Raw genomic sequence first — 286,094 nt, forward strand, 5'->3', positions numbered from 1 at the left:
CCAGGGTGAGTGCTGGGCCCCTCAGTGGGTCGCTGGCCGGACTTGCTGCTAGGCTTGAAAAGATGAAGATTTCAGGAGGAGGCCACCAGAAAAAGTGGCAGACAAGGCTCAGGCCCGTGCTGGTCTCAGCCCGCAGCACAAGGGCAGGGGGAAGTGGAGGAGAGGCTGGCCTCGGGGAGGTATGTGCGGCTGCCACGTCAGGCCCGAACGGGATAAGAAACACCCTGTAGCAAAGGCTAGTTATGCTTGCTGTGTTGGACCCGCAGTAAGTTGGGGAAAACGTCCCTGCTCTGGGGAGTGTGTCCTGGCCCGGGAGACCAAAGTTCTGGCCTTCCTCCAGCTGTGACCCTAGGCTGGTCACATCACCAGAAAATAGGGGTAGGGACACTACTCTGCCTTACTAGTGAGTAGAGCAGACTCAGCAGACCGAGTGGGGCTGCAGGGGAGGCTTCCTCCCTCACTGCTCCCTATGAATACACAGGACAATCTCAGGCTGCTCCCCAGCCCCCATCACTAGACCCTCTCCTCAAGCTTTCGTAGTCCATTGACGGGCATGGGTTCGAAGTGCCCCACTGGCATGAGCCTGGGCATAGGGCCAGGGCCCACTCCCTTGACCCCTCTCACCCCAAAGCAATTCTTTTCCAAGTCAAGTCAGATGAGAGCTGCAGGGCTGCTTCAGAGGAGAGAGACACATGAAGGCCACCGTGGCTGGGTGGCAGGGGCTGTGCCCTGAGGCCTGGAGACAGGGGTGGGCTGATGGCTGCTGGAGGACCAGGGGCCTTTTCCTAGGATCCTCAAAGCCCTGCCACAACAGCTGCCCCTCAGGGTCTCCTCCCAGGGGCCAGCAGCCTCCAGGGTCCCCCAGATCATAGGCCCTGGGCCATCCCTTGGTTCAGCAGATCTTTCAGGGGACTTTGCTCAGGGAGAGACAAAGACACAGACAGACAAGCTACAGAGGGCGGGTCCTAGCCCCAAGCATGTCAAGTCCCGGACAATGGAATTGGTCAGTCTTCTCTCAGCAGGCCAGGAGCACTGGAGGCCCAGGAGGTCCATATAGCTGGGCTGGAGTGGGACTGGGGCACAGGCCAAGAGGGAGGCCTGGTGCCAGGGAGGCCCAGGATCCCAGTCTGACAGGACTCTGCCCAACGGCACTGGAGCACCTGACTGCCACGCTACACTCTGTGGGGCTGGGGAGGAAGCAGAAGGGCACTGGGCTCCAAGAGGCTGTGCCCGGAGGCCAACCCTTGGGGTGGTTTCAGGCACCTCCAGGGCTGGCTCCCCACCACCTAATCCCGTCGTGCTGGGGGTAGCTCAGTTCTGTCCCGAGAACACTCCAAGCTGTCCAGAGCCAGGTTTCTAAGTCCACTCTGGGGCAGGCCCTGGGGGCGGTGGTGTGGCGGGGATGGAGGAGCCTGGCTTATGGGAAGGCAGTGCACAGTTTTCTCAATAGAGCTGTTTTCTAAACATCGGGTGGCCCCTGGGCCTTGACAACCCATAGCTGCCCAGCATATCTCCAGCCTCAAATGCTGGGGTTCTCTATCTCGGCTGCAAATGAGAGTCTCCTGGGAGATTTTAAACAATCCCAGTGTCCAGGTCCCATCCCTAAACAAATCTGGGATGGGGCCCAGACACCCCTATTTTACAAAAGCTCACCAGGGGACTCTAGTGTCGAGGAGGGTTGAGTGGGCAAGGCTCTTGTGGGTGGGGAAAATAATCACAGCCTAACACCCCTGGAGGAAGGGAAACTGGTCTAAGCACCTCACACTGTCTCTAGCCTTGGGGAGGAAGTAGGGGGCCCCCAACCTGTACATAAGTACAAAGCCACAGGCTGAGAGGCCACTCCTCCCCTCACACTGCCTCCGGGGAGCTCAAATATCAGGCAACAGGTAGGTAATCAACAGGCCCAACATTTGCCTTCTGTCTTATAAGCCATTAATACCCAGGGCCCACACAACTTCCATTATAATCATCTTACTTTGTAATTGTTGTTTGGGCTGGAGAGACACACATGGGGCCTCAAGGGTCCCTTCTGGCTACCCTGTCCCCTTCACCAAGGGTCTGAAGAATTACCTCTTTTCTCTCCTCTAAACACAGAGCCCAAAGTCTTCCCGTTTTGTTTGCAATAGATTATAAGTGCGATAAACCAATGTATATGGTGGGTGTCAGGTAGGGGCAAGGGCTTTGAAGAAAACACAAAGCTGGAGAAGGAGGGGAGTGACTGTAGATGGGAAGGATCTGGAACGAGCTTTTCTGGGGATGAGGCATGTGGGGGCTGCATGAAGGGGGTGCTGGGCCGATCTGGCCCGGGAACAAATACAGGGCCCTGGGGCAGCAGGGGTGGGGGTGGGGGGTCAGGGCACACAGCAGAGTGAGGCCATATCTGAGAGGGCAGCAGGACCCTGGGCTTTATCCCCGTGATGTGGAGGCTACTGGAAGTTTCCAAGCTGGGGGTGGGGATGGGGAGGGAGATGTGATCACCTAAGGTTCTGAAGCAATCACTGCAGCCTCTGGGTGAGAACAAGGTGGAGGTGAAAACCTGTTGGGGCTCTGTTGGAAGCATCCAGGAGATGTGGCATGGTAGCTCCAACAAGAATGAGGCGGGGAGCAAGGAGAGAGATGGAGAAGTTCGGAACAGGTCTGAGGATTCATGGATGGATTAGATGTGGTGTCTGAGAGAAAGCAAGGAAGTGAGGACGGCTCCCAGTTCTTCTGCCTGAACAGCTGGGTAAACTGGTTTACCAAGGCAGAGGATGCTGGAAGGTGCAGGGAAAATACCAGGCTCTACTTTGGTTGTGTTACGTTTGAAATGCCTAGTAGGGACATTGGGCAAAGGTCTGGATACCGGGGTCTGGAGTGGGGGGCATTAGGCTGGAGATGCAACCCAGAGTCATCAGCATCTAGGTGTTTAAAGCATGGGACTGGCTGAGACCTGGGCAGGAGCTAAGGGGGGGTCCGAGGGAGACGAGAGGGGGGTCCACAGGGAGAATGAAGAATGAGAAAGGAGGAAAACTAGGAAACCCTGGCATCCGGAATCCAAGGAAAGGAAGGGATTCAGAAAGTAAGCAGGGAGCCCCAGCACTAACCACACTTGACAGTGAATACAGGGCAGAGGGGAGTGAGTTCAAAGACGCCCTGAAGAGGCATCAGCCAAGTCAGAATGCTGGAAATGCCACTGGACAAGTGAACTGGTTTCTCCCACACATCAAAGGCGTGGGGAGAAGGGAGAGGGGAGGGAAAGTTTAAGAGACACAACCAGATGCAATGTGTGGCCCTTGACTGAATAAACCACCTGCAGAAAGACATCAGGGAAATCTGAACGCAGGCTGGGCATTAGGCAATGTTGAGGAGACACTGCTCATCTCTATAGGTATGCTGATGGCGAGGATTAAAGCGGAAAGGGAATCAGCTAGATGTCCCTATGGAAGACTTTACAAGGGCATGAAGTCTTAGATTTGCTTTAAAACTTTCCAGCAGAGGGCGCCTGGGTGGTGTAGTCAGTTGAGCCAATGACCCTTGATTTTGGCTTTGGTCACGATCCCCGGGTCATGGGATTGAGCCACCTCGGGTTCCCCCGCTGAGTGTGGAGCCTGCTTAAGATCCTCTCTCCATCTGCTCCTCTCCCCAACTCGTGCGTTCTCTTTCTCTAAAGTTTTTTTTTATTATTATTATTTAAAAAAACTTTCCAGGAGAATAAAAGAGGTGGGGGAGATCTTGAGCTGCTCACACGGATGCTGGCTGAGGTACACAGAGATTCACTAGGCTCAGGTTTTTGTGCATGTTATATTTTTCCATAACAAAAAATTAAAAAAAATTTTTTTTTTTTGGTGTTTATTTTTGAGAGAGAGAGACAGAGTGTGAGCAGGGGAGGGGCAGAGAGAGAGCGAGACACAGAATCTGAAGCAGCTCCAGGCTCCGAGCTGTCAGCACAGAGCCCGACGCGGGGCTCGAACTCACGAACCGCGAGATCATGACCTGAGCTGAAGTCAGAAGCTTAACTGACTGAGCCACCCAGGCGCCCCCATAATAAAAAATTTAAAATGAAGGAGTGATCAACTCTTCAAAGGGCTACTGAGCCGAAGAGCAAGGTGAGGAGTGGGACTCAACCTCTGAACTGGGCAGGACGGAGGTCCTGGGTGACCTTGGTGGTAGCAGATCAGGGGCGGGGATGAGAGCCTGGGTGAAGGAGGCTCCCATTCTCTCATAGGCGTGAGGAAATGAAAACAGCAAGGAAAGACACTTCTGTAGAGTTTTGCTATCAAAGGAAGTAGAGATGCAGGGCAGTAGCTGGAGTGGGAAGGGGCCGAGGGAGGGCTGGCTCCTTGTAGAAGATGGGAGATGGCTGGGAGAATGCGGAAGAATACAGGAGAGAGAGGATTCAGGGCTGAGACTGGCACAGAGGAAGAAGGAACCACCCCCCATCCCACATGCACGCACGCTCAAATGCACGCACACTCACATGTACACACACACACTTGCATGCGTGGGTGCACACACAAGTAGAAAGGCAGCCTTCAAGAGAGGTGAACGCGCCCATGCTTACAATGGCTCAAGACCCAGGTCAAAGGAGGGTGTTCGGCCTTTCCAGAGGCAGGTCACCCCAGACAAACATTCAGGAGCCTGGCTGCCTGAGTCTCAGCTGTTAGGTCTCTGTGAAGGAGGCCTTCTCTCACTGGAGCCTTTGGGGCTCGAGAAAAAATGATTTTGGTGCCATAGGGAGAAAAGCATCCCCAGCATGCTCCAGACCATGTCTGCAATCACACAGCCTGGCAGGCTGGGTCACCAGAGCTCATCCAAAATGAGGCCCCAGCTGGGAGCTAGAGAGGCCCCGCAGGCACCAGCAACATTGGTCTTGGCGGAGAAAACCGAAGCCTCAGGGCAAGGGCAGTGGGCCCAAGCGGAGCCCCTCCAACCGTTCACAGCCCAGCCCCGGGGCCCCACAAGGCTGTTCACATGATGCCCACTCTTCGTTTTTTAAAAATGTTTATTTAGGGGCACCTGGGTGGCTCGGTCGGTTAAGCGGCCGACTTCAGCTCAGGTCATGATCTCGCGGTCCGTGAGTTCGAGCCCCATGTCGGGTTCTGTGCTGACAGCTCAGAGCCTGGAACCTGTTTCGGATTCTGTGTCTCCCTCTCTCTCTGCCCCTCCCCCACTCACGCTCTGTCCCTATCAAAAAATGAATAAACGTTTAAAACAAAAATGTTTATTTATCTTTTTTAAGAGAGAGAGACAGAGAGCAGGGGAGGGGCAGAGAGAGAGAAAGGGAGAGAGAGAATCCCAAGCAGGCTCCGTGCTGTCAGTGCAGAGCCCGACGCTGGGTGAGATACACCATGAGATCACGACTTGAGCCAAAACCAAGAGTCAGTAACCAGGCCAACTGAGCCACCCAAGTGCCCCATCATGCCCACTCTTAATGCTGCTGCATGTTCCTGGCTGGGTCTCTACCCTCATCTGCTCGCTCTTCCTGACCACACACACATTCGCACACACTCACACATTCTCACACCGGCTCTTCAACTCCAAGGTGCACTGCAGGCAAACCCATTCAATCTCCTTAAAAAAGCCCACCCTGGGATTGGCACCTGCCCAACCAGGGAGGCTCTAGAAGTTTTCCTCAGGGACCCTATGAGTCTTTGGTGCCCTTTGCTGCTGTCCTGGTGCCTGGCCCATTCCTATCCCTGGCCTCACTTTGTCCCCTACGAGGTGGGCTCTCAGACCCCTGACCAGTGAACTGCTTCAGCCTCTGGATTAGTGTGGGTGCATGTTGTAACAAAACAACCCCAAATATATAATGGCACAAACACAATAGATGTTTGTGTCTCTTTCCTGTAAAATTCAAAATGGGCCCTTGCTCCACAGGATGGAGAAGTTCCTTGGCCCTACCAGGCACTTCCGATTAGTGGGTGCTCTCCTCCAAGCAGCGATTCGGGGACCCGGGCTCCTTCCATCTTGTGGCTCTGCCACAGTCAACACATGGCCCTCAAGGTCACTGTAAGATCTCCATCGGGCTGGCAGAGGGATGACAGAGCACTGAGGAACTTGCAGGAGTTTGGGAGGACCAGGTCTAGAAGTGGCGCACAGGTCCACACATTCCGTTGGTCAGAACTAGGTCACATGCCCCACCTGTTTGCAAAGGAGGCTGGGAAATGTAGTCTGGCTGTGTACCTAAGAGGAAGAGGAACCGAATTTGGTGCCCTGCTAGCCAGTTTCCATCACAGACCCCTAGGTCCATCTCTGCCATTGGCTTCTTGCCTTCCCCAAGCCTCTCCTTTCTTTTATATCCACTCTCTGGCCTTGGCACTCCTGACCCCATCCTCCCACCCTGCCCTAGATCCCCCACCTTACAGCTTCATCTGGCCACAAGCTGACACCCAAGAAAAGACCAGTCCCAGCAGGTCAGAGAGGCACACAGAACAGGTTTATTCCTCATGAGTTTATACAACCACAGCACAGAGCAAAAGGTAAAAGTGCAGACAGCTTGGGCAAGGGCAGAGGGCCTCCCCTGCTGCTTTCTCTTCTATCGCAGCCTAAGTACAGACACACACCAGCTATTAAACGTGGGGAGCTGTGCCCGGCAGTGGATTTGGGCAGCATCAGAGAGGCAGCGCGGGGCAGGTGAGACCCAGCCCTGCTGGGGCGGGGTGGTGAGGAACAGCCACCAGAACTCAGGCCTCTTTGGAGTGAAATGCCCCTCCTTCCGTGCCCTTCCCCAGCCCCACCCCGCCCTGGCTGGCTAGCTGGCTTCTACAGAGTGGTACCAAAGGAGCTCCCAGCAGCAGCACTGAAGGAGGGAATTGGAAACAGCAAAAGAAAAACTACTCTGTCACGTGACATCTAAGCAGGCCCCTGGGACCCCGCTGAGCCCATCACAGACCCAGGCCAGCTCTCCCTTCCCCAGCAGCTCTCTTGATCACCTGCCCCTACCACCTGTGATTTCACCATGAAGGCTAAAATGGTCCCTCTTGTTTACTTATGAAAGGCAGACACCCCTGGGAGAGAGAAGAATGGAAAGCAGGCAAAATGGGAAGGTGCCCGAAGCTCAGCCACCCACTCCCTGCTTGGCCCAGCTCACCTGAGAAGGATGGATGACCAGAGCCCATGCTCTCAAAGATCTCCACCTTCCCAGCCCCGTGCCACCTCTGTGACCCAAACATTGCTCCTCTCTTAGCAGAGGAGGGGATGCTAGAGGGGGAAAAAGGCAGGCAGGAAAAAGCTACTGGGGACACAAGGAAATCCAGAAGCCCCTTCTTGAAGGAAAAGCCACCCCTGTCTGCAGTCGGAGATGAGGAGGACTGAGACCCAGCCCTGCTCCATCACCTCTCCAGGGTGGTCAAGGGGACAAGGGCCTAGGTGCAAGGAGGCCTAAGGGGAACTGGGCTACGACAGACACAGAGCAACAGACAGACACAGACAGATGGGGGCCTCCAGGTGGGGGCTGCTGGCCAGGGGCTGCCTCTTACTCGCCATCCCAGCCTCGACTCATGGCCTGTACCACGGCCCCGTAGAGCTGGCTCCAGGCGGCCCGCATGGCTGGTGTGAACGCAGGGCCCAGGCACTTCTCCAGCATGTAGAGCAGGGACTCACCCACCGTCTGCAGAGGCAAGCGGCACCTTGTCATTCCTGAAGGCAGGAAGGCATCGTTCCATGCCACAGGTGAGAAAACTGAGGCCTGGACCTTTCTTTTCTCCTGCACAGGGTCCATGCTTCCCGAGCAAGATTCTGCCCCAATCCTTGGGTGCCACATCGGGTCCCCTTTTCCCTTAAATGTGAGGCCTTATAGTGAACCAAGCATTTCATTCCACTCAGCCTTGCAACCATCCCATGGTTGCCTGGGACCCCCAGCTCAGACCAAGCAAAGTCACTGCCCCCAGGACTCAGTTTCCTCCTCTGCACGGCAGCACTCATGGTATTAAGATCCCAGACTCTGCAACCAGACAGACCTGAATTCACTTCCTGATTCCACCATTTATGAGCTGTGTGGCTTCAAGCAAGTTTTACAACCTGAGCCTCAGTTGCTTCATCAGTAAAACAGGGAAAGTAAAAGTTCCTACTTACCAGATTGCTGGCATGATTAAATGAGACCATCTATAAAGAGCCCTTAGCACAGCATCTGTACACAGTGAGCCTTCAAGAATAATAATGGCTCTTGTTTGTTAGTAACCATAACAAAATATCGCTTACTTATTCCACAAATGTTTACAGAATATCCACTAAAGACCAGGCACCGCACCAGTGCTCTAGTTAGAGAGGCCAAGGTGAGCGTGGTCCCTTCCTCGGTGTGCTGGCCATCTGGCAAGATGACGGGACTACGGGGTAGGCTGTCACGTCCATGGCCCCCAGTGAACCACACTTCAAGGATTCACGCCCCTGAGTGGGGTCCCTCCACCTGGAGCCTGAGCTCATCGCATGCCTGGCTTTGGCCAATGGGCGTTACCAAGAGGGCTGCAAGCGGAGGCAGGAAGTGTCCTGGCACATCGGGGTTCTGCCCTCTTGGAACTCAGCTGCCGCTCTGCGAGGAAGCTCAGCTAGGCCACCGATAATGAGACACCACAGGATAACGAGACACCACAGGGAAAGAGGCCCCAAAGGATGACAGGCCAACTTGGATGCACCAGCCCCAGCCGTGCTCTTGGCTGAGTGCAGTACATGAGTGGCTCCAGCCCCACCATGCGGAGCAAAAGCACGGCCCCGCCGAACCCAGAAATCGTTTGCTTGGGATGGTTTTATACACAGTGATAGGAAACCGGACAGACTGGCGAATCCCAAAGGCTCCTTAAGTTTCCACGGTTCTAAGAGAAGCCACACCACGGAAGAAGAATTGGAGGCTCAGAGAGGTCAAGGCAGTGCCGGGGGTCACATGGCGGGGGAGACACAGATGCAGGCCCCCAGCCCTAGTCATCTCAGGGTATGGAATGGGGAGAGAGAACAGGTGGGCAGGAAGGACAGGGAGAGTGGTGTCCTCAGGTCAGGAGCTCCAGAGAGAGGGAGAGCCCCATTACCCACCGAGAAGGAGCTGAACTTCACACCCACGGCACGGTGCTTCTTGCCCAGACCAGCAAGGTACTCCTCCAGCGAGGACAGGTCCTCTACATTGGTCACCGCAGTGTCAATCACGAACATCACCTACCAAGGCAGAGGAGCAGTGAATCAGAGAGGTCAGAGCAGTGCCACCTGTTCACAACCACAATCCAGATGGGGGTTCCAAACAGAAGTAAGAGAGGTCACCAGGACCCTCAGTTTTCCAGGATCAGAAATGTAGGCAATCAGGGCACCTGGCTGGCTCAGATGGTAGAATGTGTGACTCTTGATCTTGGGGTTGTAAGTTTGAGCCCCATGTTGGGTGTATTGATTACTTAAAAATAAATAATAAAATGTTTTAAAAAGAAAGAAAAGGAAGAAATCAAAGGAGGAAGAAAGAAAGAAGGAAGAGAGGGAGGGAGGGAGGAAGGAGGGGAGGGAAGGAGGAAGGAAGGAAGGGAGGAAGGAAGGGAGGGAAGGAGGAAGGAAGGAAGGGAGGAAGGAAGGAAGGGAGGGAGGAAGGGAGGAAGGAAGGGAAGGAGGAAGGAAGGAAGGAAGGAAGGAAGGGAAGGAGGAAGGAAGGAAGGAAGGGAGGAAGGAAGGAAGGAAGGAAGGGAAGAAGGAGGGAAGGGAGGAAAGAAGGAAGGACGGGAGGGAGGGAAGGAGGAAGGAAGGAAGGAAGGAAGGAAGGAAGGGAGGGAAGGAGGAAGGAAGGAAAGGAGGAAGGAAGGAAGGAAGGAAGGGAGGAAGGAAGGAAGGAAGGAAGGAAGGAAGGAAGGAAGGGAAGGAGGAAGGAAGGAAGGAAGGAAAGAAGGGAGGAAGGAAGGAAGGAAGGAAGGAAGGAAGGAAGGAAGGAAGGGAGGGAGGGAGGAAGGAAGGGAGTGCAAGGCAATCTGAGTTTGCATGCAGGAAGTACTCAACAGTGGCCAAACTACTAATGTTATACTGTGAAGGCAGCTCCTCCCCTCTAAGGGTCTCAAAGCCCTAAACTTGGCAGCTGGATGGTGCTGTCCACCCTGGACAAAGAGAAACTGAGGCACTGTGAGAGTCACAAGCCTCTAAGGGGAACCCCAGCTTGGTTGTCATAGGCAGATGGTCCTAGTGGATCAGTGCCGACACCACCCTCAGGAGCCAGGGACAAGGCTGAGGGCAAGGGTGGGGCTGGGACCAGCTGGCTGAGCACAGGGTGCCCCAGACTCTGCCCGGCTCAGCACAGAAGGCAAGGAGCAGATGCCCCTGGCATGGGGGAGCAGCAGGAGGGGAATGAGACCAGGCCAGGGCAGGAGGAACTTTCCCTATCCCAAGTCTCTCATTCTCTCCCAGGAAGGCGTTCTGCTGCATCTCAGAGGCCGCTCTGCCTTGTCTCACCTTCCTGATGTGGTCCAGGAACTCAGGGGAGGACAGGCAGTCCTCTGGGCTGGAGAACTGGCGGCAGTTGTACTGGAAGAGGGGCAGCAGGTCAGGCTCCAGGTCAAACAGCCTGTGGGGGGAGGCCCCGGTGTCAGTCCCTACAGGCCCCCCCCCCAGCTCCGCGAGCCCTAGCTGCCCAGCAGTGGCGGCCGGCGGGGGGGAGGGGGGGGCGGTGCAGGGATTCAGCAGAAACCTAGAACACATCCACCAACCGGGCACTGACCCCTTTGCCATCTTTGCCAGTGCTCCTTTCCCTCCTCCTCCACCGGCTCTGAGGGGCATCCTCAGTGAGTCTCTAGGCCTCTCACAGGACCCAGCATTGAGAAGCCCCTCCATAAACAGTTCAGAGGGCTGGGACAGGGAGGGGTCTTCAAATAGGAAAGCCCTTCTCTCTGTCTCTGTCTGTCTTTTCTCTGTCTCTGTCTCTTCCACTCTTGGGTCAGAACGTCTGAGTCTCATCATGTCTGGGGGGGCTTGGGCCAGTGATGATAGCCATACTACTGAGAATTCCTTACACCTACTGGTCATCGAATACTTTATACGTAGTTAACTTCTGTATCCCTCACAATCCTAAGCAGTAGGTATAACTGTTATCCCAGGCTGACAGCACAGAGACTCTAAGTAACTTGCCTATGGTCACACAGCTTAGAAGCAGCAGAGCCACAGAGGGGTCCCCTTTTCCCTTTTTGTTGGTGTGGTGGGGGGGGGGGGGGGAGGTGGTGGTTTGCAAAAGCCTCCTCAGAAGTTCCGGGCTGGCTTTGGGAGCCAAGGCTCCTGAAAAACCATGGTGACAGAGCATTGGCTCTGGTGATGACAGAGGGGTTACCTAGAGACTCTTGAGGTAAGGTTGAAGACTGGCCTCCGTGCCCTTGGGTCTGGGCAACCCCTTCCCCCTCTCCCCAGGGGTGAGATGTGGGCGTGTATCGTCCCCTCCCTGGCTGTTCTCTCCTCCCGGCCTGGTCCTTTCCTCCAAAAGGTTTATCCTTCTGTTGGCGGCCTGAAGTGTGCACTCCTAGGGCCTGGCCAGTGCCTGCCCTCTGGGAGCCAGGCACACCCTCCCCTCACGGGCCCTCGGGGCACCCCTCAGGCACCACCCAAGGAAGGAACACTCAGGAACAGAGCCAGGGAGAGGGCGCAGCGCGGGGAGCAGAGCCCGCTGGCCAGAGTGTAAGGAGATCCGCAGGGGAGGACAGCCGCCCGCCCCCGGGGAGCCCGCCCCCCCCCCCCCTCACGGCTGCGCCCACCGCCCGGGGAAGCGCAGGAGGGGCTGCGCCACCCGTCGCTGCGCTCGCTCCTTTGGCGCACTTCTGGAAGCGCCCCGGCGCCGCCGAGGCAGAGGGCCAATCTTTCCTCCTCCGGCGCCGGTGCAGCCGCCGGGAGCCCGTTTCTGGCGAGGCACCCCGCCACCCGCACCCCCGGGGCGCTCAGGGAACCCTCACCTGGCGAACAGCACGGTGCCATGCTCCAGCGGGCTGCAGCTCACCGCCCGCCAGCTCTGCCGGATCAGCTCGGGCTCCGGGCGCTCCATGCTGGCCCGGGGACGCGGGGCGCGAGGCTGGGACCCTCGGGGCGCGGGCACCGTCACCGCACGTGCCGCGCCATCTCCGCGGCGACGCGGGCCACTCCGCACCCCCTACGGCCCCCCGCGCCTCAGCCGGGCGGGGTGTAGCCGCCGCTCCTTCCCCGCCCTAGGTGGAGGCGCCCCGCCGTGCCCGCCGGACTGGCGCTTCCGGGGACCCCGCTCCGGCCGCTGCGCCCTGCGCGCCCCGAGGCTCCGAGAGCGCCCCGCCCCGCGCCGCCCGCCTAGGGCGCTTTAAAGCAACCGCGGCCCCCGCCCTCCTCCGTCCGTCAAGGCGCTCATCTCTGGGCAACCGGCTGTGGCCAGGGAAGACCTGGTGGCCTGGGAAATGCCTGGGCTTCAGAGCTTAACAGAAAACGTCGAGCCTCTCTGGGCCTCAGGTTTTCATCTGGAAACTGGTGATGATTTCACCACTTGCTGGTTAGGGCACCCAGTGGAACTTGATCACCTTAGGAGGCTCTGCATGTGACACCTCTCCACAAGCTTCCCTCAAGCGCTACCCGGAGGCATTAGACTTAGTCCCCCTTGGCACAGGTTCTCCTTCCTTCCGCCCGGAAATCAGACCAGGGGAAGCCCAGCACCTGCCTGTGTGACCAGGCCCAGGCTGGAGAGGCTCTCTGCCCTAGCTCTGGGTCTGAGGCATCCGCTCTCCCCATCCCTGCACATTGGGGGCCACCAGGGCTCTCAGCCTTAGGGACAGGGCCGAGACTGCAGCCATTTCCAGGCAGGGCTGGGTGTTCTTGAGACATCATCTTTAGCAATCTGTGAGCTCCAGTTCTAACCCCAGCTCTGCTGGCCAGGGCCAGGTCTGGGGTGCAGCGGGAGTGACCACTGCAATACCTGGACATTGAGGGAGTTAAGTGCCAACATGCTATTCCACGACTTTCAATAGACTTTCAAAAAACTTAAACGGAAGTACTACTTCATCCTCTAACTTGAAGTTCAGGTAGTGCGATCTCTTGCTTGCCATTCAGGGTGTGAAGCTGACCCCTTGCCAGGCCTGAGCCTCTCTCTTTCAAGCACCAAAGTTCCCCTGGTCCCACCCCAGTGTGAGTGGCCCGGGCTTTGCAGGACAAAACCCTCATTTATCTTTCATCATTTCCAGTCTCAGAGCCCAGCTCCTCCCAGCCTGACTGCCTACTTCTCTTTCAGTGTCCTCAGCATACGGTAAGGGGGTTGAGTAGTGAGGTCTCTAGGGGCCTTTTGGCCCACCTCCTTTCGTTCCATGGACACAAGGCGGTGCTCAGGGCCAGTGATCACGAATAGCCTGAGGCTCCATGCCCAGGAGTTTGTGGGGGTGCGTCCCATTCCTCTCTTCCCCACCTCCCCACACATCTCTGGGGTCTCTGGGCTGAGCAGGAGAGCCAGGCTAGAAGGCCTAGCTTGTGTCCTAAAGAGTCTGAGATCAGGGACTAGATTTCTCATTCAGTATCCCATGACCCTACAGCCAGGTCAGCAGGTCAGGGGGGAGAAGGCCATATTATGTCTCTGGTGAGCTTCACCTTTCAGTGCCCAGATGTTCTGTGCTCTGTGCAGGCCACCTGGCTTATCTAAGGTTTCCCACTCTACCCAGTCTGCATTTCCTGGCAACAGTCTCTACTTGAGAACTTCTTGCTTCCTTTCTCCTTTGGGAGAAAGTGTCTGGGTCTAATAAGTTAGTTCATGGCAGTTAATGGTTTTAGCTGGTAAGTGGTAGAGTCAGCACTCACTCTGCCTAGAATTCTAGAGCCAGGAGAAGGGTTGCTAAGTGCACTGTAATTCCTGCTTCCCTGGAAGAAAAGGCTGGAGAAACTAGCTGGGCCTCTGCAGGGCCAGCGGGAGAGAGGGGAGAGGAGGTTCCAGGAGACAGAAGGTCTGAGTCTGTATCAGAAGTTCCCAGGATCTCCCCTCTTTGCCTGGCATCTGCCATGACTCAGGCAGGAGGTGCTAACAGAGGAGAGCTGAGTGCTGTCCTAGAGCCAGTGCTGTCACTGAGTGGACTGTCAACAGTAGACAGTGACAGAGCTGGCATTCATGGAGCACTCCTGTCCCAACTCTGTGCAAGGCTCTTTGCGTCATTTACTCCTTGTCTTCACACTGTCTCTGCCAAGAAGGTACCATTTGTTTCAATCTGGTTATACCGTTGAGGAAACAGAAGCCCAGGGGTTCGGTAACTAGCCCAAGATCACATGGCTGTAAGCGGTGGGGCCAGGAGTTGCCCTCAAGTCTGACTCCAGCCTGTTCTCTGGACCTCTGTGCTCCTCTGCCCCTTCACTTTAATGGACCATGACCAAGAGCTCTATCCGTAGTTCAGACCAAACCAAGGTCACTGGGTTTGGGTCAGTGGTTCCTGACTGGTATACTGGTACTGGTATACTGGAGCTGGCTCTTAGATCGCCTCGGAGAGCCGATGGTGTGCACTGATCTTTCCAGATTCTCATCTAGTGACATCAGGTTGCTAGCCTGAAATGGGCCATGGTGAGAATATGTACACCATGGAAATTGGCAAGTGCTACCCACCAGGCCTTTTTTCCCCTCCCAGAAAACCACTGGTCTGGGTGCACCAGGAAACACTGGGCCCCGGGTGCACTGTGGATGTGTTAAGCAGAATGCACAAAGGAACGTGCTAAACGTGGACACCTCTGAGCTGAGTCCAGGCCTTCTCCCCGGGGACCCAGGGTTGTCTGTTGTTCTGGGAAGGTGCTTCTATCCCAGGACCAAGCCGGAGAAACAGAAAAAGCCCAACTTGGTGTCCAGTCCTGGCCCTGATATTGACTAATCACAAGAGTTGAGGCAAATAATTTAATCTCTCATGGGTAGAATGGAGACAAAAGCAGCACTGACTTCACTGTGCCTTTATGAGGATGAAGTGTCACTGATGTGTTGGTGCTTAGTAAACTAAGCTGTGCCGGTCAAGTGTGTTTGGTGCCTTCCTAACTTGCCTGGACTTGGTGTCTTCCCTCCCCTGAAGCTCTGCACGTCCCCCTCCCTGCCTCCTCCAGCCCCTCTTGTCTCAGGGGGGAGGGGGAGTCAGGCCGCCTGCACCTCACAGGGCAGTGCCACTCCTCTCCTCTTCCACCCACTGCCCCACACACACCAGCGCTCACCTCTTGGGACGCTTGCCATCACTCCCGATGACAGAAGACCCCTGCGAGACGGGGCCTCTGGTGAGCACAATGGCAGCTGCTACAGTGCTGGGCTGTGTGGCTGTCTCAGACATGAACACTCTTACTCTCCACTCTCCTTGCCCTACTGTGTGGCAGGTTACCAGAGAAACAGTCCAGCTTCCGACTTATTTTGGGAGAAGTTTAAATAAAAGAACAGCCCTCATTACTCAAGTAACCTTGTAAGTGGGAGGGCCCCAATGTCCCTCGGGGTGACGGGGCTCACCTGCCCAGCCAGGGCCTTTGCTGCAATTAGAATGGCCTCAGACACCAGGACACGGTGGAACGGTTCTTGCCCCCAAAACATTCTTCTCTTTCTGGGAGCCCGAGGGAAAGTCAGGTTCAATTAAGTACAACAAGAACACCATGGCTTTCAAAACAAGGGCTATTTATTACAAAAGTAAATGGCCTCTGATTATCTGTGGAAACCTTTTTTTAATATAAAATCGTGGCTCAAGAAGCTGGCTGGAGGTTGTGCTCACAAACATCTTCTTCCTCCACCAGCAAGTTTGTGGGGCAGATCACATTTCCGCCGATTCCTGGGCACTGGAGCTCATACTCAGGGCACCACCCCGACAGCCCCTCTCCCCAGCATCTGCCAACAACAGAACCTGAACACTTGCAGCTGCGTCCACCCGCACAGCCTCGTCCCCAGAGAAAGGTCTGTTCATCTGGGCTAAGAGGAAGCGGGGGGAGTGAGCAAGCAATCCTCTCATCCTTGGAACATAGCAGAAAAGATGGAGGAATGCTTCATTCCCAGTGTGGCCAAATGAGGAGGGAGCCACGGGGAGGAAGGTGGCTGAGCTTTCTCATTCCCCACCCTCCCCCAGAGTGGCTGCCCCTCTGGCTCCTTCAGGGTTCCTCCCTTCCAACAAGTTCCTATTAGGAAAGAAGAAGATGCAAGGGAACAACGGCCACCTCCCAGTTGTCATCAGGCCAGTGCTCTTAGCTGAGAGGCAAGCGCAGATTCCTGCACTCGCCCTGGGTGGGCAGGAGAGCCCACCCAAATGGCTGTCCCCACCCAGCTCAGAAGAAACCAACTCTCTGCCTTTGGGGAGGAGAGACAGCGGTGCAGTGGAAAGCGCAAGCAGAGGTTCTCCATCCCTGTTCTTTCCTTCCAGAAATGCAATTAAGCACACAGCCCAGACTCAGCACACAGGCAGCACTTCCTGCCAGGGGAAGTCAAAAGGGCTGCAGCCCTGGGAGAGGGAGGTCATCACACCCCAGATCTAATTAACAAACCTGCCTTGCTTTTGACATTGCTGCATTTCCTCTATTAACATTAATGATGGCTGGTCCGAACGGCTAAGGATGGCCAGAAGCTTCCCTCCCCACCTCCCAGTAGGTAGCACAGTCTGTCCCTGGGACCAATTTCCAGTCTCCGTGGCAACCGCCTCCCAGAGATGCTCTAAAGAGCTCTGACCCTGTCAGAATTGGTGGGGGCTACAGAGGAGGGAAGATGAAGTGTGGCAGAGCCTCATCATTAAACCTGGAAGCATCACAGCCCTCCGAGACAAAATACTCTGTCATGTACTGGCAGGAGGGAGGCAGGCTGAGGAGCTGGCCTTGGGCTGGTTCGGTTCTCACCCAAGGGTTTCCTTAATCTCTTCTATTTGGGGAAGAAGTGAAAGGAACAGCTAGCTCTGAGCTTCTTCCTTGGGCTTTAAAGTGGCAGAGAGTAGAAGCTTTGCTGCATTTCTAGGTGCTCTGGGTCCTTGGGAAAAGAGATTAGTGAAACAGTGACACAGAGAAAGGGGAATGAAATGGAAATGGGGTGTCAGCAGGGGAAGACTAGAGAAGTAAAAGGAACACCTCATGAGTGAGAGGGACATCAATCCGGACGGGCCACACGGCCTACTGGGACCCCAGCCCGGCACCACAGATCCCTGCCCTGCTGCCCATCACCCTCGGCTGCTAAGAAAGGGGCCCCAAAGGCTCTCCCAGCCATCAGGAGAGTGCATCTGCCCCACTGGCGCAGCCAGGCTGGATGCAGAGGGAAAAGGACAGTAGCAAGAAACACCTCTGGCAAGCAGGCCCTGCGAACAGAGCAGCCCAGGATAGGGTGCCATTCCTCCCACAAGACATCACGTAATACTCTGAGAGTGAGGAAGCCAGGGCTGGTGAGCTCTCAGCTGCCTTGCTCTGGAGACTTCCCAGCAGCTGCCACCCGGGAAGCAGCTGGGAGGCCGGCCCTCCAGCCCAGAGGTGCTCCGCTCTGTTTGTTGGGAGGAGAGCGGCGCAGCGTGGACAGTCCCATCTGCTCTGGCCTTGGTGATATCCCAGAGTGGGGTCGGTGAGCTCAGCCTTCTTGGAGGTCAGAGAATTTATGATGGTCTTACTTTCAAACCAAATCCAGTGTGAAGGAAAATACCAGAAAACACTACTGTAGCCCTGGACTATTTCTTGAGTTTATGACACTCAGCTGTCCACAGTCACAGTCTATATTCCACAGGTATATGGGCACATGTACCCTCACACCCCCACACACATCCCTCATGTCGCACACTTGGGGAAACAGACCAGAGAGGTGGCGTCCTCTATTGCTGGGCCATTCCCAGTGGTGGGACCTCTGCAGAGACAGCGCGGCTCTCCCTTGTGTTGGGTTAAGTTCCCGGTGTGCCCCCAGAGCTCGGTCCTGGAAGGCAGCAGAATTCCTCAGGCTCCTCGGGCAGCTTCGCCCGCAGCTGGGAGGGTCCAAGGGCTGGCTGCACAGCTGGCTATGCCCAGAAAGTTCCTGGACTCAGGCTGAAGTCCTTGCAGTAGCCTCAAAAGTCCCATGATTCAAGCCACCTTAGTCCTGCCATGGGACTTCGGGGATCCTGGGCTAGGGGACCAACCATCCCGTAAGCCAGAGGGTGGAAGAGGTAGAAGCTGTGAGAGAGAATCCAGAGGGGGGCGGGTGGCATCCAGTGCCTTGGCATCGGCAAGCGGAACCCACAGACCCTTGAAATTCAGCCACCCCCCTACCCCCTCACCCCCCCCCCCCCACTAGAGTTCATTAGGTCTTCTCCACCTACAAGATCTGCTTGTTCTTGTCACCACAGTCTGTCTGGGTTCGCTGTTTGGGCATACTGTTGTCTGAGAGCTTAGCAGATGCTGACTTAATGACAATGAAGGAAAGGGCTCCTCCCAAGAGGCCCCAGGGAGAGACCAGCCCAGGGGTCTGGTCATGGCTGTTTGGCTCAGAGTATATTTTATAATGTGCATGTGCTCTCAGGTCACAGACCCACCATTTGCAGTTCATGCTTTAATGCTGCCTCCCTGGCAGCACTAAAGGCCAGTGACTCCCAATAGGGGATCTGTGAGACTGGCATGAAGGTGGGGAGAGGAGGGGAGGCTTGCCAAACACCCTCCTTCCAGTTATTCTGAGCCACAGCCCACACCACTCTTCCCACCCTCTCCCTCACCCTGCCTCCTCCAGAGCTGTCTGGTAGGGAGCCATGGTCATATAAAACCTGGAACCTACTGGTAAAAGGAAACAACGCAGAGTTAGCCCCTGTTCCTCCTATCTGGCTGCACATTAGGGTCACTTGGGGAGCTCTGAAAAATGGAATCAGAGTCTCTGGGGGTGGGGCTCAGTTACCGGAGTGCTTTAAAAGCAGAGTTTAAAAGCAGAGTGCTTTAGAATCTCAGGGGATTCTAAAATGCATCCAGGGCAGAGGCATCAGACTTGTGGGTGGAGAGTGGGGGACAGCTATGCAAGGAGTGGGGAATACTCACCTGTAGGCAGTTCCCAGGAGCAGGCTCAGGTTTCCCACCACATACAGGCCCCTGGCCAGGGAAGAGGAGGCCAGGCTCCAGGCCCAGAGCCGCAGGAGAGTGTCCCACAGAATACCTAAGGGAAAGAAGAGACCTAACACCAGTCTGTCAGAGGATGACTTCTGGGATGCAGCACGAAGGAGCCACTCCAGGTCAGGAATCAGGGAGACCCCCCTCAGCATTGTTCCTCTGCCCCTCTCCCCCAGGTCCAGGTAGGCAGTGCTGACCTGTCAACATGCTGGAGAAGAGCATGGCTGGGAAGTAGTGGTGGAAGTAGAGAATCCGGCCCATCAGGAAGAACGGGAAGTAATGGAGAATCCAGCCAAGCAGGAGCTGACCGCCTCCTTGCAGCAGGACCTGGGACAACCCTGGGCCCCAAGCAGCACAGCCCAGGTTACAGCCAGGGAGAGGGCAGAGACCCGGGGTCCTTGTCCAGCTCTGCCCCTTTCCTGCTGTGTGACTGGACCGGGCTGCCTTTCCTCATCTGGAGAATGCTGAGCAAGCCTAGGCAGCTGGAAGAGAGGAGCAGCTGGCCCTCGAGAGCCTTGCACATTACCCACTCAGGGAGGCTGGCACCCATGCAGGTGCACCAAACACCAGCAGGAGGCAGCCTAGCCTCTAAAGAAACCAAGATGCTCACATCCCACAGGTAGCTGCCCCCATCCCACCTCCGTCTCCCACACCTTTGCTGCCACACAGATCTTTGCAGCGGCCGGCAGGAGGGAGGTGAAGTTGGAGATGAGGATGGAGGGGGACAGAGGGGGCCTAGGACTGTGGCTGTTCACAGAGGGAGCAGCACAGGGTAAAAAGAGCCTGCGGGAATGTTTCAGGGGCTGCAGTCCGTGCCCTAGGGGCTCCTCCCTACCCCACTAGAAGATGGGCCATGGAACAGGGAGGAGGCAGAGGAGAAGAGGTGGGTAGCTCTCTACAGAGTGTAAAGGTTAAAAGCGAAGGCTCTGGAGACACCTGGGTGGCTCAGTCAGTTGAGCATTGAACTCTTGATTTCGGCTCAGGTCATGATCCCAGGGTTGTGGGATCAAGCCCCCATGTGTTGGGCTCCATGCTGAGCATGGGAGCCTGCTTAAGATTCTCTCTCTTCTTCTGCTCCTCTCCTCTGCTCTCATGCTCGTGCTCGCGCTCTCTCTCTCTCAAAGAAAAAAAGTGAAGGCTCTGAAGTCAGACTGCTTGGGTTTGAATCTCAGCTCTACACTTACCAGTGTATGTTCTGGGACAAGTCTCTTCTCTTTGTGCCTTTGCTTCCTAATCCATAAAATGGGGGTAAGAATGTTCTACTCTACAGGGCTGTTGGGAGGATAGGCATTCGGTGACTGAGCTTTAAAGAAGGGAGAGAGTGGGGGCTGAAGGCAGAATGGCCCAGCAGAAGGATAGGCCCCAGCCAGCTGCTAGGTCAGGGGAGGGAAAGCCCAAGGGACCCAACCTTCAACCTCCGCAGGCAGGTGTGCCCCTCTCTGCACAGCTACAGCAATGATGCTCCCCAAGAGGAGGTAGAGGGCAATGCTCAACAGATTCAGCCACCAAACTACCTGCATGGAAAGGAGAATGGGCAGGTGAGAGGAAAGCCGCAGTCCCCAGGCTGAAGGTCTACACAGGGAGAGGGCTGGGTACTCACCGGGTTGCCAAGCAGATACACACGGAAATCTGTGTCATTGATCCCTGAGAAGCGCAGGCCCTGTGGGGCAGAGGACACCCTGCTGATCCAGGGCCCAGTGCATCCAGGCCACACGTGCTCCGGTGGGGGGAAGACCAGTTACCTTTCACAGATAGGGAGCCTGGGCAGGAGGCTCAGAAAGTGCCAATTCTACATGAGCTCTCGGGGAAGGTGGGTCAGATTCAGGACAAAAAACAGAGCCCTGTCGGCCAGCCACCTCATGCCAGGTAAGGCCTTGCCTAGTTACCCTAGCTCACCCCACCCAACCAAGTCTCAGTGACCTCTTTTTTGGCTCCATTTCCTGTGATAAACTCTAGCCTTGAGCCCTACCTGATAGTTGACAGGCCAGTGCCAGGGTTTGGACGTGAACTCATTGTCCTTGGGTTTGAGACCATTGTTCCCCTGCAGGAAAATGGCAAAAAGAAGCTAGTCAAGGCAGAGATCTAGAGAGCTGACAGAAGTGTGAGCAATGGGCATCTCTGACATATGGCCAAGTGTCCAAAGGAAACCTCCCCCTACCGTCCCCCTCCCTGCAGGGAAGTCAGGTGCTCATTTTCAGTCACTGTTCACCTGCTTACAACTGCCTTACTTCTCCCAACACACAAGCCTCCATTTCCACCAGAGACAGTCCATTCAGACCCACTATGCTTGAGAGAAAAGAGAATGAAAGACTTGTTTCCTGTGAGCACAAAACATACACCCATCTTTCAGACCAAGGAGAAGGTGTGAAGAGAGCTAGTGGGGATACAAAATCAAGCCGACTTACTTGTTCCCTCAGGAACCCAATTTCAAACACAAAACCAGAAATCTGATGAGTTCCCAGACTTGGAAAAAGTTACTTTAACCTAGTGTTTCTCAACTTTTTTTTTTTTCATTATTGCCCCTCCTGGAACTTTTCAGACATTTTTTTCCTAAATGCCTCCAATGACATTTTAATACCACAGCAATATTGTAAATATGTTTATATACTGGATGACTACCTATGCTTCATACATGAAAAAGTTAATGGTTTTCTGCCCTCCAAGAACACATTTTACCCTCTGGGTGATATTACGCATTGAGAATACATACTTTAGCCTGAAGGAACAAGATTCAGCCCCTTTAATCCAGTGGCTAAGACTGTCCTCTACATGGCAAAATCAGGGCTTTTCAAAGGCAAGAAGGAAAGGATCAGGACCCTGGATACTAAGCACAGGTCTGGTTTCAGCCTCATTATCAGAACAAATTGAGAAGGCACGTCCTGAGAACAGTTGTAAGATGCTGTGAGTTAGGTCAGGGTTTCTCCATTGAAGGGCCTCAGAATGAAGAATGAATCTGGACCCCAAAGGAGCTGTGGAGAGAAATGAATTCCTTCAAACCAGTGCAGTTCAGTCCCAGGCTCAAGGACTCCAGCCAGAGCTATAACAAACCAGGGGCATCCTATTTACTACATTAATGTCAGAAATCCAGTTCCTTTACTAAACCAAGAAATGGAAGGAAGGAAAAGTCTGTAACCATTACAGGCATAACAGGCATATACATTTGTACACTGTTCTCTATGCTTAACACCTTGAGTGGGCTCGTTCCAGCTGACCTCACCAGACGAGGCAACCTTCTCTGCACAGGACTCAGGCCCTCCACTCAGCTGGCAGAAAAGCCCTCTCCCGTGCAGTTTCCATCATCTGGACTATTTTGATCTCTTTCCCCATCTTGATGCTGCATTGGTTGAGTAAGAAAGCTCCCTTATGCCCTTTTATTCTTTGGCTCTACCTCTTAGATAATGAAAGAAGAAACAAGACTATTTAGACTTAGTCTTAAAATTCTACCCAGACAAGGACACCTGGGTGGCTCAGTTGGCTGGGAGACTGACTCTTGATTCCGGCTCAGGTCATGATCTCACGATTCATGATATCAAGTCCCATGTCAGGTTCTGCGCTGACAGTGCAGAGCCTGCTTGAGATTCTCTGTCTCCCTCGCTCTCTGCCCCTCCCCCGCTCGTGCGCACGCACACACACATGTGCTCTCTCTCTCTCAAAATAAGTTAACAAAACTTTAAAAATAAAAAAATTCTACCCAGACCTAGAATGATATTTTGACTGACAGGCACATATTCAAAGGAGCTATGTCATCAGGCCACAGTGACAGCTACAAGCAGAGAGTCAGAGAAGAAGTGACCCAGAGATCACTTGATGTGAAGTCATCACCTCGCAATGTGCAAAAATGACAAAATCTGAATTTTTTAATTTAATCTGGTGGAAGAAGTCAACTATATTTACTGAGTACCGCCTATAAAATCACTTCAGGGAAGTCCGCTTGACAACGGCTCAGCAGGGGAAAAATAACAATCACTAGACCTCTCTGCTGCCCTGTGGGTGGAGTGATAATCACAAACCTGACTTGGGATACAGTGACTCTTAAACACCATTCCTGCAGAACACTGGTTTCCATAAGCCAAAGGAAAGGGGTCTCTTCTACACATCCACACTGCAGCAAGGTTTCTCTAACACACGGGGAGAAGTTAAGATAATGGGTAGAACTTTCTCAACTTAAAGCTCTCTTCTCTCAATTGTTCTTACGCCTTTGAGCTACGACTGTTGTCAGATACCAATGATGGAAAGTACAAACAAAGAATCTTATAAAACCTGCAAAAGACTCAATCAGGCCCCCTAAATAGATCCGAAGTCTAGGAACTTGAGGGGGCTCATGGTAGGGATTTTATGCTGCAGCTAAACAACATGCTCAGGTTAGCTATTCATCCTAATTCATTCTAACCTCAGGTGATGGAATGAACTATCAGCATCTCATGCTCTTCAGGCAAGAGCACTCTGGCTTTCAGGAGCTCTGCCATTTGAACAGATTTGAGAATCACTTAGAAATGGAAGAGTGTAGCAGTAACCAGCACTGACTCTGCCAGCCTCGCTGTGAAGCCCGGATCCACCGCTTACATTTAGCTGTGTGACCCTGGGCAGCTTTAACCTCTCCGTGCCCCAATTCCCTCATCTATAAACTAGGGACAATAATCTCCATAGGACTGTAATAACCACTGAATAAGTCAGTTCACGTGCAGTGCTTAGAGTGGTGGCTGGCACATAAGAGCTACATACGTGTGCACTGGTGTCTGTTGTCATCATCATCATCATCATCATCACCACTATCATCATTCTGCGATAAGGGAAATGCCTTTGAAAACCACGTAAACTGTAAGTGAAGACCCTTTCAAAGTCCTCCATGAGGGGGCAGTGGATCTATACATAGCTCCTGATCTGTGATGCAAATTTGTGGATGGCAAGAGCTCGTAGAGAAGCCATCGAATGAGAGGGGCCACAGTACCCGGATCATCACCATGTGGGACTCCAGCAAGACCTCAGGAAAACTGGGCTGCAGCACGTCCAGGCTGATGTTCGGCACTAGGCAAAGAAATGACAGAGAAGAAAACCTTGGTCACACATTCTCCCAGCTGTCCACGGCATCCACACTGTGGCCAGAGTCTGAGTGCAGACTTCCTGATGCTCTGGCTAACCAGTAGGTAGGAGTGTTGAGGAGACCGAAGAAAGCTTGACCCAATTCTTGATCATCCGCCTTCAGCTTGTGTGAAGCACTCATGAGGCATTTGGAGAAACACAAAGGCAACAGATGAGGCCTGTCCCCAGTCTGTCCCTGGTGTGGCCACCGCTCTCGGCACCATCACCCTTCATTATGGTACAGCCTCAAATGCTGCTCTCCCTGCCAGGCAGGTCTGTGAGGACAGGGGCCAAGTCCACCTCATCCACCAGTGTCTTCCTGGGACCCCCAGTCTTCCCGTCATACTCACTAAAGAGTTGTTTAATTGGTGAATTAATTAGCTGGTTGGTTAAATTAGGTAGTAAGAAGAATGTAAAATGGGAAGCATGGAGAAGGGAAATCAAGCAAAAGCTTGAAAGGGGTGGTTGGGGAGGACAGATGATGAATCCAAAGATTCACTGAGTTGAAGATGACACTGATGTAGAAATGTCAAACAGGAGCCTGGGAGTACAGATATGGGGCTCAGATCAAGGGCTGTGGCCATCGCTTTCTGTACAAGTGTTGGCTGGCTGTGGGGAGGGGAGGAGCTCTACATAGGGGCATAAAGGGAAAGCACCAGCCTGCTCTAAGCCTTGAGAGTGGGAAGCACCCCTGGTACAGGGGACAGAATAGCCCAGAAGGAGATGAGAGAGGTGGGCCTGCACTGCAGGCAGTCAAGGCGAAGCATTAAATCCAGAGAGAGGCAAGGAAAATGAAAAGAGGAAATTAGCTCTGGTCCTGAGTGAAGTCACTGGTCACTTTAGGGAGAGTTTAAGGAAGACGGGAAGTTCACATGGATGGGAAGAGAAAGGAGCTACCTTCATACAAAAACTCGTGTGAAGAGATTCAGTTTAAAAAAGGCAAGAAATGGCAATAATGATACAAAGTGACAGCAGAGTCTATAAAGGTTTATTTTTCTAAGATAAGAGTTACTTATAAATGTTTCCAGGAAGTAAGTTCACTCACGTTTGGGGTTGATATGGTCCTCCACATTCCAGATAGAGTTGAGGGTTTCCTTTAGGTATGGGGTGCAAGTAACCTCCAACTGCTCCCAGCCCCTGTGAAAAGCAGTCACAGATGTCTCTCAGAAGATGTGAAACTCACCAGAGTAGCACTGTTGAATCTCTTAAATACACAGGACTCTGTTCTTTTCAATCCAGGGGCTATGCTTTTATCAACCTCACTCTTGTATTCCACAACTATCACAGAAGTCATCTAGCATAGAGCATTCCCACTTTAGGAAGGTCCAGAGCAGTTAGAAGGTCCAAACCAGATGAACAAACATTGAACTCTCAGTACACATAAAATACCCAAGGGACTCTGGAGTTCTCTGCTCTATAACACACCCGATGCCTTTTCTCCCTCTATTTACCATACAAAAACATGAGGGGCGCCTGGGTGGCTCAGTTGGTTAAGCGTCCAACTTCAGTTCAGGTCATGACCTCATGGCTCGTGAGTGTGAGCCCTGCGTCGGGCTCTGTGCTGACAGCTCAGAGCCAGGAGCCTGCTTCAGATTCTGTCTCCCTCTCTCTCTGCCCTTCCCTGCCCCACCCCCACCCCCATGCTCTGTCTCTCAAAAATAAATAAGCATTTTAAAAAAATTATTTTTTTTTTAAATACAAAAACATGAGGTAAACATTGACAATGGAGAAACAGAAGTTTCTGGTATACTGCTTGTACTGTGAAAGGAGAAGCATGAGCCTCAACTGGGACATCAGTACCCCAAAGACTCACCATTTGGGCAGGACCTTTCCCGAGGAGCCCAGGACACAACCTGTGACCAGATGGATGAGTCGAATTCGACTTCTCAGCACTTTGATCCGGTTTCCAAATTTTCTGTTTACAACCTCAATCCGCCAGAAATCATTGGAGTCTCCTGTCCCATTCTGCCATGTAAATCAAGGAAAAAATACAAAGAAAGCAAGATGACTTTAGAGAACGCATGTCAGGAAGGGGAAATGGCCACCCTTTCAGATGCCACCATGTTACAAAGGTCAAAGACTAAATGGGCCTCAATGGATAAGGTGGGAAAGGGAACACAGCAACACCCCAAGTGATACACATTCCTCAGCACTCACTATCACAACCAAGAAAAGTAGTGTAACTTCTACAGCCTGCAGTCCGATTCTTCACTTCATGGGACTAGAGTTTAAATTCTAAACATATGTTTTTACTCTTAAACCAAACTCAAGACATCACCCTGAACCAACAGAAATAGATTTGGGTCATTTGCACCCATTACTTGGCCATCTGGACACTTACTCATCTAAGCCAGAAATTAAGACACTTATGTCTAATTCTCCTCAGGAGATACCCACAAGAAAAAGATGAGTTGTGGCTCCAGTACTGTAGGCTGAGCAAACAGAAAGAGGGTTGGGAAGTCCATCTAGCAGAATCGTTACTGATTCTGCACCAAAGCCTCTGCAAGGGAACATAAGATGGTCCTAAGTCTAGCTGCCCACAAGTTGTTTTGTTTTCAAATTACTCCCCAAGCCATAAGTATAAAGCTTCTTCTATTAACTACACCACCCCAAGGTAGTAAAAATCTCAAAATAACGTGGTGATTAACATCGCTCTGCAGAACAGGCAAGTAATCCTTAAAAACAAAGCCAATGAAGATTTGGGATCTGGCAAAGGATAAACTTATATATTCACCTAGGATCATATTGTGGATCCATGGCTTCTATGTCCAATGTGATTTTATTTTATTATTACTTATTTTTTAAGTTTTTAATGTTTATCTATTTTTGAAAGAGAGACAGAGCACAAGCAGGGGAGGGGCAGAGAGAGAGGGAAACACAGAATCCGAAGCAGGCTCCAGGCTCCAAGATGTCAGCACAGAGCTCGATGCAGGGCTTGAACTCACAAACCATGAGATCATGACCTGAGCTGAAGGTGGGCGCTCAACTGACTGAGCCACCCAGGCGCCCCCTCCAATGTGATTTTAAAAGAAACCCAAATAGTATTCATATGTAACATTTATTGTCAGAACATAAGAATGGCCTGGTTATCATGGGAGGAGAGAGATGGAGACAAATGGAAGCATATGTTGCTTTTCCCACAGCAAACCTAGCCAAAACGTTCCCAATGTTAACAGAGTCCCTGTGCAGCCCCCAATCCTTACGAACACTGCAGAATTCCAGGGAGGATGTGTTCTGCCACATGGCCCTGAGCCAGGCCTCACAATTTTTTACATCCTACTCACACTCCAGTTGCTCACTTACTATGCCATAGCCAGTGACCTGATAGTGCTTTCGGGTCAGGGGGGCCTCATGATAGTGACTGTGCAGGTTCTGAGAAGTCCTAGAAGTTAAAAGAGAGAGAAATATCATCATCCTGGAAAAAAGAGACATGCAGTGTCTCCTCTTTTACTGAGGATATTCACAATCATCTGTTAGGGCAAGAAAAATTAGAATCTGAACTATGAAATCCAACTTATCAGGAATGTCTTGCCTACTTACTTACAAGAAATACCCAGAGAATCAGAGAATCCCAAACCAGGAAGGACAGACGGTAGGAGTCCTGGACTACATGCCAAGAAAGGGGTTAACTTCAGCAGTCAGAGGGATGACTTATCACATTTGGTGGCTCTGAAACACTTAGCTTGCCTGACTCATGAGGCAGCTTTGGGGAGAAGAAGTTAAAATCTGTATTCTATACCTGCCTGAGCCAGCTAAGCCTCCTCCCTCCCATTTACTCTTTCTACCCTCATTACCAGTTTTACAAAGTGGGGAACTGTGGGGTAAGTAGGGGGATTAATTTAGCTTTTATTTGCTTTGTGCCTTTTATAATAATTCTTACTTTTATCTACAATAAGTGTTCATTATAAAAATTTTGGAAATTTCCAAAAATAAAACTTAACAATAAATAATAACTTTTAATTTGTTTATAAAACAAAATGAAATTTAAAAGTATCTATAATCCTACCGGATAGGAAAAAAAAAAAAAAAACAAACACTGCTTATAGCTTTTCTATATACATAATCCCTGATTTTCAAAAAAAATCTGTACCTGATGATTCTTGTATACATAATTTTTGCAGGGTTGCTTCTGCAATCTATTGTTCCTGTTCACTCTTGCACATGGTGCCCTATTTCCTTGTGTGCTTAGTTATTTTTTACTATGTACTATTCACTGTCACTGAAAAGCTATTTATGGGAATGGATGACAATGTATTTCCCAAAAGCGGATTTATATTTGCTTTTAGGCAGGTACCTAGGAGATATTACCAGTCTAGGATTATGTTTGTTTAAATTCATGGCCTAAAGATATCGAGACCATCCAGATAAAATTAATTTGGGCCACAAATTCATGTGAGGATCAATTGGTAGTTACAACTTTTCAGGAACCAGAGATAGCCCCTCTTCATCCCTGCTCCCCCTGCTCAAGCCCTTTGGGGTTCCAAGTTTAGGGGAAGGATTACTTAATAAATTTACCACATTGGGTGAGCTTAGAGCTTTGAATTTACAACTCTTTCTCTCAAGGCAGACAAAACCAAAGATCAAAACTCAACATTGTGGGGTCAAGGCAGAAGGGGCTGCAGCACCCCACTCATTTCTCTGGATTCCCACTTTCACTTAGATTTTGGCCTGGTAACTCCCTACTGTCTGTCAGCTCTTTGATGCTTTAAAATGTTTTCATATCATTCCAGCATTTTTAGTCATTTCCAGTGAGAACATTGCTTAAATAAACTAGCTTGCCATATTCTCAGAAACAGACTTCTATGTTTTCCTAAAGGCAGCCACTTGAGAAGAAGCTCTGGATAACTCAAATATATATATATATTTTTTTCTCTAGAAGAAGGGAAACTGAACAGTGCCTTCAAAGTTCGAACTCCCCAAAGCCAAAAGAGGTGGACAAAACTGGCCTGCTTGTTTGATCAGCCTTCATAAAATGGCTCTCCCATTCTAGCACAGCAGCCTTGTTCTATTTACTAGAGCCTCATCCAATCTGACTTCTATTTATTTCCAGCTTAAAAGAACTCTCTACCTTTGGTGCCCATACCACTCATTCATCCCAGACAGCAAATTTACTTACTCTTTGTGTTCTAGCCGAATGATGTCTCCATGTCTTACAAACTCCACTGGTAATGAAGGGTCTAGGGGATCTGCCGAGAAGAAACAATCACTGATATCTGAAATCATTCACTCATTAGTGCCAATTGAGGGCCTACAGGTAAAGAATTATGGTACAATATGGTATATTTGAGACGTACAGATAGAGTGCTGGGAGAACAAAGAGAAAGGGCCCCTCACTGTCTCAGAGAAATGCTTGAAAAGACTCTTCAAGGAGGGGAGAATTTTGTCAGGTGAACAAGTGGGGCACAGTTGTATGAAAGAACAAAACACTTTTGATCAAAGGTAAATGGTTTCATATGAGTGGGAGAGTGGGCGGGAAAAGACAGTGGGAATAGGTGAGGGTGTGAACAAGTAGGGCCAGACAGTGAAGGACAGGCCTGTATCTGACAGGTACCGAAGCCCCCACAGGAAGATTTTTAAGCTGAGAAGGCAAATAATAATATTTTCCTTTTAGTAGTAAAAATATAGTATTCCAAAAATTAATTCCATGTAAACAACCATATGCCCAGCTTTCCTCAGAATCCAATGTTAAACCTACAAATTTGCCAGTCATTATCTTGTCTCTGGCAAAAACCTGCTAAGTGTGAGGCAAAGAAAATGATGAGGTAACAAAAGAAAGGGACCACATCTTCCAGAAGCCAAGAGCAATCAGGTCTAGCAAGGCAGTGACAATGGCAAAGTTGCTGGCAGTAATCAGCAACACAAAAGGATCCTTGCAAACTTCTGTCCCAGACAGTGAGACAGTGACACTCAAGGTCAGGAAAGAGAAATGTGCCAGAACAAATCACTGGCTCTCAAGAGAAATAGAGAATTCAAGTGTAGAGATGCCCATTCCTCTGTGGACTTTAAAGTCTCCGAAAAAGATTAATCAGCAAAGTGACAAAATAAGTCAATGGGGAGGGAAGAGGGAAGTTTCAGCTCACATGGATTTGGCGGGGTGGGGGCATTTACAGCCATCAAGAACACAGAGACCTAAATAAATAAAATCACAAATGAGAGAGGAGAAATAACAACTGAACCACAGAAATATCAATAATCATATGAGAGTATTATTTTTAAAAACTATATGCCAACAAATTGGACAACGTAGAAGAAATGGATAAATTCTTAGAAACAAATAAACTATCAAAAGAACACAAAGACCTCAGTATATACGGTCCCCACTTCCCAAAGTGCTTATACCTCTCTGTCTTCACACAAAGCCTCAGTTGCCTAGGTGAAATGCAACCGCCCTAATCTAGAAGCCACATCGAATAACAGATCCTAGATGTTCAAAGATTTGGTCGATGCCCACATAGCTTTAGAAGTAAAGAGGTCTTGGGGCGCCTGGGTGGCTCAGTCGGTTAAGTGTCTGACTTCGGCTCAGGTCATGATCTCACGGTTCGTGGGTTTGAGCCCCATGTCGGGCTCTGTGCTGAATGCTTGCTCAGAGCCCGGAGACTGTTCCGGATTCGGTGTCTCCTTCTCTATCTGCCCCTCCCCCGCTCACGCTCTGTCTCACTCTCTCTCAAAAATTAATAAATCTAATAAAAAAAAATAAAAAGAAAGAGGTCTTGCCTTACAACCCCTCATTGTGATAGACCACTTATGTTTATCCTGTTGGATGAAAACAATCAATACTGGTATTATAAAGGTATACAAACAGACTCTGACCAGTGGTGTCACAACATATATCACTGAGGAGTAGGAGGCAGAAACAGTGGTTGTGTGTGCCACATTTCTAGTCTCAAGACCACAGCAAGAAGAGTTGGGGAAAGGAACAAAGAAGGTGAGTTTAGATGAATAGCTGCCCACTGCCACACAAACGCTCAGGAGCAGCTGACTCAAGACAGGCTGAGCCAGGTGGTGTTTACTGAGGAGTCACAGAGAACGCCTGTGACATAGGACAATCAGCAGGGGCTCAGAAGGTGAGCAGGAGATGCCCTCTGTTCTCTTCCTAGCTGTAGCAGAAGGCACAGCCTGCAGGTAGCTAGATCACTGACCAAAGAAAGATCCAGATATAGCCCATGTCATAAAGTCCTGAGAGCCCATTAAGTGTGCTTCAGAGCAGCGCTGCCCAGGCCAATCAGGGGCAGGCCAGCAGGTACTGAGTGAGGGGCTAAGCACCAGGCTAGATGAACCCAGCCACAGGCCCTCAGATCAAGACAACTTGAGCTGCACCATATGCTGGGGTCTGCAAGGCTTGGTGTGCTCTCAATTAGAAAGGACAGCAGCTACCATGTGCCCTCAGTTGGGGCTACTTGACCAGCCCCTGGCAGCAAGTCCAGGCAACCAGTTCTGGATTAGGCCTGAATCTTGGCCCTGCTCTCTAGCTTCAAAATGACAGCTGTCAAGAGTGAGATCTTATCCGTCTTGCTCACTGCTTATTTCCTATGTTGACTGCAGTGCTTAGAACATAGTAGGTGCTCAAAAAATAACTGTTGAAAGGATAATTGACCTCAGTAAAGGTATTGCCCAAGAATGATCAGGAGAGCCCACCTCTGTACCATTTGAAGGCATGAGAAATGTTAAAAATGGCTCAGAGTGAGCAATAACACAAGAGACATCACTCAGTTCCCTACCGTATTACCTGCATTTGTATTATGTTTCTTGATAATCCACAGATTGTTGTAGTCCTTGTGCAAATAGGTGGTGACCTGAGGGGAAGGGGTGGGAGGAGGTAGGGGGGAGAATACCATCACTATCGGCACAGCCACAGGACAATCAACAACAAATCAACATTGCCTAAGCCTCTTTCAGAATCCCAAGCTGCTGACCCGAGGGGCCATGTTTCCCAATGGGGTTCAGAAGTAACACTGGTAAGATTCTCTCCTTCCATCTGCATTTAGAGGTTTCTCCCACAACAGCCTTTTTGATTTGTCTCTTCATATCTTTCTGCATCTTGTCTTTAAAGTTTCAGCCACCTAGAGGAGGAGCCATGATACCTTGTATAACATAGTCTCCAGCATACAAAGAGGATTTAGTGCATTTTAAGAAGTAATTAAGGGATGCCTGGGTGGCTCAGTCTATTAGGTGTCCAACTTGTGATTTCCGCTCAGATTATGATCTCACTGCTCGTGGGTTCAACCTCCACATCAGGCTCTGCAGCACAGAGCTTGCATGGGATTCTCTTTCCCTCTCTCTCTTCTCCTCCCTCACATGTACACACTCTCTCTCTCAAAAAAAAAAAAAAAAAAAAAAAAAAAAAAAAAAAACCTTAAAAAAAAAAGTAATTAAGACCATGCCTCAAACTTTCTAAATGAAAAATTCATGCTATATTTTCTAGAATGTGGCCAAATGAAACTAAAAAGCTCCATAAATATCTCATCCTAGAAGCCTGAAGTTTTAGCCCACAGCCATCCTGTATACAGATTTTTTAAAAATTAAATGTGTGTGTATGCATGTGAACATGCCTGTAACACTGTGATGAATCTAACAGCAAAAATTTGAAAACAGTATAAATGTCACTAGAGGAATAGTTAACATGATGGTATGTCCCAGGACAGAATATTACACAGCCACAGGAAACGTCTCTGAGCATTTTTTACCAGCATAGAAAAAGGCTTATAAAATGCTGATGCTGAAAATGGCTGCCATTTATCACTAGGTACTATTCTAAGCACCAGACACGTCTTATCTCCATGCTATAGGTACTTTGGTTATCCCCACCTTAATTATAAGGAAACTAAGGTTAAGTAATTTGTTCAAGGTCACCACAGCCTATCAATAGAGAGACATGATTCAAACCAAGGCAGCTAATTCCAATGCTCCCAGGATAGAGACCATCTAACAAACAATTATGCCAATTATGTAAACAAGAACATAAATACCCAGAGACAACAGAAATACTTACAAAGTGAGTTTTTATAACTCCAATTGGACAAAACATGACTGATTTACTTGCAAAGAGATTTGGAATTAGCATTTAAGGAAAAAAAATATGCATGTATTATGGCCAATTTGTTTTGGTAGCTTTTACATTCTCAGAAAAAAAAAAATTAGGACTAATGGTATTAAGAATATACAAGAAACTAAAATATTTTGGCAGCCATAGAGAAAGTAAGTCCATACTCCTGAACACAGATATACAGAGTCCACCTTAGATTTGCTTATGGATCTTAAGATTTTTCTGGTGGTTATGTGTGTGTACTCTGTGTATTTTTTTAAATAAAACCTATTATTAGTAAAATTCCTGTAAGAAAAATTACTTCTTTATTGTGAGTATAGTCCACGGCCTCTTTTTCCCAGCCAAACATTTGTTTTACAATGCATTTTTCAATAACACGGGGTCTCCAAGAAACGCTGGTATCCTCTAACAACAGAATGTTGTGCACCAAGTCATGTGGATAAAAACTGATCTTCCAGAATTATGTGTAGCTTTTATCTTTTGGGGGTTTTTTGGTTTTGTTTTTGTTTCGTTTTTTACTTTTCTATATTTCTCAATTTTATAAATATTATACTTTAAAAATATTTAGGGGTGCCTGAGTGTCTCAGTCGATTAAGTGTCTGACTGCGGCTCGGGTCGTGATCTCGCAGAACATGAGTTCAAGCCCTGTACCCGGGCTCTGTGCTGACAGCTCAAAGCCTGGAGCCTGCTTTGGATTCTGTGTCTCCCTCTCTCTCTGCCCCTCCCCTATTTTCATTCTGTCTTTCTCTCTCTCTCTCTCTTAAAAATAAATAAAACATTAAAAAAAACTTTTTTTTTTTAATATTTAAAAATGGACACTTAGAGTTGTTGACAAGACGTTAAATCCCAGGGCAGTGAGGGTCACTAGAGGTGATTTAGTCCAATCCCCCAGTTGGCAGATGAAGAAACAGGCTCAGAAAGGCTTAGTGTGATTAGGACATGACAGAGCCAGACTCGTCCACTCCTTGGCCCCCACGTGCTCTCTCCACACTACCATCATGACATCACACCTCCATGTATGGGCCACAAGTGTGTAACCCTAGGACTAGCACGACAGGGTCCTTCTCTCCCTCTGTACAGTGTAGATGTTCCTGGCCACCATGTCTGTAACTTTACCTTGTACAAGATAGCAGCAGCTCCCCATAGAAGGGTGAGCTATGGTTTTCTGCCCTGACTGTACATAATGACTCTTCTGGAGAGCCTCAAACCAAAACAAAGGCACAACGAATGGGCTCCATCCCAGATTAATGGAGTCAGAGGTGCTGTGTGGTGCCCAGGCATCAGAATGTTTTAAAAGCTCTCCAGTGGGTTCTAAAGTGCTAGAAACAAATGGAGAATCAGGAATGAGAAACTGATACTGACAACCAACACTCTGGGTCAACTTTCTGGTACACTAGTAAATTAAGGAAATAATAATAAGGAATTTTGAAAAGCAAAACTTTTTTGCAAAGTAAAGATACTGGTCATTTTTCAGGAAGAGAAATGTCACTCCCAGCTTCTCAGAACAACAGCCTGCCCTGGAGCCTGCACACCTCCCCTCCCCTCCACTCCCTGTCACTGTGGCTGAGACTTCTGGCCCCACCACTTTTCAGGAGTGATCTCAGTTAGTTACGAGGCCCTTTACTGCCATCCAAAGACCTCTTTCTTAGCCCTCACCTTCTCTGAGGCCTTTGCAGCACCTGAACTACTGACCACCCCTCTCCTGGGGACACTGTCTGTCCTGTACTCTCCTCCAACCTCCCTGTTCACAACTTCCTTCTCAGCCTCTTCTACTAGTGCCCCTGGGAGCACCTCTTACCACTGCCTAAGTATTGCTGCTCCCTAGGGCTCCTTCGCTGGCTGTCCTCCCTCTGCACACCCTTTTGGGGCAATGCCACACATCCTTCTGTGTTGCTGACACCCATGTGCTACACACTCAGATCTCTTTCCTGAAGACAAGCCCACAACCTAAAATACACAAAGGAAAGTCATCTCCAGAGCTATTCTTCCTCCTCCATTTCTGACTATGGTGAAATAGCATTATCACACATACACCTTGACCAACCTACAGACTTAGACATAGCTCATCCCTGACAGCCACCAGTTTGGGGGCTCTAACACTTGACCTGTAAAGTGTTTCCTGAATCAATTCCCACCTCTATCCATGGTCTTTGCCTCCATTCATCATCCTCTGTCATGATTATTGCACCCTAACTGGTTCCTTGCCTCCAGTCTGCTCTTCCTTTCAATCCATTACCCTCCTGCTGGAGTTACCTTTCTAACCTAAAAATCTAATCACATATTATCATGCCTTAATAAATCTCAACGCCTCACCAGTGTCCACAGAACAAAATCAAATCTACTGTAACATGGAAGGCCTCTACACAACCTGGCCTCCCCAAACTCTCCCGACATCCTGCTCCTCCCTCTCAGGCACTGTCCACCACAGCCACACCCAACACCGTGACATGGACACAGTGTCACTCACTCAGGTAATAGTCATGGCTAATCCCCCAGTGTGCATGTCACACATATTATCTCATACTTTTAATCTACACAGCAATGCCATGATGGAGAAAGGCACTATTTATTTTCCTCAGTTTAAAGATGAGGATACTGAAGCACAGAAAGGTTAAGTAACTTGCTCAAAGTCATATTCTAGTGGAACCAGGATTCAAACCCAGATAATCTAGTCTGGTTCCCAGGTCTGTGTTTGTAACCACAATACTTGACTCATCATCCATGGCATGCCAGGCACTGTGCTAGGTGCTTGCACCATCAGGAAGTGGCCATCAAGTAGCAGAGAGACGGAAGGAAGCACTCACAACTCAATGTGGAGAGAGTTATCACATAGGCTTACAAAGCATGCCAGGCAAGCCTCCCATGCGAGAGGCACCTACCACAGTATCGAGTGGAGGTGGGTCATGGTAATCAGAGGGAACACCTACGCTGAAGTCTCAAGAAGCTGGAGCTAGCTAGAGGAAAGAGCAGGAGGGTGCAGGAGGAAGCCTGTTTCAAGTGGGGAAAACAACAACGAAGGTAAAGGACAGCGGGGCAAGAAAGAACAGCGGGTTCAGTCACATGAAACACTCTGGTATTGCTGCAATACAAAAGGCTCTCTGACCTGCTGCTGGCGGGCGCCGATGCCCTCGGGGTAGAGGTGCCTGTGGGAGTGGAGATAGCCGATAGCCATCCGCAGGTTCTTCACGGTTATCACAGAGCCATAGGCCAGATCTGGGAGGAAGGAAGACAGTGAAGGGTGTGAGCTGGCACAGTGGCTCGACTGCCCCTGACTGGGAGGAGCCCCTGAAGCCAAAGAACTCACCGACCCTCTAACAGACTCCACTGGGCCCGCGACCACCTAAAGCAAGATGCGAAGTTACCCTCCAATTTCATCAACTCAAGTGGGAGTTCGCTACAGGGTCTTACCAGTGCCCTCACCCCCTCTTCCCTCCTCAGGACTTCAGAAGCAGCTGGTATTAACAGTGCACTATAATAATCAAAGCACTATTTCTAACAGCAAAAGATTAGAAACAGACTGTCCTTCAGTCAAAGTCTACACATACAATCAACAGAATAAAGAAGAAGACATTTCATGTCCTACCTAGAATATTCTTCAAGATAGGTATAATGTTATGATAGACTGTTAAGATAATTTTCACTTTGGATCTTGAGAAACTTAACAGAAGACCATGGGGGAAGGGAAGGGGAAAAATTTGTTATAAACAGAGAGGGAGGGAGGCAAACCACAAGAGACTCTTAAATACAGAGAACAAACGGGGATGGGGGCGGGGGAATGGGTGATGGGCACTGAGGAGGGCACTTGTCAGGATGAGCACTGGGTGCTGTATGTAAGCCAATCTGACAATAAATTATATTTTTAAAATAATAAATAAATAATTTTAAAAAATAATTTTTACTTTTGCGATATCCTTTTGTGTCTTTTGAATCTAATACTATATAATAAAGTTCAACGGTGTTCGTTGTTTTTCTTTTTAACTCTGAATTGAAAAAAACAAAAACAAAAAAACAGAGTAAATAGTTTACCCAAGAACATCCCCTCTCCTTGCAGGCCCTGGATTACTGAGAAGCCTCTTTTCCTTCTTACTGTCCCTCTTCTCAGTCCCTTGTAATCTGGCTGCCCTGCCAACCCCGTCCACTGACACAGGTCTCACTCTGCCAGTGATAGGCTACTCCCATCTTCCTTTGTTCATTCTTCCTTTGTGCCAATTACACAGTGGATCCAAAGCTGGAGGAGGCCTGGCTGTGGCCCTGGGAGAGCCCAGTCTTGGGGAAGGTGGCTATACACACTAATGAACACAGGACAATGAGCAAATGCTCCAGTAAAGGAGTAACAATATGTGACATGGAGGGAGCCCAGAGCAGAGTAGGATGAATTCCCATGCAAAGAGTAAGAAGAGTCTGGCTCGATGGAAGAGATCACAGCTGACCTAAGCCTTTTAAATACCGGGTAGGAATCTGCTAAACCCCACAACTCCATTTTTCTATGTTCTCACTCAGGCTAACATATGCAGCCCTATACACTGATGACCATCTTTGCTTCTTGAAATGCTCTGTTCTCCCTTTTCAATTCACACTCCCTCATGGACTGTCCTCTACAGACTTTCCTAACCCCCTTCTTCCTGCATTCCCCGGTGACCTGACTTCAACCCTGTTCTCTTTCTCTTTCTACAGTTTCCGTACAGACATTGGCCACTGTCACAGTATCAATTACTCCTTTAGTTGGCTGATTTCTGCTTTGAAAGCATCAGCTCCAAGCCCACTGGCCCCATTGCATGGATTTCTCCAAGCGTCTCAGTCAAACTCTCTACAGCAGAACTCAATGTTTGTCTTTGTAAACCAATTTTTAACCTGCTTTCCAATCTCTCATTCTATCCATGGTCTTGGTGGGCCCCCTGTGTTCTAGGCACTGTACAAAGCACTGGAGAGACTAAAAGACAGTCATGCCTCCAAGAGACAATTATCTGGGCTCAAGTCCTCAGTGACATCTTTCCTCCTCTTTCCATGTCCGATCTCCCCTCTACATGCCCATCGGCCCTACTCCTACGGCTGCTGCCATGACGCCCAGCTCAAGTCCAGGGGGTATCCTCTGCCTCCAATTCCCCCCCGTCCCTAGCCATCCTATACTTTGTCATCAGTGTCACCTCCCTATAGCACAGCCTTCCTGTCCTCTTCCGTACTCAAAGGCCCCCACTGAATCTCCAATGTCTGTTTATGAAGTCAAACACCCAAATGTTTCAAACCCTCATAATCTGGGCCCAACTTATCCTTTCAGCCTGATCTTCCAATCCTTCTCTGTGGATAATCTGCGCCTTATGTTGTGTCCTGTTCTTGGCCTTGATCATGCTATCCCCTATGCCCTATATGCCCTCTCCTCCCTTTCCACCCATTCAAATCTACCCATTCTTCCAGAGACTGACTCCAAGGCAACTCAGTCTATGAGCCCATGATGCCCTCCAACCCTCTAGCAGAAGTGATCTCTTGCACCCTTCAATTCACATAGCTCTGTGTTCCCTCTTTACATATTTAACACATACAGTCACCAGATCCCATCCTCTGGAGGGCGTCTATCTACAGCCTCCAATGTGGCAAACGTGTGCTCAGTTCTGATCTGTGAATAACTGGATGGATGTGAGTCACAGGATACCATGGTGGAAACTGACCACTAGCACTGGACAGCCTTGCCCTTTCACCAGATTCTCTCTGGCTGGCTTCCCACAGAGCTGACTTGGATGCTTCCACAGTCACAAATAAGTCATTCTTTAGCAGCAAAGAGCTCGCTACTCAGGGTGTCTTTCTCCACCCTGTGTCCCAAGTCACTCTTGAGTGCCTGCCTGTACCAGATCTAACTGGATCTTTCTCCCAGTTCACCATCTATAGGCTAAAATAACTCAAGCTATCATACATGTCTTTTCCAATTCACCTCTCCAGAAAGGCTTCTGCCCTTCTACTTTCATAAAGGCCAAGAGATACTCACGTTCAGGGATGGAAGCATTATGAAGGTTGTTGCCTGAAAGCCGGGCCTGGAAGGCAGAACTGAAGAAGCCATCACCAGGACCACTGTGGGGAAAGGAGAAGAGAGACAAGTTCATGGAGGGAAACTGCAATTTCCCAGGAACCCTAGGAAGAGTTCTGTACAATCGGTTTAAGAGAATTACAATGGAGTGGTGATGTGGTATCATGGGAATGACACAAATAATGGAGGTGGAGACATAGGGGTCCAAATCCCAACTCAGCCACTTGCTAGTGAGGTGATCTTCAGAAGCACCTCACTTTGTTTAGCCTCAATTCCTCATTTATAAATTGGGTTATTTAAAAAAAATCAAAGAACTCAAAAATGATCGTGATTGAGATAATATGTACAAAATGCTGACATTTAGTATCTACTTGTTAAATGGGAGCTGCTGCTGGTATTGCTGTGATAATTATCCTCCAACCACACAACTTATTCTGGCCCATCCCTGTTAAACACAGGGACTCTGTTTAGGGATAAGGGGAAGCTTGGCTATTGGGAAATTCTCCTCTTCCTTCAGGTCAGGGTGCTTGCTTTTCTGAGCCCTCTGGATACCCAGAAGATAGAACATAGGAGGAAACAAACAGGTAAAACCTATCCATCTCTTTAATATCCCAACCACAGACCCAGGAGATCACATGCCCCCCCCCCCCCCATGGGCTTAGAGGCAAGAGGAAGACTATAAGCGAGAGGCTAGAAAGGCTCTGCTGTACCTTTTGTTCAGCACCATGAAGTGAACAGCATAAGTGGCTGTGTAGAGAGTCAGGGGCAGCACTATGAGGCACAGGATGCGAGCAGTCAGGTGTTTTCCCAAGGTCACCTGCAAACAGAGCCAGTGAGGGGTGCTGGGCAAATGGGGCTTTATTCTACCTTATACCTTATATGCACATTATACATGGGTTTTTATGTATCAGTCAAAATCATAAAAGATGGAAAAACTAACAGCCAACGAGAAAGAGTATGTGGAAACCCTAGCCTTTTCATAACACCCCACCACCTAAGCACTGCAGGGGGTTGAACATGGGCCAGCCCTCTGCTACCTGCCCAGGCCCTCACCCAGGACCTCAGCCCAGCACTGTGCCAACAGCAAGACACTGCGTGCATCTTCAGCCTCATCACTCATTAGTCCCCTCTGCATGGTCACTGTGCTTCCAGTACTATGCCAGCCCCACCCATCACACACATAATTGCTCCTTATCTTAACATCAGCTCTCAGCCTCCTCCCAGAAGCCTCCCTGGACCACATGACCTGGGCTCATACTCTCCTCTGTGTTCTCACAGCACTTTTTGGCTGGACTGTAATTGCCTGTTTAATTATTTCTCTCTCCATTGTCTCTGGAGAACAGGAATCCTTATTTTATTCATCTGCATATTCCATGCTTCACACTTAAAGGGTTGTCTGTCTATATTTTCTGAATGAATAAGTGAACTTGGAACTTTGGCTCAGAGGTGATGGAGAAGTGTTATAGCAAAGTAGTTCAGGCCTGGAATCAGCTTCCCCTAAGTCTGAATCCTAGATCTACGTTTTACTCTTGTATGGTCTTGGGAACATAATTACCTCTCTAGGTCTTGATTTCCTCATTTGTAAGGAGAAGGTAATAACTACCTACTTCATAGGACTGTTATGGGAGGTAAATGAGATAATGAACTAAAGCATTCTGCACAGTGCTTGGCACAGAATCAGCTAATAAACTCTAAAGTAATAAACTCTAAAGGCCCTTATTGGCCTCCAAATCTGGAGACCCTGGGTGAGAAAAAGAAAATTGTGAGTTCCGAAAGTCATCCTACCCAATTGACCTAGCATCCCATGCAGCCAGCGTCTGAGCCCAGCTGGACAGAATCCCGCGGCTAGATAGTTTGTAGAGTATTTGAAAAATATCACAGAAACAAATGCCAAAAGAAAATTCCAAGGATGTTAGTTCATCCTCTCCTTTTACACCTCTCCAGCTTCTCAGCCATGGCCTACTTTCTGCTGTCACGCTGCCTACGGACAGTGGCCAGATGGATCCCACCTCCGGCCCAGAATACAGCCACTCCATCACCTGCACCAAAGGCAGAGAAAGGCCCCTGGCTCTGCTGAGCAACACCACGGAGCAATGACATTTCTACAAGCACTTGAGTTCTCACCACTGAAAGACTGAGGTCTCCAAACAGGTGCCAAAGGTCTGAAATGGTGTTCCACCCCACTTGAAGGATGATAAAGAGGCCAACAAACTTGACCCCTAAAGCACCAGCCAGATTAATGCCAGTCAGGCTGAGCCAGAACCACCAGGGGGCAGAGAAGGGCCTGAAAACCAACAAGACACAGAGTTCAGTTTGGCAGCTGGGACCAAACTCAAAAGCAACAGCAACAGTGGGGAAGGACAGAGGTTCTGTGACTCTGAGAGGCTGTGCCTGCCATCCTTCTTGAGGGCCCCTAACCTCAGGGGACCATGACTTGGCTCCAAGGAGGATGTGGTCACATGCAGGAAGCCATGCGACAGTGAGGAGGATATTTTTCTGGGGAGGGGGGTCATAGCTTTCAAAGTAAGCAGGCTTATTCTTTAGTAGTGACCAGTCAAGAAGAAAGAAAAAGAAAATCCAGAGAATCCCACTGATTCAGTCAGCCATCTCCTTGGTGTCACCTGTGGACCTTGAAAAGCCAGCAATTATTGAGTGCTTACTATGTGTCAGGTGCTGTTCCAAGCACTTTACACGTATAAACTCTTTAACCTTCACTATAAGCACATGGAGGTAGATATTATTATCTTCTTTTCACACAGGAGAAAATCGAGGTACAGAGAGGGTAAGCAGTACAGCCAGCAAGTGGTGGATGGAGCATGGTCCTAACCCCGGCAGTCGCTTCCAAGGTTTGTCATACTTACAGCACTCTGTGCCGTGATTTTCTGATTAGCTGGCTGCCTCCCCAGCCAGAGTGAAGGTTCCTTAACTGTGAGACCTGTGTACCTCTGTACCTCCAGCTCCTCAAACAGTAACCTGGCACATAGTATGTATTCAAGAAATGGCAGGTAGAAGTGTATGTGGTAGAAAGAGAAGATAACCCAAAACCACAGGGAGATGGTAGTCACTGGATCCGGCTTTATTAGCATAATATAATTTAATAAGCCTGGCCATGGTGAAACCAAGTTGACTCCTGGAAAAGCCTAGTTACAGTCACTCGTTTGGTTTGAATAGAATGAATAACCTACTCTACTCTCTAGGGGCGGAAGGATGATCTGGAAAAGACTATTCTGGAGGAAGACCAGACCCTCCAGAACAGCTCCAGAACTGACCAGTCCTCTTGATGGGTATGGATCATTTAAGTCAAACTTTATATATGTTATTCCCATTGGTAGGTTGGGACTGGATGCAACTACTGAGGGTAGGGACACAAATAGTTCCCAGGCAGTTTATGTCCTGATGCCCTCCCCTCTGGGACAGAGAATGTGGAAGATAAAGAAGAAAAGATAAAGAAGAAAGATAAAGAAATGCCCTGGGATCTCTTAACCATCTTTGGTGCCAAGGGGTGGCTTAGAAAATGGTGGGGTTAAAAAAAAAAAAAGAGGTTAGAGTGGGAGAGAGCCAAAACATAAGAGACTCTTAAAAACTGAGAACAAACTGAGGGCTGATGGGGGGGTGGGTGATGGGTATTGAGGAGGGCACCTGTTGGGATGAGCACTGGGCGTTGTATGGAAACCAATTTGACAATAAATTTCATATATTTAGAAAGAAAGAAAGAAAGAAAGAAAGAAAGAAAGAAAGAAAGAAAGAAAGAAAGAAAGAAAGAAAGAAAGAAAGAAAAGAAAGAAAAAAGAGAAGAGAAGAGAAGAGAAGAGAAGAGAAGAGAAGAGAAGAGAAGAGAAGAAAAGAAAAGAAAAGAAAAGGAAAGGAAAGGAAAGGAAAGGAAAGGAAAGGAAAGGAAAGGAAAGGAAAGGAAATGGTGGGGTGGGGGAAGGCATTAGGACTCCTCCATGATATCCACAAACCCCTACCCAAATCCACCCCATTGTAAAAATAATAATAATACTCTTAAAAAAGACAACTGACATTTTCTTAATCTCATGTAAGGCAAAAATACATAGAAAACATTTTAAAATATATTTTTATGATCTAAAATGGGCAATCTAAGTTCTAAAAAAAAAAAAAAAAAAAGTATGCTTGCCTTAAGTTCAGGTTTAAGACAAGTCCTGAAGGCATCTACCCTGTCTCTGGCCATTATAGAAATTTTGGAGCTTCCACAGCTTCTGACCCCACCCCCATGCCAACCCCTGAAAAGATGGTGTTTCTGACCTGTTGGCACAGGAGTTGTACTTGACCATGCTCAGCATAGCAGCCATGATGAAGAACATCAAAATGGGGTCAAGGAGGATGTACTGGGACAGAGTGAGGCATCCTGTGTCTGAAAAACATGAGCTCAGTGGTCAAAAATGTAGAAATCAGAGATGGGCCCCTCTGAGAACCAAACACCCCAACAATAAGAAATAGTGCCCCTTACACTTAATTGCATGTAAGCATTTATGCAGTCAAGACCAGATAAGCCACTGAGTCACCAGGGAGGTGGAAGGCCACAGCTTTGGGGTACACCGAAGCCCAGGAGTAGGAAACTGTATCTCACACTGTTTTCAGGCCCATGACCCAAGAAAGGACCATGTCTTTCAATCAGATGGAGCAGTCCTGACACGAGGGCTCTTCCTCATTTCCACCAGCAAACGGGGAATCTGCCGCCCTGCTTATGTAACCGCAAACTACCTATACCTAGGGTAGAGTCTTAGGATTTACATGAAGTCTCTGTTGGGAGCTGATCCTCCACACAGGCACCAAAGTATCATTTTTAAAACAAAATTTCATTACATCAAGCCCCTGCTTAAAGCCTTCAAAGTCTTGCCATCTCACTCAGACTAAGCAACCCCTCATGATAGCTGCCAAAGCCGGCATGGTCTCCCGCCCTGTGCAACCTCCTCTCCCAGCACTCTCTGCCTCACAGACTCCACTATGGCCACACTGGCCTCCTTACTGTTCCCTGAAACCACTAAGTACTGCCTTGTACTGAACATGCCGTTCCCTCTGCCTGAACACTTTTCCCTCAGATCTCTCCATGGGTTAATCTTCTGCTTCACTCAGGTCTCTGCTCAAGGAGGTCACCTCCTCAGGGAGCTGCTCACTGGCCACCCTACCTACAACAGAATGCCTCCCCATTACTCTCTCCCTTATACCACTCTATTTTCTACATCGCACTATTGTTGAAGTTGTTACATTTCAGACTTACTAATTTACTTGCTTATTTATCATCTGCCCCACTTGAAGGTTAGCTTCATGACAGCAAAGTGTCTCATCAGCATACCCGCTGAGGCCAAAAAAAGTGGCATGGCACAGAGGAGATGTTTGAAAAATAGTTATGGAATGAAAAAAGAATAAATGCTGAATGGGTGAATAACTGAAAAAGGAAATCAAAGACACAATCCTCTATAGAAAGGCCCTATAATCTTGCAACATATCTGTCAGAACAAAGCCAGATTCACCCATGAAACACCCACCTAACTTGGCCTGGACTTCTTTAAATGTAAGTTCTATGAAGTCATGAACTCACTTTCACAAAAACAAGAACAGCAGAGGATCAACTTCTATGGATCAGCTCTCATTTATCCATGTGAGAAATAGCCACAGAAAATATTTAAGTTCTCATTTTGCTATCTCCTGCCACCCAGCTACTTCTGAGACATCTGTACTTGCATTCAGTTGAAATCAGTTACCGAATGCGAACTTATAGTCACCTGAGAGAAGCAGAATTAGAATCATAAGCCTCCTTCAAATACATAAATGCACACACGCACACACACAAATTTATCTTCTTATCTACACCAAAGTCAAATGTGGATAACTTGGAGGTAATCTATTCCTTGGGATTATGTATGTGAGCTCTCTCCTCTAACAATATAAAGGCTTGCTACATACAACTATTCATATATGTAAATATTACTGGTGAAGAAAATAAGATTTGTAATACTTCCCCCAATCCTAAAGTTACTGGGCCCATGGATAGGATCCTTAAATATATTGATTTCTAACTATATTCATACTGTGGCAGTCAATTTCCTAAGAAATATGGTATAAGACAACTTACCAAAGGTGAGAAGGGCAGCAGTGAGCAGTGCTGCTGGGAGGGAGTTGGACAGCTCCAATACAATGAGGTAGGCAAAGGGGACCAGCAAGGAACCAAGGAAAGCACAGAACTATGGAAGGAAAAGAGAAGCAGTCAAACAGCCAACTAAGCTAAGTATCAGAGACCTACTTGACTTGGTACAAGCTAATGTTTAAAATGGAGGACTTTGGGGCGCCTGGGTGGCTCAGTCGGTTAAGCATCTGACTTTGGCTCAGGTCATGATCTCACAGTCCGTGAGTTCGAGCCCTGTGTCAGGCTCTGTGCTGACAGCTCGGAGCCTGGAGCCTGCTTCAGATTCTGTGTCTCCCTCTCTCTGACCCTCCCCCATTCATGCTCTGTCTCTCTCTGTCTCAAAAAATAAATAAACATTTAAAAAAACTTAAAATGGAGGACTTTGATGCAGGCGTGACTTGGTGACCTGAAATCACCTGGAATATCTATAAATAAGAAAGGGCTGGTGTGACAGTGAATCGTCATATCAAGCAACATTCATGTGCCTACTGAGCACCAACTTGAACATTGATATGCAATCAGCAAAGTTCAGCCAAGTAGATGTGGGCAGGATGGCACAGTGGTTTCAAGTAGGGAACTCCGAAGTTGGACTGCCCCATCAACTGCCAGCTGTGACCTTGAACTAGTGTATCTCTGAATCTCAGCCTCCCTATCTATGTAATGTGAAAAATAAGGGTTCCTACCTCATAAGGTTTTCTCTGGAGATTAAATGAGCTAGTTTTATTAGCACACACAAGGTACTCAATAAACATCAGCTTCTATTACAAAACTGTGGGTGCAAGTTGAGAAAGACTTCTCTAAGGTGTTTTCATATTCTAAAGAACTCTAATGTTATTTTTGTTATTTCTCCCTTGGCGCTCTTCTTCGATCACACCAGAAATCACTCTTTAATCTACAGGTTTCATTTTGATTCTGGAAAAAAGATCACCTGACACTTAAGTATCTGGAGAGCTGTGTTTTGTTTTGTTTTGTTTGGAACCACCAGCCTTCTCTCCACCTCCCTACCCTGTCCATCAAAGGTAAATAGACAAGCTGGGGGAATGGAAACTCTCACATCTTGGTTGCCACTTTTTATCAATAGAAAGCAATGTATCCTAGTGTGAAAGAATACAAGGCTGTTATATTTGGCCTTCTCAATTTCCACAGTAAGTCCATAGTGAGTCAGACCTATATCCAATTACGTACACTATGTGATGTTCAAAAGTCACTAGGAAGACACAGAATCACTTAAGAATGTGAGCTTGAGGGTAGGGGAAAACTTTGTTTAATATGGTATGACCATGCAAATCATCCAATGGTTAGCCCAAATAAGCATATAGCCTTTATCCAAAGCATTTTGAGCTCCTTAAGGAGCTTGTAAATAAACACAACCTGCTTTGAGAGCTCCATGCCAGAGGTCAGATTTTGCAGGTTTCATTTAGCTACAGATAAGGGTCCCCACAGAGTTGGGTATTTAGGCCTGGCCATGCTTCATCAAGGCTGGTGCTGGGACTGGGGACAAACATATAGCCTCCCCTAAAAGACTGGAAAACCCCTTTTGGGTGCCTGAACCCTTCACAGGGAAAGAAGCAGGGGCCTGATGGCAGGGGTGTAAAGATGCTAAAATCTTAAGAAGGGCCCTCAGAGGTAGGCAGTGCTCTAGCAGTTGTGGCCATGGAGAGGGATGATGTGTAGCCTGTCAATGTGCTGAGGCCAATGTCAGGGCTGCAGGAGACTCCTGGCTGCCTGGGTCCTAGGTTACTCTCTAACTCAACCTCTGAAGCCTCACATGGGCTGGGCAATAGGTGACACTGTGTGCTCGCTCCTACCTATGCAATCTCGGTATTATCTGTGGCCTCCCTTCCCTTCTTACTCACCCAGTTGTGAATCTCTATGCCTGAATATCTACTACAGGATATGGGTCCAATCATCCTCCCTTCCACTGCCACATAAAGTCCCTCTGTCTACACTTGCTACCCTCCAGGGCTTCCAATTATTATGTTCTGAGTGTGGCCCCAGGGTTCAGTCTAGAGCAAGTCAGGAAGCCTTACTCCTCTCATTCCCATGTAGTTGTGATGCTCATATTTATCCCCGGGCTTCTGGAACAAAAAAGTACCATCATACCCACTCAGGTAGCCAGCAAGACCTATCAGCATCTGAGGAGAGAAGGAGAACAAACAAAAAGATGATGAGAGACTTTTAAGATTCCTCTGTCCCCTGAATTTCCCTCCAGCTGCACCCAGACTTGGTTTCCCTTGACAACTGTCCACAGGAGTTGCCAATGTGACATTTTCTCCTGCAGCTGTTGCAGAGCAAAGAATCATTTGTCCACAGAGCTCTTTGCTTGAAACAAATCCTCTCTTGTGTTGAGGCCAAGTTCTTGGGAATAGGGCAGATTGAACATTTAGGAAGAAAAATCCCACTGGCAAGGCCAGTGATGGGCTCTCTCGTTCAGCCTTCTTTCATTTGCTATGAAATAAAACGTGACAGCTCATGGGGGAAGCCATGGGCAGGGGCTGATTCCTGAAAGACTGATCCACTGAAAGGGAAATGAGATTCCAAGTCAGAATGAGGACGGAGAAAAGTGGCCAAGGAGTTACATACTAGGAATGGGCAGAAGGGAAAAAAGAATGCTAAGACAGACAGACTTTCCCAGAGGAGAAAAGTCCCAGTGGAAAAAATACAAAAAGGCCAGAGACCAGTTTCTCTTATTTCTAATATTTCAAAGGAGGGTAACCTTGGCATGTTCCAAACCAGAACAAATCAACTATTATACTGAGATTTGTGAGTCCTTCAAAACGTTCAAGAAGATCAGCTCCTTCATGTCTATCTTTCCATGGCTATCAACAGTGTAAAAGTCTAGTTTCCACACAAGCAATCAGAAGCTGCTAAGACATAAAAAGTGTCAGCAAATACCAAGCATTTTTAACAGCCCCAGAATGCCCTAGCTGGGCCCCTATGCCCCACTTAGGCTGCGTGGAAGGATAGAGGACATTGGCTGTATTGAGAAAGTCCCTCCCTGAGACGCTGCTCGTGGGTCTGGACCACTGGGTCTAGATCACTAACCAGCTCCTGTTTTACTTTAGTTCTAACCAGTTCCACTCTCTATAATTCCATGGCAAGGAACAGAAGCCAAAATGCTTATAAATGATTATAAAGCCTTGTTTAAAAAAAAAAAAAAAGAAAAAAGAAAGAAAGAAAAGAAAAAGGAATCCTAGGGCTCAGAAGTTAACATAACTAATTTAATATAAAATAAGAGAAGGAATTGAAAAGACAGAACTATCCAAATACCTAGATGGACAAAAACCAACAGGTGACAATTAAATGGATGTCCCTTCCCACCTGGGATCTCAGAAGACAAATTTGCCTGGAACTGGTATAAATTCCCAGACTGCTTGGCTGGTCTGCTAGAGTGAAGAAATGCACAGATGGTTTGCATCTCAGCTCTCTGATTGCAGACAACACTTAATATCTCTGAGCTACAAGTAATAAAACCTTCCTTGCAGGGGGTGGGGAGGATTAGAGACAGTGCAATAAGTCAAACGCTGGCACTGTGCCAAACACCAGTTCCCTCACAGTTAAAAGGGTAGCCCTTAAGGTTAAAAGTAGCCCTGAGCTAATATTCTAACTAACTCGTTCAAATCAATGATAATAATAATAAAAATAATAAAAACCCTACTAGAATAATGGGAAAATTCATAGAAAACAAATAATAACGGCTAATTAACATACGAAGAAAATGTTCAACTCAACTCATAAAGACATGCAAATGAAAACAGTGACACACAATTTTTCATTCTCAAATTGGCAATGTTTTGAAAGTATGATCATACCAGTGCTGGCAATGGTGCGGGGAAAACAACGCTCAGACACTGTTGGTAGGAGTATATATCACTATAATATTTTTGCAGAAAAACTTGGCAATATATAACACAAATTTAAGTGTGCATATCCTTTGACTCTTTAGTTTGGCTCCTAAGAAACTTTTAGATACACCTACATAAATAATTATGGAAAGATAAATGTACAAGGATGTTCATTGCAAAATCTTTTGTAACGTCTGAAAACTGGAAGTAACATAAATGCCCACCAACTGAAGACAGGTAAAATAATTCACGGCACATCTGTATAATAGAATAATATACAACATTAAAAAGAACGGACTGCAACAGCCATAAGGAAGGATGAGATCATGCCATTTGAGATAACATGGATGCACCCAGGAAGTATAATGCTAAGTGAAATAAATCAGACTAAGGAAGACAAACACCATATGATTCCACTCATAAATGGAATCTAAAAAAAATGAACAAACAAAACCAGAATCAGACCTATAAATACAGAGAACAAACTGGCAGTTGCTAGAGGGAACGGGGTGACGGATGGGCAAAATGAGTGAAGGGGAGAAGGAGATACAGGCTTCCATCTATGGAATGAGTAAGTCATGGGAATAAAAAACACAGCATAAGGACTACAGTCAATGATATTGTAATAGCAGTGTAACACCACAGCTACACTTGTGAACACAGCATGATGTATAAACTTGTCAAATCACTAAGTTGTATACCTGAAACTAATGTAACATTGTGTGTCAACTATAATCAAATTAAAAATAAATTAAATAAATTTTTTAAAAATGGAGTACATTTTTATGTACTAACATGGAAAGAAGTTAAGATCTATCATGTTTAAAATATAAGTTGCTGAACAATTTTAGTCTGGTCTGATTTATACATGTCAATTGTTCATGTATATGTATAAATATACACACATTTGTATAAAGAATTTCTAAGAAAACATTTAAGAAACTAATAGAAATATGGGGAAAGGTAGCTTGTGACCTTTTACTTTCTTCTGTGCAGATCAAATTTTTCACTACATGCAGGCATTTTTCTTTAACCCAGGGCTGGGGGCCAGTGTGGAGTAGCAGGTATCAGCCTCAGTACTGTAGGAGAAAACTTCCCATTTGCAACTTCAAGGGGCTTTCTGAGTCTTTGACTGGTTTGGCCTCAGAACCTATGAAAGCTGCTGTGTTCATCACTCTCTTTCAACCAGGCAGAGCACAGGACCATCAGGAGATATATCGGTGGGGCAGGGGTGGTTTAGAAAGAAGCCTTACATTTCTCCCTTCACACAGGGATGTGAAGCAACGAGGGCTTAAGTAAAAACAAATCAACCAATATTCCACATGCTTCACTGTGCTTAGCACTGGGGGACTCCAAAAACACACAGGCAGTCCCCAGCTGGAAAATTGTGCTGGCTCTCCTAGGAAAAATCTCCTCCACTGCTAGCCCAGTGCAAACATTCAACACATTCCACTGCTTAATTGTATGGTAGTAACAGATGTCATCCGAGTACTAGGGCAAGGCAAGTTTCATGAGGCAGTGTGGTAGAAGAGTTGAGAGTAGACGCTAAGCCAGCCTAAACCTTGACTCTGCCACTTAGGAGCTTTCCTCCCTATGGCAAACTTCTTTTCCTCCCTGTGCCCCAGTTTCCCCACTGGCAAAATGGAGATACAATGGTATCTACTTCATAGCTTATTCTGAGGATGACATAAGATAATGTATGGAAAATAACTAAAACAGACTAAGTTTTCAATTGCTCTGATTTTTATTGCTGTTATCTTTAAAAGGAGACAGAAAGAGGCATAATATTTTCTTTTTTAAAACTTTTTTGAATGTTTATTTATTTTTGAGAGAAAGAGAGAGTGCAAATAGTGGGGTGGGACAAAGAGACAGGGAGAGAAGAATCCAAAGCAGGTTCCAGGCTCTGGGTTGTCAGCACAGAGCCTGATGCGGGGCTGGAACCCACAGACCACGAGATTATGACCTGAGCCGAAGGTGGACACTTAATCAACTGAGCCACCCAGGTGCCCCAAGGCATATTTTCCACTCTGGGTCTGGGCTCAGAGCTAATTTTGAATTTTTATTTAATATTTATTTTTGAGAGAGAGACAGAACATAAGCAGGGGAGAGGCAGAGAGAGAGGGAGACACAGAACCCAAAGCAGGTTCCAGGCTCTGAGCTGTCAGCACAGGGCCCAGCATGGGGCTCGAATTCACGAACCATGAGATCATGACCTGAGTCGAAGTCAGATGCTTAACTGACGAGCCACCCAGGTGCCCTGTGGGCTCAGAGCTAATTTTGAAATAAGCCACCATCCCACCACCCCCTCCAACCCTCCCTGGCCCCTACCCAGTGCTCTTGCGCCCCTAAGCCTGCCTATCACAGCCTACCACCCCTGTCTCTCCTCACCCATGCCTTCATCCCCAAGTACTCCATGCTCCAAGATGACTCCCCAACTTCCTAACAGACGAGTTCCTGTCCCCTTGGTGCTAATGATCTCAGCCTTTATTTAGGAAGAAAAGGCTGATCCATTAGCTTTCTCAGAGGTGGTTGTTTTTAAAAGACTAAAATGAATTCGGATTGTGGGATTTCTAATTGTAAAACATGTGAGAGGTATAGGTCAAAGAATGTGCATGCTGGGAGTGGGGAGGGAGAAAGGTGTTGTGCTCCCTTGTAGACAGTCAGCTGCCCTAAGCAATCTCTGCTTTATGCAATATGTTCCTTCTCTTCATTTCTTTTAGTTTTTGGAATTGAGATAAAATCCATATACCATAGGATTCACCATTTTCAAGTGTACAATTCAGTGGTTTTCAGCGTACTCACAAGGTTGTGTAACCATCACCTCTACCTAATTCCAGAACATTTCATCACCCCAAAAGAAGTCCCATACCCATTTGCAGTCACCCCCCAGTCCTTCCCCACCAGACCCTGGCAACTACTAATCTGGTTTCTGTTTCTGTGGATTGGCCTATTCTGGACATTTCATATAAATGGAATCATACTATGTGGCCTTTTGGGTCTGACATCTTTCACTTGGCATAATGTTTACAAGACTCATCTATGTTGCAGCATGTATCAATACTTCATTCCTTTTCATGGATGAATAATATTCCCTTGTATAGCTAGCTGTACCATATTTTTTAAATATCCATCCATTGGTTGATGGACTGCCTCCCCATTTCTGAGCCCAGAGGACTCCTAAAAACACCAAAGATTTACCATGTAAGCAGCTGGACTGGAATGTCAGGGATTTCTTTCCACAAACCCAAGAATTAAATACAAGATTGAGACTCTGCTCCAACCATTTGAAGAGAGCTGTCAGTCATCACACTGCTTACCTTCCCCAGAGGTGGGTGTACATCAAAGAAAAAGGTACGGTTGATATAATAACTTCCCATTTTTCCAAAGTGAGTCTCATCCCAACTAAAGGAAAAATAGAGAAATGAGAATTTTTAAATTATCATACAATCCAAATAGCCATAATACAACATTGTTAAAATTACAGTTAAAACCAAAGGCTGTAAGTTTTAATCAGTTAATGAGAAAATATGGATTAAAAATTTTTTGACACGTTGGGACATGTAGCTGGCTCAGTTGGTAGAGTATGCAACTCTTGATCTTGGGGTCATGAGTTTGAGCCCCATATTGGGGGTAGAGCTTACTTAAAAAAAATTTTTTTGACACAAGTAATTGGAGGAAGACATCACACTGATAATTAACCTTTATTGAGATAGATGAGAAAGGTTAGCAAATATTTACCAACCAGTTAAAAATTTAAGTGAAATCTATACTTATTCTGTAGCTTGAGCTTCTATTCATTTTATGTATTTTATTTTATTTTTTTAACATTTATTTATTTTTGAGAGACAGAGCATGAGCAGGGGAGGGGGAGAGAGAGAGAGGGAGACACAGAATCCAAAGCAGGCTCCAGGCTCTGAGCTGTTTGTTAGCACAGAGCCCAATGAGGGGCTTGAACTCACAAACTGAGAGATCATGACCTGAGCCGAAGTCGGACGTTCAACCGACTGAGCCACCCAGGCTCCCCAACTTCTATTCATTTTAATAGAACAGAGTTTTCCTATAAAATAAAAAGGCTTGAGGTAAGGGTTTTCTCTCAAGTCTGTTACCTTCTGACTCCGAGACTACTTTGCTACTAGAAAGCAGATTACTATTGCTATTACAAACTACACCGTGGGGCTATTGAACAGTAAGAGACTACAAACTGGTTGTCACAGGAGTCTAATTTCACTCGTTAACCCTCTGGTACTTAACCTGCTGACTATGAACTCACTGAGCTTATTATAATGAACTAATCAGTATATAAAAATTGAGTTAAGAGCCTACCTAGAAGCTATCCTCGTTGCACAAATTATTAAGCAAGTAAATAAGTGATTCTAATACGTTAGCTTTTAAACACAATGCAGAGATCTTGTTCTTCTATATGACCTTTTCACATCCTGCACAAAGACTTTACGGAAGCAGCCCAGTTAATCCGGTACAGCCTGGCTATTTCTGTCAGTTCCTCCCTGCAGCTCAGAAGAACGGTTGCTTTCTAGGGACTAGCCATCCCCAGATCAGCTTCCATAAGCAGTTATTACCAACCTACAACGTAAGGGGCAAAACATGCTTTTCCCCAAAGTGTAGGGCTCTTTTTTTATTCTTTAACTCAGTGGGTCCAATAGTAAGGCAGAAGAGTAAATCTATTTCTGCGTCTGTTTGCTTAATGCTCTGCTTGACACGAAGTAAGAACAGTGGCATGGAGATGTCAAAGAGAGAAGTAACTTCTGAGCAGTGTGACAAAATGGATTTGCAGAAAGAAGAGAAATCAGTCCCAGTTCCACCACTTACCAACAGTGCAACCTGGCAAAATCACCCACCCTCTCTGGATCTCTGTTCTCATCTACACAATGAAGACAATAATATCTGCTATGTGCCCTTCACAGGGAAGTATTAGGACTCAATTTAGAAAACATGTGAAAGAACTCTGTAGACTATAAAATCCCATACATTTATAAACTGTCCCAACTGGGCACTATTTAAACTGCCCCAACACCTCTGGTTAGTGTTGAGGTCTGTTTGGAAACATATTGACAAAGGGGTATGAGATTTTTACTTCAAAAATTTCCCAAGTAAAACTAGTAGTAACATTCACATCTCTTCTTGGCTTTTATTGTGTGTTTGTGTTGGGAGAGACAATCCTCCCTGACTCTCTCTTGCTCCTACAGACCTTGCTGGGTATGCCAAGAATGCAAGGTCCTGGCTGCTCTTCACTCAGGCCATTTCTCAGGATACGTTTGCAGAAAGGCAACCTTGAGAGAAGAGTTAGCATCTTCCTCCGGGACAGAGGGCACTCTTGTTTACTGCTTGTTATAAAACAGTGGATTCCCCAAGCTCAGTATCCCTCAGCTGTGAGGCAACCCACTGCACGTGCAGGCATTCATTCAGACCCATGGCATCACATGGGAATTGGGGAGCAAGAGGAACACATGCCCACCTGCTGATGCTCTCATCCTGCTTGCTGTGCCATGAAAAATAAAGTCTTTTGTCTCTAACCCAGTACTTTGTCTTCTGCCAGCATCCATAAAATAATGACAGGCTAACAACTTACTAGTTTGTAAGTTGGGTAAAATAAAATCCTAGACCCTGACTGTGGTCACAAGCATAAGATGCCAAGACATACCTTTCCGTAAGAGAAAGGACAAGGGCCCCATAAGCTGGGAATGGAATCTGGTAAATAAATGCCCTTATCCAAGTGGTGGGCAAGGAAGGTAGTAAGAGTCTCCCACCATCTTACCTATTAATGAGGCTGAATGGAGAAAGAAACAGTTTGAAAGCTGCCTTGGTTACTGCTCACTCTTCTGGCAAAATAAGAAAGAGATGTAATCATGACAATGGGTCAGCAAGCCTAGCAGGCGCAGCTAAAAGGCAATATGCATATGGCTGCTGAATCAAGGAGTCTCCAAAGCTTTCATAAGTGGTGCCAGCAGTAAGGAGATCTTGCTATTCAATATAGAAAATTGGGGCAAAATGAACACATTGAAAGCTCCTTGGGTGAGCTGTGTGCTCAAAAGTAAATGTGCCTTGCTTAGTGGCTCAGAACCACTCTCTCCCTGTGTCCCATGATCCCTCCTCCTCTACTACAATCTCAGCTGTGTTAAAAAAATAAAATAAAATAAAATAAAATAAAATAAAATAAAATAAAATAATTAAAAACCAAGGTCTCCCTCTCCCTAAAGGGGACTGAAGGCCATACACATGTATCCTACCCCCTGCATCCAGCACTCCACAGTCTCCACTGGGGAATGGCATAATCTTTGGATGGCTGTCACTATAATTACTGATGCAGGCCTATTAGATTTATAAGTTCAAGGGGGAAAAAGCACCCAAATTCAACTGACAGGGTCTGAGCCAAGCTCCCAGTGGGGAAGGAAAGGTAAAATGAGCTGTGGGTAAGGCCCCTATATTACTATTGTGGTTCCCACAGTGGGATGTACACTGGCATTGATCCTATAAGTGTCAAAGGGGATTATCCCATTCCGGGACTGCTGTGTGTTGAGTGGTGATCCTATCCTATCCTGGGTGGTCCAGAAGAAATAATATAAATCCCAAGAAGGGAAAGTGAAATCACAGCCATAAAGACATAGGGCAGCTAGAGCCAGGAGAGGCCATTCTCCAGGATAACAGCGCCATCTGCTGGACACAGGTACCAAGCACATACTATTTAAAAGGGACAGCTATCGGGGCACCTGGGTGGCGCAGTCGGTTAAGCGTCCGACTTCAGCCAGGTCACGATCTCGTGGTCCGTGAGTTCGAGCCCCGCGTCGGGCTCTGGGCTGATGGCTCAGAGCCTGGAGCCTGTTTCCGATTCTGTGTCTCCCTCTCTCTCTGCCCCTCGCCCGTTCATGCTGTCTCTCTCTGTCCCAAAAATAAATAAACGTCGGAAAAAAAAATTAAAAAAATAAATAAATAAAAATAAAAGGGACAGCTATCAACCCACTAAGCCTTTATTAAAACTGAGTGCCCGACCCATGAAGGCCTTAGGACTCTTTGGCTTGATATTGCCACCTTGGGGTGAGTCAACTTAGAATCGAGGCTATAAGGGAAGGGCTCAATAGGCTTGCTGGTCAAATGGAAGTGATATAGCTGGCCTGGCCCTAGGGGCATCTTGATTTTTTATAAGAAGAGGTAGGAGCTCCCACTTTGGAGAAACTATCTTCCACTCCGCCACCTGAAGCAAAACCACTGGCTCAGTGGAGTCTTGATTCACAGAGGTTCCTCTCAAGGCCTGGTTCATTGATAGCGTCCACTGGGCAGCAACAATCATCCGGTCTCAGTGACAACTCTGGAAGGCCAGCTGTAATAATGGTTGATGGGCACAATTGGCTGAATTGAAAGTCATTGCTCTTGCCTTACACAACAGTTTTGAGAAACAGACAAGTTATACTTTTATTGGCTCTTGGGCTTTTACCACTAACCTAGCTTCTGTGTGCCACCTAGACTATATACTGAGAAATTTCAAACACTCCTCTTCAGAGCCAAGAACTGTGGGGGAAAATGTCATGGCTTCCTGTCAATGGGACAATCTGGATTACTCACACAGATGCCCACAGTAAGGACCAGTATTCTGATAAGACTGACTGAAATCAAGCTGCAGATCAAGCTTGTACCAAATAGACTCCTGCCATTGCCACCTGGATTCATGAATGCCCCAGGCATGGAAACACATCTATCATCATGGAATGGGCACAAAGTAAAGGACTATATGTTTCTGAAGCAGAAGCCATCACTGCGTTGTGGTGACTTGTGACTCCAGCCAAAAGCTGACCAGTTTGTCTTGCAATAAAGGAGGCCACATCGCACTGGGCATTGACTCTGCCCACTCCAAGGAAACTAACTGTTTTAGGACTTTGTTCCCCTCTCCGGGCTATCACTGGTGCCTTACTGTTATGGACACTTTTTCAGGTTACAGTGTTGATGATGCTGTTCCAGTCTAATTATCTGACTCCACATATGTCATTGGGGTCCTTGAAACTAAACAATGTCATTCCAAACCATCCACAGTCTGACAATAGTGCACTTTTTCCCCCTTATTATTTTCCCTTATTTTCCCTTATTATTATTCACATAATAACGAGCCAATAGTCAAGGTACTTGATGACATTCCATACTCCCTACCCTCCACAGGCATTTGGTATTGTCAAGCACAGAAAGATTTCTAACTCTGCTTCCCTCACCTCCTCCTGGTTCACACACCTTAGTTAAGCAGTTTGGTCACCTAATGCAGTCATCATCAGAAAGGGCTCATCTCCTCTTGGCCAACAACTGGGTAATGATCAGGATAAAAGAGGTGGAGAGTTATATAAACCTACATTTTGAACATTTTAGATTCTTCCTGGACTATTCCTGAGCATGATTTGTCCTTCTTTCCCCTAACAACTCCAGATCAGCAGGGGGGAGGGAGTGGGAGATTCAAACTTAAGCCAATATGCTGATGTTCATCCTACTTCCTGCCCCATGAGTAAGTCCTTTATCTCTGACCCAGGAGTCTTGTGTCTTCTGCCAACACTCATGAAACAATAATGGGCTAATTTATTCACCTCCCAGTAGGATAGCCCAGATAGGTTGATAGCTGGCTTTCTGGTCAAAGAGTTCCATTTCTAACATTCCCTACACTAACTTTCTTGTCAGGGATACTGACAAAACATGGTATCGCTTGTTCACTAATAAATTAACCATTTTCAGATTGTATAAAACTTTTTCTCCTTCTAGTTGGAGACTTTTTAAACTTATCTCATGAAATCTGAGTCCTACAAAATAAAGCCTTTAAGAACACAAGTCTCTCCTCACAAAAGGGCCCCAGACCTGCTTCCTGAGACTCCTGTCATCATCCCTGGACACACAAATTGTCGTCCCCTCTCCCCAGGATGATTTTTGCCTCCCATGATGCCTGGAAATCCTGAAGATTAGGAACTCAGGCTTTAGGGAATTCTTTTTTTTTTTTTTTAATTTTTTTTCAACGTTTATTTATTTTTGGGACAGAGAGAGACAGAGCATGAACGGGGGAGGGGCAGAGAGAGAGGGAGACACAGAATCGGAAACAGGCTCCAGGCTCTGAGCCATCAGCCCAGAGCCCGACGCGGGGCTCGAACTCACGGACCCCGAGATCGTGACCTGGCTGAAGTCGGACGCTTAACCGACCGCGCCACCCAGGCGCCCCTAGGGAATTCTATACTAAGAATTTCCAATCCTCCTTGAAAGTTCAAAGCACCTTTAAAAGCCACAATCTGAAAGACCGCTTTATCGGATCTTAAGGAATCCACTGCCAAAGCAAATCCCACTGCCAGAGCAAAAAAAAAAAAAGACTCCTCTCACAGAGACTGCGCCTGGCCAAAAACAACCTCCAGAAACCTGTTTCCCACTCCAGCGCAGCCCCGCCCCTCCTCCTGTGATTCCCGCCCCCTTCGTGCCCCCGGGCCAATCAGAGGGCGCATCCCTCCCACCCGGTTGCCATGGGACCCGCCGAGTCCCTCCTGTCACTCACCAGACGTGCGGCGGCTCGTCCAGACGGTGGAAACGGGTGGCGAAGGACAGCAGCGTGACCAGAGCCAGCAGGGCCCACCGGCCAGCTGCCTCGAAGTGCTGCGACCCCCAACCAGGCCGTTTGCGGCTCCGCGCTGCAGGCTTGGCGGTCTCGTTCGGGCCCACAACCCTAGCAGTCTGGGGCCCACAACGGCCGCGCCGGGGACGCAGCTCGGACCGGGCCGGGCCTCCGCCCACCGCTGGTGGCATCCTGCCCCTCCTCAGGATCGCCCTCCGGCCCACCGGCACGCTCGGTCTTGCGAGCCGCCCGGTCAAGAAGTCATCCAGGTCCAGCTCGGGGTGCCCTGGGAAATGTAGTTCCCTGCGCCGGCAGCGGGCCCCGGGGCCCCGGCCTCTGGGCTGGGCAGGGAGTGCGGTCGCCGTCCGGGCCGCTAAGAGGCGGCTAGTGGCGCAGAGCATGACGGACCGCGCGGGCCCGGCGGGCCGGCCAGGGAGAAAACGGGCTCAAGGAACTGCAACTCCCAGCAGCTCCGGGAGTGGGGGCGTGGCGGCAGGGCGGGGCGAGCCAGAGGAGCCCTTAAAGATCATTCTAGTCCAACCCCTATAACAGAAGTGTAAGTTCTGACGTGTCGGGGTCTCACAGGGCCACAGCCGTCGACGAGTCGGAGAGTCCCAGACGTGAAGTCTCCGGGCCTGGAAGAGGGGTGGCCCGAGGCGCGAGATGCAAGCGGGGAAGGTCTGTGCCACGCATACAGGGAGAGGGAAACTACTTAGAAACACTGAGAAACCCTGGGGGACGGGGGCTAAAGGTGAGCTTGGACAACGCACGCTCCCGGCATGCAGAGCGCCGCACGGGCGCCGCTCTGCGCCTGCGCGCTGCCAGCTTTTTGTTGCCCGCTGGGGCCTGTAGTCTGGAGAGGATTGGGCCCGAGGCGGCGCGGGTTGGTGGACTGTGCGGGGCGCTGTGGAGTCGCTGTACCCTCGCGCTCCACCTGCCTCTTACCGTTCTCTCTGCTAGGTTTTCAAGACGTTGTCCCCTGCTTCCCTCTTCCGTACAGCCCGTGTGGTCTTTCCCAGCCGGTCGGCCCGACGGGTCCTAACACTTAACCTAGGGCCTTCCCGGGTGGTTTGCTTTATGAGAGAGCACCTGGACGCTTTAAGTCATTGCCAGCACCTGGGGAGCGCCTCCCCGCTTGGCCCAGAACCACGGTGTCACCTCTGGGGGAAGGGGCCCGAGAATCTGCATGTTTAATAAGCGCCCCCGATGAACTTTTAAAGTCTTATTCAAGTTTGAGAACCACCAAGGAAGGTAGCGGGCATGTCAGATGGGATACAGCATCCCCGTAATAATATATAGCTCTCCCACTCACAAATGGGATTTTAGGAGTCGTTCTCTCAAAATGTGCGTGAGAAATGGTTTAAAAATAAAATCTGCTAGACTCGTCAGAATCCAGATTTGAATTGGGAACGAAGTTCCTCCAGGGGTAGTGATGAGATGAATTCTTCACTTGGGCTTAAAATCTAGCTCTACAAGTGCACAAGGGAACACAGGGTAGTTGACGCAATTATCACTGGTAAGAGGAAAAGCAGAAACTGCTCTCCGCTACGTTTCCTGATGGCCCATAAGTAGGAAACCTGGGGGCAGTGGCATTCGCAGTGACTCTGTGGTCACCCTCAGCACAGGTGAAGATGTAACATTCAGTAATTAGGTAAGACATTTCGTTAAGGATTCTAAGCTAATGTCTGAGGCTCTCTAGTGGTCCCAGCCCTCACCAGCAGCCCCTGCTTCTTGGCCCCAGGAGCCCCTCCAGCCTGACCTGTTAGGGAAAGGGATGTACCTCTGAATAGGGTTCATCCAGTCGTGGCCACCTAGTTCCTCTGCTTCCAAAGACACCTGCTGTCTATCACCTGCCCTCTGCACCAGAGCCATCTTTACTTTCCCCACAAAAGGTGCCTCCAGTACCGGCTGGAACTCCCAGGCTCAGAAACCAACCTGGGAAGGCCTGGTTGGTAGTTCAGGGATGTAGTCTAGAGAGGATTGGGCCCTCTCTAGAAGACGGAGTTGATAGTTCATGGGCGGTGAAGGCAGGGCCACAGAGCAGTTTGGTGTGCTCAGGGGTGCAGAAGGGAGAGGGAACTTGGGGGAAATGTCTGTAGTCAAAGGGATGGTAGTCAGAGGTGATCTAGAAATCCCGTTGTGTTCTCCCTCATCCATATGGATACACACGTGTCTGCCTGGAGATTCATGAGTGCTAACTAATTACTAGTCCTGGGCCCTGCTTTGAAATGCTGACTACCCAAGAAGGACCAGAGAAATGAACTTTGAGTCTTTTAAACTTTAGAGGAGAGATCACACACACACTCAGCCTCCTCCAGGGTAACAAAAAATGAGAGAAGAGGGCCAGGTAAGGAACATGGCAGACCAGAGAGGGCATGCCCTGACTGAAGGAGGCCAGTAATTGTCTCCAATCAATTGTTGCTACTCAAGAATCCGAGTCCACTGTCTCCAGATCTTTTTAAGAAAAAACAGACAATAGGGCTTATATACGAAACATCTTGATTTTTCAATGTTGGCAACCAACTAGAAACATTTTTAATTTTTTTAATGTTCATTTATTTTAGAGAGAGAGACAGAGTGCAAGTGGAGGAGGGGCAGAGAGAGAGGGGGACACAGAATCTGAAGCGGGCTCCAGGCTCTGAGCAGTCAGCACACAGCCCAGTGAGGGGCTCGAACCCACGAACTGTGAGATCATGACCTGAGCTGAAGGTGGGCGCTCAACTGACTGAGCTACTCAGGCACCCCGAAACATTTTTAAATATAAGTAGACCAAACACAATACACTATAGGCTGTCCTTTTGTGACCTTAGCTTTGGAGTCCATGGGCATATCCCCCAGCTATTTTTATGAGACCATCCTAAAGGACTGATGGGTGGGTGGTGGGTTGAGAGAGACGGGCACTGCAGCATGAAAGAACTAGAATTCCTGGTCTTTCTGTCGCTGCTGGAAGGAATTATGCTATCATCTTACAGCAACCCCTCATTTTATAGATGAGAGAGAAAAGACTAGAGAATAGAGAAGGCAGGGATCTGCCCAAGGTCACACAGAGCTAGTTCCTGCACTGGGACCAGACCCTAGGTATGCCAGCATCCAGTGCACCACACTACATGAATTACTGCTTCCAAAACCAGGCCACCTTGTCTGCCCAAGACACCAAATCTGGCTCCACCGGGAACATAGAAAACTTCCCACAAGTTGGAAAGAGATGTCCTTTCTGACCAGAGTCAAAGTTTCCCCGGAAGCCTATCTAGCCCAGCTTCCCCATTGGCTCATGGGATCCACCCCTTCAGGGTTCCTCCCCCTGCTCTGCAGCTCTGGGAGAGGGGACATTCCTTGAGAGGCCAAGGGTCACCACAACACCATGACTGAGTCTGGCAAGGTAAGGAAGACGTGCAGGCTGGCTGCCCTGTTGGGGGCCCCTTGGACCTCAGGGATGCACGATAGCACAGTTTGGAGCTGAGGGACCCCACCTGACTCCCAAGGCCTCTGACCCAGAGAGCTCGGAGTCTGGCCTGAGTTGCAGACACGGGTCTGGGAACAGAGGCCTGCTGACTTGGAGCCCCCCGGCTGAGGGCCGTTGCCTCACCAGCGGGCTTCTGGGGCTGAGAACACCCACGAGCATGGGTTAACATGTATCTTCATGCTGTCTCTCCTCAGCCCATCCTGTACTCCTATTTCCGGAGCTCCTGCTCATGGAGAGTTCGAATCGGTAAGTACTGTGCTCCCACCAAGAGCCTGGGGGGATGGAGGTGGAGAGAGCCCTGCGTGGAGAGCTGGCCTGGGACAGAGGGGTATTCTGTCAGACAGGGCACCACCCCCAGCAACCAGTGTCCCCAGTGCCCTGGAGACTTTAGCACCTGCACCTTGAATGGCACCTCCACCTAGGAAGTGCCAAAAAGAGGAGAGTGGGGGTGGCAGGAAGGTGGGTTGTCTTTTCCCTTGGACCTGCCGCCTCTCCCACCCTGCTCTCCAAAGCCACTTAGCAACCACACTTAAAGCAGGCTCACAAAACCCAGAGGTGCTTGGTAACTGGCAGGGAACAGCTGGCCTTTCTCAGTTCTTATCTTATTTGATCTGGCAATTAAACGGAACTGGCCAGTGTCAACCCCAGAGGCTTCAAGGAAGATGAAACCAGGGCCCTCCAGTTTAGTCCCAGCTTGACCCGTCCCTCCCTCAGCTCAACACAGCCTGTGGCAAAGATCATAGTCCCAGCTCATACTGCGGGAAAACCGTGCTGGATGTTTTTATGTGCATGATTCCATTTAAACCTTGGCAACCCTAGGAGGGAGGGATTATTGTTGCCTTCATTGTACAGGTGAGGAAACTGAGGCACGGGGACATTAAATAACTTGCCCAAGACTAGGTAGCTAGTAAGAGGCAGAGCTGGAATTTGAACAGCTAGTCTGCCTCCAGGGTCTGTGTTCTTAACTACTCTACTGTCAGATGAGGAAACCAAGGCACAGGGGCTCATTAAGTTTCTTGCCCAAGGCTGCACAGCTAGCAAATGAATGTGATGAAATCTGAACCCAAGCAGTCTGCCTCCGGTAGTCTGGCCCTAACTGGGAAGCCATCTGCCATGACCCTCCCCCGCCCCACAGTCAGTTGGCAGTTGCTAGAATCAGTAGGCAAGTGCACTGGGGTGCCAAAGGACACAATCTCTCCAGGCACCTCCTCTGGGCCCACCCATGTGCAATGACCTCTCCCTCCTGGCCCCAGCAGCCACTTTGTCCAGAGTGGGGCTGACCAGCGCTGAGGAAGAGCCCCGTGCCTCCCAGTCTCTCTTCAGACCGTGACAGGTCTCATCCCCTCCCCTTGCTCCTTTGCCTTTGCCCAAGACTAGCCGTCACCATATTTCAGTGCACATGCGCATACACACACACACACACACACACACACACACACGCACACACGCACACAGAGTCTTCACTAGGCTGGTCCAGTGTTTACCCTCACTTTGCCAGTGGAAATTATCAAAGGGCACAGAGAGGAAATCTGGTCACTAGGAGTCATAGCAGATACTGTGAGGCCACTAAAGAGCCCTGGTGCCCTGCTTGGAATGGGTAGTAATCAGCTCTGAGAACAGAGAAAATGGATGAGAAAGGGAATTCTTCTCTGGAGAGTGTCATCTGCTTGTGTATGCACTTTGTGGTCACTTGAGCACCTGCCCTGGGCCCTTGGACACCTTCATGAGAGAATAATTGCAGGTCTCCAACAAATAAGCCCTGCTTGCCACTGTTCAAGGCCCTGGAGGGGACAGAGGTGACCAGAACACTTCCCTGCTGCCCTCCAGGAGATCCCAGGGTGCCAGGGCACACGCCTGTAGGCACCACTTGGGTGTGGGGACCCTGTGCGGGTATGGAGAGGATGGCCCTGAGAGTTTGGGGGCAAGAAGAGCCTCAGAGACCTGAGGGAGGAGAGTGGGTAGTGACCAGGGAAGCTGGAGAGATGAGGACAGGGCCAAGTTGGGCCTTGGTCACCTAGCTGCCTGGAAAAAGAAGTCTCCTTCTGGAACCTCATGTAGCCCTTGGAAGTATAACCAGAAGCTGTCCCCTGACTCTGCTGTCTCTCGTAGCTCTGGCCTTGAAAAGCATTGACTATGAGACGATCCCCATCAACCTCATAAAGGATGGAGGCCAGCAGGTGAGGAGGCCGCCCCCGGACCACCATGTGAGATTTGGAGGTCTGGTAGAGGGACCCAGAAGAGGGTGCAGACTTCTTCCCCGCAAGAGGTGAACCTGCTGGCTCTCCCTGGAGGGACGGGGTGACAAGCTGTGCAGCATGAGGAGTCATGGGAAGGGCCCCGGTTCCAGGCTCCGTGCCACAGCCTGGCCTCTCGGTGCCTGACCCCAGGAGGGTGAGTGGCGAATGGGGGTCCTTGCCCCTTGCTGGGCCATCTGGATGTACCTTGGTGACCACAGTGTGAGGTACAAGGAGACACACACAGCCAGGCCATTGGGATGAATCCTGTAGTTCAGCAGCCAGTGGATTTTGGAATACTGCCTGGATCCCTCAGGCCTTGCCCAGGGGAGGAGAGTGCAGGTGGGCCGCAAGCCTGGGGTCTTCCTGTGTGCCCAGTCCAGGCCACCTCGTCCATCAGGTCCTTGTCTCCACAGTTCTCTGAAGAATTCCAGGCACTGAATCCCATGAAGCAGGTGCCGGCCCTGAAGATCGATGGCATCACCATTGGCCAGTCAGTGAGTGCAGGGCCTGGGAGGCCCCTTGCAAGAGGGGTGCCCCGAACAAGAGGACAGCTCTTCTTTGCTTGTGTGTGGCCAAGTGCCTAGGCCTTAGTAGGGACATGATAAGTTCCTGGCAGAGGGAGGGAGCTCGGCTGGTTGTTTGGGGAAGTGACGGAGACTCGAGCATATGGGGACCAAGTTCTGCAGGACAGGGGGCCACAAAGAGCTCTTCCCTGGGGGAGTGTCAGCCTCGCGGGCTCCAGCTGAGGAGGGCGAGGAGGAGTTTGCTGGCCCCGTAACTCTGGTCCAGGGGTCTGCGGCCCTCCCATCCCAGTGTCTCGCTGCTCCCCTCCCAACAGCTGGCCATCATTGAGTACCTGGAGGAGACTCGGCCCACTCCACGACTCCTGCCTCAGGACCCGAAGAAGAGAGCCCACGTGCGCATGATTTCCGATCTCATCGCCGGCGGCATCCAGCCCCTGCAGGTGTGGCTCTGGACTCGCACCCTGCACGCCTCTCATATGCCTCCCCTCACGCGCTCTTGCCTTCAGAGGCACACTGGGTGTGGGGCCTCATAGTGGGGTACCCAGCTTGGGAGTGGGGGCGGCAGGAGGACAGGAGGGCTCCTCAGGGGCTTAGACCCAGACCACGTGGCAGAGGGGCGAGGGATCCCAGAAATCACCTGCCCCGCAGGGCCCCCAGCCGCATTCTCAGAAGCCCCAGGTTTCCAAGGACAGCCCAGAGGTTCCCAAGGAGGGGAGGGGCCAGGTGGCAGGGGAGAGGCTGAGTGCTGCAGAGCCAGACCCCTCCCCACCTTTAACCAGAACGGCCTCCCTCTCATCTGTTCTGTAGCATAGATTGGGAGTCTCGAGAGATTTTTATCTTTTAAAATTTCCCCTGCTAAAAAATAAGTGTTAAAGCAATTCATCTGTGCTAACCCCTGGCTTAAATGAGGAAGTAGCCCCAGAAAGGTGGAGGGACTTTGCAGAGTCACTCGACTAAGAATGGCAGAGCAGGGGCCAGGGCCCAGGACCCCTGACTGTACCTGTGCCCCCATCCCCATGTTACCTTGTTGTTTGTAACAAGGAGGTTGGAGCAGACAGATAGCCCCATTTTATAGATGAGGAAACTGAAGCCCAGAAGTGAAATGGCTCCAGGGGTGTAAGGATGGAACAAGGGTCCAAATCTCCTGAAAGCCACCTATGCTTCTCCCCCATCCACCTCTCATGTTGCACCCCCCTCTCCTCACAAGGGGCCACATAAGGGAGACCCACTGGTTGCAGGGGAGACGGGCCTCAGGTCATGGCCGCGTCCTGTGCCCCCACCCTTCCACACCTCCGCCAGGGTCACAAGCTTCCCGACAACAGGGGGCACTGGGGCAACCTGAGAAGGTGGCTGCTGGGATCACTCTCTGTCCCAGCCCCCATCCATCCTCAGTGCCCAGATGGGAAGAGGGGATTCATGGAGCCCAGGAGGGGCAGATGGACAACCTGGGGCAGAAAGGGAACTGAGCTTCCCTGAGGGGGCTTGGCAGGCGCAGGCGGTTCCCAAAGCCAGTCACAGATTATCATCTTTGGTTGCATAGAACCTGTCTGTCCTGAAGCAAGTGGGACAGGAGAACCAGCTGACCTGGGCCCAGAAGGCCATCACTTCTGGCTTTAACGGTGAGTCCTTACTCCCGCGAGCCATCCCAGGGTGACCTCTCAATGACACAGCTCTCGTGCCTAAGGCCGTGGGCATCTGAAACAGCTTCCCAGGCTCTTTGGTCCTGACAATGGCATGGGTGAGGGTAGGGGGGCAGAGCCAAGGAGGAAGTGGGACTGGATAGTGTCCAAACCTGGCCTCAACCTCTAGTACTTCTGGGCACCTCAGCACCTGAGGCCCACAGCCCTTTGGAGCTGGATGGCCCAACCTCTGCTTCACTGCCTGCCCCAGCCGGGAAACAAAGGCTAGCAAAGCACCAGCCCATCGTGTGAGAGCTGCTACTTCGGCCAGTGGCCGGTCTTGTTCCTTCTTGGGGAGGGAATGGCCACTGGGCTGGAGGAGCCCAGGGAAACATCATCTGCCTCCACATCCCCGGCAACTCTCTCCAGATCTGGTTGTCGCATTCCCTCCAACACACATGCCCCAGCTTGTCACTCAGCTGCCCATTTCAGAACTATGGGGACCAAGGCCCAGTCTGTGCCCCGAGTAAAATCCATGTGGCCTCCCCACAGCTCTGGAGCAGATCCTGCAGAGCACAGCAGGGAGGTACTGTGTGGGAGATGAGGTAAGCTCTCCCAGGCCTTCCTACAGCGGCCTTCTCCCTCCACCCTGGGGCAAGAGCAGGCCAGAGAGATTCCGGAGAAGGCATAGGGTTGGGGTGGTTTCAGGGCCCCTCACCTCATCCTGAGGCGTCTCCTCCCTGCTGGGCGCCCAAGGGAAGTGCCTATGATGGTGGTTTTTAACAAGCACGCTAAGATCCACTGAGACCATCAAACCTTTTCTGGCCCCCCACAGAGCTGGTTGTCAGGACAACTGGATCCTGGCCTGGGAGACACGTGCTCTGGGGACAGATGGGGGAGAAGAGGAGGGGGATGGGGCAGTGGGGATGGGGTGGAAGACCCAGGAGCAGAAGGGAACTGTCAAGGGCTGGCAGCCCGTGGACACAGCCAGCCCAGCCTGTGAGTCCGGGGCACACACCCTGATGCAAACCCACCCGACCCTCTTTCAGGTGTCCATGGCTGATCTCTGCTTAGTGCCTCAGGTGGCAAACGCTGAAAGGTAAGAGAGCCCCACTGCCCAACCTCTCCCACCTGGCTCCTCCCCTCTAAATGCCCAGCCTCCTCCCACCGTCAGGCCCCAACTTCATCTACCGAGGAAGCATCTCATGCGGAGACTCCCTCCAGCTGGCCAGGGATCCCCGGGTGCCAGGCCACACCAGCCACTGTGGCCTGGAGGAGACAGGCAGAAGAAATCAGGGGAGCGCCCCCGACCATGCTCGTCTTAGCTCATACAATCCCGTATAGCCCCTGCTCCTAAGAGGAGGTGGCTCACCTGGTGGCCACCCCTAGAAGAAACCTCCCGCAAGAGCCTGCTGCCCCTGACATGGTATGTCTGTGCCCAGCAGTGAGCTCTACTCTGCTTTCCTCCAACAGCCCTTCAGGGAGGCATGAAAGAGTGCCTCTCTGGAAGGCATCATGTCAGGCACCATCAGGATACAGAGATGTTATGACACATTGGCTGCCCTTGAGAAGCTTGGGATATGGGTAGAGAGATTATCTGTATATGTAAATATGTAGTAGGTTCTCGATGAACAGCCATTGCTTGGAATAGGAACAGTAGGCAACAGAGATGCTAGACAGTACTGCATGAGACCCGCCCATCCCAGAGCCGCCTGTGAACAAGGCCCCCACGTGGCAGGGCCACCTTCCTGGTCCTTCTCTGGTCAGCTCCAGGGGCCCCATCCAGCCCACCTCTGTGCTTCCCTCGCTGCACACAGGGCAGTCTGCCCGTTCCCCTGCACACCTGGTGTTGAGGTGGTGTGAGACAGGTGTTTCTCTGCTACAGGTTCAAGGTGGATCTCACTCCCTACCCTACCATCAGCCGCATCAACAAGACGCTGCTGGCCTTGGAGGCTTTCCAAGTGTCTCACCCCTGTCGGCAGCCAGATACACCCCCTGAGCTGAGGGCCTAGCCCTCAAACTGTACCCCGTGGGTGAGGGGGAAGGAAAGGGGTACAGGAGCAGAAGCTAGGTAGGCTGAACAGGCCTGGAAACAGGCAAGCCCTAGGTGGAGAAGCAGGAAATTTGAACTCCTAGCCCTTGAACTTGAAGTCTAGCCCTGGACCTGCCTTCCCACTGAACCTCTTTGTGCTTCCAGTACCCACAGTCTGTCGAATGTGGGTAGGGTGGGGGAGAGGATGCTGGGAGGGAGGAAGGCAGGAACATTACCTGTTACCTATGTCATGGGCAGTCATGAAGATGCAGGCACAGTGTAGACTAAAATGCCTAGCAAGTTCACTGGAGAGAGGTCAGGAAGCCCGAGCGCCTCTTCCCTTCCCTGAGACTGTACCTGACTGCAAAGAATGTCCACACTGAAATACGGTAATTAAACTGAAGCCCAGGCCTCTAGGTTATATTCAGTTAAGATGCTTTCCAGAAAATGAACATTCTTCCTAGCTGGAATCCCCCTGTGTCTGGGCCAGGAGAGGAAATCAGCCAGCCACTTGCCCACCCTGTGGTAGGCCTGGCCCCTGGCACTTAAGAGCACTGGAGAGAAAGAAGTTCAAAAGCCTGCCTGAGAGAACCAGACCCAGATGCAGAAGAGAACAGATAGAAAAAGCAGAAGGGCGCCTGGGTGGCTCAGTTGGCTGAGCGTCCGACTTCAGCTTGGGTTATCATCTTGTGGTCTGTGCGTTCGAGCCCCGCATCGGGCTCTGTGCTGACAGCTCAGAGCCTGGAGCCTGCTTCGGATTCTGTGTCTCCCTCTCTGCCCCTCCCCCACTTGCTCTGTCTCTCCCTCAAAAAGAAATAAAACATTAAAAAAAAATTTTTTTTTTTTTTAAGGAAAATTAGGAAAGAGAGCATTTTGTGACCAGCTAAGTTTCCAGGGCTAGAATGGTACTATTAAGTGTTGACTGGAACACGGAGAGGGAAGTTGGCCCACATCCTCAGGGGCAGCATTCTCCGGATCAGTCCCAGGAGTAAGCGCTTCAAATAAATCCAGTCGTGAATGGCCTTGGGAATTGGAGGCAGGCTCCTGCGTGGGCAGTGTGAACAGCCACTGATCAGGATGGCTCAGGACCCCAACCAGGTAGCAGCTCACCTTGAGGTCCCTTCTGGAAGTGGAATCAGATGACTTTTATGTCCTGTACCTGAGATTTCATTTCCCCTGCATGGCTAGGGTTTAAACAGTGAACTGAGATCGATGTGTCTGGTTCAAATGGAAGCCGCCACTCTCAGCCGAGTCCCTTCAGCCCTGATCCCAGAGTACCTAGTTCTCCCATCATCCCCTTTGTGGCCTCTTCTTTCCTGAACTTGGGTTCCAGGCTTTAGAATGACCAAAGTGGGCCACTCTTGTTCCCAAGCTGCGTCTGTCCTGGCAGAGCCAGAAAAAAGCACAGGACAGTAGGTGAGACACAGCAGTGACAAGGGAGACTCGGCAGTTCCTCCTGTCCTGCCGCCATCTTTCCCTCAGCTTACCCCAGACTTGCCTGGCTGGGTAAAGTTCACCTGGCCTCCCTCCAGAAAACCTTGACTCAAGAAACTAATCTCAGCCCAGGGATCAGGACTGGCACCTGACTTGGACATTTGAAGTTGAAGGTGATTACAGCCCCCGTGGATTTTAAAGACAGAACGAACTCTGGGGAAAGGAGGCTGGCCACTTCAGGCTGTGCTCCCACAGCCCCATGGCAGTCAGCCTTCCTGGCTCTGGAGAGACAGTGGGATAGGTGAGGAGCTGTGGGCAAGGCCAGACGGGCTGCTGCCGCCACTTCCCTGGGATTAAGGAGAGAGCTGGCTCTGCCCCTCGCCAGCAGGCACCTTGGGAGCCCAGATGATTGGAACCGATTTCCAACACTGCTGAGGTTACCAGGTTCCTCCACCCCTTCCTCCTCCCAGTCCCATCTCCGGGCAACAGAGAGACTTCCGGGAAAGCAGGGAACTAGACAGAGTCTGCATCCAGGACAGGGCACTGAGACAGACAACCTGAGACCACTCCTCCTGCCCTGAATGATTCTAGAGAGAATTAGATACAGTGAAGGGGGGAATGGGTTTTCCTGGAAGAAAAGTGGTGGCTGTCCTACTCCAGCTAGTAATGGATTTGCCACCCCCTCCATTCAGTCCACCAGCTTGCAGTGAGCCTCCCCAGGTGACCCTCCCACCACCCCCCACCCCGGCGGGAGCAGGGATATGTGGCCGTGCCACAGAGAATGTGGTAGACATGGCCCTTGCTCTTCCTGAGCTTTTGTCCCTCCCCTTACTGGTGGAAGTTTAATTGGCATGTGAACTCCACCACCCAACAGACCCACCATTGCTTCTCCGCTTGTCTGTCTGATCCAAGATGACTTCTAAGAGTTCAGGTCTTCTCTTGGACACTACCAGATATTAACCCTTTTAACCTGGGACTCTATCAGCCTAAAACTGGTGGCAAGAGCCTAATGGGTTTTAAGGAAATCTCAAATCAGGGGAAGAGGTGATACAGCCTCTGTTGTCAAAACATGGAAACCATCCCTCATCTGTGGCACACTTTCCATATTTTTCTCATAGTTCGCATAGTTTGGTCCTCTGATTCAACAGGAAGTTTCTGGTATGTGTCAAATGTAAGGTGAATACCAGCTGTGGGTGGGTAGGGAGGAAAGAGATGAATTTGTGGCTTTTCCTCTAGGCTCAGCAGACATCCTTGGAGTCCCATTTCTGAGGCGCTCCTTTCTATCTGGCTCTCCCCAGAGCCCCCACCCCCAAACTCAGACAAACCTGACCTTCTCCACAAAAACCAGAAATGTGTCTACGGCAGAGAAAGAAACTCGCTCCGGGCTCCTGCGAGGTGACTCACCTGGACCATGCTGGTACTTGCAGCATCCCTGCATCCTTCACCTGCACCACCCAGAGGAAGTGCGTAAACCTTTGTGGCTCTCGGCTGCACTGGCTTTAGGAGGACAGTCGTCTATCTTCCCACCTCACGATGTTTTTGTAAAGGAGATTTTTGTATTTGAAAGACAGAACCTAAGCCCTGGGATCTCTCCACACAGCTGGCAGCACCACGGGCTGGTCTCGGGACCCGGACTGGGACCACCATGGCTGCCTTCTTCACCGAGACCTGAGGACAGTGCCTGAGCTCTCGAGGGCCCACGACAACTCTGGGTGTCTCCTGCGGGCTAGGGCACCGGACCTGTTGAGGAAGTGCGGGAACTGGAGATGAGATTTGGGGGCCTGCAAGAGAAGGCAAGCGGGGGGGGGGGGGGGGAGCCACCAGTGCAGGGTGAACTGAGGGATGGAGGAGGGGAGTGTGGAAAGGGGCGATGGGATGCGCAGAGGCTCTGGCCTTGCCGAAGGACCACAGCCCGAGAAAGGAGAGCGGTCTGGTTTCTGGGCCTGTGGTTTTGAGTCAGAGTGAGGCTACCACTCCATGTGTTCCAGCCCCGGGCTGTCTGCGGAGTCCAGGTCACCAGCACAGTAAGCTGACCCGCCCTTGAGGGATGTGGAGACCTGAGATTTTGCTGGCTTCAGCCCTCCCCAACGGGAACTGTCCTCCGGGGCCCTGTGGCTGGTTTCATGGGAGGGAGGAGAACCCTCTTTATTCCCAGAAGAACTTAGCTGTGCTCCAGGGAGGGGAGTAAAAGAATGTGGCCTTTCTAAGCCATCTTCCCTGCATGAGAGCTGAGTGCTCTCAAACTCCTATAGGACTGTACTCCCGACCTCCCTGTGACCCCCGTGCGACACAAGGTGACTAGCGTTACTACGTAAGGGCATGTTAGATGGAAACATGTCCTTCCTGTGCAGCCATGGCTGGCCACCCCCTCCCCTCCCAGAATGTCCCTCTCTTCTTTGGGGGGCCCTAGAAGATCATGAAGGAGCAAATATTTCCCTAAGTACAGAGATGACTTAGAGGTCAAGCCAAATGGTCCTGGGACTTGGCAATAATTAGGATTCTCTAAAGCGTTTTGAAAACTGCCTCTTCTGTGATTCCCTTAGGTCTGCAAATAAGTGGTTTTCAGGGGTCAGATGTATCTTTCAATTCAAAACCATCACCTATTTAGGGCATGTTTCCCAGCAGGAGCCTCTTTCCAAAGGCTGAGTGGGTGGTAAATGGCAAGTCCTTCATTCCCACCTCAGTCATCAGACCTGTGGGGAACAACTGGCAGATCTCTGACCTGGTATGTCAGAGGCCACAGGAAGACCTGATCTGCAGTCACAGTGGGAGTGGCCACAGGGAATGGCTGGCAGATGCTGGAGTGGTAGTTAGGTGTGGAGGGTCTTTCACCTCTACGGAAGCGGGAAATCCCGGCAAATACTTGAGAAGGATGAAACCAGGAAGGAGGTGCTTCCCGGACACACTTGTGAACAAAGCAAAATATACGGGATTTTGTTCCAAAGCAATTTGACATATCCATTAAGGAAAGTAGTACACTTATTGAACACGCAGGTGGATACACATACTCAGAAGGACTCATAGTATCGGCTCCTCCTAACTTTTAAACATAACTTACTTAGCTCTCATTCCAAAGTCACCAGCAGGCATCATTCCACTGCCAGAGAATATGTGAACTAACATGGCTGCCGAGTTTAGCCGGAACCTCATAGGTTAAAGAACATAAGACTAAATGTCAAGAGCTGCAACATATAATCCCGAGCTGTGTCAGGGTCAATGATGTGACAGAAATGAATGCCTTTAAATGTTAAACAATAACCTTCAATGGGCGCCTGGGTGGCTCAGTTGGTTGCGCATCCAACTTCAGCTCAGGTCATGATCTTGCAGTTTGTGAGCTCGAGCCCCGCATCAGGCTTGCTGCTGTCAGCCTCTCAGCGCAGAGCCCAATTTGGATCCTCTGTCTGCCTCTGTCCGCCTCTCTCTGCCCCCACTCCGCTTGTGCTCTCCAAAAAATAAATGTTTAAATAAAAAATAACCTTTAATATATTATGACTTAGCCATTATACATTCAGCATAGCCAAACATAACTCATAAAAGGTCCCTAGCTCCATGTAGTCTGCCTGGGCTTTTTATGGTTGGTTGTGCCCTAGTCTGGTGGGCAGATCATATCCACTTAACTCACAATTATTTCCAATCTCTTCCTCCCTTATACAGCAGCCTCTAAAATACGACGCAAAGGAAAACAGAGAGAGCTCTAATAGGCTTGTCTTAGAATCACAGATCTCACTAAAGTAAAGATTTCAAAGGTGCTCCTTCCTCCTCAGATAGGAGTCTTTCTCATTTTGTAATAAATACCAGAGACACACATAGGCAGCATTTTAAGAGATGTCTAAGACATTTTTAAAATGTCATTTAAGTGTCATTTTTAAAATGAAAAAAAGGCTGAATTAATATCACCCGGACTGCGTTAATGATTACCCTGATGTCAAAAGTACCTGTTCCAAATTTGAACACAGTAAGCTCATTGGAAAATGAACATCACTGGAAACCAAATACTGATAAAACTATAATGTTCTATTTAGTAATCATCACTGCGCGCCCACCTGTTCTGCCCTCGGGCCAAACCCAGTCCCCAGTTCGTAATACTCTGCCATGAATTTAAACATGGCTGAAAGATCTATCATTAATCTTTCTCAATCTTTTCTTCATTGTTAATTTTTCTTAATTTTTATAATCAAGAGATTACAGAATTACACAGATTTACAGAATACCTTTCTTCCAGGAGGAATACAGAGATGAATAAAAAATGTCAAATGTAAATCAGGTTCATTAAGATATAAGTCAAATGTTTCAGGTGCATAGTGAAAAAGTTTATTTAGGACAGATTTCAAAACTTGGAAGAGAAGACAAAGAATGCACAAAAGCTTCACAAAACAGTTACGGAATATAAAAACACAAGAACTGAGCTATTTAAAGAACCACAGCTCAGGATCATCTGTGTATCACAGCAACAAATTCAGTGCCACAGGGTGGTAAGAGAAGGTATTTTAAAGGAAAAACCACTCAGCAGGACACAACGATTGAGTTAACAATTTGGTACAGAGCTCTTAGAAATCATAGGATCTGTTGACAGCATTTCTCATGATACAGAACATGTAAAACAAGATGACTGCAATAAATGATTGGTTGGGCTACTTTTATACTTTAAAGAAAAGACTGTTTCCCTTTCAGACCCCTTTTGTAACATCAGCGTCAAAGCATGATATAGAATAACGAAAGGACGCCTTTGTGGTTGCCAATTTGCCAAGAAAGCATCATCATCTTTCATTCAATGGACAGATCTCAGTGCACAGCACCAAAGCAGGCCTTTCAGAAATATAAGTTAAATGGCATAAAGTAGTTTAGGAAATCTGCAAGCACCTCCCTCTATCCCAGTCATCCTTCCCCAAAGTCTGGCTTTCTCATAATCCATCCCTTTGATTACAAAGCAACTTTCTTCTGGGAATTTCAAAATGTTTCCCATTATTAAGGGCAAATGGGCACACCAGAGTCCATGGGTTACAGGACTGCCTTCTCTAGACTTCACACTTGCTCTTGAACATGGCTAAATGGACATAATTCAACTTGATTAAATTAAAACAACTTCATTTATGGGACAATAATCTCAGAAATGGAGGTCAGTAGAGTTTTTAACATGTAATTTCTTAGTACAATGTACTACTTAGGACGTGAGAGAAGGAATTAAGATAATGTTTTCCAGACAACTGTCAGCCTGAACCTAAAAATCAACAATAACAATAACAATAACAAGGAACATTTTACACAGAGATATTTCAAACCTGAGTGAAGAAGTGAGTTCAGGAAGAGAACTCTTTAAACTGTTGGCTAAGGGCTCTTCTGGAACCCTATATGCTAGAATATCCCAAACCTAAACTTCAGACTTGTTCATGACCCTATATCAGAACTTTTAGAAAATGCACTTTGTCCCCTGGAAGTCATTTCACATATATTATTTTACCCTTAGATAAGTACTTTAAGTGACAGAAAACTGTGGAATCTAATAAGGAAGGCTGTATATCTGTATTTCTGGGGCACTTTCTCCTCACATCTTAGAGTAAGGAAGAGCCATGAAATTAACCCGGTCCACATGCCTGGGACCTAAAAGAAATCAAAGTATGTATAATGGTAATCAGATCATGAGTTCAAACCAGTGACCAGAACCACAAATAATTTCAAAGCCAGCATCTTACATGTGGACTTCGTTTGTGAAGGAATAACTATTTATAAATGAACCCCATCAGGCCTTGGGCCACTGGGTTTTCTTAGCTTAGTGACAAGCGATTCAAACAGCAGGGGTTTGTGTGGCCTTCATGGTTCAGGCAGGAGCAATGAAATCTGGTCACATAATACTTAGCAAAACGTCTCTCACCCTCTGGGTCCCAAATCCTGCCCTAACCTCAGAATCTAAATAAGTGGGTAGAGGTCAAAGAAGTGCTCACAGATGCTAGATGGGTTAGACAGAGCAAAGGGGTAACACCGACCATCACCAGGTACCAACTAAGCCAAAGCAGTTTTCTCCTAGATGCCTCCCCCATCTCCAGAAAACTGCCCACCAGGACCCAACTTCCAGGGGGTTCCTCTCCTTCTGAGAACACGGAGGAGCTGCAAACTCACACTACAATTGCATTTATAACCTGTGACACACATAGTTCCCAGAGAAGGAGGGCTTGCTCTAGTTATTACTCGACTCAATTAACTTGTTGTCTTCATCAGTATCCCATTGGCATATCCTCTTCATTCACTTGGTAAGGTTAACAAGAGTTCCAACTGATTATTGTATAGTCATATACCAGTAACTCAGCTATCCCAATATGGGACTATAAGTCGTAATCCTTCCCCAGTCCTACTTCCAACCAAGGCTGACTGCCTTATCCACTCAACTCACACTAGATGATTAATCGGATAAACAGAGGCCTTGGATACCATACTGCCAGTACTAAACAATATCGTAAATAATCAAGATATCATAGAGAAATGGAGGGAGCCTAGTCCCTCTTTATCTCTCAGGTGTGTGGAAATGAGGGCCTAGGAATGGATTCCATGCATGAAGACTGGGACTTTGGCTGTAAAGAGGCTCACCACACACTGGGTTACTGGAGAGCACCCAGCTTGTGATTGGTTCTAGATACCCATTTCCTACTTACTTCCCAGAGAATCATGCATCGTGGCTTCCTGAGCACAAACACAATTCAAACAATGACTTGCTCTCTAAAGAGCATTAATCCCTTAATGTGCGGCCCCTCACAATAAAAGAAATGAAATTACCTTCCTTCAGACAGAAACTCACCTTCCAACTCTCTTCAACCACTGAGATTCTATAGGGATGGTGCTTTTTCCTTTTCCAGCAAATTCAGGTTTCCAGGAGTTCTACCCTTTCGGCCAGGTGGAAAGAGACTAGTTAAAGACGCTGATGTGGACCTTTTAGACCCAGGAGAAATTCCAAATGGAAGCTCTTTAAAGAGAGAACTGTCCCACTTACTGCTATGTGTGTGACCATTCCACACAGGTTAAAGAAGATGGTGATTCCTACACCTCACAGGGAGGTCAGCCTGCAGGGGCATAGCTGGTTCGCAAACATATGCCTGTGGCCTGAGGCCCTTCTGTGATGTTGGTCAAAATTAACTGATTTCATCCCTTTCTTGGCCAAGTCAAAACCAACGGGGGCTGCCGAGACACAGCTGCACCTCCTCCCAGCCCCTTTCTAGTTTCACCATCCTTCTCCACGGCCCAGAGAACACGGAGATGAAATCCAGCCTCGGGTCAGGGGATTACACTTGGTAGAGAAGACCTACTCAGAAGGAGTCTATCCTGTTGGGAAAGACAGCAAAAGGGGGTTCGAGGTTTCTCCAACAACCATAATGAGGACCAGCAAGGCTTCTGACTTCAACAACAGTTCCAACTAATGAAATACACACTAAAGAACTAAACAAAATTGGGATATGAGCAAAACTCTGGGATGCATTTGATAGCTTATCTCTCTTCCCCTCATTTTACTCTCTTTTTCTTCCTTACTATCAGTTTTAAAAGGTAGTCCCCAAGCTGCACAAAACTCATTCACGCCTCTCCCCCTCCCTCCACTAAAACAATCATCTTTTATGTAAATGTTAGAGTCACTCAACTCCATGCCTTAGAATCATATACTTTGGGGTTAAAAGGCAACATTTTGCAGAAAAGTGGTCTCAAAAAATAAATATAAAGATACAGACTTTAGGATTTGGGTTTTCACCTAATTGTTCCAAAGAGGAACTGGATAGGGCCCATCAAAAACATCAAAACTCAGATATTTTCTATAACTGGTAAGTTTTGCAATAATGTTGAGTCCTACTGATTAACATAAGACAGAGAACTCTCAGATTTAACTCTTTCATATACACGTAGTAGGGGGCAATATGTACTTTTAAAAAGTCTGAGGTTTCCCTTCCTAAATAACAGATAAAAAAATATTTTAAAAATACATGAATGGCCTTATTTCAGGTTGTTACCTACTCCCATTGTAAAGCTATACATTGTCTGAGGATTGAGTTTTAACTCTGGAGTCCTGAGGACCTGTCATAAAGCAACAGATTAGAATAAAGTCTTTCCAGAGCAGCGTCACAGTTACACTTACTCTACTTTTAAGTCCTCTGCTTGCTGAAAATTCTTTATCAAAAAGTGTTAGAAAAAATTAACACTTTAAACATGTCCTCCTTTGGGGCGCCTGGGTGGCGCAGTCGGTTAAGCGTCCGACTTCAGCCAGGTCACGATCTCATGGTCCGTGAGTTCGAGCCCCGCATCAGGCTCTGGGCTGATGGCTCGGAGCCTGGAGCCTGTTTCTGATTCTGTGTCTCCCTCTCTCTCTGCCCCTCCCCCGTTCATGCTCTGTCTCTCTCTGTCCCAAAAATAAATAAAAAACGTTGAAAAAAAAATTAAAAAACAAACAAACAAACAAACATGTCCTCCTTTCTAAAAGCCCCATCTCTCAACAGAGTGGCCAAGCTAAACAGACTGAAGAAATTTAAGAAGTCAGCTACTGTGTGTAGAGAATTTCTCTCTCACACTACAAAGCATTCTCAGAATTCTGTTTGTTAGTATTTATTTGTGCTCTAGAGAATAGGGTGACAGGGGAAGCAGAGGACTTTGATTTCATTGTTTGCTTTTAAGAATTTGGACAGGGAGAGATTAAGGAAAGGATGATCTCTGAGGATTCGCTGGGCTATGAAATTCTCAGTAATTACATGTGCTTCCACAAATAATATTTGGTCCCTACAGTTCAATGATTGCAGAAATTTAATAGGAGAAGAGTAAATGGTTAGACAGCGAAAATATCTTTTTAGCCATTTTGTGCTAATGGAACAAAGAAACGCCAGTGCAGGGTGAAATGTAACAATGTCCAGGATTTCAAAAGTGACCAGACAAAAAGAGGCACACGGAGGTGACAGGAACAGGTCCCTCAGGCTTCCCTGAAGCACCAGAACCAGGATGCCAAAGAAAGTAAGTACAGAGATGCTCATGCAAAAATAGTGTTTGTTGTCCCAGGGAGCTTGCTAGGGCCTGGCAGCTCCATTTTAAGAGAAAGCCAGAAGTTAATAATAAACAGGAAAAATAAATAAGCAAGGCTTTAGCTGACTGGAGAACAGCTCAGTAGAAAATTATTTTATAAAGATTAGACTCAATTAGCTAAGGCAGGATTCAACTTCATGCTGAAAGAGTGCTCGCTCCGTTTATCTCATGATTAGATGATGTGCAGCGAGTTCGCTTTTCGCTGCCCGAACAGATAGTCCCTAAAATCATTTCTAATTTCTTACAAGGTAGATAAACGCTGGCCAGTGTAATCCTCTACAAAACGCACTGAAATATAAAACAATGGTGGTGTGATGCTGCTTGGTCCACAACATCCTACCCTCCTTGGGGCTTCGCTCCCAGGGGAAGAGAAGGTACAGGCTGTACGGCCCTTTGTTGGTGACACAGGTGCTACCGTGAGGAGCCCTGATCGAGTTCCTGCTCCCGTAGGGAGGACAGGTTTGGTGTCAGACACCTGCACAAGAAAGGGATGAGCCAAAGGAAACATCATGAGGAAGAGGACTCCTCAGAGCAGGCAAAGGACTTCGAAATCCCAGAATCATAGGATATCCTTGATTGGCAAGTCAACTCCCCTGCACTCAATCCTGGGTGAATGGGCAGGGCCCCTCACGGCCTGGAATTCCTCACAGGGAATCCTGGGGGAGGGTGGCATCATCCACCCCAGAAGGGCAGAGTCCTCCCAAAGCATCCTAGGACTGACCTGCAGGAAGGGAATTATCACTTCCCAGCTTCTCCTAAAATCATCATCTCACTCCACAGAAGAGGAGGCCTAAATGGCTCAGAGCAGACAGAAGCCTTCTAAGAAACAGATGGAAAGTATCTCAGAGGCAAAAATGAAATGTGCCAAAAAATAAATAAAGTAATAAATAAATTGAATCATTCCTCAAAATTCTAAGGCAGTAACAGACTCAACACAAGGAATAAGAAACAAGGAGGTACAGACAACCACAGTGGTCCCCTCTCTGCCCGAGGCCCAGCCACCCCACCGTTTTGGCTACTGACTGAAGCTCCCCTATCCTCCCGTGGCACTCCTGGGCCTCATGACTAACACAGTGGGAAGGCTGTGACCCGGAAAACGCAAGCTTTGGCCTGGTAAAGACAAATCCCATCAGCAGCAACAGTGAAGTTTCATTACCACCTTTTCTAAGAGACTTCGAACACCGAAAGCTTTAAACCCTCAATGCAAGAAACCTAAATCCAGAAACTTGAAGTCAGATTGTTTCTGAAGAAAAATTACTAAATAACACTCCTACCCTCGAGATAAAAAAGAATGGTGGGGAATCTGGAGTGGTTTTTGTTTTTTAACCTTGTCTCTCAGATTATACCCCTTCTTTGATTATACAAAAAATAATAATTCAGTAACATTTGACTTGCAAAGATGTGGATTCTGAGATCAATCTAGTACCTAATTTCCACCCTTTCCCCTTCAATTGCCAGCACCCTTGCTAAGGGACACTACCTCTTGAAGCAGGAAGTGATGGAGGCAGTTTCTCCCCTCTGGATCTTAGACTACGTGATCGTCACTTAGAACTGCATGGACGTTCTTGCCGTGAGGGCAAGGACACAGGTGTGGGAAAGGCAAGAGGAGGGCACGAGGCGGAGTCGAACAATCTGGACTACTAACACCCCTCCAAAGGCAGTGAGGGCTCCCGGCCTGTGCTACAGACCAAGAAGAACCAGCAGGCGGGAATATGGCAGTGGTGAGAGGCTGGACAGAGCTTTCTCCATCCAAAACACTGGGTTCCTTCATGGACAATGTGCTTTTCCTCTTCCAGCACTTTCAAAAGATGAAGACTGGGTGCCACTAAACACATCTGCAATATAGGCTGTGGGAGAGGAGAGAGCAGCAACTGGAATAATACCTCGTACCAAAACAAGCCTATTTTTAAAAGACAACACCCAACTACCCTTTAGGCTTTTGCCCAATGGGCTCCTTCACGGAGGGACGTGGCCGGAGTCTGAAGCAAGAGGAGCGTGAGTCAAGGACCACAGAACAGGAGCACTACACCACCACCTGCAGAAGCCGAGAAGGGGGAAAAGCTACATGGGGTCAACAGTCAGGCATGCCAGGCAGGACGTGAGGGTCAGGAGCCTCACGCTCAACTTTTAGCTCTTGCCTATCCAAAACGAGAGGCACCAGCTGGCAGCCTGCTCCAGCCAGCAAATATCCGCCTGCCTCCTGTCCCGGCGGGCCTTCAGCTAGTGTAGTAGATGTGGAAGTAGAGAGTCTTGTTGCGGAGCAGGGAGTAGGAGTTGTCGAACTTGAGCAGGTAGATGCCCTCACCAGGGTAGTCGTGGCTGCCAGCCTGCACGTCCCGGTGGCTGTCTCGCCGGTACACGGGCATGACTTCCCCATAGCGACCTCGAAGGGAGCTCCTGGAGCCTCTCTCTACGTCGCCAACTGGGACAGGGTCTGCATAAGCAAAATGGCACAGTGTTGGGATATGACTTCAGAGACTGAGTAATCTGACCTCAAGAGAAAAGACCAGGTGACTTAGTGGCGTTTAGCCGGGGGAATGCTCTTACCCTCCTACGGGAATTTGGAGATGTCTGCTGACCTTTTGGCCATCAGAGAAACTAGTGGGTGATACTGCATTTAGTGCCCGAGTGTCCAGGAGCACTTAACATCAGGATAGTACCTGCCCAGCAAAGAAGCATTCCACCCCAAATGCCAATAATGTCTCCACTGAGAAACAATGATTTAGCCTTATACAGCCCACCTAGTTCCGGAAGTGTCTGGACATCTCCAAGGGGGAGAAAATATTTCGAAGGGAAGATTCTGACATCTCTTCATTCAACAGGAGAAAGAAACAGCTAATGGAGGTAGGAAATACAAACACACTGAACAGAGTGACCCAGAACTTCTACTTGGCTTCCTAAAGAACAGCAAAGTAGGACACAAGGTTCCCCCCACTGCCTAAAAACCTGAAGATTTCCCTGCAGACTTGCCTTTCCACGAAGAAGCAAGGGATTGATTTTTAAGATTATATAGAAAAATCAAGATGCTTGGAACCTACTTAGAACCTACTCATACTATTGTAAAAAAAAAAAAAAAAGCCTCTGAGTCATCCTGAGTAGGCATTGCAAATAACAACTGGAATAGAGCACAGAAACTATGTTTAAAACTACTCTGGGCCTATTGTGCAATATTTACAGATATTAAGTCACTACGTGGTACATTTGAAACTAATATGATGTTATACATCAATTATATCTCAATAAAGATTATTTAGGTTAAAAAAACCTGCTCTGGGCATGAAAATGAAGGAAGTAAACAGTAGTCGGCCAACTGTGACAGGTTGGAGAGGAGTACAGTCAGCAATGTGCAATCACCCAGTTTGGTTCCAGACTAAAAACAATGGCAAATATCCCAAACTGTGAGAGAAATATAAAATAATCTCGGTTTATACATGATCTATATACTGCAGCACTGACCCACCCCTTTCCTGCCCATCCCATCCCTTTCCCCAAGGAGATGTTGGGGAAACAGCTGGATACTGATTAAAAGCAAAAGAAGCTTTCCACTAAGGCACCAATACCAACCCCACCAGAATGTTCTTTGAGGGTCAGACTTTGGCCTGTACCACTCAGTTTAGCTTACAGTGCTGAAAGCAGGATTCCTCGCCTGCATTCTAAGGAAGGGAAGAACTGGTATAATACGGGAGGTGGTCATTAGAAACTGGGTTGAGCCAGAAGAAGCAAATTGCAAATTATGCTAAAATTAAATTTACCTTCAATCTCTTCCTCCTCTTCTTCATCTTCATCCTCATCCTCACTGGAATCACTGACCTGCACAGTTATGTCAGTGCTGGTTACAGGGGTCCAGTCAAAATAAACTCCAAAGCCAATGTCATAGTCATCAGTCGCAAACTCCCAGCAAACACGCTTCCCCTCTGGATGGGTAGGTACCCGGATGGTCACCACCTCACCCCGCTTCACCACCAGACGGCTGTTCTTCTCTTTGCCCAGCTTGCTTTTGAATTCCTTCATCTTGGTAAAGGTCCAGATGCACGGAGGAGCCATCAGAGGTGGGGACACTAAAAGGACAAGCAGCTTACTACTGAGAAACCAAGAGAAAATACAGCCAAATCTGGCATTTTGCTTAGGCAGGGTGTCATAGTCAAAGACATTCTTTCTACTTCCTGGCTTCTTTGACTGCCTTTCACAAGTCACCTTCTTAGTTTCCTTCCATCTGTCTGCCTGTCTTTATTTAACCACCCACGGGGAACAAAGAAACTACCTTCCATACCCCCAAAGGTCTCACCTTTCCTGTGATCCCCCAGGAGATCTGCAGATTCCAAATCAGCTGAAAGGATATCTATAGCTCCTGTGTGCTCAGACTGGATCATAACGATGTCCCCGGACCTTTGTGGAACTTGGTACTTGGCCATCTGCACAATGGAAATCTGATTAGAGCACTTACTAGCATGGCAGATTCCAATTAGCCTCCTTCCCAAGGGGGCTGCCCACCCCCGCCCTATTGCCTCTACTTTCCATCAGCTCAAAGCCTGATGTGCTATGTTCCCTCCTCCCTTTTGCAGCTCTCCCACTCCAGACCCTTTATAAAATCCTTGCCCGTGAATTTCCTCCAAGCTTGCTACTGACTTCTGCACCAATAGTGTTTCTGTGCCACACCGTGACCTGCACAGCACCTCCCTGTGGCCCCTCTCATGACAGCGCTTGCATCCGGGGTTTAGCCCAGCTCTGACTCTGCCACACAGCCTCCCGCTACAATCCCTACTCCCAGGCTACCTCCAGATCCCTGTCAATCAAGTCACCAAAGCACTGCAGAGGGAGCCCGTGGTTTATATTCTCTGTCCCTGGCTTATCCACAGCACATCCGGGATGTCCCATGCCACTGGCTGTCACATCCACTAACAGTGTTCCGTAAATAATTGTCATTTCACCTGTTTTAATGTATTTAAACAGTCCATTTGCTGCCAGATATCTAACCTCCACGGAAGAGTACAAGCATCCCTTGAAATTCGAAGCCCTTGCTAACCCATGGCAGGAGGCTGCAGTCTCTCTCTAGCGGGTCTCACATGAAACCACTCAGATCAGTGCTCCCGTTTCTTGTTTTTATGCCATAACTTCTTGATCCTTCTCCAAGCAGTCAGCAGGCAACTCAAGAAATGTACACCCACTGGCCACACGGGACAGCATACCAGTGAGATGGCTATCCAGTTAAGAAACCAGAATTATATTTGCAAGAAAGAAATTTTGAATTCATCCCAGACTATATTCTTATAATATCTCTTTCTGAAGATATTACCTCTATTGCCAAATGAGGTGAATCAGACTTTGGCTAACCTGCTTACATGAGTCTTTCCTTTTCCACAAGGCTAAACAAAGGATTTAGTTTGCAACATATTAGCAGCACAGCATTAGTAAAGTCACCAACAGATCTCGGCTTCAGTTCCCTCATCTGTAAAATGGGAACATAATGGTACCTGTCTCATAGGTTTGTTTTCAGAAGCAAAAGAAGTATTGTGGATAAAAATGCTTCGTAAAGCAAATGTAATGATAATGTTTGGCATTGTCTTTATTGACCATAATACCATTAGTTATTATAATATATGTGTTAGTAATAATACAAACAACTCCTTCCTCCATGGCAGGGAGATTACTGCTATCTACACCACTTCTATGGAACCTTGACCATAAGTCCTGAGTAGATCTACCACAAAAAAACTGAAGCTAAAACACGATCCCATGGTTGAAGGCTCTTCACATCCAGAGGATGTCAGACGCCACATGAGCATCCATTCTAACACTTCATTTCTTGAGTAGCTGCTAGTTCAGTGATGGGCCCTGAGGGTGACACACATGACCATTCTCCAAATAAATAAAACTGAGACACCCCAATGCTTTCTAGGTCCAACCCATCCACACACATCCAGATTCTGGTGCCACACACCGCTCCTCCCGAAGAGACTGCGACATTGCCCTCCCTACCTTGTTGAGGACCTGGACCTGGGCCTGGTCTGCAGGCAGCGATTCCTGCTCCACCAAGGCCTGCGCCTCCAAGGCACCAGCTGTCTTTCGCAGATCTTCGGTGGCATCCTCACTCGCTCGAGATACCGTCTGTGGCCTCTCAGAAGAAGACAGCATGTCAATTCAAGGACTCTTTCAAAGGGCACAGTAGTCTTGGAGAAACTTAGAAATAAAACAACCTTCAAGGGACATCTCCCAACCTCTGCTTTCCTCTGGCATTTGGGTCCACTGTCAGTGTAGCTGACCACTGCCCCGGGCTGACTTGGCCCACAATAAAGCGGTGACAGCGTGTGACGGCCCAGGACTGATGAAGCCAGGCCCCAGGTTCTGAGAACCATGGCGAACACGCAGGTCAGTCGTCTGAATTTTGTTCTCTGGGACCCACACCATCTGCTCCACACAGAATTTCAACAAAAGTCAGAATCCCAGTTCTGTTCTACACATAAAACTTCTGTTAGAAGCAAACAGAGGAGGCCTCGCCAGGGCCAGAAATCAATCACCAAAACACAGGGGGCGCAAACTGATTAGCAAGGCAATCCCTCTCCAGTCAGGCTGGGAGCAGTCTTTCAGCCTTTCCGCCTCACACCATCCTCCAGATCACACTGGCTAATAAAAGAAGGTCATCATTTTCTTTCCCTTTTTAAGCACGTTAATCTATCATCCCAATGACTTAAGGCCTGACAATTTGAATACTTTTAAAGAAGCAGAGGAATAATTTCGGCTCTCTTCCCTTTCCCCTGGCTTCTGGAAAGACCACAAAGTGAGCTAGGTGCCAGGGCAATGGCACAATACCCCAGGTCTCTTGGAAATCTGTTGTCAACAAAAGGTGGCATGGGATTCTTTAGAGCAGCAGTCATCAGAGTTCAGTGCGAGGACCGCTGGGGCTCTTCAGACTTTTTTTATAATAATTCTAAGACGTGATTGCCTTTTTTGATTTCCATCTTCTCAAGAGAATACATTAGAGTTTTCCAGTATAGGACACGAGATGTTGCAACAGAATGTACGCGGAAGCAGATCTAAGAATCCAACTGTCTTTGTGAAGCCAGACATGAAAGAGAGTTACAACATCTCTCTTCCCACTAAATTATTTCTGCTTTGGAAAACAGTTGTTTTCCATTAAAAACATATTATTTATGTTTACGTGCAACGAGTTCATTATTTTCATTTTTAAATCAATAACTATTTTTTAATTTTTCAGTTTTAATTTCTAATATAGTAAACATTGATAGAGATAAACCACAGGAAAAATTCTTTGGGAATTCTCAATAACTTTGAATTGTGTAAAGGTTTGAGAACCACTGCTTTCAAGCATCATTTCCCCACTGAGTAAATGACTGGAAAACAGTACCAGAGACAATATGGGGAAACAGGACTTATTTGGTGTTCATTAGTTTCTTTCTCTCCTTTTTTAAATTATAAACAAGAAAAAGCACTCCTAGTTTACAAATTACCTCTTTTCAGATAAAACAGAGCCATCTTTTGGAGTATACAAGTCACCCCAACCTACCTCAGGACAAACAACAGGTAGTCACTATAAAAACCAAAGGTATGGGATACTGTTGATTTTTATGGTTTTGCTTGGGTAATCCTGTGTAAAATGTAAATTAGTCTAGGCTGCAAGCCTATTTTTTCTCTTAAGCCCAGAAATTCCAGTCTGCTTTTGTTTTCTTGACACTCTTTATCCCTATCTGTGTCTTCCATTAGTAAGTGAGCCTGATGGCAGGGATGGGCCCTGTTCCCGGCATGCATGGCATCTACTGCCAGGCCCATCACATGGAACCCTCATCTCCTAAAATGACCTCATGTCGTCGTGCCCAGTCCGTTGCAGTCACAATGGCCTCTTGAATCTCTGAGGGTCCTCAAACACCTCAAGCATTCGAGGGTTTTGCACCCGCTGTCACCTCAGCCTAGAATATCCTGCTGCCAGTTACCTGAGGGCTTCCTTCAGGCTTCTGCTCAGCTTCACTTCTAGGGAGGCTCCCCAGATAGCCGCATGTTGAATGGTTCACCCTGCCCTAGCCCCATCAGTCCTTCTAGCCTTACCCTGTTCACCTGTCTTCACTGCACTCACTACTGCCTGACATATTATGTCTCGTATCTTGTGGACTGCAAGGTGTATATTTGTTTTCAGATTTTAACACAAATGAAATGCAGGATGTCCTAAAAACTGGTGGTGTCTTACAACTGCCCGGGGCCTGGACTGACACAGTCTTTGCCCAGGAGATTTGCCTTTGCTTCTGCCAGTATTCAGGAGGGCTTCCAACTGAGACAACTTGAATAAGTTCTGTGTGAGGGTTTTGTTCAAACTCCAATGGCACGGTGAATTTAGACCACAAACTGGTGACTACAGACTCATGGTTCATATTCTCAGGGGAGATCTTTTCCTCCTCCCCTTACACAGAGCCAAGATGGAAACATTCAACTTTCCTTGCGGTCCTTCTCTGTGTGGAAGGATCTTTTTTCTTGTTTACCTTTTCACTGAAGGTTCACGCTTTTGGTGTCCTAGCTCCATGAAGGATGGGAGCAGGTGGTGGGAGGGAGGGTGGGAGGGAGTGTCTATTACTAGACTCTCTGCCTGGGACATTTTTCCCTTTCTTGGTAGTTCATTAAATAACAGTACATCTTACAGGTGATGGCAACTTAGAGTCTATGAAATAGGATGTATGCTTGCTTTCTGTCTGCCCTTCCCACTAGAGTATAAACGCCATGAGACCAGGGACTTGGACTGTTGTATCTCCATTGCCTAGAACACTGCCAGGTAAGTAGCAGGCTCTCAACAAATATCTGTTGAATGAATAAATAGTAGACAGTCCCAAAATATTTGTTGAATAAATAAATGAATATATTAATTTTTGTTTAGGAGCAAAAGAGAAATACTGGCATGTGAGAATACAAGTTAATCTGACCATTAGCCTGACCTTACTGTACAAGGCATCTAAAATTAAGTCTCCTCTTTGCCTTTGTGTATGCTACTTTGTATAAATATTGTTCTGCTTATTAAAAAAGTTTTAGGGGTGCCTAGACAGCTCAGTCAGTTGAGCATCCAACCTTTGATTTTGGCTCAGGTCATGATTTCATGGTTCATGAGTTTGAGCCCCACATCGGGCTCCACACTGATGGTGTGGAGCCTGCTTGGGATTCTCTCTCTCCTTCTCTCTCTGCCCCTCCCACGCTCTCTCTCAAAATAAATTTTAAAAAATCTTTTAAAAATAAATAAACTATTTTAGAGAATAGTTCTTTTTAAATTTTTTAATGTTGATTTTTGAGAGAGACAGAGAAACAGAGCGCAAGTGGGGGAGGGGCACAGAGGGAGACCCAGAATCCAAAGCAGGCTCCAGGCTCCAAGCTGTCAGCACAGAGCCCAAAGTGGGGCTCGAACCCACAAATGGCTAGATCATGACCTGAACCAAAGTTAGCCGCTTAACCAACTGAGGTACCCAGGCACACCAACAAATAAACTATTTTAAACAGGACATGCAACAGCCACATGAGTTTAATGTTCACATTAGCATTTCATGCTCTGAAGAATCAATGAAGGGTATTTGGGGAAAGATAAATTGCAAATCACTTGATGCCAATGATAAATCACATAAAGGAAAAACTCCCACTGTAAGCCTTCTGGTTTGTGCTGACCCAGAGCAGGGAGGCCATCCCAAGGGAGGGGACAGCCTGACCAGCCTGCCAGCCTCACTGGCAAGAGAGAGAGTTGGGCCCTTCCATTTCTAATATACACAAAACATAAACACTGCACTTCAAGCGTCATTTGGACTGGACTTCTTTCTTCACACACTAGATTTTAGAAATAGAGCTTTAAAATTAAATCTCCTTTTTTCTAAGAATGTTGTAGATTCTTCACTCAAAACTTTATTCTTAGGAGGAAACATCAGTCCGTGTCAAAAGCCAGCCTCCAAACATCCCTCAGATCAACATCCAGAAAAAGGCTGGTGGCAGCAAGAAGGAAAAGGCGCTCCCTCCTGGGATTTGAGGAGAACAGGAATTGTCTCAAATCAACACAGCCTTGGGGAGGCTTGGTCTTCTAAAGGGACTGTTCTATAAATAACCTAGTAGCTCTAAGCATAGAACTCAAAACCCTTCTAATGCTACTTACCAGAACGAGCTTTAGAGAACAAACCTAGAGCTGTGTGAACTTGGGCAAATTTTTAAATTCACCGTTTGTTTTCCTCATTGTAAAAGAAACACCTGTTTCAGTAGGGCTGTTAGGAGGATTAAACGGTAGAATGCATTTTCGCACCTAGTATAGTGCTGAGCAAATAGAAACATTCTGTAAAAGGGGCGTCTGGGTGGCTCAATGGGTTGAGCAGCTGTCTGACTCTTGATTTCAGCTCAGGTCATGATCCCAGGGTTGTGGGATCAAGCCCTGCATCAGGCTCCACACTGAGCATGGAGCCTGCTTAAAATTCTCTCCCTCTGCCTCTCTCTCCTGCCTGCACTCTCTCTCTAAACTAAAGATTAAAAAAAACTTTTTTAAGAAACATTCTGTAAAAAGTAACTATTTTATTATCATTATTATGGAGAATATTCAATGAAGCATGGCTATTATATTATTATCACTAACTATATTACCATAATTATTATATTAAACATTATTATCTCCCATCATCTGAATTCTGGGGGAAAAAGCTTTATTTCATATGCAAAAGTAAGAAGGAAGAAATTCTTCTCAAGAAATAACAAACTGGGGCACCTGGCTGACTCAGTTGGTGGAGCATGCAACTCTTGATCTCAGGGTTGTGAGTTCTAGCCCCACAATGGGCATAGAGTTTACTTAAAAATAAAATAAAATAATGTTTTTAAAAAAGGAAGTAACAGTAGCACCTGGGTGGCTCAGTCGGTTAAGCCTCCAACTTTGGCTCACATCATGAACTCAATTCATGAGTTCGAGCCCCACATCAGGCTCTCTATTGTGGGTGCAGAGCCCGCTTCGGATCCTCTATCCCCCTCTCTCTCTGCCCCTTCCCCACTCACATTCTCTCAAACTCTATCTCTCCCAAAAATAAACATTTAAAAAAAGATTTTAAAAAAAGGAATAACAGATTGTTTAAATATCTTGACATTCCTCCCTACGCCCAGCCATCAACTTTGTGTGGGGCATTGAGACCACACTGGTTCTACTCAACAGTACTGTGCCATGAGCAGATCAGTTGGGCTATAATATCCATTTGCTCAGGGTTCTCCAAAATACAGTTTTTCATTAATTATTCCATTAATTTTTTGGGTTTCCACTTATTCTAGAGCTCAGTACAACTGTTTCCTTTCTGCTATATACTCTGATATTAATGACAGTAGATAGATGAAATGGATGGAGCAGGAAATTAAGAACTATCTGAGGGGCACCTGGGTGGCTCAGTCAGTAAAGAGTCCAACTTTGGCTCAGGTCACGATCTCACGGTTTGTAAGTTTGAGCCTCGTGTCGGGCTCTGTGCTGACAGCTCAGAGCCTGGAGCCTGCTTCGGATTCTATGTCTCCCTCTCTCTCTGCCCCTCCCCCACTCACATTCTGTCTCTCTCTCTCAAAAATAAATATTAAAAAAATTTTTAAAAAAAGAATAACAATATTGAAGGTTCTCACACTGGTTTAATCTAAAAATTACATTAGACAAAAACCCCTCCAAAAGTGTGTGTGTGTGTGTGTGTGTGTGTGTGTGTGTGTGTGTGGCTGTGTATCTTATGGGTAAAAACCAAACACACATTGTCTTGAAAGTCTACCTGGGATCCATGTCTAATGTTTTAACATTTCAACCTGGGCTTCAAGAGAAGATAAAAAAGACTACACTTTTTGTTACAATTTCGTTCTCTGGGAGTGAAGAAAATTTCATAATCTGAAAAAGATCTGACACTGCCCCTAAACACACTTAAGGGCTAATTAGTCACCAAACCATCCATACTCTTCACTCCAACTTGCTGTCCCCCTCAAAGTTGCCATCCACATCTCATTAATCCCTTATCTCAGGAGATAAACCTCTAGGAGCCAAGCAGTTGCTGTCCCTACCTGTAGGGTGAGGAATGGGACTCTGGATCAGAGGCAGAAGCCACTAGAGAGGTCACCTTGGTGTTTTCTAGATCTTCATTCTCTAGAAAATCATGGAAAGAAATATTCAATATTTGAGAAGAGGCACAATCATAATTATCTTGTACCTTTAAAAAAAATCTGGCAGTTTCAACCAACCTTCTCTTTACAAAAATATCCTGGGCATCAATTTCTGAGAGGCTCAGTGCATAAATTATTCAAGTCCTCACATCCAAGTATTCTCAGACCATCATAACCCATTCATGAAAGAATAAAACCCTTTCCAAAACAAGTCCCCACAAAATTCATTCTAATTTAAGAATCACACTTCTCAGAAAGCATATGGTTAAATTAGGTAAAATACAGAAGGCAGAGTGAGATTTAGGATGAAATGAACTGGAATCAGAGCCAAAGGATGGAGGGTCATCTCCACATTCGGTAGGCTCCCACCACATATCAGAGGGAAAGGATTTTTATAATTTCTTTCACTTACTCACTCACCAATGACTTACTGGAGAACTGTTAGGTAGCCTCAAGGAGCATACAGGTGAAATGCATAATGAAGGCCATGTCCCCCAGGTCACAAGCCTAGGACTGGTATCATTGCCATTTTACAAGTAAGAACACTAGGGTACAGACAGATTCAAATGTGGGCAGTCATGCTCCTAACCTTTAGGTGCTACTAAGTCTTATGGTTTATTCATCTAGACTTTCCTTGAGCACTCAGAAAATGGTTCAGCATATTTAGATAATCCCTGGTTTAACCTCCTTTAGTTAAGACTGAAAGAAACTGAAACCCAAAGTCCACTTCTCAGTACAAAATACAACTTAATGAAGTAAATGTCAAAAACTGCAAATTGCAGAGTTTGGTAACAACATAAAAGTGCAAATGATGGACAAATCCTTCTGATACAACTTAAATCCAACCTCATTTTTTCGTATGTGAAAAGATCTATTTTTCTTTCTGTCAACTCACACTCTCATAGATAGAAAGACTTTAGAGCTTATGCCACCCAATTTTCTTCTTGGGACGTAACAGAAAGTACATACATTAGTCTCTGCCCCCGGTTCCTGGCACAGAACTCCAAAAATCCTGATGATTTCCTAAGTGAAAAGAGCAGTCGGAGCATGTTTTGTTCTAATACTTGGTCTTTGATTCTAGTTCCTGACACAGAGTTCATAAATCCCTTGGCATTTACTAGGTGTTAGTAGTGTCTTTTGTTCTAATGAGGTGACTCTGGGTGGACGCCTGGATGGGGGCTGCTCACCAGAGAGACCAAGCCATGATCACAGGCTTGGAATTGTGACCCCAGCCCCATTCTCCAGCGAGGGGAGAGGGGCTGGCAATGAAGTTAATGGTTGATCATACTGACGTGATACAACCTCCACAAAAACCCCCAAAGTACAGGGTTTGGAGAGCTTCTAGGTTGGCGAACACATCCATATCTTGGGAGGGTGACGTACCCCAACTCCCAGGGGACAGAAGCTCCTGCACTCAGGATCCTCCTGGACCTCACCCTCTGTATCTCTTCACCTGACTATTCATCTGTATATTTTCTCATATCCTTTAATCAACTGGTAAATGTAAGTATCTCCCTGAGTTCTCTGAGCTGCTCTAGCAAATCATCAAATCCAAGGAGGGGGAGGTCATGGGAACCTCCAATTTATAGCCAAGTCAGCAGGCAATTGTGGGTAACCTGAGACCTACTACTTGAGACTGGCATCTAAAGTTGGCTGAGGAACAGTTTAATGGGACCAGCCCTTAATCTGTGGGACGTAACACTATATATCCAGGTAGAGTGTCATAATTCAGTTAAATTGAAGGACACCCAGATGGTGTCACAGAATTGTTTGGTGTGAGGGAAAAACACCCACCTCTGGTGTCAGAAGTGCAGTGAGAGGCAGTCAGTGTGAGAGTAAAGTAGAAACTCAGAAGGACTAAGCTTTCTTTAAACCTCCCAACAAAGGAACTGAGTCTCAGACAATTGTCAAATGTTTCCCAGTTCTGTGAAGAGGCCCTTTTCACAGAGACAATGAGAATACAAAGTTCTCCCCTATGTTGACCTAAGTAAAATCTGTTTCCTACTAAGCCCTGCCCTTCTATCCTTCCTCGCAATATCCTCTCAAATATTTACAGCCTGCTATCATCTTTCCTGCAAATTCCTCCTCAGGCTGACCATTTCCAGTTCTTTCAATCATCCCTCAGACGACCTCTGACCACACTGGCCTTGTTCTGTTGTTCCTCTTTGTTCCATTTAAAGTAAGGGACTTGGGGCACCTGGGTGGCTCAGTCGGTTGAGGATCTGACTTCAGCTCAGGTCATGATCTTGCAGTTCGTGAGTTCGAGCTCCGTGTCGGGCTCTGTGCTGACAGCTGGGAGCCTGGAGTCTGCTTCAGATTCTGTGTGTGTGTGTGTGTGTGTGTGTGTGTGTGTGTGTGTGTGTCTGCCCCTTCCCCGCTCGCACTCTGTCTCTCTCTCTCAAAAATAAACATTAAAAAAATTTTTTAAACTCCTACAACTCAATAGGAACAATCCAAATAACAATCCACTAACAATCCAATAACCCGATTTAAAAATGGGCTAAAGACTGAAATACACATTTCTCCAAAAAAGACATCTAGATGCCCAACAAGTATATGAAAAGATGCTCAGCATCACTAATCATCAGGAAATGCAAATCAAAACCACAAAAAATGAAGTATCACCTTACCCTGTTAGGATAGCTATTATTAAAAAACAAAAACAAAAACAAAAACACAGCAAGATAAGCATTGGAGAGGATGTGCAGAAATTGGAACCCTTGAATCTACATGAGAATGTAAAATGGTGAAGTCACTATGGACAACAGTAGTATAAAGATTCCTCAAAAAATTAAAAATAGAATTACCATATCATCTACCAATCCCATTTCTAGGTATTCATCCAAAAAAATTTAAATCAGGATCTCGAAGAGATTAGGACTCCAATGTTTCAGTGTGACACTAGTCACAATAGCCAAAATGTGGTAACAACTTAACTGTCCATTGACAGATGAATGGGTAAAGAAAATGTGGCAGGGGTGCCTGGCTGGCTCAGCCAGTAGAGCACACGACTCTTAATCTCGGGGTCATGAGTTCAAGCCCCACATTGGGCATGGAGCCTCCTTAAAAATGTGGCAGTTTAAAAAAAATGTGGTATACACACACACAATGGAATATTATAATATTCTTTAAAGAGAAGGAAATTCTGCAACATGTGATTACATGGATGAACCTTAAGAACATTATGCTAAGTAAGCCAGTCACAGAAGGATACATATTGCACAATTCCACTTATATGAGGTATCTAAACTAGCCAAACTCACAAAACCAGAGAGTAGAATGATGTTTGTCAGGGCATGGGAGGAGAGGGAAATGGGGAGTTGCTAGTCAATGGGTATAAAGTCTTAAGTATATAAGATGAATAAGTTCCAGAGATCTGCTGTACAATATTGTGCCAATAATTAACAATACTGTATTGTACACAAAAAAATTTTAAGGAAATATTTAGAAGCACTTCACAGAAATAAAAAGAATAAACATTAGTAAAATAAACAAAGGAAACACCATGACAGTTCGGTGTGTACAGCAAGTTCAGCGTGTCCCGCCAATTTAACTCATTATTTAACGAAACCCTAACAAGTGGCTGGCCCCACACCAGATACTCGAGATGATGCACTAAAGCAGACACAGTTCTGGCCCTCATGAAGTGTTTGGTCTAGCAGGGCAGACTGTGAAGGGCCCTTATCCCACAGATGATCAAGAATTTTAAGCTTAAATTTAAGCTAGGAAATGACATGATCAAATTTATATTTTTTGGTAGAATTCTATAGCAGCTGTTGGTAAGATGGATTTTGCCAGATCAGATGGGAGGCCTTTCCCCAGTTCACGAGAGATAATGAGGACCTAATAGTGATAGCTGAGAAAGAGTAGAGACGACTCTCTTAGAAAATCATTAGGTGGTCAAGTTTGTTTTCAGGATGCCCATGCTGGTGACGCTGATTTTCTTTATATTATATATATGCATGCTCTTGGCTTCAGAGTAGATTCCCATAATTCATCACTTACATAAAACACCCATTGCTCATCCAGCAAATGCCCTCCTCAATGCCCATCACCCATTTTCCCCGCCCCCACCCCACCTTTCACTATATGTTCACAAACCATCTGTGACATATTCTAGAACTTTGCTGAGAAGGTGCATCAAGTTTAATGGTCTACATTAAACCATGGTCTACTGGTCTAAACAATGGTCTACTGGATTCTAATCTGTTCTTCCCTTTGGATAACTGATATATAGGTTCATTTCTAGTCCCTGACATTCCTCAAAGATAGCACACAATTACATTTGCAGATTCTTTCGGGACCCCAGATGTGGTAGTCATCTGTCAATCTTTTGGCTTTCAAATATCCAACTTTCTCCTGGAGGGGATGGACTTTGTAAACAGTGAACAATGGAAGTCAGAATGGAAGATTCTTCTTTTTCCAGCCCCCAGGAAATTAGGGAACGGGCACATGACCTAAAATATTCCCACCAAGAATTTGAACTAGGAGTGGCACAAAAGAGAATTCATCTAGTGGCAGCCAGAGAGCCCTAACCAAATTGTTCTTGCTGCTTAGCCTCTGGATTGGCCTACTCCTCAGTTTTCCAACAATGTGATGGGCCTCCTGTATCCCTGCAATAAGCCACTTTCTGCTTAAAGCAGCCAAAATTAGTTTGTACTGCTTGTAACCAAGAACTCTGACCAAAATACCTAGATAGTATTTGCGTAGGTCCAGAAATCTGAACTTAAAGTAGCCAGACATCCTATCTTCATTCTGATTATCTTTATTATTACAGCCAAGACTTAGTGATCTTTACTATATGCCAATTACTTTCTAAGCATTTTGCAGGCAGCATCTTTTTGAATTCTTACTTAATCTCACTGAAGGTGATACTAACATTACTTCCTTTTTATCACTCAAGAAATTGAGGCTCAACAAAATCAAGTTAACTTGCCCAAGATGACCAGCAAATAGGAATAGAAATGACAGGAGTTCAGGCAGTACACGTCCAAAGCTAGCATTCTTAATAACTAGATTATACACTGACACCTCTTCAAATCTTTATTGTGAAATAGAACATAGAGAAAAGTACACAAAAATGTGCAGCTCAATAAATTATTACAAAGGAAACATGCAAACTACTACCAGGCAAGAAACAGATCAATCCTAGCACTCCTGAAGCCCCACTCATGATCCTCCCAAACATTACCTGCTCCCTTCTTCCATAACCATTGTCCTCACTTACAGAATCATTTCCCTGCTTTTCTTTACAGCCAGACCACCTAAATATGTATTCCTAGTGTTACTTCATTCTGCCTGAATGTAAAGGGGAATAATTTCCACGTAAAGGGAAACAATGCAGAATATTTTAAAACAAGCCTCTTTCACTCAACGTTATGTCTGAAGGACTTAACTATGGGGGCACCTGAGTGGCTCATTCGGTTAAGTGTCCGACTCTTGGTTTGGCTCAGGTCATGATCTCATGATTTGTAAGTTGGAGCCCCACATCAGGCTCTATGCTGCCCACAAGAGCCTGCTTGGGATTCTCACTCTCTCTCTCTCTCCTCTTCTCTTTCTGCCCCTCCCCTGCTCATGCTCCCACTCTCTCTCTCTCTCTCAAAATAAATAAACTTAAAAAAAAAAAGAGGGGCACCTGAGTCGGTTAAGCAGCCAACTTCAGCTTGGAATGATCTCACGGTTCGTGGATTCGAGCCCTGCATTGGGTTCTGTGCTGACAGCTCAGAGCCTAGAGCCTACTTTGGATGCTCTCTGTCTGCCCCTCCCCTGTTCATGTTCTGTCTCTCTCAAAAAGAAGCATCAAAAACATAAGAAAAAAAAAGAGAAAGACTTAACTATGTTGCTGTAAGTTTGTTCATCTTCATTGCTATATAATATTCCATGAATATACCATAATTCATTAATATACCATTGATGAAATTTGGGTTCTATGTTTTGGGCCATTATGATTAATGCTAATTTATCAATATACCATTGATGAAGTCTGGGTTCTTTCTAAGTTTTTAGCTATTATGAATAATGCTGCTATGAATATTCTTGTTCATGTCTCTTGGTACACATGTGCATACATTTATTTTGTAATAAACCAGAAATGGAATGGTTGAGTAATAGAAATCTGAATAAACTTTTATAGACAATGCCAAACTATTTTCCAAAGGGGCTGTACCAAATATGTACTCGTGCTGGTATTGAAGAATATTCCCATTATTCTGTAGCCTCTGCAATACTTGGTCATAGTAATAGTTTTTATTTGGGCCATTCTGATTGGTGTATGCTCATTTAGTTTGCATATCACTGATGACTTATCATGTTTCTCGGCCATTTGGAAATCCTCTTTTATAAAATGCCTGTTCAAGTCTCTTCCCTATTTTACTGTTGGGTTGTTTTTTTTTAACAAAATGATCCTTTATTGAAATATTTTCCTTTGTAGTTCTCAACTAGCTGAGCATTCCACTGTACCACTGTTGATGTCATCTATAATGCCATGAGGGTGACGGCCATCAACATCACAGCTCACAGTCTGGTGGTCCCTAGGATCTCTTTAATGGTTCCAGACAGTTCTCTAACTAAAAGATGGGTGCCTCCTCTGTCCAGCAATGACGACAATCTCATCAAAACTGATATTTCCATTGTGCTTAATATTCTTCTGTTTCTTTTTATATCTTGGCAGTTCCTTGAGGGCTTCAATAATGAGGGCAGACACAGAAAGTACCACCTCAATCTGGGCCTATCCATCTTGGTCATTTTCATTGTAATCCTCAGACCCTTCCAATCACTGGTTGCTTTGGCTACGTCATTATCAACCTTTTTAGGAGAAAGATTTAGGAAGCCAATCTTGGGGCCAGGGAAGATGTAGCACCAACCTCCTCACTGGTGCACCTCAGGTACATGACTTTGATCTCGTTGGGGTCAAATTTAGGTGGCATGGTGGAAGCAGCTGGAGTCAGATGACCTTGGATTAAGGACAGCTACAGAAAATTACACCTTGGCCACCTCCAAGCCAAAAGCTGAAAGCTGGATTGTCTTTTTATTTACTTATAAGAGTTCTAAATACAAACTTTTTGTTAATTACATGTGTTACAAATACCTGCTTCCACTCTGTGATATACCTTTTCACTCTTAATGGTATCCTTTGGTGAACCAAAGTTCTTCATTTTAATGTGTAGTCAAAATATATCACTCTTTTCCTTTATTAGCCCTTCATGTGTCCTGTTTGAGATGTCTTTCCCTATGCTGAGAACAATATATTCTTCTATATTATCTTTTAGGAGCATATTGTATCGCTTTTCACATGTTGGTGTGCAAAATCCAACTAGAGTTGATTTTTTGTGTGTGTGCTGTGTGAGGTAAGGATCAAGTTTCTTTTCTTTCCCTTCTTTCCTTTCTCTTAGGATATTCAATAGTCCCAGCAACATTTACCATTCTTTCCTCACTATTCTGCAGTACAATCTTGGTTGCAAATCAAAGATTTTGTTTCTAGGCTTTTATTCCATTCCTAGGACCTAGTAAACTATTTTGTAAAAGCTTTAAAATAAATCTTGATACCCTGATAGAGCAAATCTTTCCATCTTGTTCTTACTCAGAGTATTTTTATATACGCTATTTATGGCCTTTCATTCCTATATATACTTTTTAGAGCTAGCTTGTCAAATTCCATGCAAAAAAAACCATCAAAACCCCACTGGGATTTTTACTGGGATTGTATTTTATTTATATATCAAGTTGGGGAGGAGAACTGACATCTTTACAATATTGAGTCTTTCAATATAGGAATATGATACATCTTTCCATTTATTTATTATTTCATTTCTCTCAATAATTATGGGGTTTCAGCCACAGGAATGAGATGACAAAGGTGACATCATCATTTGGAAAGCATCACAATAAGACACACGTTGTGGCGCCACTGTGGCTCTAAGGCCTACCACCTTTAGAAGTCAATCTGCGGCAAATGTGTCTATCCTGCCAAGCGGAAGAGAAAGTATAACTGGAGTGCCAAGACTAAAAGACAAAATAATACTGGGCCAGCTGAACGAGGCACCTAAAAACTATGCTGCAGGTTCAGGCCTGGATTCTGTAAAGGAACAACACCTAAACCCAAGAGGGCAGCTAATGTGGCATCCAGTTCATCTCAAGGATTTCAACATTTAGTCACACAATAGATGTTCTGGTTTCAAAAATAAAATAATAACAATGTACTATAATCTTCTGCACAAAGGCTTTGCACATATTTTGTGAGATTTATTTCCAGGTATTTAAACTTTCTTTAATCTATGGTAAATAGTACTTTTATATATTTTTAACTTCATTTGATAGGCATTTGATAGGCATACTTCATTTGATTGTGCTTCACTTTATTGCACTTTGCACATATTGCAATTTTTTAACTTTATTTTTGAGAGAGAGAGAAAGCATGAGTGGGAGAGGGGCAGAGAAGGAGGGAAAGAGAGAGAATCCCAAGTAGGTTCCACACTGTCAGTTCAGAGCGCAATGCGGGGTTTGAACCCAAAAACCGCCAGATCATGACCTGAGCGGAAGTCACATACTTAACCGACTGGGCCACCCAGGCGCCCCAGTTACTGCATTTTTGACAAACTGAAGGCTCATGGCAACCCTGTGCCAAGCAAGTTTATCAGCACCATTTTCCAACAGTATTTGCTCACTTCACGTCTGTGTCACATTTTGATAATTCTTGCAATATTTCAAACTTCTTCGTTACTATATTTGTTACAGTGATCCATGATCAGGGATTACACCTCTGCTGAAAGCTCAGATGACGGTTAGCATTTTTTAGCAATATTTTTTAAAATTTAAGGTATTACTTTTTTAAGACATGGCTGCGATTGCACATTTAATAGACTATAGTGTAAACATAACTTTTATATACACTGAGAAACAAAAAAAACTTCATTTCAGATGCTTTATTGCGATATTTGCTTTACTTCAGTGGTCTGGAACTGAACCTGCAATATCTCTGATATATGTTTGTATATGTAAGTGCAAGGAAATTTTGCATACTGACTCTATACCCAGTAATCTAGCTAAACTTATTCTAATAATTTATGTGTAGATTCTTCTGGATTTTCCATGTACATAGCCATCATCTGCAAACAACAGATTTAACAGGGTTCCTTTCTAATCCTCATATATTTTTTTTTCTTGTCAAACTGTATTAGCTAGAATATCCAATAAAAGTGGTGAAAGTGGGTACCCTGTCTTATTCCCAATCTCAAGAGGAAAACTTTCAAATCTCACCATTAAGTTTGATGCTGCTTATAGGGTTTTTGTAGAGACATGCTTTATCCAATTAAGGAAGTTTTCTTTTAGTTTGCTAAGAGTTTTGAATCATAAGTGGAGGGTAAATTTCATCAAACACTTTTTTCTGCATTAAGCTGATCATTTTTATCCCCTAATATATTAAAATGATGATTTACACTTACTTTTAAAGAATGTTAAAATGACTTTGCATTCCTGAAAAAAACCCAACTGGGTCATATATATTGCTGGATTTAGTCTGCTAATATTTTGCTCATGACTTTTTGCATCTATATTAATGAGTGAGATGAAATTGTGATTTTCCTTTCATCTGGGATCATTTTTATTCTGCCTGAAGAATTCAATTGTTCCTTAAGTGTGTCTGCAGGGTGACAAATCCTGTATCTGATTATCTGAAAATATCTTTCTTTTACCTTCATTCCTTTTTTTTTTTTTTTTTTGATGAGTACTTTTTTTTGAGAGAGAGAGAGGGTGCAAGTGAGTGAGGGGCAGAGAGAGAGAGAGAGGGAGAGAGAGAGAGAGGCAGGGCTTACCCAAAGTGGGGCTCAAGCTCACCCAACATGGGGTACAAGTTCACCAAGCATGGGACTCAAACGCATGAACTGTAAGATCATGACCTGAGCCAAAGTCAGATGCTTATCCAACTAAGCCACTCAGGCACCCTACCTTCATTCTCAAAGACTATTTTCCTGGGGATGCCGGGGTATCTCAGTCAGTTAAGCATCTGACTCTTGATTTCAGCTCAAGTCATGATTCCAGAGTTGTGGGATCGAGCCCCGAATCAGGGTCTGCACTGAGTGTGGAACCTGCTTAAGATTCTCTCTCTCTCTCTCTCTCTCTCTCTCTCTCTCTCTCTCTCTCCCTCTTCCCCCTTTCCCCCACTCACACGCTCTCTCTAAAATTAAAAAAAAAAAAAGACTATTTTCCTGAAAAAAAAAATCTATATTGGTATCTTCTTTCAATAATCTAGCTTCTACTGCCCTGTGCAGAAGTCAGCTGTCAGTCTAATTACTATTCTTTTGAAAGCAAACTGTAATTTTTCTCTGGCTACTTTTTTCTCTCTGCTTTGGTTTTATAGCAAGTTTAACTTAATGTATACCTACTGTAGATTTCATTGTACTTATCCTGCTTGGGATACACAGGACTTCTTAAATCTGTGCATTCTGTTAGCTTTGGAAAATTCAGAGCTATTATCTCATCAAACATTGCTTCTGTCCATTCTGGCTCTCCCCACCTTCTGGGACTCCAATTATACAAACGTTAGACCTTCTCACCATACCTTCTATGTCTTTTACCTCTTTCCTGAATTTTCCATGGTTGCATTTTTACATATTTCCTTCTGGATATTTTCTTCTTTTTTTATGACCAAGTTCACTATTCTCTCTTCAGGTGTAGTAACTTTTTGCTAAACCTATCAATGGAGTTTTAAATTTTCATCTGTATGTTTCAATTATACAATTTCTATTTGGTTCTATTTTTATAAATTTCAGTTCTTTGCCAAATTTCTGAAACTTGTCTTTGATCTCAAACATAATAAATATAATTATGTTTCAGTCTGGTGCCCCTTGGGATCGATTTTTACTGTCTGTTGTTTCTTTTGATTTTTGTTCATGTTATCTCTTCTCAGGAATCTGGTCATTTATGATATGTGCCAGAAAACTGTTCTCACAAAATTGTTTGAAGAAATCATCTGAAGCCTAATCTGAATGAGCCTTCGGAGATGTGGCTTTGCTTCTTCCACATACCTGGAGGCATTAGCAGCCTGAGGGTACCTTAACCCAATTTCATGAACTTAGATTTTTCCGAAGGTGAGCTGTAATCCCTGCAACGGTGTACTTCTGATTTACCCCTACTTCCAGAACGTGGCCTTTCATAGTCCCAACCTAGAGAAAACGGGATTCACCAGGGTTCCCCCCACTTGGTTCTGAACATTAATGCTTGTTGCTTTAGTCCAGAGAAGCACATTCACAACCTTGACAAGCCTCCCCACTCAAGAATCCAGCACATGCCACCAGAGGAGAAAGGACCCCCAAAATGGACTCTCATCCTTGAACTTCTATCTTTATACTTCTGCCCTCACATTGATTACAGCCTGGTAATTCTTCATTATCTAGCTAGCTCCCCAGGATCTTCAAGCAAATATTTATATGTTGACAATTATTTTCTAATTGTCCCCAATGGGAAAACTGATCCGATTACCTAGTCTGCCATTACTCAAAACAGAAAGCAACATTTCCTCTTTACCTTTTTCAGTTTGAAAATACCTTACTGAATAAAATGGAAACCAAACAGAAATTTATAAGTCTGCCTTCTTTCTGTCACTGGCTAACAGTATCAGCTGATCTAAGCAGTGGTTCTATCCCCCTTTGATTTATCCTTGGGTGTAAATGAAATTACCACAAAAATAATGAAAGGCAGTAGTGGACAGAGTAACAAAAAATTAATCCCTAAGGAGACTTATAACCTGTATTTCATAAAAAATTCATCAGAGAGAAAAAGGCCCAGAAAGGGTCAATTCCTGATGAGCACAAAGGTAATAGAGATGTCTCTTACAATATAAGAACAGTGAAAAAATCTCATGACCCATCTGCGTGTATTTTTTCTGAATAGGTAATATAGCCACATTATTCAAAATTCAAAAAGCGTGAAAGTATACAGGGGAAATTTCCACTCATCTCAGTCCCCACCTCCCAAAGCAACCAATGTTATTAGGTTTTATACAGTCTCCCAGAGATACTATACACACATTAAGTGTGTGCATATATATTCTTTTTTATACAAATAATGAGGATATTAAACATACTTTGCTTTTTCCATTTATATCTCAGAGAGCTTTCCGTAACTATATATTAAAAGCTTTCTCATTTTCCTCTACAGCTGATTAATATTTCATTGGCTGGATATTCCATAATTTATTTAACCAGTTCCCTACTGATGGACATCGATGTCCTTTCTAACCTTTCGCCATTACAAACCATCCTATATATAATAACCTTATGTCTGTGTCATTAAACAGGCACAAGAAAAATCTAGAGGATAAATTCCTGGAAGGAATGGATAAATGAGGGCATATACTATAATTTTGATGGATATTGGCAAATTGCCCTCCACAGCATTTGTGTCAATTTACACTCCTAACAGCAACGCACAAAAGTATTTGTTCCTGCACAACAGTCTGCACAACAGTGAGACACCAAGTTGCCCAGAGTTTTATGATTTCCATGTCCCTTATCATAAATTAGGTTGAGCATTTTTCATATGCTAAGAGCCACTTCTCAGAGCATCTTAATAGCTCAAATGTATGCAGGAGAAAAAAGTGAAAAGAGATAGTGCTCTTGATTTTTAAGGTTAAAGGTACATGTTAAATTATGTAAGAGCTACTGGTAAAACAACGTGTAACTAGATTCAGAGAGCTAGGAAGTAAGAAAAGGAGAAAGAAATACTTAAGTTTATTTCCAGAAGTATCAAGTGTGGAAGATGCAGTCCTGCTATAGAGAGAGAAAACAATTACAAACACAGTTTTTCAAGTTTCCTAAATTTATTTAATGAAATTTAGACCACTATAAAGAAGAAAAAGCCATGTTTTCCTATAGGATAGCTTTTAATATGCCAGCCAAATATAGACAAATTCTACAAGCATTCCTCGAAGAGACCAGAGAAACCAGGACAGCTTTTGCAAATTTAGATGGTATATGGGAATATGGGGGGGGGGGGGGGGGGAGGGGGAGTGTTAATGGGTATATATTTATTTCAACACACATTAGGAAAAGTTGATACATCAAAATAGTAACAGCACAGATACCATTTAGAATGAAACAAAAATTTTAATGTCATTTACAGAAAAAATAATAACCAAATAATTTTGGAATGTATTCTCTAACATGGCAAAAACCATGACTGTGATACCTGCACAGCCGAAGTCATGGAAATAATGGGCAGAGAAAGGAAAATGGAAGCTCAGGAATAATTAAATTTATAATTGATAGCCCCTAAAGCAAGGTAAAGAGGGAAAAAAACTTTCCTATGATTTCTTTTATATTTGACAATATTTAAAATACTAATTTTCTTCCAGTTACCAGAATATGGTTTCAAACATTCTGATCATGTTTCAGATTTAAATTTATGGTGTACTTTGTACTTTCTCTACAAAGAGAACCAAAAAAGTGTTTTTTTCCTAAAGCATTTGAATATCAGGTCAGAGTTCTTTAGAACAGGTCTCATAGGACTTCCCCTTCACTAAACAGGCTGCAAAGGCATAATTAGCCTGGCCTTTTAGATTCAAGGGCAGAGGAACCAAAAGCAGGTTATGTGGTTAAAGACTCAAGAGGCTTAAATAAAAAGAAACCGGCTGAATTTACATTCCAACCAAATCCAGAGACCATGTGGTCCAATTTTTTGTCAGTCCTTATGAGCGAAATAAGCTCTTAAGTGGTCATTCATATTACAAACTTTGGGTTATGGAATGAATTACGACAGGACTAATTGGCTATCTCAACACAAAAACACAACTACTATCAGAAAAAAAAATTACCACAGGCAGACAAATTTATTCCATTTTGATATAAAACTGCAATAGAAAACCAAAACACTATAAGGGCTCTTTGGCATAAATTTCCACTCTTTTGCTCTATGCAATATGGTAGCCACCAATTTTTCAATTCCAATGTAAATTGAAATAGCCACAGTAGGCAACATTTCCATCCCTGCAGAAAAACTGCACTGCTCAAAGACCTACATAAGAATCATGAACAAGTTCACATGACCTGTTTATAGTCCTTAGCATCTCAGTACCTCGATAGGTCTCAGGGTCATATACACCAAACCAAGTACTGCTGCTAACTTCAAGGTCATAACAGATTTGCCCTTTATTTTCCACAAAGCTCAATAAATTAAAAAAAAAAAAGGTCTGTTCTTAAGTGATGCAATATGTATACCTCAGAGAGTTACACTATATAAAGAGCAGTAGCCCTCTCCTCTTGGGGACTAAAGGACCCAGGTGCCCCAAATAAAAGATTATTAAAAACAATTACAGTTCACAAAACAATAAGAACGCTGTGGCCACTGCAGAGCTGAGTTCAGAAAAAATAAACAGTTTTCTTACTTCATCACTAAAACTTGAGCTAACATGAAGACACTCAAAAGGTACTTTCTGCAGAGAATATTATTAAAAAACAAGTTATAGTTACGATGGATAATTGTAGATTCCTGCTTTCAAGGAATAAGATACACCAAAAAATCAAAACCTTTAATTCAGTAACAACTGAATGTCCAAACTCATTTCTTAATTGCTGTTTTCCCTCTAAGAGAGGATGGCAGAAATCTTTCAGTTTCATCCTTTCTTAGGCTTCCACTGCTTACTTATTGGATCATTTTCCAGAGGAAGGTGGCATAAGGATCCAATCCAAACTCTTAATTTGAAGCAGTTTTTTAACTTCATTCCCCAGGTTATACAACACTGAGCCAAGCCAGATACATGATTTCCACACTGCTTTGGAAACCCAGCTGCATGCTAACTCAAGGTTTCTCAAAGGAGCAGTGCTGACATTTGGGGCCAGATAATTCTTCATTGTGGGGGCTGTCCCGTGCATTGCAGGGTGTTTAGCAGCACCCTTGGCCTCTACCCACTAGGTATCAGTCATAGCCCTCCTACTCCTCCCCAACCCTAGTATCGACAACCAAAACATCCCCTGAGCATCCCCAGGCAAAATCAGTCCTGTTTGAGAACCACTGCTTGTCTTTCTTTCTTTTTATATTTATTTTTGAGAAAGAGAGAGAGAGAGGGAGAGCGAGCGAACATGAGTAGGGGAGGGGCAGAGAGAGAGAGAGAGAGAGGAGACACAGAATCTGAAGCAGACTCCAAGCTCTGAGCTGTCAGCAGAGAGCGCGATGCAGGGCTCGAACTCACAGACTGCGAGGTCATGACTTGAGCCGAAGTCAGGCGCTTAACCGAATGAGCTACCCAGGCGCCTGGAGAACCACTGCTTTAACCCAAGGAACGTTCTTGAATATCTCAACCCTAATTCTTTATATGCATTTGGTGCTCCACCAAATCTCTGTGTTGAGACTCTGTCTCACAATCCAGCAAATATTTGTAGAACCTCTAGGACACATCAAGGGCTATAGGAGATAAAGAGACAAGACAGATTCTTCCCTTCCCTCAAGCAGATTTCTTGGGGTAAGTGCATAAAGAACTGTAGTATCACATTCAATTATATGTTTTGAATTGCTGATGTTTTTTCCAGTGGTACTCTTGTCTTACCAAACTAAAAACACCTTGAGGGCAAAGACCATAATCTGCTCTGGAACACCAATACTGGCTCAACAGCCAATAAAAACAAATGATTGTAAACTTCATCACAACAAGGTGACAATTTCCTATAGGCAGTAAAATCTCCACAGTTAACCTGGACAGTAAGTTAACCTCTCTCAGCTATAGTTTGTTCCCCTATAAAATGGGGAGGGGGCGCCTGGGTGGCTCAGGCAGTTGAGTGTCTGATACTTGATTCAGGCTCAGGTTGTGGGATTGAGTCCCATGTCAGGCTCAGTGCTGAGCATCGAGGCTGCTTAAGATTCTCTCTCTCTCTCCCTCTGCCCCTCTCCCTTGTGCGCGTCCTCTCTCTCTCTCAAATAAATAAATTAAATAAATCAAATGGGGAGAAAATGACTCTTCACAGGATTAAATCAGATAATACAAGTAAATCTTTTTCCACTTTCTGGCACAGAGTAAGCATTCAATTAATGTAAGTTACCATTACTATTATTTTAAGAGCAACAAATCCTACCTCAAGGGGAAGAACTTGCTCTGGGCCACAGTAACAAACCCCTACATGACAGAAGAAGAAACCAACACTCACCCTGTTAAGGACAAGAGGAAGAAACTAACCAGAAGTATTTTATCAATGTCCTGGGAACAAAAAGAGAATTCAGGAACCAATTAAAAGGGGTGAGGGGGAGAGGAGACTCACTCAGAGGCAAAACCACCATCCTCCAACATAGTCCTGGACTATTCTTAAGGCTTTTCTATTTAAAATGTTTGGGTTTAGGGGCGCCTGGGTGGCTCAGTCGGTTAAGTGGCCGACTTTGGCCCAGGTCATGATCTCGTGGTCCGTGAGTTCGAGCCCCGCGTCCGGCTCTGTGCTGACAGCTCAGAGCCTGGAGCCTGTTTCAGATTCTTTGTCTCCCTCTCTCTGACCCTCCCCCGTTCATGCTTTGTCTCTCTCTGTCTCAAAAATAAATAAACATTAAAAAAATAAAAAAATAAAAATAAATAAATAAATAAAATGTTTGGGTTTGTTTGCCATAAGCACACAAGGAGCTAAAGGGGAAGTTGAAAAGAAAAGAAAAAATCCTCAACTTATAACTATTGACATATGCAAGGGACAGATGTTTATGAGACTTCTGAGTGTTCATTTGCTGAGTCTCTTAGAAATTATGCTTAAAATTTTTATTGCTATAATGTTAAATACATGCCATCAATTTTGAATATACTACAAAGCATAAAAGTTCACATGAAGGAAGAAAAGACAAAAATTGTTAGATATTTTAAAGAGAACATAAAATCATGGGGAAAAGCTGGGTGACTCAAAGGTATGTGTGTGTGTGTGTGTGTGTGTGTGTGTGTGTGTGTGTGTTCCACTGAAGTAGCATTAGAAGATGGGAGAGATTTGGGATAGAAGTAAAAGACGAGAAAAACCATCGTGCTGGAAGACACACATCCAGGAACACCTCCCACAGCACCTTATTCTCGTAATAACGAATACCACCAGTATGGTTATGTACCAGGAGCTAGGCACCAGTGCCTCGCTCTCACTGGCTCATGTAATTTCCCCAGCAGTCTTATTAGACAGGTAACAGCAGCACCCACATTTGACAGATGACGAAACGGAGATAGGGAGAAGTGACTTGCCCAAGGTCAAATCAGTAAACTGAAGATTCAGACTCCGACCCAGGCGCCACCTCTACCGCTACAATTTATGGTGCCTATTTTAATTTATACTTGCCACTTAGCAAGACCAGTTGTCTCCCCCTACCCTTTGAACCTCCTGGTGTGGTAAGCATAAGGAGGCCCGAAAGGTGAAGTGCGCCGGATGCACCCTTCGCCCCTGGGATGGCGAACCCTTGCCGAGGAACTGGCGTGGGTAGAAACGGGGACGGTCTCCCGAACCAGAAGAGGAGGGTGCCGGCGAATGAGGGAAGTCGACAAAGTCCCTAAGTCAGCCCCTACGTCCTGCCTTGGCTCTGGACATGACGTTCACTCAGAAGACCCGGAGCCTACCGGCTCCCGCCCGGCTCTCGTCTCCCGCACTTTGAGCGACGGAGAGGGGCGGCGAGGCGCGGGGGCCCGCGTGCAGCGGCCAGGACCAAGCGGGGCTCAGGCCAGCGGAAGGCGAGGCTCCCCAGGCGGACGCGGGCAGAGAGCGCGCGGACAGGTGGGGAGCGGGGTGCGGAGCCACAAGCAGGGGGCAGCGAGGCCAGAGGGGCTGGGGTCCGCGGCCGAGGAGGAACCCGCGGGCGAGCTCAAGAGGCGCCGCGGGCAGAGCAGCCCCGTCACCGCCAGCTGGGCCGATGGGAGGACGGAAGCGGGGCAGGAACCACGCCATTTCGAAAGAGGAGTAGCGAACAAGCTCGAGCGCAGCCCCAGGCTGGGCGGCGGGGATGGGGGCAGGGGCGCGGCCAGGGGCAGCGAAGGCGGGGGCTCTGCGCGCCAAGGGGCTGCCCGGGCGGGTCCGCTCCGCCGCGGGGCGCGGGACAGAGCGGGGCAGGGCGCGGCCCGAGGGTCGCACGACGCGCCGGGCCCCGAGGCCGGACGGACCCACCCGCCGGCCCCCGGCTTGCGTACCTGAGGCGGCCGCCTGGCTCCCCTCCACTCCCGGGCTTTCCCCGGCGCGGCCCGCCGGCCCCCCGGCTGCCTGCCACTCCGACATCTGCAGCCAGCGCCGCGAGCGCCTCCGCCGCCACCAGCGAGTGGCTCCGGAAACAGCCGAAGGCCGAGCGAGCACGGCGGCGGCGCTCCGGGAGGAGCCGAGTGGGGCCCGCGGGCCGGAAGGGGCCGAGTGCCGGCCCCGAGGGGCCGCAGGGGCTTTGGGCAGCGGAGGCTGGCGACGCGGACGCGGGGAGGGTGACTGCGTGCTTTTGAACGCAGGTTTTTAGTCAGGGCTAGACAGAACAAGCAAAACCTTGGGAAGATTCAGGAAGACCCGACCGGAAATCATGGTATCCATAGAGACGCTATCGGAAGTTGGGGTTGCTAGGAGGCCTGAGCGCGTCGGCCAATGTGCGTCATGGCTGAAGTCCCAGAATATTACGATTCAGGCTCGGATGAAGGAGACCTGGAGTATGAGGACCTCAAACTGCCTAGGTCACTTAAAATGGCTCAAGATGGCGAAGTTGACACCACGGCAGAAGTAGGCCTGGAGCTACAGATTGACCAGGAGCCACAACCAGAGGCGGAGGAAGAGGACCTCAAATTGGGGGCGCCAGAGAATGTATACCTACACCTAAAACCGACCAGCATGTCTGAGGAAGAGATTCCCAGGGAGTCAGAGATAGACCTTTCTAGCAAGACTGAACCAGGGATGTCCCGGGAGGCACAGTCAGAAACACTCAGAGAGATGGAAGAGCTCTTCCAGGATTTGGATGTCCTTATGCATGATAAGGAAGAACCAGGCTTAGAGTCACCAGAGGAGGCCAAACTAGATCTTAGAGAGGATGTACTCATAGAGTTGGCTGAGGAAACAGATCTGGAGCTACCAAAGGAGACCAAAGGGGCCTCAATTAGTGAGACTAATTTAGAGTTACCAGAAGAGACCAAATTGGAAGTTCTGGAGGGTTCACTTAGACCACAATATGAAGAAACAGGTCTAGAAACTTCAGAGCAGAGCAAACCTGAATTTCCGAGTGAGAAACCAAGAAAATCAATTGAAGAGGCAGATCTACAACTGCCAGAAGTGACCACACCAGAGATTCCAAAGGAAGCACAGAGAGAGTCACCTAGGGAGCAAAGGACCGAACCATCTGAGCAGGCGAAACCAGAGTTGCCAGGAGGGAAACCAAGAGAAACTGAAGAGTCAGGTCTGGAGCCCACAGAAGAGACTAAAACCGAGGCTCCACAGGAAATACAAAGAAAAGCAACTGAGGAGAAAGAGACAGACCCACCTCAACAGACTAAAGCAGAGTTTCCAAAGGAGAAACCAAGAAATTCTACTGAGGAGGCAGGTCCACAGCCCCCAGAAGAGACTAAATCAGAGATTCCAGAGGAGGACGGAAGAAAATCAACTGAGGAGAAACAGACAGAACCACCTCAGCAAACTAAATCAAAGTTTCTAGACCAGAAACCAACTAAGTCTAGTGAAGAGACACAAAGGAAATCAACTGAGGAGAAAGTTCTAGAGCCACTAGAAGTGACCAAATCAGAATTTCCTGAGGAAAAATCAAGAAAATCAATCAAGGAAACAGGTCTAGAGCCATCGGGAAAGACAAAACCAGAAGTTCAAGAAGAGATACTGAGAGAATCAACTGTGAAGAAAGTTTTAGAACCACTAGAGGACACTAAATCATCAGGTCAAAATGATAAGCAGAGAAAATCTACTGAGGAGATAGGACTAGCACCACCACAGAAGATCAAATCAGAGGAGACAGTAAGAGAGTCAACAGAGAAGAAAGGTCTAGAGCCACCAGAACAGACTAAACCAAAGTTTCCAAAGGAAGAACCAAGAAAATCAACTGAGGAAACAGGTCAAGTGCTGCCACAGAAGACCAAACCAGAGGTTCAAGAGAAGACACAAACAGAGGAAGCTACAGAGAAAGATCTAGAGTTACCTGATAAAGCCAAACTACCACTAAGAAAAGAGACACATGTAGAATTTTCCAAGGAAGATTGGCCAGAACTAGTTAAATTTAAGCAGTCTGTAGACAAGGATCAGCTAGAGTACTCTGACTATCAAACAAGAACGTGGTCGGTAAAAGAAACCAAGAAAGCTAAAAGAGACTCTATGTTTGGGTCTCCCACAATAAGTGAAATAGACTCAATAAGTACAAGTTATGAGTTCTCCAAAGAACATAATGGACTGTTTGAGATTACTGATACCAGTAGTGACTTCTATGCATATGTCTCAGATTATCAGAGGGATTTGGGGGAGCCTTTTGGTGAAATAGTTGAAGATTTGTCCCCAGAGTTGAAGGAACTGGCACACAAAGATGAAGAAACCTCGCCAAAAGAAAGTATAGAGCTACAATTTGAGTATCTTAAATGGAGCCCAGAGAAAGTTGCAGAGTGGATTAGCAAGCTAGGCTTTCCTCAGTACAAGGTATACAAAAATAATGTTTTTAAAGATCACATTCTTTCATCTTTCTCTTATTCCTCTTACCCTTACCTGAGCTCTTGCTTCTTCTTCCCTAGAAGGAGCATAGAAAAGTCCTGGACTATGGTAGAGGTAACTTGGATTTTAATTTTGGCCTTTCTACTGATGTATTTTGTATTTTGATAGAGGAAGGGAGGGTCACATTTGTTTCCCTATTTATCACAGTAAGTATACTTCTTTGTAATTCTTGAATAAAGACTAAAAAAATTATATAGGCCTCTTTTCATAGATAAGTATCTTTCTTTTTGACAGATTTTGTCCAAGGTAGACTTTTGGTACTTTGTCAAGTTTAGTGTCAGCTCCCTTAACTTGTACTACTAATCTTAAGTGTCTGCCCCAAAAATGTCATCTGTATCATGAGCACCTAACAGTATTAATGTAAATAGTTCATCAAGAGTAGTTCTATTAAAAAGAGAGTTAATGCCAACTATACTTCAATAAAAAATAAAAATAAAATTTTAAAAAAGGAAGCTGGGAAAAAAAGATAAGAGAAAATCTTATTTCGTTGATGCCAGCTATGTTCTTAGGCTGCCACAAAACAACATAAGATCTGTAATCTTTTGCACCCCAGTACTGAGAAATGCAATTGAGGAATGAAAGAAGCATTGGTTGTATCATGCAAAAAAAAAAAAAAAAAAAAAAAAAAAAAAAAATATATATATATATATATATATATATATATATATGAGCAATGTGAAATTTAATCAAGAGCTCAGGTGGAAAAAAATGTGGGATTATTAGGATTATTATTAAATTTCAATTTGCTTTAAAATTTAATTAAAATTTTTTCTCTGTATTGAACCAGAAACAAACATGATTTGTCTCTCCCTTCCTTCTCTTCCCCCAATTCTTTCTTCTCCTTCCCAACTTCCTGCTATTTGCCATAAATCATTTGAGTGATGTTCTTGTTATACTCACAGGAGTGTTTTACCACAAACTTCATCAGTGGCCGAAAACTCATTCATGTAAACTGCTCAAACCTCCCTCAGATGGGGATAACAGATTTTGAGGACATGAAGGTGAGTTGTGTTTAATGTTTCCCTATAGAGCACTGTATTGTAGAAAAAGACCACTTATTACAAGTTGGTATTTCCAGTCATACCCTCACATAGCTACCAAGTACCACCAGATAAATATCTTTTTTTATGTTCAAAGATGATACAACTATGTGTATGAGCTCTAATTACAACTTACATTAATAGTGTACTGGATTTTCTAAATAAAAATAAGGAACAGAATTAGCAAATTAGTAACTTGTAATACAAATTCCTGAAATGTTTAAATACCAAGAATTTCAGCTTCTTATGAGAAAACATTTTTCAGAGTCTGCCAATTCATTTTGCTTCTTTGACATTTTGATTCCAAAAATACAGTATCAACAATGCAATAAGAAAAATTCTAATTATCCTTTTCTGGTCTTGCAGGAGTAGGGACACCTGGCTGGCCCAGTCAGTAGAGCATGCAATTCTTTATCTCTCAGTTGTGAGTTCAAGACCCATATTGGGTATAAAGCTCAGTTAAAGAAAAATTGGGGTGCCTGGGTGGCTCAGTCAGTTAAGGGTCTGACTCTTGATTTCAGCTCAGGTTATGATATCATGGTTCGTCAGATCAAGCTCCTTGTTGGGCTCTGCACTGACAGCTTGGGATTCTCTCTCTCCCCCTTTCTCTCTGCCCCTCCTCTGCTCATACTTGTTCTCTCTCAAAATAAGTAAGTAAAACATTTTTTAAAAAATTGAAATCCTCAAATGATGAATCCAGTGGTCTATCCTTATACCTCAAGAACTTTGAATAAGCAAACTTCAGAATATTTATTAAAGTCACCAAAGTGTGACCCCCTCCTTGAGGTCACTAGAGTAATAAAAATTAAGACATTTAAAGGTATCTTAGATAAGCTTTGCTTGACACATAGGTCCACTTAAAAAAGCTAATTATACACTATGACACAGGTAACTTTTTAGAGATCACACATGAACTTAATGTTGGTTCTCAACCCTTTTGGGAGCTCTCTTGTGTCGTCTGAAATTGGCCCCTGTACTCAGAGGGCAGGGAGAGACTGAAGAAACATGTAGGCCACTCCAGGTTGGTAGGTGGCAGTTTTAATAATAACAAAGAGAATTTACATATGAGGTTTTTCCTGGGTGGCAACAAGATGAATGATTTCCATGCCTGTCCTCTAAATCTCAAAAGTTTATAAAGAAGCCCTAACAGGGGTCAGTCATGTATACTGTGCAAGTGTTTTCAACACCACATCACCTTTCCAAGGCCATGTCCTTAGAGCAGCCTCAGGAAGCGGGAAAGGCAAGTGGAGCCCACATTCCAAGGACAGGGAAGGGGGTAAGGAGCCTCTGGGTGCCCAGGTCCAGCTCATAGGTCAATCAGCAGTCACATCTTTTTTTATCACATTCCCCCACACTTAAGCATACTATAGATACCTTTTTTACTGATAAATAAGCACTTTTAGTTCTACCATTGTAATTACAGCACCTAGTACATCCAAAATTCATCCCATAACAAAACTTACATAGTGTAATGCTCTTTTCCATGATAACTCTCCTGTATCATCATTCATGGACTTGGGCAGAATAGCAGGACTGGGAAAAGAGCTGGTGGCTTGAGAGTGCAAAATTCTAGGCATGCTGATAAGAAACTGAACCCCATTTGAATGGTGCATCCCATTTACAAGCCTTGCAGTTAACATATGGCCAGTTTCTATTCTCTTCAACTTCCTTAATTATGCAATTATTCATGCCTCACCTGTAGAAAGAACTCACCATTCCCTTTGCTCTTTCTCCAACGTACTGAGAAGATGACAAAAGAGCTAGTGGGGTGGGTGAGACTGATGGGGACTACAGAAGGGACGAAGCACTAATTCTTCTTTGAACCTGGCCAAAGGATCTCTTAAAACCACTATCCTATCATTCCCATTTGTAGTGATGCATTAGCTTGGTAAAAAGGGGAAAGGAAGTCAATCGTATTTATTCTAGGGACAAGCTAAACAAGATAGCATTACACCTGCTTCAGCTTTGTCTCTTAGAGAATCTCAAAGCAAAAAAATTTTTGAGAGCACGCGTGCACACACAGGGGAAAGGGACACTGGGAAAGGGAGAGAGAGAATCTCAAGCAAGCTCCACACCCAGCTCAGAGCTTGATGCAGGACTCAATCTCACAACTGCAAGATCATGACCTGAGCCTAAATCAAGAGTTAGACACTCAAATGACTGAGCCGCCCAGGTGCCCCAATTCTCAAAATATTTTTAACTGTTCACTCCATCAAGTGAACAAAAGAACTCTTGGGAAATATTTGGGGAAGAACATAGGTGAATTGCTTATTCCTTTTGTATGCATGATTTTATATTATAGAATATAAACTCATAAGCTTTATATCCCAGCAATTTTACTACACTTGCCTTGTTTCAAACTATTTGAAAAGCACAGATTAATAATATGTGAGCAAATTCTCACAAGACAAAATATTTTTCTTTAACTTTCAATTTTCAGATAATTTTAGTTTTATAGAAGAGTTGCGAAGATGGTACAAAGTTCCTATGTACTCTTTTTTTTTTAATTTTTTTTTCAACGTTTATTTATTTTTGGGACAGAGAGAGACAGAGCATGAACGGGGGAGGGGCAGAGAGAGAGGGAGACACAGAATCGGAAACAGGCTCCAGGCTCTGAGCCATCAGCCCAGAGCCTGACGCGGGGCTCGAACTCACAGACCGCGAGATCGTGACCTGGCTGAAGTTGGACGCTTAACCGACTGCGCCACCCAGGTGCCCCTAGTTCCTATGTACTCTTAACGCAGCATTCCCTAATGTTAACATCTTATGTAACCATGGGGGCATTTATCAAAACAAAGAAATTACCACTGGTACAGTATTCCTAAGTAAATTATAGACTTTATTCAGATTTCTTATATTTCTCCACTGATGTCCTTCTTTTATTCCAGTATCCAACTGGGGATACCACTTTGCCTTTAGTTGTTACTGTTTCTTTGGTCTCCTCCAATATGTGACAGTTTCTTTTTTGTTGTTGTTCATAAAGTTTTTTATTTAATTATTTTGAGAGCGAGAGAAGCGCAAGTCGGTCAGGGGCAGAGAGAGAGGGAGAGAGAGAGAATCCCATGCCAGTGTGGAGTCTGATGCAGGGCTCGAACCCATGAATCATGAGATCATGACCTGAGCCAAAGTTGGATGCTTAACTGACTGAGCCACCCAGGCACTCCTATGTGACAGTTTCTTGATCTTTGTCTTCACGACCTTGACACTTTGAAAAGTAGTGGCCAGGTATTTTGAAGACTTCCCTCAATTATGGTTTGTCTAATGTTTCCCATGAAACAAGAGATCACAGAGGTGATGAGCCCTTTTCATCTCATCAGGGAGTACATGATATCAATGGGCTATATTACTGGAAATGTGAACCTTATCACCTGATTAAGGTGGCATCTGCCAGGTTTCTTCATTATAAAGTTATTGTGTTTCCCTTTTCATATTCTATTCACTAGGAGTGAGTGAGTAGGTCTGGCCTACACTCAGAGACACAGAAATTAAGATCCACCTCCTGGAGGGAGGAGTACCAGAGCTTATGGACATATAGTAAAACGACGACAGTAATAAATATGCTGGAGAAGATACTTTGAGGCTATGCAAATTGGTTTCTCCTTAAAGTCTGGCCCACTAATTTTAGCATCCATGATGGATGCTAAACTCTTGCCTGCAACAGTTAGTACTGTGTTGTTCTGATGATGGTTTTCTATTTCCCTCATTCCTTCCATGTTTAACTGGAATGCTTTGTAAGCGATTCTATGTTTAATTGTCCCTTCTCTCCCATTTGGGAGTTCTTTCAGTTTGGCCCATGTGTCCTTTGGACAATGCTCCCCTTATTTTTTTCTAGTACTTTCTGGCACTACACATCACTTCAGACTCATTTTTTACTTTCCTTGCTGCAGCTCTGGAAGCAGCCATGTCTCCCAGGAGCCCTGGTTGCTTTTATCAGGGAATGGAATTTAGAAACCACGATGTAGCACCAGTTGTGCTTGTTGCTATGGGAGTATCATTACTTCTAGGGACTCTGAGCAGAAAGATGTAGGAAACATACGTAGATATGCAAATCTCATGTAGATACAAATTTCTATTTATTTCTGTAAGCATGAGTTCATCCTGTTATCTCTGACTCTAGTCCAGCACCACTGGGTTCATTCTAGCCTTCCCATCCTTCCGATTCCCTACCCTACTTTGCTTCTTTATAACTTCTTTCTCTGATAGGAGAAACCTGATTCTCTTTATCTATAAATATGTATATGAGAGACAAATTACCAACAGAGTACAGTGTTTGTCTACAGTTGTTCTTGTCTTTAGCCTTACACCACCTAGACAAAGCACTGTTTTTCAAAGTTATTTAGGTCAGTTAAATAACTTTCTTCCCTACCTCCTTCAGTGAGATTATGTCTTACTTTGTAATATAATTATATTCATTTGTCCACAGCCTATATTCTATATGGGTTCCTGAGACATCCTGGGTTTTTAAAAATTGGGGCGCCTGGGTGGCTCAGTCGGTTGAGCGTCCGACTTCGGCTCAGGTCACTATCTCACGGTCCGTGAGTTCGAGCCCCGCGTCGGGCTCTGGGCTGATGGCTCAGAGCCTGGAGCCTGCTTCCGATTCTGTGTCTTCCTCTCTCTCTGCCCCTCCCCCGTTCATGCTGTCTCTCTGTCCCAAAAATAAAATAAACGTTAAAAAAAATTTTTTTTTAATTTGCATATAGTAAAGTCACTCCTTGCAGTCTGTAGTTCTGTGGGTTTTGACAAATGCACAGCATCATGTATCCACCACACAGAACCATAAAGAACAATTCTGTCCCCCTTGTGTCCCTTTGGTAGTCAGCCTATCCCCTCACCCCAATCCCTGGCAACCACTAATCTGTTTTTAGTCCCTATAGTTTTGCCTTTTCCAGAATGTCATATAAATGGAATCAAATAATATATAGCCTTTGAGTCTGGCTTCTTTCCCTTAGCAAAATGCATTTAAGATTAATCCACATTGTTGGGGCACATGGAAGCCTTGGTCAGTTAAGTGTCTGACTCTTGACTTTGGCTCAGGTCATGATCTCATGGTTTGTGGGTTCAAGCCCCCCATCAGGCTCTGTGCTGACAGCATGAAGCCTGCTTGGGATTCTCTCTCCCACTCCGATCCTTACCTCCCCTGCACCCCCCCCCCCGCCCTCTCTCTCAAAATAAATAAATAACCTTAAAAAAAAGTTTAATCAACATTATTATATGAATCAACAAGCAGATTTTAAGGAGACTATACAATCTGTTTTAATAATGGTGGTATAGATAATTCATATTTGAACCATAATGATGACGTCTTTAGGGTTTTTTTTTTAATTTTTGTAATGTTTATTTATTTTTGAAAGAGAGAGAGCGCAAGCTGGGGAGGGGCAGAGAGAGAGGGAGACACAGAATCAGAAGCAGGCTCCAGGCTCTAAGCTGTCAGCACAGGGCCAGATGCGGGGCTCGAACTGCATGCTCTTAATCTGCATGCATGGCTCTTAATCTGAACATATTATCTGCTCATATGGCTGATCAGATTGCTCAGCCAAAAGAAAGAAATGAACCCATCCATGGCAAGCCATTGCCAAGAGCCTAGAAACACCTTTAAATGGAACTTATAAAAAGGTAATAAATCATTTGATGTTTCTTATAAGGACTTTATTTTGAGGCCAGGCTAGTAAGCATTTCCATGTGTTATTTCATTATTTTATTTTCCCTTAGAAATAACTTAAAAGGTTACCATTCAAAAGGCCTAGGAAAATAAATAAAGCTTCTTTAATTTATATTTTCAGTTAACCCCATTAAAAAATTGTTCTTGTATTTTAGGTAATTTCTCGGCATACACGGGAGCTACTGGGAATTGAAGAGCCATTATTCAGACGCACCATCACCCTTCCCTACAGGGACAATATAGGCTTATTTTTAGAGCAAAAAGGTCATACTGGGGTAAAATCTGATTCCTTGACCTTATCTGAATTTGTGCAAGCAGCAGGATTACAGGACTATGCTCCAAAAGTAACTGCCCCTGAAAAGAATGAAGCATTGTATTACACTGAACCGTAGGGAAGAGCCATTTCACTTACCTGAAAGATCAAACTAAACTACTTGGGGGAAGAAGTATGGTCTTTTGGGTTCTCTTTTTATCTTCTTCATTAAGGATCAGAGTTAGAACTCCTGGCTCCACCCCTAGTTCTGTCAGCACCTCGCAGCACCTTCCTTTTATTTGGGTTTCAATTTAGCTCCGTGTTTAAACAAAGATCAATATTTCTCTTTCTGGGTAATTATAAGGATTCCTGATAAATTTCAGTAATGTATCTGGTATAGGAACATGTTAGGGAAATGGAATTAAAAGTAAAATCTCCTGCCAACCTAATCTTCTCGACAAATGCAGAAAAAGAAACAGTTGTATTATTGAATCAGCATTAAATCAGTCAGTGATGTATATCACAAGCAAGCTGCTAAAGAAGACTGCAAAGTCGAGATCTCACCCTTTTATATAGCCAGCCAGACAGAATCCATTACTTACATGTTAATTGTCTGTATCCAAAAGAAAAAGAAAACTTCTCATATCTTTATGACAAACATGAAGTTACTATTGGAGCCAGGCACTTAGGCCCAAGAGATAAGGTGCCATCCTCCTTAATGCTCACATTTCAAAGAGATGGCCCCAAAGCCCCCCAGACAGTCTTGGGATGTAAAACTGGTAGGTGACTTACTCAACTTTTTAGAGGATTTATGTACATGTCAAAAACAGAAAAATGATTTAAATTACATGTTTTGTAAAGGAAATGTTGTAAGGAAAGTGAGGAGGGGAGTTCTTTCATTTTTTGCATCAGAGAAAAAAATTTTAAAATTTTTTAAAATTTATATTTATCCTTACAACATGGCTTATAGGAGTACCACTGGACTATGGAATACGGACTGGAGTTTGTTTACCAGGCTCTTTTATGTGGTACTTTCCAGACCTTTATAAAATAAAATTCAGGGTGTGCCTGGCTGGCTCAGTCAGTAGAGAATGCAACTCTTGATCTCAGGGTTATGAGTTTGAGCCCCACATTGGGGGTAAGGTTTACAGAAAGGAAGGAAAGGAAAGGGAAGGAAAGTAAAGGAAAGAAAAGAAAGGAAAGAGAAAGGAGAGAAAGAAAAAGAGAAAGAAAAAGGAAAGAGAAAAAAAGGAAGGAAAGAAGAAAGAAACAGAGAAAGAAAGAAATTGAATGAAAGAATGAATGAATGAATTCAGAGTCTACCCATAACTGCTCAAAAAAAAAGATAAAATAGTTCGTGTTGCTTGAATGACTCCAGTTCCTCTGTAGTTTACAGGCTTAACTGTTCTTTCTCTTCCCAGACTCACTTCTTAGTCCTAAAAGCCACTAAAGAGCTACCATAATCCAGAAAGGCAATGATGTACCCTGTCCAGTTCCCTACACCTGAATGAATAGTCAAAGGAATCAATTTCTTTTTTTTTTTGTACTGAGAAAAGGAACAGTACCTCAAGTTAGCATTCGTACCAACTGTTAATATTTGATGATGCACCTACTTTTTTCCCACATTGGATCAATGAAATTTTATCTCAAACCATTCTACACCATACCATTGAGTTTGCCTGGCTCACAATTATGCAAAAGAGAAAATGTAAATGATTAATCTAACACAATGGCGGTTTACAAGTATAGTGAATGGTTTTGTTCAAAAGCACTTTAGCGTTTAGCAAACAATTGTCCTGTTCAATGACAGAGCATAGTCAGTGTCCTCCTTTCTCAACCTGATGGTCACTGCTATTGTTTTCTACTCTATTATAACTGACATAAAGTATTTGCAAAATGTAAAGGCAATAACTTTGCAGTGTAGGAATAAGATCTATATTTTGCAAAATTATTTTTAGCCATGTAATATAAATGCCAGCCATTTATAAAAATGGTTTTGTGGTTTAAAATGGTTTAAATGGGGGCGCCTGGGTGGCTCAGTCGGTTAAGTATCTGTCTTCAGCTCAGGTCACGATCTCACGGCTCGTGAGTTCGAGCCCCACGTCGGGCTCTGTGCTGACAGCTCAGAGCCTGGGGTCTACTTTGGATTCTGTGTCCCTCTCTCACAGTGCCCCTCCCTTGCTCATGCTCCTCTCTCTCTCTCTCTCTCTCTCAAGGATAAATAAAACATTAAAAAAATAAATACAAATAAAAAATAAAATGGTTTAAATGGGAACAGCTTTAAATAAGATAATTCCAGAACAATCATATATAGCTGAAATAAGCATGAAATGAGTCATAATTCAATTAAGATTGTTTACCACACATTTTACTTCTTTATCCAAAATGGTAGGAAAAGCAAGCTGTATCGTTTGTCAGCTACTCACTGCTACAGGAGAACAAGCTGCAATATATACTGTCTAAACAGCTAATAATTTAGCTTTTAGAAGTGAAATAATTTATATTAACACGGCTTTCCTAGGGAAGCGGCTTACTTAAGTGTGTCAGGTTATATAGTTTCTTTTGGTTGCTTCCAAAAGCCAGACATACCCAAATATACTAATGTAAAAGACTTCTTGTTTTATTCTATATTTTAAAGAACATCAGTATAATTTTCTAGTTCCTTAATGCCTAACATGTGGCAAACACAATGTAATCACATGATTCCTAATGTGAATTGTGATAATTGTTATGCCCAGAATTCGTGATCCCCAAAGACCACTAGGGAGCCGAGTCCGATGCAAAAGCAAAGAGCCTTTATTCGAGCTAGCTCGAGCTCAATCCCCTACCTGCACCGACGCAGCGGTGAGATACCAGGGAAAGAGAGCGAGTTTCAAAAGGACAAAGGTTTTATTGGGGCCTAGGGGCAGTTGGTGAGGTAATGGCTATGGCCTCAGCCGATTGGCTGGGGAAGGGTCCTGGGGAAGGGTCGAGTCCTGTTAGGCAGGTGAGGGGGGGGGGGTTACTCAAGGGGAGGAGGTGTGGTCAAGGTGAAGGACACAGAACAAGATGGAGTCGGCTGGCGTAGGCCCGCCCTTTCAATAATCAGGGTACAACCATTGTGGAAGGGAAAAAAATCCTGATTCCTGAGGTCTCTTCTCTTATTGGGAGGGAGAGCCTCTGGAGACCACTGGCTGCTGTTTTTTGGTTACGGAGATGCCAAATGAATCACAGTATAGAAGGGTAAGGTGGTCCTGGAGAGCAGTACTGGTTGAGAGCTGCTGACTAAAGGGAGTTTCCTTGAGTTGCACAGCAGTCAGATCAAACCAGGGGAAAGGCCTGGAGTGAAAAAAAAATACTGTTACTTTTTAACGTCTGTTCAGTACATCTGATTTGGCTGTTAAACAGAACAGGAAATAAGGTACTTTATTTTTATATCAAATTAATTAAAATTCATAGTTAAACATTCAGCTAGAACTATTCACTATGTGGATTTAATTGTACTTATGATTTTTGTACTTATGCACATTTTTCTAAGTGTGCAGGAATTCATAATTAATTAAAGAATGATTATAATAATGACATTGATGTTCTTTTCAGTATATTTCCCTTGAATTTAGAAATAGAATATGTAAGAGGATCATGGACATTAGGAATACAAAAGATCTCATTTCTTTTTAGCTGTTCTCTTCAACAGGGGTGCCTGGGTGGTTCAGTCGGTTAAGCGGCTTACTTTGGCTCAGGTCATGATCTCATGGTCGGTGAGTTTGAGCCCTGCCTCGGGCTCTGTGCTGACAGCTCAGAGCCTGGAGCCTGTTTCGGATTCTGTGTCTCCTTCTCTCTCTCTCTCTCTCTCTCTCTCTCTCTCTCTCTCTGCCCCTCCCCCACCTGCACTCTGTCTGTCTCAAAAATAAATACTAAAAAAAAATTTTTTTTTAAAGATATCTTCAACAAATGGGGTGCCTGGGTGGCTCAGTTGTTAAGCGTCCAACTTCAGCTCAGGTCATGATCTCACGGGTTCATGATAGGGGTCTGTGCTGACAGCTTGGAGCCTGAAGCCTGCTTCAGATTCTGTGTCTCCCTCTCTCTCTGCCCCTCCCCAGCTGACACTCTGTCTCTATCAAAAATTAATAAAAAGCATTAAAAGAAAAAAAGAGGGGCGCCTGGGTGGCTCAGTCGGTTGAGCACCGGCTTCAGCTCAGGTCACGATCTCACGGTCCGTGATCCGTGAGTTCGAGCCCCGCGTCGGGCTCTGTGCTGACAGCTCAGAGCCTGGAGCCTGTTTCCGATTCTGTACTCCCTCTCTCTCTGACCCTCCCCCATTCATGCTCTGTCTCTCCTGTCTCAAAAATAAATAAACGTTAAAAAAAAAAAATTTAAAAAAAAAAAGAAAAAAGATATCCTCTTCAACTTATTAAGGTATATAGATCAACACATGTATAGGGACTTTCAAGTCTTTTTTTTTAATCTATAAGTTCCCCTTCCTCTTTTTTTTCCTTGCAGTTTTTTTGTTGAAGAAATTAGGTTGTTTATCCTCTAAAATTTCCCATATTCTAGATTTTGCTGATAATATCTCATGGTCATTTAACATTTTCCTGTCTCTTGAATTTATATCTATACTTGATCAAATTCTGGGGTTTTTTGTAAGAGTATTTCATCTATATCTATTTTTATCCAGAAATACATTGTCTCTCTTTCTGCAGTGTTAAGACTGATTAATGGATTCAGTCTGATCTATTCATTATAAAGCTCCCCCATCAACTTTTCACCTATAGTTGCCTAGATTATTTCATTAGAGTTTACAAAATGATGATATTCTACCACTCCATTTGAGAAGGAATCTTTCAACTTTATAAATAGTGCCAGAAGCCAAGAGAAAACATCCTACTCAGTAATTTAACATTAAAAACATAGCCTATTTTCAAGTTCATTTGTCACAGCAAATATTGAGAGTAGTTACCTCTTGAAAATGGGATTTAAGGGAGGTACTTTCACTTTCTGTTTGGTACATTTTAGTTGATATCCTATTTACTATAAACATTTGTTACTTTTCTAATTTTTAAAGTCATTTTTTAAAAATTCACATGAAAAATAAATGCATAAGGATTTTGGAAAATAATAGGGGTACCTGGGTGGCTTAGACAGTTGAGCGTCCAACTTCGGCTCAGGTCATGATCTCGCAGTTCGTGAGTTTGAGCCCTGTGTCAGGCTCTGTGCTGACAGCTTAGAGCTTGAAGCCTGCTTCAAAGTCTGTGTTTCCCTCTCTCTCTCTGCCCCTCCCCTGTTCATTCTCTATCTCTCTCTAAATAAATAAACATTAAAAATTTTTTTGGAAAATAATAATGAAGAGGACTTGCCCTTTCAGATACAAAAATATAGAAACACATTACAGCAATTAATCATAGCATGGGAGCTTTGGCATGGCAAAGGAAACAATCAGCAAAACTACAAGGCAACCGACAGAATGGGAGAAGATATTTGCAAATGACCTATCAGATGAAGGGTTACTATCCAAAATCTATAAAGAACTTATCAAACTCAACACCCAAAAAATAAATAATCCAGTGAAGAAATGGGCAAAAGATATGAATAGACACTTTTCCAAAGAAGACATCCAGATGGCTAACAGACACATGAAAAAATGTTCAAAATCACTCATCATCAGGGAAATACAAATTAAAACCACAATGAGATACTACCTCACACCTGTCAGAATGGCTAACATTAACAACTCAGGCAACAACAGATGTTGATGAGGATGCGGAGAAAGAGGAACCCTATTGCACTGCTGGTGGGAATGCAAACTGGGCCACTCTGGAAAACAGTATGGAGGTTCCTCAAAAAATTAAAAATAGAACTACCCTATGACCCAGCAATTGCACTACTAGGTATTTATCCAAAGGATATAGGTGTGCTGTTCTGAAGAGGCACATGGACCCCAATGTTTATAGCAGCACTATCGACAATAGCCAAAGTATGGAAGAGCTCAAATGTCCATCAACTGATGAATGGATAAAGAAGTACGTACACACACACACACACACACACACAATGGAATATTACTTGGCAATCAAAAACAATGAAATCTTGCCATTTGCAACAACATGGATGAAACTAGAGGGTATTATGCTAAGTGAAATTAGAGAAAGACAAATATCATATGACTTCACTCATATGTGGAATTTAAGATACAAAATAGATGAACATAAGGGAAGGGAAGCAAAAATAATATAAAAACAGGAAGGGAGACAACATAAAAGACTTAAATTCAGAAAACAAACCGAGGGTTGCCAGAGGGGTTGTGGGTGGAGGGAAAGACTAAATGGGCAAGGGGCATTAAGGAGGGCACTTGTTGGAATGAACACTGGCTATTATAGGTAGGGGATGAATCACTGGATTCTATTCCTGAAATCATTATTGCACTATATGCGAACTTGGATGTAAATTAAAAATAAATAAAAATAAAGTTGATGACAAAAAAAATCATAGCATAGGAATAGAAAATAGGCCCACAGTTCAGAATACAGTCCAGAAATATACCCATAAATATCCTGCATTTTATTAAATAATAAAAATCATATTTCAAATTGGTAGGAAAAGGAATGGCCACTCTATAAATAATGTAGGACAATTGGCTTTCCAAAATGAATACAAGATACTAAAAATCCAAAACTGCTTAAAGATTTAAATATTTTAAAAATAAAATACTAGAAGAAAATATAGAATATCTTAGGATGAAGATGGTCTTTATAAATATGGTTTAAAACGCCAAAGCCATAAAGCAGTGATTTGACACTTTTGACTACAAAAATGAGAATCTCTGAGCAGCAAAAGTTACCAAAAAGAAAGAAAAATATGGAAATTATTTCCAATACACATAATGTATTCCTACTGAAAACCTTCTCTGAAACAATATATAAAAGCAAACAAAAGAGAAATGAATAGGCAAAGAATATATAATGAGAACGAGAGAGAACACAAGAGCAACAACTTGGAAGCTGGAAAAAATATGGACAAATAATAACACTGAGCTGAATCGAAGTCAGCAACAGGGAGAACCAAGACACAGTCCATTTACATCATAGAACCCACAAAAGACTCAAGATGTAGTGGGACCCAGTACATCAGAAGTGGAGATGAGATGGGACTCAAAATAGGATGATGGACTGAAAATCTTAAAAAAGAGAGAGACCCTCACAGCACACTACCCAATGCTGCACAGTTAGGAGACTGTCCCTCCTCCTCCCCAACAGAAGATTTATTCTCTAGAAGAGTTAAATAGAGGGTCATGGGGGGCACCTGGCTGGCTCAGTCGGTGGAGTGGGCAACTCTTGATCTCAGGGGTCATGAGTTTGAGACCCACATTGGGTGTGAAGATTACTTAAATATATAAGACTTTAAAAAAAAATAGGGAGTCTCTGGACAAGGAGACAATAGGCACTGTTGCGGGCAAGGATTTGCTGAATAGAAGGGATATAAAGTAAAAATATATAAGCAATAAGATGACCCCTCTTCTTATATACATGCATAGCTTTCTTTCCCCCAGTTGGGTCCCAAAGACTTAAACCAATATTCAGCGTTTCCCAAGGAAATAGCTGACCAAATCACTCTGTAGTAATGACTACAGTAACAGAGTTTCCAATCAACTTTTTAGTAACCGGACCTTAAATATGAGCAAAGCTCTCCATATACGTACTCGAATAAAGCTTCTCAAATCCATGATAGAAACCAAAACAAGTGATCAGTACAGATTCCTCACAGAAGAAAAAAAATTCATTTACATTCTCAAAGGGATAAGAGATGGTATTGCATAGTGAAATGACAACAGGATGCTACATAAAAAGGAATATTTTGAGACTTAAAAATTTTGAAAATATTCAGAATATACCAAAAATTAAAATATGCTCAAAATATGATAGCAAAAACAGTATAGTTGAAATCTCTCAGAAAATAGAAATAGACAAAGATATTAAAAATAGAAAAGATAGGGGCACCTGGTTGGCTCAGTCAGTTAAGCATCTGACACTTGAGTTCACCTCAGGTCATGATCTTGTGGTCGTGGGATCGAGCCCCATGTTGGGCTCCATACTAAGCATGGAACCTGCTTGAGATTCTCCCTCTTTGTCCCTCCCCATCTTCCTAAAAATAATAATAATAACAACAACAACAACAATAATAATAATAATAATAAATAATTTAAAAATAGGAAAGATAAAGAAAATCAGAGTTTCAGTCCAGGAGGTTCAACATTGGACTAAAGAGAAGAGACAAAACAGGAAAGGGGAGGAAATTATCAAAGACATAACTGGAGAAAAGTAGAGAATTTGACACTCAGGTTAAAAAGGACTGCTGAATGTTCTGTTTCTTTTATGGGTACCAGTTACATGCATATTTCCTTTACAATAGTTCATTAAACTGCATTATTTAGGAATTAATGGAATATGCACTTTTCTGCATAAGTGTTATATTTCACAAAATTTTTTTTAATTAAGGGGGAAAGGAGAAAGGCTCACCATGTGCCCAGCACAGTGAGTTAAAATAGACCTACATCAAAAATAAAATAAAATAAAATAAAATAGACCCAAATTTATCACCCATCATAAAATTTCAAGGATACTGAGGTCAAAAGATCCTAAAAGCTTCCAGGGAGAAAAGGAACAGATTTCAAAAAAAGTTTGAATTCAAGAATTAGAATGGCATTGTACTTCTCAACAGCAACTCTGTCTGGGGCGCCTGGGTGGCTCAGTCAGTTAAGCGTCCAACTTCAGCTCAGGTCATGATCTCACAGTTCGTGGGTTTGAGCCCCTTGTCAGGTTCTGTGCTGACAGCTCAGAGCCTGGAGCCTGCTTCAGATTCTATCTCTCTCTCTGCCCCTCTCCTACTCGTGCTCTGTCTCCCTCTCTCTCTCAAAAAATGAGTAAAACATTTAAAAATTAAAAAAAAAAAAAAAACCCAGCAACTCTGTGAGACAATGAAGCAATGCCTTTAAAACTCTGAGGCAAAATTACTTCTAACTTAGAATTCTACCCTGGCTATGTTCTCATAAAATATTAGGTTAGAATAAAAACATTTTCAGACACAGTCTCTATAATTACATTGTTTTCAAAAGAAGCTACCGAAAGAAGATATGATCCACCACTATGAAAGAGTAAACCATACCAGAGGAAGAGGGATCCAGGAAAAAGAGATCCAATGTAAGAGAGAAAAAGGAATCCCAGGCTAAGGGTGAAGGGAAATCCCCAAACTAGAAGTGCTTCACTGGCCTTTGGTGATTAATTAGAATTCGAGAGATGGGAGACAATCAAGGATTACTTCCAGGCTTCTGTTTAAACAACTTGGCAAAAGAGCATGTAATTAGGTAAGAAACACCAGCAGAGCAGGTATGAGAGCAGGTATGCTTCTGGACATGTTGAGTTTGAGGGGAGATGGTGACTACAAACTTAACTTGGGTATAGAGTTGACTCTAGGCTAGAGAAAGAGTCATTTGCTGTCAGTGCAAAGATGGCAACCTAAGTCCCTGAACTGGAAATGATCACCCATGAACAAAATGTAGAATGGCAATAAAGAAGGCCTAGGACACAGCCCTGAAAACTCCCAGACATAAAGATGAGGCAAAAGAGGAGCTGGCAAAGGAGGGGCTAGAGAGACAGGAAGAAAATGAGAAGAACCTAAGGGTATCATGAAAGCCAAGAAAAGAGATTGCTTCAAGAAGGATTCAAGAGTTCCAGGTTCAATAGTCAAGGAAGAGGAGGATTAAAAATTGCCAAATGAGGGGCACCTGGGTGGCTCAGTGGGTTGCGCGTCCGACTTCAGCTCAGGTCATGGTCTTGCAGTTCGTGAGTTTGAGCCCTATGTCGGGCTCTGTACTAACAAACGGCTCAGAGCCTGGAGCCTGCTTCAGATTCTGTATCTCTCTCTCTCTCTCTCCCCCTCCCCGACTCATGCTCTGCTTCTCTCTGTCTCTCAAAAATAAATAAATGTTAAAATAATAATAATAAATAAATTGTTCGGGCACCTGGGTGGCTCAGTCGGTTAAGCTTCTGACTTGAGCTCAGGTCATGATCTCACAGTTCATGGGTTGGAGCCCCACATCAGGCTCTGTGCTGACAGCTCAGAGACTGGACCCCACTTCGGATTCTGTGTCTCCCTCTCCCTCTCTGCCCCTCCCCTGCTTGCTCTCTCTCTCTCTCTCTCTCAAAATAAATAAACGTTTAAAAAAATACTTAAAAAAAATTGCCAAATGAATTTAGTGGCATGGAAGTCACTGGTAATAAGGGCAACAGTTTTTCCCTATTAGATTATCAAAGATTAAAAAGATTGATTCTTATAGCTATCAAGGTATGGAGAAATGGCACACTCATACACACTGGTGGAAATGTAAATAAGCACCACATTTTTTAAAGAATTTTTTTTTAAGTTTATTTATTTAGAGAGAGAGAAAGTGTGTGCGTGCAGGCATGCAAGTAGGGGAGGGGCAGAGAGAGAATCCTAAGCAGCCTCCACGCTGTCAGTGCAGAGCCCAACATGGGGCTCAATCCCAACAACCTTAAGATCATGACCTGAGTCAAAATCAAGAGTCAGACACTTAACCGACTGAGCCACCCAGGTGCTCTAAGCACCACGTTTTTGATAAGCAATTTGGGAATACCTATCAAACATAAAATGTATATACCCTCTAACCCAGAAATATTCTTCTAGAATATTCTAGATATTCATCCAACAGAAATATTGGTACAAGTGTGCAAGCTATGTATAAAAATGTTCATATGCAGACCCTTATTCAGATTTTGAGGCAAGGAGAAACTACATTACCATCAAGAATAAATAAGATGAATAAATTCAATGAAATAATATACCCAATGGATCCCTATGCATTGTTTATAGAGTAGATATGATTGTACTGACGTAGAATGGCATCCACAACATAGTAAATGAAAAATCAGCATATATAGTCCCCATGTTTCAAAAATGTACAGATATAGATATGCATACACATTATAATACCATGGTAATATAAATGTTTGTAAATACATAGATTAAAAGACAAAAATATAAAACTCACTGGAGGTAAAGTCTATGAAACGGTATTTGAGGAGCAAAGGAGAGCTTTTGCTTTTCCACTAGTTGGATTTTTCACAAGAATGTATTATTTTTATAAAATTTTAAAGATCACGTGAAAGGAAAAAGCATCTGCTAAGATGTGTGGGAGAAATTAGAATAGCCAGCTGTCTGATGCCTTACCTTTTCTGAGATAGGTTCTTGGTATAGACTTGGTTGACAAAATCACCTAATTGAAATTTGGGGCAAGATGCTCCATCCTTCTCACAGTCTTCAAAGTGCACAGAGAGGAAAAGTTCATTCAGATGTTGCAGCACTTGTAAGTGGGGCATGTCCTTTGCGGTGCAGATGTTTAGGATGGCGTAGAACACTCCCTCCAACCACTTGATATTGAGGATTATTCCCCCTACACATTAATGGGAAGGGAAATACCAGTCAGCACCACCAAAAAGGTTTGCCGGGAACACAGGACAAAGAACAGTCACCTTTTTTCCAAGACAGGTGGGTCATATGAACCTCAAGATAAGCAAACACTCCTCTTTCTGGGCCAAGAGCCCTGATTGTGCCCTTTATAACAAATCATGTATCAACCCCACCACAGGAGGACAGGTATGACTAATGTAGACATTGCTAATGGCAAAAGCATCTCTAGAAATCTCTAGAATGATCCTCCCAATAAGGAGAAGAAACTAAGGAAAAATGCAAGATTAGAGCAGGGAAATGCCATTTAATGCCAGACAGCACATCCTCCTGTTTAAATAGGCTCTCCCCTCTGGCTGTTTCTGGCTCAGCCTTAACAGGTCCAAATACTCAGACTTGTCTGCTTTCCTTAATGGAGGCTGCTTTTTGTTACCAAAGCTGTTCCCATTCAAAACTAAACAGCTGAGAATGTATCCAGCTTGTACTCCCCCTACACACATAACCCAAGACAGACAGACACACACACACACACACACACACACACACACACACACACACACACACAGGGATTATAAAATAGTACCAGGCCGAGAGGAAGTAACTTTCAAAAGAGTGCCAAACACACAGCAAGCCTTTACCAGCAGAACTGTAGGGGCAGGTAGCCTGAAGGGTCGCAGGATCTTGGAGGGCAGCTGTGATCTCCTTATTGGCCCCCCAGATGTTGACAAAATCTTCAACACACTGATACTGAGGCCGCAAGATATTGGTGTGGTTCAGCAGGAGTTTCAACCTGAAAGGAAATCCCCCAAGACATGGAGTGCTGGGCCAGGACTATCATAAACCACCACAGGATCCATTGCATTGGATCATATCCAACCCCAACAACATCCTCCCCTGCACAACACCGCTCAGGGGCAAACATGGGTGGAGGCAGCACTGAGGGCACTGCTTATTAGTTGGACTCTTTCAACCACTAACACTTAGTGAATGTTGTCTCATGCCAAACACCAGGCTAGACAATAGGGGCACAAAAATACTATTTGACACATGCTGTGAATCATTTTTCATGTTGGTCACTGGTGGTTTCCCTTCCCATTAATGCACAAGGGGAACGCTAGTCAGCCTCAAGTAGTGGGAAGCAATGCGCCATTGCAGTTCTAAACATTTGCACATCAAAGAAAATGTTCCACCCACAAGTGCTGTTTGTGGAAAAGTGGGGAAGACACAATTAGAAAGGCTGGCTGGGTGTGGCAGGAGAAGCTGCTTCTACCTTATTACCGGGAATGACCAACTCCATGAGGTAGGGGGCCAGGGTGGAGGTGGGGGGTAGAAGCCAGATATGAGGGGATATGGTTCTGCCAGTTCCGTGCTCTCCCTAACAGGATACCTGGCTATTGGGATAGCAGCTGCGAAGCTGTACACAATGCAACCTTTTTCCAGGTGGGCTTGAATTTCCAGACAGATAGTAGGCAGCTGAGATGGCAGGCAGCAGAGGAATATCAAGTTGGCCCAGTTCACCAGATAAGGGTTATGGTAAAAGCACTGGATTCCCAGTTTCTGGAACTCATCTGGGAGGGATAAAGGAAGAAAGAAAGATCATAGTACAAATGAGTTTGAGCTAAACATCAACTATGGGGAGAGGATGACAATTACTTCATCTCAAGTCCTGTCGACACATAAATCAAAGAATTTCCCTCACATCTTCTAGAAGACACAGGTAATGCCCTAACCCCATTATCAAAGCAGCTAGCACCACTGCAACAGTGCTTGAGATTACAATTCATCCTTATCTTCTTTTAGACCTAATGCTAGAATTTTTCAGGTTTGTTTGTTTATTTTTGAGAAAGAAAAAATCTGGAAGAAGCCTTCTTGCTCTAATTTACTGAAGGCTTACCACATGCCAGATAGTGTACAAAGTACTCTACGTACATTGTAAGGGAATCCTCACAAGGACCTTCTGAGACAGAGATTGGTATTATTCCTATATTACAAATGAGGAAACTGAGGTTTCAAGAAATCATTTGGCTTGCCTAGAGTTACACAGCTAACTGGCTTGAGCTCTCAGGTAGGAATGGCTAAGAGAGTGGAAGAGTATAGGGCAGAGGCTGGGAGGAGTCTGGAAAGATATACTTATGGTTTCAGTAAAGTAGACACAACTGACTGTTAACAAGATACTTTTAAATGTTGAGAGAAATGTGGTAGCTCATGTATTTTCAGTATATCAGTCACTGATAGTTAATCATTTGTACTTTTTCAATATGGATTTCAAAAGTAAAAATGTAAACTCACATAAGGCAGCATGTTTTAATTGTTATTGGAAAACAGAATATTATAGACATTGGAGGGGTGAGTTTTTATTTTCACTACCAAGAGTACATGATACATGTGATGCTATTGTTATCTGGGCACTTGTAAACCTAGAAGATGGACAGGACAAAGAGGAAGTTTAAAAAATATACACAAGGGCACCTGGGTGGCTCAGTCAGTTGAGTGTCTGACTCTTGATTTCAGCTCAGATCATGATGCCAGGGTCATGGGATTAAGCTCCACATCAGGCTCCATGCTGAACATGGAGCCTGCTTGAGATTCTCTCTCTCTCTCTCTCTCTCTCTCTCTCTCTCTCTCTCTCTCTCCCTCCCTCCCTCCCTTCCTCCCTCCCTCCCCTGCTCATGCTCTAACATAAAAAAAGAAAACATGCACAGCCATTCTTCTTTCATGTTTTGCTCTCAAAAGTGTACAGACTCTGATGCTAAGCATTTTGAGTTCCTGCTTCCTGACACAACATGCAGTGATATTCTAAAACTACAATTTCAGGGGCACCTGGGTGGCTCAGCATCTGACTCTTGATTTCAGCTCAGGTCATGATCTCATGGTTCATGGGGTTGAGCCCGGCATCGAGCTCTGCGCTGGTAGTGCAGAGCCTGTTTGGGATTGTCCCTGCTCATGCTCTTAAATTAGTTAATTAATTTTAAAAACTGCAATGTTATTATTAAAAAATATAGTGCTTTCCAAGGAATATATGTACCTTATTGAAATATCACATATACTAGTCCTATTGATAAGATTTCAGAGATTTGTCTTGGGTGTAAGATTTTTTTCAAGTTTCTTTAATACAGAAAGAATGCTTGCAAACTAATAAGAAAAAAATTAGAAAAAAATGTTCAGCATTCCACACAAAAGTTGAACAAAAAGAACTCAAAAAAGATGAAATAGCAATAAACCTATAAAAAATATTCAGTTCTTCTTGGAGAGTGTTATGCTAAGTGAAATAAGCCATACAGAGAAAGACAGATACCATATGGTTTCACTCTTATGTGGATCCTGAGAAACTTAACAGAAACCCATGGGGGAGGGGAAGGAAAAAAAAAAAGAGGTTAGAGTGGAGAGAGCCAAAGCATAAGAGACTCTTAAAAACTGAGAACAAACTGGGGCGCCTGGGTGGCGCAGTCGGTTAAGCGTCCGACTTCAGCCAGGTCATGATCTCGCGGTCCGTGAGTTCGAGCCCCGTGTCGGGCTCTGGGCTGATGGCTCAGAGCCTGGAGGCTGTTTCCGATTCTGTGTCTCCCTCTCTCTCTGCCCCTCGCCCGTTCATGCTCTGTCTCTCTCTGTCCCAAAAATAAATAAAAAATGTTGAAAAAAAAAATTAAAAAAAAAACAAAACTGAGAACAAACTGAGGGTTGATGGGGGGTGGGTGATGGGTATTGAGGAGGGCACCTCTTGGGATGAGCACTGGGTGTTGTATGGAAACCAATTTGACAATAAACTTCATATATTGAAAAAAATATAAATAAATCACCTTTATAACCTGAAAAAAAAATTCAGTTCTTCTAGTGATCAATGAAGAATATATTAAACAAGAAAAATTTTAGTCATATTTAAATGATTATTAAAAAAAAAAGGATTCCCAGAACTGACAAGAGTATAGTGAAATGGGTGTTCTTTTTTTTAAAATATCATTTATTGTCAAATTGGCTTACATACAACACCCAGTGCTCATCCCAACAAGTGCCTTCCTCAATGCCCACCACCCACTTTAGTGAAATGGGTGTTCTTACACAATTCTGGTGAAAGCATACATCCCTTTTTGTAAGTCAATTTGAAAAACTATATTAGAAGTTTCTTTAAAAAACTAAACAACGTACCATACGATCTAGCCATTCCACTTCCAGGAATTTACCTATGAAAAATTGAAGCATTTGTCCACACTAATATCTGTACACAAATGTACATAGTAGCCTTATGTATAATAGCTAAAACCAGGAAACACCTGGATGTCTACCACCAGCTGAACAGATAAACTATGGAATACTCATGCCATGAAGTACTACTCAGAAATAAAAAGAATATCAATATGTGAAACAACATGGGTATGTCTCAAAATAATTATGCAGAGTGAAAGAAGTCAGAATGTAAAAGTACAAATTGTATTATTCCATTTATATAAAATTCTAGAAAATGCAAACTAATTGATGGTGACAGAATTCAGATCAGTGGTTTCATGGGGAGCTGCAAGGAGGTAGAGAGAGAAATTACAAGGAAAGTTTTGGGAGTGATGAATAAGTTCATTACCTTAATTGTGTTGATGGTTTCACAGGTGTACAAAGATGTGTCAAAACACAGATGTGTCAAAACATCAAACTGTACACTTTGAAAATGTGCAATTTATTATACACAAATTATATCTTAATAAAGATGTACTTATTCTCTGACCTAGTAATTTTATTTTTTAAATTATGTGCAAGGAAATCCAACCAAATACAACATAAATTACCATACAGCCATATTTTGGGATACTAGATAGCCTTAAAATCATTATTTTGAAGAATGTTAATAGGAGAATATGCTTATGATAAATTAAGTGAAAAATGCAGAATGCAAACAACTTTGTACAGTATCAATTACTGATATAATCTGATATGAGCAGAGAAATATAGGAAGGAAATGGTAACCCTGGTAAGGGGATTATAGTTATTATTTACTTCATTATAGAATATTCTAAATTTCCTATAATATACATAAAATTATGTTATACTTTTATTACTGAAGTATAACTTGTATACAGGGCACACACACATCTGAAGTATCTAGTCTTATCATTTTTGACAAATGCATACACCCATGTAACTCATACCTTTCTCAAGATATTGAACATTTTCATCTCCCCAAAAAGTTCCTTTGGGTCCCTCCTCTGTCAGTCTCCCCAGAAGCAACCACTCTTCTGACCTCTATCATCATAGACTAGTAAGTAAAATTATTATAAAACATTTTTTTCAAATTTAGTAATTGTCATTTTTAAAAACACAAGGCCAAATGTTTGGAACTGGTTAATAACCACCAGACTCTAACTGGTCCAATGAGAAGATCTGAACTCTCTTTAGAAAACTTTTCTGTATCAAAGACTCAGAAAGCTATTTTATCACCAAGGGCACAGGGAGGAGAGATGGATATAAAACATTTACAGGGAGAAGAAAGTTTTCCTCTTTTTTTTTTCTTCCAGTAAAAAGCAAAAGACTTATTTGATCTGAAGAGAAACAAAAGCATGAGAAGAAAGTTGTTTTAAGGAACAAGTTAAAACCCATCTTTCCATGGGCCCCTGGCTGGGTCAGTTGGTGGAGCTTGAGACTCTTGATCTCAGGATTGTGAGTTCAAGTCCCACATTGGGTGCAGAAGTTACTTAAAAATAAAACCTTTAAAACACACACACACACACACACACACACACACACACACACACACACACAAAAACATCTTCCTAGCTTTTCTCAGGGCTAGCAAGCAGAGAACTCAGCGTGTTGCGTGCAGGGGTTCCTCCTTCAAGGAACCTCTTCAAAATGGCCTCATCAACACCTAAAGAGCTACCACACACTGCTCCTCACCCAGGGCCTCTGGCCTGCGAGTGGAAATCCTCAGGTTCTCAGCAGGGATGGGGACAAGCTGAAGCAGTGCACGAGCCAGCTGCTTCCCAAGGTGGCCACCTCCAATGATGCCCACCTTTAACTCATCATCATCATCAGGAGTGTCAGCAAGCAATCCAGTCAAGAGACACCTGGAAGTGTGCTTCTCACGTAATGATTCTCTGGAGAAGGAACACACAGACACATAAATGAATATATGCCTGTAGCTCTTAACTGTCAACCTCTGGTGTTCTCTGCTTTAACTTCCTCATATGGCAGCCTGGTGGCACCTTTAGTACTCCAGAGATAAGGCATTCCAATCAAGTGCCACTTGTCCAGTATCGCTAGGGAATGAAATGTTTCTCCTGAGTGAATTTTCCAGAAAGAAAAGCATACCCCTTCAAGGGACCGAAACTTGTTTAAAACATTTTTAAATGAACATTTGTTGTTGTTGTTGTTGTTGTTACATGCACTGTGCATTTCCCTGCCTTAGACACAAGTTCTGAATATTGAACTGTTTGACTCAGGACTATCATTGTGAACAGCCAACTGTTTATACATCATCCTGGAACACTGTGGGCCAGTTCCTTCACTGTTTCCTATGCAGACAGCTGTCAATTTTCATTGACATCATGATAAGCATACCTTTTCTCACCCTACGCCTACTCTTTCTAGTTGCTATTTCGCTTTTGCATAGATCTGGGGAACCAGATAACTTAGCTTTCTTCAAACATGATTTCTAAAAGTGGTGTATAAGGGAAAACAGACCTGAGAAACTGAGGACCAAGGGTTTGAGGCCACTCTTTCCAGAGGCTCACTTACTGGTTCTGGATGTGTTTCCTTGGCCCAAGGTGAACAAAGTCTAACCTCTGAATATATAAGGCATTGTTTTCTGTTGTTATACTATCTTATATTTGTTCTATATTTCTGTAAAAATTGGTCTTAAGCTCTGGAGTTTCCATATATACATCACAAGCCACATTCTATTTAAGTTTTCTAAGTTGAAAGGAAAGCATTTCCTCTGTGTCCAATCCTCCCAAATAGAAAATGCCTCCGGAAGTTTCATATTTTGATTTCTCACCACTCATCTGGGATGCAACCAAAAGGTTTATGTATTCTTATCAGTCAATCAATCAGCAAACTCATTAAGCAGACTACCTCTTTGAGTTTCTGCTGTATCTGTAACATGCTCAATTTAGATCTGGTCCCACCATCTAGGAGTTGATCTAATTTCCGAGAAAAGTAGTCTGGTGGCAGGGGAGCTACCAATGTTAAGGAGTAACCTAGAGTTATAGAATCCAGGAGTCTGGTCTTAAGTACCTTGCTCTCATACACTTCTTGTTTAAGTGTCTGAAGCCGCGTTGTACAAAGACACGAGAGGTCAGGACTAGACTGAGAGTATTCCTGGAATACTGTATTCATGTAAGTAACCTGGCCAAAAGGACCCCCAAAGTTTCAGGTGGTTTTCCTGTTAGGGAGAATTCCACTATTAGCTTAGCCCCCAAATTTTCGGCCAATAGCCAGAGAATAGCTAGATGTGGTAGCTGTAGAAGCCAAGTTGGTGGTCCCAATGAGGGATGAATGGATGAATGAATGAACTGATGATCATTTAACCAATCTACCCACCAAAAGGTAATCACAAGCCATGCTTTGTTATGTAACCACAGCCAAGGGATTCTGGTATGCATTTCCTGGTGCTTTCAGACCAGGAGTGATTGACTGTGGGTTGGAAAAGGTAGGAAGACACTCCCCCTGCCAAGTCTATCCTCCAATATAAAAAGTTTAAGTCGTTTGGATTCTCTGCAGTGGGATTCTTCTCCATCTGCCTGACCTTGGAGACCTAGCTTACCTCAAATTACAGAGTAGCTTGCAGAAGAAAGTTGCATGGGCACAGGCCTTGATCACCAGCCCTCGAGAACGGCCCTGCAAATACAGCCAGCTGCAGTCTTCCTCTTGAATCCCATACTCAAACTGCAGGGATTCAAGGTCCTCAAGCAAGTCCATTTCCAAGCCACCATCTCCTGCAGTGATAGATACCAATCAGTTTGGCTCCCTCTCTTAGAAGACAAGGGAGTCTACGCAGGAAGGTGTGTGCCCCAGTCACAAGCTCTTGTGATGGTGGGCTTCAGCACCTCTCTCCTCTCAGATTCTGTACTTGCAGCGTGAGTCCTGGAGGATTCCTAAGCTCTGACTGCTCGCGGATCAGGAATATCTGGATTCATGAAAAACCTGAACAAAAATCCAAAGTGATGGTCATCTACATAGGCTACAGCCACGTTTTTCAGCAGATGCATTTACTTTAGCAGTGGGTTTCACAGGTGGTTGTGGGCCAGGGCCTTGTCCCTTCTATTCCCTCCAAGATTTTAGAAATAGGACTGAACATGTACACACCACTTCAAAGGAATTCTTCCCTTTCACTCAACTCTGTGTTCCCCACAGGATAGGAAAGGGCCCAAATTTAACATGGTCTCTTTTCTAGGCCAAGGACATCTAGAGTTTTAGAAAATGAAGCCAGAGATATGTAAGCCCATTTACATATATCTCTCACCAACCAAAATGAGGAGAAGGTGGCTTTACTCCTAGGTACTTCTGGTCGTGGAGAGTAAGAACTACATTTCTAGGGAGAATTACCCAAGAAAGTTGTCATTATGACTCCTTAGCTACCAGATTACTTCAGTCTCTGAGCCTTAAAGGGGCCAGCCCCACCCAGAGGTTTTCTAGACTTGCCTCATGAGGACAGGAATTCTTTTTGCTACTCCTAGGAGCACTACACCAGGGCAGTATGGGATCCTCCCTTTCCTAACAGAAGGTTCTGGACATCTAGATTTTTCCCAGACTGGAATATCATACAGATCCCAGCACTACTCAAGGTGTTATTTTTCATACCTCTTCTTTTTGTATTCAAGCTACTGAAGAATAAGACAAGTCAATTCTTGGGATATAATGTACCCCATAGTGACTATAGTTAATTATACTAGATTATATACTTGAAATTTGCTAAGAATAGATCTTAAATGTTCTCACCACACACACAAAAGGGAACTATATGAGATGACAGATGTGTTAATTAATTGGACTCTGGTAATCATTTCACAATATATATAGCAAATCATCATGCTGTATACCTTGAACATATACAATTTTTATTTGTCAATTATACTTCAGTAACGGTGGGAAAACAATCAGTGATATTCAGAACTCTATTTTATAGCAATGGCAAAATTGAGACCAGAAATCAAAACTATTCAATTCTCTAATCCACTTTTTAAAAAGTAATCTCTATACCCAATGTGGGACTCGAACTCATGATCAAAAGTCTCATGCTGCATGGACTGAGCCAGCCAGGCACCCCTCAAATCTACTTTTTAAATTAAAAGAAATTGAGGTAAAACTCACATAACACAGCCATTTGGAAGTGAACAATTCAGTACATTTGCAGTGTTGTACATGCTCTGGAACCTCTAGTTCTAAAATACTTTTATCCTCCCAGTGAAAGGAAACCCTGTACCCATTAAGCAGTTACCCCCCACTTGCTCGCCACCCTCCTCAGCCCCTGGCACCGCAAATCTTTTTGTCTCTGTGGATTTACCTTTTTTCGCTATTTCATGTGACTAGAGCCATACAATATGTGACCTCTCGTGGCTGGCTTCTCTAATCCTTTGCATAGAAGGGCTCCTATGTCACTCACAATCTCAGCACTTGAAGTGAAGAGTATGGAAATTCTTGTCAAGTCTGAGAAATACTTCCTTTGATCAAAACAGCGAGTAGGTCATCCTAATGTTGCAAGTGATATTTATTGTTCCAAAGGAAAGACAAGTTCAAAACCTCCCCCCTCAGCACTGGTTAACCTGTACAGGCGTGGATCCTAGGCCCGTCCTTCACTAATACATCCTCAAAAATGTGGATCCAGTAGTTGTGGCTTGGTAACATGTCAAGTTTGGCGAAGCTGAACTACATTTCCCAGAATTCCCTTCCCTCAATGTTTCCAGTTAGGGTGTGCCACAAGACTTTTGCACAGGATCTGGAAGGCTGAAACAGCAGCCAGCTTGTGTTGCTTGCTTACAAGGCCTGGGCAGGTACTTTGCTGGCGACCGTGTTGATGCGGAATAGCAGCTGGACCCATGATCACTACACTTTCCCCTGGATCCTCTTACAGCTTCTCACACTCCTGGGCCAGGTTTGTGTTCAGTTTTGTGACAAAGACCACCAGCTAGTTTTGCCTGCAGGACACCCACATCCTCAACATTGGAGGCGGTGACAGCTGACACAGGTTCCTGTCCAGCCTCATGGCCTCCATGTTGTCCTTACTTTCCCTCACATTTTCTTCATCTTCCCTTCCCCAATGCCTGCCCTATGGACATCCACCTCTACCACCAGATACGAAGACAACCTTCTAGAGCCTGTTTAACCAATGGCCATACTTGAGTAAAGTCAGATCCCTGTAATGAATCCCACATATAGACAGACTATATACTCCTAGACATTCTGCTTCTCTAAATGAACCCTGATATACTAGTTAATAAGGTTAATGTGGTTTGTTATCGGCAAATAACTTGAGCACAATTTAGCAAATTGTTTCTTGAACAGCAAGACAGATGGTTAGGGAAGGAACTATGAGGTTACCTGGAATTGCAAAGGGGATCTCAAAGTGGAGGAGCAAGAGATAGAGTCTAATCCCCCGAAAGCAGGGTTTGTCAGCATTTGCATTACTGACATTCTGGGCAGGATAATTCTTTGTTGGCGGGGGCTGTCCTACATGGTAGGATATTTAGAAGCATCCCTTGCTTCTACCCACTTGATGCCAGTAGCATTCACCAGTTGTAGCAACAAAGCTTCTCCAGATTTGGACAGTCTCCTGGGGCCCAAATTCTCCCAGTTGAGAACCACATGCATTTAAGCATGCTCTGTGCCTCTATACAACATCTCTTCTTTCTACCCCTTCACCTGCTCCGCACAGTCACAGGAGCATAGACTTCTACAAGTTCCAAGAGAAACATGCCCCCCTATGACAGGTTAAGATAGTGAGTCCAGAGAGAAAGGGATTCACCCAACATCACACAGCTTGTCAGCAGCAGAGCTGGGACAAGAGGCCAGGTCTTTTGTTTCCAGGTACAGTGCTCTGTTAACCACACGGCTGTACTTTGCCATAAGCACTGTTACTCCATGACCTGACGTGTGTTGACAGACTACTGAATGCGGTCACTGAGGCAGGTTTGTAGTGGTCCCAAGAGACAAGGCAATTATTTCATTGTTCTGCACAAAACAATTGGGAGGGAAAAGAGAAGGCACCAAGGAAGAAATAGCTTTATTAGGAGTCTAGGCATGTCGGGGAAACCCAATTCAGTTATAGAGAAGAGAGGCTTCTATTGGTACAGAGCAAGAGGCTAGCACTCCAGAATACCCTCTTGAAAACCAAGCGTGAAACTAAAACCTCCATCTTAATATCCTAACCGTCTGAAATGCTGCTGAGTTTAGCCCTGGTGGACCTTCTGAAAGCTCCTAGTGAAATAATGAGACTTGTGCATAAAGGAAGAGCTCTCCAGCACTGCTGAATCTTAGCTCCATATAAAGTTACGGGTCTGGGGTGGGAGAAATAGAGGAAACAGAAGTAGATAACAGGGATGTCCTTATCTCCCACACAAGGCCATCTTGGTGTGCAGGTGAAAGAGGAACCACAAGTCTCAAACAGAGGCTAGACTGGGGCAGCAGAAGGACACTGGCTGAAGAAACACGACGTCTGGGCACTCTCTGTCATTATGTGGAGGACTCTGTGCAGTCTGGTGTGAGGGCACCTCCAACAGCTCCTGGCTATACTGGCACCCCTTCCTGAGGTCCCTTGAGAGAGAGCCATTTTGGTTCTATTCTGACTTCATTCAGAGCAGAACTGCCAATGTCCAGCACCAAGTCCAGGGTCATAATTAGCTGAGAGGGATGGAGTGGCCATCCTATGATCCCTGACCTCTTAGTCTAGGAGACTTCTTTTCTAGAGCAGTCATTTTCCCAGACCAAGAGAGATCTTGCCCAATATGGGCCCAATCTAGAAATTATTCCCACCTTCACTTGAGCACCAGGTGGAGAGAATCTTTCTCATGAGTCAGAGCTTTAGATCTTGGCCCTTAGATGATGATTCTTGGACAGAAGATCAGTCTGAAGCTGTCTGTGCCCAGACGCTGGTTTCTGTCCTAAGAGTAGCAGACATTGCCTGTTGATGATGGGTCCAAAGCGATGTGATACTGTAATTCTCCCAACAAAGAGCACTCTCTACTATAGGCAGGAAAGGAAGAAATGAGGCAGGTTTCAGGGTAGCTAATGCCACTTAATTCTTCCATCGAATTTGCTGTGGAAAAGAACAAACAATGATCAGTTTCCACTGACCCCTACAGACAGGCAGGGGAATACAATAAAACAAGGCTCACAGCTAGGTAAAGTAAGAATAAGGAGAATGGAGGGGGAAGTTGAAAAATGTTTTTCTAATATGTAGGGGAGTTTGCTTATTCAGAGATGAATTAAATACCCATTCTGTATCTTACAAGCCTGATTTAGGGCATTTATTCTGGCTCTGCCCTCCTCAGGACCAAGATTCACTAGCTTTAGATGACTCCATGGTAGGCTCCCAAATATCTAACAGGGAGCTAAGCTCTATGTTAACAAAAAGCTCAGTAATTTCATGCTATGAGAGATGAGTCAGTTGTGTTGCCCAAATAGCTAAAAGCTGTTTTAGCCACTTACTTCCAACCAGTAGATCATACCTGGCCCCAGAAAACTACCATCTGGATATTCTGCGTCTGCAGCAGTCATTCCCATTGTCCCTGGGCATGTACCTCCTACCTGATGTGTTTAACGATTATCAAGGTACTATGTGAAATCTCTGCCCAAGGTCCCCAGATTACCCCTGGATCATCCCACATCTCAGGAGTAATTTCTGCCTTTCAAAGCAGCGCTTCAGACCCTTAGGCTCACAGACTCTTATATCTATGATGCTCAGCTAACTGTAACCCCATCTTGGCCTTGGGAATATATACTTGATGCTACTTTGGGGATCATCTCCTGAGACTGCTTGCAGGGGGTAAACTGTAGCTGCTTACCGAGCTATTCAGAATGGCATCAATCTTCTCCTCCTCTGCAGATCCTTTATCCACTTTGCTCCTGTATGCTAGCAACTGCTGACGATCCTTCAGGTCCCGGCAAGTCTGTACCAACACACAGCAATAAAACTTCCAATGAGCCTTCTCTACAAGGGCCTTTTTCTTCCTGCCACTCCCAACACTGGGCCAAGGTTCAAGGAGAGACTGAGAGGCTACAGTGGGAGGACAGTGGGGTCAGGCACCTACAGAATTTCTTACTGAAGAGCTCATGTGGCTGGATTCAGTTCTATGAATTCTCTGAGTGCAACAAATTTATAAAAAAAAAGAGGTCAAAGGGCTGGGAAAATAATACAGGAGAACAGGTCTCCAAACTAACTCTTGCCAGATCATCTTGTCTGTTAAAGCCAAAATTGAAAGAAGTACCATAGGATCTAGACAGAGAAGATCATAATCCCCCACTCTCCACTGAGGGTCTAACTCAGGCTTCTCCTTTCTTAGGGACTCACATCAATGACGACATCATGGCACTTGAATTTGGTGGCTAAGTTCAACTTTGTGTCCGCATCTTCCACCAGATTAACATACTCTTGTAATATCTATAGGAAGAGGTACTTCTGATTAATGACTCCCAGACTCATAAAACAAAGAGTTCTAAAAGCTACACAAAAAAAAATCCTGAGGAAGGCATGAGTTCCATATCTGATGTCTACAATTCCCACCATCAACCATAAGACTAGTTCTGCAATAGGGAGTGAGGTAGACTCTATGCGGTACTTCCATGCTGGCCCAGGAGAGACAGGAAGAGCACACTCTGCCTTACCCTATAATTAGACATCCATGCCAGCAACAGGTGTGTTCTAGATCTGATCCGGTGCTGTGCTCAGTGCTACTTGATGTCCTTTGTCACTGAGCTCTCCTTTTGTATCATTTGAGTAATATGTCAGTGCTCCACACGGGCTAAACACAGTAGATGCTCCTCAGAGAGGGGCAGTCTGGGATTCCTTCTAAAGGGCAGAGGACAACTTCCCTACCTGACCTTTTCTATATCAAGATCCACTGCAGCTACTATATTGTCTTTAAGATAAGACCAGAGCAGATCAAGTCTCCCATCATTGACCAGTAAGAGGCTAAAAGTTAGGTCTCCTAGAGGATCCTGTACCCAACTCTCTTTAGAAGGCCATTACCTGGACAGGGGCACTATTCTTGTGCAAAATTTCTACAACTCGATGGAAGCCAATGGGCGCTCTCTTCTTGGTGTAGCCCAGCCAGTTCTGAAAAGGGAAGATGAGGCAGCAGTAGCTAGACAAGAAAGACTCAACACACTTTGTAACCATTCATTTTATGGTCAGACTAGAATAACACGGTAGGGAGTGTGGATGGATGGGAGGTTTATATGCTCTCATATAATATATGTGTGTTGTGTGTGTGTGTGTGTGTGTGTGTGTGTGTGTGTGTGTGTGTATACGCATATATACAGCGGGGAGGCTGGCTGGCTCAGTTGGTGAAGCATGCTACTCTTGATCTCAGGGGTTGTGAGTCTGAGCCCCAGGCTGGGTGTGAAGATTACTTAAAAATAAAATCTTAAAAACAAAAAAACAAGTAAGAACCACCTAATAAAGGGAAGAAACAGAAAATTCTCAAACCTATAGTAGAAAAAAGGATATTTAAAATATAAACAAATAGAGACAACCAAAGTAATGTAAGATCCTTGATTGGATCCTGACAGCAAACACAAAAACATAAAGTTTTAAAGAGCCAATTTGAATATAGACTATACATATGATATTATATTAATGTTAAGGGCCTGGGTGGCTCAGTCAGTTAAGCATACAACTCTTGATTTCAGCTCAGGTCATGATCTCACAGTTCATGTGATCAAGCCCCCTGTCAGAGCCTGCTTGGAATTCTCTCTCTCCCTCTCTTTGTATGACCCTCCCCCACTTGCGTTTTGCCTCCCCCTCTCTCAAAATAAATAAATTTTAAAAATATATTAACATTAAATACCCTGAAATTGATAATATTGTGGTTATAAATGAAATAAATGCTTAAGTATTCAAGGGAAAAGTGTCACGATGTCTGCAATTCACTTTTAAATGGTTCAGCAAAAAAAGAGAAAGTAGATATGGCAAAATGTTAATAAACTAGTGAAATAAGTAAAGACTATTTGTGTTTATCATACTATTCTTTCAATTTTTCCTTCAGTTTGACAAATAAAAGGTTGGAGGAAAAATGTAAACCAGTAACTAGAACTCGAGATTCCCATGAGGCATGAGGTCACAAGACAGTAACTCCAAGGCCCCAGCAGCACCACACAATTCCAGGGCACCCACCTTTGTGGTAAAGAGGGCATCTACATCATGCCAGGCCCGAAGCTTGGCACGAGCAGCCAGGGCCGTCAGCACATACTGTTTATCTGGGATCTAAAAAACAGAGACCAGAGGAATTAAGGGTAAGCAGAAATGCATCAGGGAGAATTCTAGAAAAGACAGGCAAAAATATCCCCTGGGGTTGATTCTGCCCCTTAAAATGCACAAATCTCTCAAGTCATCAAGAACCTCCTCACTCCCAAGCCCCAGCACCACCGTAAGCCATTCGGTTGCAGTCTTTCTTCACTTCCACAAACTCAGTCCTTTCCACCTTTAACTGTGAATATTAAGGGACTTCTTGTGCAGGGTTACAAAGCAATATCCACTCCACGTAGTTATCCTGATACTCTCTTACCCAACAGTGACCAATTTATATCTACCTTAAATGTCTTCTTCAGGTTGACTGGACTGCTGAACGTCCCCTAGGATGAAAGTAGAGAAGGAATTTTAGTGTTACTGACTTTCTCAAATACCACCTAATCTAACATTTTCTTTTTACTACGTTTCACTCTGTAGCCATTTAAACACAGAAAATAATTTAAGAGAAAAACTCCACCAGGTCTAATAGGATATCACAACTTGGCTGAATGAAACTGGATTAATACATATATTTCCCAATTTTAATGTTAATCTTGTGATCATTATGATCATTCCCACCTACTACCATTAAACTCAAATCTCTTCAAAAAACAAAATTTTTTAGAGTACTCACAAATACTTAACACCCTGCTGCTCTTCTCTGTACCATGCAAATCCATTTGAAATTATGGACCTTTGAACAGGGACTGCTGTGGGACCAGCACTGGTGAGACAGAATGTGCTATGCTAGCATGCCAGCTCACCGGAAGCCACACAAGCCCTTACAAACCTCTTTTTCCCACTTGGCCCACCCCTTCTGAGCATAGAAAGTCAAATAACATGAAGTTCCTTATCCATTGTTCCTTATCCTCTCTGAGGGCCAGGAAAGCTTCCAGGTGGACTTCCAAAAACTATACACACCCATTGTTAAGAGCACAAGGAAATAACTGGCTTCAAAGTATATTCCTCTTGTGCAGTGCGAGTGTATGCGGTCTTTCTTTCACATTTTGCCTATACCTCAGCCTCCGTGTAATGGTAGAAGCAGGAGTAGAAAAGCGTGGTCACTAATGGCATGTTGAGGATAGAAGCTTTGCGGGGGTGCTTCCGGAAGATCTCAGTCTGTCCTGCTGATTCTAGATGCCGATCGTTTGCCTGTGGTGGAGTGAAACAAGTGAAAAAAAAAAAAAAAAACAACAATGTCCACAGAGTAGAGGTAGGAAAAAAACATTAAATACTACAGCAGTTGTGTTTCCTATCCTAGGAAAGAGGCAAAGATGAGAAAAAGAAACTGCCCAGGATATCCCAAGGGAGTTTAAAAACCATAAAATGATGACAGAGCCATGTTGAATGGAGGAAGACTGGAGAAGTAAGAATGAAATGGGAGTTCTAGGAGGAAGAGAAAATACTTCCAGGTTAAGAGCAAGTGAGAAGGAAAAGGATGCCTGAGAACAATGGAGGGAAAAAGGCGATCACGTAAAGAGGAAATGAAAGGCTCTCGCAGAGTGTAACAGGAGATGACATATATGACAGAGCACAGAAGTCTCCTAGATGCTGAATGACACTGAGCACTGGCATTGAAGCAGAAAATGTAGAGATAAGGAGTCTAACCTCAATAATGATCTGACGTTCCAGGAGGGTGTAATGGTCTTGAATATGTGCAGAATCTTCTGCTGAAAATGGCAAACTGGTAGAGAGTCAGAAGGTTAGCGCCTCTTTTTCTACTAAAACAAGAAACAAACCCAACTAAACCAAAACACCACTCTAAGCACAAGAGGCTCACAGCGCTTCACAAATCTGATCCCAATGCACCTTTAGACCATCCCTGAAAGGCAGAGAGAGAGAAAGCAGAAAACAGAATAGACCTTTGACTAGGATTTTGTATTTCAGGTTTTGCCACTTCAGGAGGGATCCTGATCAGCACCTGGCTGGCTCAGTTGGTAGAGCGTGAGACTCTTATTAATCTCAGGGTTATGAGTTCAAGCTCCATGTTGGGTGGAGAGATTACTTAAAGAAAAATAAAATCTTAAAAAAAAAAAAAAAGGGAAGGAAGGATCCTCAAAGTCCACAAGATGTATGTAGTCATCAGTAGTTTGGCTGAGGAATTAGTTAGAATCCTCTCACTGTGGGAGCTGGTGACAAATGAGATACTGAGTGAGTGAGCTTAGCCAACTGCCTATCACCCACAACCCAGTGAAGTGCTGTGGTTTCTTACTGCAGAGAAATAAGGTACAATTAAATTACAAGGCATGGTGGTATGTTTATAGATTGATAAAGATCTCACAGATCTACACAAACTTGATCAAGGGTCCCCACCTTTCATCTTACATGTGAAAATGTTAAGAGACAAACAGCGTCTTGCCTAAAAGTCATACATGGTAAGTCAAGAGGTAAGGCCAGGAATAGAAGCCAGATTTTAAGCTTCCGGTTCACAGATCTCTCCTTTAGAAAGTGCTGTCTTAGTCCCATACTCCACTCACTCCTGGAAGAATTCTGAAACTCAATTACACTATCCCTGAGAAGCATGAGCCACAGCCAATTTTTGCAAGAGATAAAGAGAGACAGCAATAGGTTTCAGTTCCTTCACTATTCCAACTTTCTCTTGGTTCACCAGAGGCCACTATGACATAGCTCAGTATTTGATAATGTTCAAATTAAGGATTGCACAGACAAAGACAAATTTCTAAATGTGAAACTGGGCACTCACATCCCATTAGGGACTAAAGCAACCATGAATACTGAACCTGGAGTAAGGCCTACCGGGAAGACTCTATACCTGTCTTGAAAGATAGAGGGAAGCAAGTTTCAGCCCAAGATAACAAAGCATTTTATGATAATGAAGGTTATTCAACAATAAAATAAGCTACTTCCAAGAGCAGTGAGTGCTCATCACTGGAAGAATAATATGTGGGGCTGGTTTTTACAGGGACTTATACATCCTGGATAAATACCTAGGCTGAATCAGTGGTTCTTGTGCTTTGAGGTCTCAAGGACCAGTAACACTGAAAATAATATGGAAGGTAAAGTGTTGCCGACTTTTTAATATATGAGGTCATTTAAAAAAATTCCAATGCATTTTGTCACCAAAAAAAGGAAGGAGAGGAAGGAAAAAAAAAATTCCAGAATAAAAGGCAGTCTTCAAATAAAATAAATTTAGCGATAAAAAAAATCCTCTCTTTATTGCCTTTATTTTTCTCAATTTACTACCCATCAGTGAAAACTCTACTGGGGAATTAATTTTGGAATCACTTCACTGAATGAGACCATCTTTAATGATGCTTATATGACCCACTATTAGGCTTTCCCTTCAACTACCTATCCACTCCTTAGTCTCTTCGCTTCTCTAAGATTTATGCTTAAAAACATTTCTCCCCCATACTTACCCAATGCAGGTCTTAAGAAATTCTTTTCGTTTCTCAGGGTCCTGAATGTTCAAGTGCTCTCGATAATGAGACAACTACAATTAAAAAAAAAAAAAAAAAAAAGGCAGGCTTTGAGTTATTTTGTCTCCTTAGAAGGCTGAGTTAGCTATGTAACTAGACCTTCCATTCCTTAAAAACTAAATTCTTCATTATCAGAGATTCCTCTGGGTGTGGATGGGTGTGTGGGTGTGGAGAGGATAAACAGTGATTCAAAATTGCTCTTCAGGGGCACCTGGCTGGCTCAGTAAGTAGTGCATGTGACTTTGTTTTTTTTTTTTAATGTTCATTTATTTTTGAGAGAGAGAGAGAGAGAGTGAGTGTATGAGCGGGGGAGGAACAGAGAGAGGGGGAGACACAGAATCCCAAGCAGGCTCCAGGCTCTGAGCTATTAGCACAGAACCCAACGTGGGGCCTGAACCCACGAACCACGAGACCGTGACCTGAGCTGAAGTCGGACACTTAACTGACTGAGCCACCCAGGCACCCCAGTGTATGCGACTCTTGATCTCAGGGTTGTACAGATAACTTCAAAAAAAAAAATCTACAAAATCACTCTTTGGTTTATTTATAACTGCAATATCTAATACAGTAACCACTACCCATATCTGGTTTACATTTACATTTAAATGATTTAAGTTAAATTAAACAATTCAGATCCTTAGTTACAGTAGTCATTTTTTTAAGTGTACAAAAGCTACATGTGGACTAGTGGCTACCATATCCAGTAGCACAGATACAGAATGCTGCCATCATCGTAGGCAGCTCTATTTGGACAGCGCTGGCCTACAATAAAGCACTGAGTAGCTGAGCACCCAGCTTTACTCCAAAGTTTGGCTTTAGCCTATTTAACTAAAACCAGCTTTTGCTTCAGCCTTAGTCTTTCAAAAGGCCAAAGAGCTAAATGCTTACTTCAACATTATTTTTGGCATCCTTGACCTTATATGCAATCAATGGTAGCATTATCCTGTAAATACCTAATAATTGACATCAGTAACACAAGTAAGGCAAGTCATCTGATTCACTGTTGACACGTGAAGACTCACATTCAAATACCGTAAGTCATACATGTAACTCTGAAAGACAATCTCCTTATGTGCTTTCTATTTTGGAATTCTGAAAAAGGAACTGAAGATTAAATCCCTATTTGGGACGCCTGGGTGGCTCAGTCGGTTAAGTGTCCAACTTCAGCTCAGGTCATGATCTCACATTTCCTGAGTTTAAGCCCAGCGTCAGGCTCTGGGGCTCTCTGCTGTCAGCACAGAGCCCACTTTGGATCCTCTGTCTCCCTCTGTCTCTGTCCCTCCCCCACTTGCACGTGAGCACATTTGTGCTCTCTCTAAAGTAAACATTAAAAATTAAAAATAATTAAAAAGTTAGTCCCTATTTATTATTACAAGAGCTAATTGATGCAATAATTTATGATGGTTATAAAAGTTGAGATTTTATGCACAATTATTAAAAACTTTCCAAAAATAAAAAAAAAAAATAGATTAGGGGCACCTGTCTGGCTCAGTTGGTAGCGCATGCAACACTTGATCTTGGGGTTGTGAGTTCAAGCCCTACGTTGGGTGTAGAGATTACTTAAAAATACAATCTTTCATACATAAATAAACAGATTGACAGTTAATATGAATATTAAGAGAATGAACTGGCTTTAAGAAGGACAGTATATCCTTTTAGGAACAAGTATATAAAAATGTAAATGATAACATAAAATAGAATAGAAATTATATCATAATCTAATCTTCATAAAATGTTTGGTATACAATCATTCCTAGTATTAAAGAAAGCAATCTTTGAGAGCTATGGTTTATTTTTATTGTTCAATTCCATTTGGCCTTAAGTCTTTCAGGAAAGTCCTACTTAGGTAAACTTCCCACTCTGTGAGGAGAAACTGAAAGGAGACTATCATCAGCTTTGTCAATTCTTAAGTTCGTAAGGTTGGAAAACTCCAAATTTATATACAACCGCATGCATGTAAATCTGAATCTTCAATTCAAATATAATAGAGAATAGGAAGAAAATAAAGTTTTAGAAGAAAATGCGTTACCCAAACACATCTATTTTCACTAATCAAACTTCGAAACAACAAACTTTATAAGAATGCTGTATGAAGAAAATTCCCTACAGCTTCCAATCTATGGAGATTAGGGGCGCTTCAGTGGCGCAGTCGGTTAAGCATACGACTTCGGCTCACCTCATGATTTCATGGGTCATGAGTTCGAGCCCCGTGTTGGGCTCTGTGCTGACACTCAGAGCCTGGAGCCTGCTTCAGATTCTGTGTCTCCCTCTCTCTGCCCCTCCCCTGCTCACACTCTCTCTCTCTCTCTCAAAAAAAAAAAAAAAGAACATAAAAAAAAAAACCACAACAAATCTATGGAGATTAAAAATGTAAACAAAAAGCTTTTCAAAATGATTGCTACAGACTGCCAATCACTTTCAGTAGATTAAGATAAAGGATTTTTGTGATTGTTCCATGCCTTGAATATTAAGTAAAAGTTCCTTTTACAAAATGTGACTGAAAAAACATTTTCCTCAATTTTATTCTGCGGTGTGAAGAAGGTTAGCAAGATTATTAAGCGTGCCAGCTGAATGTGAGCACTGATAACACCACAAACGTGTGGTGTAGTGACTGAAGGGACAATCCTGCCATGGATATGCTGAGGAATTCTTACCCCTGCACTACAATGGCAAACTTTTAAAAGTATATCTCTACATTTTTAATAAAATAATGAAATTTTTGGTACAATTTCAGATTTATTCTGGTATTTCAGGAGTTTATTCTGTAATGGTGAAAATCTGCCAAAAATCAGTTTACACACTTGGCCATTCAGCCCTCAGCCAAAATGTGTATTGGGTGCAGCCCGGCTTGACCTATCTTCCTTCTTGACCTATATCTGCTTTCTAATCCCTCTTAACTCTCCAACATTTTCTAGTATTAGAAGCCAAAACCCAAAAGCTCCTACAAACCAGGAACTGAAAACAACTAAGAACTAAAAAACAAATTACAAATTGACCAGGCCAGTTTTTTATTCATTTATTCAAAAAAGTGTTTATTGACACGCCCAATCAAAAGAGCATATAAAAAGAAACAGAACATCATTTGGATTTGGTTTTCAGGCTTCCCAGTGCCTTTCTCTTCCGGATGCAATCAATACCAAAGGAAGGAAACTGTTAACTAGTCTGGGATCTCAGAGGCTGGGTTTTGGCTTAGATTTCTGGGATCTTGGAGGCTGGGTTTTGGCTTAGATTTCTGTTAAACAGGTCCCCAACTGAAACAAAGGCCACACTTACCGCAAGCTCTTCTGTTCTATCTAGGAACCTGGGAAGAAGCAGAAGGGAGCAGGGCATTTTTATCTATTGATGTGTGGCAGTATAACCTCACAAAATAGGATGGCTGCTATTCAAACTCATTTGCCTCCATAAATGAAATAAGCCCTCCTCTTAAAATTTCTATGAGCAACCTCTTCAAAACACATGGTGGATCAGGTATGATTGTTCCCCTGATCGCTCTAGCTGAGAAAGAAGCAAGGACAAGAAGGCATTGCAGGACAGTAATAACTTTGTAATGTTAACAGGTCTGATAGGCTCAGAGCCTCCACAAAACCTTAGCCCACAGTAATCTTACAGGGTTTTTTGGAAAGATTAAAGCCCTCTTCTCTGTCAGAACAATCTTGGAAACAGATTTTCTATATTATTCTGTTGTTTTCACGTAGTGTAGAATGGGTTTTGTCTATCCCAAAGGTGGTAAGACCTTGGAGAACAAGGACATTGTCTTCTAATTCTTTCTTATTCTGAATGGACCACTGTAACTAACGTCACTGCTTTGGCCTAGAGGTGATGCCTAATAAAGCCTCGTTGATCGGGAGGGAGGGAGGGAGGGAGGGAGGGAGGGAGGGAGGGAGGGAGGGAAGGAAGGAAGGAAGGAAGGAAGGAAGAGAAGGAGGGAGGGAAGGAGGGAGAGAACAGCCTGCCTCAATGAACATGTCTTCTGCAAATTCCTGGCTAACATCTGTAATCTTGGCCCTGACTAGGTGATCTGCTTTTCCCACCATAGTCTTGGGGCAGCTCATCACTGTGCTGGAGTCACTAGATAATTGGAGTTACCATGGGCCACATTATCAGCCTAAACAAAGGTTCTAACCCCTTTCCTGACATTGAAGACAAGACATAATATACATTTTAAGCTAAGGGCAGGAAAGTCTCTACTGATTAGAATGAGATAGGGAAGGAAGGAAAACATGGTAGAAGATATTCTCCTGCCCCTGACCCCCAGCACATATGCCTACCTCTTGCCTCTCTACCTATTAGAATCCTACCTAGTCTCAATTCCTAAACACCTCCATGCGGCTTTCCTTGGGTATCCTGACTAAAGATTGTTATTTTCTTCTTTTGCTCTTCCACCGTACTTCCCACTGGCATCATTGGGGACCAAGCAATAAAAGATACCTTTATTCTGAGTCTTTTATAACAAAATGCTTAAAAATATTAATACAGACTATGTATTAAGCTAAGTGCTTTTCCCACACTAACTCTTTTAATCTTCATAATGACCTGCCGGGTATAAATCATCATTTCTATTGTACAGGTTTGGAACTAATGCTTGGAAAGGTTGGGCAACTTGCTCAAGGTCACTCTATGAACTAAGTGGTGTTGCCAGTATTCAATGTAGGTATGTTTGACTCCAGGGCCTCCTTCTTAACCACCTGCTGTACTGTCACTTTATCATAGGCTGAGGTGCATTATTAGTTATCCCATCACCGTTTCAGTATCTTATCTAATAACAAAAAAAGGACAATGTCTTTTCTCTTTGTATTCTCCAGCGTGCTTTGAATAAAGACTCAGTAAACTTCATAGACAAGATGATCAGTTCTTACCTGAAGAGGTCTAAAAGCAACTTTTGATCCCCTATTTCTTTAAGGAAGTGAATGAGATGTCTCAAAGCAACCTGTCGCACCTCCAGCTCTCGGAAGAGGATCTCTGGCAGGCAGGAAATAGTTAGGTGGGGAAATTAAAGCCTATTACTCAGGTGTGAAATTGGTCTCCCTCCTCATACATTCCAAACATCTCAGAGCCAATCACAAGCAAGGAACAGTTTTTTATGGTACCCATTCCTCTGGCTCAATCCACCATCAATGCACTCCATGGTCCAGGGCAACTCTTAGCCATTCAGTCAGCCTTCACCAACTCAACCAGCAGGCACCTAGCATGGACTCTGAAGTCCTCAAATCAACACAGCCATCTGTCTGTCTAGCGAATAGGGACACTTTGAAGTTAATAGACTTATCACCCTACAGGATGAAAAACTGCCCTCAAGAGATGAGATGGATACTCTGAAGTCTTAGGCCATCCCAGCTGTCTCAGAAACAGACCTGATGATGGTGAATTCTGATAAAAGCCACAATGACATTCCCCCTTCAAATGTAGCAGGTATCTTGTCGACTGAAGATTTCTCTCAACCCATGCTCACCTTTGCTCAGTGTCCTCTTCAGGAAGATCAGAACCTAGAGGAAAGGAGAACAAAGAATAAATTACTCTGTGTAACCTTTCAAACGCAAAGCCCTGCCCTGAGCTCCTGATGTCTAGAAATGATGTCAGCGACACATTAGGCATCTTGGCAGATGTCTAAGAGAAGTCCACCTGCCCATTCCCACACTGGCAAGAGACACCCCCTCTGAGAGACTGCTCTCATACGTCTTCTCTCTCAGATTACTTTTTAGAAGCCAACCTGCTACTTCCTGATTATAATCAAGAGTTCCACATACAATGCAAGTCCTGCCAGCCGAGCCTCAGAGCATGTATTACTGAGAATCCTACACTTTAAGAGGAATTGAGGGGGTGCTTGGGTGGCTCAGTTAAGCATCTGACTCTTGGTTTTAGTTCATGGTTTGTGAGTTCAAGTGCCGCATCAAGCTTTGTGCCCACAGCACAAAGCCTGCTCGGGATTGTGTCTCTCCCCCTCTCTGCCCCTTCCATGCTCTTGCTCTCCCTTTCTCTCTCTTAAAATAAACAAACAAATAAATAAGAGAAATCTAGGATCTTTTCTAGACATTTAACCTAAAATGTTAAAGTCCTATTCTGAATGGACTCTGAGAAACTACTGAAAACAACAATTAAACAAACAACAAACAAAACCCACAACTTACTGCAGTAATGACATTTCCATCATGCATGCTTACTGCTTCCTCTAGGAGTTGTAGCTTGTCCTGTAAGGAGCGGAATCTTTCTAGTGAGCAGGCCTGGCAAAATAAGAACAGAATTAGCGTGCAAGAAAGTCCTGATGTCCTGATAAAGTCCTGCCAAAGTCAATGGGTAGAGAGATCACCTGTTCTCTTTTTAAGGAGGTATAATTTACATACAATAAAGTCTACCCTATTCAACTGTAATATTCAGTGAGTTTGACAAGTTCATATACTACCATAATCAAGATACAGAACAACTCCATCACCCCAAAAAGTTCCCTTGTCAGCTTTGATGTCAACTCCCCCCCACCCAATCTCTAGCCCCTCGCAACCATTCACCTGTTTTTAATCACCAAAGTTTTCCCTTTTCTAGGATTTCAGAAACAGAACCATACAATATGTACTCTTTCACATTTGGCTTCTTTTACTCAATTTCACTTTTTTGTTTGTTTGTTTTGTTTTTAGTAGGCTCCACACCCACATGACTTGAACTCATGAACCTGAGATCTAGAGACACATGCTCTACTGACTGAGCCAGCCAGGTGCCCTTCAAGATCACATTTCTGAGATGAATCAATACATTGTGGTGAGTACCACTAATTTATTCCTACTTACTGGTAAACAGTTTGCCATTGTATGGACATATCACCATTTATCCATTTATCTCCTGAAGGATATTTGGGTTATTTCCACTTTGGGGGCTATTATAAATGAAGCTGTTACAAAAATTTGTGTGTAAGTCTTTGAACATAAGTTTTCATTCCTCTTGGATTGTAAATATCTAGCAATGAAGTTAAGTGTATGTTTAACTTCATAAGAAGGTGCCAGACTATTTTCCAGAGTAGTTTTAACATTTTCCCTTCTTGCTCTCAGTGTACCAGAGTTCTGGCTCCTCCACAGCGTCCCAATGCTTGGTATGATCAATACTTTTAAGTTTAGCCATTCTAGTGGCTATACAGTGGTATTTCACAGTTTTAATTCACATTTTCTTGATAACTGTTAATGTGAAAGAACTTTTCAAGTGCTCTTTGGCTATTCACGTATCTTTTTTTGACGTAACTGGTTACATCTTGCACCAAGTTTTTTACTGAGTTGTTTATCTTCTTATTGAAGATAATCATTGTTCTTTATATATTCTTGATAAAAAAAATCCTTTATAACATATGTATTTTGAAAATGTTTTCTCCCAGCCATGGTGCTCTTTTCCCACAAGAATTCTCTCTCCAGTGGCCTTACCTTGCCCTTCCGAAGGCGTCGCACTGTGTCACTGGGGCTCCAGTCATTGCTATAATCCTAGAATATCAGCAACACACGAATCTCAAGAGGTTAAGGGATCAGCATTATCAGTGTGCCAGCTCCTCACTTAAAACTCTTATCTTTATTCCCTAATGGGGAAATATTTTGTGGGAGGGAATGGATGAAAAAAAATGAAGAACAAGAATGGTCTTGTTCTGAGTGTCTGAAGAAATTACAACAGGGACAATACAGGCAAGAAGAGGTGGATCAAAAAGGGAAAGAACCAACTGACAAAACCATAACCCTATGCCTACTGGTTCAGGATGTCACCCCCTAGATACAATTAGTCACATTTTGGGATTCTGACTGACGGTTATGCAGACAGAAGGAAAAGAAGGAGACATGTTTCTCTTCTGGATCTTATGATATACTTCCTTCCTTATGAATCAATTTACTTTGTTATGTGCTTCTTGGGAATATGAGCTCCACAAAGCTTCCAGACCACAGCGATGATCAAAAGTTTCAAAATACAGCCTTCAAAAGGCAGTATAATGGGTAAGGGAAGTGCGCTGGACAGAATCAGAAAATAAATGGAGTCCCAGTTCCACCATTTAATAGCTGTGAGACTCAAGGCAAGCCCTGATATTTAGAAATCCAGTTTTCTTCTCTACATAAAAGTTAAGGTATTAGCTGGTCAAAAAGTTAGGAAGATCAAGCAAGATAACGTATGTCAAAGCACTCTGCACTGTGTGAAGTGTCACACCCGTGCAAGATATGACTCACCCTGTACTCCCCCTTAGGTCTGCCCAGCTCTGGAGCATAGCTTTTGGCAGGTGTGTCCGACAGAGCTGGAAAAAATAGGCAGCTGATTCAGAAAGACACCATCTTCATGTCACTCCTGTCCTCTACTGCTTCCTTCTCACATGCATTTTGTTGACTCGTGAGGTCCCAAGGCATCTTTATGGCCCAAAGTAGATCTCAGCTCCTCCCCAGAAACAGCGCCCCTAGAAGTCACCCCTTGCCCCTATAGCCAGAATGATCTTGACCTCCTTACTCAAAATCAGAAAATTTCTCTAATAATGGTGGTAGACTCAGAAAACATTTCATCTAATTACCACCTATCTCCATGACCCTGCAGAGTGTACCACATATCAGTAACTTCTCCCATAGTACTCCAGAGCAGAGGGTCAATGCTTACCATCCGAAAGACACTGGAAACTTCCAGGTCTAGTTCTCCCTGGAAGTAAAGAACATGTAAGGGGAGAGGTCAATAGTTCCAGTCAGAAGCATTTCACTTGGTTAAGGATGCAGTATGTATAGAACCTTTTTTATGCAATGTGGGAACTCAAGGCTTAAGACAAACCTCCATTCAACTTCAGAAATTTGAGGTGCCATGAAAAACAAAGTCAGGGAAAAAAAATTTTTTTACTTGTGGTAAAATATACATAACATAAACGTTTTTTACCATTCTTAAATGTACAGTTTGGTGGCACTGAGTACATTCACACTGTACTACCATCACCACTATCCATCTCTAGGACTTTCTCATCATCCCAAACTAAGATTCTGTACCCATTAAACAATAACTCCCCATTTCTCCTAACCTCCAGTCCCGGTCACCACTATTTTACTGTCTTTATGAATCTAAATATTGTAGGTATCTTATAGAAATGGAATCATACAATATTTGTCCTTGTATGTCTGGCTTACTTTTTTAAGGAACTGCCATACTGTCTTCCGCAGTGGCTACGCCATTTTATATCCCCACCAGTAGTAAACAACGGTTCCCTACAGCAATGCACAGCGGTAGGCAGGAATCCTGACCTGGGTAAATTTCTTCAGCACCTGCCACAGAACTAATGTCAGTTTTGTTCATCATGTTCCTGCCAAATCCCTCTGAATGTCTCTCTTCTCTGACTTCTAATCCCTAACTGCCAGTTCCAAAGATAATTCTTTATCCTTCAATAATCTTTTTCTTCCAGAGTAAATGAAAATTATAAACTGAGTGCTTTTTTTTTTTTTTTTGGAAAGAGAAAAGGAGGGCCCCCCTACCCCTTTAACAATCTCTTTACCTCTAAAAAAGCTGCTCAGGGAGTAGGTAGAAGTAGGTTTGGGTAATTGTGCATAGGAGGAGAAGCTGTTTCGGCTCTTGAGCTGTTCACGCCCCTCCTGGTTTGACCCACTGTTACCAGCAGTCTCTTTGATGGACCATGAGATACCTGTGAGATAGAACTAAATCAGTGATTCTCATACACAATAATCCTTGATATACAGCATTCTGATAAATACTAAAAGTTTTTCACCAGAGGCCCCGGTCTGTTATTGACATGGACTTAAAAAACTGAAGTAGAGAGAAAAAATAAATTCAAATCGACTCATCAACAGAAAAAGGAGCAAAGGAAATTAACAAATGGATCACAGAAAAGGAAATTCAAGTGGCTATTAAACATACGAAAAGATGCTCAACCTTACTTTTAATAAAAGAATTACACAAAGTAAAAGTGCACTGAGATACCATTGGCCCCTGTAAAACTGGCAAAGATCTAGAGTTCAATAATACCCTGTGTTGGCAAAGCTGTGGGGAAACAGGAACACTCAAACATCGCTGATGGGGGCACACTGGTACAGTCCCTGTGGAGAACAATTTGGCAATATCTAACCCATACAGATGCAAATACCCTCTGCCAGTGATTCCACTCAAGAATTGATCTTTCATATACTCATATATGGGCAGAAAACAAGGTTATTGATAGCAGTATAAACAAAAGATTGGGAACAATCTAAAGTTCATCAAAAGTGAACTGTTTAAACAAATTATGGTAAACCCATACAACATAATCGATGCTGTTGTTTTAAAAGAGAGAATGAGAGTGGGGCGCCTGGGTGGCTCAGTCGGTTAAGTGTCCGACTTCAGCTCAGGTCATGATCTCACAGCTCATGAGTTCAAGCTCCACATCGGGCTCTGTACTGACAGCCTGGAGCCTGTTTCAGATTCGTCTCCCTCTCTCTCTGCCCCTCCCCTGCTTGTGCTCTGCTTCTCTCTCTCTGAAAAATAAAATAAAATAATTTTAAAAAATAAATAGAGAATGAGAAACTTCTTTACGTACTGATATGGAAAGATCTCCAAACTATATTGTCAATTGAAAAGAGCAGGGTATAAAGCATGCTACCACTGGTGTAAAAGAGGGGATAAGAATATACATATTCCTATATGCATTTCCAAATGTAAAAAGAATCTTTAGTTGAACACACAGGAAGCAAACCACAGCAGTGTTTTGGGATAGCAGGGACTGAGAACAGTAAATGCACGATAGTGTTGGAGGGAAACTTTTCATTGATTGCCTAAAATACTATATTTTTAAAGTTTGATGATATTCCTATATTAAAAAAATTTTAACATTCTCAAAAATCAGATGGACTCTGCAAAAGCGTTAAGTGGTATTATATAACAGCTAGACGATGAGACTTGGTGGCTAAGGAAGTCAGTCCTGCCAGCCAGTTAGGAGCAATTAAGCCAACAGTCCCAAATATGACTGCATATTGGAAGCACTTACAGTACCTATCATAAATTAAGACCCTCACCCCCGAGACATACTGAATCAAAGTCTCTGGAGTGAAGCCTAGGAATTTAATTTTAACAAGCACCCCAAGTGAGTCCGAAATACCCAGCCAAGCATTAACCCTAAGACAGCAGACTAGACAGCCACATGGGAACTACTGTTATTTCCTCAAGTATCTTCTGAGGTTAAATTTCCAAATGTATGCTCATCTGAAAATAGTCTACCCTCATTCCCCTTCCTGACAAAACACTGAGAAGACAAGCAAATGGAGCCCTCATTAGTGACAAGAACCCTGAATATCAATCCCCTCCTATAGCCTCTTCTACTTACTTCCCACTGGCTCCCCACTCCAGCTGACTTTCTCCAGGTCATCGTCATCATCATCATCCACGAAGTCTCGAAGACTATTTACTGCTCTCTTGGATTCCTTTAACTGCGGAGGGACATAAGGCAGGGCACTCAGGTAAGCAGTATTTCCCACCTATCTCTTTGACAATCAAGGTGGCTGAGCAATTGACACTTAAAGATGGCAAACACTTTCAATCTAGCCTTTGCAATCTAGCCTGCCAGATACTTGCCAAGAAAACAAATTGTTCTTTAGCCAACACTGCAGTCCAGTGGCAAGAGTTAAAAGGAATCAAAGCTGCTTTTAGGTTCTAATAATAGAGGCACCTGGGCGGCTCAGTCAGTTCTGACTCTTGATTTCAGCACAAGTCATGATCTCACAGTTCATGGGATCCAGCCCCATATCAGGCTTTGCACTGACAATGTGGAGTTTGCTTGGGATTCTCTCTCTCCTTCTTTCTGCCTTGCCCTAGAGTGCATGCGTATGCTCTCTCAACCTCTCTCTCTCAAAATAAATAAATAAACTTAAAAAACAAACAAACAAACAACTCTTGAGGCACCTGGGTGGCTCAGTTGGTTGAGCATCCGACTTCAGTCAGGTCACGATCTCACGGTTCATGGGTTCGAGCCCTGCATTGGGCTCGCTGCTGTCAATGTGAAGCCTGCTTCAGATCTATCTGCCTCTTTGTCTGCCCCCGCTCCCCTCAAAAATAAGTAAAACATTAAAAAAAAAAAAAAAAAAAAACCTCTTAAAAAAAAAAAGTGCTAATCATATTCCTGGCAATGACTTACTGTGTAAACCTGAGTGAGTCTGTCCATCTCTCCAAAATAAATGTTTCCCCATTTGTAAAATAGATGCAATAAAGACAACTTCCAATCCAATTCATTGTTCAAAAATAACAATTACATCATATGATAAAAGGCTTGGGGTTCTGAGGGAAAAAAAAAACTGAAAGGAATAAGTTACCTTAAGAACAAAAGTAAGAAGGGTGGAGAGTTGATTTTTACAATCTTTCTGGCTCTGTTTTGAAACCTCTTTTTTATGAGGATTTTTCTAAAGGTCTGACCCCAAACACTTCTGAGCCTAATGGAGACACAGTCAAAAGCTAGCTTACCAAGGACACAAGGGGAAGGAATTTTAGAGTGGCACTGTGGAGGAGGTGTGACCTGCAGCAATTGCTCAAGAAAACCCACCTGTGACAGTTCATCATCTTCATCATCAAAGGTGAAAGCCTTGAACTTGGAGCTATTCCAATACTCCTCCTCATCACCTTTTGTCCGATTCATCTGGAGTAAGAGTAAGACAGATACATGTCGTTTCCTGGATCACTTCCCACAGAGCTCCAAAAACTTTAATTTCCTTCACTACAAACTCTCCCTCCCACCTCACACCCCAGTAATTTGGGGACATTTCAAAGAATTAGATAGAGCAAATATTGAATCTGCCACATAAAATCAGATCCTTGCGTCTCCAACTGATCAAATCATACTTTTGATCCTCTAATTACCCACGAGTACTCTTCATTCCTAGACTACCTACTTTGTTCAAGGCACTCTCTCAGGAGCTGTGAGGGATATGTAAAAAATGCAAGACAGGGGCACCTGGGTGGCTCAGTAGGTTAAGCGGCCAACTTCAGCTCAGGTCATGATCTCGTGGTATGCGAGTTCAAGCCCCACGTTGGGCTCTGTGCTGACAGCTCAGAGCCTGGAGCCTGCTTCGGATTCTGTGTCTCCCTCTCTCTCTGCCCCCCTCCCACTCATACTCTGTCTCTGTCTTTCTCTCAAAAATAAACATTAAAAAAAAAAGTACAAGACACAGCCCCTCTTCTGAAGCACCCTACAAGAAAGCTGGGGTATTCAGCATAGATATGTATAAAGGTAACAGCACAAGACAGGCAAGTGTTATAAGAATGCATCCCAATTTTGCTGAATACACAAGATCAAAGTATCAACAAAACCAGGGCACCTGGGTGGCTCAGTTGGTTAACCATCCAACTTCGGCTCAGGTCATGATCTCACAGTTCATGAATTCAAGCCCCACATCAGGCTCTGCACTGACAGTGAGGAGCCTGCTTGGATTCTCTGTCTCCCTCTCTCTCTGCTCCTCCCCTGCTCACACCCTCCCCCCTCTCTCAAAAATAAATATTTAAAAAATTAAATTGAAGAAAAAGCATCAACAAAACAGATAAAAATTGCATTCGTGTATTCAACATTTATCTAATACTGAGTGCCATCTTTGAGGCACTATTCCAGGCTCTGGGAATACCACAGTAAATAAAAATGGCTCTTGTTCTCATACATGCTTGCTAAATGTCAGAAGAAAGAAAGCAAAGATTAAATGAAGTAGAATTATCCTGCCTGTATCTTCAAATTATGATTAATTTACGAATAAGTATTGGCCAAATTCTGGGAACTGAGAGCATGGCCAAGAAAAGAAAATATATATATATAAAGAATCAGTCAAAATACCACAAGTCCCTCCCATCACTATTCTAAAATTAGATTTCACTCTGAAAAAAATTATCAATGCCAACTGGACAGAGTGAAAACTGATTTAAACTAAGAAACAGTGGGGTGCCTGGGTGGCTAAGTCGGTTAAGGGTCCAACTCTTGATTTCAGCCTGGGTCAGGATCTCACAGTTTCTGGGATTGAATCCCATGTCGGGCTCAGCACTAACAGCAAGGAGCCAGATTAGGATTCTCTCTCTCCTCTCTGCCCTTCCAGACTGCTCACACATGCTCTCTCAAAATAAATAAATATTAAAAAACAAAAAACACTAGGACGGAGTAACCAAAACTCCCAAAGCAACAAAAAGAACTCCAAAGGCTACACAGGGTTAAATTCTAAAGAATTCATTTGCTTTTCCTTTTCTTTCAATGGTACCTTTCACAACAGAAGCTTGACATACACTCATCACAGCAGCCTTGTTGAAGCTTCTGATGGCCCTTAACACACTCTACAGATATTCCTTAACTTACAATGAGGTTAACATCCTGATAAACCAAGCATAAGAAAATATCGTGAGTGGAAAACACTGAACATCATGGCTCAGCCTAGCCTACCTTCAATGTGCTTAGAACACTTATATTAGCCTGCAGTCGGGCAAGATCATTTAACGCAAGGCCTATTTTATAATAAAGTGTTGAATATCTCATGTAATTTATTGACTACTGTACTGAAAGTGAAAAAACAGAATGGCTGTGTGGGTGCAGAATAGTTTAAATGTACCAGTTGTTCACTCTTGTGATGTGGCTGACTGGGTGCCGTAGCTCACTGTCACTGCCAAGCATCACAACAGTGCAGTGCTGTATATTGCCAGCCCGGGAAAAGATCCATATTCAAAACTCACCCTACGGCTTCTCCTGGATGTGCATCACTTTTGCACCATCATAAAGCTGAAAAATCGTAAGTCAAACCACTATAAGCCAGGAAATCATGTGTACTCTCACTTCCTGACTCTTGTGTTTTCAGAGGATATAGGGATTGCAAAGGTATGGTGGGAATTTTCTAATGTCTGATCCCTTCCCATGGCAGACAGCACTAATCAATTTCTACTGAACCCAGATGTAACTTAAAAATCCTTTTGTATATTTAAAGCCAAATAAAAAAGTCGACAGATACAATGAAATCATCCTTCATGGTGGTACAAGCACAGACTTTATAGTAGGCAGCTTTGAATTCAAATCTTGGTCTCCCAATTCTGAGGAAACTGGGTAAATAATTTTACTTCTAAGCCTTGGAGAAAATGATATCCTACCTCACAAGATTGCAGTGAAGAAGAAATAGGACTCAGGGAACACCTAGCAGAAAGTAAATACTAAAGATCAGTTCTTTTTAGTGTAGGATATTTTACTGACACCTTTCCATCTTAGTTTCCTCATCTGTAAAATGGGCATAACAATAGACCCCTTACCTTATAAAATTGTTGTGAAGCTTAAACTAGATCATACATGTGGAGCACCTAGTGTCTGATACAAAATTAATGCTCAGTGTTAATTTTTATTAGTAAAGCATCATGGCAGCTTAGAAAAAGCTAGACAGAAAATACTTTCAAGCAATCCTAAAGATTAAAAAAATTAATCTGACACAAAAATGCTGAGAGTGGCTATCACCAACACTGAAGACGTACATAGAGTATGTAAATGTCCCTGGCACAGATTGCCAACTTAATAGAGCACTCTCATCCTCACAACAGCTCTGTAAGGTAGGTCTGGCAGATTCCATCTCTATTTCACTGATGAGGAAGATGAGGCACAAAAGAATGAGGTACCAAAACCACTTTGCTAACTGCTCCTATAATCTAGGTTTTCTAGCTCCTGAATCACTTCCACTCTGACATGCATGGTCCTTCTGTTTTACTCTAGGGAAAACCAGGGCAGTAAATAAATATCTGGAAATATCTACAGATAAGCATAGAATGTGTCTAACACACCCGATAATCCACCAGAGAATTTCTGGAATCGTTTTTAACCATGCAACCGCAGGAGATACTTGCCACCAATTTGTACTTCTAGCCAAATCAGAACGTAAATTTACTTGCCAAGTAAAGAGATAATGATAAAGATTTAATGGCTCTACAAGTTGCAGCAACCAGGTACAATTTTAAGAGTGACTGGAAAAAGTGCTTCAACATGATATCAAATACAGCAGAGGCTTGTCCCTATCGTCACCTGTACTGAGAGCCCACAAGACAGGGAAGCAAATCCGAGGTACAGGACAAAGGAAGGACAACAGGCATCAGAAAAAAAAAAAAAAAATCCACAACCAACACGCTCCCAGCCTCGGGACACTTCAGAAACCAGCTACCGAGAAGTTACAATTATCTTCTGAGCCAGGCTTCCACATGTGAGGCTATTAACGGAGACCGGGGAATGTGGGTTAACCTAGAAGACTCTACAGGCGAAAAGTCCAGGAAGCCATGGACCTACTGCAGTCGCCAGAGTCCGGCGGATCGCTGGCAGAGTAAATGCTCTTTCAAAATCAAATGTCGAGGCTCACTCACAGCCCCAACCTCGAGTGTACTCGGGCTCGTAGCGTACTCGGTCGCTCCGACTGGAGGAGTCGGGCCTGGCGGGGGGGTCTAGGGACACCTCAGAGAGTAAGAGGAAAAGGATATGTCTGCGGCGTGGTCGGACTCAACCAGATACGCGGCCCAAACGGATTGGGACACCCTCACCTCTTCCACACCGAGCCCACCCTTTCAGGGCAGCGTCAGACTCTTCCGCCGCTGGACCACCCTTTCTAGTCAGGCTAAGCTGCATAGAAAATGGGCGGAAGCGAACAGTCGCTGGGTGGGGCGGAAGGGGGGAACGTGGGTCAAGAAAGAGGCCGCAGAGCATGCTGGAAGTTGTAGTTTTCCCGCTTTTGCCTTTAAGCGCTGTCCGGAGGTGCCACAGGGCTTCTTGACTACAACTCCCAGAACTTCTGGCGTTCCGTGCCTAAGTAGTTTCCTTTACTTTTAGCGCGACCTTCCGCGGTTAGCCAGCGGGTTACTAAACAAGACTACAATTCCCATGAGGCTCGGCAGGGCCAATGCAGAGACTAGGGAAACAATGAGACGTGTTCTTTGTGGCCTTAACGGTGATAAATGGTCGTGTGAGCGGTTGCTTTTCCGACCCATTTAGGGATAGCCCAACGGAGCTTGAAGGAACTCTAGAACACACGTAAACTAAAGTCCGAGGAGGTGGAACGGAAGTACCCGGTGGAAGCGAGGAGGAGCCGGAAGTTAAGGCGGGGAGGGGCGGGGGGTGGAGGGAAAAGCAAGCCAGGAGGTTCTGCGGCCGCTTCTAGTAGTTTCCAGGCGCTGCCGGGCGGCTGGGACCAGGCAGTCCTGAGGCTGTGGCTGTGGCTGCTCGGAAGCTGGTGGCGGCGCGACAGGAAAGCTGATGGCCAAGTGGGGTGAGGGCGACCCACGCTGGATCGTGGAGGAGCGGGCGGACGCCACCAACGTCAACAACTGGCACTGGTGAGGGCCAGCGGGCCAGGCCGCGGGAACGCTACGGCCCGGCCAGGGGTGCGGGTCCCTGGAACCTCGGGCGGAACAAAACTAGAGCCGATACAGCACTGCCCGGAGATGGGGGTGGGTTCTTCCTGTGGCAGGGGTCCGTAGTCCCAGGTCTCTCCACACACCACCACCTGCCTCTGTTTCAGTGTTTAGAGGGCAAGAGGGCGACGTGGAGGGCTGCGCCCAGAGGAGGGGTTTCAGAGATACGAGAACATAACCCCCGTGGCCGATGCATCCAGCCTGAGCAAGGACATGCTTCCCACACGTGGCCGGAGGAGTCCGTGAGACCCAAATCGGCGTGGATTGTGTTGGGAGATCGCTGTGTTAGGCTCGGGGCTAGTGGGCTGGAATTCTTATTTTGCGGCTCACGGGTGAGATTCAGAGTCAGTCGTAGAGAACCACTGCCTCAGTCCAGAGGACAAAGGTTTGGAACGTGTTCGGTGGGTGCTCAAGAGCACAGTGATGCTGAAGATGCCATGGCCTCTCACCCGGAACTATTCATTTGGTTGTGTTGTAACTCCCAGGACTACCCCGGTTGCCGGGCAATCACGGTTTTATAACTTAACCACTTTTAAAAGCTTACTCTCATTTATGAAATGTCCTAAAAGTACTATTTCTTTATCTTTTAACTCCACTGAACTTTGTTCCCGTTGCTTTCATTTTTACTTTGTTGCAGCCCTGTTTGCTGCTGGGTTCTCTGCTAGTTAGTATGTTGGGAGGCAGATAGTGATTTTTCTTCTCTATATTTCAACCTATCTCCTCTCCTTTTAACATACATAGTGCTTTGATCTAATTTGGTTTGAAGCCCTGGATTTAACATTGTTTTCCTAGACGTTTAGAGGACACAGAATGTGTAGGGAATTTATAGCACAGCCTGAATTTGACAGGTCAGAACACTGTGCTAATGAGGTCAAGATTATTGCTTTCTTACTTACTGGACTTGTTAGCTAAATACTGCATTCTAGGGCCCACTCTTAGGCTCCTGACCTCAGCAAGATGGTCACAGTTTTCCATTTGGTCAAACGGGGGCGCCATGTTCAAGTGTCAAATACTGACTTTAGCACCATCATGCTGAGAAAGGAAAGTATAATTTCCATTTGATTTGTAACCATTCCACACAGCAGTTATCTTTCTTGACAGTATGGGACTCCTTATCTTCCTAAAAGAGGATAAGATGTTTGTGGATGTACGGGAGTGGGACTGGTCTTTTCAGAGTATTTGTCAGGTCTCTTTTAGCCTTGGATTCTCTCGCACAGAGCAAGCAGTGTGTCTTCCATTTGGCTGCTAGTCCATAGTTTTATTTCTGTTTTGCAGGACAGAGAGGGATGCTTCAAACTGGTCCACGGATAAGCTGAAAACGCTGTTCCTGGCAGTGCGGGTGCAAAATGAGGAAGGCAAGTGTGAGGTGACAGAAGTGAATAAGCTTGATGGAGAGGCATCCATTAACAATCGCAAAGGCAAACTTATCTTCTTTTATGAATGGAGCATCAAACTAAACTGGACAGGTAAGTCTGTGCTGGGCCATTAGAACAAAGGCTAACTGCATTTTGGTTGACCTATTAAGGAGCCGGGAGAACAGTTTTGGGAAGGTTAGGAACTCTTCAGGGGACACAGGGCTCTTTATTTTTATAGAAATCAGTATTGGGTGCCAAAATTTCTCTGCTGCTGTGGGACACTAAATGCATTTCCTCTCTGTGGGCCTCATAAGCTGCCACCAGTGAAGCAGCTGGGCCACTGAATCTTTGGGCCACATGTTAGGACATTTTATGTCAGGTAACGTTTCCTCAGACTAGCTAACTTTTGTCTCTTGGATGATTGACTTAAAGATGGGAAGGGGAGGGTTTTTTTGGTCTTGATTTTTTTTTTTTTTTTTTTTTTTTTACTTTCTCCAGTGTGAATCTACCAGTTTAGACTACCCTGCTAGCGAAGTTTCTGTGTGACTATAATTTGGGGTGGTTTTATCCTCCAGTTTTTGTGTCCCTTCTGTGGTGGTATTGGCAAAGAATTGGAGCCATGTATGTGCGCTAGCTGGATGGTCCTGACAATTTTAAAAGGCACTAGAGCTAAAGGAATACATGTGTGGGGCAAAGCATACATTAGATTTGTGCCTCGATGAGCATTTTTCAAGTAAATGGTAATAAAGAGAAGAGTAGATCTATCTGTTTGTGACTTTTTTAAAAAAAAACTATAGTAGTCTGAAAGGAACCTTGGGTATCATCTTGCCCAGTCCTTTTTTTATAGATTGAGAAACTGAGGTCAGGAGAAGTGAAGATCAATAATCATCTTGTTGGTTCATTTTGAAATACAGTCAGTTCTGCTGTAACGTCACCCGTGTGTTCCTAAAAATCCCCATACTGTGCAAAATTGCTCAACCAAAACCACAGGGCTTATGGGGAGGATAGGGTTAGGGACACGACACAACACCCAAAAACCTTCATTGGTGACACATTTTTAAAATTTAGGAACATAAAAATTGATAGCACAGTCCACACATGTTATATGGGAAGAAGTACGTAAATAATACAGTAAACATGGTGCTTTACCTTGAAAAAGACCTGAAGTTCACTTGTGAAAGTGGGCATCAGAAGGGTTGCAGCATGTGGGTTGTTGTCGACTGGTGGAAGGAGGGTCAGCTGAAATCAGAAGTTGTAACACCAGTGTGGGTGGTGTGGCTCATAGCACATGGGGAACTGAGGCTGCTGGCAGATAAATGTTTGAGATGTGTGTGTTTTGTGTATTCCTGTGCAGCTCATTTCAGCTGGGTGTGGTTTTGTGTGGGTGTGTGTTCACCTAGTGTTTCTCGTGAAAGAAATCCTGTGTTAGCAAATGTGAAATTCATGCTGTGATCAGATTGACCCCTAAGATGTCAGTCACGTCGGAATAAATTTGTATTTTCAAAACAAGCATTCTAGCAGAACTGACTGCATTGATTGTTGACCTAAGTTCTCCCTGGCAGAATTCCTGCCAGTGCCACATCCACACAGCTCTTAGTCCCATACAGTAATATGAGGCAGTTGGCCTCAACAGATCTAATGGGGAAAGACATTTCTTCTAGGGGAGAAGCGGGGAGGGTTGGTTGCGTCTGGCTTTATCTCAGAATAAAGAGGGTCAGTTCAGTAGTTCAAAAGAAGTGCAAGCAAAAAAAAAAAAAAGTGCAAGCAGAAGAGTAGCTAGGACTCTAGAGCAGCCTTTTCCTGCAAAGGGGGAGACTAATGATGTTGCATTGCTTTTGACAGGTACCTCTAAGTCTGGAGTACAGTACAAGGGACATGTGGAGATCCCCAATTTGTCTGATGAAAACAGTGTGGATGAAGTAGAGGTTTGTGCTTCCTAATTCCTCATCTGAGTCTTCCACATTCTCTATTCTCAGATGAGAAAAATGACTTCCCGTTCAAGATTAAAGCCCAGGCCTGGCCCAAGCATTCAGAACCTCAGTTTGTAGATGATTTCCTAGGTCTGTGGTGCCATTGAGAGCTTCTAGCACAGCTTGTGCTTGTTTAATTACTCCACTTTAGCTAGTAACTTGGGTTCTAATGTTAGCCACCTTGGCTTTGGCAGAATGCAAGAAGGAACACTCATGGGGATTGGAAAAATACCCCAACCCTCACACGTTTCCTTTGGAAATGTCAGCAGCTATCTGATTGCTCAGCACCCACATTCCATGTCGTGGGTGCCCCTCAAGTTATTTACCACCTACTTCTGATCTTTCACTCAGATTAGTGTGAGCCTTGCCAAAGATGAGCCTGACACAAATCTCGTGGCCTTAATGAAGGAAGAAGGGGTGAAACTCCTAAGAGAAGCAATGGGAATTTACATCAGCACCCTCAAAACAGGTATCCCTTGAGTAGTTAACGTATGCCTTGAGGAGGTAGTTCCCTCCCACCCCCGACCATCAGACTCTGATTAAGGGTCCTGACAGTCCTTTCTTTGCCAGATGGGTAAAAGATTTGTGGGGGAGGGGGCTTATTTCACCTCAAAATCAATCTATAAACTCTGAATAAGGGAAAGATATAGAGATGGATTATCTGATATATTGACTGATGAGCACTTGAGATGCAGATAGTCCCAAGTCGAGCTGTGCCATGAGTAGAAAACACAGTGGGTTTTGAAAACTTGGTACCAAAAAAGGAATGTGAAATTACTAATAGCTTTTTATATTGATACGATAGTTTGGATGTATTGGGTTAAACGTGTTACTAAAACTAATTTCACTTCTCTGTTTTAACACTTTACTGTGGCTACTAGAAAACTTAAGATTCTATTTGAGGCTGTCATTACATTTGTGTTGAACGGTGCAATCTAAAGACTTGGCATCCCTGGACTGCTTGAGCACAGTCCTGGACTATCTTTCACATGCATTCTCCAGGGACACTTAGGGGGTCATTAGGATAGCGGTCAGCTCAGCTCTCCCCTAGAATTCCAGTTCTGCCAGTGTGTTCTGATCTTGGTGTTGGGAGTACATAAAATGACTGTCAAAGGGCACCAGCATACGAGGTGATACCTCTTCTGGTGAGAACGAGTGCTCTGGTGCACTAGGTGTGGCTATTCTACTGAGGTAAGGCAGAGTGGAGAAGGGGGACTAAGTATGCATCTGTGGGTATCTTGCCCTGCTCTTGAATTCCTTGAAAGTGCCACTACATTCTTTGGCTACCATCCATAGGAGACCTCATGTACATTTAACAAGTTGTATTGCTTCTAATGGAGCGAGATTTAGAATCATCCTAGTTAACATTCTGTGTTCTGTAGCATACACTCAGATACCTGTCTGGCATAGTGCAAAGGTAAAGACCTAAAGTAAGTAGACTCTTTCTTTCTTTGTCATTACTTCATTTGGGGGTAAGACGTCCATGTTTGTCAAACTCTAAAGAAGCCCCAAATCTCAGCTACTAGGAAATAACTTCCAGGAGTGGGGATTTTATTTTTTCAGAGTTCACGCAGGGCATGATCTTGCCTACAATGAACGGAGAGTCAGTAGACCCAGCCGGGCAGCCAGCACTGAAAACTGAGGAGCGCAAGGTAAATAAGTGGTATTTCCATGTGCTCTTTCTCTGACCCTAACCTCCAAGCCACAGCAGCCTGTGATCTGCCCATGGTGCTTTTTACAGGGTCCACGATGTGTAGTTGTTTGTTCCTCTTTAACTGGGTTTTTAATCATTTATAACAAACCCCTAGAGCAAATGGAAGCCAGCAGCGGCTTCAGAGTTTCTCTTGATTGCATTTAACACCGGTTAGGTTGTGAACACAGGATGGTCTTCAGCTATCTATGTTTTCAGTATTCTTTCTAAGTGGGGTGTTGATATTTCGTACTTTGACACTAGAGGGGTCACGAAGGTACCGGGCTTAGATCACGACATTCACCTATTAGGAAATTGATCAATTTCACCACATTTGCAGGGTGAGCAGCTAGTTTTTGTGGAGCTAGAACTTGTACAGTTCAGGCTCAGCACTTGGTTTGCAGCCCTGCTGCCCTTCTGCCAGCACAGTTAAGGAGATTCCCGAGGGGAGGTGGCTGCTTCCAGCTCTTTGAGCGCAGAATTTTTCCTGGAGAATTACACTGAGTGCTTCAGAAATGCCCAGTGGTTTGCCAGGTCCTTTGGTCAGTGGGGTTTCCAGTGAGGATCCGTCCTCCACTGGGAGTGTTGTTTTCGGTGGGAACTGAGAACATTCTGGGAAGGTTCCCCTAATGACTGAAACGTCCATCCAGCCTCCTGGAACAATTAGCACTGGAGGCGAAGAAGTTTGTGAGAATGAGTGACAGGCCTGTCCTGGAAGCCACGTTAATGGAGGCTTCCCACCCTCTAAACCTTTCTCGCTGCCGCTTCCACAGGCTAAGTCTGCTCCTTCAAAAACCCAGGCCAGACCTGTTGGTGTCAAAATCCCCACTTGTAAGATCACCCTTAGAGAAACCTTCCTGACATCACCAGAGGAGCTGTATAGAGTCTTTACCACCCAAGAGGTAAGTATAATCTTGTTTGTCAGGCCTCCGGGCATTTGCTACTCAGGTGACTTGGGATGTTGTAGGCACATCCCCTCTGCATGCAGAGCAGGTACTAAAAAGTGGTGCCTTGAGGATTTCCTCGTACAAGTAGCGACAAAGAAAAAACCCTTCTGTGTTCACTCTACTCCTCAAAGTGGACTTGCTCTCTGTCCTCCCGTATAGTGTTTTGGGGTGGTTTAAGTGGGCACCACTGGAAGCATTCTTGTTGGAAAAGTGAATGGATCTGAAGTATTGGCATCATGGATTTACAAAGAGTTACTCAAGTCAAAGCCCTGAGCAGTGGCTGTCCCTTTGTAGTGGGACATAACAGAAGTCAGTCATTGGACAGAGTGGTGCCTTTGGAAATGAGAGCTAAGGTGTGCAAGTATCACCTGGCGTTTGTCCCTAGGTCCCACTGAGAGGGACAATCTTCCCTACCTCTTTTTTTTTCCCCCCCCCACAGCTCGTTCAGGCCTTTACCCATGCTCCTGCAATGTTAGAAGCAGACAAAGGTGGGAAGTTTCACCTGGTAGATGGCAACGTCTCTGGGGAATTCACTGATATGGTGAGTGCCTGCTAGCCCCAGACCCAGGATATAGTCTCAGGTCAGAAGAAAAACATTCCTTTTTTCAGCTCTGTAGGTAAAATTCAGTCTCTCTGGTTAGTAAAACCTCATTTTTGTATTTTCAAAAGAATGTTGCAGTTGAATTCTCTTGCTTTCCTAGAATTTTTCTCCTCAGAGTTAAATTAGTTCTCCCTGAAGAAATCAAACATGGAAGAGAGGTCATGTATATTGGCGGCTGGTAACTTTCCATTTGTAGCGCTGAACTGTCACCTGGGCACAGTTGACCGGACTGGACTTGGGAGTGAGAGGAGAGGCTGTAGCCTGTGTTGGTGCAGATGCTACCAACTCCACAGTCCACTCTGTGCCCCTGAGGTGTAGAATTGCACAGACCGTAGGCCGAACGAAAGACAGACAGCTGGTCCCAGCCAGGATCTGGCGCATTGGAGTCTACGGTACACACTGATCTCTCTGGTTATTTTAGGTCCCTGAGAAACTTATTGTGATGAAGTGGAGGTTTAAATCTTGGCCAGAAGGTAAGTATGCATAGTTGCTTAGTGCCATTACCCCCAAAACTCTTTCTTTCCCCCTTAGTCTCCAACCCTGACGGAAACCCTGGATCTTAAACCCCCCTCCCCTCTGCCTCTCCCCAGGGCATTTTGCCACCATCACCTTGACCTTCATAGACAAGAATGGAGAGACTGAGCTGTGCATGGAAGGCAGAGGCATCCCTGCCCCCGAGGAAGAGAGGACGCGGCAGGGTTGGCAGCGGTACTACTTTGAGGGCATCAAACAGACCTTTGGCTACGGTGCACGCTTATTTTAGGGCTGGCAGCAAGGGGCTGCCCAGTGCTTCGGTCCAGCCCTCTCCTGACTGGGGCTTGGGACTCACAGGATTGCACCATCCCAACCACTAACTTGGGGCTGGGGCCCCTTCCCTCCACGTATATCTTGGGTTTGTGCATGTTTTCTGCTGGGTGGGATCAGAGGGTGATTTCTCTTTTATGTGTACATACGCTAAATAAACGTAATTTAAAAAACGTGCATATCTGGAAACCTGTGTTGCTTGGGTGGCTGGTATTAATGAGTTCCCTTGAAGACACTGAATTAAAGGGAAAACCATTCTGGGTAAGGGCAGGTAATTAGGAGGCAGGAAAGAAACCACCTCACCGCATTCCTGAGCTAGTCTCCTTTCTGCAGACTGGCACAGAGCTGCTCCCCTCACTGCGAGAAGACAAGGCAGGGTTCTCGGGAGTAAACGGTGCCAAGAAACTGCACCCTAGGCTTGCCTCTCTGTGTGGCCTCTTTGCAAGAAGAGACAAGCACCAGGTGCTGGTTTGATACATGGGAAGATCCCCTGCCCTGTGGCAGGGGGGACTGTGGACCTCAGGTTCAGAGCTTCTGCTTACTGAGCAGTTCTATGTACTGGAGACTAAGTAGCCCCCTTGCATTAGCTCGTTTAACCCCCATAATAGCCTTATGAAAAAGCTACTACCTGCATTTCTGTCTTAGAAAAATCTAAGTCTTGCTTTTCTTCAGTAACCTCCCAGATCCTACAGCTGATCCTTTGCAAGAGTTGAGAAGGACTGGAACTTGCAGAGCCAGTGCTCCAGTCTAAACCACTATGTCTACTGCCCTGTTGCTGGGTTCATCTGCTTAAAGAGGCTGCTGTATTTCTAATGTGTTAGGCATCCCTCCTGGAGTAAAAAAATGCCAGGCCTCTTAGTACTCCCAGAAAGAGGAAGATACGAATATCCTGGTCAAGTATTTTTTAAGTACCTAGTTCCGTTAAACAAGTTTACTGAGCACTGACCACAGGGCGGGGGTATGTTCAACTGGAGTTCAGGCCACCACGTGGCAGAAGTAACTACCTGAACAGGGAGGGCCGCTTTCCCACACAAGCCCTGCCCTGGTGCCCTGTGTCCCAGTATGAGTCAGGGCCTTCTAATCCAGACATGCTACCTCCTGCAGGCACAGCTATTTCCTTCATCTATTTTTGCTTGTTTTATTAGGTGGCAGTGAGGCCTGCAGGCTAATCCTACCAAGGTGACTTGGCCAAAACATTGTAGTTAAAAGCAAAAGACCAGTACTGATCTGGATAATTTAGACCCCCAAGAGCCACTTTTGGCTTGAATTACTCATAGGAATGGTGGACTAAACTAATTAGCATCTAATTTGGCATTAGATCTGCCTCTTGGGAGTCCAAAAAGAAGTCTTTTGATAGGGAACCTGGACTGTAGCTTGAATCAAATCTAGGGACCCTTCCTAACAGACTCCTCCTCTTCCTCACACAGAGACCAGTGACAAAATAGGAGCCCTTTCATGCCTGGCTGGAGAGTTAACCAATTCTAGAGTTCTTTAAAAGAAATCTGGGGGCGCCTGGGTGGCTCAGTCGGTTAAGCGTCCGACTTGGGCTCAGGTCATGATCTCGTGGTCCGTGAGTTTGAGCCCCGCGTCGGGCTCTGTGCTGACAGCTCAGAGCCTGGAGCCTGTTTCAGATTCTGTGTCTCCCTCTCTCTGACCATCCCCCGTTCATGCTCTGTCTCTCTCTGTCTCAAAAATAAACATTAAAAAAAAATTAAAAAAAAAAAAGAAATCTGAAGTAGAGATTATAAACACCTTAAAAAAACCAAAGCACCAGGCAAATGAACTCTCCTGTGACCTGCTCAGTAACAGTTGACATCCCCAGTACTAATGATGGCTGTTCCCATTTTTACCACTGCCATTTTACTGCTAGCATTTTAAGTAGGCTCCATGCCCAGCGTGGTGCCAAATATGGTGCTTGAACTCACAACCCTGAGATCAAGACCCGAGCTGAGATCAAGGGTCGGATGCTTACCCGACTGAGCCACCCAGGTGCCCCTTGCTGCTAGCATTTTTGAGCCTAAAACGCAGATCGAGCTAAATACAAAACTGTGGACTTGGTTGGACTTGGGTTGAATCATACCACTTCTAACAAATGGGGCAAATTTTCCCACCTGTATAATGGTTATAACAGGTACCTTATGAGAGCATTAGAGATGACGAATATAGAAGCATAGGTAATGGTACCTACTGACTTCCAGACTCAAGGGCCCAAATGTTCTCCCTTGAGCAAGAATATTTTGAAAAGCTAGTTAGCTGGCTAAATTGCAAATCATAGGCCAAGGATTCACCTAAGAATCATCTGGGGGAATCTGTTAAATTCAAAAAATGTGGACTCCACCCCTAAAAGATTCTTACTTGGCGTGGGGTGTGGCCCATGAACTTACATTTTCATAAATACCCCAAGTGATACTGATGTCAGGACACATTTTGAGAAGCACCCCCACCTGTTAAAATCTAATTGTAATGGAGGAGCCAAAGAAACACATTTGGGACCTTCTCATGAACAATAGGACAAAGGCTCTGAAAACATTCTATCTTCCAACAAAGGAAGTCAGCAGGATCTGGAAGGGACGTACTATGTTGCTTTAAACCCTAGTAAGAATTCGATCTGACCAGTCTTGTCTAGCCTAGGACCCTTTATGAGGTACACCAGATGGAGACAAATTGGGCAAGCCATCCTGATGACGGGCAGCTAAACTAGAAATCGTGGTGGTGTTCGTGCTGGGTGTTCAGCCACGAGGGCTGGTGTTTGGAAAAGTAAGAACAGCTAGGCAAGACAGTTACCTCACTAACACTGGACCCAAACGGGGGAGGGCCCCCGCCTGATTCTGGTCCTGGCCGCTCCTAAAATCCTCCCTTTAACAGGATCAGTGACCTCTCCATCACTGTTTCTCCTCACACACACCTATTCCCTGAGCCCAAAGTCACCTGCACAGTGCCTCTTTCTCCTTTGTAGAGTTTGAATAAACACTATTTTATAGCTGACCTACTCTCCAACCTCTTCAAGACTCCTTTCCAAACCGCCTTTATCTTCTGTCATCTGTGGTCTGAGATGGTAGCAATTTCCCATGTCACTTACAGATCAAAAATGTGGCTGGCTAAACTCAGTTTTTGGGTAATAGACAACCACTAGGTATAGATTAAATTTAGACAGTGTGTTCAAGTGTTAAGGTGAGTTATATTAGAAAGGAGGCGAATTAGCAGATTCCTGTGAAAAAGGACTCTAGGACATTTTTATCTTATAAAAAAAAAGTTTCTGCCGGGGCACCTGAATGGCTTAGTCAGTTAAGCGTCTGACTCTTGATTTCAGCTCAGGTCATAATCTCACGATTTGTGAGATTGAGCCCCAAGTCGGGGCTCTGCGCTGGCAATGTGGAGCCTGCTTGGGATTCTCTTCCTCTCTCTGTCCCTTCTGCACTAGTGTTCTCTCTCTCAAAATAAATACACACACACACACACACACACACACACACACACACACACAGTTTCTGCTAACAGATAATTAAATTATGCCTGTACTAATGTTGAATTTCCCAGACAACAGAATGGGAGGGAACTTGGATCCCATCTGGTGATGAGATCCTGCCCTCTCTGGCCCTGTAATATTTTAGTTGCACCAGAGTATTTTTAGACTGTGGCCCAGGACCAGACTAATAAACTTACCTCTAGGTGTGATGGTTATGGAAACATCTGGTTCTCTGAGCGTCTCCAGGTGGTGGCTCTGGACATACCTTGCCTCATCCTACTTCCTGATGTGTCTCTGTCCTTCCCCAGATGCCAGTAGTGACAGTGCAGTGTCTGTTAAGGGTAGCAATCAAGGCAGGGTACAGGTCCACTTCTGTCGTCTTATAGGGGTAGTCCTTTGGGCAACTCTGCCCATACTTGCAGCAAGGTACTTGGGGAAATAGGGCCACTTCCTCTGGAGTGCATGCTAATTGACCTCTGCCTTGGAAGTCTTCCTGTTCCCCAAGAACTAGTAAATGTGCTCTGAGGTCCGTACCTCCTAGGAAACCCTGTACAAGTATGAGTAGAGATAACTCACATCTACATCTAAACTCTGTATCCCAGGAGCTCTGCCTGCCCGGCTAGGTTAAGGAGTCACAAACATGACCATGGGGGCTTGGCTTGGGCTGTACACAGGGCTCCCTACACCTCTGGTGAGGCTCCAAATTCTTCATCAGACAGAATTTGAAAATAAAGTGCTTTATTGCTGAGGATCACAAAGAGCTTCAGGGCAGCGGTCTAGGGGCTGAAGTTCCCACCTTTTGGAGCTTTTGTGAACAGGATGGTGGGGACTTCAGCCCTTCAACCCCACACAAGGCAAGGAAGTAAGATTTTGGGAGTGAGGAGGGCAGGGAAGAAGCACCAGGTTTGCTAGGTGAGCCAATTATGTGCATCTCTTCCCAGCTCTGAGCTCAGTGCGTTCAATGACATCACCTCGGGAGCACCAAGTGGGCCATGGCGGGAGCCTTTACAAACACCACAGAAACTGCCCAAATCTGGGCTTCCCTGCCGCCAACCCCGAGCCGAGAACTGGTGTACCAGCTCACCATGGTGCACATCCTCCTGAGCTGTTCTGAGCCCACCCAGACCTGGCAGCTGTGTCCATTCAGGGCAGTGCCATCCAGTTCTGCACATCCCTACAACCTGGACAGAGCAGAGATTGCTGGACAAAGAAAGGGACCTGAATTGGTTGACCCATTCCCAGCCAGGAGCCGGCCCTGTCTCGGCCACCTCAGCCTGTCTGTCCACGCTGGGCCCCACGGGTTGACTTCAGCCCTAACCAAAGTAGTGTCCACTGAAAAGCAGCTCGGAGTTGAGGAGAACCTGTTAGGGCCCCGGTGTGGGTCTGTGGTGGCTCCCAGCAGGGGTGGGGCAAGAGGGCCTCCCGCAACCAATCAGAGATAAAGAGGGCTGGCTGCTAGGCTGGCTGCCAGCCTGACAAAATGCAGCTGTGGCACCACAGGCCCTGGGAATCACGACGTGTGCCCACAGCCAGGGTGGAAGAGCCCAGCTCAGAGGGAGAGGGAGGAAAATGAGTGACCAGGCTGGGACAGCACCTCCCAGGGGGCAGGAGAGGGCAGCCCCCACAGACACACACTTCCCCCCTCCCCCATCACCCAGAGACCTTGGGGGCTGAGCTCCCTCCCTCAGCCTGGGCCCTGTACACCCCTCGACCTGTCCCCAGCCCCACACCGACACCTGGGGTGCTGACCTGCCTTGGGTTCACAAGCAGAGGGCCCGCGGCACCAGGCCGGCCGGCCTCACGGGGTCTGGGCAGAGGCAGGGTGAGGGGTGTGCAGGGGAATCTTCTCCAGAACAGCAGCCCCCTGGTTAGTACTGCTTGGCCTCCTGCAACTGGGCCAGGTACTCCTCCTCGGGAGGGTTGTCGGCGCAGGCCCGGCCATTGTTGGGAGGCCGCACAGCGTGGTAGCGGCTCCAGTCCCCCTTACAGAGGATCCAGGGCAGCGTGTCCACCTTGAAGTGCAGCTCGGGCGAGAAGTCAGTGCTGACGAGGTCAGGCGCACCGGCGCCCTTGCCCCGAGTCAGCAGGCGGCTGCCCGCATCGTAGCAGCAGTGCTGGGCGGCCAGGGTGCTGCTCTCCACGGACAGCAGCGAGCGCAGGCAGAAGCGCGCCGTGGGCTGGTACACGTCCAGGTGCTCTCGAGGCCCGCTGGCATCCCTCCACTGGAAGCTTCGGCCCCGGTGCTCATCCTGCAGGCTCACCGCGCTGTACACGGCCTCCAGCGGGTACGCGCATGGGCAGCTGGGCAGGTCCTGCAGCACCTGACTCAGGTACTTGGCTAGGAAGTCACTCTTGCAGTTCAGCCACTTCTCACAGCTATCCACATCTGCAGAGGGGAGGGGAGCCAGTCAGCCCCGCGGTGGGGTGGGGGCTGATCAAGGGCCAATGCCTGGAGAGAGAGGGCCCCGCAGCGGAGCTGAGTGCAGCCCAGCTTGGCCTCCTCTGTCGCCAGATAAGGGCTACCACACAACCACCCAGGAAACCTGGAGCCAGAGGCTACGGCTCAGAATGGATGTTGGCCAAGGGGCTGGAGGAGGAGCCTGGAGGCTGTCTGAAGTGCCAGGTGCTGTCCCTTTATGTGCTGGATGGTGGGGAAGATCTGGGGTCTTGGGGAAGGAGCTGGGGTGGTCGGGCGCAGGAACAGCTGTTTTAAGCAACTGGTAAAAAAGCGTGTTGGCCCACTCTCACCTCTGCCCGCTGTGACCCCCTCCATCTATGCTGTCTTCCTCCCTTCTCTCTACCTTGGGAATGTGGCCGCTGACTCTGGCCACGCAGAAGGAATGGCTCCTTCCTCCTCGCTCCAGAACTTTGGGGCACACTCTGCAGCATTGTGCTCAAGTTGGTCGTGTGTGTCTCTCCCCCTAACACCCGAGCTCTTTGAAGGCAGATCCCGGGCCTTAGTCTTCTGGGAACCCCTGCCCTGCACGGTGCCAGGCCCACCACGCCAGCTCAGGGAGCTTTACAGTATTGAGCATAGGTCCCACCCGCGAGGGGGCCTGTTGGCAGCTGCCTACCTCCTTGTGAGGGGCAAGTGACACCAAGAGACAGAGATGCAGAATGTCCCAGTGAAAGTACCGTCTGCTCCAAACTGCTGGAAGGAGCAGTCCTGGAATTCTGGCCCCTAAACTGTTTCTGACAGCACCCCTTCCCACACAGAGCCTACCCAGGAGCCTCCAAGAGCACCCGGGAATGGAAGCCAGAATGTCGCCATCCCTTCCTGCAGCCAGGGAGAATATGCCCCACCAGGTGGATCTCCAAGCTCAGTGGCTCCCATCAGGACGGTCTTCCCAGCAGGAATATCAGGTTGGGAAAGGCCAATGGCCTGGCTAGAAATGACAGGGACTCAGAAATGACAGGGCCTCTTTGCTGGGGAGACTAATCTTCCAGCTGGGACATGTACTCTGCCTCAGTGGATGGGGGTGAGATTCCTCCTGTGCAGTGATGCTCCACCCTCCCGAGAGAGGTCCTCCCCAAGCCCCCAGGAGCAGGGCCTAGCTCCCCACTGACCTGGGTTGAGCATGTCCGTAGCATTGTGGGCCAGGGGTGGCCGCCCCTCACCGGGGAAGCCCGAGGGGTCCTTGTCCTCAGTGCCTTTAGGAAGAGAGGAGGCCAGGCTGGTGGGGCCCCAGGGCACCTCTGTGCTCCCAGTGGGGAAGCCCAGCCCTCATTAGGCTCTCGGTGCCCACAGCATCTGGACTAGGCCTGGGACGAGGCAGAACCACCGTGTCTATAAGCTTCCTGCATCCCTTCTCCAGGCCCCACCCTCAAACAAGGCCCACATTCCCAGGGGGCCAAGCCCAGAGTGTAAGCCTCTGCCTGTGTAGGAGCTGGGGTTCGTCTCACCAGGACAAAGGGGCAGGTCGCAGGCACGGGACTCGGTGGCAGTGCAGGCGTAGCCGCAGGGCCGAGTCCTCCTCTGGCTGCCGCTGCCGCAGCTCCCACTGCAGGGAGACCAGGGGCTCCACTCCTCTTGAAGCTCATAGTCTGGGTCAAGGCAGGGAGCCAGGGGTGAGTGAGCACAGCCCACAGGGCGCATTGGTGCAGATTAGCTAAGGGTACCCCTTCCTCAGGAGGGTGCCATCCGTGCCAGGGCTCCCAGCCTAGCGGACGAAGCACGGGCTGGACTTCAGCCCCCACCTGTCCCTCAGCCAGGGACCCTTGCATGGTGGACACCCATGTAAATCATCAGGTGGCTCTACAGACACAGCAACAATCCCAGCCACCCACTCTGTGCCAACACAGCGATGAAGAGAAAAAGATATCTGGGGCTGGAAGCTACCTGACCACTGTCAATGTGACCCTGGGCAAGTACCCCTACGTCTCTGACCTAGAGGGTTTTTTTTTTTTTTTGTAATTTTTTAATGTTTATTTATTTTTGAGAGAGAGAGAGAGAGCAGGGGATGGACAGAGAAGGGGGGGTGGACAGAGGATCCGAAGTGGGCTCTGCACTGACAGCAGCAAGCCCAATGCAGGGCTCGAACTCACAAACAGAGAGATCATCACCTGAGACGAAGTCAGATGTTCAACCAACCGAGCCACCCAGGCGCTCCTCTGACCTATAATTTTTATGTCAATTAAAACCAAGGCTGACAACACTTCCCCAGCACTGGGGACATGAAGGAAAGTCCTGACTTTCCATGATAGGGACCCAGACCTGGTCTGAGGAACCTGAAATACACCATGACTGCACCCTCAGATCTCTCTCTGGCTGTTGCAGGGCTGAGACCCAGGGGGCTCTGTGGAACCCCCAAAGTACTAACATACCCAGCTCTCTCCTCACTTCCCAGGCAGGACGGAGCAGGTGGGCACCAAGAGTTTAAGGAAAATTAATGGAAGAAAAGCTGAAAGGCATGAAAACTGCCAATTTACATCATTTTGGTGAACCAGGGAAAGCCTGCTATGCCTTAGTCTTAATGATGGCACCGCTGTCCAAGGATGAAATACCAGGGCTCTAGGGAGAATGGCTGTAACTGTCCACGAAACACGTCTGTACCCAGGAAAACCTGAACGACAACAAGAATGGCTGTCATGGGAGCTGGCCAGGTGTTAGGTGGTATTTTCTGATAGTCTGTGCTATGTTGTTTTCTAATAAAAATAATAAAAACAGCCAATACTTAGTTTACTACATGCTGGCACTTTAAATGTATTAACTCAATACCCTCTACGCCCAATCTTATGTAGTTAAGGGTTGTGCCATTCTCCATTTTAGAGAGGAAGTAAATTAGGCATAGAGAGGTTAAGTAACTTGCCCAAGGTCACTCAGCTGGTAAGCAGCAGAGCCAGGATTCAAGCCCACACAATCTGAAAATGAGGTCAGTTATGAGTGGTGGGGTTTACCATATTTCCCAATTTGTTGGAAAGTGACAGCTATGAATATATATAAAATTAACAAACGTCGATTTGCTTAGGGGGTCTCAGGGCTGTTGTGAAGGTCAAATGTTTGGGGGAAAAACAGATTTTGCAAGCTATGGGTAATGTTGCTATTTAGCAGATGATGGTGTTTGTACAGGCCTAAGCTTCTGGCCTTCATAGCTGCCCCTGCTCGGTGAAGCTCTCAGACCTCCCTTTAGCCCCAGTTACTCTCAGAACTTCCAGAAGCAGCAGCCAGGGATGCCAAGGTGGGGATGCTCACCATAGCCGTCTGGCTCCTTGAAGGCCCAGTCCCCAGGGGCCAGCCAGCCCTGCTCCCAGCTGCCTGTGGCCCCACTGAACCCAGGCTCCTCCTCCTCCTTGTTGTCCTCCTGGTCCTCACTCTCACTATACTCTGCAGGGTAATCCTCCTCCTCCACCTCTTCCTCCTCCTCTTCTTCCCCTGGGGCTCTGCCCTTGAGATTGGTCCTCCCCTCCTCGCCCTCCAGGTAGCTCCAGAATAGGGGCCAGAAGAGCTCCTTGGCGGACAGCCAGCTAGAGGCACCCTGGGGCCAGCGACTGCTGGGCTCAGCCAATAGGTCCATCTCCACCTCCGCCTGGGGATCCTCCACCACCTCGATGGTCACCTGCAGAGGGTCAGACACAGGCCAGCCAGTGAAGGAGTGCTCAGAGCAAGGCTCCAAGGAGAGGAGAGATGACAAGTGTGGGGGCAGGGGCAGAGGACCAACCTTTCCTCCAAACCAGCTCATTCTCTTGGCCAACCTTCCTGGCCTCCCAGGGCACACGGGGTCACAATTTAAGACTTGGCCGTGCATCAGAATCCCCTGGATATTCCAAGACTCCTTGACCTAACCCTAGACATGAATTTAATTATCTGAGGTGGGGCTAGGTATGGTGGCTCTAACATGTGCCAAGGGTAGAGACCCACTAGTTTAAGAGAAGCTGGCTGTGAACTCTGCTGCAGGCTGCCCAGAATTAGGGGCCACTAACAGCCTTGGGTCTCGTTGTAGGGCTGGAAAATGACAGCAAAGAGAGCAAAGTCCCACAGCAGCCCTGGGTGGGGCGGGGGTGGGGGGGGGCTCTCATTCACCACATTGTGGATGGAAAATAAGTAACATGAAATCATTTACATGAAAGTGAATTTTGAAACATTGTTTTTGGCTATTATAAAATAATACGAGATCGCCGAACACAATTTGGGGGAAAACCAGCAAAATATAATGAAAAAAATTAAAATCGCCCCCACTCCATCTCTGACAAATAACATTTTGATAATTAAACTTCCAGGTTTTACACATGCACGCGCGTGCACACGCATACACACAAACTCTTAAACAAGTTTAGAATGTTAGTTTCTACACTTCCCCGTTGCCTTTTCTCTTTTGATGAAAGTGTTTTGCAAACTGTAGGTGCTGCACAAAATGCAGGACTCTTATCATCAGGGATTGAGGACTGGCAGTGGAGAACGTAAACTGGAATCCCACTGGCTCCATAAAGCCCCTCTGGCGGGCAGCCCCCTACCACGAGCCCACCCCATTCTGCACTCAACCAACCCTGCAGGAAGGGTTGGGTCTGGGTAGGGGCCACAAGTCGCCCCTTCCCCATTTCCCTAGAAGGCCCTGCCATCCACAAAGCTTCCCCACTCCTTGGGTCTTCATGACAGCCCTACCAGGCTGGTGCTGTTTCTCCTTTGCTATGGACTGGAAAACACAGGCTCAGAGGGCCACATGCCCTGCTCGGCCCGCAGCTGGGAAGTAGAGGAGCAGCCCCCACTACTCTGTGACCCCAAAGGAACCCCCGCCCTCCAAGGAATACAGGATGGGGACGCCTGACCTCAGGATGGAGCCGGTCAGCCCAGTTCCTCTCTAGGTGTCCACTGGGCCTATGCCCTCCTGTAGCTCTCACCTGGATATTGGGGTTTGGGGCAGTCAAGTCTGTGTTGGCCAATCCTGGCAGCTTCTGCAGCTCCAGCAGCAAGGGAGTGTCCTCCAGGGTCCTTGGCATGGACGCCTTGTCCAGGCTCAGGGCTGCTGGCTCACTGAGAGCCCGGCGCCTATGTTGGCGTGGCCCTGCCTGGAGGCGGGTTCTGGGGAGCAGGGGGGTCCTCTCCTCTTCCCTAGGAGAGCTGGGATCTGGGGAGGCTGAGACCTGAAGGAGAGAGAAGGGGAGGAGGGGGTGATTGGGGTCAGGGCTTACCCCAAATGGACCCAAAGTAGGCAACGCAGGAGTCTTGGGGTCTGACCAGGCCACAAATTCACCCTGTGACCATGGATCCAAACATACGTGTTTTAACGCCTCAGAGAGTAAATGAGGCCATGTGCACAGAGTGCTTGGACAAATGGTGCCAACATGAGGCATAACGGGGCCTAAATCAGGTTTCTACATGTGGAAGAAACATAAGCCAACCTCCTCATTTTACAGATGAAGAAACTGAGGTCCATAGAGGGAAGCATGTTGTTTAAGGCAGTGTTTCCAAGTGCAGTTCACAGACCACATGCCTCAGAATCCCCCAGGGCTCTTGCCCAGGAACAGATGGCGGGTCTCAAAAGTCAGGGCAGGAAGGCCCAGAAAGGCTGACAAGGAGGGTAGTGGCAGACCTGGGCCTTCCCCCAGCAGGCTCCCCTGTCACTGACCCTCCCAAGCTGTCCACGTGAGGGCTGTGTTCCTTAGCATCTCTGACCACTGCTACCTTCCTCCTCCTGCCCGTCTGGGACCCAGCGCCTTTTCCTAGTTCAGGTGCCATCGCAGCTGTCTGTCTGCCAGGTAATTCCCTCCACCAGCCAGTGCCCATGGGGTCCACACCGTGACAGTCCCTGCCTCGGCTCAGATAGTAAGTGAAAGACCCTGGTTGTCTCTGACTCCAGCAGCAGCCCTCACCTGCTCAGACAGTGGGACACTGGGGTGGCCATCCACCTACTTCCAGGCTACAGCCATTGCTCAGGTCTCTACAACAGGACAGAGGGGGCACTGTCCAGAGCTGCCTTATGATGTAAAGCATGTCCCACCCAGGCCACAGACTTGACCCCACTTCCCATCTCATACCTAAAGCCATGTGGAAAAACACAGGTCTGGACAGTCAGATCAGCTTGGGTTCAAATCCTAGCTCTGCCTCTTACTAGCTCATTCAACTTGATCTGCAAAATGAGGATAATTCTTACCTGGAAGGATTGTCAGAAATTTATTTATCAAACACTTACTTCCACAGCATGTGTGTGCCAGGCACTGTTCTAAACACTTAATCATTCATTTCATTCTCCCAACAACCCTCAGAGGTAGGTGCTAGCTGTCATCCCCATTTTGACAATGGAAACTAAAGCACAGAGAGGGCAAGTAACTTGCCTCAGGTCACACAGACATTTAGTGGCAGAGCCTAGGGTTTGAAACAGACAGCCTGGGTCCACAGCCCATTCTCTCTCTCTCTCTCTCTCTCTCTCTCTTTTTAAGATTTTATTAAGTAATCTCTACATCCAACGTGGGACTCGAACCCACAACACTGAGATCGAGTCACACACTCTACCAACTGAGCCAGCCAGGCACCTGAGAGCTCACACTCTTAACTGATTTGCTGTGACACTACAGGCAAGAGTGTGGAGAGTCTATTTCACAAATCAGGGGCTTATTCAGTCTAATTTCTCACTATGACTTTCTTTCCTTGGGTTGAAAAAGAGAGTCAGAACCTTTGGCCTCTCCCCTTTAACCCCCTCCTTCGGTGTTGCCCAAACACCTGGTTCCAAGGCTCCTGCACTAATCACCATGGCCCATCTGAGCCTGGCCCTGGAGTTACTGTTACTCTGTTACTGAGTCAAAGTGCTCTGGTCTCAACAGCCAGGCCAGACGAGCAGAGAGGATGGACAGATGAATAAGAACAACTCAGCTCCTTCACTGACCAGTTTTGGAGGCCTGGGACATCCCCATATGCTGCTTTCCTGGCAGCTCCCACTCACTATGCCACCAAAGCCCTAACTGTCCCGGTGCCTTGGCTCAGTAGCTCCTCTGTCCGCAGCCTCAGGACTGCAGGAGTTCAGGGGCTGCAGCCTTTCTGGCTGATGTGGATATCACCGCCTTGTGAGTGGGTAGTTAAGCAATGGTTCTCATCTGAGAACACTTGGCAATGACTGGAGACATTTGTGGTTGTCACTTGGATTGGGGTTCTACTGGCACCATGTGGGAGATCCTACAACACATAGGACAGCCCTCACAAAAATCATCCAGTCCAGAATGTCAACAGTGCTGCAATCAAGGGGCACCTGGGTGGCTCAGCCGGTCAAGCGTGGACTTTGGCCTAGGTTATGATCTCATTGTTCCTGAGTTAGAGCCCTGCGATGGGCTCTGTGCTGACAGCTCGGAGCCTGGAGCCTGTTTCAGATTCTGTCTCTCTCTCTCTCTCTCTCTCTCTCTGCCCCTCCCCCACTTCTTATACTTGCGCACGCGCTCTCTCTCTCCTCAAAATAAATAAATTAAAAAAAAAATTTTTTTATGTGTGCCAGGGTGGTTCAGTTGGTTAAGTGCCGACTTCAGCTCAGGTCATGATCTCACGGGTCATGGGTTCAAGCCCCACGTTGGGCTCTGTGCTGACAGCTCAGAGCCTGGAACCTGCTTTGGATTCTGTGCCTCCCTCTCTCTCTGACCCTCCCCTGCTTGCACTCTGTGTCTCTCTTTCTCTCTCAAAAATAAATAAACGTTAAAAAAAAATTTTTTTTTAAAGTTTTTTTTTTTAAAACAGTGCTGCGATTAAGAAACCCTGCTCTAGGGGGCGCCTGGCTGGTTCGGTTGGTAGAGCATGTGACTCTTGATCTTGGGGTTGTGAGTTTGAGCCCCAATGCTAAGCGTAGAGATTACTTAAATAAATAAATAAACTTTAAAAAAAAAAAAGGAAAGAAACCTTTCTCTAAAGTCAGGCTGCTTAGATCTGAATCCCTGAATAATCTGGTTTCTGACCTGTGGGACACTGACGGGACAGAACCTCTGTGAGCATCCTTATGTGTAAAATGAGAACAATGATGGGAGAGAGCTAGCATCCAGCAGGGCTCAGAATATTCATTTCCAGCCCTCTCCAACCTCTAGGCCATAGAAACTCCTGGCTAACCACCACAGCCACACGTCACAGCCACCCTTCTCTAGAGCTGCTTAGAGCCCCTGCTCTGTGCTTCAGGCCCCAGAACTCTCAGGAGTGGAATGGGGCCATGGGTCTTCGTTTGGGTTTCTTCAGAAGCCAATGCTGACACCAGAATTCAAGGGCATTCCTTTGGAAGGTGATCCCAGGAGACACCAGCAGGGAGTGGGGGAGTGGGTCACGGGTGGAAGGCAGCTAATAAAGAATGCTCCATCAAGTTAGTGACCATGGTGGACAAGTGGAGCTCAATCCTACTGGTGCCTCAGTTATTCCCCCAGAAGTAGTGAGCTGGGCTACATACCTGCAAACCTCACCAGTCACTGATTACGGTTTTCTGGGTGGAGGAGAGGATTTGTTCCCTGGGCACTTCAGATCGGTCATGTACAGCTGAAAACAGGCCCTCGTGCCAGTGACAACCCTCAAGCAACTGGACACTAGCAACAGGGAGTAAGGCAGAGATACGGGCAGAGCCCCCTGAGCCCTGACCCGTGAGTACTGTCTGAGCACATCTTCTCTACCAGGCCTGAGGTAGGCCCTGGATGTGCCTTCTGTCACCCCAGCCACCCCAGCTAGAGTGCAGGTCGGACTTTGTCTGCTTGTTTCACGCAGTATCCTGTGCCTGGTACATGGGAAGAGCTCAATAAATCACTGCTGAGTGACTGAATGAACACTAGCACCCCAAGGGGTGAATGTGACTGTCTCTATGTTAATGATGAGGCTATGGAGGCTCAGAGAGGGTAAGGGATTTACATAAAGTCCAAGGTTGTAATAATATCGAAGCTCGGCTTCAAACTCAGCTCTGCCTGAGAGACAGCCACTCACTAGCTGCAGACCCGAGGCTTAGTTATTAGACCCACTGTCTGTTTCCTCGTCCCTAAAACAAGGAGAACAAGACAAGGACCACAAAATGCTAGGCACTGTGGCTGTTTGGGTGGTGTTTGGATCCTATCCAGAACAGAAGACACCCAAGGCAGAGTTCTGTCATTCTTTCTTTGCCTGTCTGGTGCCCAACAAACCCATGTGTTGTTTTTTTTTTTAACTATGTTATGAGTTTGAATCTCTTTTTAATGTACAGAGAGAGCAGAGAGAGAGAAAGAGTGAGCATGGGTGAGGGAAAGGCAAAGAGAGAGACAGAATCTCAAGCAGGCTCCACACTGTCAGTGCAGAGCCCGATGCGAGGCTCAAAGTCACGAACTGTGAGATCATGACCTGAGCCGAAATCAAGAGTCAGATGCTTACCCGACTAAGCCACCCAGGCGCCTCACCCAACAAACTCTTGTAACGACAATGCCACACATGTGTATGTCCAGTGCTTTCTCACCCAGCAGGCCATTCGACAGAATGGGTTCTCTTATTCCCATTTGACTGTGGGAGCAAACTGATGCTCAGCAACAGGCCTGACCAGAGAGAGGGTGGCACATTTTGTTCACGATGCCAATGATTTCAAGACCTTTCAAGACTTACAATGAGCAGGCTGGGGCATGATGTACAACGATGGACCCTGAGGTCCCGGGTCTAGCTCTTGAAATGACAGACCTGGCTCCCAGTCTCAGTCAGGCTTAATGTCTCTGTGCCTTTTTTTTTTCATCTGGAAAATGAGACTAACACCCATCCAACACCCATGGGAACAACACCGAGGGGCCGTATGTTCTTCAGCTTCATTGTAAAAGTCTCTGGAGTTGTCATTTATTTCTGACATATCACCTAGGGCCCTAGAAGAGCAGTCTGCGTTATGTCAACATAATGTCTTAACTACCACCTTGATTACATAACAGCTTTAACACACATCACATGGACTTCTGAAGCAGTATTTGAACTGGACGGGATCACAGAGATGACTTAGCCCCTTATTTTAAATGTCAGGAAATCATCTGAGGTGAGTCATACCTGAGTTAATGACCCACTGAGACCAGAACCCCAGGACCTGAGCTCTAAGCTCTGTTTTTCATTCATGGCACTAATTTAACATATGTTTGAGGGTTCCACCAGGCCCTATACTGGAGCTGGGGGTATGACTTTGGCTCTGAAATAACCTATCCTCTAGACTGGTCTTGGGGGAAGATCTGGCAAATATATCAAAAATAATCACATTACAAGGCAGTAAGTACTAAAATAGAAAATATGTCAAAATGAGTAGGAAAAAAATGCCAATTCAATTAACTTTATGACCACTGCCACCTCCACCTAGGAGGTGGGACTGGCCAGGGGATGTTCACTTCCTCTGGATTTGTCTACAGCAGTGGTTGTCAGCAACGGTGGGGGAGAGGGGTGTCCCTCAGGAAACACAGGGCAATGTCTGGCTCTGTCCGGCCGTGGGTGCTACAAACACCTAACAGGTTAAGGCCAAGGATGCTGTTAAATGTCCCACAAGGCACAACAAAGAATTATACAACCCCAAATGACAGGATTGTGGAGGATGAGAAACTCTGGTCTACAGGATGTAGTCTCAACAGGAGGCAAAAAAATCTTAGATATTACAATGGTTTGTAACATACCCAAGTGCCATGATACATAAACAGTATATTCATGAAATGGTATACCCCAATTTCAGTGGGAGAGGCATTAAGGGGGGGAAAATGTCTACAAGGCTCCTTAGAAAGGCAGCGTTGAAAAAAAAACGTGGATAAAACACCAGTCCACAGAGACCTCAAATGCAGGCGGTGCTCCCGGCCGCCTCTGGAGGGCCTCAGCAGCCTGGACACAGCTAGCAGCCCAAGCTCTGGTGCCGCTCACCCACCGGTCTCCTGCACGCACCCGGCGGGGCCTCTCAGTGCCTTCGTCTGGAAAATGGAAAGAACTACTCTGGCCTCCTCCTCCTAGAACAGCTCGGAGCCTGGAAGGAGCCAGGACCCCCTACCACACCAGCCCGCAAACCCTGGAACAAGTCGGGAGGGTTTTGTCCCCAAGGGCACAATCCACGCAGTAATGGCTGGACTGTGGACCCCTGGTGAAGGGAGACAGGTGTCGACAGACCGTGGTTCCTCTTCGCGTCTAAACTACTCTTCTCCGACTCGCTCCTCGGTTTTCGGTCGCATTCCCAAAGCCCATTCACGGGCCACCCAGAGAGTCCCCCCCCACCCCCCCACCCGCGACGTCTTAGCGACTTCTTCTCTTCCAATTACATAGTAATATCAAGGTCCCTGGCTGATATTACTCTCCAGCAAGTTGAAAGACCCCACTCACTACCTCATCTCGTCTCAATTCACACCCAAAGGGACTCCAATCTTTTGCAGGTTTGATTTGAGGCTGCACCGGCCGTTATTCGGAGGGTTGAACCTCAGCAACTCCGCGCAGCGTCGCGTTCCCCTCCCACCCTCCCGACTCCTCTCGGAACGCGCCCCCGGACAGGGGGCTTGCAGGAGAGGTTCGCTCAGGGCGAGGCGGCCGCAGGTGGGAGAGGCTGGGCCGTTCCGGGGCGTGTGGGGGGAGGTCCGCGCCCGGCCCTCTGCCCACTAGCGCAGTCTGTCTTCGGCCGGCCAGCCACGCGGTCGGAGCGGGGGCTTGGGGGGGGGGGGGGGAGTCCGCCGCACCTGGTCCCCGCCCCGCGCCCGCCCTCGGAGGTCCCCGCTCGCGCCCCGGGCCCCGCGCCGACCCCTCTCCCCGCCGCTCACCTCCGCCAGCCTCGCGGGGCTCCGGGGCCGCGGCTTCCTCAGGGGTAGAGCCCGGCCCGCGGCCAGCAGCGCCGCCAGCAGCACCACGCCGAGGAGGAGCCCCGCGCGGCCGGGCAGTCGAGGCATCGTCTCCCTGCCGGCACTCACGCCTCCCGAGCCGCTCCCGCGCGTCCGTTCGCGCCGGGCCTCGCCTCCTCCAAGGGCGGGAGCGCGCCGGCCGCGGGGGGCGAGGGGCGGGGGCGGGAGGTGGGGGAGACCGGCGGTCGCAGGGACGCGCGGGGCGGGGGAGCCGCGCGGCTCTGGGGTCAGCGCCCGGGATGTGCCCGCCCTTCCCGGAGGGGCGGCTCCTCGACGCGCCCGGACAGTCTCGGCTCCCTTTGATCTGGCCGCCTCCCCGCCCCCTGTCCCCGCCGCTAGTGCCGTCGCAGCCCCGAGCGAATTCCTGTTGGGGGACGTCGCGACCGGCCGGCACGGCGCGCTCAGGCTCCGCACTGCCACTCCTGCGGGTCGCCCTCCCCATGGGCGCGCAGACGGCGCGGGGACACACGGACCCCCAGGACCCCGCGAGCTGGGAACGCGCCGCAGCCCAGCCTGAGAGCCCTCCGGCCTGGGGCAGATGTTTGTTTGTGCCTCGAGGTAGGTTTGCTCAGGGAAGAAGGCGGGGAAGTAACTCCTCCAGGGCTCCCCGAGCTCCCCAGCTGGAGGTGGAGCCCAGAAAAACACCTGCCACTGTGCACCCGATTTCCTCAGGATGTTCTCAGAGCACAAAAACCGAGAGAGAGTTGAGATTCAGATGTGAGGATAGAGCCCCAGGAGCACAGCAGCTAGACACGTTGAGGGAGTGGTCAGGAGATCTAGCCCGGCCACTGGGTGTCACCTAGTTTTATCCCGGATAAAACAATGGGACCACCCACTCCCTCTAGCGAGACTCTTGTGCAGGGATCCTCACGTGTAGCATATGCGGGTCAAGAAATAAAACCTCAGCTCGTGATAGAGATCAGGAACCCTGAAGGGCAGTGACAATTTTAGTGGCCTGGGTGGGGGCTGTGAGGGAATGTGAACGCAGTGATGCAGGGCGGGGGCAGAGCAGTTGGACAGGTCAGTGAGGAGCTGTGGGAAGACACTAGGAAGAAGGCCTATTCAGGGACCACAAAGGCTGCCTGGTTTCAGGGCAGGAATAGGAAATCCCTGGAGGTGCTGGGAGGATGGCCAGGAAATATGCCATAGGGGTAAATCTTGGGATCTGGGTTTAGCCAAAGTGAAAAAGTTAGGGGCCTGGGCACAGTTCTGAGAAACCATTCCAATCCTCAGAGGCACAGGCCAGGGCTCTGCAGTGTTTTGTTTTGTTTTGTTTTTAATTTTTTTTTAAATTTACACCCAAATTAGTTAGCATATAGTGCAACAATGATTTCAGGAGTAGATTCCTTAGTGCCCCTTACCCATTTAGCCCATCCCCCCTCCCACAACCCCTCCAGTAACCCTGTTTGTTCTCCGTATTTATGAGTCTCTTCTGTTTTGTCCCCCTCCCTGTTTTTATATTACTTTTGTTTCCCTTCCCTTATGCTCATCTGTTTTGGCTCTTAAAGTCCTCATATGAGTGAAGTCATATGATTTTTGTCTTTCTCTGACGAATTTCACTTAGCATAATACCCTCCAGTTCCATCCACGTAGTTGCAAATGGCAAGATTTCATTCTTTTTGATTGCCGAGTAATACTCCATTGTATATATTTACCACATCTTCTTTATCCATTCATCCATCGATGGACATTTGGGCTCTTTCCATACTTTGGCTATTGTTGATAGGCAGTGATTTGAATAGTAGTGCATCACAGGGATTACACTGGGTCTGGAGTTGGCCACCAAGGTTTGAATCCGGCTCCTACCATTTACTAAGAAGTTGATATTATTGGACAAGTTCTTTGACCTCCTGGTGAATTTGTCATTTATAAAAGTGGGGGAGTGGGGGGGTGGGGGGCACCTACCTCACAGGTGTAAGAAGTAAATAAGAATCTATGCTAAGGATTCTTATTAGGGTGCAGTTACCATTTTTTGGTCAAAAGTACCAAATATTGGCAATTTCATGAGGTTCAACCTAATAAGATGGTTGGTACATGGTAAACATTCAACTGTTAGCCCAAAGAAACCTGCATTTGAGCACCTGCTTTGTCATACTGTTGTGTTTTTTTTTTCTAGACAAAAAGTGAGACTACCTTGTTCTTTAGCATTTAAAAAAAGTTTTTAAACATTTATTCATTTTTGAGAGACAGAGACAGAGCACAAGCAGGGGAGGGGCAGAGAGAGAGGGAGACATGGAATCTGAAGCAGGCTCCAGGCTCTGAGCTTAGAGCCTCACACAGGGTTCGAACCCATGAACTGAGAGATCATGACCTGAGCTGACGTCGGACGCTTAACCAACTGAGCCACCCAGGTGCCCCTCTTTTCATCAAACTTTTACACCTTCTGCCAGCTCAAAGTCAGAGCTCAAGTTCATTCATTTGTGCATACCTGTCTGAGTCAGTCACTACCACTGTGCTCCAGGCCCCTCTCCCCCTTACCTGGACAGCTGTAGTAGCCTCCTGACTGGTTCTATTATATCCTCTCCTGTTCTCACTGCCTCCTCACGAATGCTCTTGGTTATCTTCAGTGGAAAACAAGGCATCGTCTACATACAGTACATGCTTCTGAGTTCATCTGATTCTACTCTTTGATTCTTTGAGCTATTTTACAGCCCTGTATAGGTTGTAGGCAAGAATAACGAAGTAAAATAGTTATTACATATGGAAATGCAAGTTATGTCCTGTCCTCTGAGGTTCATTTGACCTCCCAGTATAGAAGAAACCAGTTTTGCCTACAATTTTTTTTCTTAATTTTTATTTACTTTTGAGAGAGAGAGAGAGAGAGAGAGAAGCGCGAGCAGGGGAGGGGCAGAGAGAGAGGGAGACACAGAATCTGAAGCAGGCTCCAGGCTCCGAGCTGCTAGCACAGAACCCGATGCGGGGCTCAAACCCATGGACCGTGAGATCATAACCTGAGCCAAAGTCAGACACTTAACCGACTGAGCCACCCAGGTGCCCCCAGTTTTGCCTACATTTGCACATCCATTTCAATATTCTTGATCTATAAATGTTCTTGTTTTTCAGTATCTCCTTTGATTGCTTATAATATCTTTACCAGTTTCCTCATTCGGGAGTTAAAGAAAATCTTTAACTCGTGTTCATTTTTATATCTGTAAGAGAATAATTTTGTTTTTTTGAAAATTATCTTTTTAAAAAACATTAATGTTTATTTATTTTTGAGAAAGAGCGCAAACCGAGAAGTGGCAGAGAGAGAGGGAGACACAGAATCCGAAGACTCCAGGCTCTGAGCTGTCAGCACAGAGCCCAGTGTAGAGCCAGAACCCACGAACCATGAGACGTGACCTGAGCTGAAGTCAGACACTTAACCAACTGAGCCACCCAGGTGCCCCAAAATTATCTTTTGAAAATCCTGTTGGATGCACTTCATTCCTACCTTCCCAATCTTAGCTCCCTGGCAACCACTTACCCCTCTCTGTCACCATGGGTTACTTTTGCCTTTCTAGATTTTTGTATTAATAGAATCATATTTATGTATTCTTTTGTGTTTGGTTTATTTGAGCATGTTAAGACTCATCCATACAGTTGTAGGTATCAGTGATTTGTTCCTCTTCATTGCTGAGCAGTATTCCATCCCGTGAACATAATACTACAACGTCCTTGCCACTCAGAATGACAGCATTTGGATTGTTTCTAGTTTGGGGCTGGTGTGAGTCTAGCAGCTGTGAATATTCAAGTGCAAGTGTGGGCATGCTTCTCTTAGGTGGATGAAATCACTGCCCCAATCTGCCAAATTGTTTTCTCAAATGGCCATACACTTTGTATTCCCATACCTTTGTCAACACTTGGTATTGTAATTCTTTTTAAACTCAGCCATTCTAGGGGCACCAGGGCGGCTCAGTCGGTTAAGGGCCTACTTCAGTTCAGGTCATGATCTTGCAGTCTGTGAGTTCGAGCCCCACATCGGGCTCTGTGCTGACAGCTCAGAGCCTGGAGCCTGCTTTGGATTCTGTGTCTCGCTCTCTCTCTGCCCCTCCCCTTCTTGCACTCTGTCTCTGTCTCTCAAAAATAATAAACATTAAAAAAATTTTTTTTTAACTCAGCCATTGTAGTGGGTAGGTGAGTAGTGGAATCTTAGTGTAGTTTTAATTTGCATTTACCTGACAACCAGTGATATTGAACATTTTCCCTGTGCTTTTCTGGCCATTAGCACATCTCCTTTTGTGACAATTCTGTTCAAATCTTTGGGGCATCTGGCTGGCTAGGTTTGGAAGGCACGAGACTCTTGATCTCGGGGTTGTGAGTTTGAGCCCCACGCTGGGCATGGAGATTACTTAAAAAATATAAAATCTTAAAAAAAAAGTGTTCAAATCTTTTGCCTATTTTTTATTGAATAGCCTTGCCTTATTGAGTTTTAAGGGTTTTTTTCCGGATAGAAAGCCTTTATTGGATATGTGTTATGCATGTTTTATCTCAGTCTGGAGTTTGCATTTTCCTTTTGTGGAAACTTGAAGTTTTCATTCTTTTAAGTTCATTTATTTATTTTGATAGAGAGAGAGGAGGGGCAGAGAAAGAGGGAGAGAGAGAATCCTAAGCAGGCTCCATGCTGTCAGCCCAGAGCCCGACATGGGGCTCAATCTGACGAACCATGAGATTATGACCTGAGCTGAAACCAAGAGTTGGATGCTTAACCAAGCCACCCAGGCGTCCCTTGAAGTTTTCATTTGGATAAGTCCAGCTTATCAGTATTTCTGAGCCATGCTTTTTGTGTTCTAAGAAATCGTTGCCTAATCCAAAGTCACAGATTTTTCTATTTTCTCTTGGAAGTTTTATAGTTTTTATGTTCAGATCTTTGCTTTAACTGTTGCATATGTGAGGGAAGAGTTGAAGGTCATTCCCCCTAGATATTCAGTTGTTCCAGCACCATTAGTTGATTAACTGTACCTTCCGCATTGAATTAATTTGGCACTTTTGTCAAAAATTGACTAACCATATATGTGTAGGTCTATTCCTGGACTTTCTTATTAAGTTTTAAATTTTAATTCCAGTATAATTAACACAGTGTTGTATTAGTTTGAGGTGTTCAATATAGTGATTGAACAATTCTATACATCACTCAAAAATGTGGAAGTCTTCACAAATCCGTGTGTCATCCTTGTGCAGAGGCGTGCTAATGCTCTCTGTACCAGTCCAGTTTTAGTATACGTGCTGCTGAAGTGAGCACTATTTTTGGACTCTATTCTGTCCTATTTGTTCAATATGACCATCCTAATGCCAAATGCAGTCTTGGTTACTGTAGCTCTGTAGCAAGTTTTGAAATCGGGTAGTACAAATTCTTTTTCAAAATTGTTTGGTTATTTGCATTTCTATGTGCATTTTACCAACTTGCCAATGTCTACAAAAAAAAAAAAAAAAAAAAAAAAAAAAAGGACTCTAGTGGTGATCTTTTTCAGCACTTGCAACTCCACACTGGTTTTCCCCAATGCATAAGATAACCCCGCACCCTGACAGCCCAGGGCAGCAAGCCTCTGCCCCCTCTTCATCAGCACCACCTCCTCCCACCCCTGCACCCCAGGATCCTTCCCTTTGCTCACAGAGCATCAGTCACACTTTCTTTTGGATCCCTCATGCCTTAGAAATGTTTTCTGTATCACCTCTGTCTAAACCATACTGGTTACCTGTTTTTATCATGCTCTTTACTTTTCCTTCACAGACTTACCAGTTTGTAAAATGATGTATGTGTCCGGATGCTTATTTGTTTGCTGCTGGTACTGGTAATGCCAGAGCCTGACATGGAAATAACACTCCATATTTACTGGTTGAATGAATAAAGGCGGAGATAGCTTTCTGAATAGTTTATTTGGGCAAAACAATATTATTTGCATGGGATGATTCTTAAGTCATTTCAAGTAGTCCCCCTTCAGTTCTTAACATGTGCTCTCAAAACTGATAACTGATACACCTGACCCAACCCATTATTTATAGCTTCACAGTCATCCAAGGTTAAAAAAAAAAAAAAAATCATCTGGCAAAAAAGGTAGATGGGGATAAGGGAGAAAGAGAGAAGAGTGACATTTTAACACAGTACTAGAATTTAACATTTTTTATTTACATTTCCCCCTCTCACACTTTCTCAGATTAGATAAGCATCCCAGCAATGGAGAGGGGTTATCACAGCACCTCTTGCAAAGTCCAGCTTACAGGCAAATTGGTCAATGAAAAAAAAAAAAAAAAACAACAAAGGCCAACAAAACAAGATCTCAGCTCCCCATAAGCTATCTCTCTGTTCTTATTCTCTTTCCCCCTTCTCTTAATGTTTGCTACCTTTCTACAGAGAGGGATCATCAAGACTGTATGGACATGCTGGCTGAATTGACATGGTGATTTCACCAGTATCCTGTAAAGAACTATCAAGGATGCTTTTTATCACTCCAACCACTGGTTTAACATCACTGAGGGAACATGACCTAATGTTAAGGGTGAAGACAAGTTACCATCCACCCCAGTCAGGAATATGTCCCACACTCCCTTTGAAGGCCTGGGCCAAGCGACCAAGCTTTGCACAAGAAACCTGAGAATTGTCAGAAAACGCAGGCTCTGAATTGACTCAAGGGTCCTCACGCATGGAGGGATCCACTTATCCATGGAGATGGCAACAAGGCAGGACACTTGGCACATGAGGGTATTGCTCTTGTCTTTACTTTCCATTCAGCTTCCCCACAACCACTCCAAAGAACAGAGCTTTGGGTATTGCTTCAATAAAAACGTGTAACTGCAGTTTAAGAACCATTGCATTCTTTAGGATCGGTTTATAATAACTCATCATACCACAAAGAATCACAGTTTAAGGCCATCTATCATGTGCACTGTGTAGTAAACAAGACCTTGCCCACAGCTACCCCATCAAGCCACCTCAAAGCGTGGACTGCCAGACCCACCAGAGAAGACTAAACAACTTCAGTAAGTATCAAGCTAACTCCTTTGGTTTCCACCTAAAAAAGACTCAGTCTATAGCGAAAGGTGCTTGGAAAACAGAAGTCACTGGAGATGACAGAAGGGGCAACATTGTCCATAAAATTAAAAGCAAAAGGATCATTGGCTGGTCGTGGTGTCTCTTCTGGATGAGAAGGCAGGAAGCCAACTTTCTCATTAGGCTATCTGGGCACACGGGAATTGGGCAGGAGCCCAAACACTACATTTCCTGTGGTCAAAGCTGAGGAGAAGATAGATATGCTTTTCTCCACGTGGAAGGGATTTTGATTAACTGGCTTAATGGATTAAGATGCCTGCGGGGCACTGAGCTTCCGTGTTAAGCAGGTAGCAGTTTATCTTATGTTCTCGGGCTGCATTTAAGCAAATAGCTGCTCAACAGCCAAGAATCTTTTGATTTTCATGACTCCCCGCTTCATGACCCCTTCGGCCTATGCTGATTTTACCTGTGGGAGACGGTCAACAGTTCTGAACTTCATGAAGGCAGACAGAGGAAAAGCACTACACTCTTTCCCCTTTTCTAACCGCACAGGTTATAGCCACCAGAGATTAAAGCCCATGGTGACTTACCTAGAACACCAGGGAAGGAAAGACACCCTGGGAATTCGGTCCCAGCCATTCTTCACACAAGAGAGCCAGGAGACAGTCAGTTGTATTTGATCTCCTGTCGATGGTTTTGCCACATCCCGACAAATTCTTACAAAACAAGAATTGCCCAAATTCTTTTTCTTCACTGCCTAAGCTGCCCAATCTGGTATGATTGGGGCCAGAGCCTTATCAATTAGGAAAGGGGGCGGGGTGGGGGGAAAAACAGGGAGGTAGTGGTAGATAGCGTCCCCTTTTCCCCCTTCCCTGAGAAGCCAGGAAATCTCTCCACGTAAGCCATTTTCTCCTGGTTTTCACTAACAAATGAAGCAGAGCATATTAAACACTAGGAAGTTCAGCTAGACTGTAATAGTCATAACAAACTTAGATATAAGTTCCCTCAAGTAGGGCACAAAGAAGCTCACTATCTCCCCTGAAAGGTAAGGCTGAGTGTCCCAAGAAAAGAGTATCTGACCTAGCGATCCTCCAAACACAGCACCACCACGTATGTTTTCTCTGGACTTGAAATGCTAACAATCAAGAATCGGAAGATAGAGAAAGAAAGGCCAAATATAGGAGGGAGGGATTACAGAGAAAACTCATTGGCAGAATATTCAATTCCTGGGCTTCTGAAAGGGCACTGAGCAAACACCTAGCCCTTAGCAGTTGTACAGGGTATTTCTGTTCACCTTGCATGACTGCATCAGGAAGAAGGATGCTGTGACCTTCTGAAGTCCTCACCCTATCATGAAAACTTAAGATAGTAACTACAGGACTAAGATGTCAAGTTCTTCAAACAAGCAAGCAGTATTTGGGGGCTCTGGAGATGATTTATTTTTTTATTTCTTAGAGCACGCACACGAGATGGGGAGAGAGGCAGAGGGAAAGAGAAAGAATCTTGAGCAGGCTTCACGCTCAGCACAGAGCCCCACGCGGGGCTCCATCCCATGATCCTGGGGCTCATGACCCAGGATGAAATCAAGAGTTGGACGCTTACCCAGGCGAGCCACCCAGGTGCCCCTAGACTAGGATGATTTTTTTTAAGTTTGAGAGAGTATGAGGAGAGTGCATGTGAGTGGGGGAGGGACAGAGAGAGAGAGAGAGAGAGAGAGAGAGAGAGAATCCCAAACGGGCTCTGTGTTGTCAGCTCGAGCCCAACTCAGGGCATGAACTCACAAATCATGAGATCATGACCTGAGCTGAAATCAAGAGTAGGACACTTAACCAACTGAGCCACCCAGGTGCTCCTAGGGTGCTTTTTAAAGGGAAGACATTTTCTAGAGCAAAGCAAAAAGTTGAAGTGCTCCAAAGACCCCAGTCCTGAAAATACTCTTTGCATATTTACTTGCTGTAGAGCGTATGCCATATTCTGGGGTAAAGCTTTTAAAATAAAGGCAGGAGGAGAATCTGCCACTGCCTCTTGATCCATTCTTTGTGATTGTGATGTCTCCTAGGTATAAATTTCCTGGTTTCTGATGTGATCTGCAAAAAAAGGTCTTATAAACCTGAAATGGATAAAGGCAATGCTAAATAGAAAGAGGGATGAGAAAAAGTGGTAAGCTTAGCCCCATCTCTACTGATTGACTCCGATTCTCAGCTTTGGCAGTAATAGTTAGCTGCTACCTGTTTACATCCCATCAGATTTGTGAATCAGGCTGTGTTAAACCATGCATCAAACAATACCTATGTCTACTCATTCCCAATGACTGTATTTATATATACACCTGTATTTCCCCAGATGCTTGGTTAAATAATGATACTTGTGATATGACTGGACCCTAGATTTATATTACAGTTTCCAAGAAGAGACAACCAGCGAGTGTAACATTTTGTTCTCTAGAAAGCAGATATCCTGCTTTGCCTCACAGCTTTGTCTCTTCAAAAATAAACTTGTAACTTAACTACATTTATCCTGACATAACTTTGCACCAGCAAAGTGATGTGTGTGTGTATCTATCTATCTATATATATCTATACATATCTATACATAGATATATATAGATATATATAGATATATATAGATATTTAAATGCCCATACTGACATTTTAAATTGCAGTGACTTCATGCAAGCCAAAGTAAAAAGAGTAGCAGGTAAGTTCATTGCTTAAAGTTTGTGACTTTTGCAAACCCTCCAACATTTGATAGTAACTAAAGTGCAAACTCTGGTGCTCTAGTGGGGTTCTGTGGTGAGGAACTAGATGTAGGGGAAAGGTTAGCAATGTATTTTTACAGGACTACTTAGTTGACACAATCTCTTTACTTCCATTTACACATGCTAAATATAGTCCCTGCATTTCTACTTGCTTCTTTCATTCACCTTTTCTATTGTTTAAAAAAGTAAAACAAAACCTTGGAGTATTTCAAAGGCTGAAGGCTCTCAAGATGTTGAGAGTGACCAAAGGTAACGTAAGACGTGAAAACAAAACTTCCCCAACAATCATATTGCTTCTGTCCTCCCCTACGTGTATCTGCATAAACACCACAGCTGATGACAAGATACCCAGGAGAATTTGGACTGAGTATTTTTACCAGTTCAAGGAGTGATTTCAAAAACAGAGACGTGCAAAACTACTTTCACACAGTGTTCTTCCATTCTGTTCCCGATCCTTCCCCCATAATTACTTGATGGCTACTAAAAGACAAGCTGATTTTGGATATAATAAAGTCAAAAGTCCTCTTCACTTAAGCTTTGGTCAACAGAAAAAAGTAAGAGCTTTAACACGGTGGTTTTCAGATTTGTTCTTTGGTCAGGCAGTATAAAGCTCTCTGAATGAAGTCCCCTTACCTGCAAAGAGTCGAAATAAAGGATCCCAGTTTAGCAAAGAGATACAGGTGTTCAGGATTGCTCAAGAGGAAAAAAAAAAAAAAGGAAAAAAGAGAGAGACCCTAACCTCCAGATGCCAGATTAGAATTGTCTTAGGACATCAAGAATAACAAAAGAGAACTAGCAGTCAGAAGAGTAATATTTAAATGGGTCAGCTTCTAAAAAGGGTAAGTTAATAACTTTAATCCTTAAAGAGGAACATGACAAATGATTTTTGAGTAGAGGATTTACCAACATTTTCCTTTATCAGTTTAAATCCTAATCTGGACCCAGACCCAGGCAGAAAAGTAAACAGTATGAATCAACCACAGATGTTCCACCGGGAGTAATCCGTTCTCTCCACACTGCCCCGGCCCTCTGACCCCTGCAGGATGGCAGGTCACTCTGCCAAACAGCTGTAGACACAGAACACACAGCGAGGTGTGAGTCAGCTCCACCACAACAGGTCTGACCAGGGTGGGATGTGGGTACTTTCTGAACAATTTAAGTGTTTTAAATAGCAAGTGGGAGTGTTAGTTTAGAGCTTGGGGAAAACCCAAGAAAGTGGACATAGCCCTCAGACAGTGACCATTACAAAGAAATATTTGATGGTGAAGGAAGAAATCATCTGGTGACCAGAACAAAACGGAACAAGACCAAGCCTTGGGAGGCTGCTGGCCAGAGGGAGATACATAATGAGGGGCGGTTTTAGCAATGTTAGTGTTTAGGTTTTTCTTAAACGGCTAAACTTGAGATGAAAGGAACACTTTGGTCGAATCCTTGACAGGTTAAATAAGGATTCTGAGGTTGGTGGCCTCTGAGACCTGGATGGGAAGTAAGCGGAAGGCACTTGCTCCCTGGGAAGGAGGGCCGGGTGAGTCTCTAGGCTGTAGTGCGGGGGACAGCAGGAGCTTTTGTACGGCCAAGTCTGCAGGCGGCGGGGAGAGGGTAACGGCCTGCGTGGTTAGCCAGGGACAGGCTAGGGTCAGCGTGATTTCACAAGGAGAAGAGTTATAAAATAAAACATTTTTAATGGACAAAAAAGTAGAGCGGGTCACCTCTTTTTTGAAAGGTGAAATGTAGCAAAGGAAGAATGTGAAGCAGTTTTTTACTATTTACAAAATGCCATTTAGAGTGAGGTGGCCACCATCAGTAGTTGAGGAAATGTCTTTCACGTGAGATGGCCACAGAAGTATGGTTCCTGGAACTGGCTCAGAAAAGCCACACACTGTCCTGGTAGGAAGAGTTCCTCCAAGGGAGCACCAAAAAGGCTCAGTCTTCTGTTTCTTCATATGTAGTCTCGTCAAAGGGCCTGTCCAGTAGAGGTACCAACCGATGACGCGAATACTTCAGTTGCAATAGGTCCCCAACTTCATCTATCTCTTTTAAAGCCTAAAATATGTAAGAGCAGAGGTTAGTCAGAGCCAGTAGGATGCAGGCATGCCTGGTGCTTTATTTTTCTAAAAAAACTCATGGCAAGATTATCCTTTATGAGACCATTCGTGTCTAGTGCATCTACTCTGATCAGACTATAGGACAGCTGTGGAAAGAGCTGCTTTTTGAGCAAGAATGTCAGGCTGGTCATGAATAATAGGTTGTGAATAGCAATTATGCAGGATAAAGGGTATAATTCATCAAAGGACACTATGCTTGGTAGAAAAAGGAATATGCAACCTGAACTTGTCAGCCTGGCTACAACTATCCTCTCTCCTTTCGTATTCCAGTACTTGTTGTTTCTATTATTAAAATACAAGAAAACCGATGAGAGGTCTGTGTTGAGATGCCTTCTACATGCAAGATGAAGAGAGCACCCAAGGTGGACTGCTGATCAGACTTAGTAAGAAAAAGAGGAAGCTGGGGCGCCTGGGTGGCTCAGTCGGTTAAGCATCAGACTTGGGCTCAGGTCATGATCTCACCGTTTGTGAGTTTGAGCCCCGTGTTGGGCTCTGTGCTGACAGCTCAGAGCCTGGAGGCTGCTTTGGATTCTCTCTCTCCCTCTGCCCCTCCCCTGCCCCTCCCTCTGTCTCTCTCTCAAAAATAAACATAAAAAAAATAAAAAAGAAAGAAAGAAAAAGGGGAAGCTGTTAGGAGACTCTGGGTAGGTAATGGACAAGGTGTAAGTGAGGGAGCAAGAACAGACAGAACCAGGATTTAAACTCAGGTATGAGTCTGAACTCCAAAATCCTAATCTTGAGAGATCATCTTGTCTTCCCATCAAAACTAATTAGCTCAGTATAACTTTCTTTCTTGTAAAACTTGCTCTTTTGTTTTTCAAAGAAATTCAAATGCTAAGATAAGTTATGAAATGAAAAGTCTCTCCCTGTCACCCCGCCTTTTTTTTTTGAGTGCGCATGTGTGAGCGGGGGAGGGGCAGAGAGAAGGAGAGAAAATCCCCAGCAGGCTTTGCACTGTCAGAGCAGAGCCCGATGCGGGGCTCAATCTCACAACAGTGAGATCATGACTTGAGCCAAAATCAAAAGTTGGATGATTAACGGGCTGAGCCACCTAGGCACCCCAAAAAATCTCTTCCTGATTGCTACACCAGTCCTATCTGGTAGAGGTAATTGTTTTTTATACGTGTATGTTTTTTAAAAAATGAACTCTCAGCTGAAGTATAACATGTATACGGCAAAGTGCACGAATCACAGTCAGTTCACACACTTAATCTTTCCAAAAAGCAGCCCAGAGAGTCAGATTAGAGGATCCAATATAAGAAAGCGATATGTGTTCACAATTTCTCAGAAAAAATCTAATAGAAGGACAGAGAAACTCTAAGCCCAGATACTTCCCAAAGAAATCCAAAGACAGCAAAAATTTGTAATCCTAGGTTCTAAGGCTTTTTACTAAGAGTGCCCCATGCAGGTCACAGAATGCAGTTTGCATGCCAGCTCTCCGGCCCTATTATTCATTCCCCAAGCGCCTGTGGATGTTACCCCGTGGATCCAGTAACAAACCTGGGGCGAAGGGCCCCAGCTTTGGAGACAGGGCTCTGTCTAGGACACCCTAATTAAACTAAGAAATGGAAAAGGTGGGCAGTAGTAGCTGAGTGTGACTCTCTAAATTTCCATCATGTCATACACATCTTCTGTTCACTCTTACGGTTATAATTTCATATGAAAATGTATACCTTCTACTTCATAAAAGGGAATCAACTGATTATTAGTAAAAGACACATTTGCCTGTTCTTAAATTTAACTTTTATTTTATTATTTTTTTTTTAAATTTTTTTTAACATTTATTTATTTTTGAGACAGAGAGAGACAGAGCATGAACAGGGGAGGGGCAGAGAGAGAGGGAGACACAGAATCTGAAACAGGCTCCGGGCTCTGAGCTGTCAGCACAGAGCCCGACACGGGGCTCGAACTCACGGACCGTGAGATCATGACCTGAGCCGAAGTCGGACGCTTAACCGACCAAACCACCCAGGCGCCCCTAAATTTAACTTTTAAAACTCAGTGTTTGTAGAGAGAAAAAAAACCACCGGTAAATAGTATTCCTTAATTTATGTAGAAGAAAAAAAATTTTTCACTGCAAATGTGGAAAATATAGAAAGCAAATTAAGAGCTGCACTTCAGAATGCTATCAGAACAGTGGTATCTTCAAGAAAATGTTTAACCGTAAGTTCCATATGTAAATAAATTAAGAGTGACTTCAGCTGGAAGAACCCATTAACCATTTATCCCCCTGACCTCTGATACAGGATTTATTAATTTAAAACAACACATGACTTATGGAAGATCACAAAGGAAAGGACACTTATGACCTCTGACCTCAGAAAGACCTGATTTTTTTTATTGATGTAAAAAAGAAAATGAATAGAAAGAAAAAAAAAAACCCACAGTATCCCAAAGGGATCTAGATTACATGATTTCCTCTGATCCCACACCAAATATTTCAGATAAATTGGTTTTATTTATTTATTAAAGATAAAATTGTACCTAGAAACTGTTAGTTTGCCATTATATAGGTTACCTGGTTAGATTAGAAATAAGAAACTGCTACAAGTTCCACCATCTGTTAAATAATCTACACTCAACCTCTGGACAGGGTGAGATGGGTTCTTAGGAAAAAAAGATGAGTAAATCAGAATTGAGTTTGGTCCTTGAATAAGAGAATATTCTAGGACAGCTGTACCCCAGAGATGATCGATAACCTTGCCCTTCTCATTTTTAAAAGTAACAGTTTTATTGAGATACAATTCATATGCCATAAGTCACCTTTTATTTTTAATTGATTAATCTTTATTTTTGAGGCAGCAAGAGAGTGTGCGAGTGGGGGAGGGGCAGGGAGACAGGGAGAGAGGGAGGGAGATTTGGGGGGGGCGGGGGCTGTGGAAGAATCTTAAGCAGGCTTCACGCTCAGCATGGAGCCCAAAGCAGGGCTTGACACCATGACCCTGGAATCATGACCTAAGCTGAAATCAAGAGCTCAACCTACTGAGTCACCCAGGCACCCCAAATTGTAAAGTGTACAATTCAGTCTTTCTTAGTATAGTCACAGAGGTGTACAACTTTCATCACCATGTAATCTTAAAGCAATATCACCTCAAAAAAGAAACCCCACACTCTCATCCTCATCCCTGCCTCCTCCCAGGCCCTGAAAACCACCAATCTATTTTCTGACCCTATGGATTTGCCTGTTCCGTACATTTCATATAATGTCTTTTGTGCCTGGCTTCTTTTACTTAGCATAATGTTTTCAAGGTTCATCCATGTTGTAGGGGCCAACTTCATTTTGCATATAGTTATTCAGTTGTCCAGTACCACTTGCTGAAGAGAACATTCTTTCCCCATTAACTAGTCTGAGCTCTCCTGTGGAAAAATCAATTGGCCATAGGTGCATGGGTGTGCTTATGGACTCTCACCACCATTGGTCTATATGTCTATCCTTAAGCTAGCACCCCACTGATTTAATTACTTTGTAGTAAGTTTCAAAACTGGGGAGTTTGACTCCTCCAACTTAGATTTTCCATTTCCATACTGTTTTGGCTATCGGGGGCCCCTTACGGTTCCTTATGAACTTGAGGATCAGCTTTTCCATTTCTGCTAAAAAAAAGCCACTGGAATTTTGACAGGGACTGCATTAGATCTACACATTTTAGAGTTTTCAGTATACAAGTTTTTCATATCATTGGTTAAATTTATTCCTGGGTATTTTATTGTTTTGAATGCTAGCATAAATGAAATTTTCTTAATTTCCTTTTTGTTTCTTCACTGCTAGTATTGGGAAATGTCCTAACTTTGTGCTGATTGTTTATTTTTTTATTTTATTTTTAAAATTTTTTTAATGTTTATTTATTTTTGAGAGACAGAGACAGCATGAGAGGGGGAGAGGCAGAGAGAAAAGAAGACACAGAATCCGAAGCAGGCTCCAGCCTCCGAATTGTCAGCACAGAGCCCGACGCGGGGCTCGAACTCACAAGCTGTGAGATCATGACCTGAGCCGAAGTCAGACGCTCAACCAACTGAGCCACCCAGGTGCCCCTGTGCTGATTGTTTACTCTGCAACTCTGCTAGCTATGTTTATTAGCTCTAGAGGTTGGTTTTGGTTTTTCTGTGTGTGAATTTTATGGCATTTCTATGTAATCATGTCACACGGCTCATTACACACAAAATGCATTTGTACCTCATAAGGCTCATGTTTACCTCCATAAAATATCCTAGGATAAAACAACTTTAAGAAACCTTTGGTTTCAAAAAATGCACTTTATGCTTCAAGAAAAACTAAACAGGAGGCAAAATCAAACAATTCCTTAAGCGGATCTTACAGAAAGGGTGAGAATTCTCAACTGGCAAACATATTTATTGGCAACATAAATCTACTTCAATATCTTGGCTACATCTAAATTCTTTCATTAATGTGTATAGTCTTTGGGAGTCAAAGCTGTTGTTAGAAGACAGTGTATTGCTGTAGCCATTGCTTGTAATGACACAGATCTTTTGTTAAAGGCACATCAAACTTTTAAACACCCAAATAAAAGAGAATAGAAGAAAAGTTGGTATCAGTGGGTTAAAAAAGAAATAATGAAGAAACTCACCAGTAAGATTTTTGAAAAATTGGAAAATCTATTGGACAAAATTTGAAAGGCACATCAAAATAAAGAAAAAGAAAAAGATACAGTATCAATAATACACTGAATCTAATTTCCCAGTGTTAGAATGTGATTAAAAATATAAATAAAGTTAAAGAAAAAAAAAAGGCTTGCAGTAGAAATAGCGCAAGGACAATTACACAGTTATAGTGGCCATAATAAGGGACAGAATAGAACAAGATAAAGCGAGAAGTTCCCAGAGCTCTGATGGGTCTAGTGGGTGTTGCTAATGGCTTTGCGATTTATTTTGAATTGCAGTGTTTGAAGCAACACTGTATACTCCCTCCTCCATTTTACCAGTCAATACTTCAGGTGCTCAAAGAACTTCAAGATCAACCAACAGATGATTAATTTCATCTGATATCTAGGTGTGCTTAGTGTAGGTATGTTTATATCAAGGTCAAAGTGTCTACTTACAGTATCAAGTATTTCTTTGGTATGAGCTGCTGACAGGCAAAACCTGGCTCTGGACTCAATAATCGGAGTAGCAGGAAATCCCACCACAACTACCCCGATATTCCGCTTCAGCATCTCCCGTCCAAAGGCGCTACAAGGGGAAAGCAGGGTAAGAATCAGGAAGAATAATAAACTACGGTCCAAAGGTCTTTGGTCCTGAATGATTTAAACTCAGGTGACACAGGCATTGGAGACTTCTATTAGAAATTTCCTCTAACTTCTTTTCAAGTTAAAATTGCCAGACTTCTTTAATTCAGTCCTAAAGTGGTCTTCTCCCAAATGGTTTCCTTCACAAAGATAAAGAATATAGTTGTCACAGACCAATTTTTAATAGGGCTTGACTAAAGTGATTTGCAGTTATAGCCTTAAAGTGTCCCTGACACATAAGAGTGGTTCAGAGGCTTCAAAATGAACTTGAGTTTATTTTTTTTAATATTTTATTTATTTTTGGGAGAGAGAAAGAGACAGAGCAAGAGCAGGAGAGGGGCAGAGAGAGAGGGAGACACAGAATCTGAGGCAAGCTCTGGGCTCTGTGTGGACAGCTCAGAGCCTGAAGGCTGCCTCGGATTCTGTGTCTCCTTCTGTTTCTGCCCACCCCGCTCCCAAAAATAAATAAACATTTAAAAAAAACTAAAAATTTTAAAACCTTGTCCTTGAAATATTAGAATTGACAGTAAATTTAAAGAATTCTTAAGATTACGGATGCAGAAGATCTGCTGTAACATGGACATCTTTCTGCTGGCAGAATGGCCGATTAGTATTAGCCCTCCAGACCAGGTATTTCTTTTTTTTTTTTTAAGTTTATTTATCTATTTAAGTAATCTCTACCCAACGTGGGGCTCAAACTCACCTGAGATCAAGAGTCGTACAACTCTTCAGACTGAGCTAGCCAGGTGCCCCAAAGACCAGGTATTTCTGATTTGGAATTTAGGATTTCCTTTGGTGTCTGTGAGGCAAACTCATCCCCAGGCTTCAGCTGATTTCCCAGACTACACAAAATTTATTTAACTCTCCACCCTAAACCAAAGTGATGGCACGTGGCCTCACTCCACATCTATATCTTGTCTAAATAACAGAATTCTAACTTTCATGTAAGTTCTTATTTGCTAATTATGTTGTTTTTTGTCTTTCCCTCTTGCTGATCTACCTTATTCCTTCTTGACTATTCCCTTAGCTCTTTAAAGCATTTGTTTGAGAATAAAAAATCCTCCACACTTTAGTTACATGAGTAACCAATTATGTAAGTGCCACCCTCTCTCCACTTCCTCTATACTTCTTTTGACCCCGAGCACCCTGCATCTTCAGTCACCCTCCCAAACGGTCTAGTGCTTTATTCACCCTTTCTAAATCTTAATCATTTTGCACAGTCAGGTGTCCCTTGTGTAGAATAGGTCAGACATAGTCCTCTCTAAAAAAACAGTTCTGGGGCACCTGGGTGGCTCAGATGGTTAAGTGTCTGACTCTTGATTTCGGCTCAGGTCATGATCTCACAGTTCATGGGTTTGAGCCCTGCATCGGGCTCTGTGCTGGTGGCTCAGAGCCTGCTTGGGATTCTCTGTCTGCCCCTCTCTCTCTGTAACCCCCCCTCGCAAAATAAACATTTTCAAAAAAGGAAAGAAAGAAACAGTTCTAGACTAAGTCCTTCAGACCACACAACTCTTTGTTTATTTATGATAATTCCATTTAAAGAAGAGGGAGAAAATCTACACCTCTGCTTTGGTTCATTTCCTCCATCCCTGTAAGGCTATGAGGCCAAATGTGCATAGGACTTCCTGTTGAAAACTGAACTTTTTTTCCCTCAGTGGGCACTTTTCCCCAATTTCCTCCTCGTTATCTTTGCAATCACCATACTTCTCCGCTTTAATTTTCCCTCCTATATCCACTTTAATAAACATTTACTGAGTGCCCTCTGAGTGACAGGGATCATGGTGGGCACTGGGGATTCAAAGATGAATAAAAATATCTGCTTCTTTAATGAGTTCAATTAAACCTGAGAAACGATCCTTATCCAGTTTTATATTTAAGATCAGTCAAAACCCACAAATCTGAAAAAATGTGCCTTTTTTTTTTTAACCCGAGTCTATACTAAGCAGATAACTCCTTTCTAAAAAAAATTTTTTTTTAACGTTTATTTATTTTTGAGACAGAGAGAGACAGAGCATGAACGAGGGAGGGGCAGAGACAGAGGGAGACACAGAATCGGAAGCAGGCTCCAGGCTCTGAGCCATCAGCCCAGAGCTCCACGCGGGGCTCGAACTCACGGACTGCGAGATCGTGACCCAAGCTGAAGTAGGACCCAAGCTTAACCGACTGAGCCACCCAGGCGCCCCAGATAACTCCTTTCTAATCTCTGATGCAGTTTTGCCTACTTTGCAAGTAACTATATTTGCTCACTTCATACTACTTTTCTTTCTTCCTTCCCTTTTTTTTTTTTTTTAAATTACTTTTCAAATGTCTTCTGGTTTTGTTATATACCTGGACTTGTCAAACACACTGGAAGCGGTTCCAGAGCAAGGCTTTCCATTATACACGAGTTGCACAAATCAAAGAAACTGGTGTAATCTGCAACAACACACCCTGACCTCAAGGCTCACGACTCCCCTCCGGGCACTGCATTTCAGCTCCACTCACCTTCTTGCTACCCCTCTATCGGCTAAGCATGTTCTTGTGCTATGGCATTTGCAGAGAACTTCTTTCTCTAAGTGGCTAACTCAGCTCCTTCAAGCTCACATGTCACCTTCCCTTTCCACTGGCTCACCCTGCCCATTCCAAGTTAATACTGCCCACCCACAGGGTACTCTCCCCATCCCCCATGCCCTGCTCTACTTTTCCCCATAACATGTAACATCTCACAAATTACATAACTTATTTATTACGTTTGTCTGACTTCTGCCCCATTAGAACATTAAGCTCCACAAGGACCGGGATTTTATTTTTGTGTTTTGTTCACTGATCTATGCCAATCTCCTAGAAGAGGGCACTGAACTCAATATTTGTTTAATGAAAGACTAACAAGTTAATATTATTTCATAAATTGGAATCCACTATTTACGGAATTTCTAGCAAATGAAGGTAGGTTAATATAATGAAGCCAAGACAATTTTTGCTGACAAAATACATAAGCCTGAGTCTAACAGCACAGAAACCTTAAGTCTAATTAGAGACCCATCTGTAATCTGCAATAAAACATACCCAATTTTGGCTGGCATGTAGAGCATCAAAGGCACCACTGGAGAATCTTCATTTCCATAGATGATGAAGCCCATCTCTTTCAGACGTCTTCTGAAATACCTGGTGTTTTCGGCTAACTGCTGTATACATTCTTTGCCTGGAAAATCAAGAGGAGGAAAACAATAACACTAAGAAAAAGGAGTGGGGAAAAAGAGAGCAATCTCCTCTATCTCCATTCTATCAATCAGTCCTATGTTTGGTTCCTCTGTCCTAACATAAAATATTTTCACATAACAAACTGTATGAAATATAAATACAAACAAATCTTGCTTTGTATTCTGTCACAGTAGGTGTTGATAGATTTTGTAATAATGTACAAAATGAAGTTTAACAATTAATATTTTTATGGCACATTAGCATCATTAAACATTTTCAATATATCTCACTTAACATTCTTCTATCCCTTAACAGTAGGTACAATATTAACTATTATCTTCACTTTGCAGGTTGGGTGACTCCCACAAAGGTGGTGACTGGCCTGCAGTTACACATTAACAGGTGGCACAGCCAAGACAAGAATCTAGGTCCCTCGACTTCAATATTCATTCCAATGAACTATGCTGCAAATAATTTTACACAAGAGACCAGAGATGGAGCCATTTAGAGCCCCAAACTTTCCTCCTAAGAGTTTGGTTTTATGTTACCATTTCCTCGAAACTACTATCAGACAATAGCATATCCGTAATAATGTAAAATCATATTTTTAATCCCAGTCTGTTCATCTTCCTTACATAGGAATGGATTATAACAAACATTTCTCAAACCGCGGACTAAATATTTGAACTGGGTTTTGACATTATGGTAGGTAAATCTATGAACAGACGTCCACGAACAGACATCATGGAGAGCAAGCCTAAATTCAAAAGATCAGCGCGCAAAGGGCTCAGCACTGCTTAAGGGTCTTCCCAACCACAAATACTCACAAATAAGAAAGGGTTGCAGTCATCTTCTCACATATATTAGGGAGCCAACAAATTTGTATTTTTTAAAGTACAAGTGTCATATACCTCCAAAGATAAATTAATCAGTTGATCAGAGACACAGATGGTTAACAAACGTGCTCAGAATGCTAACATATCCATCCACTGATGCAAAGCCACTCTAGATAAGTCTGCTACAAATAACCCAAAATTAATACTTTGTGTAAATAATTTCAAGTTAACCAGAGAATAACACTCAAACTTAGACTCGCTTAATGTGAACACTGAAGAACATCACTTAAGTTATGACATATGTCCTACACTAAAGCAGACATTAAAGTATGTTACATTTAAGTATATTGAGAATCTCTGAGCCCTGTGCCCAAGTTTTCCCTAGAAATACCAATACACGCTTAACTCTACATTTAGAAAAAGAGACTTCTACTTCTGGCCATGGTAAAATACCCGGGACCAGTTTTACCTTTCTGCCGTTAACAACAGAAAATTGGACAAATCACATAAAACAAAATGTATATACAATGGTTTTCAAACACCAGGCCACAGGCAGTGCAGGACTATGCTGCTGGGGAGAAGGAAAACAATACAGAAGCCTCTGGATTGCCCCCTGACTGCCTAGAGGCCGGTCCCAGGCTGCTGCCCAGGGACAGGAACCTAGTCTCCTCAGTTGGGACACCAGCGATCAGAGTTGGGGATGCTAAGGTGGCCAGAATTTGCCGGGCAGCGTACAGAAAAGGAGGGAGAAGTGTACAAAGAGAGAAGTGTGGGGGGTCTACAGAAGGGTCCCCTTGAGCCTCTGGCTGAGTGTCATCTGCTTGTGCTTGAGAAGAAACCACCAGGGGCTGGGGAAAAAGCCAGCAGAAAGCAGCAGACTCAACAGTTCCCAGAGCTCATACGGAATTGGCAACAGTGTGTATTGTCACCTTCCAAAATGGAGAGTCACACGAGTCGTGGAGCTAAATTAGCCCTAGACTCAAAGTTGCTGTGGATCCACCCTTACAAACCTTAACAGCAAGTCTCAAAAGGATCCAACTAATTCCAAGAACAAAGTCCAACACTACCTAAAGGAATACAACAAAGTGCAGCCCCTGGTAATGTAAAATTTACAACATCTGGCATACAATAAAAAATTCCAGCCATTCAAAGAAACAGGAAAATATGACCCACCAACCAGGAGGCAAGTCAATCAATAACAATAGACCATAAATAAGAGTACCAGCAGACAAGGATGCACAAAATGCTATTGTAAATATGCTCCATACATTCGGAAAAGTGGGGGGAAAACACGATAAAAGGGAGAAAGGAAATATGCTGATGAATCTCAAAAAGCATTATGCTACATGAAATAAGCCAGACACAAAAGACTATACACTGAGTGCATTCATATATAGGAAATTCTAAGAAAGACATAATTATAGAGACAGAACACAGGTTAGTGATTGCCAGGGAGTGGAGAGAGGACTGGCTGCAAAGGGGTATGAGGGAACTCCTGGGGAGTGACAAAAACATCCTATTCCTCGACTGTGGTGTGTGATTGCCTGACTATATTCATTGGTCAACGCTCATGGAATTATACACTTACAGCTGGTGAATTTTATTGTATACAAGTGATATCTCACTAAAGATGGTTTTTAAAAAATTGAGTGATACACCTGCATATTAGTATACATTATTTTGTTCTGCATTCACCTTACTATTTTGCAATTTGCTACCTTTTTCTCATCACAAACCAAATAGCTGAAAAAAATTTTTTTCATTGCAAATGGCAAGACTTCATCCTAAAAAAAATTTTTTTTTCTCATTCCAAGAATATCAAGAAAAATTATCAAGGGAAAGGGGGCGCCTGGGTGGCTCAGTCGGTTAAGCATCGACTGCGGCTCAGGTCATGATCTCACGGTTCGTGAGTTCGAGCCCTGCGTCGGGCTCTGTGCTGTCAGCTCGGAGCCTGGAGCCTGCTTCAGATTTTGTGTCTCCCTCTCTCTCTGCCATTCCCCCCTGCTCACACTCTGTCTCTCTCTCTCAAAAATAAATAAAAAACATTAATTAAAAAAAATTTTTTTAAAGAAAAATTATCAAGGAAAAGAAGAAATCTTAGGAGATGAAGACCTTAACTTTTTCAATTATTATATCTTTCTAAGCAAGTTTTCTCTAACAGAAGGAAGTGAAAATCTCAGGTACACGATTCATCACCATCTGCCCCCAGACAAGAAGAGTCCCAGGAGAACATACATCTAAAATGACACTCACATCACACAACCTGAAGACAGTGGGAGTAGGCATTTAGGATCCCCAACTTATATAGCCCCATTATTGCTGACTCGTGTTCCTTTGTAAAGATACACCACTATTTTTTTGTTTGTATACTCACATGCTAATGGACATCAGAGATCACCAACCTTCATTTTGGCAGCTATTAAAAGTTGAGATTAAAAAGAATTCTCTCCTAAATATATATCTAGGTATCATAGTCACACTAGAATTGAAATACAATTTAAAAATAAATTTAAAAAAAATAAGAAATTAACAGCTCCATTTCATTTGATCCCAACTGCTTTTAGATGGGTATAGTAAAAGAATGTACTATTGACAAAAAGAAACTGCCCGCAGGTGTTAAATTACTTTTTCTAAGGCCTTTCTTTCAGTAGGAGGCAGATCAACGTTCTCTGGGTCTGTCAGTGTTTTTTCTTCTACACCACATCAAGAAATTATGTATTTTTCAAACTTTAAAGAGCACAGCCCTTTACTGGGTAAGAGTATCTGTGTCCTATTTTTAAAACAGCACTTACTGGCAAATGAATAGGGTAGGGGTGAATGGGTGCAGGAGCCTAGGGAGACACAGGGCAAGTACAAGACAAGTGAAAAATAGTTCTTCCAATGAACTCACCCTGAACAGCAGACCGCAGTCACTGCTGGTGAGTACGGGGAATAAAGACCGAGAGGAAGTGTCAAGACCAGTGCTAAAGAAAGAAGTCAACTCAATCACAAATGGCAGCAAATCATACAAGTTCAGTGGTCTATTTATGCTACAAAAGTCGCAGCCTGAACCATGAACTGCTAATATTTGACTATTTGTGACCTAAAAATGGCAATTTCTTGTGGTACAACCTAATAATATCAAAGATAATAATAGGAAAAATAAACAAATAATAGCACACAATTCAGTAAGCTCTGGCATTTACATATACTGGGAAGTAGTTAAGTGGTTATTCCTTTTTTTGACGGGACGCTGAATTTTAAAGACAACACAGTTACCTATTTTGAATTAAATATCACCTAAAATACTAGTTAACATTAATGCAAGAAGTGTAACTGCTACTTAAGTCCAATCTGCTAGCTCAGTTCTAAGAAGTTTTCTTACTACAGAGTTGCCACAAGTTATAACAGGCTGGAAGAATGGTCTAAGAGGGATTTAGACCATTTCTTTTTCTCTTCTCTCTTTTTTTTTTTTTTTAATTTAAGTAAACTCTACACCCAATGTGGGGCTCAAACTCATGACCCCAAGACCAAGAGTCTGACCAACTGTTAGGGATTTAAAACAATGTAAAGTATAAAAAGAAGGTTTAGTCTTGTCTTAAAATATCTAACTCTTAAAATGTCTTTATCTTTTTAAGAACACAGATGGTAATAGAAGAGGCCAGCATTCTTCTCTACTTTGCAAACATAAATCTTTACTTTTAAGGATGATAAAAAGTATCAAAGCAATTAAAAAAAAAAAACACCTTAATAACTGATTCTCTTTAACTTTACAGCTAAGCCTTGCTGTGTGGCCGTGAGTTTGGAGTTCTTCAATATGGTTAAATGAAACCATTTTTAGAACTTCCTTAATAAAATCTACAGTTTGGCATGAAAAAAAGAAAAGGAAACAGGAGCACATAATTTCATTTCTCAGAAAATGTAAGAGATAACTTTAATACATCATTTTTAGTCCTCAACTTCTTTGCAATGAATTTTATGCTTAGGAAGTAATGAAGGATCAATAGATTGTGATGGCATCATTAGATTTAGTTCTTTTAAGGAAACAAAACCTCAAAAGGTGGGGCATCACAACTATCTACCTATTGATAACCACTATGTATTAATAACTTCAAGTCACCATTACAAGATAGGATTAGATTTGGAGCTATAATTATTAACCCTGCCAAATAGATTGTGAGGTTGTACCAAATGCATTCCAGATTTTCTCCAAAAGGAATATTTTTATCAAGTCTTAATCCAGATTCCTCACGATTGCCAGCCATGTGAACTTAATGTTTGAAGGAACTACTGGATTATTACTCAAATAAAATTTCGTAAGCCCTCCCAGACAGGTATCAATCAGAACAGCTAGTGTTCTATGAGCTACAAATTTCCTGATGTCTCAGGACTGGTTACAAAAACAACAGGACAAGACCTATGTATAGAGTAAGGGGATAAAAAAGGGAGCATTTTGTCTGAAATGGCATTAGTGCTAACTACTCAGAACTTATTCTTCAAAAATTATAGCATGTACTCACCTGCTTAAATAGCAATATAATTGTCAATTTAGCTGATGAGCTTTTATGTAACTTATAACATAATCAACAAAATGTGTTTGAGTCTGCAACTTCAAAAATACCATCTCTGGTGTTAACTGAAATCTTTCAAAATAAAGGACACAAATATAAATGATGTTCAGCCAGATCTGATCCCCTAACTCACATCATACTCCATTACACAGTTCCTAATCTTCTTAGATTTCCTGGATATCCTGATATAATCTGCTTTCCTGGGAAAAATAAAATAAAATTACTGCTACTCTTCAGACTTACACTTTCCAATTAATTATAACGGGCTGGAAGAATTTGAAATTGAGGAACTTCTTCTCCCTCCCCCCTTTTTCTTCAAGGTCATAATCTCAAAGTAGGTAAGGGTTTTCTTAATTGAGGGTCCCCCAAACAAAACAGCCCCAAGAATGGGTTCAATTGGTTTTCAGCTTTAACTACAAGGTAAGGGTTATTAAGGCAGGATAAAATATGGAAAAATACTACCCATCACCTTGTTCTAATTTAAACTATAAAAAATGTTATATTGTGGACAGTTCACATAGAATCTCTTTAGTACTGTAGGTCTAAGAATTGAATTTAACTATCAATCTTTTCGTTTAATCATCTATCCAAATGGCTTATTTTTGCTATTTGGAAAGTTACTTTTTCTAATATTTTACTTTGGTTAGATTATACTGCCAAGTGAAAAGCAACTATGTTTCACTCTAGTGGTTTTTCTCTTGAAAAGCATTTTAGAAAAGTAGAATAAACTCACACATTGTGTACTTACTTTGCCTATGTTAAACGTGTCTCCACTCAAATCTAAAATGGGGTTATATCTTAAAGATCTCTTAAACAAGTATTATATTATATCAAGTAAATGAGATCACATGCAAACTATGTTTTCAAAGGCTATTCCCATAGTGATTATGGAAGCTCTTAGTACTGATTCCCTTCAAGGCACAGAAAGTATGTAGTATAGCAAGCAGGGTGCCAGGCTCACTAAATGCTTCTTCCCTTCTTCCCTTTCCTTTGGCTGGTAAAGCAATTTCCAAACTGTATTTCATTTCAGTTGCTGTATCTCTAAATATTACCAAGTCCATTACCAGCCAGCCTTATCTTCTAATAAGATACTACTGTATAGTCTCCCATAAGTGAATGGAAGAACATGTTGATTTATATTAATGTAAATGAACTTGGCATTCTCTTATATGAGTGGTGCTACATCTAAATGTAATGTTAGGACAACAGCTCAATCTCTTGCTTGGCTGGAAGTATTTTGGGCTTAGCTGAAGAGGGAGTCAGGTCTGCCTTAACTATTGCTATTACAGCAGTTCCACGAACTGTAAATTATTTGCACGGTAGAAAATCTCAGATGCAATCATGATGACACTTTCAAAAGAGACAAGTAAACCTTGGCTACGATACTTAAACCACAGTGTCTTTCCTATACCACATCAATAATTTCTGAGAGAAGAAGAGACTTAGTAGGGTTGCCCTCCTTTCCCTTTTAGAAACTGGCAAATTTAAGAGTTATTTTGCAGCTGGGGAAAGTAAACCAATGCCAGGAGAGGCTAAGTAACTCCAAGAGGAGGAACCAGGATTTGAACTCCCTGGTTCTTCTAGTTTCAAAGACTGTACCCTCAACCACTGCTCACAGATCCTGTTTAGCTTCTGTATTAAGTAGGACATAAAAGGCAATGGTAGTTAACAGGAATGTAAAAAAAGAACTGAGTAACTGTTTAATTAAAGTCACTGATGGTGCCTGCTGGAGCCTCCCTTGGAGACTTACCTGCCTCTTAAGAACCTTACACTAACCCTGCCTCCACCACCCAGCCCTGGAGGCCACACATCTCCTTGATTCTTGGGCCCTGATCCATCTGTTCCTAGGGAAAGAGTTGGTGCCGAGAGATTTCCTTTCATCCCGCATCCTTCGTATACTAGCACTTCAACCAGTATTAAGGGTTAAATTGTTTCAAGCTTATTCTGACCCAAGTCCCTTGATCTGTAGCAGACCTGACTGACTTTCTCTGAGATTTGCAGACCACTGGCCTTGAGGAGCGAAGGACCAAACTTTCTCAGAAGATAAGGTCTGACTACATTTGAAAGCAGTTATTGCTGCTGCCAGCAATTCTGTTCACACTCATGTCAACAGAGGAGTGGCTGCCTGGGCACCTGCTTCTCTTGCATATATCCCCCTCCCTTTTCCTGTGCATTCCCTTTTAAAACCTTCTGGCTTCCCCTGGATGGGGCAGATGGTCTCTGAGATATTAGTCCACCATCTTCCCATGTTGCCCGCTTCCTGAATAAAGCAACCTTTCCTTTCCCAACATCACCTGTCTCTCCACTATTGACTTTTGAGCGGCAAGGAACCAAATCTAAGATTGGAACGAGTTCTCTTGTCTAGTAACACTTCCAAATTTCCATTCTAAGATTTCAGTCACTGCTCTATCTTCCAACAGGGCCATCCTGCAAAATTTCAGTCAACCACTGCCAGTGTTTCTCAGTAAGACTGCGATTGGCATATGGGACACAATTCTTGGTTGTTAAGGCTGTCCAGTGTCCTGAAGAACACTTAGAATCATTGGCCCCTTGGCAATAAATGCCAATACCACCATCCCATAGCCTAATCGGTGACAACCAAAAATGCCCCTAGATTTTTCCAAATATGTCTTAGGAAGGCAGCACTGCTCCTGGTTAGTTGAGAGCCACTACTGGCCCTAACGTTCTTTCTTCATAGGAACCAGGGGTTTCTTTTCTCTTTACCCTTAAACTTGAGTTGGAGACACATCAGCTATATGATCTTGGGTATGTTTTTACCTCCCCTAGATTTAATTACGATATTACCAATTATGTAGAGGAAGATATAAATGTGGAGCAATCTGGTATATTTAAAGTGTAAAACCACACATGGGAAAACCCAATGTAAAATATGAGCTAAATGATTAGCAGTACATTAAAACACAGTACTTTATGATTAGGTAGGGCTTCTTTTCAGCAGACCCTTTTCTTACCTTTCTGGAATTTTATTTCTATTCCATTACTTTGACTATTACAAATTATTACAGTTTATATAATAAATTGTACTCCCCCATTACTCTACTCTTTTTCAGTTCTCCTCCTTTTATTAAGATATAATTCACATCCTGTAACATTCACCCTTTTAAAAATGTACAACTCAATGGTTTTTAGCATATTCAAAGTTGTGCAGCCATCACTAGTATGTAATTCATCTCTCCCAAAAGAAACTCCTTACCCGTTAACAGTCATTCCCCATTTCCCTCTCTCCACTGCCCTGAGCAACCACTGATCTACTTCCTGTCTCTATGATTTGCCTATTCTGGACATTTCATATAAATGGAATCATATTTTATGTGGCCTTTTGTATCTTACTTCTTTCACTTAATGTTTTCAAGGTCCATCCATGTTATAACGTATCAGTCCTTCATTCTTTTTTAAGAATTATTTTTTAATCCATTCTTTTTTAATGGATATACTACATTTTGTTTATCTACTCATCAGTTGATGCACACTGGTTGTTTCTACTTTTTGGCTACTGTGAATAATGCTGCGTATGTTTTCAATTTGATTGGGAATATACCTAGGAAGAGAATTTCTGGGTAAAGTGGTAACTCTTTGGTGTCTGCTTTTTGAGGAACTGAAACTGTTTTCTAAAGTGGCTGGGACATTTTACATTCCCACCAGTGATATGGGAACACGCCATTCCAATTGCTTAGATCCTCACCAACATTACTGTCTTTTTTATTTAAGCCATACCAGTGAGAGTACAGTGGTATCCTGTGATTTTCATTTGCAAATCCCTAACGTCTAACAGGTTTAAATACCTTTTTTTCTGTGTTTATTGGCCATTTATCTTTTTTGGAGAAATACCTATTTGTATCCTTTGCACATTTTTAATTGGGTTGTTTAGTTTGAGTTGTAAAAGTTCTTTCTATATTCTGGATACTAGAGTCTTATCAGACATGATTTGCAAAACTTCCTCCCATTCTGAGGGTTGTATTTTCACTTTCTGGATGGGGTGTCTTTCAAAGAACAAAAGCTTGTAATTCTGAGGAAGTGCAATATATGTTTTTTGGTTGCTTATTCTTTTGGTGTCATAACTAAGAAAGCACTGCCTAATCCCACAGTCATGAAGACTTACATCTACATTTTCTTCTAAGAGTTTGGTAAATTTGGCTCTTACACTTAGGCTTTTGATCCATTTTGAGTTATTTTTGTACATGGTGGGAGGGAGGGGTCCAACTTCATTCTTTTGTATGTGGATATCTAATTGTCTCAGAATCATTTGTTAAGAGAGACTATTCTTTTCCATTGGATTGTCTTATTGAATACCAACTAATCCTAAATTAAAAGTTTACTTCTGGACTCTGGTTGGTATTTCATGGTCTGTCTATCTATACTTATGCCAGTTTGACACTATCTTGATACCACAGCTTCGGGACATGTGACTCCTCTTTGTTCTTTTTCAAGTTGGACTATTCTGGATCTCTTGTCTCTTGCATTTCCAAATGAATATGAGGATCCATTTGCCAACTTCTACAAAAAAGGCAGCTGGGATTCTGATGGGGATATTGTTGAATCTGTAGATCAACTTGGGAAGTACTGTTGTCTTAACAATACCAAGTCCTCCAATCCATGAGCACAGGAATCTTTCTATTTGTTTAGGTCTTCTTCCTGTTTGTTTCTGTAGATTTTTTTTCCTTTGGATGGAATGTAGTAAATATTCTCAAAATACTGAGTTGGGTTGAGAAGGCAAGGCAAAGGGAGAAACGAATAAACATATTAAATACAACATGATACAGGTCCTAATTTGCATAACAATAAATGTCTCTTCTTTTTTCCACTTCCCTCTCCGGATTTCCCCTAATGAAAATGTGTCTTTAAATGCATTAAAATATGTTGGAGAGGCTCTAGCAAATGCTGACAAAAATATGAAACCTCTCATACGTTGCTAGTGAGATGGCAAACTGGGACTTTGTAAAAATGGCAATATATGCAGGGTGGTCTCAGGCGGTCTCCTGTCAGCCTTTGTTAGTTAAGACAAACCTGGAAAAATAATGAAATTTGCTAGGTGTTCCAGGAATCTGTAAGACAGGGAAAGTGTTATGAAAAGCGTACTCTGGAGTTAAAGCCCTTGCCCCGAGGCAGGAAATGAAAGCATAAAGGGGCTGGCCCTTCCTCTTATTCCTCCTTTCTCTTTTAAATGATATGAACAAATGCACAAATCAGACAATACTGGCCATAAAAATATTTATTTTCCACCTGTGAATCTGCTTTCATTCTCAAAGTCATTTTTCCCTAGATGTTTTAGTATTAGGTGTTTTGTCTACATAGTTCGTAAGGGGGAGTAGCTGATGAAAGGTTGGCACAAGTATTGTTAACGAATCTGGTTCCAACTGCCCTACTGGATGAAGGCCTTTTAGGAGAGCTGCAGGGCATTATCACCGGGATTATCAGCCTGCAATGGGCACAGAACTAATCAGATTACCAAAGGAAAAGTTAAAATGACGCCGATCTCTCAGTAAGCACAATATATTATCGATGTACAAAAATGGGTTCTCTTGAGATTGTGCTTTCTAAGAAGACTCAAATCTGAAATTCTGACCATCAAATATGGCAGTGGCAAAATATTAATTTCTTAGGACTAATGCTTTCGCTAAATTACAATAGAAGGATGGGTTCTTTTGGAAAGGAGTAGAGTTTGATTTCCATTTTAAAAGGTAGAGCTGAGCAGAGGGTGTAGATGTAGACAGACAGTTTAGGGAAGGCTGGACTTGTCCCAGGGTTTAAGATATTCCTGAACTAAATAAATCCTAGGTAAACAGAACATTCCTTACATGTGCAAGCATATCCTTTAATAGGGAGAATTGCTGGGATTCCTGACTCCACTTAATCAGGAAATCAGAGGTCTAAAAATAACTTTTACTTCCTCCAAGAAAGAGGAAGTGGGTTGGCAAGTGAACATTTAGATTTGATAATCAACAGTGATGAAAAACATTCTTAAGTCTCTGGGGTTTTCAAGAGCCTAAAGGAAAACAGCTGAATGTTGAATCCCCATTAAAACTGCTACTTATTTAAAAAAAATTTTTTTTGTACATTTACAGAAGTCTCAAAAGAATGTGTAAGTTTGTTTCATACAAATTATTTACTCCATGTAAATGATGAACCACTTAATCAAATTCAATATAGTCAATTAAAACAAAAGTGCTCATGGGGCACCTGGGTGGCTCAGTCGATTAAGCGCCTGACTTTGGCTTAGGTCATGATCTCACGGTTCGTGAATTTGAGCCCCGCCTTGGGCTCTGTGCTGACAGCTCAGAGCCTGGAGCCTGCTCCAGATTCTGTGTCTCCCTCTCTTCTGCTCCTCCCCTGGTCATATTCTTTCTCTCTCTCTCTCCCTCTCTCTCTCTCTCTCCCCCAAATAAACATTAAAAAAACTTTTTAAAAAGTGCTCAGATTTGAGAAAAATGATCAATTTATATTAAGGTCACCAAATGAAAGAAACAGTGCATATACAGTAGTTGTGAATATGCTTCAGGATTTCTGTTTTGTTTTTTTTTTTAAGTCTGCTAAAATACAATTGGGATGTTTATTACTTTTTCTATTGGCAGCAATGAAAAAAATCACTAGAAATCATATTTTTGTCTTTTTCAAATAATCTGCATTCAGTGTCAAAATCCTCAAAACGTTTAGGTATCAAAGACAAATACTGATTTTTTTTTCATTAATGATGAGAAACAAGAGATCCAGTTTAATCAAGATCTGACATTTATAAATTTTAAGCATGCAAGTGAGCTAAAAGATTAAGAGATTAATTATAAATAACAACTACAGGAACAGATGATCATTTGTGTGATTTCTAGGTTCATTAGGATAGTATACATCCAGAGAACCAACAGAAGTTCTCAGATCCGATGTCGAATAATGGAATGTGGGCAAGCACTCTTAACTGACCTTTATTATTTTTTTAAAATTTTTTTAATGTTTTATTTATTTTTTGAGACAGAGACAGAGCATGAGCAGGGGAGGGGCAGAGAGAGAGTGAGACACAGAATCATAAGCAGGCTCCAGGCTCTGAGCTGTCAGCACAGAGCCTGACGCGGGGCTGGAACCCATGGACTGTGAGATTGTGACCTGAGCCGAAGTTGGCCGCTTAACTGACTGAGCCACAGGTGCCCCAAATGACCTTTATTTACTGTGCACTACATGCATACTGTATGCTGCAAGCAGAGAAAGAATCCATGCGTTAAAGACAGATTGGTACTACTGCCAAACTATAGACATGCTATCAAGGTGAGTCAACTAGGATGTTGTTCAAAGCTCTTTATACTTAATGGTTTCCATGAAAATAAGTGCAGAAGCAGAAATGCGTACACATCCCAAAGCGTCTTCTTCATTGTTTCCAGTGCTTTCTTTGCATTGTTTTTCTTTTGCCTTTTCTACTAGTGGCATTAACTGCTAGTGTTCTGCTAAAATCTTTAAAAATTCCATAATGAAAGGCAGATAATTATGCTACCCTCTGATATTTTTGATCTCTTATCTTTTTAGTTTCTGTACTATTTCTTCAATAAGCATCTGAGTTTTGGCAACCTCTGACTGAACGGCACTTAACATATTATTATCCTGATCTGCATCCAAGAGTTCCTCAGCAAGTTGTCTTGTAACTGCTATCTGTTCATGTCTCATTTTTCTGTCAGACACAATGGCCATCAAGTTAAATTAAATTTCACTGTGCTTTTGTATCCGTTTTTCTACGACTGCTTCATTGTGCTGTCATCTTGATCTCATGCATCTAAACCAGTCGGTCCTTCTCTTAATCCATCTAATTCATACAATCTTCTGTCCACAGGAACATAACTGACAGAGTGAAAAGCATCTTCTTCTTTTGCTGATGTCTTTGCATCAAATGCAAACATCTGCTGTCTGGACAAGCTATTGTGGACTTGTCGAATCACACCTGGATTGCTCAATGCAAATCTTTCATAGCTGCATCAAAGCTTTGCGAACGTTCTTTAAACTCTGATAATGTCTCTTCTAAATGGAGACCTTGATGGGTACAATTCAATAACACACTTACTGTGGCTTGACTAGCACAAACATTATTAATTATCTGCTTGGCAAAAAATATCATGTCAAGTCTGGAGTCCTGAACTAAAGATACAGAGGGTGCTGATTCTTTTCCTGACTGCCACTTGAAAAACAACAACAACAACAAAAAAATAGCCCATGAACTGGCTTTAACTTTTCAAAATTCTTAGGCGCTAAACTCCGTATTTCTTCTACTTGGGCTCCTCAGCAACCAAATCCTTTAATGAGCTCAGTGAAGAGACCAGGGTCGTTTTCCATGAAGCACCATTCCCCAGCATTGGCTGTCATGGCCTAGGCCACACATTACCCCTGCTGCCACCTAGGCTCTGCCCACCCCTCATCCCACCCGGTACCAGCTGCCACTGGCCACTGAGCTCGTTGATCTCAGCAACCCTGCTGCGGAGTTCATCAACCCAGGTCACTCCTCCTACTTTCGCCGACAGCCTGCTTCAGAATTTCTTACAGAAACTTAAAAGCAAACATTAAAGAAGTTGATTTGGGGGGCTACTAACATTTTTGAAGCCTCATCTACTTTTAAGACACAAAACTGTGAAGAAAAACAAATCTAGCACATAAAAATAAATAATAAAGATGTCATTTATTTCAGCATATATTTGCTAGAAATAGAGGAGATACAAAAGTAGCATCATAGTCACTACATGAAAGACAAAAATCTCACCAGGAAGGCTACACAGAAAAGGAAGAACGTACTATGTGCTAGGCAAGCAGACATTAAATAAATACACCCTGAGTACCTGTCTAGTGTGTCTGTCAGACATCTAGGCCCTGGATACACTGCATGGAATAAAAGAAGCAAAGTTCATCCAATGTGGGAAATGGACAACAAAAAAGGTAAATGTCTCACTCAAGTGATGTCTGAGAAATGACCTGGATGAGCAAGCACTATCTCCATAAAGCACCAAGGCCCAGAAGCAAAAGCACATGTGGCATTTCCTAGGGTGGAGTGAACCAGCAAGGTTGGAACTGAGCCAGTAAAGGGAGCGTGTGATACAGGCGATCTATAGAGGGCCAATCCACAGGGGACTCACAGGTCTTCACTGTAAGAAAGACTCTGATTTTGACTTTGAGAGGTGGGAGAAGCCCCACAAGGGTTCTCAAACAGAAGATTGATAAGATCTCCTGTTTCAACAAGGTTACCTAAGTGCTGCATTTAAACAGGTGAAGAGAGAAGCAGACAGGGGGCGTAGGCGATGATGGCTTGTACTAGGGTGACAGCAATGGGTATGAAAAGTGGATAGGACATGTATTTTGAAGGTGGACAGAGTGTTACAAACTGTTAAAGCACACAGAAGATACAAAATAAATATTTGATGAATGAATGAATCTTGGATAGCAAGAACCAATGTGGACTAGAGTACTCAGGAAAGGCATCAGACTTACCACGTTTCACTTGAACTCTCTGCATGGATGTCTCCTATTCCTTATTATAAGCATGTTTATTTATCTTAATTCTTGGAAATTATTTTTGCTCGACTGATCCTTCTAGGACTATTAAATCCAAGTGAAAGTAGACAGAAGTCTAAGTAAATAACAGTGGCAATAGAGTGGTGGACAGATTCAAAGATATTAAGGAGGCACAATCTAAAGGCTCTGGTGATTAAATACATGGAATAAAGAAGCAGAGAAAATATAATAGGGGTTTCTTATTTGGACAACTTGCCGTTATCTGAAGGAACACGAAAGAAAAAGCATGTTTGAGGGGGAAACAAATGGAAAAGGGTAAAAATTGTAGAGAAACAAAACTCAATTTGGGGGAAGCAAGTATTTTTAAAGTCTAAAGGTTTAAAATTAAGTAGGTCAAGACTACTGCTTCCAAACTCGGATTGGCATATTAAAAATTAATTACTGTTTGGAATGATGAGAGGATTCTGGAAATAGACAGTGGTAATTGTTACACAACATTCTATAATGTATTTAATGCCAGTGAATTGTACACCTAAAATTAGTTAAAATGTTACCTTTTATGTTATGTATATTTTACCACCATGTTCACTCACTAGAGGTCAAATGGTTTTTGTTTTTTGTTTTTTTTTTTAACATTTATTCCTTTTTAAGAAACAGAGACAGAGTGCAAGTGGGGGAGAGGCATAGAGAGAGGGAGACACAGAATCTGAAGCAGGCTCCAGGCTCTGAGCTGTCAGCACACAGCCTGATGCGGGGCTCAAACTCATGAACTGCTCGTGATCATGACTTGAGCTAAAATCAGTTGCTTAACCAACTGAGCCACCCAGGCGCCCTGAGGTCATTTTTTTAAATGAGATATAATTCACATTCCCATTTAAAGTGTTCAATTCCAAGTTTTTTAGTGTAACTATAGAACTGTGTAACCAACTGTGTAACCAGTAATTAATTATAGAACATTTTCACTGCTCCCCAAAAGAAACTGGCATGTATCACAGTCAATCATTCCCACTTCACCCTAATCTTCCAGCCTATATGTCAGGTGTAAGCAATACTTTTTGTTCGTTTGTTGAGGAATAATTTATCCCAAAGTCGCTTTTTTCTACATAAACAAGAGACTTAGGGGGATAACTTCTGAACAAAGCCCACACATCTTTCTTCATTGTTAGCTTGGTGGTAAACACACAGCTCTACTAACAAAAATTCCTGTGGACAATTTTTTTCCAGTAGGTGAAAATCATACAAATCAGTAAATATAAGCAATTTGTTTTCTCATTTTCATTTTGTTTTTGTTATTTTTACCCATGTTTATATAGTTCTAAGTTTTTGAAAAACCTCAAAGGAACCAATAGCATTATGAAAGACAAAGGATAGAAGTAAAAAATTAGGTCGTGGAAAAATTCCTGGTACCCTTTAAGACATGCCTCTACTTTGTATGTCATTAATTTGCTCTTTTTATAAGTTCCTGTTTCTGTTCTTACACCTTTGATGTGTGGCCTCCTGTCCTCAAAACAAACTGCAAACTCTGAGGGCAAATAAGGTTTTCTCCCCCAGCACCTCCCCACCAAGAATATACAAACATTCAAGTTGAAATATTCTGAGAAAATGGAAACCTTTTTTATGTGTTCAAACTAATTTGAATTCCACAGAATTACCTAATTCAATTACACACACACACACACACACAAATACAAATAATAATGAAATATGAAATAGCTCATACACAAAAAGCATCCTCACACTGGACACCCAAGTTCAAATTCTGGCTCTTCCAGTTAGTTAATTCTGTGACCTTGGGTAAGCAACTTAACTTCTCGGCTGTCTCATTTTCTAAAAGAAGGAAAATCATGTCTAATACATATTCTGAGAATTTAAAAATTTTGAGCAGTGCTCAGTACATAGTAAACAGAATACATGTCCACTTTATTATTCTCTGCCACCTGTGTATTTTTCCCTTAAAATTATGCCATTTACATCTTCCACAACATGACATGATCTGGCTTTAGCTTAGCCTTAGCTTTTAAAGATGAAATAAAGTACCCTCTTGCTTTCCCTCACTGTTTCTAGTTCCCCACTTTTTAATTTAGTATACTCTTAACATATAACATAGGACACAGCTGACATTACTAACATATAAACACATAACATATAAAGGTTTACAACTTATAAATACGCCTCAACTATCATACCATCATACTATACTATCAACTTTTCAAAGCTAGTTTTAGCCAGTGTTCCCTTAGTCACAAATTTAGACAATCTCTGCCATCACATTATCCATTAATTACCATCCAGATGAAGCAAATTACCTTTGCAGTTGGGAGTATTCAAGATGGCAAGCAGACATCCTTATTTTCTGAAAACCACTCCTCACCTTAACAGGGATGGGACCTGGTCCCCATCTGGGCTAAACTGATTCTTCCACCTAATCCAGAAGAGGCATACAGACATGCTTGCACTAAGGACATTTTATTTTATTTTATTTTTAAGCAGGCTTAAAAGTCCCCAACAAGGGACTTGACCTCATTACCCTGAGATCAAGACCCAGAGGAGATCAAGAGTCAGATGCTTCACTGACTGACCCACCCAGGTGCCCCCACTGAGGACATTTTAAAACCTGAAACCATCAGACAACCATTTTTAAGTAATACATCAAAGCAGTAAAAGCAGGTCTGAGAAAGAAAGGAACTAGTAATTCTACTGTCTTCCTAAATTTTACTCATGAGCTTTAGTTTGGTTCTTTGGTGGCACATACCCTTCTGAAGTCAGGCTATCTGGGTTTGTATTCTGGCTCCATCATCTACCAGCTGTAAGGTTTTGGCTAGGTCACTTAATCTCTCTGAGCTTGTTTCCTCATCTGCAAAATGGAATTGATAATGATGATTTCACCTACTTTGTAAGGCTGTTTGAAGGATGAAGTGAAATAATACATGTAAAGTGCTTAATAAAATGCCTCACATTTGGTACTTAAAAATTCATTAATTATATAAGAATTTATTATTTTACCTATAACAATGTGTTGAGGCATTATTCTTTCTTCCAATCAGAAAAAAGCCAGAATAGATGACTATATATATTTTGTCTTAATAAGGAGATATTAAATATCTTGAGCAAAAAGAGAAAAAGCCAACTGACTCTTCTAACTCTAAAGCCTAATAAGACACCAAAAATGAGAGAATAAAAATTAATAAAATAAAACACACAAGGGGTTAGGAGGTATTAAGAAATACTAGGAAAATGTTGCTTATTTTGAGAATTCAAAAACCTGAATGTTTTGCATTAAGAAGTTTTTGAAGATACTATGTCATTTTCCATAGCTGGCACACAGTAGTCAAAAACTGACTGCTGAGTGAATGAGGTCTTACTGTGGCTTAAACTAAAAAAATAACATAACATAACACAAAATTTTTAAAAAGCCAAAACCAAATAGAGGAGATAGTAAGCAGCTCCCTCTGGATGTTTTAAACAAACATCTGGATGATATCAATAAAAGGAGTAATATGCCTTAAAAAGACTAAAAAATATAAAAATGTAACAAGATACAGTTCTTATCTGCTACTAAAATAAATTTAACAACATATTCTCAATTAACTGTGCAGATGGGAGAGGGGTGAGGTACAGCAGCAAGGGTGCTCAGATAACCAAAAAAGTCTCCATTTGAATTTGAAATATATTTTGTTACCATAAAAGCAGACTTCCTTAATTGCTAACATTTAATTCTGGCCTAAGTCCACATATGGCAGTTCCACTGAGAAGGGAACCAACACATAGTTAGGGGAAATGATACATTTAGTTGCAGAGGTAGATTATGAGAACAAATGTGCCATAGATAATGTGTTTGCAAAACCAAAAATATATGAAACATGCAAAATCCAAGAACATGCAAAAATTAACTATACGAAGAAGGTCTGTTTGCAATCATTTTATTTTTTTATTTTAATTATTTTTGAGAGAGAGGGGGAGAAGGGGAGAGAGAGAGAGAGAAGATGCACAGGTGTGCATAAGCCGGGAAGGCGCAGAGGGAGAGGGAAAGAGAAACTCATAAGAAGGCTCCGCGCTGGGCATGGATCTCATGATCCTGGATCATGACCTGAGCCGAAATCAAGAGTTGGACACTCAACCTACTGAGCCACCCAGGTGCTCCCGCAATCGTTTAAACTATACAGAAGAACAAACCAGTTCAACTGAAAGCAGCACATGCATCGATCAAAGAAACTTTTCCCAAGCAAAGTCTTATCATGGCCTATTTTCATTTCAATTTACTGTTTTCAGCTTAGAAATGCAAAGATTCTAGGTACACAGACTGCATTATCTGGACATACACATAACCCCGTTTAGGAGAGGTGTGGGATCTGTAAGGAAATGTGTTTGAGCATAATCCTACAGAGATGTACTTTCAGACAGGAACAGAGGAAGCCGCTTCTTGGCATCCTCTGTAATTATGGCAGGCTTCGGGTAACTCCACTGTTTCCTCTACTATCCTCACCATTACTGGTCAATACTCGCAGGCTGCAGGGACATCTGTGATGCTTTACAGTATCAAAGGCCTTAACTAACTAATCCTATTTTTTTTCTTTTTTTTTTGCCGATCATTACTGGCTGAGTCCTCAACCATTTCCTTGAAGAAACATCCAGAAGCCATGAAATGTGCATTTGAACACCTGGCATAATCCATTCCTCATTTGCATGATAGCTCTATCACTTGCACACATTTGTCGGTCATGACACACAGGTAAAAACTGTTTGCCAGAATACAAAATACACTGGGAATGCAAGCTGGTGCGGCCACTCTGGAAAACAGTATGGAGGTTCCTCAAAAAACTAAAAATAGAACTACCCTATGACCCAGCAATCGCACTACTTAGGCATTTATCCAAGGGATACAGGTGTGCTGTTTCAAAGGGACACATGCACCCCCATGTTTATAGCAGCACTATCAACAATAGCCAAAGTATGGAAAGAGCCCAAATGTCCATCGATGGATGAATGGATAAAGAAAATGTGGTATATATATATATACAATGGAGTATTACTCAGTGATCAAAAAGAATGAAATCTTGCCATTTGCAACTACGTGGATGGAACTGGAGGGTATTATGCTAAGTGAAATTTGTCAGAGAAAGATAAAAATCATATGACTTTACTCATATGAGGACTTTAAGAGACAAAAACAGATGAACATAAGGGAAGGGAAACAAAAATAATATAAAAACAGGGAGGGGGACAACACAGAAGAGCCTCATAAATATGGAGAACAAACTGAGGGTTACTAGAGGGTTGTGGGAGGGGGGATGGGCTAAATGGGTAAGGGGCACTAAGGAATCTACTCCTGAAATCACTGTTGCACTATATGCTAACTAATTTGGATGCACATTTTAAAAAATAAAACTAAAAAAAAAAAAAAAATACAAAATAACAACAGCAAAAGAAGACACCAACATGCTCAAGTCAAGACAGAGAAAGCTTCCTGCACAAGAGTATCTGTGTTCTGCCAGGGCAATTCTCACTGGTCTAAGGTGAGAAGAGCAATTGGCTAGACTCACCTCTCACCAACTCTTATTAACAACTGACAGTAACATGGCTTACTTTGTTTCATTTTTTTAACACTTCAGAGAGAATTAACATTGTAATACATTAGCCTTATGTGGGGTGCTCTCTCAGATGAAGGTGTATGCACAAGAAATGCTGAAACAATACAGACAATTCCGCTTACCATAAGGACAAGATTCTGACCTTCAAGCCGACTTGGATATTAGCACTTGCTTAGGCGTTGTTAATGCCCCCATTTATGGAGAATTCACAAGCTGACAGCCCTCTCACAATGTGATTTCTTTCTCTTCTGTAATACTTAAGTACTATTAAACACAGACGGTAGAGGAGGTATCCCAGCAGAACTCATCTGTTTTTTGTTCTTGCCAAAATTACGGAGTAAAGTGTAATAATCCTAGAACAAAACTGTCCCCAGCAACGGTTAAAAAAGCAATAAATATTCTCATTTTCTTCCTTCCCATGACTACCAGTCAAACTCTTTCTAATCAAGTGGTTTTATTTACACGCCATTGCTAAAAAGGAGTAACCGTGATAAAAATTACTATTTGTATAGAAGGGCATGTAAAATCAGTAATCTGCAGACTATATGCCAAACAACTGACATGAGTTATCCCAAGACATAAGATCATAGGGACTGTTTACTTTCTGTAATATTTGGGTTTGAAAATAAGCATGTTATTAGTTTTATAAACAAAATAAAGAATGAATAGATGGATACATTTAAATTGGTATTAAAAATCCTGTATTTTGGATCCTTAACAGACTGATCCCTGAGCTGCATATACTCATCATGTTACTGATGTTACTTTACAGCAAATTTCCCAGAGTTTGAACATTATTAATGAAACCAACTAAAAATCAACGAATAAACTAAAATATAAAGTTAACAAACAATATTATAAAAACTGTTTACATTTGAAGAGAACCAGAGTTTAGAACCCAAAGCCGGTTCTTCACTGCCAAGCCCACTACAGAGGGAGACAAAAGTGACAGGCCTAGAGCAGAGTTTATTCACATATTTACTTCTAGTGAACCTGGAAAACTTTGCAGGCAAATTTTAGTGTTCAAAAACAAGAGGGCTGGGGTGCTGGGTGGGTGAGTCAGTTAAGCATCTGACTCTTGATTTCAGCTCAGGTCTTGATCTCACGGTTCGTGAGTCCGAGCCCCTGTTGGGCTCTTGCTGACAATGTGGAGCCTGCTTGGGATTCTCTCTCCCCCTCGCTCTGTCTCCCCCCGCCCCCAGCTTGTGCACTTGCACACACACACATTTTCTCTCTCTCAATAAATAAACATTTTTAAAAAAGAGAGAGAGTGCTAATCAACAGAGAAGAAAGCTGTGATGGCTAATTTTATGTGTTGTCTTCACTGGGCCACAGAGTGTCCGATGTTTGGTCAGACATAATTTGGGTGTGCTTGTGAGGGTGTTTTGGATGAGATTAACATTTGAATAACTGAGTAAAGGCTGTCCTCCTTAATGTGGGTGGGCCTCATCCAGTTGGTTGAAGGCCTCACAAGAATAAATGGGCCTTCCTGAATAAGAAGGAATTTCTCCTGCCTGCCTGTCGTGCTGGCAAATCAGGTTTTTTCTGCCTTCAGACTTGAATTGAAGCATCAGCTCTTCCTGGGTCTCAAGACTAACGGCATTTGGACTAGAACTACATCAGCTCTTCTGGGCCTCCAGCTTGCCAAATGCAGATCTGCAGACTTGTCAGCCTCCACAACTATGTGAGCCAATTTCTTATAATACCTCTCTTGCCCACTCTCCCTCTTCCTCTCTATAAAAACACTGCACAGGAAAAGTCCAGCAAATGCTTTATGATGATGATTGCAGCTTTGATGCCTCAGAAAGCTTCAGATCCTCTCCAAGAAATGGCCATTTATTCATCTAACCAACTTATCCCAAGCCCAATGGGACTAAGATGATACTTAATAGAACATTTTCTTGAATAATGGCCACACTCTTACTTAGATGTTAAAAATAATCTCCAACTGCTGTTAAAGCCAGTCATTTTCTACCATCTTCTACTTCTCTCCCCAAATGGTCACCATCCCCACTGCGACCACTATCTGAAGAACAAGCACAGAATTGGAAAGAGTACTAACCCATGTAATTACTGTACTTCATCTAAATAGTTTTGATTATGAGAGAGAAGAACCCCCCTTCCCATACCAAATATAAAAATAGCCAGGTACTTCCTTTGCTCTCTATCAATGGGCAAAAAACAGCACTCTAGGTCTCTAGGGAAGACAACATCCTATCATTATTGGTGTGTTTTTTAGGAATCATTGAATGGTACACATTACTCAAAATCACATACAGTAGCAAGCATCTTAGAGCAAAAAATCTTGCAGCCATACTCTCTGCACATTCCTCCAAGAATCAGGGTATGCTAACGAATTAAAACTGAATGGTAAGTTCAGAAAAGGTGAAGATCCATTAATGGAAAACAGAAAGCCTTTCTGGCAGTAGTGGCAAACCCTTGGTACTTGTTGAAATTTCTTAAACTTTTGTTTATCTTAAGAATCTTATGAGTGCTTAAGTACCAAAGCTGATTTCCCTGCCAACAGAAATATACCGAGAATTAACAAGGTTACACTACAAAGGAACTTCCACTCCATATTATTATTTTTATTATTTCACATGTAGATGATACCTTAACGTAGGGGCTGGGCAGAACAGGGATGAATTCTTAACAAAGTCATCCAGTTTCTTTCCTAAAGAAGCAGCAGTCTCTCCTCACTCATCTTTCTTAATTACCAATGGTCACCTTCTATGGACAGCTCTAAAGTGGGTGGAGAAGGCAGCAGACAACACTTTCCACTCATCAGAGAACTTTCTAGATCAATAAACTGTACATGTGTCACAAGCACCCAGTCGGGATATACCAGGGGAGTAGGATCTCATGGTTTACTGGAAAGGAGGGACAAAAGAATGCCTAAACACACAAATCAACTGACCTATGAGGTCATCCTTTGTTCTTTAACTTCTGCATGAACACCTGAAAATTTCAATCTGTAAATGAAATTAAGATCACTATACCTAAAAATATCTTTAAGTACCAAACAGGACTAGAGCAGGAAATAGGAGTGGGAGAGAGAGGAGACCATGGGATGTAAAGAAAAAACATTAGCAAAACCACACTATGTTGGAATTTGAATGTATGAGTTCAGGTTTTTCACGATTTCAGAGAAAGAAGGATAAAGTATCTTATCCGGAAATATTACTTAAAACAAAAATAAAAGATATATTAGCTAAACGGCAGGGCAGACTGATTTGAATACCATGTTCCCCTTAAGTACCAGCTAAATTGCCCTAGAAAATCTTTGTTTGAAGGTCCTTATAAGAGACATAAGGAATAGGACAATAAATGTACCTCCAACCCACTCTTAACAAGCTACTTTTGTGCTCCAGCGAACAGTCTTATAAAAGAGATATTTATAAGGCACTTCCAGAAAGCAAGAGTTCAGTAACTTTAACACTGAAGCAAAAGGAGTAGGAACTAGTTTCACCATCTCCTAGAAGCAGCCCCTCTATTTTGCCAGACTGGCAACAAACAAAGCGCTCAGTTTGGGCAACTGTCAAACTAATGAACATCAAAGCAGACAGCCTGCCTCTTCCTCCCCTAGGGACACTACTGTTCCAAAGTGGACTTTGGCGTTTTGTTTCCCTACAAGAATGCAGCCGAGTTATCTGAGTCTACTCTCCCACATTATTGTTGCTCTTTCTCTCATCCGCAACTAGAGCAGCTTCTGCTAACACCAAGCACTGCACAGTAAATTACTCTCAAGTACTGCTTATCACTCCCTAACCGTAGTTTAATCTCTTAATTAGTTTCAATGCCAAAAATTAGGATTTCCTGAGGACTGCCACAGGATGTGCACCAGGCTGCAGGGGCCAACGCTTAAAGTCGTTGATTCAATGCAATCAAGAGTTCAAAAGCATGGTTGCTATTGCACAGCCAGAAACAGAGGGCCCTAAACAAAAGGAAGAAAGGAGGCCAAGTGCTTTCGAAAAATTAAGGAACTGAGTTTAAAGGGTGCCAGCTCACGGTCAGGACAGAAAGTCTTAATTTGTCCAAAGACTATGCTTTGGGGCTGGAATACATTTAGGCAGAATTAAAGGGATGTATTGCCCTCAAGCATCCACCCTCAGATGAGGAGGGCCAGGAAATAAGACACTTGCTGGTAAGGCTAGGCTTGGAATTAAATTAATAGTTACCAGGGGTGGAAGACAAGCAATAATAAGTTTCACAAGCTAATTAGTATTGAACTTTTTAAAGTTTATAGCAGGGAAAGCCATTCGTAGGTTATGTACTAGAAAAATTTGATTCTGAATTAATAGGCCATTAAAAAAAAAGAGAGAAACAAAAGTAATTCCAACCAGACTTAAGAAGCATGATCACGGGTCTCTGAATTCTTACTTCTCTTTCTCCTTTCCTAGTTGGTTTTTGACTTCTCCACCTGTGTCAATGATTCATTCAGGAAGGATCATCAGCTCTTTAGAAGAAAGCATCAAGGCATCCAGAGTTCCAAAAACAATTAAAATTGGCAACTCAGTTTTACCACCAAACTCCTGTTCCACAAGCCAACATGTCCCTTTATTTTTCTTTCAAAAGAAAGAGGTCATATATCATGCCTTCCAGACACCTACCAGTAGAGTAGCTCTTGGTTCTCTTTGAAGTAAATAAGCAGAAGAAAGAAAGAAAGAAAGAAAGAAAGAAAGAAAGAAAGAAAGAAAGAAAGAAAGAAAGAAAGAAAGAAAGAAAGAAAGAAAGAAAGAAAGAAAGAAAGAAAGAAAGAGGGAGGGAGGAAGGGAGGAAGGGAGAAGAAAAAGAAAAAAAATAACCCTTAAATTCTTTAAAAACTAGTTTGCATTATTAACTGAGGTTTTCTTTAAAATAAACATTCTAGGGACACCTGGGTGGCTCAGTCGGTTAAACATCTGACTTCGGCTCAGGTCATGATCTCACAATTTGTGGGTTTGAGCCCCAAATTGGGCTCTGTGCTGACAGCTGGGAGCCTGGAGCCTGCTTCAGATTCTGTGTCTCCCTCTCTCTCTGCCCTCCCTCTCTCTCTCTCTGCCCCCTCCCTCTCTGCCTCTCTCTATCCGCTCACACTCTGTTTCTCTCTCAAAAATAAATAAACATTAAAAAAAAATTTTTTTTAATGCACATTCTAGGGCCTTGTCCACCAAGACTCAGTGGTCTGGTAGAATGGACTAGAATCCTCATTTCTAACAAGCTCTACAACACTGGTGCTCAACTTCCAGTTGCTTTTAAATAACACCCTGCAGGGGTCTTACCCCCAGATACTCACAGGATCTGCAAGGGACCCTGACATCAGCATTATTACTAACTTTAAAGCCTTCCTTTGTGTGAGCAAGTTAAGAACCACTTCACTAAAAGTGCCTTTGATGCCCAGGGTCCATGGACAAAGCTTGAGAACAGAGGCTTACAACAGTGTATCTTAACGAGGTCCTTCTGAACCTTACTTCACCACCGGAGCAGATGGCAGGCAGATTAAAATATTTAGATAATTAGAAAAACCATAGGTGACTTTTTGTTTGTTTCCTTAAATCAATTCCTCTTCAAAAAGCTCTCAAATGTGGCAAGGCTTCAGAAGGGTATCTGGTTCTTAATTGAGAACAGAGTCCATACACCCTCTCCTTTTTTTTTAATATGTAGCAAAATTGGTGAAAAACTAGGATCAAGTCTCCTAGACAAAGTCCTCAGAAATAATTCTGGGGGCAGGGGGGAAGCAATTCTAATCATGCTAAGGTTTAGAAAGTTCTTCTCCAACAAACAAAACAGAGCCTGGGTTATAAAGGTTCACAAATTAGAAATGATAAGAACAGGCTTAAGGAATGGTCATAAGGCTCAGCTAAACAGTAACTGAATAAATCAAACTGTGGGGAAAAAATCTTCAAAATAAACTTGTTTTTAATTTTTTTAATGTTTTATTATTTATATTTGACAGAGAGAGACAGAGCATGAGCAGGGGAGGGGCAGAGAGAAAGGGAGACACAGAATCTGAAGCAGGCTCCAGACTCTGAGCCGTCAGCACAGAGCCCGACACGGGGTCGAACTCACAAACCTCAAGATCATGACCTGAGCCAAAGTCAGACGCTTAACTGACTGAGCCTTCCAGGCGCCCCTAAAATAAATTTGATTATGTAATAAAACTAAGGTAATTCACCCACTTTCATCTTAAAAAACAAAATGACCCTGTACTGACTCACAGTGCTTTAATTAAGAATTAGCTTCCTTATATCATCTTACTACATCTCCCAAAGGAGGAACATCCAGTGCAGGCTCCTTTCCTGTCCCATGGGAACCTCCAACTCCTTATTTATGTTTTGCATTAAGAACCATATTCTACGAACTGAACAAGTCTACATTTGTTCAAAGGTTAGCTCCCAGCCTGCTGCCTGTGGGCATCTTAATAGCTAGTTTCAAACAAACTCTGAAGCAAGACACAAAGGGAGAGACCACTCTTGTGGTGAGACACTTTTATTAGCATTTGGATGTGGAAGAAAGAGATGGGAGTGGAAGAAGAAACAGACTGGGCAACAGAGCTCTGGAGTATTCCGAACAGATTCCTAAAACAGAGAAGGAGGCTTAAGGGGTTATTGATCCATGGAGAGGAAATAGGTAGGCAAATACCCCAAAGGACTTTCATTTGCAGGGCTAATTACTCACAAATAAATTTAGCTGTTTTTTGGAATACTAGCATACCAGAAATCAGAAAATTAGAATGAGGTTATAAAGGTCTATTTTAATAAAATGTTAAATACCATTAATGCAACTTCAGAAGAAACGGAGTTCAAGAAAGCCACGTTCTTTCAATTTAGAGACAAGATATTGAGAAAACTTGCATCATGAATTTGTGGGCTGAAATTTCTCCACTTATGAAGCGGTCATATTGCTTGCTGATTTTTTTTAACTTTTTTTTTAAATGTTTATTTTTGAAAGAAAGAGAGCACAAGCAGGGGAGTGGCAGAGAGAGAAGGACAGAATCCAAACCAGGCTCCAGGCTCTGAGCTGTCAGCACAGAGCCCAACGTGGGGCTTGAACCCACAAACTGTGAGATCATAACTTGAGCCGAAGTTGGATATTTAACCAACTGAGCCCCAGGCACCCCTGAAGTGGTCATATTGCTTGCCGATTTTAGAAGGCTTAAGCTATTGGTTAAAAAGCCCTTTAGGCTACATAATGATGAAGTTAATTTACAAAAGGAAAATCTTTCTTTTTCTTTAATTGCTGGTAATTTACCAGAGTGAAAGCTTCTATAGAAAAAAATCCACTGAGATGGGCCACCTGGGTGGCTCTGTCAGTTAAGGGTCTTGACTCTTGATTTGGGCTCAGGTCATGATCTCACAGTTTGTGAGCCTGCGGTGGGCACTGCGTGGACAGTGCGAAACCCACTTGGGATTCTCAATCTCTCTCTCTCTCTCTCTGTCTCTCCCCATCCCTCCCTCTCTCTCTCCTCCGCCTGCTTAAGTACACTCTAAAAATAAACATTAAAAAAAAGGGAAAAATCCATTTAGAAAAATGAAAGGAACATAAGATTAATAAAATCTGAGTTTGCCTCAAATAATTAACTAGCTTCAAGGAAGTTTAAGATTTTGGGGGGATGATGGTGAGGAAGGAGCTTTTGGGGGAGGAGACAGAAGGAGGAACCTGAGAAAAGAGGAAGCTGAAAAAAGGAAGAATTTACCTGTGGCTCTGAGACCAGGTCTTTTCTGGAATCCTATCCCTAGCACTAGACAGTAAGATTTTTCAAAGGCAAGTATCATGTTTGAAACCTACCACAGGATACACAGTAGATGCTGGATAAATGTTTTATAAATGTCGAAGCCAGTATCTTTTTTAACGGTGTTCAAGGAAGTCAGTTATAAGAAAGGAGGTAATCTGGTTTGACTCGCGATGTCAGATATACTGCTAAGCTATACTAAGAAGAAAACTTTATTAGAAAACTTGATTTTTATTTACATGAATTTCTAATATTGAATTAAACACTTAGGTAAAAGCAGATAAATAACGACAACGAAAAAAGCGGAATCCAAAAACAGTCCTGCACACAGAAAGCTCAGTACTTACAGAAGGGTGCCCAGGCTTAGCCTGTCCACCTAACGTAACAAATGGATGGAAAAGCTGCAGCCTCCTGCAGAAAAGCAGGAGATTCTCCTTATGCCTACCTCTCCTCCCAAAAAGACTGTTTTCTTTTCTTTTCTTTTTAAATATTTTTTTAACATGTATTCACTTTTGAGAGACAAAGAGTGGGAGAGGGGCAGAGAAAGAGGGAGACACAGAATCCAAAACAGGCTCCAGGTTCTGAGCTGTCAGCACAGAGCCCGATGTGGGGCTCAAACTCATGAACTGTGAGATCATGACCTGAGCCCGAAGTCAGATGCTTAACTGACTGAGCCACCCCGGTGCCCCAAGATTCTGTTTTCTTTAAAAGTTCAGCCTCCTCAGCATGGGACTCCTGGAATGCTTTTTTAAATTATTTTTTTAAGTTTCTCAGTTCTCCCTAAATTAACTTTTGACAGTTCCTGGGATTCTCAAGATGATCATTTAACACCTCATTAACAAGTCTATATAGGAATTAATTCAAATGAGCCCAAACTAATTTTAATTAAACCTCAATCTGCCCAAGGTATTCCTTTTTTCTCCTATACAATAACCGCCTAAATAGGCTCAGTTCTTTCAAAACTAAGAAGTACAAAAAGTGCAGTTTTCCGGAAAATTACTTGTCATCGTTTTTAAATTTACCTAGTAAAATGTACCTATCCATTTAATTTGTTCCATGGTTTGGCCATTCCGTTTAACATTCATCTACTTAAGCAATACACTTTAAGAACCCACTCATTTTCTAATAGTTATGGATGTGTGCATTCATTCATTCAGCAAATTTATCAAAAGGCTACTACTAGATGCCAGACACTAAGCTGGGTGCTACGCATGTTATTAACTACATCTCTAGCCAGAAATAAAATACAGCCAAGCACAGCTCTGGAAAATGAAAAAGCACAATTTTAGTTGCTTTTGGTCAGTCATGTTTTGCCTGGACTCATGAATAGATCTTACAGCTAAATTTCCATTATTGGAGGTGTGCTAAGTAAAAGTTAGAATTTCAAATGTCTGGCGGAATCTGTCAGAATTTCCTAGCTGTCAGTTTTTCCGGCCGGCCTGTTCTAACTCCGTGTGTCCACTCAAAGCACAAGCCCCCCTCCTCCCCGCACACTTCCCACCCACTCCTCTCTGGCCTCGGTTCAACAGCTCCTCATCAATCCAGTCACATGACCCTCTCTTCTTTGGGAAAAGGAGAGGAACTGGAAGGAGAAAGGAGGAGAAAGGGAAGGAGGGAGGGAGGGAGGGAGAGGAGGGCTTACAAAGTAGGGGAGTGGGTGGATCTCAACCTCCTCTGCGCCATTGCGGCTTCTCTGAAGGCTCCACACTCTTATCACCACAGAGCAATACATCTTCCCACAAAAAAGATGAGAACATTTCTTAACAATCAACCATGTAATATCTGTGTATGTTTAAGCCTTACTTTCATATTTTAGGCAGGATTTATTTCCATGTAGGTTATCCATGTAGTCTGGCATCTAATAACAAAAAAGTTGTACTCACAAAAGTGACATACACATAGGATAAAAGTCTAGTAGTACCGAATATTAAATACAAAGTACAGAAGTGCCCCCTGCCCACCTCCAACCAGCCACCTCCCTTCCCATCCCAGGAAGCGGGGCCGGGTTCTCCATCCAGCTTGTTGGCAGCTAGCACCACAATGCTGATTAACACGCTCACACCCCTGCTTCGGTTCCAGCAGCGCTGCAGGGTGGTGGTGGTGGTGGTGGTGGTGGTGGTGGTGGTGGTGGTGGCGGCGGCGGCGTGCCAAGACAGCCGTGCTTCTGCTACTAATCACCGCCCAGTTTTGTCGTATGACTGTTTTTAATTCTAGTGGCTAGCACCGTCATAAATATGAAGATGATTCCTTTACTTTAAAATACTTTATTAACTTAAAATAGTATCTACTGACTCTCCACCAAGTACATAACAGAAGCTGATACACCTTCATGTCCCTCACCTTCCTTTACCCCTTTCGACACCTCCTGTCTTCCGTCTGCTACTGTTTACAATGCCGAGGTTTTTTTTATTCACATTTGGTTTATAACCACTGCTAAACTTTCCATGCCTTACCTGTAACTGATCCTATAAACTAGAAATTAATTAAGAGCAATAATATTATGATTATTTCACCACACTTGTGTGAAACAAAAGAAAGTCTTCCAAGTGTCAAAACTAAGTGATTTCTTTTTTTAACACCCAACAATTCAAGTCACATTTTAGTTTTGATTTCATCTTTTTTTCTTAATTGTTTTTAATGTTTATTTGTGAGAGACAGAGCATGAACAGGGGAAGGGCAGGGAGAGAGGGAGACACAGAATCTGAAGCAGGCTCCAGGTTCTGAGCTGTCAGCACAGAGCCCAATGTGGGGCTCGAACTCACGAACTGCAAGATCATGACCTGAGCCAAAGTCGGACGCTTAACCGACTGAGCCACCCAGACACCCAATTTCATCTTAAATGAAGAAGAGTTGTTCACTATTTCACAGCTCATCATATTATCATTTTTTTTTAAGTTTATTTATTTTGAGAGAGAGAGTGAGCATGCTTGTGAGCAGCGAAGGGGCAGAGAGAGAGGGAGAGAGAATCCCAAGCAGGTGCCATGCTGTCAATGAAGAGCCCAACACAGGGCTCGATCTCACAAACCACCATGAGATCATGACCTGAGCCGAAATCAAGAGTCGGAAGCTTAACCAACTGAGCCACACAGGCACCCCCATGTTATCATTATGAAACAACTATTTCAGATCCACTAACTCTGGCTTTGGGGAGGGGCAGGGAGAAAAATCATACTAAGCACATAACTAGAGAGAGAACAGTAGCTCCTGTTGAAAACAACGAGTGACATAAGTCCCACATTCTGATGCAGGTCATATCTTTGCTTAGAATGATGTTCAGGGACAACCCTAAAGCTCAACTAGAGTATTTAATGACAAACAAGCATTTATATTATAATCCAAGTCTTATCTGTTTTACAGTTACCTATAAATCCTATTTATATGAAACTAGGTTCAGTGTCTCTATCCTAATCTGATTCATAACATTTCTCCAACAATTCTTAGGCTCCATTTCTTTATCACTGATGAGATACAACACCTGCCAATGAGAATGGAACAAATGTTTCTCAGGCTCAGAAAGTCAGCTTACAAATGGTTGCTACGTTACAAGTGGACCTGGTTAGGAACAGCAAAGGTCAAATCACCTGTATCATCAAAGTTTGAGGATTTATCCCACTAAGGGAAAATCAGTAACAACATCAAATCAAAGATACATTTATATTTTAAAAACCAAATTATTAATCTTAAGTCTCTCGTACGTTTCTTCCTAAATCCTATAATTCTAGGAACATTGGTCAGTATACATACATGAGGCTTCAATTCAGGAATAATCCTATATGAGTGAATGAATGATCTTTTCCTCTTAGGTGCATAGCTTTATCAAGTCCTCAGCATTTAAGAGCACAAAGAATATAAGGGACTAAATCGTAGGTCATTAACTCTTAATAATGCCTCTCTTCAAGGCACCAAAGTATTCATTTAATCATCCCAAGTATTTACTGCATGCCTACTATGTGCCAAACACAGTTCTAAACAGAAAGAATAAAATGAACAAGATGGCCAAAACTCCATGTTTTTGTGGAGTTTATATTCTACTTTGGGAAGATATAGGTAACAATTATGAGAATAATCAAGTCAAACAATTATTGACTCTAAGTTCCTGATACAGGCACTATTTAAGGTGCGAAGGAGGAACAAGACAAGGATCTTAACAGGGGAGGTGACATACATACAGAAACATTACAGCCAACGGTTAGGGAACTTCAATACATTATACAGTGAAATCTCCACACTACTGGTCTAGCTCCAGCACCTAACCAACAAGCTTTTCAAGTTACTACCCAGTAATACTGCCATAACTGAACGTTCATTTTTGGAAAAGTTTCTGTCTTTCTATAACAGCATTATTCTATGACAGTTCATCCTTGTATTACCAAAAATATTAGCTAAAGGGAAAAAATAAAGTGTGAATACTAACACAGCACTCAGAAACTTAATTCATCTGAGACAAAACCAAAAATTATTAGACTCGCTGAATATGACAATAATAAACTTTATATGCTCACTGGAATTGTACTGTAGCTACACAATCAGTTATGAAGAAAAAAACCCAAAAGCAAGTAACATAAAATACTTTAAAATACTTAAAACAGTCAAAATTACAATGAAAAGGTAAGGTTTAGAGATTTCATCACATATTTGGTGTTTTAGGACTGGACACCAATTTTAACATCTAGCAGTTAAGTCTACGAACAGACTTACATACACACTTTAGACAAAACACTGTGTTCAAACATTAAACACCAACCCTGTGAGACAAAATTATAAGTCTGTGATACTATAAAGCTGTGAAAAAAGGCTTTTGAGAGAAAAAGGGTATTAGCACAAAGGTGTTGTAAAAGAGCCTTTCAGTTGGTCCTGAAGAATGAACAGAATTTGGGGGATAGGAGGATAAGCATTCCGGCAGAGGGACCAAGCTGGTTTAAATAAGGATACATGAGAGGATACAGAAAAAGATGGGTTAAGCTACTGTTAAATGTAGAGGACCTTGAGCATCGTATCAAGAATTTGGACTTTATTCTGCGAGCAACTAGTAGATACTGAAGACTGCTATTTTCTATTTCTGCATCTTTAAGCAGATGCTGACAAACAGCTGTCTGTTGGGAAGAGCAACAGGTGGCCGTGTTCAGGAAAGATTGCAGCAAGAAAAAGGCAGTTATAGGCTGGGGCAATAGTTTGGGCAACAGGTAATCAGGGCCTGAAATAGAAATGTGGCAATGGGAGTAAGCAGAAGTGAGAGAACCAACAAAATCTGACTTAGATATGGGGGAAGTTGACCAAGATTTCAGGCCTGAATAACCTGAAGATAGAAAACCGCAGTGTAACTTCTGTGCTGTTCCTGTTCAAGATACATTCCTGAGTCTTAATCACGAGGAAAACACTGGGTGAACCCAAACTGAGGAATATTCTATAGCATAAGTGGCCTGTAATCGTTCGTGGTGTCAAAGTCATGGAAGTCAAAGAAAGAGTGGGAACTGTGGCGGCAGAAGACTAGAGACGGGGACCATTAAATGCAACACGTGATTCTGAACCACACCTGCATCACTCGGACACTGGCCAAACTTAAAAGGGGTCTGTGGAATAGACAGTAATAACGTTTCAGTATTAGTTACTGAAATAACATCATGCCATATTGTTTAGTTAATTGTTAATTGTTTCGGTGTCAATTTCTGGCTTTGTATGGTTGTATTGTGGTTATGTAGGAAAATGTAGGAAGTACTCACTAAAGCATTTGGGATGATGAAGCTTCTCAGCAGCAGCTTGTTTTCAACTGGTTCAGGAAAAAAAAGTCTTTTGTGCTTTATTTCCAACTTTTTTTTTTTTTAACGTTTATTTATTTTTGAGACAGAGAGAGACAGAGCATGAAGGGGAGAGGGGCAGAGAAAGAAGGAGACACAGAATCGGAAGCAGGCTCCAGGCTCTGAGCCATCAGCCCAGAGCCTGACGCGGGGCTCGAACTCACGGACCGCGAGATCATGACCTGAGCTGAAGTCGGACGCTTAACCGACTGCGCCACCCAGGCGCCCCTATTTCCAACTTTTCTGTGTGATTGTTTTAAATAAGAAAATGATTTAAAAATACTATGCTCAGAAATACTGACTCTACCATATGGCTATAGCTAGCTCTACATCATGGAATTTTGAAATATTTGAATAATATTTCAAATTATTGTGATTTTTTTCCCCACAGTTTTTAGTTGTCTTCCCCTGCCCCAGTCTCTTAAAGCCAACAGGAAAAGCCAAGAACATGGAGCAAGATTAGAATGCTCAAATTTCACATCCAGATGGCCAACCGACACACTCATCATCACTCATCATAAGGGAAATACAAATCAAAACCACAATGAGATACCACCTCACGCCTGTCAGAATGGCTAACATTATCAACTCAGGCAACAACAGATGTCGGCGAGAATGTAGAGAAAGAGGATCTCTTTTGCACTGCTGGTGGGATTGCAAGTTGGTGCAGCCACTCTGGAAAACAGTATGGAGGTTCCTCAAAAAACTAAAATTAGAACTACCCTATGACCCAGCAATTGCACTACTAGGTATTTATCCAAGGGATACAGGGGTGCTATTTCAAAGGGGCACGTGCACCCCAATGTTTACAGCAGCACTATCAACAACAGCCAAAGTATGGAAAGAGCCCAAATGTCCATCAATGGATGAATGGATAAAGAAGATGTGGTATATATATATTCAATGGAGTATTACTTGGCAATCAAAAAGAATGAAATCTTGCCATTTGCAACTACGTGGATGGAACTAAAGGGTATTATGCTAAGCGAAATCAGTCAGAGAAAGACAAATCTCATATGACTTCACTCATATGAGGACTTTAAGATACAAAACAGACAAACATAAGGGAAGGGAATAAAAATAAGATAAAAACAGGGAGGGGAACAAAACATAAGAGACTCTTAAAATGGAGAACAAACAGAGGGTTACTGGAGGAGTTGTGGGAGGGGGGATGGCCTAAATGGGTAAGGGGCATTAAGGAATCTACTCCTGAAATCACTGTTGCACTATATGCTAACTAACTTGGAGGTAAATTAAAAAGAAAAAAAATGCTCAAATTTCTCCCTACATTTTCTATTTTCTTCCAGAAGCTGTAAAGTTTCAAAAAATGAAACCTGCACACTTAAAAATAAAAGACATAAGAAAGATGATCTTTGTATGGCAACAAGAAACTTGTGCTGCAAATCAACAGGGGTCCATACTCGGCCAAGAAGAAAATAAAAACTACCTTAGCACAGGTAATACATGAACTTCCTAAATCAGTCTCAAAATTGACATTCTGAATAAAAGCCTCATATTTATGACCACATATAAAATGCTAAAAACTCGAATAATAAATTATCTTAAAGAAAAGATACATAATCAGGGTGCCTGGGTGGCTCAGTCGGTTGAGCGTCTGGCTTTGGCTCAGGTCATGATCTCATGGTCCGTGAGTTCGAGCCCCGCATTGGGCTCTGTGCTGACAGTTCAGAGCCTAGAGCCTGCTTCAGATTCTGTGTCTCCCTCTCTCTGCCCCTCCCCCACTCATGCTCTCTCGCTCTCTCTCTCTCTCTCTGTCAAAAATAAACTTTAAAAAAAAAAAGAAAGAAAAGATATATAATAAATTCATGATCTTAAAAACAGAAAACTAAAACACATCTATCAAATACAGCATGGTCAGAAAAGTGAATCTGAGTGCCAAATAGAGTAGAGTGTGTGGTAATAAGGGTAGATTCAATTATATGGTACTCCAAGTGGTCAAGTGTAAACACGAAAACAAAACAAACAAAAAAATGCCATGCTAATAACTGTAGCTTATTTAAAGCATCTAGCTATAATTCTTTGAATTATCTGAAACTGACATGAGAGAGAGAGAGAGAAAGAGAGAGAGAGAGAGAGAAAGGAGAAAGAAAGAAAGAAAGGAAGGAAGGAAGGAAGGAAGGAAGGAAGGAAGGAAGGAAGGAAGGAAGGAAAGAAAGAAAGAAAGAAAGAAAGAAAGAAAGAAAGAAAGAAAGAAAGAAAGAAAAAGGAAGGGAGGGAGGAAGAAGAGAAAGAGGGAAAGAGGGAAAGAAAGAAAGAGAAAGAAAGAAAGAAAGAAAGAAAGAAAGAAAGAAAGAAAGAAAGAAAGAAAAAGGAAGGAAGGAAGGAAGGAAGGAAGGAAGGAAGGAAGGAAGGAAGGAAAGAAAGAAAGAAAGAAAGAAAGAAAGAAAGAAAGAAAGAAAGAGAAAGAAAGAAAGAAAAAGGAAGGGAGGGAAGAAGAAGAGAAAGAGGGAAAGAGGGAAAGAAAGAAAGAGAAAGAAAGAAAGAAAGAAAGAAAGAAAGAAAGAAAGAAAGAAAGAAAGAAAGAAAGAAAGAAAGAAAGAAAAAGGAAGGAAGGAAGGAAGGAAGGAAGGAAGGAAGGGAGGGAGGGAATCAAGTTCCCAGTGACTTCACTGCCTTCAGCCCCATCTGCAACAGAACTCCATTGGGTTAGCATCCTGTTTGAAGTGGTCCTACAGCAAGGACTAGTTATGGTGAAATAACTTTACACAACAGAGATTGAAAATGTGCAAGTAAACAGGAACTGTCATATCTTATAAAAAGGAGAAAATAGTATGTCAAAAATGAACTTATTCAAAATAATGCTTGATATTTTATATCCAATAACAGAAATCAGAAAATTAGAGGGTAAGGCATGAAAAGAAAGCAAGCCAGCTTCTTAGTCCAACATTCCCTAAAACTAAAATCAAAGCCAGGACCAAGCACTTACATTACGTGACCTTTTCTCCCTCCTTCCTATACAGAAGTTAAACATGAGATATCTGACACAAGGTAGAGAAAAGGCTCTTCACTTTGCAAGTTCACTGTCATGATGTAAAAGTGTCTTCAGCTCACATATGGGTTATCTTTAGCTCTCCCCATTTCCAATTCACAGCACTGTGGAAATTCAATGAAAGAAATACTGATGCAGCTCTTATGTAAATCTGATTCCTTCCAGATAAACTTCTTCAACACATAAAAAGTGAAAAACAGTACAATATTAAAATGCATGGTTCTAGAAAGCCTAGATAACCCAAGATGAAACTGAAAAATGCCCCTAAAATAAGCCATGCACATACATATATAACCATAAAGACATACTACAAATTAATACAAAACAGAAGAAAGCAATAAACACTTACAGAAGATATATTTGACTCAGACTAAAGAAAATATTGTTTAAGGCACAAAAACATTGTCCACATGGGAAAAGAATCATAAATTCTATCGCATTAAGAATGAAAACTTTTGTGAAAGTTTTGTGAAATTATTAAGAAGATTTAAAGAAAAGCCATGTCTCTCAGGTTGAGAGACAATAGTGGTAAAGAATTATTATCCAGAATACATGAAGAACTCTTAAAAATACCCATCTAAACAAACAGGGGCGCCTGGGTGGCTCAGTAACTCTTGATCTCAGCTCAGGTTTTGATCTCAGGGTTGTAAGTTCAAGCCCCACCTTGGGCTTCACACTGGGCATGAACCTACTTAAGAAAATAACAAAAACAAACAAACAAAAACCCCCAGCCAATGGGACAAATGATCAGGAAAATAGAAATAAAAACTACAATGAGATTCTGTTTCACACAGATCCTATGTGCAGGATTAAAGGGACTGACAGTATCTACAAAGACAAGGAAATGGGCACATGATAACTTTCATATACTAGAATGGGAGACTGAACTGCTGTAAGGACTTCTGAAAGAATTTGGCAGCCTCTGAGGATGTCCACCAATATCACTGCAAGATAAAGAATCTCGGCCACACTGTTGCTGCAGCACCATGTAACAACAGCGAAAAAGAGCTGACAACCTAAATGTCCATCAATAGAGCGATGAACACAGAAGCTGTGGTAATACAAAGTGGAACATGTAACGGCAAAAACAAATGAATGAGAACCTCACACTCAACAGAAATAATGCAAACAATATTAAGCAAACAAAATAAATGGCAGAAAAACTTCCCTCATATGACCAACTTATGTAACATTTAAAAACAGAAAATACCATAGACAGTCCTCACTACTGGAATCCAGTCTGTTCCTAAGTGTGTCACACTGTGAATTTTCAGGCGGCAGAGTCTGTATATTACATCATTCAAAAATAAGAAAAATTACATTTTCCTGGCTCATCCAAAGCTCCAAACTGAAACAGTCTTCAATATCTACATAACAGCCTACCAAGAATTTCTATAAAATAGAAGGCACCTAAAATACCAATGACCTATTTTAACCCTCAAACAACTGAAGTACTCTAGCGTGCATCATTCAGTGATGCTGCCCAGTACGGAGTCTATTATATTTCTACTTAGGCATTCACTCGTCTCCAGGAGCATGAGCACTCCCACGTTTTCTTCAAATGCAGGGACATCTGTGGGCCTCTTGTGCTCACCTATTTCCTTCATAGGCTTTCCTGCATATCACAGGACATTTTCACTAGTAATATAAGGAAGGTAAGAGGTATTGCACAACACATTTTACAACACAAGTGGACAAGGGACCGGGTCCTATCAGGAAAAGAGGAGAAATACAACTGAAGTGCACTCCACAGCCTCTTCCCCAGACTTGTGCACAAGTGAAAACATCTTTGATGGTGTGCACATGATGGGGGTTTTGATTCAGACAGTTAAATTCCATAAGCATTTTTGGAAGTCATCACAGCAAAGAGTGAGCCTTCAAACACTGGGGGATACTTAACATTACATGGATATGGTCCTAGTAAAAGCATAAAAGTACAGAAAGATAATTTCAGAATAGTGGTTATCTCTGGGGAATGGGTGAGAGAAACAGAAACAAGAAGGGACATTACAGGGAGTTTTAGCTATCTTTTTCTTTTTAAAAAGTGGATAAATGGGGTGCGATATTAACATCATTAAAATATTAGATCATGGGTACATTATTTTCTGTACCTTTTCATCAAATCTGAAGGACCAATAACATTTTTTTTAATGCTTATTTATTCTTGAGAGAGAGAGAGGAATAGAGACAGAGCACAAGCAGGGGAGGGGCAGAGAGACAGGGAGAGACAGAATCCTAAGCAGGGTCCAGGCTCGAAGCTGTCAGCACACAGCCCGATGCAGGGCTTGAACCCATGAACCATGAGATCATGACCTGAGCCAAAGTCAAACACTTAGCCAGCTGAGCCACCCAGGTGCCCCTGAAGGACCAATAACATTTTTAACCTACCTGAAGCATGCCAGAAGCCTGCCAACATTAGTGAGGCCACAGATTCATAAGAATCTGAACTCAATACTAGACAAGAATCTGAATTTGATACTAGGGAAAGAGAACCAGTGTGTCTGTTTTTTTTGTGTCACCCTAATACCCTTAACAAGACAAGTGTGCCTCCTATCAGAACTGCCATCCTCCACACCTCACCTGCAACCCCTCTACTCGTACTATTATGCTCAGGCCACAGTGGACTCCTTGGTCTGCCTGACCATAGAGTTGCCTCCATCTCTAGGCCCTTTTATCCCTGGATTTTTCAGGGCCAAATCCTCACTTCTCTCAAATTCTTGCTAAAATCTTGCCTTCTCAATGACAGCTTTATTTAAAATTGCAAACTGGGTCCCTCGAAACTTCTCTACTTATTCTCCGGAGTACTCACCATTTTCTAGCATACTCCATAATCTGTTTCCCTCACTAGAAACCCCATTAGGCAAAAATTTGGGGGTGTTTCATTCCTGATGAATCACGAGTGCCTAGAAACAGCACCTAGCACACAGCAAGCGCTCAAATATTTGGTAAAATAGTAAAACTTCAATTTTTCTGTTATAGTACTCTCCAAGACTAACACAACAAGACACTGTCCTCTGCATCTCCAATACTGCCCAAGTATATACTCCACTCAAATGATCTGCTTGTAAGCCCATTTCCTGTGGATTGTGATTCACAGAGCCTAACACGTAGTGAGATACTCAGTGTTTGTGGAATGAATGAAATTCAATGTCTCGAACATAAGAGATTAAGTTTCACTCAGGGAGGCCACTTCTATTATAAAATCACACTCAGGCAATTACTTGCAGATACCTCTTTTTAAAAATCACTTTAAGGCATAGTCAAAGGGCTGCTGCTTGAGTCACACTTTTTTCCTTCTGCAAGGACAACGAAAAGATGCATTCAGTGATACCATAAAAATAAACATTACCTTACACACTCAAATCTAAAAGAAATCAGGTCATATTTAATTAAAACTGGGTAGCTGGATTTAAGAGATACGGAATTTATCTCTACTTTTGGTTTCATTTTTATTATCCTCTATTTTGGCAGAGAAATAATGTAACCAAAAGAAGCTTGTCACTACTAATTAAAAGTTTTAGAGAGTAATTTTTAAAATGTATAAAAGCTGGTAGTGGCAAGTTGTAAAAATGGCCACAAACTCTTGGACCCACTTCCCATTTGAGACGGTGTCTGATTTCCCCGCCCTGCAATCTGGATTGCCTTAGTGACCTGCTTGTTAACAACAAATCAGAAAAGGTCATGGGGTTACAGCACATCCTTTGGAAATGCCTGCTCTGAAGCATCCCTCTGGATTCCCAGTCACCGTGCAATAAGGAGCCCAGCCTCGCGGGGAGGGAATGTGAAGGTGCTCTGGTCAACAGTCTCAGCTGAGCCCAGAATTCAAGACACTTGGGCCCAAGTGACATGGGAGGGAAGAAGCCTCCAGATGATCCCAGCCCCCAGCCATCTGAGTCTTCCCCAGCCGTTTGGGTCTTCCAAGCTCAAGCCTTGGATATTACGGAGCAAAGACAAGCCATCCTGCTGTGCCCTGACCGAATTCCTGACCTGCAGAATCTGTGAGCATAATAAGACAGCTCTTATTTCACACCACTACGCATAGGGGGTGGTTAGAGAGGCGAGAAATAAACTGGAAAATGAGTGCTAACCCAACGTCTATCTATAGCTAATTACCATATTTCATTTTCTCACCGCCAGCAGAGCCTAGATTTCATTATTTGGTATGGATAAGTCATCTATCCAGAGGTCACACATCACACAGATCCATGCTCTAGGACAGGGCAAAAAAATTATCCAAAATTAACTTTGATAGCTGTTGGCCTTTCATTGCAGTCACCTCAGTCCATATACTGGATCAGTAAGGTTGATGGCACCTACCTGAAGGAGGTAGATCACTGCTAGCTATATATGTATATCTCAGATCAGAACATGCTACTTGTAATTAACACCATAAAGGAAGGAGAGGAGATAACATAGATACTGTTAACAGGGGGTTACTCACAAGGCTCCATACTGTGTTCACAATATGAATGAAGTATTTCCTTCCCCAAGGAATGAATTCATGAAACTGAAAATGACCAACACTTTCAAAATCCATTTACAAAAATCTCTTAGTAGAGATAATAAGGCTATATCACAGATGAGAAAAAATATGAAGGTAAAATTCTGATTTAAGAAAACAGGCTTACCTTAATCAAAATCAGACATACTCCTTCCTTCCTGTTTTTCAGTACAAACCAAATAAATCTTACCACAAAATATTATATAAATGAAGACAGCTCAAGGCTGATAATGCAGGATCTTTTATAAGAATAAGACTCATTTTAGACGCACTTAAAAAAGCAACAACCAAAACTAACGTATGTCTCATACACACAATGGAAATAGTTCAGAAGTGAAAAAAACAAAACAAAAATCCCAATTGTTCTACATTTTCTGCAGTCAATACTGCCCTCTAGTGATGCAGAATAAAAGCCAAATAGAAAGTACTACATTTTATTTATTGTTCATTTTAGTATGTTTATGTCAGGGCACCTAGCTTGGACTACAAATCCCACCAAAGACAGAATAAACAAATCCAGGATGACTTTTATTATCCACTCTTAAATTAGAAACTCTTTTAAAAGGCACTGAATCAAGGACACTAATATATGCAAACAGCAGACTTTAAATACATTGGGAACAGATTCTCACTACACACAGTGAGTTACATCTTCATATAAAACTGTACAATTTGAGAAAGACTCTGGGGCTCATTACCTAAGACTTATGAAGATAGGTAAGATCGTAAGATTAAAGTGTCACCATCTGTAGACAAGAAAATTCAACTGGAAGCAAGCCAGGCTAGTTGTCATGGCATATGTGTACCAAACACACTGAAAAGTGCCCATAGCAACCAAGGCCTCACACACCTGCCAGTTCTGCCCATTAGTAGACCTGACTCCTCATTTGAGGAAAAAAGTTCAAGAAAAGAGCATGTTTGGTTGCTAAGCATTTACCGAACATAGGAAATTTTCTAAGAAAACACACTTACCGAGGGTAGTGCCATCCTGCCCCATGATGCACTTCATAGAGGTGACAATCTGCTCCACAACAGGCGGTGACAGTGACGTGGCATACACTGCACTATGGGAATGTGTTCGCAGATAGTCTATCAGCTCCTGTGGAGTTCACAGAAGCAAGTCATTAGAGGTAAAGCTTGAATCCTTGGGCGATAGCACTGCCTTCCTTCCAGGTGAAAGCACTCTTCCTCCCTTCAAGAGCATGGGGATGGGGACACTAATCTGAGATTCAAGATCAACCAGCATCATCGGTCAAAGGACACCACCAGCAACAACTGCATCTGACACATGGCAACAGCCTCAGGCTTTGTTTTGTTTGTTAAATGTGCCACAACATGAAAGAAAGAAAAACTAGTTTTAAAGAAGCTCTCTAAATTTGGAGAACATACCACTTAATGTTATAAACGTATCTGCAATGCTGTGTTAATAAACAAGGCATATGGATTGCTTTTTAGATACAATAATTTCCTTTTTTTTTTTTTTTAAGTTTATTTATTTATTTTAAGAACACACGCAGGGGAGGGGCAGAGAGAGAGGGAGAGAGAGAGAATTCCAAGCAGGCTCCACACTTGTCAGCGACTTGGGGCTCAATCTCACAAACCACGAGATCATGACCTGAGCCGAAACCAAGAGTCAGACACTTAACCAAATGAGCCACCTGGGCACCCCACAATAATTTACTTTTAAGTATTACAAAAAATATCATCTACATGCTACCCTATGTCTGCTAAGCCCATCCTTACACTTCTGAGTAAGAGTAAGACTGTTCTCTAGCATCAATTTTAAAGGTATTAAATATCCTCTAGGGGCACCCGGGTGGCTCAGTTGGTTAAGTGTCCGACTTCACCTCAGGTCATAATCTCATGGTTCCTCAGTTCAAGCACCCCACCAGGCTCTCTGCTGTCAGAGCAGAGCCTGCTTCAGATCCTCTCTGTCCCCTTGTCTCTCTGCCCCCCCCAACATTAAAAAATCTAAATATCCTCCAGATACACAGATTTATAAAATAATATAAATATGGCAGAATAGAAATTCACTGGGTCTTTCATGAGAACAGGAAAGCCATCTCACTGAGTGAAGAAAAACTTTGTATGCCAGTTACAAGGAGTCCAAAACAATCAGGTCTATGTCCCTATTCTCTCCTTTTAACTTCACTAAATCTTTAAATAAAATGTGCAAAGTAGCTCATGTTATCAGAACCCAAAAAGGACACACAGAATAGGACTACAAAAATAGTGTATCACTTCAAAAACACTAAAAACTATTCAAAACCCACAAAAGCAAAGATATACCATACCTAAATGATCTCCCAGAGTATGATTTCAAGTCCTTTGGTTTGGCAATAAATCTTAGCAATCAAACTCTCCAAAGTGAGCCTGGTTCCATTAACAAAAATTTGAGGTAAAACTCTATCAGCCTTGACTAAAACCACTAATAATGAGTTTTCTCTAAAAGGCAATCAATTATTAAGAGAAAGTCCATGCTTTAAGCCTCCCAATGTCAAGGTTTAAAAAGGAATTAGAGATATGTATGAGCTCCTACCACATACCTCATACAAATACTAACAAATGATGTGTTTTTTTCTAATACCATGGAGAGTTTTTTTTAATAACAGTTTTACCGAGATGGAATTAACTTTTCTAAAGTATACAATTCAGTGGCTTTCAGTATACTCATAGAGCTGTGCGACTTTCATCACTATCTAATCTTGTTTTATTTATTTTTTTAAAGTAGGCTCTATGCCCAGCATGGGGCTTGAACTCATGACCCTGAGATCAAGAATCACATACTCTACCAAATGAGCGAGCCAGGCCCTACTATCTAATTTTAGGACATTTTATTACCTCAGAAAGAAACCTCATACCCATCAGCAATCACTTGCCGCTTCTCCCATTCCCTCAGCCCTTGGCAACCACGAACCTACATTCTGTCTCTGAATCGGCCTGCTCTGGATATATCATATAAAAGCAATAATACAATGTGACCTTTGTGACTGACTTCTTTAAGTTCATGTAAACTGACTAACGTGAACTTTCAAATTCATCCATGTTGTAACATGGACGTACATTATTTTTTCAACCCTTACTATACAGTCTTATAAACTAGGCATATTTATCTCTGTTTTTAGTGATAAGGAAATGGGAAGGTTAAATGCTTTGCCCAAGGTCTCACAAAGTTAGGGAAATATTCAAACCTAGGCCTCTGTCTCATGATTCAGCCATTTCCATCACACCGCATTGATTCTCAAAAACCTCAGAGTTCATTACATAATTTTTCAATTGAAAAATACAATGCCTTGTAGTACACCAGAGCAGGCAAAATAATCTTTTTCTTCCTGTCTCTATGCTCACCCAAGATGCATTTGAGGTCAAGGGGAGGGAAACTGGTCTTCTATTCCCACTGGCTCTCATTATAAACTCTACTTTTGAAACTGTGGGCACAACTCAAACCCAGTAGAAGACTGTGGCAAACAGGCAGCACCACTGTGTGTTCTCTCATACAAGAGGGTGTTCTGTATCTCAGACCAGTGTGTAGTTTAGAGCGAAGCTCAAATAAGAAAACAACAAACAATGAACAGAACCCGCCTTTAGTTTATCAGTCACTCCCTAAGCTGAACTGTGAAGCCCAAAGGCACTGTGAGCCTAAGCCACAAACAAATTCAGGGTCTCCACATCGGGGTTCCAGATTCTTATCTGTCACAAGTGAGTTACCAAGTCTAATCACCAGTCCCTTTATCCTCAATTGCTCAATTCACATGGCCCATTTACCTTCTTGCCTCCAATGTATCCTCCAGAAGCACCAAAACTCTTTGTGAATGTTCCCATCATAACGTCCACATCCTCAGGATCCAGGCCAAAGTAATCTACCACCCCTCGACCTGTAGGTCCCAGAGCCCCAATGCTGTGAGCTTCATCTAGATACAAGTATGCCTTGTATTTCTTCTTAAGAGCAATCACTTCAGGAAGGCGAACAATAGATCCCTCCATGCTGGCAAGACAGGAGAAAATACATACAGAGACTTCTTAACTCAAAATTAGGGGCTGGTCTGTCAACTTACTGTTATTATTAATTTTTTCAGTTTATTGCTTTTTTAAAATAGTTTGACAACTCTGCCTGTGATTTTATTTTATTTTTTTAATTTTTTTCAACGTTTTTTATTTATTTTTGGGACAGAGAGAGACAGTGCACGAACGGGGGAGGGCCAGAGAGAGAGGGAGACACGGAATCTGAAGCAGGCTCCAGGCTCTGAGCTGTCAGCACAGAGCCCGACGCGGGGCTGGAACTCACAGCGTGAGATCATGACCTGAGCCGAAGTCGGCCGCTTAACGGACTGAGCCACCCAGGCGCCCCTGCTTCCAGGTATTTTAACAAATCATAAACATTGTTTCCTTAGTTTCCAGAGGGGTCTAGATTACCATTCCCTTCTGCTTAAAAATTCTGTAACTTCATGGAGCCAAATCAGAAAAGATAAGAATAGGAAAGTAGGATTACCTATATATTCCCTCCACAAGGATTAGAATTTTCTTCCAGGGCCTTCGAGTCCGAGGCTGACCATAAACAATGGCATCTTTCAGCAGCTTCTCTAGGCTTTGCATATCTACATCACACAAAAAAGAATTTCAGCACAAAGTACCTTCCTCTTTCTGAACTTTATTTCAGAAATGCAAATACACGTTTCTTATTCAGGAAGGGTGTCTCAAATAGCAAAGGACATTAACTTATGGAATCAGAACTGAGCAGAAAAAGGCAAAATGGGTGAGCTACTGCTAGCTTGAATGACAATCTGAAATGTAATAAATGTTCAAAACCACAAAAACTCCACCAAATAACTGTGGCACAGGTGATTCAGAGTTGGTTAGCATGCTCGTGAAATGGCTCATGTTTCATGTTAAATACCTGACCATTCAGTTAGTTTTTTTTTTTTTTGTATTCGTAGAATCAACTGTATCTTTAATCCTAGTGAGTCATTCAGAAATACACACATAAAAGACTGAGCAAGAAAGTGCAAATAAACTATTAAAAATACATGCACCTCTTAAAAAGCAAATAGGAGGGAAAATTCATGCGCATGCTCCATTTCCTTTCACCCAGGATACACTCAATAACTGCTTGTTAAACAGCTTTAACTTAGTAGTGTGCTAAAAATACGCCAGTGGCATCCATGAGACTATGTGGTAAGAAAGCTTGGCAATTAGTTAGCCTTTTGTTTGACTTGATCAGCTGTCTGTACATTATCTAGCTCTCATGGCTCTGTTGGTCCTTAAGGATGGTTAACAGGCCCAGAAACAGCTTGGCTGGTACTACCATTAATGAGGATCATAATTTTCCTGTTAATGATAAATGCTCTGGGGACACCGGGGTGCCTCGGTCAGCTGAGCATCCGACTCTTGGTTTGTGCTCAGGTCATGATCCCAGGGTCAGGGGTTCGAGCCCCATGTCAGGCATCAGTCTCCACGCTGTGTGTGGAACCCACTTAAGATTCTCTCCCCCACCACAAGCCCTCCCCTGCCTCTCTCGGGGCACCTGGGTGGCTCAGTTGGTTAAGTGGCCGACTTCAGCTCAGGTCATGATCTCACTGTTCACGGATTCAAGGCCCACATTGGGTTCTGTGCTGACAGCTCAAAGCCTGGAGCCTGCTTTGGATTCTGTGTCTCCCTCTCTCTGCTCCTCCCCTGCTTGCACTCTGTCTCTCTCTCTCAGAAATAAATACACATTGAAAAAATTTATTTAGAAAAAGTTGAAAGCCAAATAAAAGGAGAATCTTGTATTTTGTACCAAAAGGCTTCCTTTAGCCTCTATTTCTAATGAGGAAGAGAATAACTTTTTAAAGTTTATTTATTTTTTTGAGAGAGAGAAAGAGAGACAGAGACAGAGAAAGAGAGAGAGAGAGTCCCAGGTAGACTCCACTCTGTCAGCACAGAGCCTGATTAGGGGCTCGAACTCACAAACTATTGATCATGACCTGAGCCGAACCCAAGAGGCAGTCGCTTAACCAACTGAGCCACCCAGGTGCCCCAAGAATAACTTTTAAAAGACTGGACCAGAAGGACATTTTAAATGTCGCAACATGCTTCATTTAGATTTTCTATTATTAATGTAACTAATGATACCACTGCCACTAACCCAAAAAATATTAAACACTAAAGTCTGAAGTGGATTCCACATCAAACTCACTGTTGTGTTTGAAGATTCGAATGGTTGCTCCCGAGAGTCTGGCTCCTAGAACCAGAGATGCATGGTTTAGTTCGTCACTCAAAATCAGGCAACCCTGCAAAACCACAAGCACAGGAAGGTAAGAAGCTGGGAGGAAAGATGTAGTTACACAAATTATAAAACGCTAAAATCATGAATAATGCTATCTTATTAAGGAAAGCTTGTACAACAGCAAAACTATCAATTTCAAGAAGAAGAAAAGTATACATATTTTTGTTTTGCAAAATTAACTTAGAAGTAGATGCAGAATTCCAGCCTTTTCATTTCTTCAGTCCTGTGACTGACTTAAATATTCAGGTATACAACAACAAGCTTTTATTTACATCCAAACTCTGAATTTCTCTTCTGCAAGTCTTCAAATCCTTTACTTGCCACTCTTGCATTCCACTGTACCTTAAAAGGATCCTCCTCCTTTCCCTCCATACAATTTTATTTTCTTCTCTTTCCAGCTCATTTTTTTTTCCTGACAAAATCTGCAATATGATTTGTTATTTACCTTTTTATGTATTTTTTTTAAGAGTTTATTTTTTTTAATTTTTTTTTTTAAACGTTTATTTATTTTTGAGACAGAGAGAGACACAGCATGAACGGGGGAGGGGCAGAGAGAGAAGGAGACACAGAATCGGAAGCAGGCTCCAGGCTCTGGGCCATCAGCCCAGAGCCTGACGCGGGGCTCGAACTCGTGGACCCGCGAGATCGTGACCTGAGCTGAAGTCGGACGCTTAACTGACTGAGCCACCCAGGCGCCCTAAGAGTTTATTTTTAAGTAATCTCTGCACCCAACGTGGGGCTCATTACAGCTCCGAGATCAAGAGTTGCACGCTCCACGACTGAGCCAGCCAGGAGCCCCTTACCTCCTTTTTAGACATTCTTATTCACCATTTCTGTGTATCAATCTACCATGAACTATCACCCTTAGTTCAAAAATAAAATAAAATTAAATGTCAGCAGTTAACAGCTAAGTACTTAATAGGTTCCTGGCATTATGTTAAGGCTTTTAAAGGCATTATTACTTTTAATCCTCATTAAAAAAATCTCTGAGGCAGGTACTATTATTATCCCCACTTTACATATGAGGAAATTCCCTTTCAGAGAAGTTAACAAACCTTGCCCAAGGTCACAAGCATGCTAAGTGATTCATTACAAAGCTTCTGCTACCAGAACACATGCTCTTATTCTACAGTATACTGTTTCCCCCTTCCTTGAAGCTGAATAATCAACAACCTCACATAGAATTTAGTATCAGACTCAAAGAAATATTAAAATTGTATTGGTTCCTGCCTTTAATAGATTAAATGATACTTAATAACATTTCAACTAAAATACTTGATTTGAAAGATAAATCTTTAAGGTAAGACCTTCCGTGTCTGTATATAAGATCTCTAATTCTACATGATTAGAGTTTCTGAACATACAGGGAAGAATAGAACAAGATTATTTAACTCTTTACTGTGAAAAATTCTGAGAAATTCCAAGTAAGAATCTCAAGATTTATACTGCTAAAATGCAGGACAGGAGTGTATTATAATCAACATGACGAAGTCAAAGAATCATACATTTAGGTCTTTCAAAGAATGTGTCCACTGTATCTAAGTTGTTGAATTTACTGGCATAAAGTTCTTAAAATGTCCTTATTATCCTTTTAATGTCTATGGGATGTGTAGTGATGTGCCCTCTGTCATTCCTGCCACTGGCAATTTGTCTTCTTTTTATCCTCACCAGTCTGGCTAGACAGTTATCAATTTTATTCATTTTCTCAAAGAACCATCTTTGGTTTCACACATTTTTCCCATTGTCTCTTTTCTAAATCATTGATTTCTGAATTTACCTTTATTTTATCTTTCCTCTGTTTGGACTCTTTAATTTGCTCTTCTTTTTCAAAGTCCTTATTTAGATGGCTGATTCAAAATGTGGCTTTTTTTTTATATAAAATTTATTGTCAAATTGGTTTCCATAAAAATTTTTCTTTTTTGGGGTGGCTGGGTGGCTCAGTTGGTTAAGCATCTGACTTTGGCTCAGGTCATGATCGCGCAGTTCGTGAGCTTGAGCCCCACATCGGGCTCTGTGCTGACAGCTCAGAGCCTGGAGCCTGCTTCAGACTCTGTGTCTCCCTCTCTCTCTGCCTCTCCCCTCCTCATTCTCTGTCTCTCTCTCCTTCAAAAAAAATGTTTTTCTTTTTTTTTTTAATGTTTATTTTTTTTCATTTTGAAGGGAGGGGTGATAGGGACTGAGAGAGAAGGAGAGAGAAAAATCCCAAGCAGGCTCCAAGCTGTCAGCATGGAACACAGGGCTCCATCTCATGAACCATGAGATCACAACCTGAGCTGAAATCAAGAGTCGGACGCTTCACCAAATGAGCTACCCAGGCACCCCAAAACTTTTCTTTTATTAATACAAGCACTTAACACTATATATTCGCTGAGAATTGCTTTAGCTTTGTCTCACAAATTATAATATGCTTCACTTCCATTTCATTCAAATTATTTTCTATGTTTCCTTTCTGCTTTGACTCATGAGTTATCTGGAAGTATGTTTTTTCAAATATTTGAGCATTTTCCAGGTATCTCTGTGTTACTGATTTCTTTTTTTTTTTTTTTTTAATTTGTTTTTGAGAGAGAGAGCAGGCACGTACGAGTTGGGGAGGGGCAGAGGGAGACACAGAATCTGAAGCAGACTCCAGGCTCTGAGCTGTTAACATGGAGCCCAATGTGGGGCTCAAACTCATAAACCGTGATATCATGACCTGAGCCAAAGTCTGACACTTACGGATGCCACCCAGGTGCCCCTTATGTTACTGATTTCTAATTTAATTGCATTAGAATCGAGAACATACTTTGAATAATTTAAATTTTTAAAATTTTGTTAAGGCTTGTTTAATGGCCCTGAAAATGGCCTATCTTGGTAAATGTTTGCTGTTATTGGGTAAAATGTTTCATAAATGTCAATTAGGTCAAGTTGGTTGGTAATGTTTTTCAAGTGTTCTCTAACCTTGCTGATTTTCTGCCTAGTTCTATCAATTATTCAGAGAAGGATATGGAGATCTCTAGTAACAATTATATATTTGTCTATTTCTCCTTTCATCAATTTTTGCTTCATGTACTTTGAAGCTCTATTTAGGTACCGATATATTTTAAATTGTTATCTTTTTAATGAATTAACTCCTGTATCATTATACAATGTTCTACTTTACCCCGAGAAATATTCTTTGCTCTGAAATCTTTGTTTATATTAATATAGTCACTCTAACTTTCTTTTCAAATTATTGTTTGCTTGCTGTATCTCCTTTCATCCTTTTACTTTTAACCTGTGTCTTTAAAGTAGGTTTTTGGTAGAAACCTACTTAATTTTATCTAATCTGACAAGCTCTTTTTTCTTTTTGAAAAAATAATTTTTTTAGGTTTATTTATTTTGAGAGAGAGCACATGTGTGGGGGGAAGGGGCAGAGAGAAGGAGAGAGAGAGAAACCCAAGCCGGCTCTGCACCATCAGTGCACAGCCCAACGTGGGGCTTGATCTCATGAATAGTGAGATCACGACCTGAGCCAAAGTCAGATGCTTAAATGACTGAGCCACCCAGATGCCCCCAACCTCTCTTTTCTAATTGGAATATATAAGCCATTTACATTTAACATAATATCATATAATATCAATATAATTGGGTTTAAACCTCCTCCCTTGGTATTTGTTCTCTATTTGTTCCATGTGTTCCTTGAAACCATACATTATAGGGACGCCTGGGTGGCTCAGTCAGTTAAGTGTCGGACTTCGGCTCAAATCATGATCTTGCGGTACGTGAGTTTGAGCCCCGCGTCGGGCTCTGTGCTGACAGCTCAGAGCCTGGAGCCTGTTTCAGATTCTGTGTCTCCCTCTCTCTCTGACCCTCCCCCGTTCATGCTCTGTCTCTCCCTGTCTCAAAAATAAATAAACGTTAAAAAAAAAATTAAAAAGAAAAAAAAAGAAACCATACATTATATAACTGAAAAGGACTTTACAGTTAACCTAGTCCAAGTACCTCATTTTACAAGGCAAAATCTGAGGCTCAGGAAGTCTGTGACGGGGTGCCTGGCTGGCTCAGTCAGAAGAGCAGGCAATTCTAGTGTCTCCCTCCCTCTCTCTGCCTCTCCCCCACTCACACTGTCTCTCTCAAAAAATAAATAAACATTAAAAAAAAAAAAAAAAAAAAAGAAGAGCAGGCCAATTCTTGACCCTGGGAGGTCATGGGTTTGAGCCCCAGGTTTGGGTGTAGAGTATCTTAAATAAATAAAACTTAAAAGAAAAAAAAAAAAAAAAGGAAGGCTGTGACATGCTCAGTCATAGAGCTAAATTTGAATATACAAAAAAATAAATAAATTTGAATATATAAGCAACCAAACAAAAACCCAAGTCTTCCAACTCAGTAATCTACCAATTTTTCAATATACAATTCCTAAATATCAATATTAAAAAACCTGGGGCACCTGGCTGGCTCAGTCAGTGGAGCATACAATTCTTGATCTCAGGGTTGTGAGTTCAAGCCCCACACTGAGTGTGGAGCCTACTTAAAATAAAATTTAAAAAATAAATAAAATTCCTTGAGGGCCCTTTCAAGCTGAGAGTGTCAGTCTGCTAAAATGTGATTTACAAAGTCTCTTATCTCTTCTCTCCTTAACTGCCCCCTTACAAACTCTACCCACAAGGGAGCAAAAAATACACAGTTCTTAAATTATTATTTTTATTAATACTACTACTTTTAACCTTCATTATTACTTTTTTTAAGTTTATTTACTTATCTTGAGAGACAGAGAGAGAGTGCAAGCACAGGAGGGCAGAGAGGGAGAAAGAGAATCCCAAGGAGGCTCAACACTGTCAGTGCAGAGCCCGATGAAGGCTTGATCTCATGAACTGCGAGATCATGACCTGAGCCGAAATCAAGAGTTAGCCACTTAACTGACTGAGCCACCCAGGTGCTTTAAACTTTCACTATTATTAACTTATATTCTTACTTTTAACCTATAGTATTACCTTCACTTTACATATATACCTATAATTTGCCTATATTATCTCTGAGCAACACGCATTATAAGAACAAGTATTAGGGTACCTATGTATTTTCAAATTTTTCTACTTAGGAAAAACCACCTGTTAAACAACCTTCCAAATTAAACATTCTTTCTTTCAAAATGTTAGCATTTTATGAGGTTTTTATCAGAATCCCTTTCAAACCACATGAATGACGAAGGCAAGAGTCCTCTAATGGAAGAGTAAAGAATCATGAGTTCTAGCAAGAAAGCTTCCACTAAGTCTCCATGTGATATTGTTATTCAAAAATTTGTGATAGATATATCTTTCGGCAGACCAGGTTTGGTATGAAGTTTACAACAGCCTTTGGCTTGTTCTGAATGCTTTACAACATACAAGAGAGTTTTCATAAATGATAAGTCTTACTTTGCCAACAAGAGCAGGAATGTTCATTGAATTTGTTGCAAATCCCATGCCATATGCCATAGCAGCTTCTACTCCCAAGAAACTTGCCACAAGCTTCTCTAGTTCTTCATGCTTGTCCAGGTTTCCTGTGTGAAGAACTTAGTGAAGTTAACACTGCCAAATCCTGAATTTAAGAGTTACTCATTACTTTATAAAAAGAAATCACAGTCTTCACGTTACAACCTTTTCAGACTAAGCTCTATGGAAGAGTAGTATGAAGAGAAATGGCTAACGAAAGACATCGTGGTCGATACCACTTCAGATCTGAATACCTTCAGATTCAGCACCTGTGATGGAATTTCTGTAAAGAAGATTGCCAACGATTTCTCCCATTCCTGCTGACACATGATAGTTCTAAGTCTAGGCCTTGAGAGGCCTGGCAACATCTGCTTTTATACTTTTGAAGTCAGCTGCCACACAAAACAGTCTAACTAGCTTGTAAAGAAAAGCCACGGGGAGCAGGAGGGGCTCTGGAGGATAAGTGACTATGGAAGAGGAATGCAGGGCTCAGCCAGCCCTTGACTGATCCCACTACCCAACTGAGGTATCAGACATGTAAGTGAAACCACCCTGGATACTCTATCCTCAGCCATAATGCCCCACCCAACACCACATGGAGCTAAGATAAATATCAAGGCTTCTTCAAATGGCAGAATTATAAGCAAATAAATGTCTGTGTCTGTTTTAAGTTGCTAGGTTTTAGAATGATTTGTTATGTAGCAAAAGACAAGTTAAAAAACATCCTCCCTCACTTTGTATTGTGATTTTATGTCAATAATCAAATCTGTAAGGACCAAACAAGACTGATCAATGCAGAAAAGATGATGAAAAAAAGACTGCTGAACTGAGATGCTACAAGTCCTCAAAGCTTTAAGCAAGTCATTTAACCTCCCTGGGCTTCAGTTTCATATCTGCTAAATACCAATAATAATATTTGCTCTATCTACCTCATGACATTGTTGTGAGGATCAAAAGAGAGAAAAGGCTCAAGAAATTTATAAACTACAAAGTGTCATAAAGATGTAAGGTCTGATTACCATATATCGTCATTGCACCATGCTTCCTAAACTATGTCATTAAGGACCTGAGTACAAATGACCCAGCTAAACTTGCCAATCTTTAGACCTATGAGAAATAATGATGAATTACTGTTTTAATCTACTAAGTTTGAGGGTGATTCATAGTAATAAATATCCAGAAGTTGCCTTTTAACCTTTATAGTTATCAGTTCTCTGGAACAAAACAGAAGAATTTGAAATCGTCCTATGAACAAAAATGAAATTTATTTATATAAATATATTCACCTTTACATTTTGTAAAGGTACAATAACAAAAAGTTAACATTTACTGACTATTTACCAAGTCACAAATGCTTTATATGAATTAATTCTTCAAAAGCCCTATAAGGTAGTAATTATTCTCACCCCACTTACCAGCATGGAAACAGATTAAATAACCCTCATATGCCCACAGGGTCAGGCCTAGGAAACAGCACTCTTAACCACTACCATTTGTAAAAGCCAACAAAGTGAACATTAAAGCTGTAAATGAGTCAAATACTTATGGAACTTTTCTAGAGATATTTTGTATTATAATATAATGGAAAAGATAAATATGTCTCAACATGTGTTGAACCCATTAAAATCATCCGTTATTTCAGAAACTATGGCAAAGTATGTATTTGGATGCTTACTATTCTAGCTCTGTATCAGCATTATTCCCTCCGGAGTAGCACAATTAAAAACATTAGCTGGCCAAACAGAGCCTGCACTTACCAATTTCCTGCCGAGTGCTGCACACTCCAACTCCATACTCCTCTAGGACTTTGGCAGCTGCTTCTTGACATGATCCAGTATTCCGTGCAAATCCAAGATAGTTGTAGGAACCCATGTTTATAACACCTTTAATTATATTCCCTGTGTACCTGTATTTCAATACCATAAAAGTTCATGAAACTCATGAGCAAATCAAATATGTACAAGTAATAATAAACACACTGATGATATAAAAGGAAGCACCATATACAGAAAGTAGGGAGAATATGGCCTAGTAGAAAGGAAGCTCAAACTCACTAAGAAACTAAAATTAAGCAAATGAAAGTTAAAACAAAATAGTAATTTTCACATATAGATAATGATAAAGATTTAAAAACTGACCATAGCCAGTGTTGGCCAGGACAGTCTCACATACTGTAGATAAGAATATCAGTCAGCAATTTTTTTATTTTTTTGGAGGGCAGTTTGGCAGGACTTCTCCATTAAAAGAAGTACATACTCTTTGACTCAGCAATTTCCAAACAGATACGAAAGGATAGCTGCATAAAGATCCTTTCAGAGTCACTGCACAATTTATCTACCATGCCCCTTCTCCAGGCACACAGACCAGTGACATTCCATATGATGGAAGCTCAATCAGCCTGGGCCCACCAGTGAGAATAACATGGTTCAGAGGCTCCACCAACCTAAGGTGGACGGGAAGTGTGGACAAGAAACTGCTGCTGTTTGAACTCTGAAATTTTGGGGTTTTTAACAAAGGATGGTGCAGCCCAACCTGCCATACACTATATACATCTATACTATACGATGCTAAGTAGCCACTGCTAATATTAAGCTGGCTGTGGATACAGACAAGCATGATATTACCAACATGTTAGCAAGAAAAAAGCAAGATATAAAATGATTTCTATAGTATGGTCCCATTTTTATAAATCAAAAATTATCTGTACGTAACCCCAGTGGATTCACCACATACATACCCCACAGAAAACATCTGGAGGAATCATACACAACAAACTGGTAACAGTGGTCACCTCTGGGGAGTGAAGATTTGTGGGGAAGTGGATTTGCAGAAGGGATAGTGGTTAGTTGTCATGGGGGAATGTTTCATTTATCTGTATTATCTTTTTCTTTTTTTAATAGTAACAATGCAAACGATGCAATACTTGTGAGATCTAAACAATAAAGTTTTATGAATATGAAAAGTTTTCTAAACTATTCAGCCTATTTAAGTAAAAGCATTGCATATATCCTGGAACCATTCGAGAAATCAAAATATCTAGAAGTATATTCAGACACTTGATTCTTGTAAGTGGCATAACAGAAAGGACAGTTTTTCTTTGGCTTCTTGTTTTTCTTTTTAATTAGTCAAACTTTGTTTTCAGTTATAATCCAACACAGTATCAAATGTAACAGAAAAATATAATTTAAAAATCTGGATAACGATGAACTATATGCAAGGAAACTAATTATGTTGTGCTGTACTCTCAGCTTCGACTCTTGTTTTAACAAAATACTCAATTTGCAATAGAATAAATTCTGAAGTGAAGAGATTCCTTTTTGTTGCTGTCAAGAGATAATTTCCCAACTGAGACTCACTTGAAGGACCAGTTGTAATCATGAGACTGCCTCTCCATGATGTCCACCCTGGCTCCAGGCACACTACAGATCGGTCGATTCCAGTTGTCTCTAATCCTCATGTAGAGGTTTCTTGTATAGAAGTTTTCGAAATCCTGATACAATGACACAAAGTCCTGCCAACAAATGGTGAAATACCATGAATTTAACTAAATTGCTTTAGAAAATTTTTACAACTTCCCTTTTCATGTTGTAAGAGCACTTAAGAATGAGAGGTCAATTATATTGAATTAGCTGATAAGGAAAACAATCACAAAGGCATCAATTCTCTATGTTAAAAACAACTTTAAAACTTTAAAACAACTCTGGGGCACCTGGTTGGCTTAGTAGAGCATGAGACTGTCGACTTCAGGGTTGCAATTTGAGTCCCATGTACGTGTGGAGATTACTTTAAAAAAAGGGAGGGGGGGAACAACTTTTTTTTTTGAGAGAGACAGAGAGAGTGGGGAAGGGCAGAGAGAAACAGGAAGAGAGAGACAATCCCAAGCAAGCTCCGCACTGCCAGCACAGAGCCCCACACGGGCTTGAACTCACGAAACCGTGAGATCATGACCTGAGCTGAAACCAAGAGTCCCATGCTAAACCACTAAGCCACCCAGGCGCCTCAAGGTAAAACAACTCTTAATCAGGTAAAAACCACTTGGCTTTGATGGCTAACCTATATGAAATTGTTGTAAATAATCATCTGACTGCATGAACGTAGAGTCAAAGAACTTAACTTAATAAAGTAGGTCTTGGGGCACCTGGGCAGCTCAGTCGAGTTCGGCTCAGGTCATGATCTCACGGTTCAGTTCAAGCCCCGCGTCGGGCTCTGTGCTGACAGCTCAGAGCCTGGAGCCTGCTTCTGATTCTGTCTCTGTCTCTCTCTTTCTCTCAAATATAAATAAAAACATTAAAAAAAATTTTTTTTAAATAAAAACACTGTAATTTTAAGGGCACCTGGGAGGCTTGGTTGGTTAAGCATTCAAAACTCTTGGTTTTGGCTCAGGTCATGATCTCATTGTTCACGGATTTGAACCCCTTGTCTGGCTCTGTGCTGACAGCGTGAAGCCTGTTTGGGATTCTCTCTCTCTGCCCCTCCCCTACTCATGCTCTCTCTGTCTCTCAAAATAAATTAAACTTAAAAAAAAAAAAAACACTGTAATTTCAGTTTTAAACAAAAAATAATAATTCTGAAATTAAAATTCCATCCTCTGCATATTTTTAAAATCAAAGTGAAATATACCCAAAGAAAAATGATAAGCAAGAAAGACTAAAAGTTTGCTTATATGGAAAGACACCTATCTCAGGTTTCTTTCCTTGGATGGGAGTTTGAAAAAAAGATTCTCGTGATGAATTCCCATGATGAGGGACTTAAAGCCCTCCCTTCTTCCCTGAAATAAGATGCACTAAAAATTAAGTCTATAAAAAAATAGTCTGGGTGGAGCTAAAATGAATGCATAATGTTATGACTGATGTGATATGACCACATGATCAGACCACATTAGAGCAACTGGACTCCTGAAGATGAGGGGTAATCCAAATAAAAAGAAAACTATACTACAGTTAGCAAACTGTTGAACTTCTAGCCCCGAGATCTGGACTTGGTGTCAATCTAAATTAATCTGTTAAATAAGCTAATTAGAAACATGCAAAGCTTAAGCCTTATTGTGTAAGATTTTTATTGCTAAAAAAGACTCTTCATAAAATTTTATAATTAACCTTCTATGACATTGGACTATAAAATAACTAATAAGTAAGCCTCACAGTAGATAAAATCTTAAACAAAGCTGAGCAGAGTCAGAAAGTACTCTCTGGAATGTGCAGTACCTGATACCATCTCTTTCACAATTGCCCTAACATTTACATTTCCTTGAGAAAATATCCATAAATAATGTGTCTATCATAATTGGAAATTTACTACTTAAATAATGTATCCTTTTTGATAGTCTCTTCTTCCAACAAGAATACTAAGTGAATGAAAACTGGAACAAAGACATCCAAATTCTAATTTGGGACTTTCCCTTGGCTGTCACTCACCATGCATTTATTTCCCAAAGTAGGATTGGGGGAACGGGGGAGCTGTTTCCAATCTTTGTCCATTCACATCAAATAGGGTAAACAGTACAAACTCTTCTTGATCTCATTTCTTTAAACCCTTTCTAAATACTGCACATTAATGTTAAAGGTATTAACTCAAACACCTGAGAGAAATACTCCATCACAGACAAATTTTTATTAGAAGAAAGAGCACTATTTTTGTTTTACTATATAAACATCAGAAAACGCTTAAGACAGTCTGGTCCCATTTATTGGAAGGGTTACCAAACCCAAAACGGTTGCAGGCTCAAGTGAAGTAGAGCTCTGGGCAGCCAGGGTGTGGCTGGGAGGGCAGAGACTGTCAAGATCAAGGAGCTCACCACTCCTCATTGTTCCGATGAGACAACACCTCAGTCCCTGAGACAGGAACAGACTTACACAGAGTGACAGGAAAGTTGCCACAGTGAGGGATGTTAGAGACCAAAAGCTGGTGGGACAGAACGGCAGAAGAGAAGGACTCCTGGCCAGGGTAGAAGCTTGACTACAGTTAGAAGGTTCGGTGAAAAGAACTGAAAGGCCGCTAACCAAACTCCCTGCAGCTTAGCAATGAAGCAAGAATGGGGATGGAACAGGGTAACTATTCAGGGTTCCAGTTTAGGCAACAAGAGTGTCTGTTCCCAAAAATATCTCCTACAGTTTAAATATTCTAGGACAGGGTTAAAATAGATGACTTATCTCTTCCTTCCTCCCTCCCTCCCTCCCTCCCTCCCTTCCTTCCTTCCTTCCTTCCTTCCTTCCTTCCTTCCAATGCCTTTTGCTGAATACTTCTGCCAGACTCAGGATATATTAAAAAACAAGACAGTTCTCTCCACAAACTACAATACCCCCACTACTCCAACCCTCCCCCTCCCCCAGCCTGTCCCCCATCCCCACTCCACATCCTCACTCTCCTCTTCCTCCTCCTTCTTAATTTAGTCACTGTGAAATGACTTTAGTCAGGCCAACCTAATACTTGTTTGCTCAGTCACTGAACAAACGTTTACTGAGCTGTCCTTTCCAGGCACTAAGGTAGGCATTAGGAATAAAAATGAGTAAGACACAACCTTTACACTCCTAAGGATCTCTTAGTGGAGCGGAGTGGCACACAAATGAAGTTATAATACAATATAACAAGTACTCTAAAGGGATACTTGCTCAGACAAAAAATACTTAACTGGCAGGTGAGTGGCAATGGTAAAGTACAAACAGCCTTCATGCGCTGTTTGAACTTGATGTTCATGAGTTTGAGCCTCACGTCGGGCTCTGTGCTTGGAGCCTGGAGCCTGCTTCAGATTCTGCGTCTCCCTCTCTCTGTTCCTCCCCCACTCGTGCTGTCTCTCTCTCTCAAAAATAAATAAAACATTAAAATAATAATAATAATAAAATTAAATTTTAAAAAGCTACACTGTTGCTCCAAACAAAAAAGCCCAAAAGGTGACAGGGAAACTTTTGCAAACCTACTAATGTCACTAGTGCAAAAGGATAAGGTGGTAATCTACTACAAAACTCTTTGAAAAGGTTTATCTGGGATACAGCTTGGTACTAGTGAGAAATCCCTAGAGTAAATACAAATAGATGACTTCTATACAGTGGAAGATGATTCAGCAATAAAAAGAAATGAATTACTGAAGCATACTACAACATGGATGACCCTCAAAAAACATTACGCCAAGTAAAAGAAGGCAGACACAAATAATCACACATTGTATGATCCCATTCATATGAAACATCTAGAAACAGAAAGTAGATCAGTGGTTGCCTAGGGTGATAAGGGGGAGTAATAAGTGACTGCTAACAGCTATGGGGTTTCTTTTTCAGATGATAAAAATGTTCCAAAACTAGATTATGGTGCTGGCTGCACACTTCTGAAAATACATTTGACCCTTGAACAATAGGGGTTTGAACTTTGCAGGTCCATCTACACGCAGATTTTTTTCTAATAAATACAGTACGGTATTATAAATGTGTTTTCTCTTCCTTATAATTTTCTTAATATTTTTTCTCTAGCTTACTTTATTGTAAGAATACAGTATATAAGGGGCACCTGGCTGGCTCAGTTGGTGGAGCAGGTAATCTTGGTCTCAGGGTTGTAAATTCAAGCCCCACCTTGGGTGTAGAGATTACTTAAAAAAGAAAATAAAAGGTGGGGGTGCCTGGGTGGCTCAGTCAGTTGAGTGTCCCAGTCACTTGAATGTCCGTCCGACTGTTGGATTTGGCTCAGGTCATCATCTCATGGTTCTTGAGTTCAAGCCTGCATTGGGCTCTGCACTGCCGCTTGGCATCCTCTTTCTTTTCTCTTGCTCTCTGCCCCTCCCCTGCTGGTACTCTGTCTCAAAATAAATAAATAAACTTAAAAAAAAAAAAAGAATACAGTATGATACATATAACTTACAAAATATGTGTTAATCAACTGTTTATGTTATCAGCAAAACTTCAGGTCAACTGAAGAGTATTAGTTAAGTTTTGGGGGAGTCAAAAGTATACATAAATTTTCAACTGCATGTGGGGGGTGTCGGCACCCCTAACCTCCACATTTTTCAAGGGTCAACTGTAATGCTAAAATTAACTGAATTATATGTTTTAAACAGGTGACCTTTATGGTATATAAATTTTACCTCAATGAGGCTATTTAAAAAAAAATAGATGACTGCTGTCCGGGGGTCCACACACACCACAAAACAATGGAAAGTAGAGCTCTTTGTAAGTCCACAGAACGAAAAAAGACAAACCAACTGATAATCCCTCAGCTTAATACATCAAGCAACTATATGACATTAATAGTTTCCAAAGATACTGCTACAATGGCAACCATCAGAATATTCTTAGTAAACTACTTTTTGAGGAAGGTCAAGAATAAAATACTTCCAGGAATTTCTATTAATCTATTTCAAATAATTTTCTTCTTTTGTATCTTGAAAATTAAACATATCAGGATGTGGATAAATAATGTCCCTTCCCAATATCCTATCCTTCCCATTTTTGAATATTTGATCATAAACAAACCGTAGAGGCAAAATATTAAGTTTGGTAAGTTGTATGGGAACTACCTACCATGATTTGATCCTTAAATTTCTTAGGTATTTCTTGTCTAGATACTGGAATGTTTTAAATTCAACCTTTTGCTATATCTAATCACATACATGTTTCTAGAGGACTAGTAGCTTCATCTCACATAAAAAAGAAACAGACTACAGACTGGGAAAAACAACATTCTCCTCCAAAATAACACTAATAGGAGAGGATCAAGCAGTAAAGAATTCAAAGAATTTTTTTTTTTTTTTTACAATTTACATAGAATAGAACAAAGTCATGCTAACTCATTAGTTGGGGCCATGGGATTCAGTTCTACCCAAAGCAACATATAAAGAACTAGCATAAATAGTTAAAATGGACTCTCTTTTATAATGGAATGGGGAAGAAAGTAAGGAGGCAGTTATAAACACCATTCACTCAGTGAAATGAGGAAGTGGCAACATTAGATTTGCATTTTATGATCCCAAGCACTTTCCCTCACTTCTTCCACTGTAACACTTAAAACTCTGCATATCCCTCGCACTACATCTAATCCAGTATCAGAAAATAAACATGCTCTACCATAGGGCTGAATGATCTTCCTTTCCCTCTAAAAGCTAAACTTTGATAAGAAAATGGCAGAATTCGGGGCGCCTGGGTGGCTCAGTCGGTTAAGTGTCCGACTTCAGCTCAGGTCATGATCTCACGGTTCGTGAGTTAGAGCCCCACCTTGGGTTCTGTGCTGACAGCTCGGGGCCTGGAGCCTGCTTCGGATTCTGTGTCTCCCTCTCTCTGCTCCTCCCCTGCTCACACTGTCTTTCTCTCAAAAATAAATAAAGATTAAAAAAAGAAAGAAAGAAAAGAAAATGGCAGAATTCAACTGTTTTAACTGTTAATGTTATCTACTGTGAAAATCCTATTGAAAGAATTCAAACAAATTAGTACAGTCCTCTAAACCGTAAAAGCAAATGTCCCCCCTGTCCCACATATTTCCTATTACTTCCTCCTACAATTATTTCCTGATTAATTCAATGCTAGTCAGCTATTTTTTTGTTCTACATCTGCATACAATTCAGACACTATTTATGTGTATAGTGCTTTGCAAAGACCCGTTAAATCTGAAGAGTTTATGTTTCCTCAACAGAATTAGAAACTACTTAATAAAATCTATGTGTTCTGACTCCTTAACACAAAGGTCAAGTACACACAGGCAGCCCCAATACTCAAGAGTCAATTCACCCTCTGGAAACACAGAACAAGTTCGAAACGTGATGTACTCTTTTACAAAGTAATTCAGATGCAACCCCATTCATTCTTTATCACACCATGACACAACACCAGCTATGCAAACTCTCCGGCCACTCCCCTGCTCAAAAACTGCCCAGACTCCTCACTGCTCAGAAAGTTCTTAGCTTGACATTCAAACTACAATCTCTCATACAGCCAAAACCCAGCTGCTCCCAAACATTCCTCATACCCTTGCCCACCCCATCTCCTCAGCCTGGAATACTCTCCACATCAAAACCAGTACCCCCACACCCACCTCTACATGTTAGTTAGTAGGTCTTTGAAGTATGTCCACACTAGGAGAGGTCCCTGTAGACAAAGATTTTTGAATGTGGCTATGTGAAGCAAACGTTAGCTCCCATCAGTGACAACCACCATCAACTCAGTCTAATAGGAAGATACTGGCCCATAAATAAGTAACAGCAATACCATACAACGAGTTTTGCCTACTGGACCAAACTTCTGAGTGCAGGGCTTTGCTTGCATTAGGTATTCAAGAAATACCTTCTTGATGAAGTGAACTGTAGGCCTTTCAGCGCAGTGAAGGATGGCCAACTTGTGGTTCTGGTGCTGGGGAGGATGCAGAATGACTGACATGAGAGAGAAGACAGTCTGGGTTCTGGGTTCTCCCAGGACCAGAATCCTCAATTCCATACAGACTGGTTTTGGCTTTCTAGCAGCTGATGACGTCCCTTCTTTGCCCACATTTCTGGATGCCCCCGTCCCTCCCCCCACGGGACCACCATCCATGCCCAGTGTCTAATGGCTCCTCTCTCAGTGGTGACCTTGCTGCCACCACATCGGCCTCTCTCCTCTAAAACCCCACAAAAGTGAGAAGTATGATGGACCAAAAAAATCTAATTTCTGAAGCCCTTCTATAATCTATCTCTAATCTAAATCTAATCTATCTACCTAATCTATCTCTAATCTAAATATTCCTTGGGTTAGAGGACAACCTCTGCATACTTCACATGCCAAGAACAAACAAGTTTGTTTTTAGAAACACCAGGCATTTTTCACCTTAATTTGGCTGATTTTTGAGAATCGGCAATACATGCATACTGTACAGAACTCTAGAGGTGCAAAGGAGTATAGAGAGAAAAGTGAAGTGAGGTCTTTCCTCCCAGAGACCACCATTATTATCTCTGTTTACAATTACTCAAGCAAGATTGTTTTTCTACCATGAACAGAGCTCAACCACGTTCTGTTTACAGACTTGTTTGGGGAGAGGAGCTGATCTGTGAGCCAAACATCTATGGACAATGTGTCTATGAGAAAACACATCATGAGTTCTCCAGAACTTCATCTTCTCAGACGAATGGAGCCACAACTTGGGATACAGCACAGTACCACGAACAGAAAGAACATGGCTTCTGGCACTTCACAGACCTGTGTCTGTGTACCAGCTCTGACACGAAGTGTCTTAGGAAATGTTATTTTAACTTGTGAATTTTAGCTTTCTCATCCATCAAACAGGAATAAGTTCTTGTGATGACTAAATTAGAAATATCTTAAAGACTTTGATTTCTCCATGCCTTAACCTTGTTTTCCACTTCCTTTGTGAAATGCTTTCATTTAACTTCATCTGGAATATTTTTATTTTAACGTGTCCCCAGATCTCTAAAGAAATAATGAGTGAAAATACCAAGATCTCTATAAAAGGCTTCCATTTATAGAATCAAAGACTCTTAACAATTACCTGTTGTTCTTTTCTTTCTGTTGCATGATGACACTTTTCAATTCTCCAATGCCTCAAGAAATCTCGGAGATATCCAAAGAGAGTGAGTACACCATACCCCACATAAGTAAGCACAGCGACCAGCATCGGTGTTTCTTCAAAAGCTTCATTAAACGGTTTTTTGTAAAGTCCTCCATTTTGTGTAACATGATGGACCTAAAAGGGAGTTTAAAAATGTTTATTTCAATCCCAATAAGAAAAAGATTAAGCTCTAAGTCCTTACAGACTTGCATAACTTCAGAATTCTCTACTAGTAAAAATAAATCCACTAAGATCTAAGCAGGGCATAATTTTTTTCAACAGAAATATTGTAAGTTATATATACTTTAGATAAACAGCAAACAAAGAAAAACAGAGGGAGAAGGAAGTGCCCAAGAACAATGCTTAATGCTCATTTCTATCATTATTTGATTTTATGAAATAGATCCTAAAATGCTATGGTTGGAGCATGTATAATTTCCTTTGTTCTAATAAAGCAAATTAAAAAATAAATCAACAAAGAAAAAGCCTGTCCTGAAAAATAGTATATTAACTTACAAATGAAGCAGTCAAAGTAGATCAGTCCTAGAATAAACTATTTATAGTGTTTTACTGCTGTATAGTCTTAAAGCCACCAGCCATAGTATTCCAAATAATGACCAGTACTAGGTTCCTATGGGAAACACGTGGTTTATTAACAGCCTTTGTTGTGGTAACACAAATAAATTATGCACAAAAGTAAAATGCTTACATAAGAGTGGTCCAGCACTGTACAGAAGTAGAAAGTGAAATGCAACACAAGGGAAAAACAGTTAAGAATGGTCAGCAACTGTCATGAAATCATTCTGACCCCTTCATCTTCAACTAAGTACCCATTTCCACTCTAAGATTATCCCTGGTTTAATCCTTTGGGACACTTGAATAAAAATACCAAGCTACTGTACTTTTGATCTCATGCCTCAAAGCTTTTTACTTTTTGGTCAATCTTTTTTTTTTTTTTTAATTTTCTTTTAATGTTTGTTTATTTTTGAGACAGACAGAGACAGCATATGAGCAGGGAAGGGGCACAAGAGAGGGAGACACAGAATCTGAAGCAGGCTCCAGGCTCTGAGCTGTCAGCACAGAGCCTGACGCGGGGCTTGAACCACGAACCGTGAGATCATGACCTGAGCCGAAGTCAGATACTTAACCGGCTGAGCCACCCAGGCACCCCACTTTTTGGTCAATCTTAATGGAAATCTTGTTTTATAGAAAAATCTCATCGGAGGAGTTTGTGTGTTAACCTTTTTTTTTTTTTAAGTTTATTTATTTTGACAGAGAGAGAACGCTTGAGCTCACAAACCAAACCGTGAGATCATGACCCAAGCTGAAATCAAGAGTCGTACACTAAACTGCCTGAGCCACCCAGGCACCCCTGTGTGTTAACTTTAATCTTAACTATGAAACAGCCAATTACAGTGAGGATGGTCATTCACAATTTATCAGGAACACATTTTCAATTGAGCACTGTACTAGAGTTATGAAAAGTCCCAAAGGAGTAAAAGATTCTTTCTTGGCCTCTCAGGCAACTTGATCCAGGGGTTAAATATATGTTAGAATATTTCATACCGATAATATTAATTTGGGGAAGCTATCTGAATGCTGCAAGCTAGAACAGCTGGAAAATAAAAACTCGTTCTTAACAAAGGAACAGCATTCAAATAGGCATGATACTTAGAATCTGATGGTACTGCTTCCATTTGATGGCCTAAAGAAACTTGTGAAAACTAATTGTAAAACTGATATAGATCTTCATCAATCTCTTCCCCAAAGGGGTAGAAGTTTGTGTGGATGTTTACTACTGAAAGTTTTATGCAGGAGCAAGGCTGCAATGTGTTTAGAATAGAATAGCTAGAAATGAGCCAATAACTGAAGACAGGAGATTGTTTAAAAATTAACAATATAACATATAAACAAGTTACTAAACTGGGCAAAGCAGGGGCACCTGGGTGGCTTAGTCAGCTGAGCGTCCTACTCCTGGTTTCAGCTCAGGTCCTCTTCTCAAAGTTGTGAGATGGAGCCCCACACTGGGCTCAGAGGTGATAGCTCAGAGCCTACTTGGGAGTTTTTTCTCTCCCTCTCTCTCTGCCCCTTCCCCATTCACACGTTCTCTCTCTCTTCAAGATAAATAAACATTTTTAAAAATCTGGACAGGGGCACCTGGGTGGCTCAGTCAGTTAAGCGTCCAACTAGGTTTCAGCTCAGGTCATGATCTCACGGTTCCATGAGTTCAAGCCTCGCATGGAGCTCTGCACTGACAGTGCAGGGCCTGCTTGGGATTCTGTCTCCCTCTCTCCCTCTCATGTTGTCTCTGTCTCTCTCAAAATAAATAAACTTAAAACTTTTTTAAGCTGGACAAATCAAAAACACTTAAAACACAACAAAAATAAAATAATATTCTGATCATCTCTTTTAAAAACTGTATCTAGGGCACCTGGGTGGCTCAGTTGGTTAAGCGTCTGACTTCAGCTCAGGTCATGATCTCACAGTTCACGAGTTCAAGCTCTGCATCAGGCTCTCTGCTGTCAGCACAGAGTCTGCTTCGGATCCTCTGTCCCTCTCTTTCTCTCTGCCCCTGCCTGGCTTGTGCTCTCTCTCTCTCTCTCTCAAAAATAAATAAACATTTAAAAACATAAGTAAATAAGTAAATAAGTAAATAAATAAAATATAAAAAATAAAAAACTATATCTAAAAGAACACTGTGTTTAATACCAGTACCCAACTCTTAACTCTGAAATTGTTTAAACTATTTCCTCGCAATAGAACATACTAGTATAAAGACAATTTTCAGAGCTCCTAAGTAAAAAATGTGTGGCAGGTGTGTATGTCAGGAATGCTGTGAGTGTATCTCTTTAAAAGATATCGCCTTGATTTGAGACACACCCAAACCAGCACTACCCACAGTGTATTCATACTGTTGGCTGGACTGTCTAGGAAGTAGTAAGTTAAATCATTAGTTTGCTTTTAAATACTGTAATTATAATCACAGTGTCACTTTAATTGCATTTTAAGGAACTGAGATTCAACTAAGTAACTCTTGGAAAACAGCCTCAGTCAAATCACTGGGGGTCACTCTGGGGGTGCCTAGGTGGCTCAGTCAGTTGAGTGTTCCACTTCAGCTCAGGTCATGATCTCAAAGTTTGTGAGCCCCTCATGGGCCTCGCTGCTGTCAGCGCGGACCCCGCTTGGGATCCTCTGTCTCCACCCCACCTCTGCCAGGCTCCCACTCTCTCAAAAAAAAAAAAAAAAAACAGGTCACTCTGATCATTCAGGATCAGAATGTACAGGCCAACTGGTATGCAAACCTCTGATAAAGGTGACAAAGTCTTAGAACTCAGAAGAAAATCAATTCAACTACTGATGCTAAATTTTCTTGACATGATTCAAATAAAAATGACAGTATTACTATCTTATACATGTGTAATGTTCCATAAAGGAAAGCACCAGGTTTATTTTGCTCATTATTAAACATCTAGCACTCAGGATAGTATTTATTAAGAGCTAACAAATAGTAAGTACTAAGCAATGTTTCCTTTTATTACTATTAGTATTACAGAAAGCGGTACCTTACAAGTGTTTGTTGAATGAATGAAAATACACATTATGCTCTTTGCTCTTTCAACAATAAGTACCCTGTAATAGAAGGGTTTAAACAAGTTACAGTGATTGCACAATTAACATTAGGACATTTCTCGAAACGACATCTAATACCTTTTAGTCTCAACTAGACTGGAGATCAAATCCATGCTAAAGAAAACATGGGCTACAAACTTTTCCAGTGTATCTTAGTCTCTGGATTCACCAGGCAAGAGGACTCTTAAAAGGCTTTCATTCATTCTAATGAGAATTACACTGTCGACAAGGCAATCAAGAAAAATACTAGCTTATCACTACCTCCAGGTTAAAAAAAGTTACTAGTCTGCTCACATTAAGCAGACAAGGTTGTGACAGTGTTAGTACTATTAATCGAGGGAAGATTTAAGTACTACAACGACTACTAAGATGTTTGCCTGAACAGTAACATTTTTTTCCAAGAAAATGCAAAAGAAAAAAAAGGCAAAAGAATAAAAATTTTTTCCAGTCGAGATTATAAGCATATCATCATAAAACACATTACAGGACAAGGGGAGGGTGGGAAAATCAAACTAATAAGCCATACTGTTCACATGCCTGTAGGCTGTCAGCCATATTTATTAAACTGCTGCCACTCTTAACCAAAGCAATACTGGAAAGGAATAATCAATATAAACCATAAACATAATATGTATGCACTAAAATCATGTGGAAGGAGACACAAGAAATTGGAGTGGGAAGAGAGCATACTTCCTACTCATAACCCTCTGAACCGATGTGATTTTTTCATTTTTAACAAAGAGTACACATTACTGAATTTTTATGTATCATTTTGTTTTAAAAATGTTTACACCAGGGGCACCTGGGTGGTTCAGTCAGTTAGGCATCCGACTTTGGCTCAGGTCATAATCTCCCAGTCTGTGAGTTCGAGCCCCACGTCAGGCTCTGTGCTGACAGCTCAGAGCCTGGAGCCTGCTTTGGATTCAGTGTCTGCCTGCCTCTCTGCCCCTCCCCTGTTCGTGCTCTGTGTGTGTGTCTCTCTCTCCCTCAAAAATAAATAAACATTAAAATTAAAAAAAAAAAAGTTTACACTGAATTTTTCTCACTGATTTTATGCACTATTAATAAAAACAGAATTAATAAAAGCAACATATGCCTTTCATCATAACCTTGGGTCTCTATAGCGTCTCTAGAGAATTCTCATCTTCTTGCTGGCTCTCAGACCGCAAATGCTGATGAGTATACACAAATCCACATGTCAGTTCCAAACTTTCCCCAGAACTCCAAATTTACACTTCCACCCACCACCAAGTTCCACTTGGACATCCCCACTCAGCAAGTCCAAGGCTGAACTCTCACCCTCTTAACTCCTCCCTTAATGCAAACTGGAATCTCCCCCTGAACCACCCACCTCGTTGACAGCATCACCACCCAGTCTACCCAGTCTCCCAAGTTTGGAGTCATCTTTAGCACCACCTCATTTTCTAACTTCATTCTAGAACCAGTAATGCATTTTTGTGCCTTAGTACAAGACCTTCTTTTGGGGCACAAGGACATTTTAAGGAGGCTGGAAATGTTCTACAATTTGAGAGAGGTACTGGAGACACAGTATACACACAGGTTAAAAAAGTCAGGGAGCAGGATATACTTTATGCACTTAACAGATGTATGTTACTCCTCAATTTTAAAAAGCCCTCAGTGCCTCTTCCTTCGGTGGACTATTGCAATGCCCTCCTCTTCCCATCTGGTCTCCCTGCCACCGACACCCTCCGCACATGCCAGTTATCCTTCTAGTCACACCAAACTTCTTGCTGCAGTCTTTCCAACAAAGATCCTCTCCTAGAGGGACTGCAAGTCTTCTAATAGCAATAAGGCAATAAATAATGTCCAATGTGAACAGTCAAGAAGCAGTAACATAAGCACGTTGCAATGTGGAGGTCAATGCCAAAAAGAAGATGGAGAAAAGAGTAGAAGAGAGCAGGAGACTGCTGTATATTTCAAAACAAGCCTTGTGGAACCATTTGATGCTTGAAACCATGTGCTACAGGCTGTTAGGAATTCTTAGATCCTAGAGGACTGGACCATAGGGTTATTTGGCTGTGATCATGTGCTATTTTCAAGACAAGAAAAGAATAATTCCAAAGACAATTCAGAGACCGTCGGGTTCCCTCCTCAGTTTCAAAGGTGGCAAGGAGGGACCATCACTTCAGATCCAATAGGCAACCTACTTAAAAAGGGGTGGTGGGGGGATGGCGCCTCTCAGTTGGTTAAGTGTCTGACTCTTGATCTCAGCTCAGGTCTTAATCTCAGGGTTGTGAGTTCAAGCTTTGTGCTGGGCATAAAGCCTACTTAAAGAAAAAAAAAAAAAGATTCACTAGGTGAGTGACTCCAAAAGGCAGCCTGAAGCATAAGAGGTAGAGGAAAGTGACCCCCCCCCCAACCCCAGTGGGTCCAGGGGGCATAGCATCAAACCAAGGAGGATTTTTCTTGAGCCTTAAAAATCTCATGGAATCTGCCTTGCTAGATTTTGGACTTGGTTCGGACCCATTACTCCTTTCTTCATTCTGATTTCTCCCTTTTGGAACAGGAATGTCTATCCTCTGTGTCCCACCATAGCATTTTAATTTTTTTTTTCAACGTTTATTTATTTTTGGGAGAGAGACAGAGCAAGAACAGGAGAGGGGCAGAGAGAGAGGGAGACACAGAATCGGAAACAGGCTCCAGGCTCCGAGCCATCAGCCCAGAGCCCGACGTGGGACTCGAACTCACGGACCGCGAGATCGTGACCTGGCTGAAGTCGGACGCCCAACCGACTGCGCCACCCAGGCGCCCCCACCATAGCATTTTAGAAGCACATAATTTACATGGCTTTACAAGCTCACAGCTGAAGATGATTGTCTCAGGATAAATTGTGTCTTGAGTTTCACCCATATCAGATGTAGATGATATTTAGATGAGACTTTGGATTATAGACTTTAGAATTGATGCTGGAATGAGTTAAGACTTTTGAGGCTGTTGGGGCAGAATGAATGTATTTTGCATGCAAGAACATGATTTTAGAGGGGTCATAGGCAGACTGTTATAGGCTGAATGTTTGTCTCCCCTCTTTCCCACCTCATTTATATACTGAAGCTCTAAGCCTCCAGTGTGACAGAATTTCAAAGTGGGGCCTCTGGGAGATAATTAGGTTTGTATTAGGTCATGAGGGTGGGACCCCATGATGTGATTATGCCCTTGTAAGTATTGGAAGCAGAGATCTCCACTGAAGAATGACCCTGTGAATGCACAATGAGAAAGCAGCCATCTACAAGCCAGGAAAAGGGCCCTCACCAAGAACTGAATGTGCCAGCAACTTGATCTTGAAATTCCTGAACCATGACAAGTATCTATTGTTTTCTGATTTTTTTTTTTAATTTTTCAGAGAGAGACAGAGTGTGAGCGGGGGAGGGGCAGAGAGAGAGGGAGACAGAATCCAAAGCAGGCTCCAGGCTCTGAGCTAACAGCTCAGAGCCTGACGCAGGGACCGAACCCATGGACTGCGAGATCATGACCTGAGCCGAAGTTGGACACCCGACCAAGCCACCTAGGCGCCCTGACAAATATCTATTGTTTAAGATAGATATGGTATCCATACTCCTATGGTGTTTTGTTACAGGTGCCCACACTGATTAAGAAAAAAGTAAGGAGAGATAATATACAGAACTTACTTTCAATTGGTTCAGGAAAAAATAATTGTGTGTGTGTGTGGTGTGTAGAGAGAATGATGGAGAATTTTCTTCAAGAACCATTGGTGAGTCAGTTGCAGTTATGATGTACCTCCATAATTCATCATGTCTCTCTTAAAAACAAAGATACTATCTTACATAACTACAGAATAATTACTAATCAGGAAACCGATAGGGTACTGTACTAATAGCTAGTCTACAGACTTTATTTAAATTTTGCCAGTTTTCCTAATAACGTCTTTATAGCAAAAGAGTCCTTGATAATGTGCTGCATTCTGGCTTTTCAGTTTCAGAAAAGGAAAAAGGTAAGTTTTGATTACAGGGTAAACTGACTTACAAGGAATGATCCTGAGCAGAGGTTTTGAGAATCCCATGAAAGAACACAAGATAACTACGTAATGATACAAAAATGGGGAAGCAATTATTGGGAAACAAAAGCAAGTATATTCATACATTTGACAGGAATACAAAACCATACAAGCATGATTTTATAAGCAAATAGATATATCCCCACTGAATGTGACAGCACGATGACAGAACCTGCCCACCCGGCAGACATTTTGGAACATTACAAAAGAAATCAATGTCCACTATGAACACCTATTATTCTTTGGCAACCAAAGGACTGTTATCATCCTTTTCTGCTAAATGAACCCTGTTTACTTCCAGTGGTATACTCTGTTGTTCCTTAAAAAGTTCTACTGAAATGGCCCTTTCTTGGAATCCTACTGAAATGTACTATCCTCTCCCTACCGCATACCACACATACTAACGAAAATAGTTTGGAGCTTTGCACTGGTCACACAAACTATTCCACACTCTGAACATATATTTCCAGAAGTATCCTCCTTTTTTCAGCAGGGGAATTTTGAAAAGTAGGGAGTCCACATTTTTTTTTTTTTTGGTTTTTTTTTTTGCAATCAGGATAAATTCCCTCATTTGTGTCAATAGCATCCCCATATGGAATGACTGAAAAGTGCTTCCAAAGCTAGCTGTAAAGCAAACATATTTTGACATTACTGTTTTCCTGCTTCAAAAATGGAGACCCCCAAGTATGTATGCACGGGAGAGTTTTCAGTTAGTTCAGTGGCATCCTGTGCACGCGGGCAGCGAGGCTCTGCCCCGGAGTTACCGTGCTCACCTGCCGCCCACATCTCCTCTGTAGCATTTCCCAGTCTCCAGGTCAGCGTGTCACCGCATCACAGACCCGCGTAACAAGAGAGCGGAGTACGAGGGTGGCTCTGCCACAGGTGACTGCACCTTCAATCTCGGCTCTCTTCCACCTCTGACACGTTCTGGGCCTGTGGCACCACACCCTCCGCTCTGGCTGTGTGGTGGACGCCGACTGAGAGGCAACCTGGTTCGCGTGCCTTTGCCTTCTCTGCGAATAATCTCGGATTATTCCGGTGGTCGCCTCTGTGCGACACGATCATGTTCCTTCCTTCCTCAGTCCTGACTGACACGGGGGTAGGCTCCTGTGCCACAATGAACCTAACAACACTCTCTCACGGGGATTTATGGTTTCAACAGGGAAAGAGTCTGAAGGGCACTGGATCTCCAACATCCTGGAGAAAAGGTCTGTGAACTCCTGCTGCTGAGGTCCCAGGTGCTAGTTCCCATCTGACTTTTCTGAGTTGTTCATCAGTTCTACCCTGCTCCCTCCTTTTATTTATTTTTTGCATGCCTATGATCCTTGCAGTAAATCACCTTTTTGGTTAGCTAGAGTCAGTTTCCACTGCTATCAACTGAGAGAAATTTAACAGGTATATATTCTGTGTTAAAATGTCTTAGAACTTCTGTACACTTACACTGACTAGGCACCTACTGATTTTCAGAGCGTCAATAAAAATTTTTAAAAGGGCTCCTAACTCTGTTAATTTTGTGCATTTGGAATATTGTTTACTCTTATCTGGGATAAGGGACATCTGGTCCAAAATTATAAGGCAGTACCTTTCCTGTTTTGAAGACGTGAGAGTCTCAGTGCCACCTATAACTAAACCCTTTCCAGGTTCTCATTAACACACGTGAAGACAGACCAAAAAAGGAAAAACAAAAATCAGAACTAGTATTTTTAAAAAAAGACAACAGAAGACCACAGATCAAAATTCAGACAGTATTTGTCTGCTAACTTTGCCTAATTATGGAGAACATGCTCATAAACATTAAACAAGACTCATTCAGGGTTGAAAAATCACAAATCAAAGAGGAAGTAATAGATCATTTAGTACAAGAGTTTAAGAAAATGGGACTATTTAGAAGAAAACTCTGGTTAGAGCTTCTCCCCACACCATAGCATCACAGAGACTGCTAACTGGCCCCCTGTAGATATTCCTATCTCCCCTTTGGTAATAGAAGCTCTCAGATTTAGCTGGGTCCATGGTCACCCAGCTACAGTCTACATTTCTCAATCT

At 43.7% G+C, this 286,094-nt stretch overlaps 10 protein-coding genes, 1 non-coding gene and 2 pseudogenes across 24 annotated transcripts in view; 4 read left to right on the top strand and 9 right to left on the bottom strand.

The window, feature by feature from the left end:
- Positions 1-6,393: 6,393 nt before the first annotated feature.
- NGB (neuroglobin) lies at positions 6,394-12,697 on the bottom strand. Its single transcript, XM_027066269.2, has 4 exons — positions 11,865-12,697; positions 10,384-10,495; positions 9,001-9,120; positions 6,394-7,588 (listed from the first exon to the last, which is right to left on the bottom strand). The coding sequence occupies exons 1-4, from the start codon at positions 11,951-11,953 to the stop codon at positions 7,454-7,456; spliced, it is 456 nt and encodes a 151-aa protein (XP_026922070.1). The 5' UTR covers positions 11,954-12,697; the 3' UTR covers positions 6,394-7,453.
- Positions 12,698-15,518: 2,821 nt separating this feature from the next.
- On the bottom strand, positions 15,519-59,077 carry POMT2 (protein O-mannosyltransferase 2). 5 transcript variants are annotated; one of them, XM_053224781.1, is made up of 24 exons: positions 58,588-58,657; positions 57,300-57,368; positions 56,275-56,400; positions 54,841-54,904; positions 52,385-52,469; positions 47,253-47,357; positions 45,172-45,280; positions 43,341-43,449; positions 41,199-41,358; positions 39,785-39,891; positions 39,036-39,118; positions 36,162-36,271; positions 31,742-31,808; positions 29,132-29,201; positions 27,319-27,397; positions 25,829-25,980; positions 25,061-25,152; positions 23,885-23,961; positions 20,906-20,977; positions 20,533-20,596; positions 20,345-20,446; positions 19,134-19,274; positions 18,868-18,982; positions 15,519-18,018 (listed from the first exon to the last, which is right to left on the bottom strand). In XM_053224781.1, the coding sequence occupies exons 5-24, from the start codon at positions 52,442-52,444 to the stop codon at positions 17,913-17,915; spliced, it is 1,980 nt and encodes a 659-aa protein (XP_053080756.1). In that variant the 5' UTR covers positions 52,445-52,469; positions 54,841-54,904; positions 56,275-56,400; positions 57,300-57,368; positions 58,588-58,657; the 3' UTR covers positions 15,519-17,912. The 5 variants fall into 5 exon arrangements, with proteins under 5 accessions (XP_053080756.1, XP_053080754.1, XP_053080755.1 ...); XM_053224779.1 differs by having other exon boundaries at positions 54,841-56,400; XM_053224780.1 differs by lacking the exon at positions 57,300-57,368 and having other exon boundaries at positions 54,841-56,400; positions 58,588-58,720.
- A 114-nt stretch (positions 59,078-59,191) lies between these two features.
- On the top strand, positions 59,192-69,375 carry GSTZ1 (glutathione S-transferase zeta 1). Of its 2 annotated transcripts, none has more exons than XM_015071602.3 (9): positions 59,192-59,322; positions 62,302-62,353; positions 64,217-64,284; positions 64,758-64,838; positions 65,183-65,308; positions 66,409-66,487; positions 67,040-67,092; positions 67,537-67,586; positions 68,373-69,375. In XM_015071602.3, exons 1-9 carry the CDS (start codon positions 59,308-59,310, stop codon positions 68,497-68,499), a joined length of 651 nt encoding a protein of 216 aa, XP_014927088.1. In that variant the 5' UTR covers positions 59,192-59,307; the 3' UTR covers positions 68,500-69,375. The 2 variants fall into 2 exon arrangements, with proteins under 2 accessions (XP_014927088.1, XP_014927087.1); XM_015071601.3 differs by lacking the exon at positions 59,192-59,322 and adding an exon at positions 61,919-62,023.
- Positions 69,376-74,241: 4,866 nt separating this feature from the next.
- Positions 74,242-109,447, bottom strand: TMED8 (transmembrane p24 trafficking protein family member 8). The gene is made up of 7 exons (XM_027066279.2): positions 109,231-109,447; positions 91,017-91,098; positions 84,969-85,104; positions 83,278-83,404; positions 82,745-83,050; positions 78,376-81,426; positions 74,242-78,123 (listed from the first exon to the last, which is right to left on the bottom strand). The coding sequence occupies exons 1-6, from the start codon at positions 109,313-109,315 to the stop codon at positions 81,209-81,211; spliced, it is 954 nt and encodes a 317-aa protein (XP_026922080.1). The 5' UTR covers positions 109,316-109,447; the 3' UTR covers positions 74,242-78,123; positions 78,376-81,208.
- On the top strand, positions 98,962-99,277 carry LOC128316087 (60S ribosomal protein L37-like; annotated as a pseudogene).
- A 68-nt stretch (positions 109,448-109,515) lies between the features above and the next one.
- Positions 109,516-119,897, top strand: SAMD15 (sterile alpha motif domain containing 15). The gene is made up of 3 exons (XM_015071598.3): positions 109,516-111,697; positions 112,672-112,770; positions 118,624-119,897. The coding sequence occupies exons 1-3, from the start codon at positions 109,664-109,666 to the stop codon at positions 118,858-118,860; spliced, it is 2,370 nt and encodes a 789-aa protein (XP_014927084.1). The 5' UTR covers positions 109,516-109,663; the 3' UTR covers positions 118,861-119,897.
- Positions 119,898-121,807: 1,910 nt separating this feature from the next.
- Positions 121,808-142,267, bottom strand: NOXRED1 (NADP dependent oxidoreductase domain containing 1). Of its 3 annotated transcripts, none has more exons than XM_027066276.2 (7): positions 142,128-142,267; positions 137,923-138,094; positions 136,056-136,255; positions 131,566-131,746; positions 130,817-130,968; positions 129,942-130,164; positions 121,808-122,039 (listed from the first exon to the last, which is right to left on the bottom strand). In XM_027066276.2, the coding sequence occupies exons 1-7, from the start codon at positions 142,162-142,164 to the stop codon at positions 121,862-121,864; spliced, it is 1,143 nt and encodes a 380-aa protein (XP_026922077.1). In that variant the 5' UTR covers positions 142,165-142,267; the 3' UTR covers positions 121,808-121,861. The 3 variants fall into 3 exon arrangements, with proteins under 3 accessions (XP_026922077.1, XP_026922079.1, XP_026922078.1); XM_027066278.2 differs by lacking the exon at positions 142,128-142,267 and adding an exon at positions 138,626-141,217; XM_027066277.2 differs by lacking the exon at positions 142,128-142,267 and adding an exon at positions 138,622-141,217.
- VIPAS39 (VPS33B interacting protein, apical-basolateral polarity regulator, spe-39 homolog) lies at positions 141,362-165,678 on the bottom strand. Its single transcript, XM_015071597.3, has 20 exons — positions 165,522-165,678; positions 161,539-161,631; positions 160,330-160,432; positions 158,512-158,658; positions 157,638-157,676; positions 157,223-157,287; positions 156,440-156,496; positions 155,168-155,260; positions 154,492-154,525; positions 153,899-154,001; positions 152,316-152,343; positions 148,983-149,056; positions 147,211-147,286; positions 146,620-146,754; positions 145,905-145,946; positions 145,489-145,578; positions 144,343-144,429; positions 143,665-143,754; positions 143,159-143,263; positions 141,362-142,410 (listed from the first exon to the last, which is right to left on the bottom strand). The coding sequence occupies exons 2-20, from the start codon at positions 161,629-161,631 to the stop codon at positions 142,390-142,392; spliced, it is 1,482 nt and encodes a 493-aa protein (XP_014927083.1). The 5' UTR covers positions 165,522-165,678; the 3' UTR covers positions 141,362-142,389.
- A 396-nt stretch (positions 165,679-166,074) lies between these two features.
- AHSA1 (activator of HSP90 ATPase activity 1) lies at positions 166,075-173,934 on the top strand. Its single transcript, XM_015071596.3, has 9 exons — positions 166,075-166,310; positions 167,664-167,854; positions 169,586-169,668; positions 170,065-170,182; positions 171,277-171,365; positions 172,177-172,305; positions 172,790-172,891; positions 173,373-173,424; positions 173,542-173,934. The coding sequence occupies exons 1-9, from the start codon at positions 166,231-166,233 to the stop codon at positions 173,712-173,714; spliced, it is 1,017 nt and encodes a 338-aa protein (XP_014927082.1). The 5' UTR covers positions 166,075-166,230; the 3' UTR covers positions 173,715-173,934.
- A 4,008-nt stretch (positions 173,935-177,942) lies between these two features.
- On the bottom strand, positions 177,943-191,528 carry ISM2 (isthmin 2). 7 transcript variants are annotated; one of them, XR_008299563.1, is made up of 7 exons: positions 191,376-191,528; positions 184,557-184,799; positions 182,914-183,277; positions 181,125-181,265; positions 180,789-180,872; positions 178,971-179,607; positions 177,943-178,402 (listed from the first exon to the last, which is right to left on the bottom strand). XR_008299563.1 is itself a non-coding variant. In XM_027066282.2 (6 exons), exons 1-6 carry the CDS (start codon positions 191,499-191,501, stop codon positions 179,090-179,092), a joined length of 1,476 nt encoding a protein of 491 aa, XP_026922083.2. In that variant the 5' UTR covers positions 191,502-191,528; the 3' UTR covers positions 177,943-179,089. The 7 variants fall into 7 exon arrangements, 6 of the variants coding, with proteins under 6 accessions (XP_026922083.2, XP_026922086.2, XP_026922087.2 ...); XM_027066282.2 differs by having other exon boundaries at positions 177,943-179,607; XM_027066285.2 differs by lacking the exon at positions 191,376-191,528 and adding an exon at positions 190,951-191,073 and having other exon boundaries at positions 177,943-179,607.
- A 5,040-nt stretch (positions 191,529-196,568) lies between these two features.
- On the bottom strand, positions 196,569-196,674 carry LOC113601737 (U6 spliceosomal RNA). The gene has a single exon (XR_003423011.1). It is a non-coding gene; the product is annotated as a U6 spliceosomal RNA (small nuclear RNA).
- An 864-nt stretch (positions 196,675-197,538) lies between these two features.
- The window catches only part of SPTLC2 (serine palmitoyltransferase long chain base subunit 2), a 106,738-nt gene continuing 18,182 nt past the window's right edge, over positions 197,539-286,094 (bottom strand). Inside the window, exons 2-12 of the mRNA XM_027066281.2 lie at positions 276,329-276,523; positions 268,234-268,388; positions 266,635-266,783; positions 264,821-264,945; positions 259,359-259,452; positions 257,676-257,781; positions 256,952-257,171; positions 254,159-254,285; positions 211,569-211,704; positions 208,338-208,467; positions 197,539-203,221 (exon numbers count right to left, since the gene is read on the bottom strand). Of these exons, the coding sequence (XP_026922082.1) occupies positions 203,102-203,221; positions 208,338-208,467; positions 211,569-211,704; positions 254,159-254,285; positions 256,952-257,171; positions 257,676-257,781; positions 259,359-259,452; positions 264,821-264,945; positions 266,635-266,783; positions 268,234-268,388; positions 276,329-276,523 (1,557 nt within the window). The 3' untranslated portion in view covers positions 197,539-203,101. The remainder of the gene's footprint in view (positions 203,222-208,337; positions 208,468-211,568; positions 211,705-254,158; positions 254,286-256,951; positions 257,172-257,675; positions 257,782-259,358; positions 259,453-264,820; positions 264,946-266,634; positions 266,784-268,233; positions 268,389-276,328; positions 276,524-286,094) is intronic.
- LOC128316086 (ubiquitin carboxyl-terminal hydrolase isozyme L5-like) lies at positions 223,465-237,405 on the bottom strand (annotated as a pseudogene).

This window comes from Acinonyx jubatus, chromosome B3, assembly GCF_027475565.1.
Source record: "Acinonyx jubatus isolate Ajub_Pintada_27869175 chromosome B3, VMU_Ajub_asm_v1.0, whole genome shotgun sequence".
NCBI lineage: Eukaryota > Metazoa > Chordata > Mammalia > Carnivora > Felidae > Acinonyx > Acinonyx jubatus.

Bases quoted from the DNA above. Each gene is read 5' to 3' on its own strand.
- SAMD15 (XM_015071598.3), top strand. From the start codon at position 109,664: ATGTGCGTCATGGCTGAAGTCCCAGAATATTACGATTCAGGCTCGGAT. The intron at 111,698-112,671 runs GTATACAAAAAT...TTATACTCACAG, and splicing joins TAGGCTTTCCTCAGTACAAG to GAGTGTTTTACCACAAACTT. The intron at 112,771-118,623 runs GTGAGTTGTGTT...CTTGTATTTTAG, and splicing joins CAGATTTTGAGGACATGAAG to GTAATTTCTCGGCATACACG.
- VIPAS39 (XM_015071597.3), bottom strand. From the start codon at position 161,631: ATGAATCGGACAAAAGGTGATGAGGAGGAGTATTGGAATAGCTCCAAG. The intron at 154,526-155,167 runs GTAAGTTGTGGG...CCTTTCCTCTAG, and splicing joins ATGGAAATGTCATTACTGCA to GTTCTGATCTTCCTGAAGAG. The intron at 154,002-154,491 runs GTGAGCATGGGT...CCTGCCTGCCAG, and splicing joins GAAGAGGACACTGAGCAAAG to AGATCCTCTTCCGAGAGCTG.
- GSTZ1 (XM_015071601.3), top strand. The intron at 66,488-67,039 runs GTGAGTCCTTAC...GCCTCCCCACAG, and splicing joins CATCACTTCTGGCTTTAACG to CTCTGGAGCAGATCCTGCAG. The intron at 67,093-67,536 runs GTAAGCTCTCCC...ACCCTCTTTCAG, and splicing joins GGTACTGTGTGGGAGATGAG to GTGTCCATGGCTGATCTCTG.
- TMED8 (XM_027066279.2), bottom strand. From the start codon at position 109,315: ATGTCGGAGTGGCAGGCAGCCGGGGGGCCGGCGGGCCGCGCCGGGGAA. The intron at 85,105-91,016 runs GTAGGGACAGCA...TTCTTCTGAGAG, and splicing joins TCCCATTCCTCACCCTACAG to GCCACAGACGGTATCTCGAG. The intron at 81,427-82,744 runs GTAAATTTAATT...TTGCTTATGCAG, and splicing joins AGAGGAGGAAGAGATTGAAG to ACCCTGTCCCAGTTGGCGAC.
- POMT2 (XM_053224778.1), bottom strand. From the start codon at position 59,045: ATGCTCTGCGCCACTAGCCGCCTCTTAGCGGCCCGGACGGCGACCGCA. The intron at 47,358-52,384 runs GTAAGCAGTGTG...TTCTCTCCTCAG, and splicing joins TACACCCACCTCTGGGGAAG to ATGCTGATAGGTCTTGCTGG. The intron at 25,153-25,828 runs GTGAGTCTTTGG...TGCTTTTCACAG, and splicing joins GGAAAGGTCCTGCCCAAATG to GGGCTGGGAGCAGTTGGAGG.
- AHSA1 (XM_015071596.3), top strand. From the start codon at position 166,231: ATGGCCAAGTGGGGTGAGGGCGACCCACGCTGGATCGTGGAGGAGCGG. The intron at 169,669-170,064 runs GTTTGTGCTTCC...TCTTTCACTCAG, and splicing joins ACAGTGTGGATGAAGTAGAG to ATTAGTGTGAGCCTTGCCAA. The intron at 170,183-171,276 runs GTATCCCTTGAG...TTATTTTTTCAG, and splicing joins CATCAGCACCCTCAAAACAG to AGTTCACGCAGGGCATGATC.
- ISM2 (XM_027066282.2), bottom strand. From the start codon at position 191,501: ATGCCTCGACTGCCCGGCCGCGCGGGGCTCCTCCTCGGCGTGGTGCTG. The intron at 181,266-182,913 runs GTGAGCATCCCC...GCCTTGACCCAG, and splicing joins CAAGGAGCCAGACGGCTATG to ACTATGAGCTTCAAGAGGAG. The intron at 180,873-181,124 runs GTGAGACGAACC...CTCTTCCTAAAG, and splicing joins CGACCTGCCCCTTTGTCCTG to GCACTGAGGACAAGGACCCC.
- NOXRED1 (XM_027066276.2), bottom strand. From the start codon at position 142,164: ATGAGAAAGATTCTCTCCACCTGGTGCTCAAGTGAAG. The intron at 136,256-137,922 runs GTAAGCTAGGTC...TTCCTTCTCCAG, and splicing joins AAGCTACTCTGTAATTTGAG to AGAATCATTACGTGAGAAGC. The intron at 122,040-129,941 runs GTAAGGCATCAG...TTTTCACTCCAG, and splicing joins AAGAACCTATCTCAGAAAAG to GCCTTTCCCCTGGTTTGATC.
- NGB (XM_027066269.2), bottom strand. From the start codon at position 11,953: ATGGAGCGCCCGGAGCCCGAGCTGATCCGGCAGAGCTGGCGGGCGGTG. The intron at 10,496-11,864 runs GTGAGGGTTCCC...CTCCCCCCACAG, and splicing joins GGCACCGTGCTGTTCGCCAG to GCTGTTTGACCTGGAGCCTG. The intron at 9,121-10,383 runs GTGAGACAAGGC...CTGCCTTGGTAG, and splicing joins TCCTGGACCACATCAGGAAG to GTGATGTTCGTGATTGACAC.